This window comes from Macaca fascicularis, chromosome 11, assembly GCF_037993035.2.
Source record: "Macaca fascicularis isolate 582-1 chromosome 11, T2T-MFA8v1.1".
Lineage (NCBI taxonomy): Eukaryota > Metazoa > Chordata > Mammalia > Primates > Cercopithecidae > Macaca > Macaca fascicularis.
In genome coordinates, this window is record NC_088385.1 from 18,652,852 (window position 1) to 18,941,209 (window position 288,358).

The 288,358-nt window shown below is 39.1% G+C and overlaps 2 protein-coding genes and 3 long non-coding RNA genes across 10 annotated transcripts; 3 read left to right on the forward strand and 2 right to left on the reverse strand.

Moving 5' to 3' along the window:
• Positions 1–39,994: 39,994 nt before the first annotated feature.
• LOC135966176 (uncharacterized) lies at positions 39,995–45,323 on the reverse strand. The gene is made up of 2 exons (XR_010579301.1): positions 44,756–45,323; positions 39,995–40,609 (listed from the first exon to the last, which is right to left on the reverse strand). It is a non-coding gene; the product is annotated as an uncharacterized lncRNA (long non-coding RNA).
• A 60-nt stretch (positions 45,324–45,383) lies between these two features.
• Positions 45,384–66,707, forward strand: STRAP (serine/threonine kinase receptor associated protein). Of its 2 annotated transcripts, XM_045366454.3 has the most exons (10): positions 45,384–45,815; positions 46,536–46,671; positions 52,908–52,989; positions 53,569–53,641; positions 56,752–56,848; positions 58,058–58,195; positions 60,858–60,994; positions 63,163–63,312; positions 64,208–64,273; positions 66,136–66,707. In XM_045366454.3, exons 1-10 carry the CDS (start codon positions 45,704–45,706, stop codon positions 66,195–66,197), a joined length of 1,053 nt encoding a protein of 350 aa, XP_045222389.1. In that variant the 5' UTR covers positions 45,384–45,703; the 3' UTR covers positions 66,198–66,707. The 2 variants fall into 2 exon arrangements, with proteins under 2 accessions (XP_045222389.1, XP_073862428.1); XM_074006327.1 differs by lacking the exon at positions 46,536–46,671.
• Positions 66,549–218,004, reverse strand: LOC135966177 (uncharacterized). Its single transcript, XR_010579303.2, has 2 exons — positions 217,963–218,004; positions 66,549–66,694 (listed from the first exon to the last, which is right to left on the reverse strand). It is a non-coding gene; the product is annotated as an uncharacterized lncRNA (long non-coding RNA).
• DERA (deoxyribose-phosphate aldolase) lies at positions 74,492–203,509 on the forward strand. Of its 5 annotated transcripts, none has more exons than XR_010579300.2 (9): positions 74,492–74,594; positions 113,132–113,229; positions 114,389–114,536; positions 116,015–116,110; positions 118,950–119,084; positions 138,569–138,697; positions 198,817–198,929; positions 202,455–202,600; positions 202,908–203,509. XR_010579300.2 is itself a non-coding variant. In XM_074006328.1 (9 exons), exons 3-9 carry the CDS (start codon positions 114,524–114,526, stop codon positions 202,962–202,964), a joined length of 693 nt encoding a protein of 230 aa, XP_073862429.1. In that variant the 5' UTR covers positions 74,492–74,942; positions 113,132–113,229; positions 114,389–114,523; the 3' UTR covers positions 202,965–203,509. The 5 variants fall into 5 exon arrangements, 4 of the variants coding, with proteins under 4 accessions (XP_073862429.1, XP_005570308.1, XP_065379876.1 ...); XM_074006328.1 differs by having other exon boundaries at positions 74,492–74,942; positions 202,451–202,600; XM_005570251.5 differs by having other exon boundaries at positions 202,451–202,600.
• Positions 216,578–224,786, forward strand: LOC135966178 (uncharacterized). Its single transcript, XR_010579304.2, has 2 exons — positions 216,578–217,076; positions 222,694–224,786. It is a non-coding gene; the product is annotated as an uncharacterized lncRNA (long non-coding RNA).
• Positions 224,787–288,358: the final 63,572 nt, after the last annotated feature.

Below are 288,358 nucleotides of genomic sequence, written 5' to 3' on the forward strand. Positions count from 1 at the left end.
GGTTGAACCAGCTTAGAAGCAGAAATCAGAAGCGAGGCCAAGTTTGAAGATACTGACTTGGTGGCTGTGGAAGTCATAAGACTATGCCCAACACATCTGTATCACTGGGAAAGTATGTTAACTGAGGGCCCAGGGACTGAACTTCAAACCCACCTTACCATTTGACCTGAGAATGTGCACCTCACAGGCAGCTTCTTGCTGATGACTAGTTTTTGTGGAAATAGTAAGGCAGATCAGTTCCTAAGAAGACAATGAATTCCTTTGTTAGCCAACGTTAGCTCCAGAACTCAACAATGGCTTTGCTGAACCTCCTGTTGACTGTGCTGCAGTGTAGACAGCTGCCACTCAGTCTTCCTCTATCCAATCTTTTCTTCTCTCCTTCGCCTGGGGTCAGACTTGCATCCTGCTCTAATCTGTCTCCCAGCCTTTTCCAGCTCCCTCCCTGTTTTTATTAACACAGCCATTTCACTTCACACCAGCATTAAAATACTTGACTGCTTAATGCTGTCTTGACATCTGCTTCTGAGAGCACCTGGATTAACATTAGTTATTTGAAGAGAAGTGATCTATATTCCATATGCCATTTTGTGCAATTAGAATTAATGTTCAATGTAAAGTTTAAATCATTAAAGCAATTTTAAATTATTAAATTTAATCATAAAGTATAAAATTATGTTACATAGGTTATACCTTTAAGTGAGGATGTTCTGCACTTATTTTATTTTATTTTATTTTTTGAGATGCAGTCTCGCTCTGTTGCCCAGGCTGGAGTGCAGTGGCACAGTCTCGGCTCATGCAACCTCTGCCTCCCGGATTCAAGTGATTCTCTTGCCTTAGCCTCCGGAGTAGCTGGGACTACAGGCCCACACCACCATGCCTGGCTAATTTTTGTATTTTTAGTACAGATGGGGTTTCACTATGTTGGCCAGGCTGGTCTCAAACTCCTGACCTCGTGATCCGCCCACCTGGGCCTCCCAAAGTGCTGGGATTACAGGCGTGAGCCACCGTGCCTAGCCTGTACTTACATTTTAGAAGATTATTTTAGATGGAAAAGGTAAAGATAACTATAAGAAATTCTAGTGGGTGGTTATATTTAACCTCCAGTAAATATCCCAGTAAATATTATGAAACATAGAGTTGGAGTCACAGATAAGAGTGACCTTTGAGGCAATGGAAAACCCTAGGTAACAAAATATGGCTTTCATTTCCCACCTACTCAGAAAGATGTGGTCCCATTTATGTTGTTCTTCAGCACCCTTCAGCTAGTTCTTAAAACCTTTGTGCCACATAATTGCTTTTAATACCAAAAATATATTCTGATAATATATGTATTTCATAAATAAGATAAATACATAAAACAACCACAAAACCTACAATTCAGCTGACCACCCACTGTAGCACAGTACAGTAAGTTTTGCAAACACTGAAGGGTTTTTGTTGGTAGGCAGCAAATAATCTCAGGTTTCTCTTACAACCTTGTTTCAAAAGAAAATTTATGCTCTCTTAAAAATGTATGACTTCAAATCAATCAAAACAAAATGGCTTAATCAATACAATAATTAGGCTATCATCTGCATCATTCAAGCAATTATGGCTTTCAGGTGTACTGATGTGAGTATTCTAAAAGCCAATGTCAGATGAGAATTGACACTTTGGTTGCTGGAGCTATGATAGGGTACCTCAGATGTTAGAACTTAACTTGAAGGAAAATATTGTATGGATAAACCTTTACTCTAACAACTTTTGTTTCTTCACATTCTTAGGAGTTGTTTATTTTCTCTTTGGCGCCAGGCTTTGGTTTAGAAATCTAGTATGTTGTTAATTCTGCCTCCATTGGATGCCTTTTGACTCAGGAGACTAACAAACTATGTTAGCAGTAACATCTGTTGATCTTTTGAAAGTTAGCCAATGATTTGGAGTTTCTTTGGCCAGAGAAGTCATGGGATCAGAGCCCATTTCTGAGCTAAACTTAAGGACAATAAGATTAGTTCTGACATCTAGAAAAAAGAACTGAACACATGGGAAAATTTAAGACTTAGAAAAATTAATATTCTCTGATTTTTTTCACAGTAAAAGTGAATGGAAAAATAGGAGTAAGGCTAGATAGAAAGGTTGTAAAACTTATATACGCACAATTAAAATAAAGGGTTGAATTATTATGTGGAAAGTTTGGATCATATAAAGCTATGCTATAAAAAAATGAACAACTCTTTGGCCTGGTACTACTCAAACTTGATGGTTCACTAGCTATAGAATTACGAAATTCTAGTAATATCAAATAAACATATTTGATATTGAAATGCTAAAATTAACTATTTCTAGAAAAATGCATTTCTTACTAACTCAGACTACTTTTGGATATCATGGATTATCTCTTTGTAATATTTCAGGTTTCAATTATTTCAAGGTTTTCCTTACTCTTTTAGCTACTCGAACAGAAATCTACCATGTCTTCAAAGATCTTTCATTAGGTAATCTTCCACAGGCTTTTCAATTCCCTGCAAATCTTTATCCTTTGTGCTACTATATTGATCCTTGGTGATAACTATAGCACCTATGGCTTCATTGCTATCTATCTACATGGATTTCTTGCATACATCCATCCTTCTGTTCCTATCCTGTTCTCTGCCATGCTGACTCCTACATCTTGAGCCCCACCTGCAACCGTCTTATTTAGATAGTTCTTAATTGTCTTTGAACTATAATATATTCCTATGTCTACTTATATTCTCTTCCGTATCACTGCTGTGCCATGATGCATAAAATATATTTCTCAACTATATGTGTAGACTTTAAAATGGCAGGTATATATGCTACTTTTTAAAATATCCCTCACATGTAAAATCAATTTGATTTTACCTTCATTCTACTAACATACAGTATTATCTATACAACATCCCAATTTTCAATTATCACTTCTTATAAAAATAAAATATGCTCAGCTCTGACACATGCCTCATCCTTAAAATACTCTCTTCCTCATACCAAGAATCTCCAAGGGGGAAAAAAAAGAAAAAAGAAATACTTTATTCCCTTGGATTCTTAGGTACCACAGACTCTGCTCATTCTGCTTACTTCACAGTTTCTTTTATACCAACTTTGCTGACTTCATCTTCTCTATACAACCCTCGAAAACCAGGGTTCCTGGGGAGCTTTTTCTCCGGGTCTTTTCTCCATATATTTCTTTTACTTTAGGTGATTTCTATTCTCCTGTAGCTGTCAGGAGTGGTTTCAGGTGAAAGTTTTAGAATATAGCTAAAAATTATTTTTAACACTTTAACATTGTCAAAATATTGGGATTGCAATAATATTACCTGCATAGGAAATACTTAATTTCTTGATATTCCCTGGTTGCCGCATTCAGGGATTTAAAGGAAAGTTATTTTCCAAAGTCATGCTCTGATGTAACTATCAGGTCACTGTATTAGGTTATCTATTGCCTTGTAACAAACTATGCCATAACACAGGGACTTGAAACAACAACAGTCATTTACTTTACTCAGAATTCTGCAATCTGGGCTAAGCTGGGTAGCTCATCTTCATGTGGCCTCAACTGGGTTGGCTTGACTGGAAGCTGGAGGGTCCATTTTCAATATGGCTCATTCATGTCCCTGGCAAATTGGTGCTGGCTGTCAGCTGTCAGCTCCACTGTGAGAGTAATGAGGAGACTCAGTTCCTCTTCACATGGGTCTTTCTATGGACTTCTTGGGCTACTTCACATCATAGTCACTATTTCCATAGTGAATGCCCCATGAAAACAAATGGATACACATGCCAGTTTTATGAACTTATCTAAAGCTGTCACAACGGCTTGCCCAGGAAGGGGACATAGACTTCACCTCTTGGGTAGTGGCAAAGTTATAGAGGAACATATAGACAAGAGATACCACTGCAATTGCCTTTTTAAAAAAAAACTCAAAGTCTGCTACAGTGACTAAAGATCAAGTCACTATCTGTAGGTGGATCAGCCACATAATTCAAGTAATCTGTATGTCTCTCCAATTCTTTTTTTTTTCTTTTCTTTTTTTTTTTTTGAGATGGAGTCTCGCTCTGTCGCCTATGCTGGAGTGCAGTGGCGTGATCTCAGCTCACTGCAACCTCCGTCTCCTGGGTTCAAGCGATTCTCCTGACTCAGCCTCCCAAGTAGCTGGGACTACAGGCACGTGCCACCACACCCGGCTAAATTTTTTGTATTTTTTTAGTAGAGACAGCGATTCACTATGTTAGCCAGGGTGGTCTCGATCTCCTGACCTCACAATCCACCCAGTTCGGCCTCCCAAAGTGCTGGGATAACAAGCATGAGCCACCATGCCAGGCCTTGTCTCTGCAATTCTAATCAGTGCAACTTTTTGCCTATATCTGCTCAAATGTTTAAGGATAGTAGGAAATTTCTTTAATTTCCTATACCATAATATCAAATCTAATGTATGTATGTACATATGTGTATATATGTATGGTATATATATGTGTGGGGGAGTGTATATATATATTCCCAAAACAGTATCTAGGTTAACTGCCAAATGAGAGTCAAATCTATACCCCTGTTTGTCAGTCAGCATATCATCTTTCCCCCCCACCCCAGGTTTTGAAGAAGGAAGTAAGTAAAGGAAACAAACAAAAACTTCCTAACATAGCTTCAAAGAATAAATCTTACATAAGTGAGGTAGTCAAATAGATAATCTATTCAGTTTATGTTCTTTCTGCTGAGATGGCCAATTTTTAGAAGTGGTCACCAATTTCCAAGAATGCAAGTTGTGTTCGTCAGTTTATTTCTGTGAAAATGTAAATTTTAAAAGATTCAAAAGAATTACAATCAGCACCTAAGGAAATTTAAACCAATGACCATCAAAATTAACACCTAATGTCTCACTTTTAAGATTTGATATTGTTTTAACTTTAACTCAGCCTCCCTGCCTAAAATAGCAAAATGTAACTTTTAAGATCATCTGTCATCTACCACAGATAGAAAATAACAAATCAACATGTCAACGTTCTTATATTTCCAGGGTCATAAAAGTATTGCTGTTTCATAAAAGACAAAACAAAGCAAAGGGAATGTTATTTATTTCCAAATACAAATTATACAAACTATAATATTGTTTTCCCAAAAAAGCATTTTCCTGAGTCCAAAACTCTCACATTAGCGTTCCAGGAAGAGCCCCAATTCTACCCAGTAGCACCCTGCCCAGGCTATGGATCCTTTGTGGACTCTATGGATATACGGACTTACTGCAACTTACTTAGCCTGATGGTCTACAGAAAGAATTTAAAAAGTGAATCACTTTCCCTTTTTGTCTAAACATATGCATTTATTTTATGATATCAATTTTAGATTAAATAAATAAAATACAATTCTCTTAAACAGTAAACCAAGTAATATACTTCATTCTAAAAACTTGTCGGGCGCAGTGGCTCACACCTATAATCCTAGCACTTTAGGAGGCTGAGGCGGGCAGATCATCTGAGGTCAGAAGTTTGAGACCAGCCTGGCCAAAATGGGGAAAACCTCTCTCTACTAAAATTACAAAAATTAGCCAGGCGTGGTAGTGCATGCCTGTAATCCCAGCTATCGGGGAGGCTGAGGCAGGAGAATCGCTGGAACCCAGGAGGTGGAGGCTGCAGTCAGCCGAGATTGTGCCACTGCACTATAGCCTGGATGACAGATTGAGACTCCATCTCGAAAACAAACAAACAAAAAAACAAAACAAACAAAAAAAACTTACGCATTCTCAAGTTTGGTGCACTATAAGATTTCCCTCATAGTTATAAATGTTTTTGTTATGTGCACATATTTTGGGTATGATGCTATGAATAAGACTAAACAGGCCGGGCACGTGGCTCACACCTGTAATCCTAGCAATTTGTGAGGCCAAGGCAGGGGGATTACTTGAGGTCAGGAGTTTGAGACCAGCCTGGCCAACATGGTGAAACCCCTCTCTACTAAAAATACAAAACTTAGCCAGGCGTGGTGGCCGGTCCCTGTAATCCCAGCTACTCAGGAGCTGAGGCATGAGAATCGCTTGAACTTAGGAGGAGGAGGTTGCAGTGAGCTGAGATCATGCCACTGCACTCCAGCCTGGGAGATAGAGCTAGACTCTGTCTCAAAAAAAAAAAAAAAAAAAAAAAGAGTAAACAGTGATGAGAGCTGTCTAGTTGATATATAACACAGAAAGAATGAGTTGAAAAGAGAAAAACACAGCTAATAAGCAGATTATCTTAAGGTCTGCAGTATCTCTGTAAGAAGGAATTCCATACTTAGATGAACTGGGCTCAAAACCCAGGTCATCTATGTGCCTTTTAGGGTTGGCCAAATTAAGTGAGAGAATTCCTTTAAATCCCATTAGCACAGTAGCTGACGATAGACAGGGCTCAATAGTCATTACTCTTATTGCCAAGCCCATCTCCCAAATCTCTTCACATACTTTAAAGAGAACTATCTTTCTCTTTCCGTCCTACTTCAATACTTTGTTTATACCTCTCCTATAGCACTTCTGTGAATTTTGGTTACTAATACATATGTGTGTCTTCCTCACTGGAGGTTGTTTTCAGAAGGCAAGGACCATATCTTCTTCACCTTGTATTTTTCTCACAGTACTCTCTTCCCAATACTTAACACCAGGTTTACACACACTAGACTTTAAATAAATGCTTATTAAGTTGAAATGACGGATTCCTTCTCATCTTTCAAGGCTCATGTCAAATGTCACCTCTCCGCTAATTCAGTGTAAAGAAGCCTCTCCACTCTACCCTCTCCCCTCCCACAAAAGGAACTCTATCACATCATCTTGTTTTATGTTTTTCCACAGTCCTTATCGCTTTTGGAAACTGTCGAATTAACATATGCACTTGTTTATTGTTTGTTCCTTCTGACAGACTGTGAGTGTCATGTTGGATGAGCCATTGCTCACCATGGAATCTTTAGCCTCGGGATAGTGAGTATCAATTTAAATACCCAGGCAGTATTTCTTAAATGAATCCTATCTCCTAGGACCCAGGTATGACAATGGCAGTAGAAGAGATGTGTTCCAGGACCCTTTGTTTAAAGAACTCATAAAGTTGGTCATGACTTTTGAAGCTTTAGAAGGTGATTGATATTCAGGAACAACTGTGAATGAGGTGTTAGTCCTGCCTCCCTTCCTTTACCTTTGCTGTCCCCAGCTACTCATGCCCACAGAGAACACGGTCTGCCAACTTAAACCCAAATGAATTGAATTTCCAAGCCAATCATGGCATGATTACAAGTGGCTCACGCCTGTAATCCCAGTACTTTGGGAGGCTGAGGAGGGAGGATCGCTTCAGTTCAGGAGTTCAAGACCGACCTGGGCAACATGGTGAAACCCTGTCTCTACAAAAGTACAAAAATTAGCTGGGCCTGGCGGTGCATGCCTTAGGCAGCTGCTGGAGCTGTGACTGAAACCGAGTTAGTAAGGCTTCAGTCATATCTGGATGGTTAGACAAGGTTTGCCTACAAGGAGGGTCTGTCAAATCATATTCCCTATGCAACAGTCCTCTCTTACTCTACATAGTGAAAGACTCTGACTCACTAGAAGACGGCAAGGACATTGCACCATTTGAATGATGCAAACAAACATTTGAATTACATTTATGTAATGTAATATGTGGGGATGGTCTTTTACTTGCCTCATTCTCAAATATGTCTCAGGGTCTGGGGAACAACCTGGTGCCTTGAACAAACCCAAAATATCTGATAGGAATGGGGCGCAGTGGCCCACACCTGTAATCCCAGCACTTTGGGAGGCTGAGGAAGGAGGATCACTTCAGCCCAGGAGTTCAAGACCAGCCTGTGCAACATGGTGAAACCCTGTCTGTACAAAACTACAAAAATTAGCTGGGCCTGGTGGTGCACGCCTAGAATCCCAGCTATTCAGGAGGCTGAGATGGGAGGATCACTTGAGCCCGGGATGGGTAGGCTTCAGGGAACCGAGCTCATGCCACTGCACTCCAGCCTGGGCAACAGAGTCAGATTCTATCTCAAAAAAAGAAAAAATAATAATCTGGTGGAGCCCTTGGTAGAGATAGTATTGAAGTCTGATAACCATTACAGAACAAGGGTTTCTTGTTCTTCATCTGATTGACAATTACGGCAGTCCCAACCAGTGACATGGAGTGTGGCATGTATTAGGCTTTACACAGGAAATAAATCCTTTTTGGCAGAAATCTTTGACTTCAGTGTCAAAGCAATTACATAGGTTATGTCATAGTGTAAAAGTATCAACTCAGTTTTTCATTAAAACTAATGTTCCTTGGACCAAAAATCTCGACTCTCTTTCAGCCGACATCAAACCCATCAGCATCTTTTGTCAGCTTTTCTCTCAAAACATATCTAGAATCTGACCACCTCTCAACACCTCTACTGCTACCATTCTCGTCCGGATTTCCATCCTCTCTCCTCAGGAATATTAATATCCTCCTAATTTGGGTTCCTATGTTAAAGTCAGATCACTTCACTCTTTTGTCCAAAACTCTGTAGTTGGCTTCTCATGTTGTTACTAGAAAGGGGTCCCAATGCAGACCCGCAGAGAGAATTCTTGGATCTCTAGCAAGAAAGAATTCAGGGGAGTCCATAAAGTGAAAGCAAATTTAGTAAGAAAGTAAGAGAATAAAGAATGGCTACTCCATAGGCAGAGCAGCCCCGAGGGCTGCCGGTTGCCCATTTTTATGGTCATTTCTTCATTATATGCTAAACAAGGGTTGGATTATTCATGAATTTTCTGTGAGAGGGGAGGGCAATTCCCAGATCCCAGAACTGAGGGTTCCTCCCCTTTTTAGACCATATAGGGTAACTTCCTGATGTTGCCATGGCATTTGTAAACTGTCATGGTGCTCGTAGGAGTGGCTTTTAGTATGCTAATGTATTATAATTAGTATATAATGAGCAATGATGGGGACCAGAGGTCATTTTGTCGCCATCTTGATTTTGGTGGGTTTTAGCTGGCTTCCTTTATGCAAACTGTTTTTATCAGCAAGGTCCTTATGACCTGTATCTTGTGCTGACCTCTTATTGCATCCTCTCACTAAGAATGCATTAACCTCCTGGGAATGCAGCCCAGTAAGTCTCAGTCCTATTTTACCTAGCCCCTATTCAAGATGGAGTAGCTCTGGTGAGAATGCCTCTGACAATCTCACTTTAAGTAAAAGCCAAAGTCCTTATAACACCCATGAAGACCTATATGATCCAGTCCCTTTTGCCTCTCTCATTTCGTCTCCTACCAGTCTCCCGGTTGATTACGGCACTCAAACCTTGGTGGACTCTTTGCTCTTATCTTCCCCTGAAATGTACTTCATACAAATATCCACATGGCTTCCTCCTTTATTACCTTCAGGACTTTGCTAAAATGTGACATTATCAATGGTACTTCCTATAGCCTGTTATTTTTCTCTGCACCTTTCATCACCATGTGCCACACCATATATATTATTTGATTATTTATTTACTGTCTGTCTGCCTTCTCTAAAATGTAAGCTCCATGGAAGTGGAAATTTTTGTGTATATTTTGTTCACTGCTGTATCTGCAGTCTCTAAAAACATTACCTGAATACAGTAGCACTCAATAAATAATTTTTCAGTACAGTATAATTGCATATTTCTCTGATTCGTTCACTAGACTCCAAGCAAATACTGCATCTTATTCCTCTATGTCAGTACTCCACAAATGTTCTTTTAATGAATTAATATGAAATGTTCTGAAAAGAAATCTGTAGTTTCATTTGTTACTTTGAAATTCATGTTATTCTCACAACAAGTAGCAATTAATGGCAGAGATGGTATTATTCTGAAGTTTGTTAGTTTGCTTAAATAGATGAGGAAAATAATTAAAAAGAAAACCATTTGAATATTGACTTCCAATCTTATTTTCAAATTAAAATTGTGCTCTAAAACCTACAAAAAGACTGAAGCAGACATTGAATTCTCCAGATATTGAACCCATGTTTCTTAGCTTGATGCAAACACTTAGGCTTCTTGTTCTTGTATTTAATTATATTTTTTCCATTTCTATATACAGAGGATAAAAAGAAACATTCATCCTGATAGAATGGCATAGCACACAAAAGTGATGAGGGCTGTGCTCTAAGAGGATTAAGCACACAAAGAAGATAATTAACTTGCTGAGGTCCCACAGAAATGTGTGGAATAGCAAGAATAGCATTCAGAGTTTCTGTTATCTTAAGGAAGATTGATCAGTCAAATAGCTGCATGTTCATGATACAGAGTTTATTTGTAGCCCTAGGTGTTAACATAAGTTAAGAAAAATGTTTATCCCTAAACAAACACACACAAAAAAATGTGAATAAAATTGGTTTGTTTTAAAATACAGGTTGACATCTAGTTTAAAGACCAAACCACAGTGTATTTTCCGTTACTATCTTTAAAATTACTCGCAATTGCAACAGAACTCCAAATCTTAAAGTTTCACTATGGAAAATGATGGGTATGCAGAGGTACTGATGTTTTTAGATACAAATCCTTATAATCGATTTTATAGCCACTTAACAGACACTTTTGCTGGGTTGGGAAATTACGAATGATTTCAACTTTTCTTCCTTGAGCTTTTAGAGTACTGCAAAAAATTTAAAAAGAGTATGTATTTTGTAATCAGAAAAAAATTATGAAAAATTACTACATGCTTATATAATCTTCTCTAATGTGTAGTAATCACCCTTGAATGTAATGTTCAGCCCTGAAATTTAGACATTAGCAATGCATCTCACGTGTTCAAAAGCAAAAGACTTGACTGATCAAGCAGCAAAACAGCTCCGAGTGTGCCAAATGTACCAATTCCCTGAGTACTGTTTATTATAAATTGGAAATGTAATGCCAGGCAGATGTGTCATCATCCAACAAAAGTGAAACTTAAAGAAGAATCATTTTTGACAAGCAATCAGACTTTGGAAAGAAAGGAATCAAGAAAAAGAAAACAACTCTGGAGAGAATTGGAGATTTCTTTGATGCCTCTAATACCCTAAATAAAAACAGTGGTGGAAAATGGCCACTTAAGGAAAATATCGCTGGAGGAGCCATTATCCCCTAAACTCTTAGGAATATTCATTAATATTCCTGAATACATTATTGCAGGCAAGATTTTAGAATCATGTAGAATATGTGCCACCAGGACATTCCCCACAGGAATATACCTCTCTTACCAGGCTCTAAGCTTGGAGCTTGGTTCAGTTTGACTCCCTTCCCCCACTATGAATGCCAATTCTTAGGTCTCTGCCAATGTGGAGTTAGTTGGCATACATGGAAGGAGGATGGCAGTCTGCTTATCCTTCAACAACACCAGTTACACTGAATACTTCCTGTGGGATAGAATTGCTTGAGATGATACCAATAAATAGGAGGTGTTTATAAGAAAATTGATTTAAATTTTAAATAATTAAAACTCATAATTTTCTTAGTGTGTATTAAAATATGCTCTAAATATAAATAATGTATTATAATTTGTTAGTTGAAAATTGAAAATATTTATGTAAATTACGCACAATCCCTGAAAAGGTGCTTCAGCAAATTGTAAATGGAACAACAAGACATGGGAAGAGATTGCCATCTGGTGGCTGAAGGAAAAGTGCATTTTTGTGTAGGACAGGTGTTAAAAACTTGTTTAAGCAAATAAATGTTAGTATTCCCCACTATCCTTTTTTTGTTTGTTTGCTTGCTTGTGTTTTTGGGTTTTTTTTTTTTTTTTTTTTTTTTTTTTTTGTATTTTAGAAGCAGGATCTCGTTCTGTTGCCCATGCTGGAAAGCAGTGGAGTGAGCACATCTCACTGCAGCCTCGACTTTCCGAGCCAAGCTCTTTCTTTCCACCTTAGCCTCCCATCTTAGCCTCCCAAGTAGCTGGGACTACAGGTGAGTGCCACACCCAGCTATTCTTTTTTAAATTTCTATAGAGACTGGATCTCACTGTTGCCTGGGCTGATATCGAACTGGCCTGAGGCCATCCTCCTGCCTAAGTCTACTATCCTATTTTATTAACCAAATACTTCTATCTTAATTCAAGACTCAAATAAGATATAGAAGTATATGCGGTGGTTTTCTAAATATGTAAATAATTTTTCTCAATGTTACATATTCTTTCTGTTTAGAAAGGTAATATATATCATTGTGGAAAATATACATTTTTATATATCATGTATTTCTAAACTACAGAAAAGTATAGAGAAGGAAACAAAATCCATAACTCCACTACCTAGAGACAATCACAGTGAACTTTTTTTTTTTTTTTTTGACACGGAGTCTCGCTCTGTCACCCAAGCTGGAGTGCAGTGGCACGTTCTTGGCTCACTGCAACCTCCACCTCCCGGGTTCAAGCGATTCTCTTGCTTCAGCCTCCCAAGTAGCTTGGACTACAGATGTGTACCACCATGCCCAGTTAATTTTTGTATTTTTAGTAGAGATAGAGTTTCACCATGGTAGCCAATTAGTCAGTCTCTTGACCTTGGCCTCCCAAAGTGCTGGGATTACAGGCATCAGTCACTGCACCGGGCCCCACGACGAACATTTTAATAAATGTCCAGCAACTTTTTTTTCTATGCATTCACATTCTTTTCATATGATTGATCATATGAAAGTATTTAGTTTTGAATAGTGTTTTAAAAACATTCACAGCACGTGTTTTTTTAAAAACTATGTTTCAAGTTTGCTGCCATTTGAGAGAGGTTCTTTTCCTGGGAGAGAATAAAATATGCATATGTATGAATAGGTGACAGTATCCTTTGTTCAGGAAATTGCAAGTAGCTCAATGTGTTGGAAAATGAAGTTAGAAGCTTCCAGTTCAGTGAGAGTGGCTGAGAGGAGAATTAACAGGAGTTGGAGAGGTATGTGGAACGCTGACCAAGAAGAACCATGGACTTATCATTTATCTACATTGTATATTTATATGGATAATTATTGAGGAATTCTGGGTAATGAACCAAGGTTACTGGATTTGCACACCACAAAAAATAATAATAAAATAATTTGACAGTAATGTGGAGGATAGAGTAAAATAATAGCTGTCAAAGCTGGCTGCACTTAAGAACTACCCAGGGAGCTTTAAAAGTGCTAATCCCTAGACCTCAGTCCAAACTAATTAAATCAGCATCCTTGGAAATGAGATAGTTTCAAAAGTTTATCAGATGATACTATTATGCTGCTAGGGTTAAGATTCACTAAAGGGAGATGAAACTAGAGACAAACATCATTTAGAAGGGTGTTGCTTTAGACTACGTGAAAAAAGATGTGTGTTTAAATTGGGTTAGTGTCTGTGAATGTATACAAGTTAAGTGGCAAATCTGACACAAGTTGCTAATTAATTGAACACAAGGTATGAAAAAAATAAAAGATTCAAGGATTATTCTCTAATAGTGCCTTGGTAAACGGTGGCGTTGACAGGAAAGACAGCTGATTAGCTAAGTGTTTGGGAGGCAAGGAATGTGTGTTCATTAAGAAGCTACCATTTTCCTTTAGATGCATCACTGATGGCACAAACACTTTTAGACATATTTCTGTTGTCCTGTTTTAAATCCTTGCGCCAGATATTGTCTCTTAGCTCCACCCTACTCTCTTTATGATGGTGTGGTGAGAACTCTACCAAACTTCATTTTTGCTTCCCCAGGCTGTTCTGTGGTAGGGGTCTTCCAGCAGAGGGCGCGAGAGGAGGACTGCAACGCTGGAGAGGAAGGTACTGCTTTTCCCGTTTGCTGCTTTATGGCTGCCTGTCTGCTTGTGGTTCTATTAAAAACTATTCCTGCTGCACTTTTTTTTTTTCCACCTCTCTAGCATTTTTTTCTATAGCACCAGCAAAATCCAGGTTGCACTTTTTCACCACTTGCAGAACCAGCCTCATGACCACCACCAGACACCTCAACCACCTCCGCTGACACCAGCATCAACTATCTGGTGTCTGCTCCTGGGAGGCTGGGGTTTCAGGACCACAGCGCCCTTTTCTATTTCGAGTTTTTCTTCTTGTTCTCTTTGATCCCTCAGGCATGAGCGTGATACTTGCTTCCTGAAGTTGCTTTTTTCATGATTTGTTAGAGTTCTCTTTTTACCATTTCATAGTTAACACCTTTATAGCTATATAACTATTGTTTATACTAAGCTCTCTCTATTCAAATAATTGGTATATTTTCTGTCCCCTGATTAGACCCTGGAGGGTCACTATGGACAAAACGTGCCCTCTCAGCACTAATTTGGCCTGGCATCCTTTCTAAGGACCACCACTCCATGTTTCCAGACTAAATAAACATTGAACTATAGTGGCAATTTAAGCAGTTGTTTTTATAGAAGAGTTAAATAAGCATTCCCAGTGACTGCAAAATAGAAGAACCTAGGAGTTGTGACGACTTTATCTCATTCTTTCTCTTATACCACACAAAGGAGAGAAGAAGCAGGGAAAGTCCTCGGATTTAGGCCTTCATATGGTTGTCCCTTGTTTCTGAACTCTATCTGTTCAAATCCTGACCTTCCTCCTGCAGACCTGCATGATCCTCCACTACCTAGGGTCCCCACGTATTTTATTCAGGAAACGCATCTTCTTTCCACATGACAGAAGAACTACATCATCATTATGTGTGATCAAACTACACAGGCTTTGTCTAGGTGGTGTTGGGGTTTTCCTTGGTCTGCATATTGCCAGAGAAACACAGGAGTTTGGCAAGGGAATACTGTGGGTTCTGGTGTTGTAAATGGGGTAAAGGTGGTGAGGGCTCTGACTCCAGATTGGTCTCTTCATCAGTGAAGGCTGCTGCCATTTTCTACCTGATTTATCTAAGGAAAAGCGCAACTCATCATCATGAGTCTTAATTTTCTTCCCAGGACAACACAGTCTAGCATCATATGAGGGGGTTATAATTTTCCTATTAATGTGGCTTTGACCCCATTCCTTAGAAAATACTAATGCTGAAATTCCTGAAAAGGAATCTTCTGGCTTTTTCCTGAACATGTCCATATTACTGGAGCCATCAGTTTAGTTTGAAATTACTCTGTGTGAATCATTTGGGAAAATGTTGCCAGCCTCAAATGGATTCATTCTGATAATGTACTATTTCCTCTCAGAAAAGTGTGGGTGATGGTGGTGGAAGGTGTAGTTAGCCTATCAAACTATCTCTATTTCTATCCACAAAACCATGACAACTGACTTTTGTCTAAAACATTCAGGTAGAAGCAATACCTAAAGTATCCATAGTAAGTCTCTGTGTTCTCTTCACTTGGCATGTAACTTGAGATCTCCCACCCCATATGCTGCTGATTTCACACCAAAATAATACTTTGATATTCATTCTTCCAGCAAAAGTTCTAGAGACATAGCCAAAACAAAGGGCAATAGAAGAGGGAGGAAAATAAGAAGAATACACTTACACTGTTCTTGCACAAATAATAGACTAGCTTAATAGAACTGTCACCATTTAAAGGTAAGCAATAGAAACATAAATGTAAGAGACATAAATAACTACTGAAACAAAACAGTGAAAAGTTTATGCAAAAATTTTCCTACACGTAAAAAAAGGAAGGAGAAATTATAAGAGACAAAAAAATTAAATGTTTTTTAAATTAAATTAAAATTGTAAAAGAAATTATGTGAATACACCTGGAGATGCAATGGTAGCTGACAGGGTTAAGTAGAGAAACCAGAGTTTAAAAAAATTATTAATGATATGTGAAAACTACATTTGAAGCACTGAGAAACAATTGACTCAAAATAGAGTCAACAAAATGGAAAAAGCATATGGAGTGCAGTGGAAAAGATATAACTCAAAAAGAGAAAAGCAGGTGAAAATAGGTAACTGTGGTAACTGTGCCTGAGCCTTTCAAACTTATTCTCCTTATCTTCCTGAGCACACAGATGCATAGCTAGACTGTATTTTATAGCCCTTTTTGTTTCTACATGTATGGCCATGTATTTATGTATCTAGAAATTGCTCTGCTGAAATTTTTCTCTTTGTGCATTGTCAACAATGAAAAGTGAGTAGAAGTGAAGTGTGCAAGGTACTTGCCTGGACAAGTCTTGTTCAGATTTGTATTGCAGTCCTGGTCTTTACCCAGTCCTCCATCTTTCCTTCTCTCCTCTCACAAGTGTCAGACCAGTATTATGACTTTAAGTTCTCCTTGCTTAATCCTGCCCACCCTTCCTCCTTATCATTCACAGGTCTTTTGCCCATTGTGTCTTTTTCTTGTGTTTCTAATTCCTTCTTGGTGTTTGTTTCTCAGAGGACTCACAGACACATCCAGTGAGTTTTTAATTCAGCTATTGTATTTTTTCAGTTTTATAATTTCCATTTGGTTCCTTTTAATAATTTCTGTTGCATTGCTTAAGATTTTGTTTTTGTTCATTCATGAGCATATTTTATGTTCATAAGCGGAGTTATAATAGCTATTTTAAGTAGTCTTGTCCGCTAATTCCAGTATCTGGGTTGTCTCTGTATTGATTTTCTCTTCAGGAGTCTTCATATTTTTCAGTTGCTTCGCATGGCTAGTAATTTTGGATTTTATACTGGAACTTGTAAATCATGTAGTTAGAGATTCTGGAGTCTCTAAATTCTTTGAAATTCTTTTATTTATTCATTAATATTTTGTTAAAGCAAGAAACTCTCAACTCTGTCATTTCAACAGTGGGCAGCAGCATAAATCTCATCTAAAATTATTTAACCTTGGCTGCGTTGTGTAGTTTGAACAATGCATTTGTAGGTCAGGAGTCACCCACATGGTGTTTGCAGAGTTTGTACACAGTAGTTAGAGTGTTTTGTCTCTGTGAATCTGTTCCAAGATGTGTCTCCTCCTTTTCTAGTTGCTGTCGTTTTTCTGAATGATGACCTCTGGTTCTTTAAGCCGGTAAAATGTAGAATTTCTATCTGAGTTTTTGCCATGCTACCAGGCAATGAGTGTGGCCTGCCCTTAGGCCAGGAGTTATAAAAGTGAGAAAATCGCCCAATGCCCTTTCATTCTTCCAGTGTATATTCTCCTGTACAGTTGGCCTGGTTTTTGTTGTCAGTGCCTTAAAGTACTGATTTTTAAAATTTTGTCCTGCATGTGTAGTTGTTATATGCAAGAGGTTGCTCTTTTACATAAATACATATACATCAAAGACTTAGATGTTAAAAAAAACCCACAGTTACTTTAAAAAGCATGGATTAATATTTTTATAATGTAAGAGTATAAAACACTTTTCTAAGCATGACATAAAATCTGGAAACCTCAAAGAAAAATATTGACAAATTGTACCACATCATATCAAGTAAAACATCTGTATGATTAGAAACATAATAAAGTAAGTCATGGCCGGACGCAGTGGCTCACACCTGTAATCCCAGCACTATGGAAGGCCGAGGCGGGTGGATCACCTGAGGTCAGGAGTTCGAGATTAGCCTGGCCAACATGATGAGACCTCGTCTCTACTAAAAATACAAAAATACAAAAATTAGCTGGGTGTGGTCGTGTATGCCTGTAATCCCAGCTAATTGGGAGGCTGAGGCAGGAGAATCGCTTGAACCCAGGAAGCGGCGGCTACAATGAGCCCAGATTGTGCCACTGCACTCTAGCCTGGGCATCAGAGCGAGACTGCATTTCAAAATAAAATTTTTTTTTAAAAATGCAAGTCAAAAGAGGAACTGGGACAATACCTGCAGCACACGTGACATTTACCAACAAAAAGACAGTTTCCTGAATGTGCAGACTTCTCTTCCAAGTTTGTACCTGACATCCAATAGCCTATTCATCATCTGTACATGCATTATACACATCATAAACTCAACATGTCCCAAACTGAATGTATAATATTCTTCCCCAAAACTGCTCTTCTTTCAGTGTCCCGTTGTTAAATAGCAACACTATTATCAAGTTGTTTAGATAAGAAATCGAGGTATTGGTTGACAAATTCCTTTCCCTTCCTCTCCTAACCTTCATTAATCATGCTATAAATTCTTCCTACTAACCACATTTAAATAATCCAATGTGACAATCTTCATTGTTGCCTCCATCATCTCTGGCCTCAATTATATAATAAACTTCTAACTATTGTCCTGGTATCTGCTCCCATTCCCATTCTTTATGCAGTAGCCAAAGTTCTGTTTTAACAAAATAAATCTGATTGTGTCATCTGCTGCTTCCAGTTGCACAAAGGGTAAAGTCTAGTATTCTGAACTTGGCCTATGAGGTCCTAGGTAATATTTATCCTTGTCTTCTTTCACTCACTCTTGCTTACCTTTCCCATCTTTCTGTCCCTCAAACTTGTCAGATACCTTCCCAACATATAGAAGTATCTGTCTGGAAAGCTCTTTTTCTTATTCTTCAGCTGGCAGATTATATCTCATCCTTCTTCCTCATTAAATGGCACCCACTACCAGACTAGGTTACATTTTTCTTTAAAAAATGCCTAAAGGCAATATTAAAAGAGTTCAAAAGACTGAATGAGAAGGTGTTTCACAAATTGTGGGAATCCGTCCCGCAGACCCTGACCCAACGACGGATGAGTAACGTACACTGACAACAGATACTATGCTTGTCATTCCGACTGAGCATCCGGGCCACTCACAGACTCCAAGCAGAGTGTTGTAAACAGTAGCAGCCCTGGCCTCGACTCGCTGGCCCTGCCTGCATTTATTCAGCACACATTAAATGACAAAAGTCATGTTAATTACCAGTGCTATAGCTCAAAGAGGATTAGGCTGCCTTCAGCCATAACTCTATCCTGAGGCTTTTGCAAAAACCCTTCTGGCCTTCCAAGAAGTTTGTGTTTATTTTGCAATTTTTCCCACCATCTTGACTGAATCCCTACAACAAATGACAAAATACCAACAGCTATAAACATGAAAATGTTCAACACCATTAATAACTACAAATGCAAATACAAATTGGAATAATGAAATACTTCCCACTGACAGATTGGTAAAGTTTACACACAATATTGGCAAAAGTGTGCATAGACATAAATTAGGATGGCAACTTGACTGTATCTGCTACATTTAAAAAAAACATTAAGTGGTCGTTTGCTCTGAGTCAACAATGATAGAGTTTGCAAAGTACTAGGAGTTTGGTGCAGCTCAAAGGAGGAGAAACTGTTGAAAGTGAAAGCGTTAACTACTTGTACCAAAGATTGAAAAGAGGAAGATGGACCATAAGAGATGGGCAATGTGATTTTAAAACAGTGAGTTATGTGCGGAGGGAAGGATAAAAAGGGAAACCACAGCTACTTGGGAGGCTGAGGCAAGAGGATCACTTGAGTCCAGGAGTTTGGGGCCAACATGGGCAATGCAGCAAGATCCCATCTTTAAAAAGGGAAACCAAAGAGGACAGAGTTCTTGATGCTTACTTAATGGCATCTGAATGAGCTGATAAGCAACAGTATGGAAGAAGTAAAGGACTGTTTTATACAATCCTATAGATTCCACATGTATTAAAAAACTTTTTTTGCTATAATTTGAAATTATAGGAAAGGTGCAAGAGAACAAAGAACATTCATATTCTCACTTTCCAATTTTTAAAATCTTTCACCACATTTGCTTTATTATTTATCACCTATGTTTGTATAGATGTATATATACACATATAAAACACATAATTCATTTGTTCTGAACCATTTTGGATTAGGCTTCATGCATCATGCTTTTTTATCTCCTTATACTCTGTGTTTTTCTTAAGTACAAAAACATTGTCCTCATGACTATAATCTAGTTATCAAATTCAGGAAACATAATACTAATACTTTAATCTATAATCCATATTCCAATTTTGTCAATGTCCCAATAATGTCCTGTATAGCATTTTTCCCTCCAGTACAGGATCTAGTCTAGGATCATATATTTCATTTAATTGTCATGACTTTGTATTCTTCTTTATTCAGAAACAGTTTTCTAGACTTTAAAAAAATATTTCATGATATTGCCATTTTTGAAGAATACTGGTCAGTTTAGAAAATGTTTTTCAGGCCAGATGCAGTGGGAGGCCAAAGTGGACAGATTGCTTGACCCAGGAATTCAAGACCAGCCTGCGCAACATGGTGAAAACCCCCGTCTCTACAAAAAATACAAAAATTAGCCAGGCATGGTGGTGCACATCTGTATTCCCAGCTACTTGGCAGGCTGAGATGGGAGGATCGCTTGAGCCCAGGAGACAGAGGTTGTAGTGAGCTGTGATTGCACCACTGCACTTCAGCCTGGGCAACAAAGCAAGACTTTGTGTCAAAAAAAAAAGAAAGAAAGAAAGAAAGAAAATGTTTTTCAGTTTTGGTTTGCCTGGTGATTCCTAGTAATTCGATTTTAGTTATGCAGCCCTGGTCACACACTCTGTAAGTGATATTGTACCCTTCTCAAAGTATTTGGAGGCATACAAAGTCTATCCCTCATGGGTGATGTCTGTTTTCATCCTGCTGTCAAGCACTGTGAAAGGTCTGAGATTTTACCCTACTTGCAAGCTAACAAACCTAACCTGCCACATTTCACTGATGCTGGTGAAAGATGCTGATCTGACTTCTTGAGTCAGACACAAACGATATTGTTTTTCATGATGCTGCTAGGAGTATGAGAAGCAGCATATTTACATCTATTCTCGATGTCCCCAAGTTCCACAGGGATAATACAAATAGGTTCTGATGAGTATCCACATATGCAGTGGGTTGCACTACGGGAGAAAGACCTTGAGCTTAGGGAACTCAAATGTTTTATAATGAACGATAAACATTATTTTGTTTTCCTATGGAGGGAGAAGCTGTCTATCTTCTAAAGCTGTTTGCAATAAAAACATTCTTAAAAAGAGAATCCAGAACAAAATGCATCATGTTTCTGCTCATGAGATTTGCAGAAACAGTGGGGATCCATGGAAAATTTTCTGCCAACACCAGGTCAAGATGTTGCATGTTTTCTCCACTGTATGGTAATTATTTACTCTTATCATACTTACCATCCCTCTAGATTAGGCATCTATTGATGACCTTCGCCCAAAGACCTTTTTTTTTTTTTTTTTCTTGAGACGGAGTCTTGCTCCGTCGCCCAGGCTGGAGTGCAGTGGCCGGATCTCAGCTCACGGCAAGCTCCGCCTTCCGGGTTTACGCCATTCTCCTGCCTCAGCCTCCGGAGTAGCTGGGACTACAGGCGCCCGCCACCTCGCCCGGCTAGTTTTTTGTAGTTTTTGGTAGAGACGGGGTTTCACCGTGTTAGCCAGGATGGTCTCGATCTCCTGACCTCGTGATCCACCCGTCTCGGCCTCCCAAAGTGCTGGGATTACAGGCTTGAGCCACCGTGCCCGGCCCCAAAGTCCTTTTTACAGTGATAGTTGCTATATTGTTTTAGTCTTACTATTGTACTCCGGATGGATTCTGTACTTTTGTTGTAATCGTTTGGTGGATGTTGTATTCTTTCTTATCTGGGAAGCAGTAACACTGCTTTTGAGGAGAGAAAGTAATATTCCAAAATAAAAAAGTAATGAATTAAGCCATTCCTAAGGGACTGAAAAAATCAAATAATCATGGGGAATAAGTCTTGCATATGTCATTTTTAATTATAAAGGTCTTAAACTCAGAATTTAAAAATTGTTCAATAAAATTTTAATTTTTTAATCTTAAACCTGTATTGGTTTCCAATTGGTTTCATTTCTTTTGAAGATGAATGCCTGTAACTAAAACTACCACCCCATTTAGAAAGCAATTATTATTCTTTGTTTTTCTTTCTCTCTTACTTCTTTCTATGCTGAGCTTTTAATAACGTTTAACTTATATGCATTGCTTAAAGAACTCCAGGAACGGGCCTTGAAAAACTAAAAATGAAATCAAGGTTGTGGAATGTTTCACCCCAGGAAGAACGTATTTCATCTGTGTGTAGTTCATCTATATTCTTGTTGCAATCAAGCAGACACTAGCTAGACCACTTGTTGGCCCACTGCTCAAGACAGTCATCAAGACCAGACATACTACCCCGCACATAGTCAACTCCTGTGCATAGTCCATATCCCTGCTTCCCATAAAAACTCTCCAGCTAGCCTGAGAACTTGAGATGATCTTTGTGACATGAGTCCACCATCTCCTCTGGTTGTCAGCTCCTGAATAAATCTGCTTTTCCTCCCACCAACTCTTATCTCTCCAGTTTGGCTTTTGAGCTGTGAGCGGGTAAACCTGAGTTTTGTTACATGCCTATGTTTAATGTTTTAAGTTATTATCAGCAGAGATTATTAATGCTATTACATAGTTTTGCTTAATATATGGAATCCCACAGAATGCACTTAATATGCCAATGAAAAATAAAATGCCAATGGTGTCTTTGTTATCAGTGAGAAATTAATCAGGAAAAAATTTGAAAAGAGACATAATTGTTATGATCAAGTATTTAAAATGCAACTATATAATATTATTTTGTAGCTTAGATAATGAAAGTGATTTGTCCTTCCTCTACTAATAATTTTCAAAATATTTGTTTTGTTTTTATTGCCATTATTATGGAGTTATTTTGAATATGTGAATAATACCTGTTGAGAATACTGATCTACAAAATGTTACAGAAGAATAAAGGGGAGGAGTACACACTACCCAATATTATGACATACTAGAGAGCTACAATAATCAAATCAGTGTGGTATTGTTGGAGAGATAAACACTTACTTCAATGGAACCAAACAGAGAGCTCAGTAAAAGACCCACACAAATACGCCCAATTGATATTTTTTTTTATTTTATTTTTAGATGGAGTCTTGCTCTGTCTCCCAGGCTGGAGTGCAGTGGCACAATCCTGGCTCACTGCAATTTCTGTCTCCCTGGTTCAAGTGATTCTCCTGCCTCAGCCTCCTGAGTAACTGGGACTACAGGTGAGCACCACCACACCTGGCTAATTTTTTGTATTTTTAGTAGAGATGGGGTTTCACTGTGTTAGCCAGGATGGTCTCGATCTCCTGACCTTGTGATCTGCCTGCCTTGGCCTCCCAAAGTGCTGGGATTACAGGAATGAGCCACCACATCCAGCCCCAACTGATTTTTTTTTTAAAGATACAATAGCAATTTAATGAAAGAAGATTGGTTTTTTCAATAAACGATGCTGCAGCAATTGGACATCCACAGGCAAAAAATGAACATGGAACAAACCTCACACATTATACATATGTTAAGTCAAAATGAATCATGGCCTTAGATGTAAAACAAAAAACCATAACACTGTTAGGGAAAAAAACATATGATACAGGTGAGGTAGAGTTCGTAGACCTGACACCAAAAGCACAATTCATAGCAGGGAAAATGGACAAATGGCATTTCATCAAAAAAATTTTTTTTTCTCTGTGAAAGACTGCTAAGAGGAAGAGAAGACAAGCTACAACCTAGGAGAAAATATTTGCAAATCACATATCTGACAAGGGAATTGTATCTAGAATATATGACAAACTCTCAAAATATAACAGTAGAAAACCAAATAATTAGGAAAACAACAAAAGAATGAACAGATTTCCCTCGAAAGGTTATTCAAATGGCAAATAAGCAAACAAAAATATATTCAATATAAGTAACCATTAGGGAAATTCAATCAAAAACAACAATGAGATATCACTGTATACCAATCAAAATGGCTAAAATAGTGACATCACTAAATGCTGATGAGGATGCAGAGAAAGTAGAGTGGATTGTTTATACATTGCTGGTGGGAATACAAAATGGTGCAACCACTCTGGAAAAAGTTTGGTAGTTTCTTTTTAAAAATAAACATCTGGCTGGGTGTGGTGGCTCAAGCCTGTAATCACAGCACTTTGGGATGGCTTGAGGTCAGGGGTTCAAGACCAGCCTAACCAACATGGTGAAATCCCATCTCTACTAAAAATGCAAAAAATTAGCCAGGCATGGTGGCAGGGGCCTGTAGTGCCAGCTGCTCCAGAGGCTGAGGCACAAGAATCACTGGAACCAAGGAAGTGGAGGTTGCAGTGAGCCGAGATTGGGCCACTGCACTCCAGCCTGGGCAATGGAACAAATAAACAATTTAAAAATTTAAAAAATAAAAAAATCAAAATGAAAAAACATACAAGTAGCACATGGCATGGCCATTGCATTCTTGGCATTATTGGGGAAATGAAAATTTACGTTCACACAGAAACCTGTATTTGAATGTTTATAGCTGTTTCATTCATAACAACAACAACAACAACAAAAACTGGAAACAACCCAGATGTCCTTCAATGTATGAATGATTAAACAAATGAATGGGTGAATGGTTAAACATTTTTTGTTTTTTTTGATAGCAGTCATCAAATGGGTATGAGTGGGTATCTCATTGTAATTTGGACTTGATTTGCATTTCCCAAATGATTAGTAATATTGAGCACCTTTCTTTTTTCTTTTCTTTCTTTTTTTTGAGACCGAGTCTCACTCTGTCACCAGGCTGGAGTGCACTGGGATGATCAAAGCTCACTATGGCCTCAAACTCCTGGGCTTAAAAATCCTCATGCCTCAGCCGCCCAAGTAGCTGGGACTACACAATGCCTGGCTAATATTTTTGTTTTTTGTTTTTGGAGATGAGTTCTCACTATGTTGCCCAGGCTGGTCTTGAATGGTCTCAAATGATCCACCTGCCTTGGCCTCCCAAAGTGCTAGGATTATAGGTGTAAGCCACTGCAATCAGCCCTCATTTTCTTGGTCATTTTTATATCTTCTTGGGAGAAACATCTATTCAATACTTTTGCCCATTTTTTGAATCTGGTTGTTTGGTTTCTTTTGTTGAGTTCTCTATATATTCTTTTAGGAGTTCTCTATATATTCAGGATAGCAATCTTTTATCACGTAAATGATTTGCAAGTATTTTCTCCTATTCTGTGGGTTGCCTTTTTACTCCGTTGATAATGTCTTTTCATGCATACATTTCTACAATTTTCATGAAGCCCAATTTATCTATTTTTTTCTTTTGTTGTCTGTACCTCTGGTGTTAAACCCAGCATGTGGCTATCCAGCTTCCCCAGGTTCATTTGTTGAGGAGCCTGTCCTTTCACCCACTGAATTGTCTTGGCCCCTTTGTCAAAAATCATTGGACTATAGATGTGAGAGTTCGCTTCTGGCTCTGTATTCTATTTTACTGGTCTATATTTTAGTTCAGTATGATGTTTACTGTGGGTTTTTCCATTACGTTTTTATTGCATTGAGATAGTTTCCTTCTATTCTTAGTTTATTGAGTTTTTTTTTCCATCATGAAAGTGTTCTGAGTTTTGTCAAATGCTTTCTGCATCAGTCGAGATAATCATGTGGTAATTTTCCTTTGTTCTGTTGATGTAGTGTATTACATTAATCATGTTGTGTATATTGAACCATCCTTATAAGCTGGGAATACATCCCACTTAAAATGGTGCTTAATTCTTTAATATGCTACTGGATTTGTTTTGCTAGTATTTTGTTGAGATGTTTTTCATCAGTGACCATAAGGAATATTGGTGTATAGTTTTATTTTCTTGTAGTGTCTTTGTCTGACTTTGGTATTAGGATGATTCTGGCCTCATAGAATGAATTAGGAATTCTTTCTTCTCTGCAATTTTTTTGGAAAACTTTGAGAAGGAATTGGTATTAGTGCTTCGTAAAATGTTTGGTCACCAGTGAAGTCACCAAGCCCCGGCTTTGTTGTTGGAAGATTTTTGATTAATGGTTCAACCTCCTTACTAGTTATAGGTCTATTCAGATTTCCTATTTCTTCATGGTTTAATCTAGGAAGGTCTTATCTTATGTTTCTAGGAAAGTGTTCATTTTATGTAGGTTATTCAATTTATTCGTGTGCAATTATTCATAGTATATTCTTATCTTTTTTATTTTTGTAGAATTAGTAGATCTGTCCACAGTTTATCTTTTTTTTTTGAGACGGAGTCTCACTCTGTCACCCAGGCTGGAGTGCAGTGGCACGATCTCGGCTCACTGCAAGCTCCGCCTTCCAGGTTCATGCCATTCTCCTGCCTCAACCTCCTGAGTAGCTTGGGACTACAGGCGCACGTCTGGCTAATTTTTTTGTATTTTTAGTAGAGATGGGATTCCACCATTTTAGCCAGGATGGTCTTGATCTCCTGACCTCGTGATCCGCCTGCCTCGGCCTCCCAAAGTGCTGGGATTACAGGCGTGAGCCACCGCGACTGGCCAGATCTGTCTACACTTTCATTTCTGATGTTAGTAGTTTTAGTCTTCTGTACTTTATTTTAGTCCATCTAGCTGAAGGTTTTTCAGTTTTGTTAATCTTTTCAAAAAACCAACTTTATGTTCATTGTTTTTCTCTATTATTTTTGTATTCTTTATTTCATTTATCTCTAAACTTTATATTATTTCCTCCCTCTGCTAGGTTTAGGTTTGTTCTTTTTTTCTAATTCCTTGAGTTGTAAAAGATAGATTGTTTATTTGAGATCATTTTTCTTTTTAATACAAGAATTTATAGCTATTAATTTTTCCTTTAGCACTGTTTTCACCATGTCCCATAAGTTTTGGTATGTTCTGTTCTTGTTTTCATTTGTCTCTAAGTATTTTCTAATTTCCATTGTTATTTCTTCTTTGATCTATTGGTTATTTAAAAGTGTATTGTAGCCAGGCACAGTGGCTCATGCCTGTAATCCCAGCACTTTGGGAGGGTGAGTTGGGCGGATCATGAGGTCAGGAGTTCAGACCAGCCTGGCCGACATAGTGAAACCCTGTCTTTACTAAAAATACAAAAATTAGCTGGGCGTGGTGGCAGGTGCCTGTAATCCCAGCTACTCGGGAGGCTGAGGCAGGAGAATTGCTTAAACCCAGGAGGCGGAGGTTGCAGTGAGCCGAGATCATGCCACTGCACTCCAGCCTGGGCAACAGAGCAAGACTCCATCTTGAAAAAAAAAAAAGTATGTTGTTTAATTTCCAGAAATTTGTGATTTTTTTGTTGTTGTTGTTGTTTTCCTTCTGCCACTGATTTCTAGCTTCATTCTGTTGGTGTCATTCTGTTGGCAGTTTGCTTCTTCATGGCCAACATAAGAATTTCTCTTTTTGGTCAGCTGAAATGGAGTCTTACATGAGGCTCACAAGACTGACTTTCCCAACATCTTCACTAAATAATGTAACCTAATCAAAGCAGCAACTACTGCCCACATCATACACAACCTCGGCCCATACTCAAAGGGAATAGGTTGTACAGGGCAAGTACACCAGAGGGTTGGAATCTTGAGGGCTTTCTTAGAATTCTGCATACAGCAAACATTAAATAAATACCACAAGATATTTATAAAAATGTACATGTAAGATATAATAAAGACATTGTAACAAACACCTGAGTACCCACTATTCACTTTTAGAAAAAAAGTATTATAAAATTTGAAGTTCCATGTACCTATCCCATTTCCTGTCCATCGATCTTCAGTCCTATTCATTAGTATGTGCTTTTCTACAAAGAAAAGCATATTGCCACATGTTTGTATCCCTCAACAATATATGGTTTGTTTTGCATAGTTTAACCTTATGGAAATGAAATTTTCTGTATGTATTTACAACATATTTCTGAGATTCAACCATGTTGTTCATTTTCACTTCTGTGTAACATTTTGTGGTATGGATATACCATAGTTTATATTCTACTCTATTATGGATGGATATTTCTCTTTTAATTTTTGGCTATTCCAAACAATCCTGGCCATGAACATTCTTTTACATGGATCCGTGTATCATGTGGAAATGTTTCTGTAGGTTATATATGCAGATGTGAAATTGATGTGTTATGGGATATGTACAATTTCAACATCATTAGTATTACCAAATTATTTTCTAAAACAAGCCTGGTAAACATGGCAAAATCTCATCTCTTATAATTTACAGTCTTATCACACCCTTGCTTTACATCCTTGCCAACACCAAGAAATGAATTTCTACCAATGGCCAACATAAAATGGTATTTTATGGGAATTTTAATTTGTATTGTTCTGATTACTGCTGAGTCTGAGCATTTCCCCCTATTTTTCTACTGGGTCGCCTGACTTAATGCTTAGTCGGAGTTCTTTATATACTCTTGTATTAGTGTGTTGTCAACTATATGTGTTGTAAATATTTTTTTCTGCTCTGACATGCTATTTCAACTCTGTGATATTGCAATAGAATTTCTTAACTTTGCTATAGGCATATATCAATTATTTGATGGTTTGCACACTTTGAGCTTTATTATATAAACTGTTTATTTACTTGAAGGTCATAAAGACATTCTCCTTTGTCATCTTCTACGTATTTTATACATTTGATTGTCAAACTATGAAATATTTTATATTTTGTCTAATGTGTATGATTTGAGATAGGCATCAAATTTCATTTTCAAATGAATAATATTTTTTGTCCAAATTTAATGAAGTTATTTTTTTACCCAGTTATCACAGTACTGCTTTACCATTAATTGGATTTTTTTCTTTTTTTTGATGGAGTCTCGCTCTGTTGCCCAAGCTGGAGTGCAGTGGCATGATCTCAGCTCACTGCAACCTCTGCCTCCTGGGTTCAAGTGATTCTCCTGCCTCAGCCTCCTGAGTAGCTAGGATTACAGGCATGAGCCACCACACCCAGCTAATTTTTGTATTTTTAGTAGACACAGGGTTTCACCATGTTGGCCAGGCTGGTCTCAAACTCCTGACCTCAAGTGATCCACCTGCCTTGGCCTCCCAAAGTGCTGGTATTATAAGTGTGAGCAATCACATGTGGCAAGATTTCTATATACATGGACTACTTATTCTCTACCCTTTTTCTATTTGTTTATCCCTATGCCATTGCCAAAATGTCTATTATAACTTGGAATTATGCTTGATATCTAGTTGGAGAAGTTATTTCCCCTTGTTTTTCTTTTTCTGGAGTGTCTTAGCTATTCTTGGCTTTTTTATTTTCTATGTAACTATTAACATCAGCATGAAAAGTTTTATGTAAAAACAATTGGAGGATTAAATCCAAAAAGTCGGGAGCGCTCCTGGGATCATGGCAGACGGGAGGTAGGACTAGATTGCAGCTCCAGATAGAGCAGCATTCGGAGGCTTGCGTTGTTAATTTTAGCTCCAGATCAATTGCAACAACAAACCAGCAATCCCAAGAGGACCCACAGACCCTCTGAAGGAAGCAGAATGCTCCTGCAGGACCTGGGAGACCCTCAAATACTGTGAGCGCCCGAACTGTGAAAGTGGGAAAGGGAGATCCTCCTCTCCCAAACACACACCCCCACTGGAGAAGCTGAAGTCTGTTTGCCAGAGAAGTTTCTGACTTTACCTGGAGCTGAGTCAAGTTAGAGAGCCGAGTGAAATACAGAGGCAGAGGAAGCAGCAGAAAGGCCCTGGGCGCTCACTTGGTCCCCTAGCAGCTCATTCCTGCCTGGCACCACAGGGATCCACTGGAAGAGTGGGCAGAGGAGCAGCGGGTAAAACTCCACAGAGAGAAGGGATTCTCTAGCTGAAACTTTGTAACAATTTGAACAGGGCGAGAAGCCTCCTGGCCAGAACTTGGGGGAGGGTGCGAATCTTGCTTGCAGACTTTGCAGGTCCAGGAAGAACTAAAGCTCTTTTCTTTTGCAGCTGGGAGGCGGATAGCATCAGCCAAGTTTTCAAGCTCCTCTCACCCTCCACCTGGAAACAGACTTGGGGCTGTTGCGGGGACATGGTGGAAGTGAGACTGCTTTTTGCTTTGCATGGGAGCTGGGTGAGGCCTGTCACTGCCAGCTTTCCCCCACTTCCCTGACAACCTACATGACTCGGCAGAGGAAGCCGTAACCCTCCTAGGTACACAACTCCAGTGACCTGGGAATCTCACCCCCATCCCCCACAGCAGACGCAGCAAGGCCTGCCCCCAAGGAGAGTCTGAGCTCAGACACACCTAGCCCTACCCCCACCTGATGGTCCTTCCCTATCCACCCAGGTAGTGGAAGACAAAGGGCATATAACCTTGGGAGTTCTAGGGTCCTGCCCATTGCAGGTCCCTCTCCACACTACTATAGCTGATGCTTTCTGGAAAGCACCACCTCCTGACAGGAGGCCAATCAGCACAAAAATAGAGCATAAAACCACCAAAGCTAAGGACCCTCAGGGAGTCCATTGCACCCTCCGCCACCTCCACCAGAACAGGCACTGGTATCCACGGCTGAGAGACCCATAGATGGTTCACATCACAGGACTCTGTGCAGACAACCCCCAGTACCAGCCCAGAGCTGGATAGACTTGCTGGGTAGCTAGACCCAAAAGAGAGACAATAGTCACTGCAGTTGGGGTCACAGAAGCCACATCCATAGGAAAAGGGGGAGAGTACTAAATCAAGGGAATATCCCATGGGACAACAGAATCTGAACAACAACCTTCAGCCCTAGACCTTCCCTCTGACAGACCCTACCCAAATGAGAAGGAACCAAAAAACCAACCCTGGTAATATGACAAAACAAGGCTCTGCAACACCCCCCAAAAATCACACTAGTTCACTAGCAATAGATCCAAACCAATAAGAAATCCCTGATTTACCTGAAAAAGAATTCACGAGATTAGTTATTAAGCCAATCAGGGAGGGACCACAGAAAGGAGAAGCCCAAGGCAAGGAAATAAAAAAAATAATACAAGAAGTAAAGGGAGAAATATTCAAGGAAACAGCTTAAAGAAAAAAACAAAAAATAATTCAGGAAACTTTGGACACACTTTTAGAAATGCAAAATTCTCTGGAAAGTCTCAGCAATAGAATTGAGTAAGTAGAAAACAGAAATTCAGAGCCTGAAGACAAGGTTTTTGAATTAACCCAATCCAACAAAGACAAAGGAAAAAGAATAAGAAAATATGAACAAAGCCTCCAAGAAGTCTGGGGTTATAGTAAATGAACAAACCTAAGAATAATCGGTGTTCCTAAGGAAGAAGAGACTTCTAAAAGCTTGGAAAACATATGTGGGGGAAGAATCAAGGAAAGCTTCCCCAGCCTTGGTAGAGACCTAGACATTCAAATACAAGAAGCATAAAAAACACCTGGGAAATGCATCGCAAAGTAGATCTTTGCCTAGGCACACTGTCATCAGGCTATGCAAAGTTAAAACAAATGAAAGAATTTTAAGAGCTGTGAGACAGAAGCACCAGGCAACCTATAAAGGAAAACCTTTCATATTAACAGCAGATTTCTCAGCAGAAACCCTGCAAGCTAGAAAGGTGGGGCCCTGTCTTCAGCCTCCTCAAACAAAACAATTATCAGGCAAGAATTTTGTATCCAGCAAAAATAAGCATCATATACGAAGGAAAGATACAGTCGTTTTCAGACAAACAAATATGTGATACACCACATAAACAGAATTAAAAACAAAAACCACATGGTCATCTCAATAGATGCAGAAATAGCATTTGGCAAAATCCAGCATCCCTTTATGATTAAAATTCTCAGCAATATACCTTAATGTCATAAAAGCCATCTATGACAAACCACAGCCAACATAATACTGATTGAGGAAAAGTTGAAAGTATTCCTGTAAGAACTGGAACAAGACAAGGATGCCCACTGTCACCACTCCTCTTCAACATAGTACTGGAAGTCCTAGCCAAAGCAATCAGACAAGAGAAAGAAATAAAGGGCATCCAAATCTGTAAAGAGGAAGTCAAACTATCCCTGTTTGCTAATGATATGATCATTTACCTTGAAAACCCTAAGAACTCCTCCAGAAAGAACCTAGAACTGATCAAAGAATTCAGCAAAGTTTCCAGATACAAGGTTAATGTACACAAATCAGCAGCTCTTCTATACACCAACAGCTACCAAGTGGAGAATCAAAACAAGAACTCAACCCCTTTGACAACAGCTGTAAAAAATAAATAAATAAATAAAATACTTAGGAATATACCTAACAAAGGAGTCAAAAGACCTCTACAAGGAAAACTACCAAACTTTATTTATTGCTGAAATAAATCATAGGTGACACAAACAAATGGAAACACATCCCATGCTCATGGATGGGTAGAAACAATATTGTGAAAATGACCATACTGCCAAACCAATCTATAAATGTAACTCAGTCCCCATCAAAATATCACCATCATTTGTCACAGAATTAGAAACAACTCTAAAATTCATATGGAACCAAAAAAGAGCCTGCATAGCCAAAGCAAGACTAAGTAAAAAGAACAAATCTGGAGGCATCACACTACCTGATTTCAAACTATATTATAAGGTCATAGTCACCAAAACAGCATGGAACTAGTATAAAAATAGGCACATAGACCAATAGAACAGAATAGAGAACCCAGAAATAAACCCAAATACTTAGAGCCAACTGATCTTCGACAAAGCAAACAAAAACATAAAGTGGGGAAAGGACACCCTTTTCAACAAATAGTGGTGGGATAATTGGCAAGCCACATGTAGGAGAATGAAACTGGATCCTCATCTCTCACCTCATATAAAAACTAACACAAGATGGATTCAGTACTTAAATCTAAGACCTGAAACTATAAAATTCTAGAAGATAACATTGGAAAAACCCTTAGAGATGTTGGCTTACGCAAGGATTTCATGACCAAGAACCCAAAAGCAAATGCAATAAAAAGAAAGATAAATAGCTGGGACCTAATTAAACTAAAGAGCTTTTGCATGGCAAAAGGAACAGTCAGCAGAGTAAACAGACAACCCACAGAGTGAGAGAAAATCTTCAAAATCTATACATGTGACAAAGGACTAATATTCAGAGTCTACAACGAACTCAAACAAATCAGTAAGAAAAAAATAATCCCATCAAAAAGCAGACTAATGATATGAATAGACAATTCTCAAAAGAAGATATACAAATGGCCAACAAACATATGAAAAAATGCTCAACACTACTAATGATCAGGGAAATGCAATCAAAACAACAATTCGATACCACCTTACTCCTACAAGAATGGCCATAATCAAAATATCAAAAAACAGTAGACGTTGGCATGGATGCAGTCAACAGGAAGTACTTCTACACTGCTGGTGGGAATGTAAACTAGTACAACCACTATGGAAAACAGTGTGGGAGATTCCTTAAATAACTAAAAGTAGAACCACCATTGGATCCAGGAGTCCCACTACTAGGTATTTACCCAGAGGAAAAGAAGTCATTATTCAAAAAAGATACTTGCACATGCATGTTTATAGCAGCTCAATTGCAAAATAGTGAAACCAACCGAAATGCACATCGATCAACAAGTGGATAAACTGTGAGAGAGATATATATATATATAAAATGATGGAATACTACACAGCCATAAAAAGAAATATATTAACAGCATTTGCAGTGACCTGGATGAGATCAGAGACTATTATTCTAAGTGAAGTAACTCAGGAATGGAAAACTGTTGGGGGCAAGCCCCCCAAAATCCGGCCATAAACTGGCCCCAAAACTGACCATGAACAAAATTTCTGCAGCACTACAACATGTCCATAAAGACCCTAACGCCCAAGCTGGAAGGTTGTGGGTTTATGGGAATGAGGGAAAGGAACACCTGGCCCACCCAGGGCGGAAAACCGCTTAAAGGCATTCTTAAGCCACAAACAATAGCATGAGCGATTTATGCCTTAAGAGCATGTTCCTGCTGCAGTTAACTAGTCCAACCTATTCATTTAATCCCATAAGGGATACTTTTTGTTAATTTAATATCTATAGAAACAATGCTAATGACTGGTTTGCTGTTAATAAATATGCGGGTAAATCTCTGTTCAGGGCTCTCAGCTCTGAAGGCTGTGAGACCCGATTCCCCACTTCACACCTCTATATTTCTGTGTGTGTGTCTTTAATTCCTCTAGCGCCACTGGGTTAGGGTCTCCCTGACCGAGCTGGTCTCGGCAAGTGGCGTCCATTCATGGGGGCTCGAGTCCAGGTTGAAGGGTTGCCGGAGTGACGGTTGGAACCGAAAACTAGCTGGAGGACATGCAAGTACTCTTAAAGCAATCCCCATGGTGAGTAAGAAGGGAAGCTCAGAAGCGTCAGGGTAACAATGGGGCAAGTTTGGGGTCTGGTTCGTTCCACCTTGGAACTTTTTCACACTGATGACAAGGAGGAGTAAGAGTATAGCGAAGTGACAGAAGAGGTTACAGAGCATGTTTATTTGCCAACTAAAGCTAAACTGGCAAAAGAAGGAGAGGTTCATCCCTACCCTTCTGCACCCCCTCCTTATTATTATTATTATTATTATTATTATTTTTTTTTTTTTTTTTGAGACGGAGTCTCGCTCTGTCACCCAGGCTGGAGTGCGGTGGCCGGATCTCAGCTCACTGCAAGCTCCGCCTCCTGGGTTCACGCCATTCTCCTGCCTCAGCCTCCCGAGTAGCTGGGACTATAGGCACCCGCCACCTCGCCCGGCTAGTTTTTTGTATTTTTTAGTAGAGACGGGGTTTCACCGTGTTAGCCAGGATGGTCTCGATCTCCTGACCTTGTGATCTGCCCGTCTTGGCCTCCCAAAGTGCTGGGATTACAGGCGTGAGCCACCGCGCCCGGCCTATTATTTTGAAGAAAATGACCCCCCAGATCTTTCTTCTCCAGAGGACACTGGGCGAAAAGTAGTTGCCCCAGTGACTGTTCCTGCAGTGCCTCGAGCGATGGCTCTTAGTTCTATTTAGGCAGGAATTCAGCAAGCTAGACGAGAGGGTGATCTAGAGACTTGGCAGTCCCCTGTTAGAATACACCCCCCAGATCAACAGGGAAATATTACAGCTACATTTGAGCCTTTTCCTTTTAAATTACTCAAAGAATTAAAATAAGCAATAAATCAGTATGGACCAGGTTCTCCTTTTGTAATGGGACTGTTAAAGAATGTTACTGTTTCCAGTTGGATGATTCCTACTGACTGGGATGCTCTTACTGGAGCTTGTTTAACTCCTGCTCAGTTCTTACAATTTAAAACTTGGTGGGCACATGAAGCTTCCATTCAGGCTGCTCACAATGCCCAGGCCCAACCTCAAATTAATATAACTGCAGACCAACTTTTGGGGGTTGGCGGCTGGGCTGGTTTAGATGCACAACTGGTCATGCAGGATGATGCCATAGAACAGCTTAGAGGAGTGTGCATTAGAGCTTGGGAAAAGAATCACTTCTGGTGGAGAACAATGCCCTTCCTTTAGTGCTATAAAACAGGGACCCAGAGAACCATATGTTGATTTTATAGCTCGGTTACAGGAGTCTCTTAAAAAGATGACTGCATATTTGGCTGCTCAGGATATAGTGTGGCAGTTACTAGCTTTCAACAATGCTAATCCTGATTGCCAGGCTGATCTGCCATCTAACAGAGGGAAAGCACATTTAGTCGATTATATCAAGGCCTGTGATGGTATCGGAGGTAATCTGCATAAAGCTCCCTTGTTGGCACAGGCAATGGCAGGACTGCAAGTGGATAAAGGAAATACTACATTTCTTGGAGCTTGTTTTAACTGTGGGAAGCACGGTCATACTGAAAAAGAATGTAGAAAAAATCAGCGAGTCAGGCTGCCAGATAGGGGAAAAAAGAAAACTGTTGAGCCTGAAATATGTCCAAAATGTAAAAAAGGAAAACAATGGGTTAGTCAGTGTCACTATAAGTTTGATAAAGATGGGAACCCAATTTTGGGAAACGCCATGAAAGGCTCATCCCGGGCCCCGTTTTAAACCAGGGCATTTCCAGCTCAAGCCATTCCCTCACCCCTGTACAATGTCTGTCCCTCACCATAGCCAGGAGTGCCGCAGTAGATTTATGCTGCACAAAAGCTGTGAGACTTCTGCCTGGGGAACCCCCACAAAAGGTCCCAACAGGAGTCTGTGGACCTTTGCCAGCAGGGACAATAGGATTACTTTTAGGAAGGTCTAGTGTAAGTTTAAAAGGTGTACAAATACATATAGGAGTCATTGATTCAGATTATAATGGGGAAATTCACATTGTTATATCTACTTCTGTTCCCTGGAAAGCAGAGCCAGGAGAGTGCATAGCACAGCTCCTGATTGTGCTGTATGTGGGAATGGGAAAAAGTGAAATTAAATGAACAGGAGGATTTGGAAGCACAAATAAACAAGGCAAAGCAGCTTATTGGGTGAATCAAATTTCTGATAAACGTCATACTTGTGAAATAACTATTCAAGGAAAGAAATTTAAAGGTTTGGTAGATACAGGAGCGGACATTTCAATCATTTCTCTACAGCACTGACCATCCACGTGGACAATTCAACCCGCTCAATTTAACATAGCTGGAGTTGGTAAAGCTGCTGAAGTATATCAAGGTTGTTATATTTTGCATGGTGAGGGGCCCGATGGACAACCTGGGACTATTCAACCAATTATAACTTCTGCACCTACAAATTTATGGGGTAGAGATTAATTACAACAATGGGGAACACAAGTTCTAATTCCACAAGTGGAAAAACAAAGCTTCTGCCAAAGATTAGAAAAAATTTTTTGATGGCAGCCATTATTAAGCCTCCAGAACCTATACCTTTAAAATGGTTAACAGATAAGCCAATTTGGATAGAACAATGGCCGTTAAGTAAAGACAAATTGGAGGCTTTAGAGACATTAGTTACTGAACAATTAGAAAACGGGCACGTAGCTCCAACATTTTCTCCTTGGAATTCTCCAGTTTTTGTAATTAAGAAAAAATCAGGTAAATGGAGAATGTCAACTGACTTAAGAGTCATCATTTCAGTTATACAACCTATGGGAGCATTACAGCCAGGATTGCCTTCTCCTGCTATAATTCCAAAAAATTGGCCTTTAATAGTCATAGATGTAAAAGACTGTTTCTTTACTACCCCTTTTGCTGAGCAAGACTGTGAAAGGTTTGCATTTACAATTCCTGCAGTAAACAACCTGCAGCCTGCTAAACGTTATCATTGGAGTGCTGCCATAGGGCATGTTAAACAATCCGACTATTTGCCAGATGCATGTGGAGTAAGCAATTGAACCTACTCATGAAAAATTTTCACAGTTTACATTATTCACTATATGGATGATATACTTTGTGCTGCCCCCACTCGAGAAGTATTACTCCAATGTTATGATCACTTGCAAAATTCAATTTCTCGCGCTGCTTTAATTATAGCTCCTGACAAAATTCAGACTACTACTCCTTACTCCTACTTGGGGACCTTAGTAAATGACACTACCATTGTGCCACAGAAAGTAACCATACATAGGGATAAATTAAAATCATTAAATGATTTTCAAAATTTACTAGGGGATATTAATTGGATACAACCTGCTCTAGGCATTCCTACCTATGCCATGAGTAATCAGTTTTCTATCCTTGGAGGAAATCCTAGTCTGACTAGCCCTCAGCAATTAACAAATGAGGCTGAGGCAGAGTTAAAACTGATTGAAAAGAAGTCCATAAAGCTCTGATAAATAGAATAGATCCAGAGAAGACTCTAGATTTGCTAATTTTTTCAACTCAGCATTCACCTACTGGTGTTATTGTCCAAGAACAGGACTTAGTAGAGCGGCTTTTTCTTCCACATACTAATTCATGGACTCTAACTCCTTATTTAGATCAAATCGCTACTATGATAAGGATTGGGAGAACTCAGATTGTTAAATTACATGGATATGATCCTGGGAAAATTATTGTCCCTCTCATGAAGGCGCAAATACAGCAAGCTTTTATAAATAGTCTTACTTGGCAAACCCATTTAGCTGACTTTGTGGGTATTCTCCATAATAATTTTCCTAAAATGAAGCTGTTTCAGTTTTTGAAATTAACTAATTGGGTTCTCCCTGAAATACCTAAATTTAAAGCAATTGAAGGTGCTGAGAATGTTTTTACAGATGGGTCTAGTAATGGCAAAGCTTCTTATTTTGGCTCAAAAAGTAAAGTTTTCCAGACGTCCTATACTTCAGCTCAAAAGCGGAGCTTGTAGCTGTAATTGAGGTATTGACTGCTTTTGATATGCCTATTAATGTGATTTCTGATTCTTCATACGTGGTTCATTCTACACAGTTACTTGAAAATGCTCAGTTACGATTTCATACAGAAGAACAACTGATGACAAAAACAAAAAAGGAGGAGAAATAGGGATTACAGGACAGCCCATACACAACTGAATCTAGCATCATTTGGTGAAAAGATCCGATAGCAAAAAGTTGGGAAATAGGTAAAGTAATAATTTGGGATAGAGGTTATGCTTGTATTTCTCCAGGCCAAAATCAACAGCCAATTTGGATACCACCAAGACACCCGAAACCTTACCATGAGACAGATGCTGATGAGGAGATTCTGGGAGGATGCTGAGGACCCCGCAGCTGCAGCCATGTCGAGGCTGATGCTGAGGAGGACCCCAACTGTCACGAGCAACACCTGTTGAACACAGCCACTCACCTGGGGACAGATCGAGAAGCTGTCACAGATGGCAGAAGAAAACCTGAGGAAAGCGGGACAACCAGTCACAATGAATAATTTAATGGTAGCTATGATAGCGGTTATCACCACTGCCCTGAGTATTCCTTCGATAAGGGCTTGTAATAATGCCTGGATGCAATCACTCTATGACACAGTTACACATGCTTTCTGATCTCAGTATTTACCATAATAATCTGCTCCTATAATTGAAGCATACCACCCTCGAAAACCTGTTTGTAAACAGGATTGGATCTAGTTAGAAAAAATGAATGTACTTGTTTAGGAAGATTGCACTGCAGAACAGGCAGAGGTGCTGCACAACAATTCCTATGGAATCATTATTGATTAGTCTCCTAAGGGGATGTTTGGCTTGAATTGCACCTCTCAGTCTGCATGCCACGGCTACACTATGTTCAGATAATCTGAACAAAACAGTCAGATGGTAGAAATGATAAGCAGCATGGCAAAAGTTTCTATTATCTGGAACCATGGCAATATATTGGCATATCAACCTCAAATGATACGGCCCGCTCTAGGAGCTAAACATAAGGATTTGTAGAAACTACTACATGCTCTTAAAAAGATCAAAATTTGGGAAATAATAAAAAAAGCATCTGGAAGGACACTCTACAAAGTAGTCTTTGGATATAGCAAAATTAAAAGAACAAATATTTAAGGATCCCAGGCACACCTGACCTTAATGCCAGGAACTGGAGTGCTTAAAGGAGCTGCAGACAAATTAGCAGCTAGTAACCCATTTAAATGGATTAAAACACTTGGAAGCTCTGTGATTGCAATGATGATTGTGCTTTAATCTATGTTGTCTTCGTATAGTCTGCAGATGCAGATCCCGACTCCTGCGAGAAGTAGCTCACCGTGACAAAGCTGCCCTTGCTTTTATCTCTTTGCAAATCAAAGAAGGGAGACATGTTGGGAGCAAGTCCCTCAAAATCCGGTCATGAACTGGCCCCAAAACCGGCCATGAACAAAATCTCTGCAGCACTATGACATGTCCATAATGGCCCTAACGCCCAAGCTGGAAGGTTGTGGGTTTATGGGAATGAGGGCAAGGAACACCTGGCCCACCCAGGGCGGAAAACCGCTTAAAGGCATTCTTAAGCCACAAACAATAGCATGAGCGATTTATGCCTTAAGAGCATGTTCCTGCTGCAGTTAACTACCCTAATCTATTCATTTAATTCTGCTCACCCCTTTGTTTCCTATAAGGGATACTTTTAGTTAATTTAATATCTATAGAAAAAATGCTAATGACTGGTTTGCTGTTAATATGTGGGTAAATCTCTCTTCAGGGCTCTCAACTCTGAAGACTGTGAGACCCAATTCCCCAGTTCACACCTCTACATTTGTGTGTGTCTTTCATTCCTCTAGCACGACTGGGTTAGGGTCTCCCCAACCGAGCTGGTCTCAGCAGAAAACAAAACATCGTATGTTCTCACTAATAAGTGGGAGCTAAACTATGAGGATGCAAAGGCATAAGAATGATACAATGGACTTTGGGGACTTGGAAGGAGAAGTGGGAAGGGGGAGAAGGATTAAAAGACTACAAATACGGTGCAGTGTATACTGCTAGGGTGATATGTGCACCAAAGTCTCACAAATCTCCACTAAACTTACTCATGTAACCAAATACTACCTGTACCCCAATAACTTATGGAAAAATAAAAATAATAATCTTAAAAAGGTCATTGCCCCCCTCCAAAAACAATTGGAACTTCTGTTTGTGATTGTATTGAATCTGTAAATCATTTTGGAGATGTATTTATTTTCTAGGTCGGCCATAACAGATGTTGGTGGCTTAAACAATGGAAATTTATTTTCTCACAGTTCTAGAATCTAGAAGTCCAAAATTAAGGTCTCTAAGTTTCCTTTCTTCTGAGGCCTCTCCCCGTGACTTGCAGATGGCTACGTTCTCACTCTGTCCTCATCCGGTCATTCCTTTGTGTTGTCTGTGTCCTGAACTCCTCTTCTCAAGACAACTGTTGCACTGGATTAGGGTCCACCCATATTGTGTCTGGAATTTGTGGGTTCTTGGTCTCGCTGACTTCAAGAACGAAGCCGCAGACCCTTGCGGTGAGTGTTACAGTTCTTAAAGATGGTGTGTCCAGAGTTTATTCCTTCAGATGTGTCTGCAGTTTCTTCCTTTTGGTGGGTTCGTGGTCTCGCTGACTTCAGGAGTGACGCTGCAGACCTTTGCAGTGAATGTTACAGTTCTTAAATGCGGCGCATCTGGAGTTGTTTCTTCTTCCCGGTGGCTTTGTGGTCTCGCTGGCTACAGGAGTGAAGCTGCAGCCCTTCGTGGTGAGTGTTACAGTTCATAAAGCCAGCGTGGACCCAGAAGAGTGAGGAGCAGCAAGTTACTGTAAACAGCAAAAGCACAAACCATCCACAGTGTGGAAAGGGACACGAGCAGGTTGCCACAGCTGGCTCAGGCAGCCTGCTTTTATTCCCTTATCTGACCCCACCCACATCCTGCTGATTGGTCCATTTTCCAGAGAGTTGATTGGTCTATTTTACAGAGAGCTGATTGGTCCATTTTACAGACAGCTGATTGGTCTGTTTTGACACAGCGCTGATTGGTGTGTTTACAATCCCTGAGCTAGACACACAGTGCTGATTGGTGTGTTTACAATCCTTTAGCTAGACACAAAGTGCTAGACAGAAAAGTTCTCCAAGTCCCCACTAGATTAGCTAGATACAGGAGTACTGATTGGTGTATTTACAAACCTTGAGCTATACACCGGGTGCTGATGCGGGTGTTTACAATCCCTGAGCTAGACATAGAGTGCTGATTGGAGCATTCACAATCCTTTAGCAAGACAGAGAGTGCTAGACAGAAAACTTCTCCAAGCCCTCACTAGATTAGCTAGATACAGATTACCGACTGGTGTATTTACAAACCTTGAGCTATACACAGGTTGCTGATGTTGGTGTTTACAATCCCTGAGCTAGGCATAGAGTGCTGATTGGAGCGTTTACAATCCCTTAGCAAGACACAGTGTTAGAAAAGTTCTCCAAGCCCCCACTAGATTAGCTAGATACAGAGTACTGATTGGTGTATTTATAAACCTTGAGCTAGACACAGGGTGCTGATTGGTGTATTTACAATCCCCTAGTTAGACATAAAAGTTCTCCAAGTCCCCACTAGACTCAGGAGCCCAGCTGGCTTCACCTAGTGGATCCTGTACCAGGGCCACAGGCAGAGTTATCCGCCAGTTCTGTGCCGTGCCCCTACACTCCTCAGCCCTTGGGCAGTCGATGGGACCGGGTGCCATGGAGCAGGGGGTGGCACCTGGTGAGGCTCAGGCTGTGCGGGAGCCCACTGTGGGGTGCTTGGACATGGCAGGCTGCAGGTCCCGAGCCCCACCCTGTGGGGAGGCAGCTGAGCCCCAGTGAGTTTCAGAGCATGATGCAGGCAAGCCGGCAGTGCTGCGGGACCCAGTGCACTCTCCACAGCTACTGGCCCGGGTGCTAAGCCCCTCACTGCCCTGGGCTGGGGGCGCTGGCCGGCTGCTCCGAGTGCAGGCCGGCCAAGACCGCAGCCACTGGAACTTGTGCTGGCCCGTGAGCACAGCGTGCAGCCCCGGTTCCCGCCTGGGCCTCTCCCTCCACACCTTCCCACAAGCAGAGGGAGCCGGTTCCAGCCTGGGCCAGCCTAGAGAGGGACTCCCACAGTGCAGTGGCAGGCTGAACGGCTCCTCAAGTGCTGCCAGAGTGGACACTGAGGCCGAGGAGGCACTGAGAGTGAGGGCTGCTAGCACGTTATCACCTCTTAATATGACCTAATTTTACCTTCCTTATCCAAATACAGTCACATTCTGAGATAGAGAGGATTAGGACTTTAACATAGGAATTTGGAGGAGGGGAACCCAATTCAGCCCATAACAGGGGAGCACTGATATTTTCCCAAAATTGAACCTGCCAACCCACGAACACAATATATCCATTTTCCATTTAATATTATTTAATGCCTTTAATAGAGAGTGATACATTTTGCTGAGAGGCATTAAATAATATTGAACATCATGTTGGGTATCCATTTATTTAATGAGATCCCCTTTTCTCCCTTTTGTACTATGTTTTAAGTCCTAGAAGGTTGACATTTATGGACCCCATTAAAGGGCTCCCTTGTCTTCTGGGCTCTGGCTGGGTTTGACCAATGGAAGCATGGGCAGAAGATCTAAAAGTACATATCTATTTCCCCACTTCTTCCCCATGGCTGGGCTGATGATAATTGGGAGCAGTTGTGTTCCTCTACCGATTATTCCACCTCTCGCCCAGAGCCTTCTGCTGCAGCCGTACCTTTCTCAATGAAATCAGGTTCAGATAACTGCTCCCTTTCAGTTTCTCGCTCAGATCTATGATTAGTGCCCCATTTTCTTCTTGTTGGTTACTTTTGATCCTGGCCACACTTCTGTAACTGATCCCTTCATTACATTGCCCTCAACTTCTACATTTCAGTGTGCCAGTTTTCTTTTGCTGGGGAGTACACTTTGTTTATTCCAATGTAATTTATAACTCTTGATGCCATTTAATATGGTATACTTTAAAATTACATTTTCTGTTGTTGCTAACATATAGAAATGTGATGTCTTCATTACACACACACACACACCAAAAACAACAAAAAAACCCCAAAAAACCCAGTAATGTAGCCATTGCACTCTAGCCTGGGTAGCACAGTGAGACCTTCTCTCTTTAAAAAAAAAAAAAAAAAAAAAACTCCAGTAACCTTTCTAAATTCTCTCATTAATTCCAATAACTTGTATTAGTTTTTTTTTCTTTAGAGACACGGTCTTACCTCATTGTCCAGGCTGAAGTGCAGTAGCAGAAATAGGGTTTATTGCAGCCACAAACTTCTGAGCTCAAGTGATCCTCCTGCCTCAGTGTCCCGTGTAGCTGGGATCACAGGTGTGTACCACCATGCCAGGCTAATTTTTTAATTTTTTTGTAGAGTCTGAGTCTCATTCTCTTGCCCAGGTTGGTCTTGAATTCCTGGACTGGAGTGATCCTCCCATCTCAGCCTCCCAAAGTACTGGGAACTGGAATTACAGGCATGAGCCACCGCACCTTGCCTCTTTTCTTTATATATAACCTCTAAAACAATTTCTAATCACAGATTTACAACTTTCTTTGGAACATTTATGCATTTTTAAGTTTTCTGAACACCCAGTGCAATGCTGTATAGAAGAGGCAGTAGCAATCATCTGTCTTGTACCTAATACAGAATGCTTTCTGTGTTTCACCATTAGGTGTGGGGTTTCAGATAGTCTGTCAGGTTAAAAAATTCCCTTCTATTTTTAGTGTCTAAGAGTTCTTGTAAGTGAAAGGATGCTGAATTCTATCAAAAACTTTTTACACATCTTTTGATACGATTTTCTTCTTTAATCTTTTAATATTGTGAATTATATCAATTACATTAACCTGTCTTCTAATATTAAATTGACCTTGAAGCCTACACAATTGGTTATAATACACAATACTTTCAGAACTCAATCCAAATGAGCAGGAATACATTCTTTAGAGCCAAGTAGGTACCATAACTCACCAGTTATATTTTTATCTACACACAATCAGCAATAAATGAACATGTACCAGTATCTGACCAGTTGTGTCATTTTGACTGGCTCTTTTATTTACCTCCATCAGTAATGCAACAATCTATTTAATCAGTAAACAGTAATGCTGAGCATTCACTAAATGTCATTCACTTTTCTGGCACTAGAGTACAAATGACAAAGCCATAACCATTGCCATTAAGGAGCTCATAAATGTGTGAGTGGTGTGTATGTGTGAGACAAAAGGGAGAGGCTGACACAAAGGAGGAGTCAAACAAAATAAAATGAAAAACGTATATAGTAAGTGCTTTACTGTAAGTGAATGGACGAGAGTACTAAGGAAAAAGAATAGAGACATATTTCAAGTTTTCACGTTGTTTGACGCAAATCTTGTAGACGGTGTTTGCTGCAAAAAGATGAAGAAAACATTCACAGACATTTATGTTGATTACATATTTATTGGTATGTGCCAAGACGTTTTGATCTTGGGGATGAAGTAGTAAACACAAAAATCTCTGTTGTATAGGGCTTACATTCTAGCAATAAAGAACTTGCCCAGAGAAAAGGCCTCTCCTGGTTAGTAAACAGTATGAACAATTAACAGCTCTGGTTGTTTCACAGAGCCACACTGGGCTGCCTGCTGCAGACAATATCACAGTTTATATTTAAATATTCTTTTAATTTGTCCTTGTATGTAATTTGCAAATTATCACTCATATGTATACATATCAAAAGATGTGTAAAAGTTTTTGATAGAATTCAGCATTCATTCGCTTAAAAAATGAGTGCAGGCTCACTTTATTGATGAGAGTATTTAATCAAAAATATTGGGGATCTACAACTCTAGAGTTCTCCAAAGTCCACCAAGGAAAAAGTAATTTGAATTTAATCGCATTTAAAACTATATAGTATCCACGCCTAAAACATTAGCAACATAGGAAAACTCACACAGCAGAAGAGATGGCTGGGGAATTTTTTTTGGTTTTTGTTTTTTTGTTTTAAGACAGGGTCTCGCTCTGTCGTCCAGGCTGGAGTGCAGTGGCGCGACCACCGCTTACTGTGGCTGGCCTCGACTTCTCCGGCTCCAGTATCCTCCCACCTCAGCCTTCCAAATAGGTGGGACCACAGGCACCACCACGCCAAGCCCGTATATGGTTTTTAAGTAAGACAAATTGCAAAAAAACGTTACTAGACAGTGTTCGCAGGTTTGAGCCGTCACTGGGAATGGCTCGTGTCCGTCTAGATATTCAGAGGCCGAGCACAGTCCTCAGTAGGGCTGCTCGGCGGGTACACTGCTGCCGCTGGCCCCTGGGCTTACGGGAGTGGGAAGGGATTTCAACTCGGCCGCGGACCGGGAAGGCGTTCTGACCCGCTAGAGCTCGGGGCGAGGGACCCCATCCCGGTGCCTACAGCGCCTCCTTTAGCCGGCATGGGCCAGCGTTAGTTACCTCAGGGCACTGAACTGGCGCCTGCGTCTTTCTGCACTTCTCGCTCTTTCTTCAAGTCACTTATGCCCAGCGAGCCCGCCCTCCCGCCAGCCAATCGTCATTTCCGGCGGGTGCTCTGCGTCATTTACGTCGTCACTTCCTGCCGATACCGGTGTGGACGGTGTGAATCGTGGCTGGGCCGGTTCTCTGCTTCTCCCCATCCCCTACTTTCCTCCCTCCCTCCCTTTCCCTCCCTCGTCGACTGTTGCTTGCTGGTAGCAGACTCCCTGACCCCTCCCTCACCCCTTCCTAACCTCGGTGCCACCGGATTGCCCTTCTTTTCCTGTTGCCCAGCCCAGCCCTAGTGTCAGGGCGGGGGCCTGGAGGAGCCCGAGGCGCTGCAGCAGAAGAGAGAAAAGACAACGACGACCCTCAGCTCGCCAGTCCGGTCGCTGGGTTCGCCGCCGCCATGGCAATGAGACAGACGCCGCTCACCTGCTCTGGCCACACGCGTCCCGTGGTTGATTTGGCCTTCAGTGGCATCACGCCTTATGGGTATTTCTTAATCAGCGCTTGCAAAGGTGAGCAAGGCCTCAATCCTGGTCCCCGACGGCTGGGACTGGGCCGAAAGGGATTGGGACCCGCACTCTCCAGTGCTGAGCTGTGGTGTGGTGAGCGGGGAGGGGGCGATATTAACATCTGAGATGAGGGCCAACACTGGTCCAGTGGAGAAAGGAGTGTGTTAGGGAATCCGCAGCTGGAGCCGAGAGGCCTCCGGACGCTTATGTAGAAACTATTACCCCCAGCTAAGACCTCTCTCCTTATTTTATTTTTATTGCTATTTTTGAAGGAGCTGGACAGCACTTGCCTAGACTCTCGGGACAACACTGTAAATAGCTGTCAAGGATTTGGGGAAAGGAGAAATTAGGCCAGGCCGTGCGATACCTTACAAAGATGTTCGCTCTTGTCTCACTGGGTATTCCTTTGTGGTATTAGCCTCATTTTTCAAATGGGAAACAGATTTAGGCTACAATGTTTGTCCAAAATAAGACTAAAATCTAAGTTATTTCGACGCAGATCAGTATTCCCAGCAAATTACAGATGCTTTTCAGGGAAAATGATCTGTTCAGCTCTTCAGTTAATTATTACTGGACATTCCGTAGTGACTTCAATCGGTGGTGATAGTTAAATAGCTGAAACAATTTTTCCACTTCGTCATTGAACATCATTGTATATTTACATTTGAATCTTAGACTTTAATCCGAACTTATAAATTACATGTTTTAAAAAATATTTTCTAGATGGTAAACCTATGCTACGCCAGGGAGATACAGGAGACTGGATTGGAACATTTTTGGGTCATAAAGGTGCTGTTTGGGGTGCAACACTGAATAAGGATGCCACCAAAGCAGCTACAGCAGCTGCAGATTTCACAGCGTAAGTGTAGCCAAGATGGCTAACTTTGGTGTTCTCTGTAGATTGTGTCCTGAAATAATCAAAAACTTCAGTCTCAGATATTCATAAAATTCTGACTCGCTGGCTGCCATATAGAACGCATGATGTTTGATCTCACCAAAATTCCATCCTGGTCCATCGTGGTCCTGTGTGCTGCTTTTGTCTTCAGTGGTTCTCAAAATTTTTAGAGGCCTAAATGACTTACTCCTTATATTTTGATTGAGACTCAGGAATCTGCATTAACAAACGCTCCAGATAATGAATGTTGATCTCCTTTACGAATGCTGCTCTGTGTGTACTCCTTAGTGATAACCTACAGTGATGACCCTAGGTTTTTATTTCAATCCCAGTTTTTGTTAACTGGCTGTAGGCATCACTAAAACTCATTGTGTCAAAAACAAACAAAAAGACAAAACAACAACAAAGCAAAACTCAACTGCTCTTCATTTCCTAAGTTTTTAAAGGTTGAAATCTAAAGCATTCTTGATTTTCCCTTACATCGAGATTATCATCATCTGTTTTGATTGTGCCAGCAGGATGTCTCCTGACTACAATGTTCCTCCATGTAGTAACTGCCACTGCCTTAGTTGAGGATCATTTTTAACTTTCAGTAGTTTCTTTTCCTCCTATTCATATTCCATATTGCTGCCAGTTGTCTTCCTAAAAATGTATTTGATCATGTCACTTCTCTACCTAATGATCTTGCTGTCTTCCCTTTGCCATTTTAGTAGTTCATGACCTTTGACATACATTAGAATATCTGGAGAACTTTTCAAATATTCAAATGGTATGTGTCCCAGAAATTTGGATTTTTAAAACTTTTTTTTTTTTACTTTTTTACTCTCTATGCATATATATATTTACACTTTTTACTACATTGAAAAATTTTTAAAATACTTTTTAGTATATAGACAGTATCTAGCTATGTTGCCCAGGCTGTCTTAAACTGTTGGCCTCCATGCGTCAGCCTCTCAAAGAGCTGGGGTTTTGGGGATGAACTATTGTGCCTGGTACAGAAATTCTGGTTTGATTGGTCTTTAGGGATAGAGTACTGATCATACTGATCATTGGCGTTTTTTTTATTTTTCTTCCCTCCTTTTCTTTCCTGATATGCAGTCGTAGAATTGCTGACCTAAAGGACACATTTCAATTGTTGGCCCTTTACAGTTTGCTTCATCCTAGTTCATCAACATCATCCTCTCCCATTGCACACCATAAACCTACAATCTAATTATACTAATCTTATTGTTGTCAGAAATATACTTTACCTGTTCTGACTTTTGGCTGTTAATTATGTTATTAAACTGACCTACAGTGGCCCTCGTTGCCTTTTTGGGAATATATCATGTATTAAAAATCTTGTTTTCTCCAGTTCCTACTTGGTATTTGTAACTTAGGAATTTGACACTTCATTGTTTAAACTGATGAAGGCAATATCAAGAGCTATTGTGCATACACAAATTTATTAGATTTAAGAGGCTAGAGAGTACAAGTGGTGTTGATTTTTTTTTTTTTTTTAAAGACAGAGTCTTGCTCTGTCGCCCAGGCTGGAGTGCAGTGGCACAATTTCGGCTCACTGCAACTTCCACCTCTGAGGTTCAAGTGATTCTCCCACCTCAGCTTCCTGAGAGGCTGGGACTACAGGTGTGCGCCACCATGCCCGGCTAATTTTTGTGTTTTTAGTAGAGATGGGGTTTTGCCATGTTGGCCAGGCTGGTCTCGAACTCCTGACCTCAAGTGATTTTGGCCTCCCAAAGTGCTGGGATTACAGGTGTGAGCCACTGTGGCTGGCCTTTGATTTTTTTTTTTTTTTTAAACAACCTCACACTAAGGAGGAATTGTAAATGTGCTGCCTCCTTCCTTTTAAGTAAATTAAACATACCAATTTTAGAATGAGAAAATGAAGGCTGATTGATTGTGGTGGCGGATACGTGACTGTATGCTCTTGTTTGTTGAAACAGTGTTGTCTTTATGCTTTTTTAACATTTCAAGTCTCAATGTCTTGTGTTTACAACTGGTGTTAAGAGCATGAAGACTGGAGCCAGATGACTTGTATTTGAATTAGTGGCCTCATGCACTTTAACCATTTCTTTTCTGTCGTGGTACCTACCTCATAGGTTGGTTTTGAATATTAAATAAGTTAATATGTTTCAAATACTTAGAATATTGCCTGAAGTCCATTACATCTATGAAAGTGTTACATATGTAAAGTAACAATGATAGCTACCATGTAAACTATTACCACCCGCACTTGATCAAAATCACATATTATTTTGAAACTAATATGGCTAAAGCCTTGAAACCATTTGGCCTCATGTAAGGAAGGTTGAATGGATTTAAATGTCAAGTAGGAAGATTTTTGTGATTTTTTTTCCCCCCTCAGTTAAGGCTTTAGGTGCTGTGTTAGAGTGGAAAATGGTAACAAGCATTGGCACTAGGTGGGCTTGCATTCATGTGCAAACTATGTTGTGTATTTCCAGTTTGATCATCATAGGGTTATTATTATTATTGTTTTTTAATCAGGGTCTTAGGTGCCTAGGCTAGAGTGCAGTGGCGTGATCATAGCTCACTGCAGCCTCTACCTCCCAGTCTCAAGCAGTTCTCCAACCTCAGCTTCCTGAGTAGTGACACAGGCGTGTACTACCGTGCTTGGCTAATCTTTGTGTTTTTTGTAGAGATGGGTTTCTCCATGTTGTCCAGGTTGGTCTTGAACTCTTGGGCTCAAGCGATCTGCCCACCATGGCAGGATGTTTCTTAAACGTCAGTTTTCGTGTCTGTAAAATGGGACTAAGACCCATGAGATTATTGGAGGAACAGAGAGCTCTTTCTCTACCATATATCCCTGAAGTCCAATATGATCTCTGTCACATAGTAGGTGCTCAATAAATGCTACTTGAGATTTATCCCTCATTTCCTCTATGTCTTGTCTATGGGGTGTAGGAGTGTGTTTTCGTGTGGTGTGTGTGTGTGTGTGTGTGTTCTCTCCAAGAAGTTACTCCCCACAGCCTACCTGATTAGTCATAGTTGGTATAAAGCATTTTTAGAAAGATCTTTTTTTTCCCTCCATTCTTATGTTTCTTGGAAAACTCATTTCTGGTGTGGTCATCTAGAAGTGGATTTTGGTCCTGTTTCTAGTGGAGAAATTTGGCAGAATAGGTCTGTGGACTAGTGTAGAATGTTATCTTGGAGTAATTTGGGCAGTTGAGTCCAGTGTTGAGTACAGTGTCCCTACAACACCATCCTCTTTGTATCTGTTTGGGAAGAGTGCCAAACTAAAGATAATTCTGTGCTGTGCTCCCGAGAGTGCTTAAGTAGATCTGGGACTGGGCCCAGGAATTTATAGGTAATGAAAATGTATCACTCTTTCTTTCTTGTAAAGCCAATAGAAATACCTAATTTTAGTTTTAATAAGGTTCTTGATAAATCAAAAATGGTATTATCTCCTAGATGACTTGGTCAACATGTTCAGGTATTTAGGCAGTTTTTAAAAAAATCTTAAACTGGCCTGTTTTGTTGAAGGTTTAAATAAGGAAGTTAAGCAGCTCCTATTACGAGACTTATGGTAAGTTCATTCTGAGGATATGAAAAGTATCAGGCAGCATTATTATTTGCAAGAAAATGGGGTATAAGAGGTATCAGTAGTTGAAGGAGATGACAAGTACTTCGTGGGATGTGAAGAAAATAAATGTTGGAGGGTTAGCTGCTGAAAGGATATGGTTAATAGCGCTTTACTGTCTTGATTTGAGCCCTGTGGCCAACTAATATATGCCAGTTTCTTGCCTGGAGATTGAATAATACCTTAGGAAACATTTAGATTAGATCCATTTTAGGGCTCTTACTGTGAATGTTGGAAATCTGCCAGAGTTAGTACATGCCATGTCAGAAAGTGTCATGCGTCTATTTTAGTACTATTTCTAAATAGGAGGAAAAACCGCAGACACATTACCTCTCTGGTTAATATTCCTGCTTTGGTCACTCCAACTCTTTCCTCACCTTTGAATAGACACAGTCTAAGCAGAATCTTAAGATTTTAGAGCTGGCATGTTGGCATTAGCCTGTAGCTACTTAGGAGGCTGAAGTGGAAAGATCTTGAGGCCAGGAGTTCAAATATAGCTTGGACTATATACCAAGACCCTGTCTCAAAAAGAAAAAAGAGAGGTTTTAAGTTTATGGGAGATTATTTAATATACTGGAAATTAGCATATCAAAGGACATTGCCCAGATTTCTTTTGAGACTTGTGAATAACTAGAATAGTCATTTTAGATACATTTGTTGTTTTCTTCACTTTTGATGCCTTCTGTCATTCTAATACTTGTGAACTCTTATCACAACCATGAAATGCATTTGCCTGTGATTAAGGATATATGTAAACAAAAAGCAAAGCAAATTTAAACACAGTAATAAGTGGAGTTCTGTAGGAGAACAGAAAGGAATGGTTAATTATTAGAGTCGAGGATAAATAGGTTTAAAGAAAAGATAGCATTTGAAATGAGCCCTAAGGGTGAGTTGAACTTTAATAGCTAAGAATGTAAAATACAGACTTAAGAGAATACTATGAACAAGAACATAGGAGCCTGGAAGAAAATACATAAGTTATTTGAGGAATGGTTTATAATCTAATGTGACTAGACTCAGAGAAACAATATAAAATGAGGTTGGGAAAGTAGACTGGGGCTAGAGAGTTACACTGGAATGAGGGAGAGAGGAGTAGGTTTCCTGGGCAAAGAGAAATGAATACTAGGGAGTTTAGTAGCAAGACTACTTATAGTTGACATTATTTCTTTCAGAACATATTTATTCAGCCACTGGTATGACCCACATTATTAAATGTTGCAAGCTGTGGTAGTGTATCATAAGCATTCCTATTAGATGGTCTTTCATATTTATTAACCACATTGCAGATGCTATTAATGTTTATCTAGAATAGCCTTCCCTTGTTTTTCCCCTGATATATTTCTCTTTGCTTCTTCCGATGACTAGCTCTGTTACATAGATTTTCTGGACAATATCTAAGTGCTGTTTTTCTGAGTTTTTATAGCCACATATATGTCTTTTAATTATATTTCTTAAATGTGTAATTTAATGCATGTTTTTCTCCTCAGCTAAAGCTCTACTAGGGCAAGAACCTACTGTGGGGTATTTTTTGTCTCCCATTTGTGCCTTAGCACTAAGTATAGAATGATATATATTTAAAATATTATGTATTTATTGGATAAACAAAAGAAAAGATATATCTCGCTTTTCTCTGATTTTTTTCCCTCTACCATTTCATTGCCCACTGTGTTCCCGAAAATAAGTATCAGTTGCATTAAAATGGAAATCTCTATGGACATAGCTTCTTCACTCTTAGCAATTCTTTTCCCTGTCTGCAAAATTTTCTTGTTTATTTTTCACTGACCTGTTCTGATCTAAAATCAACTTTTTTCCCCCCTTCCTTAAGCTTTTTTATTTCGGGGAACCCTTTTAGAGTAATTTTGTATTGTTCAACTATTACCCGCTTGGAATATACACACATATATATGTATGTATACCTACAACCAACTTGTATTTTGGGGTGGGGTAGTACAGGAAAAACAATGTAAAGATTAAAATTCTCAATGTTAGCATTATATAATCAAAGGCTGATAGTTGGGGGAAGTTAACTGTACTAGAGTTTGAAAATTTAAGTCAGCTTTGAAGAAGAGATGAAGTGGACATTGTCTCTCCACTATCTTAATTTAAAATTTTATTTAACCTGTATTTAAGGCTTTTCATTCCCCTGTAAAATTTTTAAGGATTTCTGTTTTTTTTTTTTTGTTATTGTTGTTGTGCATCTGAGTGGAGAATAGAGAAAAAATTAGCATGGTGAAACTAAAAATTGGTTAAAATGTGTGACTGTCTTGCTAAAGGGATATTATGGCTATCAACTAAAATAAAAGTAAGTAGGATGGGTTGGTTCATGAATCTTTCTTAAATTGTTCATATCTTTTCCACTGTCAAAGAAAATTAGATTGGTTATAAAGTTTTTACAAAGAAATTTCTTTTCCTTTAAGCTTATTTAAATATTTTATCAAATGAAGTCTGTGAGGCATATTAGAGATAAAGGAGATTTATAATACATTTATGTAACATTTCACATATCTAACTTATTTGGTACTCATCAATATTATAATTGTATTTATCCTTTTAATTTATTGGGTAATATTTATCGTACTAATTTTTCCTTTTTTACTTTTAGCAAAGTGTGGGATGCTGTCTCAGGAGATGAATTGATGACCCTGGCTCATAAACACATTGTCAAGACTGTGGATTTCACGCAGGTATCAGAAAATTGAATTTATTTTAGCAAGTTAAGTTGCTATTATATAGTGTGACAATGCTTTTATATTTGATTGGTGTGTATATTTGATATATTTTGTGTGGAATATTTGTTATGTCTTGGTTCATATTTAATTTGATTGTATATTAAGCTCTATGAATTTGTTTCATGGTTAATCCTGTCAAGCTTTTAAGATACCGTGGAACAAGTACCAGTCCTTCAACAAGCAAAAAACATCTGAAAAGCTCAAGTAACCTTTCTCACCTACTAATAGAAGTGAGAAGATAAATTTCAGATAATCAGAAAAGGGCCTCTCACAAGGGAGAGGAGTAGGATCAGGGGAGAATGGGAGAGTTCATGTATATGTAGCGTAATGTAACGCTTTTGCCCACTGGAAAGCTCACAAGGCTTGGTAGTTATGAGAGGGCAGCTGTTCCACAGTATCTTCTCAGAAGTAATTGGTTATGTCTTGCATCTCTTTGTGATGTCTGTGAGCTAGATTTTGATTTTATTTGGTGTTGAAGTTTGAAAGAGAAATAACTATTAAAATGGTTAACCTATTCACATTTTGTGTTTTCAGGATAGTAATTATTTGTTAACCGGGGGACAGGATAAACTGTTACGCATATATGACTTGAACAAACCCGAAGCCGGTAAGCATAATTTAAACATCAGCTTGTAGTTTTACTTTTTTTAAATTTAAATAACTGATTAAAGGATTTCATGCTCAGTACTCAAATTTGGAAAATAAAGATAGTCATGACCGGGCACGGTGGCACACGCCTGTAATCCCAGCACTTTGGGAGGCTGAGGCAGGTGGATCACTTGAGTTCAGGAGTTTGAGACCAGCCTGGCCAATTTGTCAAAACCCCGTCTCTACTAAAAATACAAAAATTAGCCAGGTGTGGTGGTGGGCGCTTGTAATCCCAGCTACTCAGGAGGCTGAGGCAGGAGAATTGCTTGAACCCGGGAGGTAGAGGTTGCAATGAGCCAAGATCACGCCACTGCACTCCAGCCTGGGCAACAAGAGTGAAATGCCGTCTCAAAAAAAAAAAAATTAGTCACAAAGAAGAAAATTAAAACATAATTCACCCGTTTTTGGTTTATAAACTTTCAGTCTTTTTTATCCTGCAGTTTAAAAAAAAAAAAAACAGTTTATCTGCCACGTTGCTATTGTATAACCTCCCAAATTGAAAATTTATTATGGCAAAAAATTTTATCATTATATTAAGTTTTAAAACACTGTAGAACAGTGTTACTATTTTTTGGTAAGAAAGAGTGGTTATTTATAGAAGGTGGTGATGGTGGGAATTCTCAGTTGTGTGCACATATTGCTTACATTTTTGAACCATGTAAATATATTAGCTATTTGAAAGAATTTTTAAAAATCTGCAATTACAGTTTTTTCATGTCACTAAATAGTCTGTGAACTCTTTGTAATGACTTTCTGGTTTTCCATCCTGTGGATATATCATAAGTGAATTAACTAGTTTCCTGTTTTGGCCTGTTTGGGCTATCTACAAATTTTAAATGTTAAAAGCAGTATTATGCTAAACATCCTTGTAGTTGCAGATATTTTCATAATGATTTCCTTAAGATAACTAAGCAAAGTAGAATTGGTGGGACAAAGAGAAGTAGAATTGCTGGAAGGTGGCCGGGTGCAGTGGCTCACACCTGTAATCCCAGCACTTTGGGAGGCCAAGGTGAGCGGATCACCTGAGGTCAGGAGTTTGATACCAGCCTGGCCAACACGGTGAAACCCCATCTCTACTAAAAGTACAAAAAATTAGCTGGGCATGGGCATGGTAGTAGGCGCCTGTAATTCCCAGGTACTCAGGAGGGTGAGGTAGGAGAATCGCTTGAACCTGGGAGGTAGTGGTTGCAGTGAGCCAAGATTGTGCCATTGCATTCCAGCCTGGGGGACAACAGCGAAACTCCTTCTCAAAAAGAAAAAAAAAAATGAATTGTTGGAAGCCACTGATAGATAGTACCAAAATGTCTTCCAACAAAGTATAGGTATATATATGTATCTATACCCAACATGTTCTAGTGAACACTGATAATTAACTTTATCTTTGTCAATTTAAGAAAATAATTCTGTTGTATTAATGCGAAAATTCATGAGATTAAAATGCTGTTGAATACCATTTTAACGTATTTCCTTTTTTATGAAATAATTGCCTGTCTACCCGTGGCCCATTTATCTGTTGTGTTCATGTTTTTCTTACTGGTTTTTAAAGATTCTTTATTGAATTCCAATTTATCATTCGCTTTTAAATTTTGTTAAGGCGGTTTTATGGTGTGTACTTTTTAACATTTTGGTGGTGAAATCCTTTATGCATTCTCTCATTTTACAGAAGTTATAGGTGTCATCCCCACTCTACATACTTTATTTTATAATATTTTAATCATTGCCCTCACCATATATATATACTTAGCTACCAAAACATGACAAACATAATTTTGTTTTATTATATGTTTGGTATCTTTGAAATTTTATTATGTGGGCATTTATGTAGTCATAAATCTATAACATTGAAAAGAGTAATAAGAGTCAGAACCGCATTGGAAATTAAGCAGTTGTTCTCTTGAGATACCTTCCATTTCTGAGAGCTTTTTAAAATATTTTACGTTTTAGTGTTAGGGTAGTTTGTTACGAAAACATTTTTAAGGTGAGGAAACAAAGCCCATTTACAGATTTTTTTATTCTCCGTTGCATGTAGGGTTTTTTTTCTGCTTTCTTTTTTGATAAATTTATGCCAAAGCATAGGAAAGGACTCTGACCTCACTTAATCTGTCAACTCATTCAGCAAAGCAAGGTAGTTCAGGGATTGGGTCAAAGCAAGGTAGTTCAGGGATTGGGTCAAAGCAAGGTAGTTCAGGGATTGGGTGGACATTTTTCATACTCTGCCTTTCCCAAAGCTGTTTTATGAAAGTTGCTCTTTCTCGCTGTGCTGGCAGCAGAAATGATAGCAACTTAGTGAGGTTTTACTGTGTATCAGGTTATCTGTTAAGCACTATCCTCATTTGTAACCATTGTTATCTCATTTTACAGATAAGGAAATAAAGTTAAAAACTTAAGTAACATGCCCAAAGGTGAAAATAGTGTTGAATGGCATTGCCTCCAGTGTCTGCTTTTGCCCCTAGAGAAAGCAGTGAGGGTTTTTTGAAGTCCTTTGAAAGGATAATCTCCTACAGATTTAAGCTCCCTTCCTTTTTTTTTTTTTTTTTAATGTTTTCCTCACAGTGTAGAAACATTCTTGGGAATTGCTGTCCCACTTTCTGTTTCCCTTTTTCCTTCTAACTCTTACTTCCTATTAGTTACTATCAATAGCTGCTTGGATGAAGGTCCCAGAGTTAGCCATAGTACTAGAATCAGTTTCAACTATCTTGTTCCTAGGTCCATGTTCTTATTAAATTATGCCACATTAATTATTATTTTATTTCATGGCGATACAATAATGCTTTTGAATATTATCAGTTGTGCAGAAATTTAGCCTAGAGGGAGTGAGTGGTGCATTCACTCAGCTACATATAGCAAGCATAGTAGTTCCTTGGGTCCCTGTCATGCAGGTAAATTTATGTTCCAGTATGGAAAAACTAACTGTATTCTGTATAAATATCAGGTTTGAATTGGGCTGGGCTTTGAAAAGTTGCAGTCTAATTTAAAATGTGTGTTTTTTAAAATATATAATAGTTTCAATATTGTTCAGTTAAAAAAATCATGTATTAACAAATATACTTTTAATTGTTTTATCTCAAGAACCTAAGGAAATTAGTGGTCACACTTCTGGTATAAAAAAAGCTCTGTGGTGCAGTGAGGATAAACAGATTCTTTCTGCTGATGACAAAACTGTTCGGTAAGTACTTTTTTTTTAATAATTTACAATTTGAGGCTGGGCATGGTGGCTCATGCCTGTAATCCCAGCACTTTGGGAGGTGAGGTGGATGGATCATTTGAGGTCAGGAGTACTAGACCAGCCTGGCCAACATGACAAAACACTGTCTCTATGAAAATTACAAAACTTAACCAGGTGTGCTGGCACACACCTGTAATCCCAGCTACTCGGGAGGCTGAGGCAGGAGAATCACTTGAATCTGGGAGACAGAGGTTGCTGAGAGTTGAAATTGCGCCATTGCACTCTAGCCTGGGTGACAGAGCTAGACTGTCTCAAAAACAAAAAACAAACTTAAAATTTGAAAAATATTTTACCTTAGAGCTTGTATTTTAAATACATTTAATATTATGTGCAAAAAATGTTCTGAACATTAAAATTTAAGTTGCACCCAGGTCACATTTATCTGGAGCTATTTACTATTACAGGTCAAGTATCCCTAACCTGAAAATCTGAAATTTGAAACGCTCTGAAATCTGAGACTTTGAGTGCTGACTTGATGCTTAAAGGAAATGCTCATTAGAGCATTTTGAATTTTCTGTTTTCAGGTTAGGGATTCTCAATCGGTAAGCGTCTGATGCAAATATTCCAAAATCCGAAAAAGTTTGAAATCCAACTTCTTTCTGGTCGCAAGTATTTTCTATAAGGGATGCTCACCTTGTATATACAGACAGCAAAATTCAGAAGAAAATTAAATCCTGATCTCTTATAAGCAGGTGTTCTTAACCTGGGTCTGTGGGCAGGTTAAAGGGAGGGTCCATGAAGCCTCTGAAATTCTATACAAAAATCTTGTTTGCTGACACCTGATGTATATTTCTTTGGAAAGATGTGTAGCTATTGCTAGATTCACAAAAACAGAGTGTAAGAACCACTATTTATAGCAGTGCTGAAATTGACTAGATTCGAACTTGTCTTATGTAGTTTTGCCAAATTGGGAAGTATATGTAGGTATTAAAGTTGATTTTACTTAAAAGCTGTTGTCATGCATAATTTGACATTGTATATAGAAACCCAGAATTTCTTTTTATCATCTGTAATTGTGACTTGGAATGAATGTTGTTTTTCTGTAATTGTGATTGTTCTTTCTTTGGCTAATCTGCAGATGTAATTAGAATTTATAAGCTTTTTTCTGACATGAGTAAACATCATCATATTTTTATCTTTATTTTGCAGACTTTGGGATCATGCTACCATGACAGAAGTAAAATCTCTAAATTTTAATATGTCTGTTAGTAGTATGGAATATATTCCTGAGGGAGAGATTTTGGTTATAACTTATGGACGATCTATTGCTTTTCATAGTGCAGTAAGGTATGTCCAAGAAATACTTTCATTTTCTGTTTTAGGTAACAAAAGACAATTTGGCTACTTAAAAATGGAAAGATATTTACTTTTTTTTTAAAAGTAAAGAGGCCAGGAATGGTGGCTAATGCCTATAAATCGCAGCACTTTAGGAGGCTGAGGTGGGAGGATGGCTTGAGACCAGCCTGGACAACACAGTGAGACCCCCATCTCTACAAAAAATAAAATTAGCTGGTCGTGGTGGCACATGCCTATAGTCCAGCTGCTTGGGAAGCTGAGGTGAGAGAGTTGCTGGAGCCTGGGAGGTTGAGGCTGCATTGTGCTGTGATCCTGACACTGCACTCCAGTCTGGATGACAGAGCAAAACATCCTCTGAAAAAGAAAAAAAAAAAAAAAGAAAAAGCAAAAACTGCTGGATTGGTAATGTAATTTATGTTTTTTTACTAGATAAAACCATTGCGGGCTGGGCGTGGTGGCTCACGTCTGTTATCCCAGCACCTTGGGAGGCTGAGGTGGGCGGATCACTTGAGGTCAGGGGTTCGAGACCAGCCTGGCCAACGTGGTGAAACCCCGTCTCTAAAATAAAAATACAAAAAGAAGAAAAATTAGCTTTTCTGTAGTCCCAGCTATTTGGGAGGCTGAGGCAGGAGAATTGCTTAAGCACAGGAGGTGGAGGTTGTAGTGAGCTGAGGTCGCACCACTGCATTCTAGCCTGGGTAACAGAGCAGAGTCTTTCTCAAACAAAAAAACAGTGTGATCTTGATTCTACTATTTATTTTCACCTTAAAATTTTAGGGAAGGAATAATCTTATTTCTATTCCTAAATGATTTTTTTAAACAGATGTGAATTTTGCGACTGTAAATGTAGTAAATACTCTTGTAGAAAGACTGGAATATATAACATAATTGAAAAAAAAGTACCTATAATATTATAACCATAGGTGCAAGAGTGTTAATGGTAGTTATATTTTTTGCTAGTCCATTTCTCTATGTTATATATGTGGGTGTACAGTATTTGTGTTTTTTTCTTTAATTATTAGGACCATAATGAGTATCATTTTGATTTATTTAAAAATATTAGCCATTTGAAAACGTTTTTACTTGATACACTATATTGCATTATAGGTTGTACTAAATTATGGGTTAGTTTCCCTATTTTAGCATCATGGTGAATGATCTGGTACATCTCTGAGTGTTTCTTTACAGTAGATAGGATCCTGTAAGTAGAATTGTCAGTTCAAAGGGTAGAAATGAGTTTAAAATTCTTAGTTGTACATGACACTTAATTGATTTCCATAAAGATTATACCACATTACACTTTGATTGATATTTGACCAGTGTCTTAACCTTGTGTCTAAAGGGCTACTTGCAGAGTCAAACTTCACTAAACTGGGAGAAAGAAAAGGCAGTAAAATTGGAGGAGAGCAATTAAGACTGTCAAGGAGTTAATACACATACAATAAACTGATAATAGAATACTATTTCCTGGAGCTATCAATTAGTATATTAATGCTCTTCACTCACTCCTGCAGTTAGGCAAATCCCATGTTGGTGGCAGAAATTTTCTGACCCATTGAATGTTCTAGCATTAGAGCTAGCAAGTTGCTATGTAATGATCCTGCATAAGTCATGACTAACTTTAATTATCATGCTTTAAAGTATATGATGATGGGAAGTATTTAGGAGCTGGGATATCATGTTTTGTATTGGAGGCCTTTCATGATTTTTAGGGTTAAACTGAAAAAGCTAATGTCTAAACTGTAATTAATTTTCAGATGAAGCTGTTATTATGCATTGATTTTTATTATATAACTACAGCCCCAAATTTTGTTAGTCTTTTACTGCCTTATAATAATAACTGTTTTTAGCAGTTTATATTTTATGACATTGGAAGTTTATCTTACTGAGGAGCTTAACTCACCAATTAATAATAATATATAAATAATCCTTTATATTAATTACCTACTGTGACAACTTTTTCTATTTACAAAGATAATATGTGCTTGTAGAAAATTGAAACAAGCCGGGCGCGGTGGCTCACGCCTGTAATCCCAGCACTTTGGGAGGCCGAGGCGGGCGGATCACAAGGTCAGGAGATCGAGACCACGGTGAAACCCCGTCTCTACTAAAAATACAAAAAATTAGCCGGGCGTGGTGGCGGGCGCCTGCAGTCCCAGCTACTCAGGAGGCTGAGGAGAATGGCGTAAACCCAGGAGGCGGAGCTTGCAGTGAGCCGAGATCGCGCCACTGCACTCCAGCCTGGGCGACAGAGCGAGACTCCGTCTCAAAAAAAAAAAAAAAAAAAAAGAAAGAAAGAAAATTGAAACAATACAGGTGAAATTTATTTAAGAGCAAAAATCCCAATGTATTATTCATACTGTTTTAATTAGTGAACACACGCATTTCCGGGAAGACATCCACTGCATAAACTGGGTATCCCTCTATCAAAATGTCTTTGTATTGCTGAGATGAACTCCACTTGGGCATAGTACCCGTTTGAATTTTTTTTTTTTTTTTTTTGGCTAACAGAGCTTTTTTACATCAGTGTTTATGTTTGAGTAAATGAGTATTTAATTGTTCCTTGGGTTTCAGAGTTTAAGAACAGTTCAAATGTAACTCGTTATTTATACAATATTCAAGATTTGTAAATACTACTTAAATTTTTTTTCAGTTTGGACCCAATTAAATCCTTTGAAGCTCCTGCAACCATCAATTCTGCATCTCTTCATCCTGAGAAAGAATTTCTTGTTGCAGGTGGTGAAGATTTTAAACTTTATAAGTATGATTATAATAGTGGAGAAGAATTAGGTGAGTTGTCCCCTTACAGTGATGTGGTTACCTTTATCATATGTTAAGTCCCAGTAATTAACACCTCATTTATATAACATGTTGAAAGCAAATTTTTTAGCTAACTTAAGCTTGGTGCTTACAAGTGAAAAAGTAAAGGAGTTTTAATCATTTGGGTTAGATTTTTTTTTAGATCTGTAAACAAAGTATGCAAAAATTTGACCTTTTAACTGAAGTACATCATTATCCTAATGTATTACCGTACAGTGAGTTTTAGGCTTTATTGGCTGGGAGGAAGGGGGGAATCTTATGTCAAAGTCATATGTTAAACAGATGAAAGGAGATCCATTCTTTCTGAAGTATGCTGTGGGTGTGTAACCCCATCTACTTGGCCCATCTTCCTTGTTGCCAACTTAGGAATCCCTGAGACTCCATAAAGAACAGTGTGTGGGGGAAAACCAGTATAGCATATTACAGGGACACCTTTAGGAATCTGAATTGGGGAGTTATTTTTATCGACTTTTTATTTATTCTATTTTGGAGTTTGAGTTTTGTTTTCATTTTCATGATAACAGTCCTTAGTAAGGGGAAGGGGAAGGCATGTGGATTAATTTGAAGTTAATGTATATTTATCTGATGGACCAGGTATTTCACATAGGTACATGTGGTTCTCAGTATCTACTTTTAGCCTTCCCAAATAGTTTTTGCTTTTAGTTCAAAAATATATTTAGTTTTTATAAATACATAGTTTTATCTATAAGCTGTCTCTTCTTGTTCTTGTCTGTTTCTAGCTGTCCTGCTTTACCAATCAAAGAACAAAGCTTGCTAGATTACACCCAAAGAACAAAAGACAATTTTACAGTTTTGTTTCTTGGGGAACATTGATACGTCTGGGTTGCACAAATGGAACCTTGGTGATGGACCATGCAGAATCTATTTTAATTGCTTATGGTTCAACTTTTATTGCTTGAATAGAAGTAACATAAATAAGATACTCTTTTCTGTTACTTTAGTGCCAGTTTTCAAAGTTTTAGAATGTTTTTGGTTTCATATTTTATTCTTTTTCAAGATGAGAGAACTGAATTATTTGCCTAAGATCTGAAGTCACAGTGAATACCAGACCTGCCCAGACTTTCTCTTTCCAAAACCTTGTGTTCTTTGTACTCTTACAGCTTTTCTGTTCTCTGATTGGACACAGATGGGAGACAGAATAGGAACATTGGTCTAGTAAAGGACTTTGAGAACTAGTAAGGTGATGAGGCATTAGAAAGTAGATGAGAAAGGTTCATACATAAAGGCACTACTTGAATATAACAATGTGCCTAATCTGTACATTTTCTTTTTAGGTTCCATAGATTAAAATATTTATGGATCATTGTTGATCCTGTATCTCAGCCTTTCTGTGTGACAGAATAATTAGTGGACTGTAGGAAATTAAGAGGCAAAGTGTGTAAAAGAGCTCCACCTGGTGGCTCTCTGTAGTCATAATAAAAATTGGTTCCCTGAGAAATAGGCAGTGAGGTGTTTTTTTTGTTTTGTTTTGTTTTGTTTTTGAGATGGAGTCTTGCTGTCCCCCAGGCTGGAGTGCAGTGGCGTGATCTCGGCTCACTGGAAGCTCCGCCTCCCAGGTTCACGCCATTCTCCTGCCTCAGCCTCCTGAGTAGCTGGGACTACAGGCGCCCGCCACCATGCCCGGCTAATTTTTTGTATTTTTGGTAGAGATGGGGTTTCACCATGTTAGCCAGGATGGTCTCGATCTCCTTACCTCGTGATCTGCCCGCCTCGGCCTCCCAAAGTGCTGGGATTACAGGTGTGAGCCACCGCGCCCGGCCGCAGTGAGTTTTAAGATGTGGAAATTGGAGGTTGAACTGATAAGACTTTAAATCTACTTTCTATAGAATTAATGGGGTTTTCATTTACCTCTTTTTCTCCATCCTTAATGAAACATGAAGCCTCATTTGCTTTTTTAGCGGGACAATCCAAAACTAGAATGTGTGCTAGATTTGGAAAGGAGTAATCTTACAGAGAAAGGGTCAATGATATACCACTTTTGTGATGAGAAATTAAGTACAGTTTTTAATGTTTGCCTTAAGAATTTTTCATCTCCCCAGTAACACAGTATTTTTTTTTCAGCATATCAATATTTAACCTAATAGTTAAAATTATCTAATAGCCCTCTTCTTTTTCAGAATCCTACAAGGGACACTTCGGTCCTATTCATTGTGTAAGATTTAGTCCTGATGGAGAACTCTATGCCAGTGGTTCAGAAGATGGAACATTGAGACTATGGCAAACTGTGGTAGGAAAGACGTATGGCCTTTGGAAATGTGTGCTTCCTGGTAAGAATTTTTATTCAGAGTAATAACATTTTTAAAATGCATGATTTTGTGTCATTTTTCATCATTAATTTTATTTCAGGGTTTTTGTCTTCTATAAATTTTAAATTATATGTTATGGTTTAAGCAGAGAGAAGCCCAGGATTATGAATTGGCCAGAGAAAGGGTCATGTTCCTTTGTTTGTTTAAATTTTTTTTTTTGTATGGTTGGGTGTGGTGGCTCACGCCTGTAATCCCAGCACTTTTGGAGGCCGAGGCGGGCGGATCACGAGGTCAGGAGTTCAAGACCAGCCTGGCCAACATGGTGAAACCCCATCTCTACTAAAAATACAAAAATTAGCTGGGTGTGGTGGCGTGTGCCTGTAATCCCAGCTACTCAGGAGGCTGAGGCACGAGAATCGCATGAACCCAGGAGGCATGCATTGAGCTGAGATCTCGCCACTGCACTCCAGCCTGGGTGACAGAATGAGACTTGGTCTCAAAAAAAATAAAATAAATTTTGTTGTACAATCTAGTCTGTTCCTAAATTTTTATACTAGCACATTTTGTGGCTGGAATATTTCTAATTCAAAATTTGCTGGAAGGCAATATGAAGACAAGTAAATGTATCTAATCTCTGAATAGTATTACTCACTGATCCATACCAATAAAGGTAGACATGTTCTTAATAAAAAATATCTAGTTACTAATCCCTAAGTAGTTGCAGTGTGAACCTTAAAGTAATTTTGAAGAAAGACGTACTATTTTAGAATCACAATTATTTAAAAATGAGTTGTTTTTATTATATTTTGTAGCGATTTCTTGGAATAGTCTTATCTTGCTCTTCTTGCTTTTTGAACACTAGAAATTACTTGTAATAGTGTAATTCATATAATCATCATTGCTTTTCTTTTTACAGAAGAAGATAGTGGTGAGCTGGCAAAGCCAAAGATTGGTTTTCCAGAGACAACAGAAGAAGAGATAGGTAAATGCTAAGAACTTTTGTAAGAGTCCTAGGGGATTTAAAATTGAACTGTAACAGAAGTTTTACTCATTGGCAGAAGAAATGTATTAAATATGAACATATTTAAATAATGGAAACTTTATTTGTGCATGTATATATACATATTTATAAGCTAAATATTTAAATACCTACTGCATAGTAGTAATATGTGCAGAAATGTAGTATGGACATGACCGATGTGGTTACTCTTTCAGAGCTTGGAGTCTAACTTAGGAGACATGCCAAAACAAACAAATTATTGTAAGGGGGATTTAAAAATGCTTCCTTGAGAAGTGACATTTAAACTGGGAACTAAGGATGAGCAGAAGTGATTTACATGAGGTCATGAGAGGGGCTATTGGTAGGGACAGGATGGAAAAGTTCATAGCAGGAAAACTATGTTAACTAAAAGTTCAGAACCAAAAAGGAGCATAGCATATGAGGAACTAAAAGAACTTCTCCCTGCCTCCAGGTTAAACAGCAAAGGCAGAGTGAAGCTGGAGAAGCTAGATCATTTGAGGGCCTCATTTGCTGTATTAGGACTTGGAGAATTTTATACTAAGAGCAATGAGAAACCTTTGAATTTTAAGAAGAGGAATTTAAAAGATTGCCTTGGGAGGTCGAGACCAGCCTGGCCAACATGGTGAAACCCTGTCTTTCCTAAAAATACAAAAACTAGCCGGTCATGGTGGCGGATACCTATAATTCCAGCTATTTAGGAGGCTGAAACAGGAGAATAGCTTGAACCCAGGAGGTGGAAGTTGCAGCGAGCGGAGATTGTGCCACTGCACTCCAGCCTGGGTAACAGAGAGAGACTGTCTCAAAAAAAAAAAAAAAAAGTTGCCTTGGCTGTGGCACGTACAGAGAATTGGCCTGGGAACAAGAGTGAACATAGACCAGTTAGGGGGCATTGTAGTCTAGATGAGTGATCCTGTAGGTTTTGTTTTGTTTTGAGATGGAGTCTCGCTCTGTCACCCAGGCTGGAGTGCAGTGGCACGATCTCAGCTCACTGCAGCCTCCGCCTCTGGTTTCAAGCGATTCTCCTGCTTAAGCCTCCTGAGTAGTTGGAATTACAGGTGCACTACCACGCCTGGCTAATTTTTGTATTTTTAGTGGAGATGGAGTTTCACCATGTTGGTCTTGAACTCCTGACCTCATGATCTGCCCACCTTGGCCTCCCAAAGTGCTGGGATTACAGGCATGAGCCACTGTGCCCAGCCTATCATGTATTTTTTAATAAGGGTATTGCAATGAGAACAGAAAAAGGTAGATGCAGTTGAGAGTCTTTTAGACTTGTTAGAATTGTGAGATTGATGAGTGGGGGTATCGTAAGGAAGAATTCAGATTGCTGCCATGAGGAACTGGGTGTGATGATTTTGGGGGAGATTGGGAAGGTGTTTACCCAATTAGAGTTTTCCTTAAATTTTTTATTGCTAAGCACCTTCTTGCTGAAACTTAATGTTGATGGTTAATGTTTTGCTTTAAATAGCACTAAATGTTAGGATTTGCATCACTAAAAGGGAGGACCAGGTCCTTCAAAGACATGACTTTAATTCAGGGTTTATTAGATAGTTGGAGTCTGAAAATTTAGGCCAGAAAGGGACCCTTCGAGGTTGAGTTACGGTGTAAGAGAGTCTAGTGGATAAAACACATGAACTCTTTCTTTGCCTTTTCAATGGCATGAGTCTAGTTGTTAGTGGCATGTGCAGTTGTTCTCTTCTTCCCCTTACCAGAGTATGCTTTACACACACTTTTTTATTCCTTCATTACACGGAAATGTAGATTTGCTTCTTTCTTTTATTAAGTTGACTAATGCGACTTTTTTTTTTTTTTTTAACTTATAGAAGAAATTGCTTCAGAGAATTCAGATTGCATCTATCCTTCAGCTCCTGATGTTAAGGCCTGAGCGTCAATCATATGCCACAGTTAGTATACAACTGACTAAAACGAGCAAGCAGAGAAAAGCATCAGCCTTCCAGAGTTACTCTCTGCTTAAGGCAGAAACAGCAGTAAATAATGAGGAAAATGAATTATCTCCAGTGCTGGAACAACTTACTAACTTGGTGTTACCTGTAAGTGAAAACTCAGGAGTGTCAGATAAAGGGAGGTGGAGTTATCCTCTTATAGTACAGTGGCCTGTTATCTTTTTAATGAATATATACAAGCCAACATCCAATTTCTATTATTACAATTAGGGTTCTTGTAGCCGTTTATGTTATTATGGAGAAGAAAAATATATTGGCTTATTTTTCTGATCTTTTTCCTTAAAGCAGAATGCCCTTTTTTTTTTTTGCTTCAGTTGTAAGGAAGAGGGAGTACATGATAAAGTAACTGGTTTGATTTCTCTTTCATTGTACACTGCTTCTGAACATCTAATTGTTTTTAGTTGTCTAAATAAAATGCCTCTAAAACAAAACAATGTTTGTTTTTTTTTGGGGAAAAACTACTAATTTGAGTTTTATAAGTGGAAATAGCCAGAAAGTTTTTCTGTATCATAATCATAGCAAAAGATATGCTGATTAATCTGTAGTAAACATTACTTTATAATATTGAGATTCAGTTACTTGTACTGAATTTTTGAAATTCTTAAATCCTTTACTAGTATTTCATTTACCTCCTCTATTCCCAGATTGGATAGAAGTGCTTGACATGCCTTTTTAAATGATTATTTAAAGAATACATGCTAGTTATAGGAAAAAAACCCTGAAATTTTAGCAGTAAGCTGAAAGATCACTTAAAATCCTACCACTCGTTAAAAAACTATTAAAATCGAATGACCGTTAATACATGTTAGGGCATCTCTGTATGTATATACAGATAGATAGAATGGATTTTATAAAAATGGGATTACTATAGACCTGCAGTGGTTTAAGAAGTATGGAATTTTACCTCATTCTTTAAATTAAATTTGGGTGGCATTCAGAAAGCCCTTTTAAAACCTTCTAATAAATTGGATCAACTGAGTTTAGACTTGTAATTTATTTTTTAAAATACAGAGGGTATATTAAATGAGTAAGTTGGAAATACTTGAGATGAATAAATAACATCTTTGCCAACTTCCTTTTTCTCCTGATCAGTCTTGTGAGTGACCCTTGATAACTTTTCTTAAAAGCAATATGAGTCAACCAAAGAATAAGATTAATTTTTGAGGATTTGTGATAACCAGAAGAAAGCACTGTAGGCTGTGACAGCCTGTGATGGCCAAGAGAAATACAGGGGAGCCAACTGGTGATCCACATAGGCTTTCACAGAGTGGTAGTATTTTTGTGTCAGCTTATTACATGCCTGAACCTCTGGATTGCAGCAGTGTTGTCATTGTACCAGCAGTTGCTCAGACTAATCAGAGTCTGATTTACCCTCAATAAAGTTTTGTGTCATCAGATTGGAATCATGAAGTTGCTTGTTATTTATGAACCAAGAGAATTTCTACTTAGGTTTCATAAAAGTCTAATGACCCTGTACAGGTACAGTCCTTTGTGTATTGGTTTCCTGCTGCTGCTATAACAAGTGACCACAAATATGTACCTTAAGGCAACAAAAATTTATTATCTTACAGTTTGGGAGGTCAGAAGTCCACAGTAGGTCTTGCTGGGCTTAAATTAAGGTGTCAGCAGAGCTGCAAGCCTTCTAGGGGCTCTACAGGACACTCTATTCCCTTGTCTTTTCTAGCTTCTAGAAGTCAGCTGCATTCCCTGGCTCATGGTTCCTTCCTCTTTACGTCCAGCAGTGTCTATTTTTTAATCTCGTACTCTGAATGTGACTCTGCATCTCCTGCTTCCTCTTTTACTTAGAAGGAGGTTTGTAATTATATCAGGCCCGCCTGAATAATTCAGGATAATCTTCCCAGTTCAAGATCTTCAATTTAATTATGTCTGCAAAGTCCCTTTTGCCATATAGAATGACATATTCACAGGTTCTGGGGATTGGGAAGTGAACATCTTTGTGGGGGCCATTAGTCATTAGTCTGCTTACCACACTTTGTAATGGTAGAATCCTACAGTAGAATTTAACAAAACTTAAGTACATGTTTCTAGAGCAGTGGTCACTTTTCTGTTCTCTTTCTAAACCTTCGGAAGCATTCAATAATCATCCACTTGCTTGTTTTTTATTTATTTATTTTTTTTAGTTTCTATGAAACTACTCTCCTGGGTCTTTTTTTTTTTTTTTTGAGATGGAGGCTCGCTCTGTCACCCAGGCTGGAGTGCAATGGTGCAATCTCAGCTTACTGCAACCTCTGGCTCCCAGGTTCAAGCGATTGTCCCACCTCAGCCTCCTGTAGCTGGGACTACAGGCAACGCCACCAAGCCTAGCTAATTTTTGTATTTTTAGTAGAGATGGGTTTCGCCATGTTGGCCAGGATGATCTTGATCTCCTGACCTCGTGATCCACCGGCCTCAGCCTCCCAAAGTGCTGGGATTACAGGTGTGAGCCACCGCGCCTGACCAGGTCTTTTTATACCTTACTGACTCCTGTATTTGCCAGTTCCTCCTTTTTTTTTCTTGACTTCAGATCTGGGCTGTACTTTCTAGCTCTGTTCTCCAAAGAAAAATATCATCCACTGTTAGGACATTCAGGATCTTCTGATACGTTCTAAATTGTGTATCTGGGCTGCCTCTTTGAGCACCAGAGTTTGACAGCATAGTTGAGTGCTCCACCTTTCATGAGACTCTGAGACTTACCTATTGTAAGTCTTGATTTTTTTAATCAAACCTGTTTCTCCCTCAACCTTTCCCCATTCCACTAACTGGTACTAACTTATACTTACTTGTTCAAACTAAAAGATATGGAAATCCTTGACTCTGTTCTCTCTCATCCTCATGTCTATATGCAAGTTCTATGGGCACTTCTGAAGCTGTGCTTTGTCTCCTCTCCATTGTTAACCACCTTAGGCAGGCTACCTTTCTCAGTTCCTTCGTAACTGCTCCCTCTTGCCCCTACTCATTTGTCTGGCTTGTCCCATCCATACTCCACACAGTAGGAGAGGTAATTGCTTTAGGATTTGAAGAGACTAGGTGATTTCCTTGTTAAGATCTGTAATGGCTTCCCATTATATCCAATTCTTATAATGAGTTGGCTCTTGAGACCTTTTGTGACTTTTTCATACTTCCCTTGCTTACCCTGCTCTAGCCACAGTGGCCTCATTTCTGTCTCAAGTGTCTTTCACTTGATATTTCTGCTACTTGGTTCACTCTTACCTAATGTTTGCTTGACTGATCCTTTCTTTGCATTCAGTCCTCAGGCCGGTCTGTATTCCATCTCTTGTCACTTCTTAGTCCTGTTTTATTCATACTTGTCAACACTATTTGAAATTATGTTGCATGTTTTTCTGCTTCATTGATAGTCTCCCTTTCCCTGGAAAGGTGACTGGTATGTTGTGAGTGCTCAATAGTTGTTGAAACAAGTCCCTCACCAAATCTTTTTAATATCTCCCAGTAATCCATGTCAGACCAGGAAGACTGTTTTCCAGTTATCTCATATGCGGCAGGTCATCCTCCACTGAAGAGTGAGACATGGCAGGAACCTATTCAAAGCTCTTGCCTCTCCAGTGAACCCGTGTACAGCTTCAGCCAGTGTGAGGCTCAAGTTACCCAGGAAAAATCCAGCTTTCACTTGTCTTCTCATCCCATTCATCCTCTCGAGTCTCCTCTCTAGGTCCTAATTTCCAGTAGGTCATGCTATTCCAAGTTCCCTCCTAATATTAGTAATTTACCTTTTTATGAATCAATTACTTCTCTATTTTAGTGTCATCCAGAGGTTTCTTCTAGGAAATCAGGATTGAGTGTGGTCATTAAATTCTCCAGAATATTTTTCATGTTAGTAAAGTTCAACACATTCTTTTTAATGTCTACAAAATAGCATAGTAAAGATGCACCATAATTTGTAACAAATTACAGATTACATTTTTTAGTAGTTGCTCAAATTCCATGGAAGTATTTAGCTGGCTTTTCTTTGAGACCAACGTTGGGGAAAAATGGATGCAATTTTTCAGAAGGTAGCAACAACAAAATGAGGCATTGAAAAAGCAGACCAATGGAAAATATTTCTCAACTAGCTACCTTGCTTATGCTTTACACCTAGGGGATTAACAACTTAAAAAGTGGTTCCTATTAGGTTACTATATGTTACTGTGCATGTCTGTCTGTTACACTGGGGGGTTACCCATAAAAACATTGTTAAAGCAAGAACATTCTCAGGTAAGAGGGGGCTTAGCTTTTCTTTGGTTATCTATTTAATAGAGAAATGCTTAATTGCAAGTGTGCCATAGTGTTACTTAGATTGAGGTGACTAGATCAGTAGAGTTCTTGGAGACATCTAACAAATTTACCTTTCGAAAAAAGGTATGTATCTAAATGACAGCTAATGAACAATAATAATACTTTATAGATTGAATCACTTTAATGAGAGAATAGAACATGGTCAAATGGAAGGTAACTGATTTTAGTTTAAGACGAGTATGGAAATGACATAAGTGCCTTATCTTAGGTTTTAATGTTAACGTGTCACTTTCTAATTTCTCCCAGTAATCCAGTGAGATCAGTAATTGTCTCCATTGCATATATGGAAAACCTGAATTTCAGAGAGGTTTAATGGTTTGCCTAAGCAGTTTAGCTTCCAAGAGATAGTAGGGAATAGTAGTGTGTAGTCTAAGGTTATATATTGTTATATGATTATCTGTTGCCAGGTTTTAAGCAATCCTGTAGCACTTACAGGTGAATCTCTCTTAGCCTCAGTTTATCTGTACAGGGAGAATAGTGTTCTCACACACAGATTTTTTTTTCAGGAAAAATCTCATAAATATGAAATACCAAATAAATTTATGGAAAGGGCTTAATTCATATGAAGCACTTAATATTAGTATTATATATTCTATCAGTGATTCCCAAGCTTTAGGATTCTGTGGCCAATAGACTTTAAAACGGGAGAGGAGATGGAACGGTCAGCTTCTAGCCAATTGAGGCTATTATAAAAGAAAAAATCATTATCTATTACCACAATCTTTATAAAACGACATTTTAAAATTCAAATTGGTAGTGAACAACGTAGTCTCAGAATGAAGGAGTGTTCTTTAAATTGAATAAATTTAGCTTCATAAACGACTCAGTGTAATTCTTTTTTTTTCTATTTTACTATTAACTAGGAATTGGATGTTCTATTAGTCTCCCTCCAGTTCTAAAATATTTTGACTCTAATATTCGCACTTTTTCATAGTCCTCCCTGCTCCTACACTTTTCTCCATCTGACCTAGAAATGCTGGCTGACAGTTTGTAGTCTAAGTGGTTATTTACCTAATGAACTTGTGAATAATTGCTCTTAGAAATCGTAGGAGTAGAGACTATATCAAATGGAATTTGACTTGATAAAATAATAGGCAGTATAAGAAAAGTAGCAAAGACAGCAATATACACTCATTCATCTAACAAATACTTATAGTCTAATATTTGCCAACTACTGTACTAGATCCTACATATGATGAACCAGGCACAAATGATCTATGCCCTTTGGAACTTAAAATTTGTTTTACTCCTATCTCCCAGGACTGGTAGGTTTTTAGAAGCTTCAAGATAAATATTACATATTCCTAGAGCTTTAATTTAATTAAAGGAGGAGTGAGGGTAGGAGGATAATTAGGTAATTTACTTGGCAATTTAAAATTTACGTTGAAAAACATCAATGAATAGGAATAGCATGCAAAATTTACATGGCTTAAAAAATACAACATGTAATACTTTAAAAGCAATTTTACTCAGTCAGTTTGGGCTATGGCTCCAGATTGACATGCATAGTTTATTTTCCTCTGCTTCTCGTTTGTGGTTCTTTACATTTAGTTTGCATAAACATCGTTTGAAGAAACATTAAAATTGCAGATTCCTGGGTCCTACAGATTCTGATTGAGTAGGGCTGTGAGGAAGCCCAGAACTGCTTTAGAAAAAGCTCTTGGGTGATTCCCATGTAGTGGTCTATAGCTCTTTCTTTGAGGGGACTTGCCTTAGGGATACTTTAGAAGTTTCATAAGGCAATAAATTTAAAAGGAATCTTCACAAAGTGAAATGTAGAAACATTTCTCCGTGAAAGAAACTCATTTTTTGCATACTATCCCTGCTGTCTCTCCTAATGTTGCCAAATTAACATACTTTTAAACTGCAGAGATTAATTTGAGATTAATACATTCAACAGGTCCATTTTAGAAAAAGTCCTTGAGAAATTCTTGACTGATATATTGCCAAAACGTTTGCTTTAAGAGGCTGCCCTAATTCTGATTTTTCAACTAAGTTAGGATATCACAACTTAAAAACAAACAAACATTTATGTAATGAATGGTATGGAATCTGGTTTGGAGTTGTGTCTACTTCTAAAAGTAGAATTTCATGTATTGCCTTTGTATCTTCTAGAGATGTGAATGATCTCCAGCCAGAGACCACCAGTAACACACCTACAAGTTGACAAAGTTGGGTTTATTGACTTACTGTAACAAGGGAGAATGCTTGCCATGGGGACCTAATGTGAGGTGTCTCAGTAAGAGGATGTTAGAAACGACATAAGATTTGGGCCTGTCATAGGTGATTTGGGGAAAGTTCAAGGAAGGTGGCACATTGACCTGGACTGGATGATGGTAGGAACTAGTGATAATTCTATAATAGGGCATCTTAATTCTTACCTAAAATGTAGGAATGGAGTGAAGCTAGAACTGATTGGTAAAGAAGTCATAATAGCTAGGATAGGGTCTATTTGAACAATATTCGTGGTTTTCTATTATCAGAAATGATTATGATTATGTTTTTGTTGATTCATTATGGTCACAATGGCCTTGGCTGATGCTGTTTTGTGAAATTGTATATGTTTAACCAGGGAAAACCATGTCCAGTTGTGAGTTTCAGGCCAGCTCCAGGGTCTGCTTTTCTCTTTTTCAAGGTTAATATAAAAAAGAAAAGTGCTATAGATGTATGAATAGGATCTATTCATATGTATGAATGAATGTTTCATCCGAAACATTCAACAGTAGCTGTGTGTGGACAAGGCTGAAAGCTCAGTGTAGAGGAGTATACAAATATTACCATTCCTATTTAAAACAACTCAGTAATTACTGTGTGAACTTGACAATAACATTAACAGCTTCCATTTTTTAAGCATCTACTGTATGCCATGTTATGTACTAGGTGCCTTGCATACATTCAACAGCTTTGCAAGGTGAACATATTTTGATCAGGTCTACTTTGCCAGGTAAGTAGATAGACTATTATTTCTAGAACCACTAAGTTACATTTATTAAGTGGAAGAGCTTGTATATTAATGGGTTCAACTCATTTTGAGCCCACTGTTTTTCCACTATACCAGGATGCCTTTCTATTCAGAACTTTGATATCTAAAGGTATAGCAATGGAGATAAAATACATTATTGGCAGGATTGTTCAGAGACTCAGATGCTATCATACATCTATGTATGACGTATGAAAGCACCTAGCACAATAAGTGGCTCATGGTAGACAAGTCATAACTAACTGTACTCTGTTTTCATAGCAGAGGTGCCTCTAAATGTGAGTCCAGGTAAGTTAACTATATTGAGGTTGTGGAGTGTCTCGACGATTTTAACCTCTTGGTCACAGAGAAGTCAGGCTGAAGCATTTTACCTTTATAGAATCATAGAATTTAAAGAACCAAGAAATTGCTAAGGTCTCCTTTTACAGATGAGACAAATGAAGCTCAGAAAAGCAGTTAATTTGCCCAGGGTCACACATTTAATTATTGCCGGAGCTAGGCTAAGAAACCAGGTCTTCTGACTCCTAAGCCCTTGCCTTCTTCAGGTCACATAACTGGTTCTTCTTATGACGTGTAGATTAGAAAAGTCAGTGTGCCCTGGGGCCCTTGCTCCTTGGTTTCCCTAACAGGGTTATGGGATCTCTGCTGACATTTCAGATCTGAAATTGCAGAGCTCTGCACTTGGATCCTCTCCCTTCTTATTACGTAATCTTACAGTTAAAAGTTTCTAGGAATATTTTTATTACGTGCAGTTGGCAACTTCGGTATTTTTAAAAGGGTGTTGGTAGCATTATTTCCGGGAGCTAGCTAGCGCTCCAGTTCCTTACCTCGTGGAGGAGACGGGGGCGGAGAGCAGCGAGATTTCCTCGCGGAGCTGTACGCCTAGGATCCTGACCTCGTGGCCCGGGCCCGCGGCTCCGCCCCGGGAGCGGGCAGGGGCGGGGCGAGCGCTCGAGCGGGCGGGAAGGAGAAAGGGCCTGGCGCCTACCAGCCGGCAGCTCCGGAGCGGCCCGCGCCATGTCCGCGCACAATCGGGGCACCGAACTCGGTAAGGGGCCCGCGGGGCTCCCCATCCCCTCTCCCTGGCGTCCAGCGGCGCCGGGACTAGCGCGGGGCCTGCCGCCGCCCAGTGCCCTGGCCGTGCGTCCCCGAGGGGTTTTCGCCGGGGCCGGAAGCTGTGGCGTCGGGTCCGCACCCACCCCAAGTAAAGGCCCAACCCGGCAGGCGTAACTCTTGGACACGTTCGCGCCGCCGGCCTTTGCACCCAGGCTTTACTCTTGTATGCGGGAGTAGGGGAGGATTAGATTATCATCTTCCTATCATTTCGTTCACTCTAGCTCGCTGGTTGGAAAACCCAACAACCCAAAAAACAAAACCCAAAACAACCCCCAAGCAGGTAAAACCAGATAAAAACCTACCTTCTCCTCCTTTTAATAGAATACCGGTGTAATTTAATGCAGTATTTCCCTAGATTATTTTAACCGTATCCTTGAAGTGGCGGTGCTTGTGGAAAAGTTGTCAGCCTTCTGTGCTCAAAATGTAACACTGCAGATTGCGTGGGATTTTAGAGTTAGAAAGTTTCGTAAAAGTATCTGTATTATTTCCCAATTTTCATCTTTTTTTATATTCAAATATTACTGGCAAGAAAGCTTAGTTCAGATTTCTTAAAATGTGAAAAATGTATAATTCAAACAGCAAAACCATGATCAAGATAAGGTTTAAGCGTCTCAGTTTAAGTATTATAGCTTGGATATCTGTGTATCCAGGATCTTTAACTTCTTACCTGTGTGACTTCCGACAAATTAATCACTTTGCGCGTGTTTCTTCATCTGTAAAATGGTTATTATACCGGTAGTTACCATATAAGGCCGTTAGGAGATTAAGTAGGAGGATACATATTTGGTATATTGTGGGCACCTAGTAAGTCTTCAGTATAGATAGTATTAGTATATGGAGTTATGGTTTTAGGGGCTAATTTTGAGAATATTGGCTATAAATTATATGTAACACATACAGGTAGTTCCTTTCCGCCCTCCTTAAAAGTGACTTGAACTTAAACAGTCTGCACTTCAAGAGGTGTTGTGGAATTTTTGTCGAATGATAAGAGAGTAAATCTGTCATTTTAAAGACAGTTGATTTCCTGACCTAGTTGATTTTGTTTTAGTCAATGTCCTCTAGCTGATTATGTTTTAAACTCTAGTCCCATCTCTGGAACGTGGTCTTTAGTAATAACGGCATATTTCTTAGATTGGAATATCCTTGAAGATGGTGGATATGGGACGGGTTTGGGGTGGTGTCTTACCTTGGTATTCCCAGGAATGTGACTGCGTGATATGCATACATCAAGGATGTGCCCTAAGTTTCCCAAAACGTAGACGTTTTAAATTTTTCAAAAAACATAATTGAATCATTTTTAAATTTATTTATTTGCAGTAATTAGAATCAGTCACTTCCATTCACTTGTTGAAAAGTAAAAGTATAGACATAAATAATTACCAGGTGGAATAATAGTAAATGTGATTTTTATGCAGCTATCGAAATGATCATAGCTTTGTTTTTATTATCTTCTTTGTTAAAATCAGTTTTTTTTTTCCTTCACAGGTATTAATCCTTAATCCAAACAGGTTTAAACTGAAATGCTAAAATAAGTTATCTGAATTATGTACTAGGGAAAAAAATCTTTTAGTAATAATTTATGCAGTATATTAACTGATGATTTTTAAAATAGTTTTCTAATTGAAAGTCTTTTTTTTTTTTTTTTTTTTTTTTTTTGAGACGGAGTCTCGCTCTGTCGCCCAGGCTGGAGTGCAGTGGCGCTATCTCGGCTCACTGCAAGCTCCGCCTCCCGGGTTCACGCCATTCTCCTGCCTCAGCCTCCCGAGTAGCTGGGACTACAGGCGCCCACAACCGCGCCCGGCTAATTTTTTGTATTTTTAGTAGAGACGGGGTTTCACCGTGGTCTCGATCTCCTGACCTTGTGATCCGCCCGCCTCGGCCTCCCAAAGTGCTGGGATTACAGGCGTGAGCCACCGCGCCCGGCGAAAGTCTTTTTAATAAACATTGTAACTAATTTCTAAAATAAATTAACATTTCTGTTCCCTTTTCTTAATACAAAAGGAATTCATGGTTATTGTAAAAATTCTAGAAAATACAGTTAGCACAAAAATATTGTAGAATTATTACTAGTCCAATCACTGTTATTTATGATTTGCTGTATATACTTCTAGTTCATAGACTTAAAAAGTATAGAGTTCCTTTGAGACTAAACCTGACCCTCATGATTAAAAAGTCTTTAAGGAAAACATTGGCATTTGGATGTATGAAAGATGTTTTCCAAATAGGGAATGTACCCTGTAGCTTTAATATTAGAGGACGGGGCCCAACATTCTGAGTTTTAACAAGTCCTGTGGGTAATACTGAAGCATACCCAAGTTTGAGAACCATTGGCTTAATGATCTCCAAGGTACTATCAAGTTTTGTACCTAGACTATTATGCCCTATGTAGTCTATTAAAATGTACAGATATTCTTCTATTTTATTAGATGCCACTTAACTATTGCCTAAAATGTAGGTGTCACATGGGTAGTGATCTTTCTTTTGTTCACTGATGTGTTCCAAGTACCTAGAATAGTGTTTGGTACACAGAAGCCCCTCAAAAATGTCTTGAGGCTGGGCATGGTGGCTCATGCCTATAGTTCTGGCACTTTGGGAGGCCAAGGCAGCCGGATCACTTGAGATCAGATGTTGGAGACCAGCCAGGCCTACATGGCGAAACCCCGTCTCTACTAAAAATACAAAAATTAACTGGGCGTGGTGGCACATGCCTGTAGTCCCAGCTACTTGGGAAGCTGAGGTACGAGAATCGTTTGAACCCAGAGAGTGGAGGTTGCAGTGAGCCGGACTTGTGCCACTGCACTCCATTGGGCAACAGACTGGAGACAGACTGTGTCTCAAAAAAGAAAAAAAAAAAAAAAGTCTGTTGAATGAAGGAATAAATTCAGAGCTGCTTCTTACTTGGGGAAACTGGGGAATCTTCCTGGTCCCCGTACATGGGTCTCTGTACATGGTTGCATGGACAGGTGCTGTGAAGCTGGGCACCTTCTTCCTCTTTGTGAGTATTATTAAGATTCAGTTTTGTTACATCTGTCTTCAAAGATAGCTCAAGAAGCCTATAAAGGATGTAGACTGTAACTTCCTTGCAAATGTTATCTTTGGAGGCGTCTGGAGAATGGGCGTGTTATTAGATGACTTCTAAGGATCTGCCTGCTCTGTCTCTGTGTGTCTGAAAACTCTTCTGTACAAAAAGGAACATTTCAAAGATATCTGAAAAATAACCATGATGAGATTTTCTTTTTTTCTTTTTTTTTTTTTTTTTGAGACGGAGTCTCACTCTGTCGCACAGGCTGGAGTGCAGTGGTGCGATCTCGGCTCACTGCAATGTCTGCCTCCCAGGTTCAAGCGATTCCCCTGCCTCAGCCTCCCAAGTAGCTGAGATTACAGGTGCTAGCCACCACGCCGGGCTAATATTTTTGTATTTTCAGTAGAGACGGGGTTTTGCCATGTTGGCCAGACTGGTGGGATTTTTTATTTTAAGAAGCACATTTATTTAGGTAGTTATTGAGTACCAATCTGTACTGGGTAGTATTACCCCTAGGCTGGCAGTACAAGATAATCAGGGATGGTCACTGCCTTCACAGAGCTATTAATAGGTCTGGTTCAGGAGCTGGACATCAAGCTAGAACTACAATTAAAATAAATGCAAGTGTGATGTGCAATTATTTTTCATTTATTTTTGTCTAAAAATTAGATAGATGTACCTAGATTGTGCTTTAAATGGGTTGTGAAAACAGAATGTCCTGGTCCTTTTGTATTATAATTTTTAATTTCCTTTTAAAAGAACCTACAAATTAGGGATTTAGGGAGCTCATTTTTGGCATTCCTGCTAAGGTATAACTTGGGTACAGAGTGTTTCTGATTTGGGTAATGGTGATTTTCCACTGCAAAGTTAATGTTTAATTTTTGGAATGGTTATTTATTTATTTATTTATTTATTGTTTTACTAGAGACCAGGTGTCACTATGTTGACCAGACTGGTCTCAAACTCCTAGCCTCAAGTGATACTCCAGCCTCTACCTCCCAAAGTGCTAGGATTGTAGGCATGAGCCACCGTGCATGGCCTAGAATGGAATCTTAAACCTCAACAATAGGCAAGGCTATCTGTTTGCACAATAATTCTTCACCTTATTTAACACCTACTGTGTGCAGACACTGTGCTTAGGTGCTGGATATAATGATAGTGTTAACATAGAGCTCTAGCTACTTGTAAGGCACTATGCTGAATGCTTGAAATTCTCATTTAGTCCACAATGGCCCTGTGAGGGAGATAGCATGATCCTCATTTACACATGAGCAAACTGAGGTACAGAGAGTTTTAAGTAACTTGCCAAAAACCAGTTAGGTATAGCTAATGTGGCAGAGCCAGAATTCAGGCCCAGGTGATCTGGTGCTAGTAACGCTACATGCTTAAACCACCACACTGTGTTGATTGGTGCTAACTGGGAGCACTACACCCTCATGTCAGAAAAGTCAAATGATAACTGGTGAATAATGTTAATGTTACTCTTTTAGGTTTAATTTGTCTGTTTAAAACATAAAAGGTTGCTGTTTTATTTCCATAACCCACATCTTAACCATTACAGTTTGTTTCAGAGAAGATGCAGTTTATCCTGAGGGAGAATGGAAAAGTCCAAACTTTGGTAGATGATGAGAGTAGCGTTAGATGTTAGTGAAGTTTTCAGGGATGGCATGTCAAAATCAGACTTCCTCTGGAACTGCTTCATGTGGATATGCTGATGAGCCTCAGAACATCATGTGATGGTGACCAGGAAGTGACCTCAGGGTGAACTGAGTGGGGCTTTTCTTTGTGTGTGTGTTTGTTTTGGTCTCTTGCAGTTTTGTAAAATGTCACCTTTCATACTTCACTCTTTGGGCTGGCCTCAGCTTCCTAGGTTTAAAAAACAATCCTCTTTTCTTTTCTTTTCTTTTCTTTTCTTTTTTTTGAGACAGAGTCTCACTCTGTCACCCAGGTTGGAGTACAGTGGCACAATCTCAGCTCACTACAACCTCTGCCTCCCAGGTTCAAGCGATTCTTCAGTCTCAGCCTCCTGAGTAGCTGGGATTACAGGCACCTGCCACTATGCCCAGTTAGTTTTTGTATTTTTAGTAGAGACGGGGTTTTGCCATGTTGGCCAGGCTGGTCTTGAACTCTTGACCTCAGGTGATCCACCTGCCTCGGCCTCCCAAAGTAGTGGGATTACAGGAGTGAGCCATTGCACCTGGCACAGTGCTGTTTCTTGACGTATTCTTTTTAAACATTTTTAAAATAAAAGATGAGATCTCGCTGTGTTGCCTAGGCTGGTCTTGAACTCCTGGGCTCAAGCAGTTCTCCGCGGCCTCCCAAGTGGCTGGGACTATAGGCTCTAGTCACTGTGCCAGGCTCTTGTTCTTTAGGTTAAAAATAATTAAGTAGAAATAGTGAAGTATTTGATAATTTTATTAATTTGGAGTGACTTTTTTGGTCCTGGATTTCTACATCTGGAGTTTCTCTTAGTAGTTTCCTGAAAAACAGAACTGGAATCTCTGTAGTTGTAAACAAGATAAACAGTTTAAGGAATCTATGGGTCACAAGTGAGAAGTGACCTAATACACCTTACAAAGTCTCCATGGGCTTTAAATTTTGCCTTGTAAGTTATAAAAGTCAATTCCTACTAAAATTAAAAAAAAAACCCAACAACAAAACTAAAACATAAGGCAGTGTATTCTTCACTAGGTGGCATATGAAAATTTGACTCTAGCTCTTAGCTCAGGTGGTAAGAGAATTTAAAAATTTTTAGATTTCTGCAGGGAATTTCCCAACTGAAGTCAACTTGAGGTTTCTTTAAACAATAAAGTTGATTTGCGTAATTTTAAGTTAATGTGGGTTTTATGTCTGAATCTAATTTTTTTCTCTTTAATATTTAATACTTAGCATACATATATTACTTTAGGTTTCACAGAGTACTTTTACTAACATAATCTCTTCTGAATTCTCCCAGGAATCCATTGTGCTAGGCATTATCATTCTCATTTCATGGTGAGAAAACGAAGGCTCAGAAAGCACAAGCAACTTGCTAGTAAGAGTTAGTAAGAATTGAGGTCACGACTCAAATGCAGAACTTCTGATTACAAGTTCTTTACCCTTTGCTTTACACCAGCGGTCCCGAACCTTTTTGGCACCAGGGACTGAACTGGTTTTGTGGAGGACAGTTTTTCCACAGACCGGGGTGGGGGTAAGGGTTTCAACAAGATGTTTCTGGCTTATCTTACAATTTCCCTTTCTCAGCACCAGAGTCAGCCAGCTCTCCAAGGAGCATTTTTTTCAGTGGATAACAATACTGAGAAGCCAAGATCTGAGCCTTAGGTATTCTCATTGTGATGGGTGACTGTTCTCAAGGCCCTCAGCTGGCAGAGCTGAAAAATGTACATACTGTATACACACACACACTTCTAGATTCATCTACCTGTCATTTCTCTGTATCTACATAGTGAAAACCGTGAGTTCACACGAATACCTCCAGTTCTGGTCCAACACCACTGGATTTATTCCAGTTTTCTCCCTTTCCATATTTGAAACACTCCACATGCTTCCCCTGGCCCCAGCAGACGTTCTTCTTACTGTTCTCAAGCTCTGATCCCTGAGCTGGGCCTCCCTCCTGTGAGGCTGCCTTCCTCATCCCACTGGGGCTTCGTCCCCCACAGCAGGCTGCTGCCTACACAAATCTCCCTGTTACCTTAGTGTGGGGCTGTGGAGCTCTGTGCCCAGCCGCCTCTCCAGGTGGATACCCTCCTTACCCTGCTTGCACTTCCACTCCTCATGTCTTGCTCCCCCTTTGTGCAGATCCCCTCTTGTTCTGATTGGGCTCTGGGCTACCCCATGCTGTTTGGCCCACTCTGGGCCATAATGGTGCCCCCATTTCAACCTGGCTGAAATGACTACCTTGTTCACCTCTTCAGTGCCCCACTCCAGCGGTTTAGGACAATTGTTTGGGAAGGGGAAGGGGGCCAGAATAATTTGTTTTTTTATTTTTTTAAATGTAAATATTTAAGAATATTTTAAAAACGTTATGTGGAGTGCCTGCTGTTCCTGGCACTTGCTACTTGCTGCTCATGGTCATGGCGGGGATGCCAAGGTGAGCCTGACCTGGTGTCTGCTTTCCCAGAGCTCATAGTCAACTAAGGGAGATGTTTATGTAAATCACCACACACAGTATGTTAAAACTGACAACAGGAACGTGGTGGGATTGGAAGGATAAAGACGAATTCACAGAGGGTCTGGGGAGGTTTTTTTGGAGAGGATATTTCTGATGGAGTACTTTCTACAAAGGGACTAGCAAAAGCAGCCCTGGCATGTTTCATTAACTATAGGAACTCAGTTTTCAGGTATCTAGTGTAATCTTATTACGCTGTAATGGCTAAGAGTAATGTTTTCATGAAGAAAGAAAAAAAATCCTTCATAGTCTATGTATGAAATATATACACTGAGTCAATAATTATGTACATTTTAGATTTTAAGTGGGGCATCCTTTTGTGAATGCTAACTACTTTGATTTTACCTTAGAAGTCTTTTACTTTTTGCTTGTAAGCATAAATGATGAGGCTGTCTTTTATTATTCTGATACTGTTTGATAAATAGAAAAACTATAAAGTAATAATTTGGGTTTGTTGTATAATTAAATAATTAAAAGTCCTCCGTGGTGCCTGCTAAGTTAAAAAACATTTTTTTTTTTAAACCATCTAAGCCCGGTGGATTTTAATTATTAGGAAGGAAGAAAAACTTCAAGCACTTATTTAAAATGGGATGCCTCAGCCAGGAAAGAAAGACTAGTAAATGAGACAGCAGACAGAGCCCTTGAGGATGCGATTTAAACATGTCACCAGAAATTGTTTAAGTGGAGAGCTCTGGCCCTTTTAAAACACTGTCTGTCACTTGAGGATTGGGTCACCTTGAAATGTGTTCATCTTTTGAGTTAAAGGCATAAAAAGGCACTTTGAAATTTTTCAGTTAACTTTGGTGTGTGTTGTGTGTGTGTGTCTACGAATGTACTTCTCCTCAGCCTGCCTCAGCCGTAACAGTGAGTTCCCTGGAAACCAAAGTGGTTGCACGGGAAGGATAAATGTTTAATCTTGGCTCCAGCAAACTCTACAGATTTTTTAAATGTTGAGACACTCTGGCTGCAACTTCTGGCTCTCTTTGTATAATCAGGCCTTCCTCCCCCAAAGCAAAGTCTAAGATAAGAGTAGCTGCTGGTAGTTATTTCCTAAAACGGTGCCACTTAACTGGTGTCTTTGTTCTTTTGGAAGGTGGTTAATGATGCTAAGGTCTTTAAAGCCTGGAAAAATATCCAAATTAACTTCTCTCATAATCCAGATTCAGATAAAGTTTTCAACTGTCCACCTAATGGACTGCCCCACAGCCTCAGAAAGAAGTGTGTGTGTGTGTGTGTGTGTGTGTGTGTGTGTGTGAGAGAGAGAGAGAGAAAGAAAGAGAGAAAGAGAGAGGGAAGGAGGGAGGGAGAGAGAGAAAAGAGATTTCATTCAAATGTCTAAAATTTGATACTGAACTAGGTATCCAGCCTGCTGAAGGTATAATTAGAGACTCCTTATCTGATGTAGAGATCCTTGAATAAACATTACCTCTTATGAATATTTCAGATACTCTTTTCTAGGAAAATAATAGTGTCCACACTTATAAGGCTACCTCTTTTTGTTGTTGTTTTTCATGTCATGGAATTTCCTAACGGAAAGGCATGTTTGCTGTCAGTCCATCCCCCTTCTGTTGTGGGTAAGAAAACTCAGATCTAGGGAAGTTAAGCCTGTGGTCACATGGCTGGTTAGAGGCAGGACTGGAATGGAAATTCAGGCTCTCTCTATGCTGGTTTAGTCTAGTACGTTGCGTTACCTTCTTTTCCACTAGCTTACCATGAGCTTGGCTGGGCTCTGACCCTGCCTCAGAATCACCTAAGATGCTTCTTAAAAATACAGATTCCTGAGCCCCACAGTAGCTTTAAGTATTTGTATTATGGGGGCTGGGCTTGGCGGATCATGCCTGTAATCCCTGCACTTTGGGAGGCCGAGGCGGGCGGATCACGAGGTCGAGAGATTGAGACTATCCTGGCCAACATGGTGAAACCCCGTCTCTACTAAAAGTACAAAAATTAGCTGGGTGCAGTGGCACGTGCCTGTAGTCCCACCTACTCGCGAGGCTGAGGCAGGAGAATCACTTGAACTCAGGAGGCAAGGTTGTGGTGAGCCAAGTTCGTGCCACTATACTCCAGCCTGGCGACAGAGTGAGACTCCGTCTCAAAAAAAAAAAAACCAAAAAACAAAATAACAAATTATTTGTATTATGGGGAGAAAGCCCAGGAGTCTGCATTTTTACAGGATTCCCAGATAGCTCTTATGAATGAATACTGCAGGGTCAGAACCATGCAGTAAGCCGTGGAGTAGACCCAGGTTCAGATTCAGAGAATCTCTAATTATGATATTTTTTTTTTATAAATCTTCTGTCATTTTTACCTTTATCTTATTATCTTTATATATCATATATTTTACATTGATAAGCAAAGTTTAAGCAAATATGGAGAGAAATTAGCCTTTTTCTTTGATTGAGGTAAGTGAAGACGTGTTAAAGTGAATGTGAAGGCCTATTGGAAACATCGGGGTGACGTAGTGAAGTAAGTGCATATATCTGAAAAGTGCACTGTGTCTGAAAAGGGACATATTTTATTCAAATGATGCCAGTGGCTGGTGGAAGGATATAATCAGTGTTCTTGATGATTTTGGAAATTGACATAAGGGTATCTTCTCTGTGGTCTCAGAGACTTCAGGAGATAGACCCCTAATCCCATTAGCTGAAGATGTGAGATTAACCAGAAAGAGTAATTCAGTTAATTTTCTGGTAGAAAAAAACATATTCATGCTTCCTTGAGATTATGGATTAAGTTTGTATTTTGGACTCAGGGAAGAAAGTAGATTGTAACAATTCCTATTGTATTTGGTGAAGGAGCTCAAGATCTGTATATTGTGGTATTTTGAGGGAGATTATTTTTTCTTCAGTAAATAGCAAGAGACTTAAGTGCTTCTAATAATTTTACAAAGAGGCCGGGCACGGTGGCTCACGCCTGTAATCCCAGCACTTTGGGAGGCTGAGGTGGGCAGATCACCTGAGTTCATGTGTTCGAGACCAGCCTGGTCAACATGGTGAAACTTCGTTTCTACTAAAAATACAGAAAAATTTAGCCAGACTTGGTGGCAAGCCCCTGTAATCCTAGCTACTAGGGAGACTGAGGCAGGAGAGTCGCTTGAACCCGGGAGGCGGAGGTTGCAGTGAGCCGAGATCACGCCATTGCACTCCAGCCTGGGCGACGAGCAAAACTCCATCTCAAAAAAAAAAAAATAATAATAATAATAAATAATTTTCCAAAGAATAAACAAGAAATGTATTTTAGTTTTGTGTCTTTATAAGCAGAGTTTTCCTTTTTTAACTTTTGACTTCTTAGGAGGCAATCATTATTATAATCTCAAAGTCATTCATTCAGCACGTGTATGTTGAGTACTGTGAACTCATCACTGTCTATGTCTTTGTGAAATCCACAAGAGCGATAGAACTTGGGAGCCCTGCCCTTGAGAAGCTTACCTTCATCAAACTTTAAAACATCCCTGGGGAAGTACACGGCCTTATTCTTGTCAAGGAAAGCAAACTGTGGCCATCATCAGGATATGCACTTGCCCTGTTTGAAATGATTAGCTGGTCAACATTGTATTATTAACCTTTAGATAATCATTTAAAAATGCTGTGGGAAATCTGTTGAGCTAGGCAAAGATCTAATATGGAATTTTATTAGTGACAACATTTCCATAGATCTGTCTGCAGCAAGAAAAAAATCATAATTTCAGCCTGCAGATGAATGCTGTATTTGACTGAGTGTTCCATTAAACTACTAATTAATATAGAGAAATTTTGGGACACAGTGATTAGCATGTAGAGTCTAGAAAATAGGCATTGGTGCTGATAATACTGAAGACTGTCTCAAAGAAAAGCATCCTAAAGAAAGTTCAGTTGTTTTGGTGCTTGACAGTAGTTATTTTTACAGGCCAAGTTGAAATTAGGTATCCTGTGGAATGAATGTCAGGGAATGTGTACCTGCTCATTTATGCTTCATTGAATGCATTGTGGTTTATCTGGAAGGACAGAGGATAGTTCTAGATCTGATGGCATCTAGCTGTGGAAGCTTGCGGGGTGGGGAGGGGCTTTAGTACATTGGCTTGTACTTTGCAAGTCTGTCAAACAGACACAGGAGAATGTAGGTTCATCATTTGTAAGGTTTGTACCACTCTGATGGGGGATGTTGATAATGGGGGAGGCTATGCATGTGTAGGGGCAAAGCCTATGTGGGAAATCTCTGTACCTTCTGTTCAGTTTTACTGTGAATCTGAAACTGCTCTAAAAAATAGTATTTTTTTTTTTTTAAACAGACACAGATCTCTGAAAATCCTTCTAGTTCTGAACTTCTTTGAGTCTTCTCATCATTCCTTAAAATGACCATTTGGTGGAATTGTAGGTCTAGAACGTTCCCTGTGCTGGGAGTTCAGACTTTTCCTTCCTTCTCTGGCTGGTATAATCTTCTCTGGCTTTCAAGGCTCTGAATTCCAGTGATCAGTTTACATTTTCTATCCTTTCTCTGATGATTAGACACATTATATTTTCTTTTTCTCTAGATGTCTCATGAATTTATACCTTGACTTAAAAATCTTTATGTGAACAGAGCCTTTTATTTTTGTATTCAGTCCTCTGCATGGCAGAATATTGGTTATAGTCTTACTGTTTTTTTTCCCCCATAAAAATATCTTGTGAATTCATCTCTTCTTCTCTTCTGTTCCCTAGGCATGGCTCATTCTGTCACACATCTGAATCACAATGGTGGCTTTATAGCTGGTTTCGTTACCTCTGGGCTTTCTCATCTGCCCCTGGAAAATCCATGTTTGGTTAAACTTTTTCTTGTTGTTTTTTCAAATAGAACACATTATATTCATCTCCAATTTGCTCTTCTGATTATTTGGTTCCTTCAGAATGTTCTTTCATTTCATGAAAAGTATGTCATCTTACTGAAACAAATTACTGTATTCTCTGTCTTTAGTTGAAGAAAATAATTGAGTTAGTGAGTAACAGCCGAATAATTCTATCCAGAAATATGTGAATGATGTTAGCCAGGTAAGAATTCTAAAGACTGAAAATAGAGATGTCTATAAAATTCTATTAAAATTATATGTGTGGTTGGGTGAGGTGGCTTATGCCTGTCATCCTGACTCTTTGGGATGCTGCAGTGGGAAGAGCGCTTGAGCCCAGGAGTTTGAGATTAGCCTGGGCAATATAGCAGACTCCAACAAAAAGTTTTAAAATTAGCTGGGTGTGGTGTTACGCCGCTATGGTCCCAGCTACCTGGGACACTGAGGCGGGACAAGGTTACAGTGAGTTATGATCATACTGCTATACTCTAGCCTGGGTGACAGAGCAATACCCTGTTTCTAAAATTAAAATGTATATATATAAAAGTTAAATAATCGAACTCAGTAAATATATTTTTCACTGTAGAGATTACAAATACAATATTCTAGAAATAACTTGGGTTTTTGAATTATAGAGATCTGGGTTTCTATCTTAGCCCTGACAAGTGTGGTGTGACCTTGAACAAATAATTTAATATCTGAGCTTCAACTGTTTCCTTATCTATAAAATGGACCTAATGGCTCCCTGGTAGAGTTAGTGAGACTGTTAAATGAGATATAGAATTAAATCACCTTTAACTTGATGAGTGATCAATAAATGGTAGCCACTATTGTAGTTATTCCAATTGATCCTGTATTATCGCCCTAAAATACTTGGCTTTCACCACTTCACCTCCTCCGTGAAGGCTTACTTGGTCTCCTCTGCTAGACTTTCAACACTGATCTCCTAACATACTTTGCCTTCTTTTATGGTACCTACCAATTTCAGTCTTGTGTTTTTATGTTCGAATGCTGCCTTAATAGACTGCTTGATGGTAGGATCTGTGCTTATCAGGCCTCTGTATCCCTCATGTCACCTTGAACAGTACTTTTCATAATGTGAAGACTTGTTTTCATCAGTGTTTGTTGAATGAATAAGGAAGCATTGCTCCCCTTTTCTGGGAAGTTACAATGGCCTTTTACTGCCTGGTGTACCAAGCCCAGACACTTCATTCTCTCTCTCTTTGAAGATCCTGGGTCATTTGGCCCCATTCCTGTTACCCTCCCACCCCCCGAGCCCTAACCCCTTTGCTCTTGTCAGGCTGACTTGGTCTTTGTTCTTTGGGAATGTTGGTCCTGTTTCGAATGGCTCTTCATGTTACCCGCTCTGCTACTGGAAATTATCCCTACTCTTGAAGGTGAAGCTTAAATTTCTTCACTTTCATGAACCCTTCTCTTATTCCTCTTGAGTTTTAACGCTCAATTATTTTGATTTTTTTCTTTGTAAATTTTCTTCTATTTTGAACACGTGCCCCTTAACACCAAAGACAGTAACTAGAACATAAAAAAGGCCTACCTATCTGTAAACTTTGGAGAACGAATCAATGTGGAGGCTTCACTCTTTTAAATGTGGAGGCTTTATTCTTTTAAGTGTGAAAAAAAAAGATGTTTAAAACTTGAACCATCTGGAGTGAAACTGTTCTAAAATTAAGTGTCTTTAAAAAATGTTTTTGCGTAATTGTAAAGGTATATACATAGATTACCTTAATAATTTATCTGTACATTATCAAGGAAATTAAAATTCACAAATTTTCAAGGAAATCAGAATTGCCTAGTATCATCTCCTGAAGAAGTAGAACTTTGAAGGCTTAGTCCCTGTGGGAGGTGGAGTGCACTGGGGAGAATTTAATCATTTTTGCTGACTTAGAGGACCTTACAATCATCAAAGCCGCTGTGTTTTCATGCAGTGAGGCCCTCATCGACTCCTGAGACTTTTTCTTTTTTTTTTTTTGAGACGGAGTCTCACTCTGTCACCCAGCCTGGAGTACAATGGCACAATCTTGGCTCACTGCAACCTCTGCCTCCCAGGTTCAAGCGATTCTCCTGCCTCAGCCTCCCAAGTAGCTGGGGTTACAGGCGCCCGCCATCACAGGCCCGGCTAATTTTTGTACTTTACTTAGTAGAGTCGGGGTTTCACTGTGTTGGCCGGGCTGGTCTCGAACTCCTGACCTCAGGTGATCTGCCCTCCTCGGCCTCCTAAAGTGCTGGGATTACAGGCGTGAGCCACTGTTCCTGGCCAACTCCTGAGGCTTTTAGAGCCACTTTCCGCTAATCAAGTGGCCAGTGCTGCTCTTCTTTTTTGATGCACTGTTTTTTTTTTTTCTTTTCAAGATGAAGTCTTGCTATGTTGCCAAGGCTGGTGTCAAACTCCTGGCTTCAAGGAATCCTTCAGGTTCAGCCTCCTCAGTAGCTGGGACAACAGTTGTGTGCCACTGCTCTTGGCTCACTGACTGTATTTTGAAATACATTTTTTGATTCCTCCCCTGTGATCAGACTCTCATTCCTCTATCATAGCAATTCCCACTTCAGATAATGCTATTTCGAATGTGCAGCAGGCAAGAAACAAGAGAATCTAGGTTACCAGAATTGTGGGTAAACTAACAGCAAGATGGTTCTGAATGGAGGTTCTAGCAGCTTTCAACAACTGGAATTCTGTAAAAGAATTCAGCCCTCATGCCTTGGGGCACCCATTATATGTAATGAATTAACTCTCCAGTGCATCTGGAAGGATACCAGTTCTTCATTGGGAAAACTGAGAAAATAGTTGTTCCCGAGTTTTTTTGTTTTGTGGTTCAAATGAGAAACCTTGGTTGGAAAAGTCTGCTGGGGTCCTTCTGATTAGTCAAGTACATAAACTATCTGCTATCTATCATGCTAACACATGATAATGATCAAGTAGTTACATAATAATATAATTGATTTTGTTAAAGTTGGTTTACTTAAAATATTTTGAAAGGGAGATGCTCTTCATGAAGATGGTAATACATATAATAAAGATTAATATTTACTGATTACTTAGAACATACTAGGCATTTCTAGGTACATGCATTATCTTCTACTCCTCCCAACAATTTTATTCTGATTTTTATCCTGATTTTACAAATGTGGGAGCTGATATTTTGAGAGGTGAGGCAACTTGCTCATTGTCATACAGCTAGTAAGAGAATGGTGAGCCAGGAATTAGCTGTGGTCTGTGTGATTCCAGAGATTGCACTCTCAATCTGAAAACTACTTTATATACTTGTATATGTTTAATTATTCACATAACCTTCACATTCCTTATACAACTAGCTGCTGATTATCTATTTTAAAAGGCTTTTTTTAAAAGTTAGGAATTCAAGGTATAATGAGATTACACGGATGAGATGTAGATTGATGTGGCATAGAATAGTGGCTAAAAACCATATAATGGAAGAAAAAGCAGACAAATGAATTAGAAGTTAATTTATATTTCTCTTGCTAACTTTTAATTTTAATGAACCTGTTCTTGGCTCAAAAATAGTAAAACTTTTTTAATTGAAAAATAATAATTGTGTATATTTATGGGATACAATGTAATATGTTGATACATGTTTATACAATGTGAAATGATTAAATCAAGCTAATTAACATAATCACCTCACATACTTAGTTTTTGTGTTGAGAATGTCTGAAATTTACTCTCTTAGCAGTTTTGAAATATACATTATTATTAACTGTAGCCACCATGCTGTGCAGTAGATCTCAAAGACTTACTCTTCTTGTGTGACTGAAACTTTGTACCCTTTGACCATCATCTGTAATTACCTGCCTTTATTGGAAGACCAAAATGAAGGTAGATATGAAGTCTACAGGTAATCACTAAGTGTTTAATTAACAAATTTTAAATTTCTTTTTTTTGTTTTTTTTGAGATGGAGTCTGGCTCAGTGGCCCAGGCTGGAGTGCAGTGGGGCAATCTCGGCTCACTGCAAGCTCCGCCTCCCGGGTTCACCCCATTCTCCTGCCTCAGCCTCCCGAGTAGCTGGGACTACAGGCGCCCGCCACCACGTCCGGCTAATTTTTTGTATTTTTAGTAGAGACGGGGTTTCACCGTGTTAACCAGGATGGTCTTGATATCCGGACCTCATGATCCGCCCGCCTCGGCCTCCCAAAGTGGTGGGATTACAGGCGTGAGCCAGTGCGCCCGGCCACAAATTTTAAATTTCTTCCCCTTTATTCCACTTATAGAGATTTTTGAACAAGAAACAAAAAGGATTAAATTTCAACTCTTTCTGTGTTTGCATTTTGGACTATATGGTGGACATGACATGAGCAAACTGTGAGCACAGGAAAAGGCCGAGGGCCGAGATCACCCTGTTGGGACTATTTACTCTTGAGTCATTGAGCCAGCTGATGGCAAGGACAACCCTTATGAATTAGGGGAGATTTTGCCTGTGGGTGTGTTAGACTCTTGCTGCTTGCTTTTCCCACCCCAGGATGTCTACTTGGAGAGTGGTTTCTCCTATTAAATTAAAAACTGTCTGGGAGAAGAATAGAAAATTTGGCTCTCACTAAAGTGTGAAAGACTGTTGGTGTTAATAGCTTTTTCCTGGGAAAGGTAAGTTTGTTTGGCACCAGGGAATGACCCTTTATATGTGCAGTTTAAATTGTTTAACTAAAGGGAATATTTGGTTATGGGGAGCCTTTCTGGTGTCCCCGAAATCTTGCCATTTCGACCTCTGTCCATCATGGTTTTTGTACACTTCACCTTACTTTTCTCAGCCTTCTAGATCTGTAGCTGTGAAATCCTGCCCTGCAGACAGGAGCAGGGTTCTCTGTGAAAACTGGACAGGAGGCAGCTCCTTTAGAGCACTGGCTCAGCCGGTGACTTCCACCAGGGCTTCGGGTTCAGCCGAGCAAGGGAGCAGAGGCGGGAAGCGGGTGTTCCTGTGGAGCCCCACCAGGAAGAACGTCTCCCGGCGACCAGCATCCAGGCCACAGTGATCGCAGAGCTAACCCACACTAACTTCTGAGTGGCCACATCTAAGGACTTCCCTTTTAAAAGTGGAATGGGGTGCTTTAAAGTTTTTGATGACTTGTCACAGAGCATTTGAAAGCACTGGGAAAACCAGCCACCTTGTCAGAACCTGTGCCACAAAAGAACCTCTTCCAGACGAGAAATTGCAGAAAGAGAGCAGGTGCCGTGGGAAGCAATGTTTTGAATCAGCACCCAGCAGGTGGTGATTTCCCCTCTAATTCGGTTTTGAACAGATATTCCCAGACAGTGTTGGCAATCACTGTGCTCCATAATGTAGCGGAGGCTTGTTTGTTTGTTTTGGGAGACAATATCAACTCAAGCCCTGTCTGCTTATAGTCACAGTATTTTAGCACATGTTAGATGCCTGCTGTTTAAGGGATACACCTACATTCCAAGCTCCTTCTGTGTGTGTGTCTGTATGTGCATGTTTAAATATATATTTAAGCACAGACAAAGGCATTACCGGAGAGCATGAGACTGTTAAGTAGGGATCTGGAGAGTATTTGATTTTTATCTGCAAGTCAAAGGGTAGTGCAAAGATAATATATATACAGTAGCTGCACAACAAAGCTTTCTTTTTTAAATTTTTCTTTGAAAGCTTAGCTCACTTCGGTTTTGAAGAATGACCCTGTACCCCGGTTACAGAATTTGGTTATAGAGTTTGAGTCCATCCTGATTAAAATTTTCACAAATAAATAGATATGTTGGGAAGTTACTATCTAATTACCTGTAGCTTTTTTGAAAAGAAATTGGATTTTCGGGTGAGATTGACATTCAAATCCTGGTTCTTCTACCTATAATTTTTGAGTTTTATAAGTAAAAAATATTGTGAGTAAAAGCTAGTTCAGAGTAACTGTGAAGATTAAATGAGGTATTATATGTACAGCAGTTGGCATGGTGCCTAGAATATAGTGAGCCACAATAAGAATTACAGATCCTTCCCTTTACACAAAATATATTAGGAATGTTGGAAAATTCTGACCTTAAAGCTAAAGAATAACTGATTGTGAACAAGGGTATTTGGTGACTGGAATATAACATAAAGTTGTGAGGGAAAAAAGTTCCAAGAGTGTAGGCAGTTGGAACCTCAATATATGCTAGGATATAATGGAAGTTGAAACTAGACATGTGTTCAATACCTTTATACTGATTTTCTTTCATATGGAAATGTGATTAAAGGTAGTTATCAATTGTTTTTTTTTTTTGCTTCCAGAGGGAATTTATCCATCTGAAGTTCTTTTATTTTTCAGATTCTTTTTTGATCAGCATCTTTAAAAATTAATCAATAGCCAAACAACACAGTAGTGTTTATTTGATAAGTCTCATTGGTACCATCCTATGACTATTTTAGATAAATAATCAGACACAAGTGTTCATACACTATTACTTAAGAACAGTAACACTTTTTTGTCGTTGCAAAATAGACACTGGTTTCAGAATTTAAATATATAAGTTTTAATAGCAAAATTACTGTTATAATTCTCAGTAGGTCATTAAAAAATTTGCTTAAAAAGTTAGGCATCAGGAATAATATGAACTCACAAACTTCAGGAAATGAAGTTGTTAACACCCCTCATAAGATATGCTTTTCATAGTTTGTATATTATCCTAGAGGTGAAACTTAAAAGTAAATGTTTCTGGGGGAGGTCATGTATTACCTTAAATTCATGGTAAAGTATAAATGACCAATAATAGATTTTTCCTGAAATAAGACTTAAGTGGGATAGTTTGTAGTAAGAATAGGACATTGAGTACTGAACTATGTTAATACGGGAATAAGTTTCAGGAAAAATAGGTACAGATATTGTATAATCTTAAAGTTCCATTAATTGTTTCTCTTTGAGAGCTTAATATACTTACATTTAAATGAAATGGTTTTCAAATTATTTTAAGTGTTTTCTGTTTTGGAGATGTAAATAATATTTATGATATTTTCACAGGATTTATTATTTGCGGATCTGTTTTAGCATGCAAGAATTCTTGCAGTCACTCCAACTTGCATGACTAGCACAACATCCGGCATAAGTAGCAGCTTTAGGAATAGTCTTTTCAGTTGACTGATAGTATAAATTCAATAAGTAACGGGGCATTATTGGACATTCCAAAATTTTAATTTTGGAAAGTTCTTCATCTAGTTTCTCATTGGGAGGAAAGAGTTAAGTGGATTTTTCTCGGAAGCTCTTGGTTCCTAGAATAATTGATTAAATCTTTTCAGAGGACTGAGAGTTGACTCTTTACCCAACAGGGGACCAAAGTTATCCAGCTTCTTGATGAATTTCTCTAAGGTCTAATGATTCTCTCTGTACATCAGGCACACTTAGGTGCTTGACGAAACTCTCACCAGGAGTTTTCCCAGAGTACATTAAGTTGAAAAACTACATATTTGGAAATCTAAATGTGGTTTATTAAGCCTCTTACGGAGTTACCTTCATGAGAGCGTGCTGTGGTTTGGATGTGGTTTGTCTACACTAAAGCTGATGTTCACATTTGATCCTCAGTGTGGCACTGTTGGGAGATGGGGCCTAGTGAGAGGTCTTTGAGTCATGGAGGTGGATCCCTCATTAATAGATTAATGCTCTCTCTGGGGATGGAGTGGGTGAGTGAGTTCTTGCTCTCTCGGGCATAGATTAATTCTCATGAGAGTGGGTTGTTAAAAATAATCTGACTTCCTCGCTTTTTATCCTCTTGCTTCTTCTCTTGAGGAAGATCTTGTGAGTTTTTTTGCACACACCTGCTACCTTTCATGTGTCCACTTTCCCTTTGAACTTTAGCCATGTTATGACTCAGCAGAAAAGCCCTTACCAGAAGCCAGCACCACAGTCTTGAACTTTGCAGCCTACAGAACTATGAGCCAAATAAACTCCTTTTCTTTGTAAGTTACCCAGTCTGTTACTCTTTTATTGCAACACAAAATGGACTAAGAGCATATAATTGTATAACCGGTATACTGACAATAAACTGTCTTGTGATATGGAAACTTTTGTCTGTTACCTAATTTATCCAAGATGTTAATTTGACTGAAAAGCATGAAAGAGAACTGATTTTTAGATGACAACTTTCCAAAGCATTGTTAGTTCAAGGATTAACTCACAACTTTAGGTATGTAAATATGTGTGTGTGTTTTCCAAATTTGACAAGAATGTATGAACCCATATGATACTTTACCTTAAAGTTTCACTATAAATTGTTGGCCAGACACAGTGGCTCACTCCTGTTTCCCAGCGCTTTGGGAGGTTGAGGAGGGAAGCTCACTTGAGTCCAGGAGTTCGAGACTAGTCTGAGCAACATGACAAAATCCCATCTCTATAAAAAATACAAAAATTAGCTGGGTATGGTGGTGCACGCCTGTAGTCTCAGCTACTTGAGGTGGGAGGATTGCTTGAGTCCGAGAGGGGTGGAAGTTGCAGTGAGCAGTGATTGTGCCATTACACTTCAGCCTGACTGTGAGAACCTGTCTCAAAAAAAAAAAAAAAAAAGGTTTGACTATAATTTTAAAAAGAAATTTCACTGAGGTATAATATGTGGTGAGAACATTTAAAGTCTACTGTTAGCAATTTTCAGGAATATAATACATTGTTATTAACTGTAGTTACCATATTCTACAACAGATCTCTTGAACTGAATAGATCTTCTAACTCAAATTTTTGTATCCTTTGACCAACATCTCCCCAATCCTCTCTCCCCAGCTTCTGGTAACTACCATTCTACTGTTTCTATGAATTCAGCTTTTTTAGAGTCTACATGTTAAGTGAAATATGTGGTATTTCACTTAATGTAATACCTTCCAGTGTATCCGGAATTTATTCCTTCTGGTGGGTTCTTGGTCTCGCTGACTTCAGGAATGAAACCGCAGACCCTTGTGGTGAGTGTTACAGCTCATAAAGGTAGTGCAGACCCATAGAGTGAGCAGCAGCAAGATTTATTGTGAAGAGCGAAGGAACAGAGCTTCCACAGTGTGCAAGGGTACCTGAGCGGGTTGCTGCTGCTGGCTGGGGTGGCCAGTTTTTAATTCCCTTATTTGGCCCTGCCCACATTCTGCTGATTGGTCCATTTAACAGAGTGCTGATTGGTCCATTTTACAGAGTGCTGATTGGTGCATTTTTACAGAGTGCTGATTGGTGTGTTTACAGTCATTTAACTAGACACAGAGTGCTGATTGGTGTGTTTTTACAGAGTGCTGATTGGTGCATTTACAATCCTTTATCTAGATGCAGAGCGCTAATTGGTGCGTTTTTACAGAGTGCCGATTGGTGCATTTACAATCCTTTAGCTAGACAGAAAAGTTTTCCAAGTCCCCACTCGACCCAGGAAGTCCAGCTGTCTTGGCCTCTCACCAGGATTATCTGTATTGTTGTAAGTGGCAGGATTTCCTTCTTTTTAAAGGCTGAGTAGTATTCTATTATTTAGGTATACTACGTTTTCTTTGTCCATTCTTTGTTGACGGACACTTAGGTTGATTCCTTATCTTGGCTATGGTGAATAGTGCTGCAGTGAACGTGGTAGGGCAGATGTCTCTTCAACATACTGACTTCACTTCCTTTGGGTATATACCCAGTAGTGGGATTGCTGGATCATATGGTAGTTCTATTTTTAATTTTTTGAGGCACCTCTATACCATTCTTCATAATGGCTGTACTAACTTACATTTCCACCAACAGTGAACATGGGTTCCCTTTTCTCCACATCCTATCACTTTTAAAAATTATCTGTTTCTGGAATTCCTACTCCTTAGATATTGGACTTTCCACAGTGATCCTCTAATTTTATTTTCCCGATTTCCTATTGTATTAAATTAATTTTTTCCTCCTAGATTTTAAAATAAGTAAATGTTCATTGTACAAAATTGGCAGAAACTTGGCTATAGTTTCTCCCTAACCAGTCTATCTTATCCACCAATCTAATCAAATCAGTGAATGTGGTCCACTGGTATTTCAAGTCTAGAGTCTGAATTTCAGGATTCTCTGTGACCTCGTATCATAGGAATAAAACATGCTCGGTACGTTTGAATGAATGTTCACTATACCCGTGCAACTGTATTTTTACTCCCACATGTAACTTTTACCATTGTTACTCTGGAAACAGGCTGTCACCATTCCCAAACTGGTCTTCATATTATACTCAGTGTTTGAAATGTCTGTCTTCTCCTTGATTCCAGTTAATTTCTACTAGTCTATCAGGGCAGGTCTGTCGGCTTGTTGAAATCTTCTCTGGCCAGCCTCATCTTTTCACAGTGACAGAATTGGAGCTAGAACCCAGTTTCCTGCTTTATTCTATACTGTTATGCCCTATATTTAGCACTGCTACTCAGATCAATTAAATGATGACTGTCAGGCCACATAAGCCGGTTCTTTCCTTTTTGTCAGTGATTGCCTTCTAATACTGTGGTTAAGTTACTCAGAGAAGGCCTCTAGCATCAAGTTGGTTGTACTAGGATAAAAGCACTGTAAAACAGCTAACAAAGGGCCTGGTGGAGTTAGTGCTTCATAAACGGTTATTCATGGTTTTCAACTGCAAATCCAGTAATGATGCGTATCACAGAACCAGAGAACCTAGAGTTCCCTTTTTCCAGGTGAAATCTGTGTTCCCAGTGCTGATGCCTTGCATGTTCCTGTGAATCTCCATCTGTGGCTGCCCAGTACTTGGCCTCAGTAGACAGCCTGTGGGTTTGGATGTATTAGGACTATGCTGTTAAAAGTTTTACAATAGGCCAGGCGCGGTGGCACAAGCCTGTAATCCCAGCACTTTGGGAGGCCGAGGCAGGTGAATCACGAGGTCAGGAGATTGAGACCATCCTAATTAACATGATGAAACCCCATCTCTAGTAAAAATACAAAAAATTAGCTGTGTGTGGTGGCAAACGCCTGTAGTCCCAGCTACTCAGGAGGCTGAGGCAGGAGAAGTGCTTGAACCTGGGAGGTGGCGGAGGTTGCAGTGAGCTGAGATCGGGCCACTGCACTCCAGCCTGGGCGACAGAGCGAGACTCCATCTTAAAAAAAAAAAAAAAAAGTTTTACAATAAACTCACTTGAAACTATAGTAAATTCAAAACAAAATGGGTGGGAAACTTAATGGATATTTTAACTGCCTCTTTCTTCGACTTCTTGATTCAAGACCAGAAGTACATTTCTCAAACAACTTTTGATATGTGAATTGCTGAGGAAAGCGATATAGTCCCAACCTGGCAGGTTAAGAGTTTGTTGAAATTGTTAGTGAAATGCTTCATACTGGGAACTTGGTAGAAGTACTTAGTTTCTGAAAAATCTTTTGATAATGCTTCCCCTAAGAGTTTAAGGAAAATGCCAGCAGAGTAAAAAGTACTACTTTTTTTCATAGGTTTAAGCATATTAAAACAATAGCAAAAAAGATTATGATAAAACTGCTGTTCCTCCCAGAGAGGTCAGTCATTGGTTGACACCACTTTTTTTTATAGCAGGTATTTCCAAAGCTAGCAAAACTCTTTGGAAGAGAGTTTGGAAAAACAATTGATGGACATCAAATTAAGGTTTTTGAAAAACTGAAAATATACTAGTTTTCCAAATAAATTGAGCTGAATTTAAAGACATGGACATCCGTTGCTATGATATTTTTAAGTTTCACTATAATTTTTTGGCTGAGTATGGTGACTCATGCCTGTAATCTCAGCGCTTTGGGAGGCTGAGGTGGGTGGATCACTTGAGCCCAGGAGTTCAAGACCACCCTGGGCAACATGGCAAAACCCTGTCTCTACAAAAAATATAAAAATCAGCCAGGCGTGGTAGCATGAACCTGTAGTCCCACCTACTTGGAAGGCTGAGCTGGGAGGATCGCTGGAACTCGGGAGGCAGAAGTTGCAGTGAGCAATGATTGTGCCACTGTACTCCAGCCTGGGCAACAGAGTGAGACCCTGTCTCAAAAAAAAAATTTCACTATAATTTTTAAGAAGAAATTTCACTGAGGTATGTATATAGTACTATGTACTAATTTTAAATGTATAGATTAGTTTTCACATATCTGTACAAGAGTTTCAGTGTAATTTGGTTCATATGTTTTTATTAGCAGGATTTTAAATATTTACACTTTAAAGTTGGGGAAGATAAAAATAAAATACTTCCTAGTCTGCCATTTTATTTTTATGAAGAAGGTTGCTACTAGAATCTTTTCATATTGGTTTCTATATGTTGTTTGTTGTTGTGTAATATATTACTCCAAAATTTAGGGGCCTGAAACAGTTAAGTATTATCTTACAACATTTCTGTGGGTCAAAAATTTGAGAATGGCTTAGCTGGGTGGTTCTGGCTTGGGGGTCTCTCATGAGTTTGCAATGAAGTTATTGGCCCAGACAGCCATCACCTGAAGGTTTGGCTGGAGCCGGAGGGTCTGATTCCAGAGTGGCTCACCCATATGGTTGGCAGCTTAGTGCTGGCATCTGGTGAGAGGCCTTAGCCCCTTTACCATGTGAACACCCTCCTAGGGTTGCTTGAGTGTCCTTATGATATGGCAAGTGGCTTCTCCCAAGGTGAGTGATCCAAGTAGGAAGGCAAAAGCTACCATGTGTTTTCTTACCAAGTGTTGAAGTCACACGCGGATGTTTCCACGATCTCCTCTTGGTTACATAGGTCAGCTGTATTAATTATGGAAGGGGCATGAATACTAGGAGGAGAGAATCCTCATGGATCATTTTTGAGGCTAGCTACCAGTTTCCCTTACGTGCTGTGTTAATTATTTTAACTTGCTTTTGTATAAGTTTCTTCCTATGGCTAAAGATTTCAAACACTCAGAAAAGTAGGACTAGTATAAAGAACACTCATATATCTGTCATGACCTAACACAATAATTTACTCTTTGTGTTGGCAGTTTTTTCTGCAATATCTTACATTAAAATTACAGACATTTTGGAAAACATTTTACTATATGATCTGGCCCTTGCCGCCCTCTCTTTCTTTCACTCATAAACATAAAAAAGTTTGCACTTTAAAGAAATTAATGTATTTTCTTAAACACCATAACATCATTGTCACAGTAGCCAAATTTGAAATAATTCCTGGGTAACATCTACTACTGAGACCATATTTAAATTTCTCCAGTTGTCCCCAAAATGTAATGTATTTTATAGCTGGTTAACCCAAGCCATAATACAAATGAAGACTATGTATTTTATTCAGTTGTGTTTGTCTTCCTTTACAGCAGAACTCCCTTTTTTACTATCATGATACTGGGTTATGTTTTCTGTAGATTGTCTCACCACCTGGATTTGTCTAATTATTTTCTCATAATGTCATTTAACTTATTTCTCCATCTGCTGTCTTGTCTTATCTTGTCCTATCCTGTCCTGTCCTGTCCTGGCTTTCTTTTTTTTGAGATGGTATCTTGTTCTGTTGCCCAGGCTGGAGTACGGTAGCATGAACATGACTCACTGAAGCCTCAAGCTCCTGGGCTCAAACAATCCTCCCACTCAGCCTCCTGTATAGCTGGGACCACTGGCATGCACCAGCACGACCTGGCTAATTTTAAAATTTTTTGTAGAGACAGGGTCTCACCATATTGCCCAGGCTGATCTCCAACTCCTGGACTCTAGCGATCTTCCCACCTTGGCTTTCCAAAGTGATTATGGACGTGAGCCACTGTGCCCACCCTGTGTTTTCTTTAAGTTGGAAGTTATATCTAAGACTTGATTCAATTCAGATTAAACAGTTCTGGTAAAAGTACTTCAGAAGCAATGCTGTGTATTTTAAATATCACATCATGAGGCACAGAAATGAGTGCCTGGCGATCCCATTATAAGTGAAGTTAAGTTTGATCATTTGCTTAAGGAGATTATAGCCACATCCGCCAGTAATATAGTTCCAGTTTCCCCTCCTTGACCTGCGTGTCGTGTATGAGTTGATAGTCCAATACCATGTGAATGTCTTGTTTTTCATTAACTTTTCACCCAGTGTCTTTAGCATCCATTGATAATGCTAAATGTATTATTTCATTAAGTGTTACAACATAATGTAGTTTGCTTTAATTTGATTCTTATGTTGTTAAATTACATGTTTTTCTCCTCCGTTCTCCTTTGATGGTTAACACTAAGCTGCACAATCTTTGTGGTTTTGGATCCTTTTTCCTTGCCCCAGATGTCCCTTTCTTTTTATGTTTGTTTATCCAGTAGTAGTTGCTTAATGAATCTTGGGTAAGTGAATGGCTATACTTCCTTTATTCTGGTGTATCAGGGCTTCCCCAAACTACCAGCTCCCTTTTTCATTACGTTATGTGTTGTCGTCCTCAATTCATCAAATATTTGTAGATCATTTGCTATGCGTCAGTTAAGTACAGTGATGAGGAGCTGGGTTGTTGTTAATGTAGTAGTCTGAATACCTTTGTTTTGAGGAAGCTCTAGTATCTTGTTGGCAACATCCAAGTAGATAATTCAACTATCACAACATAACCACTGGATTATGTACCAGGGCCTGATAGACAATAAAACACCTAAATATTTATTGACTGACTTGGGTAAGAGTTGTAATATCAATCTGTTAAGGTTCAGTGGAGCCCAGAGGAAGACTTTGTGGTTGAAGAGCCGGGGAAAGTTGCTCAGAAATGACATTGACTTGGATATTTGGTAGGGTGACTTAGCATGCAAACTAGACACTTTTGGCAGTAAAAAGGGAGCACTAAAAATACTTAAAATTATATAATTAAAAACACTGAATGATACATTGCCTTTATTTTATTGGTAGATCTTCTGTTCAAGAGAAAATAGTTCCGTTCAAACACTAAAAAATTCATTCTAACACTAAAATATACTCATGTACATCAAAGCCAAAAAATGTATTCATATTATCTCAGCATTATAAAACAACATAAGTTGAATTATTACTCTGCTTTAATTAGCTTCTTAGCTGTATCCATCTGTGTGTCAAAGTTCCATTTTGTGTTTATTAAGTTTAAAATTCTTAATAGTTTTCAATTGATTCTTATCCATGAAACATGTTTTTAAAATTGAGAAAATATTTTCTCTACAAGTGTTGAGGTACTTGGTAAGTTTAGCACATTCTATAAATGGAGGATATTTTCAATTCACATTTTTTTAATTGAAATGTGTAAATATTTTACCAGAAATGTTTTCACAGCTAATATATTTATGCCTCCATTCTGAGACAAAATAGTAAATATTTTTATAAGACAAAACTTGTCAAATAAGATGTCTCTGTTTATGATTCTTTTGGATATTTTGCTAATTCAAATACTGTAAAATTATAAGTCTTCTCAATTTCATTTCTTTCCAGTACAGAATATAAGTTTACGTAATTTAAAATAGGAGCTTGGGGTAGCTAGTCTCCAGAGATGGACCACGTCTCTGGTACTGATGCCTTTTTGTAGTCCTGTGTTGCATTAATTCTGGGCTGGCCCTGTAACTCACTTTAACCAATGGAATATGGCAGAAGTGATGCTCTACAGCTGCTTTAACAATTTTGGGTGCTCTGAGCTGCCTATTAAGAAATTCAGCTACCTTGTTGGAAAAGGCACTTGGAAGGGGAGAGGTCTGAGGACTACATGGAGAGAAAGAAAGAGACTTAATGTCCCAGCAGAGCCCAGTCTTCCAGCTGCACCCTCCAAGATAACAGAAATGTGAGTGACATCTTGTATGTCCTAATCCTAGCCACCACTTGACTTTAGCCACACAAGAGATCTCAAGTGAAAGCAGCAGCACAACCACTCAGCTGAGCCCCAGTCAACCTATCAGGAGAAATAAAATGATTGCTGTTTTTAGCCACAATGTTTTGTGGTGGTTGTTATGTAACAAAAGATAGTCAAAACAGGCAAGTTGAAGTATTCCAAAGTACGACTTTAGAATTTTAAAATTAACATGTATACTAGTTGAAATCTCATTATTTTATTTGTTCAAATCCATTCTTTTGTAGGAGTAAATTTTATGTCTCCCTCTTTGCAAAATGTCATTAATAATTGTAGTTCACTAACAGTTTCAAAAACAAGAGGCTTTGGTGTTTTATTTACTTAACTTTTTTTTAATAAAAGATTTTCAACTGATTTTGGAAAAAAAAAAAAAAGCCAACATTTAAAGGTCTTATTTAGAAGATAGTTCAAGACCGGTGTACATCACCTTAGATTGATTGACAGAATGGCTCTTAACTCTTCGAAGAGTCAGATGTTTCTAGTATTCAACTGATGAGAATCAGCAAAGAGAGAGTGCATATTGCCGTGAAGAAAGATTTATGTTTAATTTAATGTCACCTTTTTCACAAAGATCAGATCGTTCCTTTATTCTGTGTATAAATAAAATGTTTAAAATTTGACAATGACAGTTTTTATTTTAGTTGTTAGACTATGGAAGCATATTTGGATGAAATTATGAATTATATGTCTGTCACAAAGAGATCCAGGTATATTTCTGTTTCATAGGTTTCCTAATTTAATAAGAACATGTTTTTATCATGCTACTACAACAAAATTTGCATCCATGTTATCACTGCAAAATCAGATAATTATGTGTTTTATTCTAACCTCTTTAACTGAATTTATAGTGGTAGTCACAGCAATGTCAGTTATTTTACCTTCAGCAAAATAGACTTCCGGTTTTTTTATTTGATAAATTAGATTTTTAAAATGAGTCAATATTCAAATTAATTTAACTGATTTTCTGTTTGAAGCACCTATGACTCTGCTATGAAACTGATACTTTCTAGTATTTTGTGAATCTTCTGCTAATGGAGCCAACAACTTAATAACTACTGCTTTCCTTTTTTTATTTTATTTTTTTAATTTGAGATGGAGTTTTACTCTGTCACCCAGGCTGGAGTACAGTGGCATGATGTTGGCTCACTGCAACCTCCACCTCCCGGGTTCAAACGATTCTCCTGCCTCAGCCTCCTGAGTAGTTGGTAGTACAGGCGCCCGCCACCACACCCAGCTAATTTTTTGTATTTTTAGTAGAGACGGGGTTTCATCGTGTTAGTCAGGATGGTCTCGATCTCCTGACTTCGTGATCTGCCTGCCTCGGCCTCCCAAAGTGCTGGGATTACAGGTGTGAGCCACTGCATACGGCCTGCTTTAGTTCTTACACATTTCACTAGAAAATTTAGATCTAAAAGTGAGCAATATTTAGAATAGTCATTTATCTCAATGAAAGTCATGCTCAGAGTTTTCTGTAACTGTGTCTTCTGAAGATGGGTTAAATTGCTATCTTTGGACACAGGCATCTTAACTACTAATTTTTTGGGGTAGATAGTGATGCTTTTTAGCAGATTTAGGTCATCCTGGAGTCTGATATATATGGATAGATAGATAGATGGATAGATGGATAGATAGATGGATAGATAGATAGATGGATAGATAGATGGATAGATAGATGGATAGATGGATAGATGGATAGATAGATGGATAGATAGATGGATAGATGGATAGATAGATGGATAGATAGATGGATAGATAGATACCTTTGGTTTTTATGGCTCGTGGCAAATGTTGAAAAACATTTTATGCAAATTACAAATAATCAACTTTCCTGAGAAATGGGAATTCGGAGTAAAATTTTTTATTAAACATACTTTTTTTGAGGTCATTGTTACTGATAGCTTTTGTTGTTGTTGCAGAATTAAAAAGCCTGACCCAAAGTAAATAGTTTTAGGTTTACAGAATTTGATAAATCATATCGTTTTCTGTAGTGGTTGTACTAATTTACATTCCTATTACCAGTGTAAAAGTGTTCCCTTTTCACCACATTCATGTCAACATCTATTATTTTTTGACTTTTTAATTATGGTCATTCTTGCAGGAGTAAGGTGGTGTCTTATTGTGGTTTTAGTTTGCATTTCCTTGATAATTAGTGATTGAGCTTTTTTTTATATGTTGGTCATTTGTATATCTTTTTTTGAGAAATATCTATTCATGTCCTTTGTCCACTTTTAATGGGATTATTTGTTTTTTTTTCTTGCTGATTTGTTTGAGTTCCTTGTAGATTCTGGATGCTATTCTTTTGTCGGATGCATAGTTTGCGAATATTTACTCCCACTTTGTGGGTTGTCTATTAACTTTGCTGATTTTTTTTTGCTGTGCAGAAGCTTGTTAGTTTAATTATGTCCCATTTATTTATTTATTTTTGTTGCATTTGCTTTTGGGATCTTAGTCATGAATTGTTTACCTAAGCTAATGTCTAGAAGAGTTTTTCTCATGTTATCTTCTAGCTCTTCTAGCATTTTTATGGTTTCAGGTCTTAGATTTAAGTCTTTCATCCGTCTTGAGTTGATTTTTGTATAAGGTGAGAGATGGGGATCCAGTTTCATTCTTATACATGTCGCTTGCCAGTTTTCCTAGCACCATTTATTGAATAGAGTAGCCACGAATATTCTGAGTACCCTCAGTAATCAGTGAATGCCTAGCATGCTGGGAGTGTTTGGTTATGTCCAGGAGAGTGAGGAAGAGAGTCAAGCTTTGGTTTCGTTTTAGAGTGAACCACTTGGTAAAGTAACACTGTTCACTGCACCGGGCTCTCACATGCTGTGTGACATTGCTGGAGACTGAGAGAGAAGAGAAGCTGGAGTCTCCCAAATATATCTTGGTGTATTTTCAACTTTGTTAAGAAATGAAATGTAGAAGATGAATGCTAACACAGAGGGGACAGGAGGCCTAAACCGGGCTTGTCTTGGGCAACCCAGGATGAGGTGGTCACCCTAGTGAGGACCAAAAGCTCAGCAGTAGTTGGACCATATTGAGAAGAGCTATCAAATTTGGCTTCAGTAGTTACTTGGAGCATAGAGTGGTGGGGGAGAGGGACAGCGAGGTCAGCCCTGACAGTGTGTTCTAATCTGTAAACTCTTCCACAGAGAGACTTACCTGAGGCTGTTTATGGGTAGTGAGCAGAGGAAGCTCTTCTTTGAATTTTGTGCTTTGTGAATCTGACAGATGCTTCTGGATCTTTGACTTTTCACTCTCCAGGTGGGAATAATAGCACCAGAGATTGAGTAGCTCTTATTTGTTTGAAGACAAATTTTAAATGCAGAATAGAAAAGCTATAGTCAGTTGATTGATGAGATTTTGACCCCTCTCCACTGTGCTTCTTCTAGTGATTTGCTACAGGCCACCACCTGCTCTTGCTTGAGCTTCCGACTTGGCTTTCCCACCACAGCCAGAGGGATTATTTTAGAATGTAAATCAGATCATTTCAGCCCTTGCTGAAAATTCTCTGAAAGACTTACCGTCTTACACGGGAAAACCTGCTGAAAAAGTCTCCTTAAGGACCTTTTGAACCCTGTTGGCCGTGGCTCACCATATGCAGTATATTTTATATTGCCACACGGTACACACCACACGGTACACACGGGATTGAAACAGAACTTCCACGAATGATCCTACCTGTATAACATGCGTTGTATCTTGACATTTTCTATTTTTCTGTTTCTTTCTTTTTTAAAAATGCTCATTGCCGCTGACAAAATTGATTTCATGACATATCTGTGGGTTATTACCCTCCTTTTGGAAAACGTTTTACTACGTGATGTGGCCGTTGCCGCCCTCTCTTCCATTTCCCGTACCTGGCCTTGCCTACTTTCCTCTGATTACACTGTGTCCCTGCTTTGCCTTAGATACGGCTGTTCCCTCTTGCCTTCTCCTCTTTCTGTTACCGGAAAGAGGTCCTGATGCAGACCCCAGGAGCGCGTTCTTGGATCTTGTGCAAGAAAGAATTTAGGGCGAGTTCAGAGTAAAGTTAAAGCAAGTTTATTAAGAAAGTAAGAAAGTAAAATGGAGTAGCCATTCTTTTATTTAACCCCTGAGGGCTGCTGGTTGCCTATTTTTAATAGTTATTTCCTGATGATATGCTAAACAAGGGGTGGATTATTCATGCCTCCCCTTTTTAGACCATATAGGTCTAAAAATATTCCTGATGTTGCCATGGAATTTGTAAACTGTCATGGCACTGGCGGGAGTGTAGCAGTGAGGAGGACCAGAGGTCAGTCTTGTAGCCATTTTGGTTTTGGTGGGTTTTACCTGGCTTCTTTACTGCAACCTGTTTTATCAGCAAGGTCTTTAGGACCTGTATCTTGTGCTGACCTCCGGTCTCATCCTGTGACTTAGAATGCCTTAACCATCTGGGAATGCAGCCCAGTAAACTTCAGCCTCATTTTACCCAGCCCCTATTCCAGATGGAGTTGCCCTGGTTCAAATGCCTCTGACATTTCTGCCTAGAACACTGTTTTCCTAGATGATGGCCTCATTGCTTATTTCACCTGGTGCCCTGTTCAAATGTTTTATTATCAGATTTTCCTGGCCCATGCCCATCCTACATTCTCCATTTTCTTATCCTATATAACGTTTCATTGTAGCTCAGATGTATAATATAGTTAATAGATATTTATGTGTTTATCTCTTATTAGGAAAGGCCTGTGAGAGTAAGAATTTTGTTCTTTTCAGCACTGCTCAATCTGCAGAGCCTCCAGTGGTGTCTGGCACCATTGTGGATAGCCCTTTGATATTACTTGAATGAATGAATGGTATTCATAGGCATACTTGCATTTATCAAACTCTCCAGGAGGTTTTCTGTCCCTTGTCTGTCTTATATCTTGTTTAAGTCTTGACTTTGGGTAGAGATCCCTGCAGACTCTCTAAAGAAGGCTGGAGCCATTTGATCTAGAAAGTTTGGGTCCTGTGCACCATGAGCATGGACTAGAGGGGAATGTTGGCCCAGGGACAGTCTCTGTCCTTGGCCCCACAGACCCCTGCCCATGGAGAGGAGCACAGCTACGGGTGGGCTAGAGTAGGCTCTTAAATAGAGCATGGGCCCATCTCATCCCCTTGTAATGTTAGTATCATGTAGGAGCAATATAATGATCAGTTTCTACCTGGGGGCCTGTGGTGAACATTTTGGTGATCTTTTCTGTGGGAACAGAAACGGCATTCTGACATCATCATTTCTGCCTGACGTTGTGTAGCTGTGTCAGGCTGGCTTTCTGGAACAGCTCAGTGGCCGAAGATTGATCACGAAGGGTTTAGAGCTGTGAAAATGCCCCAGGTAGGTGTTGTATGATGCTGGTGCCCGGATCACAGACAGCTGCCTTACTGGTTTACCTCCTGTAGTCTGCCTTTCATTCTACCTGTCCTTCACACTGCTGCCTGGCAGTTCCTCTTAATTCAACAGTTAAGTATTATGTGTTATATTTTCTGCTCAATAAGATAATGCATGCTCTTTGTAAGAATGTTTAAGTATTAGGGGAATATATAACATGAGAAAGTAGGAATATAATCTAATCTCTGAAGAGAAACACTTCTATGAATTTGGCATATAGTATTTTTTCTTTTTTTTTTTTTGCAAATACACCAACAGATACATGTTTTGTATTTTTTGTTTTTATGAACAGTTTTATTTTAAAAAGCACACTGCTGTGCATATTTCTTATTTTTACTGAGTAATGGTATCATAATCAGTTTCTACAACAGTACTTACTGATGTACCTCGTTCTTTTTTTTTTTTTTTTTGAGGCGGAGTCTTGCTCTGTCACCCAGGCGGGAGTGCAGTGGCACAATCTCGGCTCACTGCAAGCTCTGTCTCCTGGGTTCAAGCGATTCTTCTGCCTCAGTCCCCAACTAGCTGAGACTACAGGCTTGCGCCACCATGCCCAGCTAATTTTTGTATTTTTAGTGGAGACGGGGCTTCACCATATTGGCCAGACTGGTCTTGAACTCCTGACCTTGTGATCTGCCTGCCTCGGCCTCCCAAAGTGCTGGCATTACAGGCGTGAGCCACTGCACGCAGCCTGTACTTCATTCTTTTTAATGGCTGAAGTGTATTCCGTATTACGGATTTGCTATATATTATTGAACTGGATATGGATCTTGGTGTCATTTGCAACAGTGCTACCATAAATGCCTTTTCATATTTGCATTTGCAAACTTACAAAAGTATTTCCATGGGACATATTCTGTGTGCCGATTGCTTTTTAAAAATACTCCTTTAATTCTGTTGCAGCCCTGTTTGGAAATCTTCTGTGACTTTTGGTCACCTGTATCATAAAGCCTAGACTAGAGCCTAGAGCCAATAGAAACATAACGTGAGACATGGAGTCGGTTTAAATTTTCAAGTGTGCACATTATAAAAAAATAAAAAGGAACAGGTGAAATATTTTAATAGCATTTTACTTAGCCAAATGCACCCCAAATATTATAATTTCACTGTGCAATCAGTGTTAAAACGTAAGTAGATATTTCACATCCTTCTTTTTGTACTGAATGTTTGATATCTGTGTATTTTACACTTAAAGCACATCTCAATTTGGACTATCCACATTTCAAGGGCTCAGGTAGGCACACGTGTGTGGTTACTGATTGGACAGCCCGTGCCTGCACTCAGCCTGGTGCTTACGGCACTTTACAAATAAGCCACAGTCGGTCACGCAAGCCACATTCAGTCACATTTAGCCAACCTGCTTTTGCTTGTGACAGCCCCACAAACTTGCAGTGCTTCCTGTTTATTTTTCCTGCATCCTGCACAGTTTTTTGGGCAGGGTTTCTCAGCTTTGGCACTGTTGACGTTTGGGACCACATAATTCAAGTTGTGGGTGCCTTGTAGGATATTGAACAGTATCCTTGGCCTCTACCCACTAGATACAAGTGGCACCTTCTCTGGAACCTCACTACCCCATCTGTGGCAACCAGAAATGTCTCTAGACTGAGAAACAATGCTTTAGGGGGAATCAGAAACCTCTACTTATCCATTAGGGTTGTTTTAGACAACTGGATAAGCCTACTGTGACCTACCCTTCCTCTGAACTGGACTTCTTATCCAGCCAGTGTGGTAAATTTTTATTTTTGTGTATTAGGAACAAAGTTAAAATCAAAACAGAAAATGCACCTCCTTTCGTAGGGTTATCATTTGGTGTTACATGTTTTAGGAGTACTGTGAAAAATACAAGAACTTCTGTAGAAACACAGATGAAAATGATGGAAAGGCTAGAAAGTAAAGTTGCAGGGAAAATGACCTCCGTCTCCACTAAGACTTGAACTGGAAAATAATAATAGTAAATTGTGAGAAGAGTATTTGAGGACAAATTTATAACCAACACAAGGGCCTAAAAACCACCAAAATGACATACTAAGATAAATAGTGGGAGTTTCTTCATTGGAGAATTTTAAGAGAAGAGTGTCATTGCCTTCCAATTATGGTTTCATGTCTTTTCTCCCCAAAGGCATGTGTACTTAAAACCCCTTTTGGCCCCATAAGAAGATTCTTTGGTCCTGATGAGATTATGTGCATTAGAATCACTTCTCCTGGAAAGGAGACGCTAAAGGGTACTTGAATAAAATATTAAAAATTATGAAGGACATAACAAAGGCCAATCAGTCCTTTCTTTTCCCCAGACCCCATAATATGAGAACATGGGTTATTTGATGAAATTAAAGAGTAGCAAATTAAGTGCTAATAAAACGAGATAGTCACTTACATAATTCATTGCCATGGGAGGTCACAGAGGCAAATTTTGTGGCTATATTAAATATGGGGCTGGATAATTTTATGACCGCTAATGATATTTTCAGCAGTCAAGGCTGATACTGTGAGAGAAGAAATCCTATTACATTGTCCAGTAGATGGTTTGCAGGGACCTCTGGCAAGAGGTTTCTGAGAAGTGTAAGAGCAGACCTTGTGAGTTCTAACCTTTGGTGTACTCAAAATTGGTTTTTAAGGTGAAAGTTCCCAGGCATCCCATTCATACTTCAGTGGCACCTTTTCTTGTAGAGATCCAAAAGCCCTTTGTAGTCAGAAGCAGTGGAGAAAGACATTGCCCAGAATTAAATCCTTTCTGGTCTTTGGGAACCCTCGACTTATTTATCATATGCCACCCGTGTGTCAAGTCCTTCGCTTGGAGTTTTAACAAATCTTTTGGGGACATAAACATTGGGACACATCAATGGCATTCTGAGTGAAGGGGGTGTACTAAAGGTAGAATGCAGAGTTGCATGGGAGCACAAAGAAGCAAAGGGATGTCTCAACCTGTGAGGTTCAGGGAAGGCTCCCAGAGAAGGTGACATTTGAACCGAGTCCTAAAGGATGAGCAGCAGTTCACTGTTCAGCAAGGCAGGGAAGGGTAATTCTTGGTAGAAGGAGCATTCCGCATGCACAGATCCAGAGACAGCCTGGCATAATGTGTCAGGGAACTGCCAGTAAATTAGGAAGGTTGCACCACAGAGGCAGAGGACGGGTGAGGAAGGAGCTGGGGCTTGAGAAGGAGGAAGGAGCCGGATGGTGAAGGAAGAGGCTTGTGTTTGCCTGAGATCCCTCTCCAACAGTGGTGCCACTGTTTCCAGTGGCGACAGTAGTGGTGAGTTGGGAGTAGAGAAGGGGAAGGACTTCAGGGATGTCCTGTGATCGCTAAAGGACAGCCTCTCAAAGCCTTGCCCCACTGAGTAAGGCCTACCTCTTTTTGATCATGGTCAAGAATTAGTTGGCAGTGAGCCTTGGAATTAACATACTCTTTGCTTCACTCATTTTCCTATATCTGCCTGAAACAGTCTTTACCATGAACCCAATCACCATTATCAATCATCTGAGAAAAAAGAAAAAAAGAGCCTCCTAGGGCTGGGCGCGGTGACTCATGCATAATCCTAGCATTTTGGGAGGGCGAGGCAGGTAGATCACTTGAGGTCAGGAGTTTGAGACCAGCCTGGCCAACAGGGTGAAACCCCGTCTCTACTAAAAATACAAAAATTAGCCTGGCATGGTGGCGCACGCCTGTAGCCCTGGCTTCTTGGGAGGCTGAGGCATGAGATCATTTGAACCCAGGAGGTGGAGGTTGCAGTGAGTCAAGATCGCGCCACTGCACTCCAGCCTGGGCGACAGAGAGAAACTGTGTCTCCCCGCAAAAAAAAAAAAAACCTCTCCTGTGTTTGAGTAGGGGGTGTTTCTTACAGGTCTTAGATAAATTGGGACGAAGTCTAGTGTGTCTGGTCTGATTTTCTTGGGCGCTGCTAGAACAAAAACAGCCCTTGTGTGGGAAAGCAGAGGCAGATTTCATCGGCCTGACCCCAGACTCCCATTTTCTCTGTGAAGTTGGCTCAGCAAACAAGCAAAAAAAACCATACAATATCTTTGAGGAGCAGGAGCAGATGGATTGAAATGTTAAAAATCTGGTTTGTTAAATGATTTCAGCTAACAAAATAATTAGAGAGAAAAAGAAGCACCCAAACTCTTTTCCTTCTTCAGTGAAATTTAAATGAGAATATCATTATTAATCACTTAGAGTCCAACTTGCAATTTCTGTACCTTTAATACTGACACTTTTAAGAAGAATGAAATGAAAATGAGAGAAAGAACGTCATCTGTAAACATGAGTTTAGATGCAAATACTTAAATTTGTATTGTTACATGATACAGTATGTGATCAGCAGTTTTCTTCATTGCATTATAAAGAGTTCTGTAATTAGGGCATTTTTTCTAATGGATAACTTTTCCTGCAGTGCTCTTTTAAGGCTCTTTTAAAAACATGGAATTGCTGGAGAGATACAGAAGTGAGGTTAGTTATAGAAGGTAAATAATGTTCATGTCCAATTTATTGTGAGGCCACCTATGTTATAGGATATTGGTGGATGACGTTGAAATACATACACTCTTTGATGTTAGACACCCAAAGATGGGTAAGATCATGGCTGGCAATGTACTAACTACAACAAATGGTTTCACCAGGAATCCTTGATGAACTGATTACAAGTTCTGTAGTAGAGATCTGTCTAATGTTAGCTCTGTCTGGGGAGCTGACCGTGTTTTCACAACAGCTAATATTTAGACTAGGTCTGAAAGTAGAAATTACAGTTAACTGGAAGAGAAGAGAGAGTAGATCAAGGTAGCAGAGAGCATTTCAGAACAAAAGCAACAGAGATCTCTCCTAAAACTTTAAATAATTTGTTTTTTCTTTTTTTCTAATTTCTGTTATATCAGTCAGTGTTGTTATTTCTAATATATTTTGAAAATTTTTTCTTTGAAGAAAGAATGGGCTGTATCCTGTCAGCATGCAGTAGGTATTAATCTTGCCAGTAGTGAGCACAGTTTCTGTAATTCCCACCATTAGTTCACTTAAGTATTTATTAATCATTTGCTCTCCTGGACTGGACACTCACAAATACGTCTTTGCTGTCAGAGGTGAGGTGCGTGGCATGGGTAGCACACATTTCCCCAGTTGTTAGGCATGTCTGTGTCATGAATCAATACAGGTTCTTCCAGTTCCAAATGTATGGGCTGGTACAGAAGCAATTGTGGTTTTTGCCTTTGAAAGTAATGGCAGTGATTTTGCATGAAGTATGCCTTTTGTTGACTGGGCTTCCATCAACAAGGCTGTTTATTTATAGTTGTACAAAAAAGAAACATAAGCTTTAAAAAAAGGTTGATGTCAAGTGATAAATGTATCCTTTCAAGGACCGTGTAAAAATAGGTGACTATATTTAATGAAACTTTAGGCTTCAAAAAGTGTTTTTTCTGTCTGTTTTAGACCTTAGCTGGATCTCCAAAATACAAGTGAATCACCCGGCAGTTCTGAGGCGTGCGGAACAAATCCAGGCTCGCAGAACGGTGAAAAAGGAGTGGCAGGTAAGGGTTCTTGAGCATTCTTTGCCTGTATTTTACAATGCGTGGTCTCTTCCCTCAAGGCCACAATATTGAATTTCGCTCAAGATGCATCTAAACTTAAAAGATTGCAGCTGTCCATGACTTATTTTAATAATTCATATATGATGGTGATGGGTTGGAGAAAGATAACACATTTATCCAAACAAGTTAAAAATCTTATCACTCTTGAGTGGCAAAACCGCAAATGAATTTGAGGCATCTTTATTCATGAGTGAATTAAATGGCATATTTTCTCAACACATTTATTCAGTTTTTTAGACATGCCTTCTTCTATTTTAATTTTAAAGCCCTAACATCTAAACTTGATGTGCCCACTCTTGAGGCCTTTAGGTTTAAGAGTTGACCTTTCTTGACCATCGTGTTTACCTTACTATTACTTTCCATAAATCATTTTTCAAAATCCAAAAATGATGTTTCGTAGAGTACTTGTGGTCAGCATTTTCTTCAGTGTATCCCAACCAAAGACGTGCTGTGTAAGATTAAAAGGAATTCAGAGTTCATTTCACACGTGAGGCAGAATACTGTGATTGAATCCTTGAGAGTGATAGTTCACATTTTGCTCATCCTTAGAAATATTCTGATTGAAAAGATAAAAGAAAATTCATCAGACTGAGTTGTGAAATATGAATATTGTTTTAAAAATGGAATTGGATTAAATTGAAAAAAAAAAAACACCAAAAAACTTGGAAACTTTTAAAAATAATAATCTCATCCCAGATCCCAGAGCGGGAGGTAAAATGTAAGATAGAAACCTTCTTTCGGAGTTCTTCTATGTCAGGGTGGCTCTGATGGGCTCTCCCTTTGGCTGAGATGGAGTAGTCAGAAGTGGGGAGACATGGGCTAATAGGGGTTTCAATGTGGGATATCTGTGGGAGAAAAAAAATGTTTAAGGCCACTCTTCCTCCCTTTTATTTTGGGCAGTGTTCATCTTGTTAGTGGTTCTTGAGCTGTATTTATATCATATATCAGAATATTCCATAGAACAGTGTGGGCATAAGATATTAACACCCATACTTGTCTAATGCTTCTCTACTAACCAGCTGGGTTGGAGGTTTGTTTGTTTGTTTGTTTGTTTATTTATTTATTAAATTTACGTTGTTTTCACTTTTCTTTAAACCAGGCTGCTTGGCTGCTGAAAGCTGTTACCTTTATAGATCTTACTACACTTTCAGGCGATGATACATCTTCTAACATTCAAAGGCTCTGTTATAAAGCCAAATACCCAATCCGGGAAGATCTCTTAAAAGCTTTAAATATGTATGATAAAGGTAATGTTGTTGCTGTGATCTGTGTGGTGTTTACTGCTTACAATACTGATTACTAGATCTAAGAGGGCTTAAGATACAACTGCTAATGATAGCGGTGATAGAATCCATGATAGAAACTCTTGCTGTGTATACATGGACAGATTCTTCTCTGAAAAACAGCAGGAAGAGAATCTGAGTCTTTTTTTTTTTTCCAGGTCAGTTCTTGGATTAAAGTGCTTGGCAGAGAGTGACTTTATTTCTTTTCAGTTCTTCAGTTTTGGAAAATTTCTGTTTAGTGACACTAAAATACTAATTCTGATTCCCTAGCCACACGTGAAAAAGCCGGTCTCATTACTTAATAATCACATCTCATACATAAAGTATTTTCTGTGAGTATATGAAATACTTTTGAAAATAAAGTGCAAATGAGAAATACAGCCTGCTTGTATATTAGGTTAGATATTTCAAAAAAAGTCATGTTCACTGCCTTAGTATACATGAAAAGAAGGACTTTTCTAAAGTTGCCGTAAGTTTAGGACCTCAGCATTTTGGAGATGTTGGACACCTGTAAGAATTGATTTCCTTGTTTTCTAAATAAGGAACCCTACACCTGGAAGGCTAAGCAGCATTCCCAGGACTACATGTCTTGTTACTTGCTGGGCTGGTTTTGGGAGGCAGGTCTCCTTCCCATGGAGTATGCTTCACGGCCCCCGAGTGCCTATCTGCTGTGAGTGCAACTAGAGATGCTGAATTGGCCCAATGCAGGTCTTTTATCCCAAACAAACATGTTTAGGTTTGTAGGTAACATACAAACCTGAACAACTCTATGGCTTTTGAAAAGTATTTATTATGTTTATTTCGAGTTGGCCATAAAAATGCCACCTTATTTATTGCACTCAAAGGTAACAACTTGGTTTAAGGTCTTATGATATTTCTTTGTTTTATAGTGACTATTCGATTTCTAAGTTTTTTAAAATTTATGAACTTATTTCTTAAAATTGGGGCTTCCGTTTCAGATTTTATTATTTCTTTCAAAATTGGGAATAGGATTAGTTAAATGTCATTTTTGTGGTACCTCCCTCTAAATTTTACTTAATATTTTTCTTCATCTGTCCTTCTTCAAACTGTCCTTTCTTCAGGTTGTCCTGTGAGAATGCTCTGTAAATACGGATTTTGTTATCTATCTGAAGTATTTTCATTTAGTAATGATCACCAAGTTTACTATTTAGACATTTCTAAAAAACAGCACTATGTTAATCTCAAGGAAGAGTATATCAAACTTGTTTTTATGACTTTAACGATAAGAAAATAATCCATGTTATCAAGAACTAGAAGGGAATGTGGAAAATAAAAGTCTTTTAATTTATTGCAGCATTGCGGGGGAATTATTTTTTCTCTCGTTTGATTTTTGCCAGTGTTGCGATATAAATGATAATTAAAAGCATGTTGTGTGAATTGAACTTCATTTAAAGTTGGCTATTCCTATTTTTTCTTGATAGGCATTACCACAGCTGCCGTCTGTGTTTATCCCGCCCGGGTGTGTGATGCTGTAAAAGCACTCAAGGCTGCAGGCTGTAATATCCCTGTGGCATCAGGTAAAATGTGTTGTGGCTTTTGTTGTTATTTTTTAAACATGTTTCCAGTTCTTCATACAGTGGGGTATTATATATAGTTTTGTACTATGATTTAAATTAGTTTATGTATTTAATTAGTTGTATTTATTCATGATTTTAGTATGTATTAATTGCTTAGTAAGTGGAAGACATATTTATTCCCAACAATATAGAACTGTATTCCTATCCTTAAGGAAACTGAGTTGGTTTAGGAGGAATAGTCAGGTGAAGAAAAAAATCATAAGGCACGATATATAGTATTTTTATATCTATATATATACACACACACATACACATACTAACACACACATGTATGTGTGTTCTGTTTTTTTTTTATATATATATGTATGTAAAATATAATAAGGATATGCGGACTGGGGACGGTGGCTCACAACTATAATCCCAGCACTTTGGGAGGCCGAAGCAGGTGGATCACTTGAGGTCAAGAGTCCAAGACCAGCCTGGCTAACATAGCAAAACCCCATCTCTACTAAAAATACAAAAATTAGCCAGGCTTGGTGGCAGTGCCTGTAATCCCAGCTCCTGGGAGGCTGAGGCTGGAGAAAGAATCGCTTGAACCTGGGAGGCAGAGGTTGCAGTGAGCCGAGATCATGCCGCTGCACTCCAGCTTGGGTGATAGACCAAGACTCCATCTCAGGAAAAAAAAACAAAAAAAACAAAAAAAAACAAGGATATGCGCAAAATGCAGTTGCAATTCTGAGCAGGGAATGATTATTCTGCAGAGGTTGGTGACACCAAAGTAAGAGAAAGCATCGTCCTGGAGATAATTGCATTGGGTTTTAAGGATGAGGAGGAGTTCACAGTGTTAATAAGGTAGGGAACCGCATGTTAGACAGAGGCACTAGCACGTGTGAAGGCACAAAGCATGTTCAGGGGACTGGAGAAGGTTTGCAATTATTGGCTTCAAAGGCAGGGTTCCGAAGACAGGGCAAAGGGGGAGATACTGGAGTTGAAGCTGGAGAGGGAGATCAGGACAGAATTTCAGAGGGGATCCATGCCATGTGGTGGCATTTGGCCTGAATTCTGATGATAGGGAAGACATTGAAAGGTTAGAGGAGTGACATGATCAGCTTCATGACATAGTAAGTTACCTGATCGTACTGGATAAATTAGAAAAGAGTGAAATGGAGTTAGGGGAGACTTGTCACAGTCCACGTGGGAGCTGATAAGAGCCACACAAAACCTAGAAGATAAAGGAGAGAGTGCATTCAGGAGTCACTGACTTCAGATAGACACAGTAGGACTTCATATGACAGAAAAGTCTTTAAAGCATTAGTTTGGTAAATATATATCTGTGTGTATATGGATGGATGAATAGACAGATATAAAATTAGATTCTAGTTTTAAGAGATGTTTGAGGAATATCCTGATGCTTTAAAAAGGGAGTCTAGGCCAGGCGTGGTGGCTCACATCTGTAATCCCAGCACTTTGGAAGGCCCAGGCAAGAGGATTGATTAAAGCCGGAAGTTTGAGACCAGCGTGGGCAACAAAGGTATCTAGAAAAAAATAAAATAAGTAAACATTTAAAAGGAGTTTATAGCTTATTAGGAATATATTAAAACAAACATGGTGCACAGTATTTATATAGAATTGGTTTATGAGGATTCCCAAAGTATTTGGCAGCTACACCTGTGTAGACCTTAATTTTTCATCAGCCTCAGTCAGTACAGTTTTTGCTTTAAACAACAGAGAAACATGCTTTCCTCTAAGGTAGCAGACCTAAGGAATTGTTTTTAATTTTTATTTTTTGAGACAGAGGCTTGCTGTGTCACCCAGGCTGGAGTGCAGTGGCACGATCTCGGCTCACTGCAACCTCTGCCTCCTGAGTTCAAGCAGTTCACCTGCCTCAGCCTCCCGAGTAGCTGGGGCTACGGGCATGCACCACCACACCAGGCTAATTTTTATACTTTTAGTAGAGATGGGGTTTCACCATGTTGGCCAGGCTAGTCTCAACCTCCTCACCTCGGGTGATCCGCTTGCCTTAACATCCCAAAATGTTGGGATTACAGGCAAGAGCCACCATGCCCAGCCCCAAGGAATTTAATGTCAAGGAAACATGACAGGTTGTATTTAGAAACAGGGATGGAGAGTTAATGATGTGCGTGTAAAAGATGTTACTATTTTTCAAGAGTGTAGTTGTCTTTTGTGTTTTCATTTTCCTCTTATTTACACTTGGCTCTACCCTGCCCCTCCCCCAATTTTGTGGACTAATTAGGTACGTTTTCCTCCTGCATTCTCTTTTCTTTATGCTCATCTGCCAGGCTGGTTGTTTTTAACATAGGCAATGGGAGGAACACATATGACAGTTTGTTTACCACAGCTAAAGAGGTTCATGAGAAAGTTAATCAAGATAAATCAAGGGTAAAAGAGTAAAAATCAAAATAGCTAACTTGATCAAGATTTGGATCCAAAACTAGTGTGCTAGGTAACTAGTGTTCATTAAGACAGGGCTACAACTACTATTTTATGGCTATCACTGTGAAGATAACATTTTTGCTGGTTACTTAATCCACCTTCATGAGCATCTCTGCAGCATCTTAATTTCAGGTCTTCCAGAAGATGATAACATTTGTCCTAACACTAATATGAGAGAACATTCTATTTCTTCACACTTATGCATAATATAAGTGATGTTCTTAAGTGTCATTAATGCATTGGTCTTTAAATGCTGATGTTTTGGGGTTTGGAATTCTTTGATGAATTACTGACCAATTGAAATTTGGTTTTCCCCTCCCCCACTTCCTTACTTTCCTTCTTCCCTCCTTCCCTCTTTCTTCCTTTCCTTTCTTATCTCTATTAGTGGCCACTGGATTTCCAGCTGGACAGACTCATTTGAAGACACGATTAGAAGAGATCAGATTGGCTGTGGAAGATGGAGCTACAGAAATCGACGTGGTAATTAACAGAAGCCTGGTGCTGACAGGCCAGTGGGAAGGTAGGTGCATGCTCTTACCTAAGAGAGTGTCACCATTCTTCCCTGGTGAATCAGATGATGAGATACGATGTAGTATGTTTTAGAGGTCACTGTTCTAGATGACAAGTTAGTAGATCAAAGGGTGAATTTAGGAGAAAGCATGACTAAGATTACTCATCCTTGTGCCCCTCATAAATCTAGGCAGTTGCCTACCTGCATGAACTTCTCAGATCCTTTTGAGTGCTTAGGTGAATAGTTGCTTCCATGCAATAGATTCATAACTTTTAAAACAATTTTACCAACATGCTTTTTCTTTAGAAGGGAAAAGTTACTACTATTCTGTACTGTTTTGTTACTCAATATGTACTTCACTCTAGGCAAGTCTTTTATGCAAAGTTTATTGGAATGTATTGGAGGAAACTTCCCTTTTTTATGTTAATTTTTGCAGTCTTTGAAGATATGGGATTATTTAGTTGACTAAGTTTATTTTTACTTCTTGCTTTCTTATACATAGCTCTGATGACTATCATGAGATTAATGATTCACCGTCACATCAGAATACAATAAGACATTGCCCTTTCCAGCAACAAGCTTTTGTTTTTTTTAAGTAGATATTAAAGATTTTACCTCTGTCTTAAATACATTTTGTATACTAAAGATGAGGTCATTGGTAGCTAGAAAAGTAAAATTCTCTCTTTCAAAAAAGTCATTATAATAAATAGTTTAACCAAATTTTTATTTTTCTTTTTTGAGACGGAGTCTTCCTCTGTTGCCCAGGCTGGAGTGCAGTGGCACAATCTCGGCTCACTGCAAGCTCTGACTCCCTGGTTAACGCCATTCTCCTGCCTCAGTCTCCTGAGTAGCTGGGACTACAGGCGCCCGCCACCACGCCTGGCTCATTTATTGTATTTTTAATAGAGACGGGGTTTCACCGTGTTAGTCAGGATAGTCTCGATCTCCTGACCTCGTGATCCGCCCTCCTCGGCCTCCCAAAGTGCTGGGATTACAGGCGTGAGCCACCGCGCCCAGCCTAACCAGAAATTTTTAATGATATCACAAGTGAAAGCTAGGATAATATATTGTCTCTTTATATGTGTGTATATCAAAAGGCATATTTTATACTAATTATGGAGACTATACCTACTCACTGTTTAAAAACAAAAATCCCCACTAGTCATAAAGGAAGTGGATATTCCTTGTAATCTCACTCCCTTGAAATAACCCTTGGTAACACTGCAGGGTGTAACTTTCCACACTTCTCTACATCGCATGCTGTCCCCACACTCTTTTAAAGTTTAAATAAGAGAGAGGATCTTATCTCTTATTTAACCTGCTTATTGGACTTGCCTATATCTCATGGGTATTTTCCTGTGACTCTTTCTATTCATTTATCTCTGTAAAGCCTTTGTTTGTCTATTTGTGAAGCCTAATTCCATTGATTGTCAATTATGAATTGCTTTTGGTTATGAAGTAGCAAACGTTCAGTCAGTGGTTTAAACCCTCAGTATTTACTTTCTTATATAAAGTCCAGGGGTAGGTATTTCAGGGGTGTGTGGCAGCTCCACAGAGTTCTTGGAGACCCGGTCTACGTTTATATTCCAGTTCCAAAGCACGTGGCTTCTGCTCTTAATATCAAGAGCACTTCATTGTCTGAGATGGCTTCTGAAGCTCCAGCCCCTTACACTCATTTTTTAGATCACAGGAGAGAAAGGCTTTTCACATCAAGTCTCACACAACACCTTTGCTTATTACACCTTTGCCCGTTGGCCTGAGCTGAGTGACGTGGCCATTTTTGGCTTCAAGTAAGCTGGAAAATAGAGTTTTTAGCTTGGAATATTAGCTACTTTCCTGTACATTCCCATTTCCATTACCTTCACCCCTCCGCTCCCCAAGTTCCCCATTAATACTCATCAACATTTATAATTCTTGCCAGGTTTAAATTCTTGACAGTTCACAAATATCTTTTTGTATTTTGTGTTCCTTTTTTATGATTGTTCATGTGTGTGTTTTAGCCAATTACAGTCATTCTTATAAGGCATATTTTAAATAGATGTCTCTGTTCCTATATATTAATTTTGCTTATCTGCTTTTAGTTCACTAAGATTTAAGGCTAGAGTAAAATGAAAAAGTGAGTAAGCACAGTATTTAAAACAAATCTGGCAATAAAGTTTATGTGATTTAGTTGTATATAAACCTATGTGTCCTTTATATCTTAAGCAATTGTAGGTATAGAAATAGAGTTTATAACTTACACCTTTTATTAAGCAGTTGTGGACATAGAAATATGGTTTATATTATGCTACTAATTGGAAAATAAAATACAATAGGAGATGGGTTTTGATGCAATTGACCGCCTCTTAATGAACTAGGAATGGTTGTTTTTAAGAACTGATAATTTCCCAATAACAGGCATTTATGCAAAATATAATGACACATCTTTGTCCTGGACCATACTTTTATATTAACTCTTTTTCTGGTGTTAATAACCTCTTGACCCAAACAAATTGAAAAGGAACATTAATACTAGAAATTTAATTCTAAATAGAAACCTGAAATGACTTAGGACTTTTCACTGCAATATTTTGTCTTAATTTTGATTCTCAATTTAATTGCATATTGTATTTTTCTGTGTCATGTTTTAATATTAGCTGTTTATTAAAATATGAACGTAAACGAATGTCTTGGAATTTGTGGATGGAAATGTCTATCAAGCAATTGCATTTTTAAATCTAGGGCCCTCTCCCTTGTGCAGTGAGGTTTGTGGGATACTTGGTATAGCACAATAGAAAGAACCTCATTTAATTTCATTTTTTAAGTTCTGGGGGACATGTGCCGAATGTGCAGATTTGTCGCATAGGTAAACGTGTGCCATGGTGGTTTGCTCCACCTGTCAACCCATCACCTAGGTAGGTATTAAGTGCCGCATGCATTAGCTATTTTCCCTAATGCACTACCTGCCTCCACCCTCCCCCGACAGGCCCCACTGTGTGTTGTTCCCCTCCCTGGGTCCATGCGTTCTCATTAAGAACCTCATTTTTTAAACCTGGCCCTTTAGAGTGGTCTTAACCATTTCTCATGGACATGAGAGTCCACAGTTTAGGGTATGAACTAGTGGAGACTGGAGTTTGGGGGTGAGGGAGGTCTCATATTCCTCTCTGGGTTCTCCTTAGTGACCATTTAAAATGTCCACTTTCCTGAAATTTCTTACTTTTCTACCCTCTTTGAAGTTCCTTCACTGTTAGCATGTGAACTACCTGCTACTTCTCAGAGAAAATAAAACCATCAGACAGGAGCTCCCTCCAGGTCCTTGTATCAGGGCTGCTTTTCTTTGCTTCTTCCTTTGCTCCTTCCTCATAAATTCAGTCCCTCCACTGTGCTGTGGCTCTCATCTCCCCCTGCATTTTCAGAAGCCCTGCTCTATCCGTTGGGCATTCTTTCTCTTGTGTCATCAGCCTCTCTCTGCCAGTTCATTGCCATTAAGCATTTAGACATACTCAAGCTTTTCTTAGCCATTTACGAAAGAACCGACATGCCGGCTTTCCCTTACCTTCATCCCCAGCAACGTCCTCCTTTCTTCTCTTCCCTTCATGACTAAAATTCTGAAAAGAAGACCCGGTGCGGTGGCTCACACCTGCAATCCCAGCACTTTGGGAGGCTGAAACGGGCACTTTGGGAGGCCTCATCCCCTTTTGCTCTGCGCCGCCCTAAGTTCTGTTTCCGCAGCGACACTCGGGGGCAGGGCGGCTTCCTCACTTGAGGTCGGGAGTTCGAAACCAGCCTGGCCAACATGGCAAAACCCTGTCTCTACTAAAAATACAAAAATTCGTTGGGTATGGTGGCAATACCTGTAATCCCAGCTACTCTGGAGGTTGAGGTGAGCGAATTGCTTGAACCTGGGAGGCAGAAGTTGCAGTGAGCCGAGATTGTGCCAATGCACTGCAGCCTGAGGGACAGAGTGAGATTCCGTCTAAAAAAAAATTTGTTTTGAAAAGAGTTTATTTGTTTGTCTTGAGAAGTTCAAACTAATATACTAATGACCTCTCATCTCATTTTGTCCAGGTCATACTCCCTAGTTGTTTATTTAGCATTACCATGCAACATATGACACAGCAGACTGTTCCTTCCTTCTGGTAACACTTTCTCGTCGTGGCTTTGGTGACTACATTCCTGAGGTCTTCTTTTCTGTTTCTGATTACCCCTGCGTCTCATCTGCAAGCTCCTCCACCTCCTCTGTAATCTCAGATTCTGAGAACCATGGACACTGAACTGTGGTTCTCAGAGTCTGTCCCAGTGCGACTTTTCTGCAACCTTGGTGTACTTTCCTTTGGAAACGTCATGTCCTTGCTGATTTAAGTTACATTCCTTACGGCAAAGACAACCAAACCTCCTGAGCACCAGGACCACCTGGACCCAGGGCCACCTACTCCAGAACCCGTATTCCGTTGTATCACTATACCATGTTGCATTTCACCCATCATTTACATATAAGTAGACATTCAAAATCACTGAACCTTGATGAAATCAGAGAAATCTAGCTATTTTAGAAATAAATCTATTAGGCCAGGCACAGTGGCTTATGCCTGTAATCCTAGCACTCTGGGAGGCTGAGGCAGGCAGATCACTTGAGCCCAGGAGTTCAAGACCAGTCTGGACAAATGGCAAAACCCCATCTCTGAAAAAAAAAAAAAATTGCAAAAATTAGCCTGGCGTGGTGGTATGTGCCTGTAGTCCCAGCTACTCAGGGTTGGGGCTGAGGTGGGAGGATTCCTTGAGCCTGGGAGGCAGAGGTTTCAGTGAGCCATGATTATGCCACTGCACTCATAAACCACTGTGTGTGGCCTAATAGATTTATTTCTAAAATAGATTGAGCAAGAGAGTGAGACCCTGTCTCAAAAAAAAAAAAAAAAAAGAAAACTATTAAAAAATATTTTCATTTCCCTGACTTTCTTAACAATTTTTATTAAATACAATTCAATTTTTTATTGATTGTTCCAAACTGTTTTGTTACTGATTATATTATCCCAGAATACAGTGATGCTTTCAGGGGCCAGTGAAATCTCTGAGATGATTGGCCTCATAGCTCACAGTCCAGACTCTTTTTTGATTTATGTATCTTCTTATTTGTTACTGTTTTTTTGCCTGCTCCTTAGTAGTTAAGCTTTTTACTGTTAGGTCATGTTGAGCTCGTGATGGCACACTGTCCTTCCCTGACAGTCCTTCTGTCACTCCTGTCCAGCTGGACATGGAAATGTGGACAGCTGCATTTCTCACTTATCACCATAGTTTTAAACAAATAGGGTGTGGCATGTATTGTTGATTCTCAAAATTATAATACCTCACAAACATTTTCAAATGATTTGCCCCAGCTGCTTTCCTGACAGGATCTAGCATATCCGCCTGGGCATTTGTGATGAAAGAATTGAGGTGTGTATGTGAGGGAGGAATAGGCTCCTAAATGGGGAAAATCTCTCCAGGTGATTTTGTTCCCCTTCCCCACCAGTCCCAGGTCCTTATTAAGAAGTATTAACTCAGGACTCTTTCTTCTTCTTCTTCTTTTTTTTTTTTTTTTTGACATAATTCCAGTTCTTAGTTGCATATACTTTAGGTGCCAGATAATGGAAGCATTGTTGAATTTACATACAGCAATGTATGTAAATTCATACATTGAATACATTCATATATTGTATGTTTTATTTTATTACTAGTACTAATTTAATTTTTATACGATTATTTGTATTTATATTTATATACAATTAATAAATTATCAATAAATATTTAACAATAAATTATTAAATAATCAATAAATATATTTATATATAAATATATAATATATATTAAAATATATAAAAATATATAAATATATTTATATACAATTAATTGTATTTCCTATATGTTTCTATGCCTTTAGCCTGGATCTGTAGTTAGCTGTAAACAGGAGAGTTTGATGAATAAAGTGTTATCCCAGTGAATTTAGCTAAGAAATGCATCTGCTTTCTGTGCTCTTGAGAAAAGAAGGCTTTCCTCTCCCTGGGATGGCTGTGCTCTCTGAAAAAGATAGCATCCAAATGGGGGCATCACCCAGCCAGCCAGCCAGGCCATCCAGTCATTGCTGATGTCACAGTCAGACCCAGAACAAATGCACTGTGGGAGGACAGTACTGGGAAAGCAGGAATAGTTGAAAGTTGCATCTTTGCATTTAGACAGATCTTGGTTGGAATCTTGGCTCTATTGTTTACTCTTGGACAGGTTCTTCTCTGTGTTTTCTGTTCCTTCTATGTAAAATGGAGATAATGACATCTACTTCACAGGGTTACAATAGGGAAGAAATTAGATAATGTATGTAAAATGATCATCCTGTTGCTTGACCTAGATGAAGCCCTCCTTGCTAGCTGCAATGTTGCCTTCTCCTTCTCCTTCCTCCTGCCCCTGTTGATGGTCTGTTATCAAGGGAAGTGACACATAGCACATGTGTTAAGTGAATAAAGTGGAACTCTAAAGACTTGGGTTTTAGTCTTTATGATTTTGATAATTTATACCTAGACCTTGGGTAAACACTTCACTTCTCTCTGCTTCCATGTAAATGTTACAAATGAGGGGATAGGACATAATGATTTCTACAACCCTTTAGAACTATAATGATCTTTGATTTTATATTTAGTGTTTTCATTTTCAGTGAATATTATTCCCACGATTTGTACATGTAATACAATATTTCTTAATGGTGGTGGTGAAGTTGACATATAAACAGTTCTTTGAAGAAAGCATTCACCAGAAGTGGTTCATCATCTCATAAATCTTATTGAGCAGGTTTTAAAAATTGATTAATTTCCGTGCTCTGTAAATATACAGAGGTGTTCATTTTACTTTTTAAATGACTTTTTCTGTTGCATCTGTTTACCTAACATATTTACCAGTGACAGGGAAATGCTGTCAGATTGCACCTTGTTCAGGAATCTAGCTCCATGAGCTGAGGACCTGGAGCTGGCTTTACTAGCTTTGGGAGACTGATTCCATACTGGAGCACCAGCAGATGTCATTCCAAAGGTGGCTAGGATTGTCTGATATTCTGCAGCATCTCATGTTCAGTGAGCAATTGGAAGTACCTTTTGTCTCCTGTATCCAGAGCCTCATGTACTTTTCATCTCCTTCAATTGTTTACCCCTGAATTACTATCTTAAATCTGGCCTGTGAAGTACATACCTCATGGCTATCAAACATTTTAGGATAAGAAAATGAAATATCGGCACCAAAGTCACATTATTTTTCATTTTCTTATATGAAGAGAATCCTAAAGACCTTGAATCTGTGCAGTAATCTATTTTTCTTATTTGCTGATTTTTACACAAGAAGGATGGTAGAAAGAACATCTCATATAAATTGGTATATTTCTTTTATAGAGTGTTAATCATATTTTATTAGAAAAGTAGTTTCTAAATCTATAGACACTTTTTGGGGAGGAATTACATAATCTATAATTTGTGGTTTCTCTGTTTTAGGAGTTGTATATAACAGAAATTCTGGAAATACTTATGACAACTGTATACTTTTATGGGTTTTATTTTTATGCTACAATTCTTCAAAACTTTAGATACTATTGATAAAAATGTGCATCTTATCTCTTGTAGGTTATTATTATATCTGGTGTGTTAGCTTTTCTCTGCCTTAGTCTCACAAGATTAATTAGTTGCCTTGGTGAATGAAACTGTTCTTGAACATTTTGTGACTTCTTTAGTTTAAAAGGTGGCTGTACAATTTTATATTAAGTGTTTTACTGTACATATAATTATCTTAAGAGTTATTTTCAGGCCATTCTTGTGCAGTGTTGAACATCTTTCTGATACTCAAAAAATAATTGCTTAGGTATGTTCGTTAACAATTATTTTTTAAGTGCCTTTGAATAGCAGGAAATATAAAAGGAAATATACTTTTTGACTTTTAGATAGGAAACAGTCTTTAAACACTTGGATTCTTACTTAAATCATAATTTTAAACATACAAGTTTTAGTAACAGAGTTTTTGTTGTCTGGAGCAGTGCTTTTCCAGAATACTTAGCAGATTGCCAGCTGCTTCAAAATTGAGAAGATACTTTCCTTTCAGGTGGACCCTAGAGAGAAGAAAGTTAATTTTATTTATTTATTTATAAGTGTTTTTAGCTTTTTGAGAGTTTTAAAATTTTCATGTCCTTTTTAAAAATATACCATTCTATTTTTTAAAATAGTGTTAAGAATGATCTCATTAAAAAAACTGAAAAAAAAAAACAAACAAACAGGTGCACCCACATTTCCAACTCCATCTCCCCTTTCAGATTGTTCAAGATGTATACATGTTGATTGTTTATCTGTAGACCTAGTTCTTTCCATGTTGTTATCAGAGGTTGACACCAAATTACCAAGTAGATATTTTTCCTTTGATTTAAATTTAGATTCCATTCCAGCAAAGCAACACGAAAAAACCTAATGTCTAGTTTTAGCTTCTGGTGATTAGGTTCTCCAGGTAAGAAGTGAAAATGGAGACTAAATGGTGTTACCATCTTTATTCAGAAAGTCATTATTTTCAGCAAAATGGGACCAAGGCAAAAAAATCCAGGTTGCAAGACTTGGAAAAACGAGTGTCCACCCCATGGGACATTTACAGATTGATCACTATGACAGCAGCTCTTTCTAGAGGTAATACTGTTGTCATTAGGTTGTGATAATTCTCCAGAGACCCCAAGAGTCCCATATTGAGAACATCTGGAAATTGTTCAGATGACACAAATTTTTGTTTTCTGTTGTTAAGGCTTCCATGGTGCCTTTCTGTGGCATCTGCCATTGGTTTTCTTTTTTTTTTTTTTTTCAAAGCTCCTTTCAAATCAGGAAATTAAAATACAAGATTATTTTCCTCACCTATGCTCCTAGGCTCTTGTCTTGATACCCAGTGTTATGAAATCTATCAGGTAAACTGCTGGCCAACTGGGATGTCTGCTGAAATTTCTGGAGGTGGAATAGCAAACGAGTTCATCCAGCAAAGAGAGCATCTGAAGGTCCATGAGTCTTGTCAAGAAAACACAAAGTCCCACACATAAGACAGGGATGGGGAGTTTTTCGTCACTGAAGAGGCCATCTTTAGATGTCAACTCTTTTTTTTTTCTTGAGATGGAGTTTTGTTCTTGTTGCCCAGGCAGGAGTGCAATGGCATGATCTCGGCTCACTGCAGTCTCCGCCTCCCAGGTTCTAGAGATTCTCCTTCCTCAGCCTCCAGGGTAGCTGGAATTACAAGTGTCCACCACCATGCCCGGCTAATTTTTTGTTTTTTTTTAATAGAGATGGCGTTTCTCCATGTTGGCCAGGCTGGTCTCGAACTCCTGACCTCAGGTGGTCTACCCGCCTCGGCCTCCCAGAGTGCTGGGATTATAGGCGTGAGCCACTGTACCGGGCCAGATCTCAACTCTTAAAGAAAATTCAGGAACCACTGCTAAAATGAACAAGGCCAGCAGATTTCGGAGTATAGTCAGCCTTCAGTGAGGGCAGATGTTTCCTAATTAAATTCCTGAATTTCTTTTTGGCTTCTGTCCTTTCTTCATTATCAAAGTACCAAACAGTATAGCACATCTGGTCTCATAGGAAGACAGCACCTCGTGTGGGTTCCTGCAGTCTAACCAGAACAGGAGTTTTTCACAAATGGCCTCCACATCTGCCATGAGCGATTTCTCCTCTGGAAATAGCCATAGGATCCTACCGTGTAGCCTGATATCCCAATTCTTGTTCAGACAGTGGATGTAGGCGATGCAGCAGCCATTGTTGTTGGGGTTGTCCGCATGATGAATGTAACCTATTCCATTTTTAAGATAGCAAGCCACCATTGCCTTGGACCTCTCCTTCACATAGTATTTTCCCAGTGGCTCCTGCACTAGAGGACCAGCCTGTCAATGAGGGACAGGAGGAAGCTAATGGCCTTGCAGCCCTTCTTGTTGCTCCCAGTCTACATGAACTGGTCACCCACAGTTCACCTTTTGGAGACGCTGCACACAGCCCAGCCAGCTGGCTGTCCCGCAGGGCCCCCTTGCAATGCAGCTGCTTAATGTGCTCCTGGATGCAGTTGCCCACCACCTCCTTGCCCAGGAAGATTTGCAGGTTGCAGGAACTGACCTCCTGCAGACAGGGCATGATGTGTACTCTAGGGAAAATTTATCCAATTCCTGCCTCGTGATGTGTCCCGGGGCATTTCACGCACAGGGCAGAAGTCTGGGACCCCTAGCGTGCACCCAGAGAGGGAACGATGTATGCAATGTGAAGCCAAGGCGTGGGGAGCGGGGCCATGGTCCCGAGCCACTGCAGTCAGTACCAGGGACAGGGGAAAGTTGCTCACAACTCTCAGGAGAAGGGATCTGTGTTCAGGGACCAGTGGGAGAGTGGTGCAGGACTCCACGATCTAGTGCTGGACTTGCAAGTTCATCTTAAATAGAGAAAAGTAAAATGCTATAGATGCAAGTTCTGCTGGTGTGCGGGGACAGCATTGCAGAAGGTAGGGCAGGTTGTCAATCTGATTGGATGCTGTTTCAAACATGCAGTCTGACCCCTTTGCCTCCTCTCCAGCCCTTGGATCCACACTGATGCACACAGGCCTTTCTGAGTGTGGCCGAGTGCTCTGAGTTCTGTCAGTGAGTACTCCACTGACACAGCCTCACTTGTTTTTCAGCTGGGAACGACAGGCAGAGGTCAGGTTATGACTTCTACTTCTCAGTGTGGCAGTAGTAGGAGGGATGTGGGGAGACAAACAGGAGACAACTCTTCTGCTAGTTGTGCCACTATATTGATTAAGCATCTGCAGTGTAATATATCCTGGGTTTCTAGCATGCCCACTTTCACTACCCCTGAAAACCTCATTATAAGTGAAAACATTTATTAATAGGTTTTTAATGGGACATCACTATGCCAGCCACTTCTCTGGTGTATGTGTTTTGTTAAATTTTGCATTATTCTGACCACTTTGCAGTTGTGGTATTGGAATTCCATTTTCATTTGTCAGGCACCTTTGATAATAGCCTACCAAATTATTATTTTTCTAGTACATGGCAAGAATTGCTTTTTTTTTAAATAGAGAATTTCCAGTTTTCATAAGGTTTGAAGTTTTAACAACAGACATATATTACATGTGGATATGTAAGCAGAAAAAATAGTAAAGGCTCTGGAGAATAAGGTTGTGATGGTTGCAGATATTTAACTGTGAGGACATTTACTGAAGTCTTACTTGTAATAGCAAAAAATCTGGAACCTTAAGTATCCAATAGGAAAATGATTGAATAAATTTTTTATGTCCATGTGATGGAATATTGTGCAGCCATTAATAATAGCTCCATAGACCTGTATTTATTAACATAGAAATATGTCAGGGATATATTGAAGGAAAAAAGCATGTTACAGAATAATATGTACCATATATAATCACTTCTTTTTAAAGTCATAGAAGTCATAGAGTGATTGATAGTCTAAAAAGCCCTCCTGTAAGAAAAATATCTGGATGCTAAATTACAACAAACATATCAAATTATTTTTTAACTTTTATTTTTGAATGATTTTAAACTTACAAAAAAGTTGTAAAATTGGTACACAAGACTACAGTTTTATCACTGAGATTCCCCAGTTATAAAGTGCTACCCCATTTACTTTTTTTGACTTATTTCCTCCGTGATGTGTGTACATACATATATAAATGACGTATTACATACATATTTTTCTGAACCATTAGGGAATAAGTTGCAGACCTGTTCACCTGTTACCCTTAAATACTTCAGTGTGTGTTTCCTGAAAACAAGGACAAGGACACTCTTGTACCAAGCCACAGTAGTGCATCAAAAATCAGGAAATTAACATTGATAACCATATGGCCATTAAATCTACAGAGTATTCAGATTTTGCAGATTGTCCCAATAGTGTTGTTTATTAGGTCTAGGATCAGTTGTTTCATATTTCTTTAATATTCTTTAACCTAAGAATACTAAGAACAGTCCTCAGTCTTTCCTTGTCTTCGACAATTACGGGCCTGTTATTTTTGTAAAATATACCTCAGTTTGGGTTTGTTTGGTATTTTCTCACAATTAGATTCAGGTTATACATTTTTGGCAGGCGTACCATGGAACTTTTGCTCTGTTCTTCTCAGTGCATTATTTCAGGAGTCACAGGATGTTAATTTGTACTATTATTGATGATGTTCCTTTTTTTACTTGGCAAAGATGGTTTCTGCCAAGTTTCTCCATTGTAAAATTAATAAGTATTTTGCATTTTAATAAGTAATTAATACAGATTATGAATGGAGATATTTTGAGACTATGTTAATATCCTTTTCCTCATCTAACTTTTATTCACTCTTTTAGCATCCATTGATGATTTTTCAGCTATTACTTTGATTTTCTAATTCTGTCATTTCTTCTATACTTATGAGTTGGCATTACCAAATCGGGGCATGATGTGGAACCCTAGAAAGCCAGATGTGGTATTGACATCCCTCCCTCCCTTCTTCCCTCTGTCCTTACTGGTCTCTCTTCTTCCCTCCCTTCCTTCCTGTCTCTCCTCACTGGTCTCTCTCCTTCCCTCCCTTCCTTCCTGTTTGTAAGAACTCATTGATTCTTATTTTACTCAATTGGTTATAATCCTTTACCATCATTATTTATTTTGATACTCAGATAGTCCCAGATTTGGCCAGTGGGAGTATAACTGCTCACTGGGTTCACCTTGCCTGCTGCCTACAGAGAGCCAGTTTCTCAAGACAGGGAATTACAGTAGAGAAAGAGTAATTCATGCTGAGCCAGCTGTATGGCAGACCAGAATTTTATTCTTACTCAAGTCAGTCTCCCCGAGCATTTGGGGATCAGTTTTTAAGGACAACTTGGTGGGTTGTCAGTGATCTAGGAATGCTAATTGGTTGGGTAGGAGATGGAATCCTAGGGAATTGAACCTGTCCTCTTGTGCTCAGTTAGTTTCTGGGTAGGGGCCACAAGGTCGAATGAGCCAGTTTATCAATTTGGATGGTGCCAGCTGATCCATCAAGTGCAGGGCCTGCAAAATATCTCCAGCACTGATCTTAGGAGCAGTTTAGGGAGGGTTGGAATCTTGCAGCCCCCAGCTGCACGACTCTTAAGCCATAATTTCTAATCTTGTTAGTTCTACAAAGGCAGTCTAGTCCCCAGGCAGGAAGGAGGTTTGTTTTGGGAAAGCGCTGTTATTATCTTGTTTTAAACCATGAACTATCAACTAAGTTCCTCCCAAAGTTAGTTCAGCCTGTGCCCAGGAAGGACCAAGGACAGCTTAAAGGTGAGAAACAAGATGGAGTCAGTCAGGTTAGATCTCTTTTACTGTCTCAGTCATAATTTTGCAAAGACGGTTTCAGGAGCTGCTTCAAACTGGCTCCTCTATCCTTTTTATGTTCCCATCATTCTTTAGAAACTTCCTTGCTTTCTTGTAATAGATGTTTCAGGTGTATCTTTGACTTTGTCTGCTCCAGCTTTGGAATCAGTCATTTCTCCAAGGAGCTCTTCCTCCTTTTATTGATTAGTTGTATTTAGAAACCAAGATCTGGCTGCTAGGTATAACTCATTGTTATTCGGATGTTATTTTTCTAGGCCCTCTTATCAGACAGATCTAGTAAATACATGAACGTACACATATACACAGCACACACATAGAAACACACATTCATTTATATTTGTTTATCTGTATGTCAGTCTATAAATCTGTCTTAGAACTTACCACTTCACACTGATAACCTCTATTACACTCCAGCATTGCATGGTTTATTCTTACTTTCCCCTTCCATATTTATACCCCTTCTCTTGTCAGTGAGAAATCTTGCTCCCATTATCCATTATCTTCAGTATATTCATCTTTTTGATCAATATTTACCTAGTTGATCAATTGCTTTGTATTTGACAATCTCTAGAGCCTACGGGTTATCTTCCTGGCTCTACTTACCACGTCCTCCCCAACCCCTAGAATTTTCAGTCCTCGCTGGTAAGGACTTTCACTTTCCCCAGAGCTGACTGCACGTCCTCCTCACCTTGCCTCCACCCTGATGTGGCAACATGCAGGCTAAGAATTTCTCTAGGCCCCAGTGACATGGGGGCTAGGTTTCTCTTCACCTGCTTGGCAGTATGTGACTTGAGAAAATCCCTGCTCCCTCTTGTCTGTGGTTGAGAGCTCCCAAAGACAGAGTTCAGAATTATCTTTCTAAATCAACAAGAGGCTCTTTCATTTTAGTTATAACAGCTTAAACTTTTAGAGTAAGTCAACGTTTACCATCATTTTACATGTGCTTATTATTAAAGGTGGATCTGAAGGAAAAATGATTATCTTCCTAACCATTTTAATACTTTTATATTTATTGGCAGAATTTGAGAAGGGTTTGAGCTGTAAAAGTAAAGCTCTCCTATCTAATCTTGAGGAGAAAAATGAATCCCAAGTAACACAACTAATCAGCGGCCAAGCAAGGGCTGAAAAGTCCTGATTCAAAAATGCGAACTCTACTGTAGCACCATACTCTTGTTTTCTTCCCATCCAGGGGAGCTAAAAGAGCAATTTATAGATCATTTTTAGTGTATTATACAAAATTAAGTATCTTAGGTTTCTGAATTACCTTGGAACGTTTCATTTTATGCAGCTTTTTTACCCTAGAAGCATGAAAACCAGGTCTTAGGATTATAATGCCCATCTGTCAAGTGAGTAGTTTGAACTGGAAGGGAATTGACATCCCTTTAGGTTCTGAGTTTTGACGACTCTGTGGCTCGAAGCACTGCAGTGTATTTCCCTGAGAATATGTTGTAACTACAGTGAGTGTGCCTGTGCATGCATGTGTGTTATATGTGCTGGAATAGAGGCAGAAAATTTTGAGGAAATACAGTTTTATTCCACGTATGAAGGCATGACGAGTCCTTTCTGTAAGATTTGGGGCAGGTCATTCATCTCTCCATGTCTCACTTTTCCTTTTGAGATGGAGTTTCGCTCTTGTTGCCCAGGCTGAAGTGCAATTGCGCAATCTTGGCTCACTGCAACCTCTGTCTCCTGGGTTCAGGCGATCCTCCTGCTTCAGCCTCTCTAGTAACTGGGATTATAGGGGTCCACCACCACACCCTGCTAATTTTTTGTACTTTTTTAGTAGAGAAGGGGTTTCACCAGGTTGACCAGGCTGGTCTCGAACTCCTGACCTCAGGTGATCCACCTGCCTCAGTCTCCCAAAGTGCTGGGATTACAGGCGTGAGCCACTGTGCCTGGCCCACATCTTACTTTTCACATTGGAAACATGAAGGTAACTGAACTATCTCACAAGGGAATGGTTAAATGGTGTGTGGAGAACACTGAGCATTTTTGAGGGAATAAGCTTTGAAAACGTAGGGGATTTCTTATCCTTTAGAGTAATTATTCCTCATGCAAAATTTTTTGGAAAGGGCATCTGTTGAACTTAGTACTTCACTTGTAATTTCCTCTGCGTGTGTGGTCTAGCAGCAATTATAATAACCCCACACCCCACCATTGTCCTTTCCTATGAACATAGGGGAAAACCTGCTCATTCATTTTTCCATTGTTTGGCTTATTTATATTGAAAGGAAAGTGCCAGCTGAGTTTGTTAAAGGATATAATTTGAGATTGACTGGGTTACATTTCAGCCATCAAGCCACTTTGATTAGCATATGTCATTCATCTAGTTTCCAAGGTGTCTATCATGGTACTGTCAAAGTACTCAAAATGACCTAAACACTAATAATGCTTCTTTGTGGTTTCTATGGCTTGTGTTGGAGTGAAGTGGTCTATTTTTTCTTATATGTAAGATCGGCAAATTCTAGTTGTGCTTTCATAAGTATTAGGACAGTGCTTGCTTTTTTTTGTTGTTGTTGTTCATTATAGTTATTTTTGGGTTTTTGGAAGTGTATGAGAAAGAATGTGGGAAGCTGGTATTGAATGATTAAATGCCTACTAAATGCCTCGTTCTGTTCTAGCCACATGTATTATTTAATCGTCACAAAAATATGTGAGCAAACCGAGCCTCCCTAAGTAATTAGGCTTAGAGAAATTGAATAATTCCTAAATGTTTACACAAGTAGCAAGTAGCAAAAACTGTCTTATGTCAAGAGTCTGCTATTCAATGTAGCATGGGTTCTTAGCTTAAAAACAAACTTGTTTGTGATATATAGTAAACTTTTTTCCCCAGACTGTTTTTTAGGGGCCCAAAGAGATTTTATGTTCTTTAAGGAACATAGATCATGGTGTCCTCAGCTTTTGTAAGTCCCTCTGTAATCTGAGCCTGATAAGCACCGAGTAATAACAGTAACACCATCACTGCTGCCACCAGCAACTTTGAAAACAGGAACTGACATTCCTTGAGCATGAACAATGTGCGGGATATTGTCCTTATCTATTCATGTATGTTAACCTGTTTGATGCTCAAAATAACTCCGTGAGGTGTGCATACTTCTATCATTCCCATTTTGTAAATGAACGTGGGACAGGTTTAGAGTTAAGTAACTTACCCAAATCAAACAATAAACTAGTAGTAGAGTTGGGGTGTGAATCCATATACTCAGGAGAACCCACATTATTGTCTACAATACCATACGTCTTCAGTAAATATTCATGAGTTGAAGATGAACAAAACCAATTCTGATTAAGTGAAGCTGAAAGGGGATTTATTATATTAGAAAGACATAAAGCAGCTCACTGAATAAGGAGGAAGCCTTGCTTGGAAAAAAAGCAGGACCATGAGAGAATAAGGAGCAGAGGACACAGTCAGATTGTGCCACAGGAAGAGCGTGGTCCCAGGGCCACTGCTGGTGCTGCTCCTGCTGGCCAGCACAGGTACCACACTGTTGGCTGGTCGCTGGCCTCTGGGACACTGGACTTTTGGATCTCCTGCTATTGCTGATACCGCACTAATAAGGAAAATATCTAACTATTCTTTCATCTTTGCCTCACTGTGTAAGATTCAAAGGCCTGGGTAGAAGCAATCACTTGATAGAGCCCAGGTCACATTTTAAAAAGACCAGATTTGGTATAACTTTTGATGTAATTGTTCTAGTATATTTTGGGCAGAATGGTAACAAAGAAATGACAACTTTCCACCTGTTAAACCTTAAAGATTAAGATACTTTCTCAGAAAAACTTGACCCTATTATGTGGTAAAATAGGCCAGTAAAATGATTTTAGAAATTGGCAGTTAACGAATGAGAAGGCATTGGCTGCATATTTGTAAATCCAGTTATGTTGTAAGTGAGCACTTTTGGTTCATTCTGTTTGGATCATGGATTAAAGAGCATAACTTCCAAATGACTGAATCATAAAATACCTCTGGTTTTCCTGGTTAATTTTAACTATACTTCAAGAAATTCACTTGGCATCAGAAGGTAGTACTCTAGAAAAAGGATGATTTTTTTGGTTCACAAATATGGCTGTGATCAGTGTTTTAAGAATTTGTTTTACAGGCCAAAGTTCACTTTAACAACTGCTATAATAAAATACTTTCAAGCCTTGTCTGATGGCTCACTGATTGTAAGCAGTAATCCATACAACAGAACTTTGGTTACTGGAACTGGGTCAGGCCATGAAATAAGATTTGACTTTTATAACACAACACTTAGTGGAAATTCATTTTACTAGAATTCTGAACTTAATAATTAAACTTTTTGAGTGCTTATAACATGTCAGGCAGTATGCAAAGTACTTTGTATCTCTCTCTCTTATTCCTAGTAACCCTGTAAAGTAAATATTATTGACACCTTAAGAATGGAGCTGATGCTGAGAGAAATAACTTGCCAAAGGTCCCACAGGAAATGATGGAGTTGGGTTTTAAATCTGCATTTGTCTCACTCTAAAGCCAGCTTTTAATGACAACACTGTTTTGTGGAAGAAAATCATTAATTAAATCACAAGTTAACTTGGATTAGTGTTCTTGGATTTTTAGATCAGAAGATTTTCCTTGTCACTTGTTCTCAGAGAACAAGTTTCTTTTTTTAGATTCAATAACTCAAGAAATGTCATTCCATCCAATTCATTCTCTGAATTATAAGAATATATATATATTTTTGCTACATAGTCTATTACTATTTTTAACATTCTTATACAGGTTGTCACATTGAAGGCATAAGTAGGATGATTTTCTCCCAGGTTAGGTAGATGGGCAGGGTAAGGTAGGTGGTGTGGCATCTCAGATCAATCATCCCTAGTACTCAGAACTGCGCGTTACTAAGGATCTGTGAAAATAGTCTGTTCTTTATTGAAGAACCTTCTGTGGGTACCATCTCTCAGTGATAACAAACTTTCTAAACTGAGCATCTTGGAATAGAATATTTGCTTTCATTTCTCTTCATTTTTCACTTTTGAGCTTCAAGTTCATGTTTTCTAGGACTGAGAAGGCAAGGTTTATTTGGCCGTTACAACTCTTGTGGTTTGAACTGAGTTTGCTAACTTGAGACTAATTTTTCATTTTTTTATGTACTTTAGTAAGCCTGTGAATTACAGAACTCTCATTTTAGCTTTAAGAAATGCTTACCCCAACGCTTATTATGAATGTTTCCCTCCTGCTTGGTTTAGTCCATGTGCTTATAAAACTACTTCCTATGAAAGATTCTCAAATACAAAGGAAAGAAAAAGCCTTGATCCTGATACCATGGCAGTAGCCTGAGTTCAAGAAATGAAAGTGGCCAGCCTGATACAGGGTAAAAGCCAAAATCCACTGGTGTCATTGAAAAAAGACTTAAATAAGTTTTTAAAGATTTAATACCCATGATTTTGGTCTAATTTGCTTACTAAAATCCTGTTACCTTTCATATGAAATGTTACCTTGAATATGAAATATGAAATAAATCTGGGCACAATGTGGAACCCTCCAAAGCCAGATGTGGTCCTGGGGTCATGGGCTCAGGGGTTAATAGATTCAAGGCAGCATCTCTGAGCCTCCCTACAGATGGCTTTGTGCACATGCATCCAACACTACCTGGCCAGGCTCAACACTTTTTAGTCAGATATATAAACATACTCTGGCAGGCAGTGGGGCAAGCTGCTGTGTCTTTATTGTCATGAACATAACTCTCGAGAAAGGTGTGTTTTGTATTTCAACCAAAGAACCTATTACTTGTGAATGGAAGAATTAATGAGAACCTAAGATTTATTTTATTACTTTTCAAAGGGGTACACCACTGTATGTATAGTAGCTACATTTGTTTTTTGTTGGAAGCAACCATCATATGGACAAGACAGAAATTATTTATAATTTGCATGTCATTATGATATTTAAAAAGCTCTATGTCTCTGGACCTCAGGCCAGGGCTTAGAAACGGTTTCATGGTAGCAAACCAAGCATTCCTTGTAACAGGATGTGAACTGCAACAGAATGCTCCAGGCAATGTTAAATTGGGGTGATTTTTAGAAAGTGACAAATGTTTTATGTTTCCTAAATGTGAAATGGGTTCTACCAGCTCTAAACGGCTGCCAAGTTATGTTATCACTTGCCTGCTTTGTAACTGCCTCAATTATTTTCTTTCCCAGCCCTGTATGATGAGATTCGTCAGTTTCGCAAGGCCTGTGGGGAGGCTCATCTGAAAACTATATTAGCAACAGGAGAGCTTGGATCTCTTACTAATGTCTATAAAGCCAGTATGATAGCAATGATGGCAGGTAAGTGTTTTGTATTCAAATGATGTTTTCTATTGAATTGATGTTTTTAGGAGAAATTTAAGTAAGTGAAAGCATTTAGCTGTTATTAAACATGCTAACCACTTGGAATTTTTTTTGTAGGAGGAATCCGATATTTTGTAAAAACATGTCCAGTGTGAAGTGGTCAAAAACTCCTGGCTGTCTTCCACATTTTTTTTTTTTTTTGTGGCATTTCATTGCTGCACTATGCTTATAAGGCAGTAGATGGCTCTCTTGTTAGTGAATTGCCTTCTGTTTTATTCTTTGATTATTCACTCATCAACATATGTTAGACAGGAATTTCTTTAACTCTGACTTACTCCTCTCTGAATGTAAGCTTTTCATTTATCTCAGAGATATGTATCCATACTATCTGAGACAACCTCTGCCTTTGTTTGCGTTAATGTTTTAAAATTTAGTGCAGTATCATTGATTTTTATACTTTCAAATATGAGTTGACTTATTCTTTATCTCTGAACAGCAGGTCGATCCATTTAGACATCCACGCTTGCAGCCTAGGAGTCATGCTTGGTGCTTTCTTTTTCTCACCTCACATAAATCAGTGAATAAGCCTTGAGAGTTCTCTCTAGACCTCTTTGCTGTGTTTGACACGTCTTCCCTCCGTTCTAAGTGATGCTGTCTTAGGCCACCATCCTCCTCCACAGGGATTACTTCAGCTGTTCCCCGTCTTCTTGACTTTTTGTTCCCCTCCAATCTGTTCTCCACACTGTCGCCACAATTTTTTTTAATGCTAATTTTATTATGGTACTGCTTGCTTAAAATTCCTTCAGTTGTTTCCCTTCCTCTTCATGGTAAAATGTACATTCGTAGATTCTTATTTTAAAAAGGTCTTTCCTAAGACCCTGGCTGTGCCTCTGCCATCTCATTTTCCCATCACACCATGTTCTCCGGCCATGTAGAATTACTTGCAGTTCTCTGCAGATGGTGCCATCCAACCTTTTGAGTCTTTGTACGTTCTGTGTCTGCCTCCTGCCTGGAATGCCTTTTGCCCAAATAACTCAACATCTTTGGGTTCTGCACAGGTACCACCTTTTTCAGGAATTATTTCCCCTGATACTGCTTCTCCCCCTACTGTTTGGCTCATTATCTCCTCTGTGTGTCCCCACAGCATTCAGTTAAAAGCCCTGTCATATAACTTATCACATGACATTGTGATTGAGTGTTGAATTTCTAGGTGTCCTTCTAGGAGCCCTATATTTGGAGGAAGATACCTGGTTTCTCTGGTCTTGAATCTGGGCCAGCCATACTCTTAGGTACTTCTCGAGTGCTCTGTCAGGCCTAGCAGATCATTCCTTGGAACTCTACTGAAAATCAGCCTACTAGTCATCAGTGGTGTGGTTGGTCTGGTCACAGCTGCTGTATCTAGAAAATATCTGCACTTGTCATCTGAGAGCAAAATCTTGGAAAAACCTAAGGATGAGAAGGGATGGAACACTTTGAACAGCTGTTCGTCAGTGATGCTGGCATTTCAAAGCTTCATAGTAGAAGACTCACTGTGCCTCTTACGAACGTGGGAAAAGCCCCTTGGAGGCTACGTGGTGTGCAGGTAACCCCCCTTTTATGCTCCTTGCTAGCACAAGTGATTGTTAGCCCGGGTAACAAAGTAAAAGTTTGGAGACGAATAACAGCAGCCGCTTACAGTACATGCTTTGTGGTAGCCACACTGTTGGTTGTACTCATGAAGCTGAGGTACTCCTCAGGGTCACATCGGAGCCAATCTTGTGATATCTGTTACCCCAGCTGTTATCCTGGTCACAATGAAAGTGTATTCATTCTGGAGGTCAGCCAACCCTGTCCTAACCACAGCACCTACTACTCATGTGTCTGAAATTTATTCCCTCCAGTGGGTTCTTGGTCTCGCTGACTTCAAGAATAAAGTCGTGGACCCTCGCGGTGAGCGTTACAGCTCTTAAAGACGGTGTGTCCAGAGTTTGTTCCTTCAGATGTTCAGGTGTATCTGGAGTTTCTTCCTTTGGTGGGTTTGTGGTCTCGCTGACTTCAGGAGTGAAGCTGCAGACCTTTGCAGTGAATGTTACAGCTCTTAAAGTTGGTGCATCTGGAGTTGTTTGTTCCTCCCAGTGGGTTCGTGGTCTCGCTGACTTCAGGAGTGAAGCCACAGACCTTCGCAGTGAGTGTTATAACTTGTAAAGGTGGCACGTCCAGAGTTGTTTTCTCCTCCTGGTGGGTTCGTGGTCTTGCTGACTTCAGGAAGGAAGCCGCAGACCCTCACGGTGAGTGTTACAGCTCATAAAGCTAGTGCAGATGCAAAGAGTGAGCAGCAGCAAGATTTATTGTGAAGAGCAAAAGAACAAAGCTTCCACAGTGTGTAAGGGGACCCGAGCAGGTTGCCGCTGCTGGCTGGGGTGCCCAGCTTTTGTTCCCTTATTTGTCCCCGCCCATGTCCTGCTGATTGGTGTGCTTTTACAGAGTGCTGATTGGTGCATTTACAATCTTTTAGCTAGACACAGAGCACTGATTTGTGCATTTACAATCCTTTAGCTAGACGGAAATGTTCTCCAAGTCCCCACTCGACCCAGGAAGTCCAGCTGGCTTCACCTCTCCCACTCTAAATAGGATACCCCAACTGCTGTTGGGAATTGGGCGATGCCCGCTCTAACTACTTCCTGCTGGATGGGGGTGAAGAAGGGGCCCTGAAATTGTAGTGTCCTCCAGAGGAGAACTCTTTAGGCCAGTGAAAGGGCCAGCGGGTCAGTCCAGGGGTCCTTGGTAGAAGTTGTTAGTTGAGCTCATTTGGGGTTCCATTTGTAAGACTGTAGTTTGATGGCCTTGATTCTAGAGGAAACAAATTTGACAAGGAGGTTAAAAATAAAGGGCCCAAAGGTGAGTAATAGCAAGATGGCTGTCACAGGACCTAGAAAGGGGAGAAGCCATGTCGCCCAACTCCAGAGGTTGGTATAAGAGTTTGAAAGGCGATGTCTGATTTCAGAAACCTTTTCCTATAAATGTCGGGTGGTATCTCGTACTATCCCTGACTGGTTAGTGTAAAAACAACACTCTTCCCCTAAGAAGGTGCAGAATCCTCCTTTCTCAGCAGTGAAGAGGTCTAGGCCTTGGTGATTTTGGAGAGTCACTGCTGCCAAAGAGTCTATTTGGGATTGTAGAGTAAGAATAGATTTTGTTATTTCTTGCAAACTGTCTGGGGAATCCTTTGAGAGTGTGTGGTAGTAGGATAATACATGTTGCACTGTTAACTTTTAGCAAACTTTACTTTAGTTGAAAACTTTGTAAGTTTGGGATTTTAATTTTTCTTTGCTATTAATGAAACCTCGTTCAGTTCATATTAACTTAGAATTGGTATAGATGACTCCTTCCTGATTCTGTAAGTATTTTAAGATTTGGCTGAGTGCAAACAACTCGCAGGTTTGAGCAGATCAGTTATTAGGCAATTTTTCTAACTCTGCTTCTACAAGAGTTTCCTTATCAATTACTGAATACCCACTGTGTCTTTTTCCCTTAATTGCCTAGGAAGAACCATCTATTGTCCTGTCCTGAAGGGAATTCCTCCTAGATCTGGTCGGACCTTTGTATGGTAATGAATTCTGATTTAGATCCCGTGGTAGGAAACCTGCTGGGTTAAGGATTTTTGATAGGAAGGCTATGGGTTGTCAGTGGCCTCAGTGCTTTTGGGCTACACTCTTGTTTACACTGACAACAAGGTGGTGTTGGAGTGTTATAGGGTTACAGAGAAGACCTTCAATTATCAATTATAGGTTTTAAATTTACCCTGGTTTTTAAAGGAATAGGGTACACTGTTTTTTCTTTACCACTTCTATCTCTCTCTTTCTCTGTCTCTGATTTCTTCTTTGTCTGTCTCTCTCTTTCTCTCTGACTCCCTCTTTGTCTCTTCCTGTCTTTCCTTCTTTGACTTTCTGTCTCTCTGTCTCTTCCTCTCTCTGTCTCTCTTTGACTCTTTCTTTGTCTCTGTCTCTTCCTCTGTCTTCTTCTCTTTGTCTCTCTGTTTCTTCCTCTCTCTCTTTCCTTCTGTCTTTGACTTTGTCTCTCTTTCTCTGTCTATCTCTCTGTCTTTCCTCTCTGTTGGTTTTGGCAGTGTAAGACTGCCACCTCCTTGGGTTTTTGCACTGTGTGCAATAACTCCATGGTTTCCTTGTGATATTTAATGGGGGTTCCCCCCAGAGGGTAGGAACTCCCTTTCTTTCCATATTGCAGCATGGGCATGCAGGATTAGATAAACATACTTGCTATCTGTATATACATTTATTCTTCTTCCCTTTCCCAGTTCTAATGCTCGGGCAAGTGCCACTAGTTCTGCCAACTGGGCGCTGGTCCCTGGGGGAAGAGGCTTACTTTCAAGTACTGTTACTATGGCATAACCTGCCCTTCGTATCCCATTCTCCACAAATGAACTTCCATCGGTATATAGGTTAAGGTCAGGATTAACTAAGGGGACTTCTAAGAGATCCTCTCGGGTGGCATAAGTCTGGACTATAATTTGTTGGCAGTCATGCTCTGTTGGTTCCCCATCCTCTGGGAGAAAAGTGACAGGGTTGAGGGCCACACAAGTACATATTTGAAGCACTGCTCCCTCAAGGAGTAGTACCTGGTGTCTGAGCAGGTGGTAGTCTGAGAGCCATAAACTTCCTTTGGCACCTAGTATGCCATTTACATCATGAGTAGTCCAGACAGTGAGGTCCTTTCCTTGTATTATTTTGATAGCCTCTGACACTAAAGACAGCCACCCCCACAACTACCCATAAACAGTGAGGCCAGCCTTTTCTACTATATCAGTTTCCTTACTTAGGTATGCCACTGGTTATGGGGTTGTCCCACGAGTCTGAGTAAGGACACCAAGAGCTATTGCTGCTCTCTCTGTGACGTATAAAGAGAAGTTTTGTCCCATGGGAAGACTTAAGGCTGGAGCTTGAATTTGTTCCTTCCAGTGCCTAGACTTCAAGGTTGATTCCCTTCTCAAGCAGGGGACAACAAATGGGTAACTTGTTCCCCATATTCATGTAGATAATAGCTCCAGCCTTGGCTAATATATCCCTCCCTAAGACATAACAAGAAAGGCATGTGAAAAGAGAAAAGTCTCCCAATTACACCTGAGGAGGTGGGAGAAATACCTGGTTACAGGCTGTCCTAGGATTCCTTGGTTGGTAACGGACCTTGAGGACAGTTGTCTGGGATAGGAGATTAACACTGAGAAGGCCAGGAGGAAGTCAATTTCCTGGCCCTCAATGGTTAAACGTACCCAGGGCTCAGTGAGGGTGATGACATGAGCTGGCGCTTGCCCTGGGCACCCTCAGTCCTGTTGTTGGATCATCTGGTTGTGGGCTTCTGGCCCAGAGAACCTTTGTCCTCTGAGGCAGTGCACCTTCCAGTGATTGCCTCGGCATAGTGGACATGGGCGAGGGGGCAACTTCTCATTGGACAATCTTTTTTAAAGTGTCCTTGCAAACCACACTGATAACAAGCCCCACCAGGTGATTGGCCTGCTCCATTTTCTGTCTTCTTTGAACCACCAAGGTTTGTATGTCTGAGGGCCATGACTAAGGCTGTGGTCTTTCTCTGATCTTACTTTTCCTTTTCCACCTGTTCCTCTTGGTCCCTATTATAGAACACTGAGGTTGCCAGGTTTAACAATGCCTCCACACAAGTATACATATGTAACAAACCTGCACGTTATGCACATGTACCCTAGAACTTAAAGTATAATAATAATAAAAAATAATAATAATAATGCCTCCAGATTTTGTTCAGGGCCCAGGGCTCGCTTTTGGAACTTTCTTCTGATATCTGCAGCTGATTGGGTAATAAACTTATCTTTTAGAATCAATTGACCATTGAATGAGTCGGGTGACAGGTGAGTATATTTTCTTAAGGCCTTCCATAGCTGCTCGAGGAAGGCAGAAGGATTTTCTTCCTTTCTCTGAGTTATGGTGGACATCACTGAATAATTCATGGACTTTTTCCTAATTCTTCTTAGTCCTTGTAGAACACAGGTCAGCAGATATTTACGACTCCAGTCCCCGTGATCTGAGTCTAGATCCCAGTGGGGATCCATACTGGGGACGGCTTGCTGAACAGAAGGGAATTTGTCCCTTTCTTCGGCCGTCATTCTATCATTTACTTGATTAAGATACCAGGTATCTCCAAACTCTCGGGCTGCAGCTAAAGCCGCATTCTTTTCATTAAAGGCCAGGGTTTGATCTAACAATAGCAGGACATATCTCCATATGAGATTGAATGTTTGCCCTAGACCCTGTAGACATCTATGTACCTATCAGGATCATCTGAAAACTTCCCCAGGTCTGCTTTGATCTGCTTTAAATCAGAGAGGGAAAAGGGGACATGGACCTGCTTTGGGTCAAATTCCCCTCACCCTACAGCTTGAAGGGGACATGACCAATAGCCTGGGGGTTCTTCTGGTCCCTTGAAGATTTCTTTGCTTGTTTCCTTCTGGGCAGGGGATATTAGAGGAGTCTTATCATTAATAGGAAGGGGAGCTATAGGGAGGCTAGGATATGGGGGTAAGTTGCGAGGTCCTCCTGTGGGATGTAAATTGCAAGCTTTGCATAGTTGTGTATTCTCCTTCAATGAAAAGAAAGCTTGGACATAAGGTATTTCACTCCATTTGTCTTCCCTCTTACAGAAAAGATCAATCTGCAGGATAGTATTGTAGTTTATACTTCCCTCAGGTGGCCGTTTTTCCCCATCAGAGAGAGAATATTGGGGCCAGGCCGTAGTGCAGAAAAAATGAGTCACCTCTTTTTCAGGGTGTGCGGATCAAATTGGTCCCAGTGACTTAGCATGTATTTCAAGGGTGAGCCTGTTGATGCCTGAGTGTTTCCCATCTGAAAGACAGAACTGCCCGTGGTTTTGGATTGTTTGGCTCCCCCCCACCCAAGAACCTGCAACGGTCCCTGGACCCTGCTGATTGGAATAGTTGCGCTCACCGATGCAGCAGCAGAAACACTAGTTCTCCTCCTAGACCACAAGGAGGACTGAGAGAGGTCGGATTTAGTGGCCCTTATCGATGCATTCTTGAAAACCTGCACCTTTGCTTGTCCTCCTAGACCAAGAAGAGGAATGAAGAAACTCGATTTAGTGTCCCTTACCGATGCATTCTCGAAAAACTGTTAAGAGTCCTAAGTGTTCTCCTGTTAGTATTGGGACTTTACTCCTGTCCTATAAAGATGTTATGCCCCAAAAATGAAGTGGAGGTCCATACTCTGATGGAGGGAGGGGATCTCCAGGGTTGGAAGAGTGATGCCTTTTGTCCTTACTTATATGATAGGAAAGATACCATTTCTGAAGCTCCCCATATCCTAGCTTCAGGAATAGCTTTTGTTAGGCCTGCTAGTCTGAGGAGGGATCCTAAAATTCTTGCTAAGATAGTCCCCCCAACCCCAACAGGGCTTTGGGCAAAAATTATGTCTTTCTGATTGGTGAGCCTGGGTGCCTAAAGAAGGGAACAGAGTCCTGAAGTTTATACTAGAAATCATTCTTACAGGAGAAACTAGAAAAGCACCAGAAACAGGGAGTGGTTTTTAGAAGCGGGACTAGCCCAGGAGAAGAGAGGCGAGAGGAAGTTTCTTTGGCAGGCATGAGGACCCAGGAGGCAAGGGTCAGGATAGATAGGATAGATGGGCGAGTCTCGCTTGGGTGACATGACTTTGAGAGTTCCACTCATGGCTGCAAGGTCAGACAACTTGTTGTGAGGACCCCGGGGCTGAATGACTTTCCTCTCTGTCAACCCTCAGCTTAGTCCAGAAGTACAGGAAAAGCGGAAGCTGGTTCCAGGCGAACCAACGCTCCCAACTCCGAAGAGTCGGGGGTTGTTAGAGAGCCCTTTTCCAGAAAGCCTGCCACCCGTGTCTTTAGTCCGGCGGCTGTGCTAGTCACTTTTAACTGGCCGACACATGCCCAATATTTAGCCCCCAAATTCTAAGGAAAAATAGGACAGAATAGCAAGTAAAAGGGGTCCGACGGTACTCACCACTTGGTGATTGTCACTTCATGGTCGCCAGAATGTGTCCGGAATTTATTCCCTCCGGTGGGTTCTTGGTCTCTCTGACTTCAAGAATGAAGCTGCAGACCTTCGCGGTGAGGGTTACAGTTCTGAAAGATGGTGAGTTGGAGTTTGTTCCTTCAGATGTTCAGATGTGTCCGGAGTTTCTTCCTTCCAGTGGGTTCGTGGTCTCGCTCACTTCAGGAATGAATCCGCAGACCCTCGTAGTGAGTGTTACAGCTCTTAAAGTTGGCGCGTCCGGAGTTGTTTGTTCCTCCCGATGGGCTCGTGGTCTCATGACTTCAGGAATGAAGCCATAGACCCTCGCGGTGAGTGTTACAGCTCATAAAGGTATTGTGGACCCAAAGTATGAGCAGCAGCAAGATTTATTATGAAGAGCAAAAGAACGAAGCTTCCACAGCATGGAAGGGGACCTGAGCAGGTTGCTGCTGCTGGCTGGAGTGGCCAGCTTTTATTCCCTTATTTGTCCCCGCCCACGTCCTGCTAATTGGTCCATTTTACAGAGCGCTGATTGGTCCATTTTACAGAGTGATGATTGATGCATTTTTACAGAGTGCTGATTGATGTGTTTACAAACCTTTAGCTAGACACAAAGCGCTGATTGGTGCGTTTTTACAGAGTGCTGATTGGTGCGTTTACAGTACTTTAGCAAGACACAGAGCACTGATTGGTGCATTTACAATCCTTTAACTAGACAGAAACGTTTTCCCAAGTCTCCACTCGACCCAGGAAGTCCAGGTGGCTTCACCTCTCATGATATGAATATGGTATTAGGTCATCATGCTTTGGAAGCTCTGTCCCACCCTCCACCCATCCTCTCCACAGAACACAATGTGATTATAAACATGTCCCTTTATTTCTTCCTTCTGCTTGTTTCTCTGTTCATGTTGTTTATCCACTTCATTTCTTCATTTAAGCAGTGTTTATTGAGCACTTACTGTGAGTAATAAAACTGTATTCATGGTGTGCTTTACCAGGTACATTGAAATAATATTCCTTAGTCCTCACATCAGTCCTAGAGTGGAAGAAATCTAAGATTGTGTGACTTGCTTAAGGTCACAAAACTAATAAACAAACTGTATCACTATTTCAGCACCTGAGTCTTCTGCCTCCAGGTTTATTGCTGTTTCATTTGTAACACAGCTGTTTCCCAAGGCACATGCTAGATTTTATCATGAATGAAAGACACAATCTTTGTGAGGCATAATATATGAAAGCATGTAGCATACTTCCTGGCCTGTTTCCCAAGGCACATGCTAGATTTTATCATGAATGAAAGACACAATCTTTGTGAGGCATAATATATGAAAGCATGTAGCATACTTCCTGGCCTGTAGTTTATACTTCCTACTCTGTTAAGAAGATACATAATAGAATTGAAGTATTAATTTTCAAGTATTTTTTATATTCTTGTCCCAAATTTTATATGTAACCTGCACAAAATAATCCCCCAAAAAGTAATTAAAAAATTTCTGACTAAATTCAGTATTCTACTTCTGTGGTGTTGTAAAATAAGTTTTTTTTTTTTAAAATCAATTTCATTGAGGCACATTTGCATTAAGTAAAATTCAGGTGTTATGTAGACAGTGTTATGAGTTTGGCAGTTTGCAAACACCTGTAACCACTACTCCCTTCAAGACAAAGAACATTTCCATCCTCCTAGAAATATCCTTTGTGTCCCTTTATAGTCATCTCCACTCAGTTCACCTGCCGTCCCTGCTGCAACCACGTTTCTACTATTATCACCATGCTTAGCTTTGCCAGTATTAGAACATTATCTAATCACATAGTGTGAACTCTTGTGCGCTTCATTTTTGGTTGTTTTTGCCCTCACTAAAAATAATAGATGGGAGATCTTAAGGAGTTTGCCTAGAAGTATTTCATTGTGTTAGTATACTGAGTTGCTAAAATTATTGACAAAATATTGTTTGTAATATGTTTTTCTATTCTCATATCTGTGGGATCTGTAGTTATATCTCTTTCTTTATTCCCGATGTTGGTCATTTTTGTTTCCTTTCCTGTTGTTATTTTTGTTTTCTTTCTTTCCCCTCTGCTTGTTCATGCTAGGGCTTTGCCAATTAATCTTTTTGAAGGGCCAATTTTTTATTTTGTTGTTTTTTTTTTCATTACTTTTTGGTTAAAGGTATTTTCTAATTTCCCTTGTGATATCTTTTGTTATTTAGAGTGTTATTTACAATGAGATATTTACTTTCCAAATATTTTGTGCTTTTATGGATATCCTATTGTTGCTTTATAATTTAAGATTCTGTTATCCTCAGAGAGTATCCATTGTAAGAATCTTTTGTCATTTGGAATTAACAGTTAATTTGTAGCTCATTTTATGGTTATATTTAGTTATATGCTTTAAGTGCACTTAAAAGAATGTGTATTTCAGATATTAGAGCAAATGTCAGATCAAATTGGTTGATAATGTTTTTCAGATCTAGTTTTGTTTTCTTTTTGGTCTACTGGTTCTATTTATTGCTGAGAGAGTGTTAAAATCTCCAGACATTATCGTGGATTTGTCTGGTTATCCCTTTCGCCTGTCAGTTTTTTCATCGTGTATTTTGGAGCTCCCGTTATGTACATACACCTTTAGGATTATTATGTTTACCTGCTGAAGTAGCACATTTGTCATTATGAAACGTCCCTTTTTATCTCTGATACTAGTCCTTGTCTGAAGGTCTACTAATGATATTCATCTGGCCACACCAGCTTTCTTGTGTTTAATACTTGCATGGTATATATTTTTTCCATCTTTTTATTTTCAACTCATCTGTGGCTATATATTTAAAATGTATCTCTTGTAGGCATTTCTTTTCTAATCTAGTGTGACAGTTTCTACTTTTTCGAGTGTTTTATTCATTGACATTTCATATAATTATTGATATGGTAGGAGTTAAGTCTGTCACCTTGCAAACTTTCTCCTATTTGTTTGAATCTATTTTTGTTTCCTCTTTTCTTGCAACCTTTTGGGTTCATTAGCTCTTTTGTAACATTTTGTATCTTCTGTTGACTTTTTATCTAGAAACTCTTTGTACAAAATTTTTAAGTGGTTGCTGTAACAATGTGCATCCTTAATTTATCACAGTCTAATTAGAATTAATGTTGTTTCACTCTACATGTCACAAATGGAAGAACCTTACAACAGTTTAATTTACATCCTCATTGGTTCTTTGAGTTATTTTAGTATTCTTCTTTTCTATATATCTTACAAACCTCTTATTACAGTGATACGACTTTTTTAACAGTCACTTGTCTGTTGAGGACATTAAGAAAGAAAAAACTAAGATAAGCTAGTATTTTATGTTTTCCCTAAATGTATCCCTTCAGTCTTTATTTCTTCCTACAAATATGAGTTTCCATCTTGTATAATTCAGTCTGGGAAGCTTCCACGGGTATTTTTTGCAGTACAGGTCTGCTGGTGATGAGTTCTTTCTGGTTTTTTTTTCATCTGAAAGTATCTTTATTTCACCCCCATGTTTTAAGGATAGTTTGCTGAATATAGAGTTCTGGGTTGAGCATTTTCTTATTTCGGCCTTTAAATAAATCATTCAATATCTTGGCATCCCATTTCTTCTGTTTCTTTGTATGTAACATCTTATCTTACTGTGGCTATGGTCAATCAATATTTTCCTTTTGTCTTTTTTTTTTTTCCCCCAGTAATTTGACCACGATCGACCTAAGCATGGTTTTCTTTTTATTTATCCTAAACTTTTCTGAGCTGCTTGGATTTGGAGTTTGATGTTTTCTATCAGTTTAGGACATTTTCAAAACCACATGTATATTTTTGTTTTGTTTTGTTTTGTTTTGAGACAGTCTGGCTCTGTCACCCAGACTGGAGTGTAATGGGGTGATCTCAGCTCACTGCAATCTCAACCTCCTGAGTTTAAGTGACTCTACTGCCTCAGCCTCCCAAGTAGCTGGGATTACAGGCATGCACTGCCACACCTAGCTAATTTTTGTATTTTTAGTAGAGATAGGGTTTCACCATATTGGCCAGGTTGGCCTCAAACTCCTGAACTCAGGTGATTTGATTTGCCCACCTTGGCCTCCTAAAGTGCTGGGATTACAGGTGTAACCCACTGTGCCCAGCCCAAAACCATATTTTTAAATGCATCTTCTACCCCATTCTATTGGTCTTTCCTTCACAGACCCCAAGTACATGAGTGTTAGACTACTTGATATCCTATAGGTTACTGAGGTCCTGTTTGTTTTATTTTTAATCTTTTTTTCTCCTCTGTTCTCTTGATTGGTTACATGGATCTTTATTCAAGTTCTTTTGTCACAGGATCTTTAGGGTGTTGCTTTGCTAGTCAGAAACCTCCGTGTGCTTCTGCTTGAGTTTTGCTCCTGGCTGCTGGGCTTGTTCTGCCCACTCGGCCTGGCAGGCTGCACTTGGCTCGCACTACTGGCCTGGATCCCACAGCTGCCAAGGGCAAGCCAGGCATGGAGTGGCAAGGGATGTGCAAGTGAGTGCACGCAAGGTCCGGCCACTACGCACAGCCAGGTGCATCAGCTGCAGCAGGGCAAGCAGCTCCAGATGCAGGCTCCCTGTGAGGCTGTGGCTGGACCGGATGTACCACAAGCAGCTTCCACTGCAGGCACCAGCATCTGGACAAGGGGAACATAATGATGCCCAAAAACTTGGAGACACCAGGAACCACAGAGCCCCAAAGAGGGTGTTACAGCATGTCACAGGCCTAGCTGGGGGAGCCCTGAAGTCTGGGCTCCCAGAAGGGCTGCCGCTCCTTCTTCCTTCTCATTACCTGCAATGTGGTGAGTTGGGGACGTGTTTCAGGCCTGTTGGTGTTACAGTTCTTTCAGTCCTGCCATTTGGTGGGTCCTGAGTTCTTGTCCTGTGTCCAGGAAGAATAAAGTACGTGGACAACTGGAGGGTGAGCAAGGCACAGAGGAGCTTCATTAAGCAACAGAACAGCTCTCAGGAGACCCAAAGCGAGTAGCTCCTTTCTGCAGGCAGGTCGTCCCAGTAAGTGTCCAGCTCTCAGGGGAGAGGAAACCTGTAGTGGGTAGATGCTTTTTGCAGGCAGATCATCCCTGTGAGTGTCTGTGAATCTGACTGAGTCTGAGGTTTTTATGTGCTCAGAATGAAGGAAGTGCATGCTGATTGGTCCATGGGCAGCCATGGATGGGCCTGGAAAAAGCACTATCCGATTGCCTGAATGGTCATCAATGAAGTTCTCACTCCAGGCTGCCGCCTTCACCCAGACCTGGCAGCCTGGCTCCCAGGCTTCAGGCCATCCCTGGCTTGAAGGTGGGGCTTCACCAGGGACCCATCCCTTCCTGCCTAGGAACCTGTCTGCCTCCTGCCACCATCATCATGTCGTCCATGGCACCCAGGCTGTTCACACTGAGGGGCGCCTGCAGGCCCGCACCAAGCTTCCGTCAGCCCCTCGGCCTTTCTCCTATGCTTGTTGTCACCCAAAGTCCAAAGGGGGACCAAGGTGGGACGCTGGCGTGTCAGTGCTGCCCTGAACGCGTGCACACTCAGCCAGGTTGTGGCAGCACCCAGGCTCAGCCACAACTTTGCTCCACACTGGAGCAGGCGCCAGGAGCAGGGAGAGGCCAAGGAGTGGGACCAGGTACTTCTGAGCCTGCAGGGGTAAAAGGCTTTCCAGGCTCCTAAGAGCACAGGGATGCCTGGGTCTGGAGATGTGGCTGGGTGACTGCAGCTGCCCCTGGGAGCATGGGACTCCTGCCCTACCAACATGGTAGAGGGTGGGGCTCCAACCTGTTCCCAGCCCTCACTAGCTCCACGGAGTGCGCAGCCCCAGCCATGCCGCCCCCGCTGCAGCTGGCGTCCCCACCGCGACTGCTTCAGACAGGCCACTGCTGCCATCACTTTGATCCTTGTTTTCTATTTCAGATCAGCTTTTAAGCCCATCCAGCGGAATGTATCCTGCTGTACATTTTTAGTTTAGTATTTCCATTTGATTCTTTTTTATGATTTTTATTTCTCTACTGACATGTCCCCACTTTTTCACTGGTTGAGATCATATTTTTCATTAAGTACTTAAGTATATTTGTAATAGCTGATTTAAAGCCTTATGTGCTAATTTGTACAGCTGGGTTATTTCAAGGGTCTGTATTTTGAGCTTTTAATTTTTTAGTGCCTGAGTTTTATTGTTATTTATAGCAGGAGGGCAAGTCTGGTGACATTTTGTTATGTCTGTTATTCTTCTCTGTTTTTGTTTTCCCATTAATTTAGAATCAGAATCTCAAAGGGAAACGTTTGTCATTACATTCGTAATTTGTTTTATATTTTTTGTAGCCATTTAGATTATGGCCAAAAAGAAATTCTTTGAAGAGAGACCAGGTAGCGATTACCTAACTATGTTATGTATTATACACCATTGTCAGTAAAATTCTGTTAACCAGCTTTGGTCAACTAAATGTTAGTAGTCTAAACTGTAAGGATTATTGGTTTAATCTTGTTTAGAAATCTTTCAACATGTTTTAGAGGAAGGAACACAGTCAGTAAGAAAATCAGAACTCTTGTTCTATCTTGCATATTTTGTGACCTTGAACAAATAAATTAATCTGGTTATCAATTCAAATGCAGCAAGGTATGTGAATGCTTCATAAACTGTAAATGAAGTACTTTGCAAGTTATTGAAAAACAATAGTATACCTTCCTTCTCCATCTTGTGTCAATAAGAAAGGAAACATAATGAAATCTTTTTTTTCCTATATTCTTACAAGGCATTATTTAGAGCATAACCTTTCAAAACCATTTGGTGTAGCTGTAGGGGAGACAAATGACATTGAGCTGGATTTCTTTCTGTCCGGATCCCAAAGCTTACTATATTAGCAGAATTGTTCAATGAATCTTATATTTGAACTTACTTTGCTAACACTTGCCTCTGTATTCAAAAAGAAAGGTATAAAAAGAATGATTAATTGAGAATCATAATTAGATGTGGTCCAGTTAATTATATGTTTATGGTACACTACTTTCCATGATTATTTTTTTATTTTATTTTTAACTTTTAAGTTCAGGGGTACAAGTACAGGTTTGTTACATAGGTAAACCTGTGTCATGGGGGTTTGTTGTACAGATTATTTCATTACCCAGATGTTAATCCTAGTATCCATTCGTTGTTTTTTTCTGATCCTCTTCCTCCTTCCACCCTCCACACTCCGAAAGGCCCCAGTGTCTGTTATTCTCCTTGATGTGTCCATGTGTTCTCATCATTTAGCTCCCACTTGTAAGTGAGAGCATTTGGTATTTGGTTTTCTGTTTCTGTGTCAGTTTGCTAAGGATAATGGCCTCCAGCTCCATCCATGTCCCTGCAAAGGATATGATCTCATTCTTTTTTTATGGCTGCATAGTGGTCCATGGTACATACATGCACCACATTTTCTTTATCGAATCTGTCATTGATAGGCATTTAGATGGATTCTATGTCTTTGTTATTGTGAATAGTGCTGCAGTGAACATATGCATACGTGTGTCTTTACGATAGAATGATTTATATCCTTTTGGGTATATTCACAGTAATGGAATTCCTGGGTTGAATGGTCTTTAGGTCTTTGAGGAATCGCCATATTGTTTTCCACAATGGCTGAACTAATTTACACTCCCACCAACAGTGTAAAATAGGTCCTTTTTCTCCACAACCTTGCCGGCATTTGTTATTTTTTGACTTCTTGATTGTAACCATTCTGACTGGTGTGAGATGGTATCTCATTGTGGTTTTGATTTGCATTTCTCTAATAATCAGTGATATTGAACTTTTTTTCATAATTGTTGGCCACATGTATGTCTTCTTTTGAAAAGTGCCCATTCATATCCTTTGCCCACTTTTTAATGGGGTTGTTTGCTTTTTCTTGTAAATTTGTTTAAGTTCCTTAGAGATGCTGGAAGTTAGACCTTTGTTGGATGCATAGTTTGCAAAAATGTTCTCCCATTCTGTAGGTTGTCTGTTTACTCTGTTGATAGTTTCTTTTTCAGTCATGTCTATGTAACAGTTCTTTTAAGTTTTTTATTTTGGACGCCATAGCAGCAACATTAGCTCTTCAGACATGTACCTAAATAAAAATCTTTTAACTGGCAGTCACTTAATCAGCAGCTATAATTATCCAGAACCAAGGCAGGAACCAGAAACAAATAAAAGCATTTTAAATAGATGAAAAATATATAATCTAATCTATAATACAACAACGTCATCATAGCTAAAGTTTTTTGAGCATTTACTGTGAGTTGGACAGTGTTTCGAGGATCTATGCACATTTACATTTAATCTTCACAGCAACCCTATGAAGTAGGAACTCTTATATGATACTATTAGAATATTAGTCAGAAAGATCTTTTTGCTGTTGTTCTATATGGTCATTGTTGGTGTTTGGAAACATTCCAGGTACTTCTGTCTTTGTTTTACCAGTTCCTCTCTCTGTTACAGCTTTGTCCCCACTCCTTGGCCATTTTAAAAGATTTAAATAAAATTTCTGTACTCTGTCAAACCTCCTATTGATCATGCAAAGGCAGAATTAATTGATCATGCTGTTATACTCTTAGGACAATTGTAAATACCAGTAGCATTTGTAACATAGTATCAGCATCAATTGTTTTACCTTTTAGATTTTTTTTCCCCCCAAAACTGTGATCTTCCCTGAGGCTAAGGACCGCACCTTCCTTAACTGTATTCCTCTGCAATTAACTATCAAGCCTGGCATATAGTAGAGCCTAATAATATATTTCCATATACACCAATGAATGAGTGAAAGAGAGAAAAAAGAAATAAGGAAAAGTGAAAAGAGGCAAAGAGAAATTTGAAAATTTAGATGCCTCTTTCCAGATGTGCCAAAATCTTGTAGAGTTTGAACATGTTATTTTAGAGAGAAACTTTTATTTTAGTTGAACAAAAAGAGAGATAGTTTATATTTTAACAAGGATATTGTATTTCTAAAGCAGTGTAAGACATTACAAGGATACTAATGATCTGTAAGAATGTGGAGATGGATCTGGAGGCAAGGAAGAACCAGGGAGAACTTTTTGCTTTGGTTTTGGGGTTGAAGAAAAATTGATCTTCCATGTACATTAGTGGAAATGTGATGAGGGAAGTACAAAGACAGGAGGAACTAAAGTAGGAGCAAACAATTTGAAGGGAGTATAATCAGAGAAGAAAAAATAGAGCTATACTTTTTTTCATTGAACAATCCAAGAACAAGATGATAGGAAATAAGATAGGGAAACATGCTTACAGAAAAAATAAGTCTAAAGCAGGTCAATCTACTGCTAAGGGATTTCAGCCCAGCAAATGCACACATTAAGAATAATGCCAGAATGTAGAAAAGTGGCTTTATCTTTCAGTAGCGGTGGACTGTTCGCATACACGCAACAGCTAACAAGCTCCGCTCTGAAGTTATTCTAGACCTTATCTTTGGAAATAATGCAGGCATGATAAATAAGGTTGGAGTAGAAAAGCACTAAAGATGCAATCATAATGTCATCAGGTTTGAATTGCTGATGAAGATCTGTGGGAAGAGTACTAACACAAAAATATGGGGCTTGAGAAAAGCAGACCTTGAAGGAATACAAAATGAGTTTTGAACTTGGCTGGAATTTTGCAACGTGTAGAAAATGAAACATGAAAAAGGTAGAATCCAGGGGAGGGAACATTCAAAATTCAATCCAATAAGATCAAAGTAATACAGAAACAATGAGAGGAAGCAGAGAAATAAGAGAATATAGGGGAAGCCGTTAAAAAATAAAATAAAGGGGAAAAGTAGTGGAAAACTTGCTATGACTGAATGAAACCAAAACACTAAAAAAATGCAGTTATTAACAGCAAATTAATATCTAAGATTTTAAAAAATATATTTTTGAAAATTTATATATGCATCGAAGAGTAAATGGCAATGTCAATTTATTTTTCTAAAGATTGTCACAAGTCACATGGAGTCCCTCATCTTAGGCTGCAAGTCTTTGTATACTCAAGGAGTATTGATCCGGATGGCACATCTAGACTCCTGTGGTGTTGTGGCCTTTTTTTTTTTTTTTTTTTTTTGTTAAGTAAGGTCTTGTCTTTCATAGGAAAAAGCATTTAATTTATGAAAAAGTAGGCTACAACTGAAAGTCATCACTGGGGAAAGCATTAAGACCATAGTTTGTATTGGGTTAAGAGATAAAAGATTTAAAGTGTAAATTTATTTACAGTTCCTTAAACTAGCCCTGGAAATTAGACTACTTATAGGGTGAAAACTAATTAACTTGCTATCTCATCCATGGAATAGATTTAAATTCAGGTCCCCAAGCAAAAATTTTATAGTTTACCCCCACCTGGCCCCTCGCTGTCCGTTGTTGAGTGGAAAACACAGAGCTCTGCAGAGGAAAGAAGTTATCATGTTTTCTGGCTTCCCAGCAATGCAGGAACTACTGATGGTGTATTTTGGTACATGCATATCCTTCTAAACAAAAGGTACATGCATATGCTTCTAAAGAAAAGGTTGTATCATTTTGGTACATGCATATCCTTCTAAACAAAAGGTTGAGTATGTGACATACATTTAAACATAAAAAATTTTCTTTGTTTCTTCATGGTTGGCCTTCTGTGAAGAAAGAAAAGGAGAAAGAGAAAAGAAAAAGTTTGTAAGCTTAGTTTTTTTATGTGGCATTTATACTGGTCTGTGTAAAATTTTACTGTATGAAATTGTGAAAAATGTAGCCCAACATATTCCAAAATCACAGAACTGCTTCCTGCAGACCTAGTTTGCCTAGAAAAATTCACAGGTGCAAAGGCTGGTACATAGTAAGTGCCTGGGACGTGCTTACTGATAGATTCAGATATCACGCATATATATATACAGGGACATCAATAGATATATTTGTAATCAACTTATATAAAAACCAATTTTTAAATAAAGCTGTATTTTCCCATTAAACATTAAGGGATTTTATTTTCTAAGTGAAATTGTGGCACATGACATAGAGGCTAGACCTGTGTTCACATGTCTGAGATTCTGTTATTCCTTTATCTGTAATTCCTAACATTTTAACTCTTGGTTATTTATTCCTTAATGTCTGTGCCACATAGTTACTGATCGGTTAGAAAATTCTTAAAATGGTGGGAATTGGAATCCTTGAATGGATCCCTCAGTATATTGTACCAGGTAGATGCTTGATTATGCATATTTATTGACTGAATAAATGAAAAAAGAGTAATGAATCATGTGAAGTTGGTAGTTTATAAATTCTTTCTGCAGTAATCCCAAGAGGGAGGGAGGGAGGAGAGGTATCTTATTATCATCTTTTAGTAGATGAAAACCCGAAGCTCAGATATTAAGTGACTAGACCAAGGCTACACACTGAGTAAGTGGCAGAATTTTCTGAAGAACTTTTGACTCTAAACGCCATGCTTTTATTAATGTGCAATCCTGCTCTCTATCCTGCAATTGGTCTTTATAACAGATAATATTTACAAGCTGTGCTTAACTTTTGGAGGCACAGATGTATTTCTAGAGGCCCTGAATGAGATTGTATGTTGCACTTTACTTTTCTATCGAGGGCAAGAGAAGGAAGACATAATGGTAAGGTGTTTCTATAGAGAGGCAAGGTGTTTGCAGAAATTTATAGGGGTTGGTGAACATGAAATCAATATTAAAAAAAAATGACAGCACGCCCAGGGCCACCTGCCTATGATTGGCCCACAGTAACTCCTTGTTGAAAAGAAAAGGTAGGGTGCCCAGAGCTAAAATATCTCTTCTCAGGCAGCTTCCACTGTTTTTTGTGTTTACCTGCTCTGTTGATGTCCATGTAGTGATGCACTTAGAAAATTAACCAGGGTTGTGATACTACTGCCACTTGAGTTCTGTCCTTTTTTTTTTTTCCCCAGATTCTCTTACCTAGGGTGCCAAGAGAACAACTAGGGAGTGACAAGAAAATCAGATCTTTCTCTTTTCAACCTGATGGAGGAGTAGGAGAGATGTCAAAGCTGAAGACAGTCTGAAAATGGAGGAACAGAGTAGGGAGGATGGAAGGGGTATAGGAGAATGGAAGTGGTATCAGAATATTGAGAGGGAAGTCACAGCACAGGATGAGATACATTGAACCCTTCTCATGAAGAGTGGTTGGAAAGAAAGTGGACATCTAATTAGTAAGAGGAAAATCTTTGGGGTTGTAATACTATGTTCAAATACTTGCAAGATTTTCCTGATAAAGGAAGATTTTTCTCTGTTAACTCAAAGTAGTAGGACTAGGACCAAATTTTAGACATTGTGGGAAGATGGCTTTTGAGCTAGTTATTATAGGAAGAATTTCGTCAGTGTCTGAATCACCTGGAAATTGGATGCGCCACATCAGGAGGTAGATGTTCGAGACATAGGCTGAATGAGCCTGATGGAGCTACACTAAAACAGACTCAGCAAACATTAGAGATGCCTTGTCTTTCAGAGTTTATGTGATTCTGTGCAGAAGAGAAAATTATTTTATACGCGCACACACACACACACACAGAGCGTGTATGTGTGTGTGTAATTTAAGAGTAGATTACAATCCAGTATATGCAGGGCCCCAAAATATAGAATACATGGGAAAAGAGGAGTGTATTAGTTTCCTAGGCTTGCTGTAACAGAGTACCACAAACTAGATGGCCTTAAGCAACAGAAATGTATTCTTATGGTTCTGGAGACCAGAAGCCCGCAGTCAGGGTGTCAGCAGACTTATGCTCCCTCTGAAACCTGTAGGCAAGCCATTCTTGCTTATTGTGGCTTCTGGTGTTTGCCAGCAATGCTTGACGTACCTTGGCTTTAGATGGATCACTCCAGTCTCTGCCTCTGTCACTAGATGGCTGTATTCCCTTGGTGTGTCTCTGTCTGTGTCTCTTCTCCTCTTCTCATAAGGAAACCAGTCATGTAATGGCCCACCTTACTCAATAAGACCTTATCTTAACTAATAACATCATCAGTGAACCTCTTGCCAAATAAGGTCTCTTCCTGAGGTATTGGGGGGTGAGATTTTGACGTTTCTCTTTGGGGGATATAATTCAAAGCAAGGAGAAATAGGATTCTTGCTCTATGGTCTTCTTATTTTCTGTTAAGAAGACCTGAAGAAGTTAGAGAAAAATATTTTGACTCAAACCCAGCAAACTTGAATTCAGGTACAAAAGATTGATTTTTCCCTCTCAGCAAGGTTGGATGGTTTTGTGGATAGGGGAAATCTAGTAGATATTAAATATTTTTATCTGCAGAAAGCATTTGGTAAGGTTCTCAATGGGAGATTAATGGCTAAAATAAAGAATGAGGCATTAGGAGATAAATTTGCTTATGAGCAAGAGACAGATAGTAACAGTAGAAGGAAATACTTTTTAGATTGGAAAGGAGTGACATATAGCACAAGCCAGGAATCAGTTTTGGGACCTATGGGTTTTTCACTTTATTTTTATTGGACTTTGTAATAAAAATACAGATCTTCAAACAGTCCAAGACAGAGTGAGTAATACTACAAGCATCAGTAATCAAAAGTTATTCTCTATCATAAACTAAATGACTGATAATAAATACTGACACAAGACTACACAATGTACCATTATATTTTAAAATGGAGCAGGCAATTCTCTTGTGTTCTCTTTTCCTCTGCATGGGTGAATATTTCTTTATTTGCTTTTTAGAAAAAATATTTGCAGGCTTCTAACATTACTTTATAAGCCAAATGAATGAAAAAAATGATTTTTCTTTAAATTTGGAAAGATATGTTAACAGGAAAAAATTGGTTGAAGCAAGACAAAGGTTATATTGCCATCACTAGAATAAAGAAATGAGGGACCCTGTGTGTTAAATTGCTCAGCAAGCTGTTCGGTAAAAATACTTGAGTTAGGGGGCATTCTTGAAATCATCAGCTTATTCTGCAGTCATGACTTTAATGGAAGCCTATGCAAAAAAGTCATTGTTAGAATGAGGAAACTACGTATCTAAAGACAGGGAAATATAGCATGGAACTTTTTTCTCTTCTTTTTTTAAATTTTAACGTGGCTCTTAAAAAAAGCCATAAAATCCATTGATTGTATATGTAATGTTTAGTCTGCCCAGCAGCTAGTAAATTATGTGGAGAACATACTTTTCAAATTGAACTTTTGCCTGTCACCCCTTTTGTCAGAAATCACTAAAAGGTGTTTACAAATTCATTGCCTTTTCCCCATTATTTGTACATTGTCAGATATAAGCCAAGAGAAAGAGAGCAAATAAACATTTGAAAGTTAACTCAGAGAAATTGTAAATGCTTAGAAAACTATAAAAATTATAAAGTACAAAGAAGCTTCATTAACCTCAAACCCTCTCATTTTGCAGGTGAGTAAACTGAGATCCAGAAAGGTCAAATTCATAAGAAATTTGCCTGAGGACAAATAACTAAAGTCAAAACACAGAGTCTAGAACAAGGTTCTCAACCTGGGCTGCACATTAGAGTTTCCTGACAAGCTTCTTTAATGAACTGTTGCAATGATCTTCCTACCAGAGATTCTGATTTCAGTGGTCATGAACGGAACCAAGGAAATTCATACTTTGAAAAACATGCATTTTAAAACTTCTCCAGGTGCTTCTGCTGTGTGGGCAGGAATGAGAACCTCTGATCTAGGATCTAGCTTTCCCGATGTTAACACAGGAATTTTATGTATGTATGTATTTATTTATTTATTTATTTATTTAGAGATAGAGTCTAGCTCTGTCACCCAGGCTGGAGTGAATGACCTGATCTCGGCTCACAGCAACCTCCGCCTTCCGGGTTCAAGTGATTCTCCTGCCTCAGCCTCCCGAGTAGCTGGGATTACAGGCATGCGCCACCTCACCCGGCTAATTTTCTGTTTTTAGTAGAGATGGGGTTTCTTCATGTTGGCCAGGCCGGTCTCGAACTTCTGATCTTAGGTGATCCGCCCGCCTCAGCTTCCCAAAGTACTGGGATTACAGGTGTGAGCCACCACACCCGGCCTAACATAGGAAGTCTTTCAACTCACATTTGTAGTTCAGAGATTACTTTAAAGAACTTCAAATTCTGAGGTAGGAAGCACCTTTAGCATAGGCAGTCCACAGTTAACAAACCAATTGTTCTAGTAGTTATTTTCATTGCAGTGTGCTTATTTGGACCGCTGAACTTAAATCCGCAAAGAAACAAGATTGTATCTTGTTGTTTGGTCTCTAGGCCAGCCCCGAGATTAGCGTACAGAATAACTGAAATGTAGCCCTGTGTCAGTTGCACTATAGGTCCTAACCAGTGCATGTACAGTGTTTTTCTAAGAGCAAGAATTTATATTTTTAATTTAGGTCTCTCAGGACATTTTAAATTCTTGTACCGTTTTGATAGTGCTATCAAGATTTCTCCTCCTTTCATCTTCAACATATTAGATTTAGGATTTGAATAGGGAGTTCCCCAATTCCAAACTGGGTTGGGGAATGGGAGGAAATGAGGAATGGAGGGATGGTGAGGGCTGGAGGGAAGACTGAGGCACTATGGGAGAGAGGAGGAGGCCAGTCAAGAACAGAAGGGCCAGGGTTCTTTGCCGTCAGTACCTGGGGATATTTCTTTCCCTCGAATGGGTTCATCCAAGTATTTGATGAAGGCATAATGTTTATCAGACACTATTCTAGGCTTTGGAGGAGGATTAGAAGAGAGAATGGAAAGAGTAAAGTACGCATAAATTCCTGGCCTTAAAAAAGTGACATTATCTCTTAGTGTGGTGAAGAAGTGAAAAATAGGGTTTCTGATTTGTCATTTTGGGAAAGCAGGCGATGTGGGGACACGTTTTCCAAGCACTGCAGGAACACAACTTACCTTCTCTGGAGGAGTCATAGAAGAATTCACAAAGCAAGTGGCATTTGTATAGGAGTCGTTAGGTGCAGATACAGAGGAAGGCATTTCGGGCTAAGAGTCACTGGCTCTTTTATACAGAGATGTGAAAAAACATGTCATGGTGAGAAAGCTGGTCTGGTTGGGCTGGAGAGTAAATGGAAAGTGGCAGGAGAGGCGGGGATAAAGCTAGTAAATAGCTTGGAGTTTAAGGCCATGCTAAAGAACTGAAGTTTCCTGTTTGGGGGTATAGAAAGTTTTTAGCCTGAGAAATGAATACTTGAGTAGCTCATTCATCCATTTATTCATTCAGTTGTTAGAATTTATTGGAAGTTTGCTGTATGTCAGACACTGGATGACAAAGATTATTATGACACCCTCAATCCAGACGCTTTGTAGAAGCGGAGCAGTGATCGGATTTTCATTTTAGGGACATAACCTTTGGGCAATGTGTTTAGGTTGGAGACAGGAAGGCCATTAGGAAGCTGCAGTAACACTTCAGCTGACCATTACGAACTGCTGAACTGAGATGCAACGCAGTGGGTATGGAGCAGGGTAGATGCCTGTGGGATATATCGGGGGGGCAAAATTGATAGTGCTTGGTGAGTGATTGCATGCTGAGCAGGAAGGGGAGGGTAGACCCAACTCCTAATGGTGCCCTTTGTCAGGATAGGGAATTTAGGAGGACAAAGTCTTTTTCCCAGCCCAGGAACCAGCATCTCTGTTTCCATTTATAAGACTTGCACCCATTTATTCTATTATTGGTTTATTGCAGAACATAGCATAGTCTAACTGCTTTTCCACTACTTTTCTGTTCTTGCAACAAGGAAAAAAATACTAATATTTTTAAGGAAATCTGATGAAGGCTATGAAGGTGGAAAGAAAGGCTATTTTTTGGTTTAGAAAACATTAGCAAGATAAAACATGTAAATCAAAATGGAGAACTAATACATTTGTTTTAGTGATTCAGGAGGAAAAGGAAATTCATGCTTTCACTTGAATTATCAGGATGATGCTTTGCTTTACGAGTGACCTAAGAATGAGTGTTATAGTATGCTTTTTGTAAAAAATTTATCACCAACTGGGGCATTGAAAGTAAGTTTCCTATGTTACACAGCTGCTAAATTGGGCAGGGACAACAGAGGAGGCACTGAATAGTCAATGAAATTGGAAAGAATTTAGATCATCCATGTCACACAAAGCCAGCGAAGGCTGTTTGTTGAATGTTATGGCTTGATAACATTGGCTTGATATTAACATTCTAGTGAATAATTAAAATATTCCTGTTTATTTTTTAATAAAAAGAAAAAGCATGTATGTTACCTCAGAGTCTGTAATGATACCTGTAGTCGCATCCATCAGATGTTGAATTTTTTTTTTACTAGGATTGTAGAGTAGATAACTTAGATCATTAAAAAGCAGATTTTTTTCTGCCTTTTTCTGCATTCTTATTTTACAGTATTCAATATGCCATTCAAAACTATAAAATAAAAATTCTTAAAACTGCTCTGAGACATTTTCATTATAGTCAGTATTTTCTAAATTGAATGGTTATTAAATACATTTTTCTGCCAAAATTATTTTTGAAGTACATGTATCATTTTCATTTTCTGTCCATAAATGCATACCCAGGCAGAACTAATACTCTATTTCTTCCTGCTGAGATTCAGGCTCCCCTTAGAGGATGGGTTAGTAGGTGCAGCAAACCACCATGGCACACGTATACCTATGTAACAAACCTGCACATTCTGCACATTTATCCCATTTTTTTTTTAGAAGAAATAAAAAAAACAATTCAGGCTCCCATGAGGTGATCAGGTACTTCTTTATAATTGAATATACTTTTCAGCTAAACCCACCCCTTTCCACTGACTGTTGTTTTCTTTGGTTGTTCCTTCAGGCCTAGAGTGGAAAAGTTTGGTGTTTTATTCAAGACAATTGACTCAGAGAAAAGAACAACTCACACAGAGACCAGCAAGAGATTCGTGCTCAGTAACAAAGAGAGAGTCATACAGACTTTTGTGGAGCCATGGTCTTAGGTCTGTGTGATGTGTTTGATGCTCTGCAAGGTGGTCAGTTTACAGGGTGACCAGACACCACCAATTTCCGGAGGATCTGCCTGAATTTATATCCACTAGATATTAGTAACAGGCTTAGTAGAAGAGTTGGAATAAAATTGCAACTGAGGAAGGACAAGAATAAATGGTATCAGAGGAGAAATTTTCCCAGGAAGGCGAGGTCATGAGTTAGGAGAATACTAAGACCGAATGCTCTGTCTCCTGCTTCCCTGAGTCAGAAGCGGCGGGCACGCTAGAGGAAGCAGCATTTTGCTGGAGACTTTGTTGAGAAGTCAGATGCTTTGGGAGCTTAGAAAGGAAACAAACCCCAATGTGGACTTTTCAGACAAAATATTACTTTCTTTGCCTAATCAAGTAAAGTTAGGATAATGATTACCAGGCACTTTGTAACAGCAAGGTTGTTCTTAACTCTAAAGTCAAGGTTATTCTAAACTCTAAATTGTTTGCTAGAGAAATTACAAATGTAGAAAGAAATACCACATAGGACCCAATGTATATAACCGTTAGTTAAATGTGGCTCTCATCTGTTACCAGGAACTAGCAAGAACTGTGGCAGAGAAATTAAGAATGCCCTCGCTCCTCACTGCCGCACTGCAGGGTTTTTCCTTTTTCTCTCCTTTTTTTAAAAATTTTTATTTTTATTTATTAAAATTGTATATATTTACAACATACAATGTGATATTTTGATAGACATTGTGAAATAATTACTATAGTCACGTACCCATCTCCTCACGTTACCATTTTTTTGTGTATGTGTGGTAAGAACCACACAAATCCTCTCAGCAAATTCTGAGTGCATAATGCAGCATTACTAATTAGAGTCCCATGCTGTACATCCTCTTCTCTTATTTCCTTAGCTAGTTGCTACCTAGGACTCTTTATCTCTCTGGAACCTCCACTTTGTCTTAGACAGGGCAGTAGTGCTGTTCTCTTCTCTTCCCCTACACATGTTGTTCTCCTAGACCCAGTGCCAGTTTCTTGGCTATGTCCTCCTTCCTCGTGTCATTCTCTTTTTAAAAATCTCCTCCCCTGCCTCAGCTCTGTGCTGAAATACCCTGGAGAATTGATTTTGGATTCATTCTGAAATATAAATGACCTAACTGTAGTCTTTGGTATATTTAAGACCCACTCCTTATGCTCCTACCCCTTATCACCACAAACTGGGTGCCTTAAACCACAGAAATGTATCTGAGTTCTGGAGGTTAGAGGTCTGAGATAAGGTGTGGGCAGGGTTAGTTCCTTCTGAGGGCTATGAGGAAGAATCTGTTCTGTGGCTCTCCCCTTACCTCCGGGGGATTGTTGACTATCTTTGGTGTTTCTTGGCTTGTAGACGCCTCTCCCCAATCTCTGACTTTGTGATCATGTGGTGTTCTTCATGTCGTGTCTGTCTCTTCACCTGGTGTTCTTTTTATGAGGACACTAATCATATTGCAGTAGGAGCCCACCCTACTCCATTACGACCTCATATTGACTATGCAAGCACCCAGGTTCCAAATAAGGTCACTTTCTTACATGCTAGGGCTTAGGACTTTAACATATGAATTTTGGGGGCTCCAGTTCAGTCCACCACAAATGAGTTCAAAATGAGGAAAGCAAAGCTGGAGTTCAGGGAGAATCTTTTTGGCTCATTTTGCTTGTGTGCCTAAGGGCTGAGTGCTTGTTTTAGGTAAGAGAGAAGCTGTGAGGGTTAGAGTTAGGGTTAGGGATAGGGTTAGAGAAGGCTACTACTGTAGGCTAGATGCCAGCTAAAAACAACTGCTGGGGGCAGTGGACAGGGAAGTAGACTGCAGGGTTGATGTAAGAAAAACAGGTGAGTCTGCACTTGTCGGCAGAGTGCTAGGAAGTGAGAGTGTCAATTTCTGGCTCATGAGTGAGAAGTATTCCTAGTTAGTTGTGCCTGAGAAGCCCCCAGCTTCCATAACTCCTCATTGCCCCTTCCCCCCAGAAACCCTCTTTGCATCACCATCTTGAGATTCCTTATCCAAATTTAAACTCCATTAGTAATTTAAAGCTCTGAGGAAGTCCATCCCCAACCTGGAAGATGAGAGAAGTGTTCTGGGTTGTAGAGCTAGCCAGTCAGGTGCATCCGGGCCTTCCTGTTCCTAAAACATCATTGTGCAGAATGCTTAGAAGGAGTTGGTAGGGCTATTCATTAGGTGCAGTAAGAGTAAAACATGCTTTTCTGGGCTGGCTGGGACTTACTACCGTATGAAATATGGAAAAGTACATTCTGATTTCCAGCCAGCTGTGAATTTACAAACTTTTGGAATCTGTCTGTTTCTAGATTGGAGAATGGCATTACTAAACTGCTCAATTTAATAATTAGAGGTAGAAAATATAATTGGTTTATCTTTGTAGTCAAATAGCAGTTTCATATATGTAGATAAGTTGAATCTGAATGTGCAGCCAAATATTCAAAATATAAGTAGATGCAGAGAAAAAATTAAAAGCACATATAATTCCCCCAGAGACCCTACATAAAGCAAAAGGAACAACTGCAGAAAAGAAAAGAAAAACCCACCTCCTCCCTAACAGTCTTGTTCTCCCACCAGTCTTTGATTTATAAATCTAGAAGCCTCATGCTTTCTGGAATCCTTAATAAAAAATGACTTTTAAATGCCACGATTCTTAATTTTTCTTAGTGCATCGATAAAAATTAAAGCTAATAAGGAAAAGAGACTTCCCAGTATTTTCTGACAGAAGAAGAAAGAAAAGGACTAACTACCTTTCTAAATGTTTAATAGTAATCACATTAGCTTATTCAATTGTATGCTCTCTTAAGAAACAAGAGGATGTTTGCACATGTATCCTTTGTGCAAATGACAACAAATGACTTAATGGGGCTTTGGTTCTTTGTTACATTCTTTTTTCAAAACCAGAGGTGGATTATGTTCATTAAATTTTTTAAAGAATTTAAGAAAATCCTACTATAAACTAGGAGATATCTTGGGAGTTTCCAAAATCAAGATTAGGAACCATTGATTTATAAAGATCATCTGCATATATGTGTTTCTTAGTGCAAGGAGTTAGAAAACTTTCGATAATTTAACGGGATTTGTGAACCTATTTTAAGAGTTAGAGTCTGTGAATAACTAGATAAAGAAGAAACAGAGCAACTGAGGATTTGGTTTTATGCCCTGTAGAGTTCAAATTAAATTTTACTAAAAGGCAGTTGAAAAGTTTAAAAGATTAACTTCTCTTTCATTTCATGCACTCTACTTCAGAACTAGTCATCATAATGAACTCAGCAGACGTGCCCTGGAATACTAGAAAAGTTACTGTCAGACTTGAAAAGGGGCCAAGCACAGTGGCTCATGCCTGTAATCCCAGTGCTTTGGGGAGGCTGAAGTGGGAGGATCGCTTGAGGCCAGGAGTTTGAGACCAGCCTGGGCAATGCAGGAAGACTCTGTCTCTACAAAAAAAAAATTTTAAAATTAACAGGGCACGATGAGGCGCACCTACAGTCCTAGCTACTTAGGAGACTGAGATGGGAGGATTACCGGAGTCCAGAAAAGGAGTTCGAGGCTGCACTGAGCTGTGATTGCACCACTAGTCTCTAGCATGGGTGACAGAGGAAAAAAAATAAAAATAAAAAGCTTATTCTGAAGACCAGCTCGCTTCAACCGAGTAAATGAAGAAAGCTTTTATGTTTGGAACTATTTTCTGCTAAAACTGATTTCTGAGTTGTGTTCTATTAAACAATATCTCAATCAAAACTTCTTTGACAAAAACATCTCATGGTCATACAAGTTTGGGGAATACTGCATGAATATACCCCTGCAAGCCATTCACAGTACACGAGCATTGAGAAGAGACCCTGCAAGTTTACAAAAAGAAAAACTTGTATATTTTTGGATAAGTTCATCATACCAAACTCATTTTTAGTATGGCAGAGTTTTTCTTGTGTATCATTATTAATATTGAACCAAAGAATAGAGCAAGTGAATAGTTATTAGGTTCTGTTAAGTCCTGTAGACATAGAAGATTATGCTCTGTGGGAATATAAATTTTTAAGCAGACAAGATTACTATGAACACATAACTGTAAGAGCATAAGCATGCAGGTATAAGTGGTCCAATTTTAGAAAACCTTCCTTGCAATCTCCTTAAACACCACCCCCTCCCCATTCCTGAGGCCATTGTCTGAAATTCCGGTCCTCACACGTTCATTTAAGCCTATTAAAACTTAAGTCTATTTAAAGGATGTAACACGTTCAGCAAATGTGTGGCCTTACTTGTGGAAAACCAGCTAATAGATGATGAGAACTAGATGTGGACTTTGTGAAAATATTCAATAAAAACAAAATCCAATGAGCTGAGACCGTCGGTGACAATCCCTTCGTCACCCTCTCCCCTCTTTCACCCAACGGAAAGAAGTCAGGACATTTGTTCATCCCAAATCCAGAAACCAAGAAAAGAGGAAGTTTCTCTTTAGGCTGAAAATTGGGTTGCCAGTTGAGACTTTTTTGTATTAATGCTCTTGACTAAATAAAGAGCTGGAAAAAGAAAAAAGCAGAAAAATATAATACAAACTTATGCAGTTAAATGACTGTCTGGGACTAAAGTCAAGAAAACAAAGCCCAAACGTTACCAATTAGTTAGTGAGAGGCCCTCATTTAGAGTGTGCTGAAACGAAACGACCCTCTCTCCACATGTGGCCCCTCCAGCCCTGCCATCTGGAGACAGAAACCTCATTCATTTCCACACGTCGTACCCGACATGAATTCCTAACCTGTCACCGCATCCTGATCCTACCTCCTAGCTATCCCCCTCCTCTCCAGCATTTTGGACATGTCTGTCAGCATGTGTGTCTGCCTGTGTCTCACAGAGGAGTAGTGTCCAGTCAGAGACAGAGACTTATTTATCAATGCTGAGCACACAGCCTAGAACATGGTAGTTATTCACAGATATTTCTGATGGGACGGAATAGTTAAGGAAAGTTCCTAAGAGTTAGGAAATGTAAGCCTGTATTACCATCAAGAAATTCTGGAAATTTCTTCTTGATTGCTTTAGCCTTGAAAATATGTCTTCTCCGTGTGTACTTCCACAGCTTTCTCATGTAACTGCTTTATTTTTAAAATACTTGTCAGGTTATGTATGGAGCTCTTAGAACAGTATCTGGCCCATGGTAAGTGCTGGATAAGTGTATTAGAGAAAATCTTTAAATAAAAACCCGTTTGTTTATACACGTAGGCAATTGCAGCCATAGAGTCATTGTAAAATTTAGTTATGTTTATTATAGACATTTTTTATTCTGTTTTTTTTGTTGTTGTTGTTGCTGCTGTTTTTTTTTTTTTGAGACAAGGTCTCACTCTGTTGCCCAGGCTGGAGTGCAGTGGCGCGATCTCGGCTCACTGCAACCTCCGCCTCCGGGGTTCAAGTGATTCTTGTGCCTCAGCCTCCTGAGTAGCTGGGATTACAGGCATGCACTACTGTGCCAGGCTAGCTTTTGTATTTTTAGTTGGCCGGGCTGATCTCGAACTCCTGGCTTCAAGGAGTCCACCTGCCTCAGCCTCCCCTAGTGTTGGGATTGCAAGCGTGAGCCACTGCGCCCTGCCGATAGACATTATTCTTTATTAAAGCTGGTCTAATACAGAATTCATGTAGATTTTGTAAGTATTTATTAAGTTTCTACTATCCACAGGGCACTGTGCTAGCTGTATGGTCAATATAATGATGGTTAGTGAGGCAGGCATGGCTGCCTGCCATGTAGGTTATTAGAACTACACGCTCTTTGAACTAATGTAGTTCATTAGGGTGGGGAGTGAAGGGCAGGCACAGAGAAAAATTTCTCAGTTCATTCAGGCCCAGTGTCTTCTTCAGTTAGCTTTTTAAGACTTGTACCTTAGTTTCTTCCTTCATTTTCTACTATTGCTGAAGCTCCTTATATTTTCTGTATATTGATAATGCAGTTTTTTGTTTGTTTTGTTTTGTTTTGTTTTGTTGTTTTGTGACAGAGTCTCATTCTGTCACCCAGGCTGGAGTGCAGTGTGGCACAATCTTGGCTCGCTGCAACCTCAGCCTCCTGTGTTCAAGCAATCCTCATGCCTCAGCCTCCCCAGTAGCTGAGATTACAGGTGTGTGCCACTATGTGCCCGGCTAATTTTTGTATTTTTAGTAGAGACAGAGTTTCACCATGTTGGCCAGGCTGGTCTTGAACTCGTGGCCTCAGGTTTTCTGCCCGCCTTGGCCTCCCAAAGTGCTGGGATTACAGGAGTGAGCCACTGCAACAGGCCAGAAAACACGGTTTCTTTTTCTCGGTTTCTTCAGCAACATGCAGACACACTGGTGTACAGATGCTTCATTCACTAGTGTCTCAGATGGTTATTTCTCCAACCGGAATCCTACTACTCTGTGACCTTTAGCTTTTCCTAATATTTCCTAATAGCTTTCTCAAATCTCTCCTCCCTTGGTCCTTTCCTTCCACATTTTATTCAGTTGGACTCTGACTCCTGAATGATTTGCCAGTGTGGATGAGGTGGGGAATTACCTGCATAGGCATAGCTGGTGGTGTCTTAGGGGTCTCAGCTGCACAGAGCAGAGTGTGTGAGGGAAGGATTACTTGTGTCCCTCGTTGCAGAGTTTGAGTGATCCCCCTGGTAAACTAATGTAGGATATCTTTGGATGTCCAGGTCAGCAGAGTGAAAATAAACAGTCCAGGGTCTGTGCTAGGATTGAATGTGGGCACAGATAGCATGGAACATGATAACGGTGGCTTAAATTGTTTTTTCTTGTGTAAGAAGGAACTCTGAGGTGTAGCCAGTCACTGCTGTTGGCTCATCATGAGTGTCAGGATTGGGGCCTCTCTTGTGTTTCTCTCGTGGTTATAAGATGGCTGCCACAGCTCCAGTCATCATGTTTATATTCAGAATGGGAAGAAAGCAATGACAGTGCCATGTAATATTGAAGGAAACAATTTAACAGGGCTAGGTAGGATTCTGACTGGCAAAGAAAGGACGTGGAGTACTACAAACTTGATAAGGTAGAAACTGCAAAACAATAGCTGCTCTGATGTAGGGGCAGAAGTGCGTAGCAGTTAAAATCTTGGACTTTGAGTTAGAAAAACATGGATTCATGACACAATGTGTTCCTCAGTCTCTATGAAGCCTTTTTTTTCTTATTGGTAAGAGGAGTATTATGAAGATCAAATGAGGGAAGTTTTAAGGTGAAGCCAAGTACTTAGCAATTTTCAGAAGGGAAACCTATTCTGTTCCTCCTCCTCCTCTTACTGTGGTATATGGTTGTCAATCAGAATGAACTAGAATCTAAGATGCTTTCGGGTGACTAGCAGAAGAGAACAATGGAATATTGGATTAAATTCAGACCCTGGAGAGTGGAAATCCTAGGGTTTTATTCTTTTAGCAGGTTTTGTGATGAAAATGTCATGATCAAACCAGTCTCACTGTTCATCCTATATTACAACACTTTTTAGATCTTTATACTTTAAATTTTTCATCATCTTCAGTTTCCATGGATTAAATATAAAAAATTGGGCCAAGTCAACCCAGACAACCTCTTCTCGAGTAAATTTATGATATTTGTGACAAATAACCAAATAAATAGATCTCCAGCATAAGTCGACACTGTTAACTGTCTCTAACCCAGTTTCCCAAATGCCTTTTTACTTTGTAGGTTATCATTATGAATCTCATTTTCCATTTTGGTAATAAATTTAAGAGCTGAATTTTTCTCTCAATAAGGTTTTATATTTTTAAGTTATCCATGCATTCATTTTGGATTTTGACATTTAATAACTTTCCTGAAATACACGGGAGAAATTATATCTATGACGTAGAAGACTCTAACATGTGCTTTAAGGGGAGGAAATAAACGTCACACTCAAAGCAATTATACAGGAAGTATTAAAAACATTAAATATGTATCGAAAATTTAAAATGCACGTTTAAAAGGCAAGTAGGTAAAAACCCTAACTTTGGCAGTATACATGTTAAGAAATTATTTATATTCTCTTTTCTGCTGAGCAGAAATCTAAAAACAAGTGACTTTTAAATCAGACCTATTAGTTTTGTAATAGGAAGTTCTGTGAGAGACAGACGAAAGCTCTGTATTAAGTGTGCAGTATAACCTCTTTGTCTGAAATATACACGATTACCTTATGGTTGTGTATTTCTATTTAAGAGTTTTAGTAAAGGGAGCCAAGCCCTTGTGCTGTGAGGGAAATACAGCACGTGAACATATATATTCATGGGCAAGGCATTGCCTTGAAAACCAGTGTGTGGCATCCAGGGAGAGCCTAGATGAGTTCTAGTTGATATGCAGAGTGGATCCAGGTTGCGCGCATGTTCAGTATTAATGCATGACTTCTTCAGAGTCTAGGTCAGGACCATTCTTCCTGCCCCCTTCACAGCTTTTTCCTTGCTTTCTCCTCGCCTCATGTGTCTTCAGGAATTTGTGAATGATTCTGATATCCCGGTGATACAAAGCATGATCTGGCAAAATTTGACGGTGACCTTTTCTGCTTGTACCCTTACCGATAGATGAGATTTTCGGGGTTCTGTTGCTTTCTCCTTTGCCAGCATATACTGCTTTTGTTGAGGAATCAGGGTCTCTGGTGGTCACCAAGTGAAGAGGAATAAAGATAAAAATGAAGGCATAACTAGTTGAAAAATAGAGACAGAATTTTAACGTGAAAATTGTTTATGAACAGAAGGAGAGAGGCTGCATTGTCTTTATAAGTGGTTAGTAAGTGGAGACTGCAGTCACCTAGATGGCCAACCCCAGGGCTCCATATAGCAAATGCTTTCCATTCAGGGCTGTTTCAAAGTTCACCCGTCTATGGATCTGCTAATGGGAAGCACATAAGTCTCCAGGTACAGTGAAATAATCACCTGGAGATAAAACTCCCCACAGAAAAATTAACACAACTTCTTTTATGAAAGACAGGTCACTGTAAAAAGAAACTCTACCCACTTATCATCAATTGTTGAAAAAAAAGATTTACGATGACATTGAGGTATGATAATCTCAAATACGTTCTGCATTGTTTTTAAAAGCTTTGTGTTTAAAATTCATAGCACTTTCTAATCCTGATAAAGTAGCCTAATTTTCTAGCTTGCTTTGTTCAGTAAAATGTATTTCTAAATCCATTTTAAGCAGCTATTTCTTCAATTTGAGTAATTTTCTCTCAAGTTAATAGATTCCACACAAGCATACCTGACTTTTAATGTTAATATATACTATATATTCCAAACTTGCTAGTGACAATAGAAAGCACAATCAAAATGAAATTCAGTTGTTTAACGCATATCTAGCTTGTTATTTTGTTAAAATGTTTCTCCATTTTACTCATCTTTGCCAAAGCATAGTGATACCAAATCATATTTTACAGGTTGAATATCCCTTATCTGAAATGCTTGGAACCAGAAGTGTTTTGGACTTTGGATTTTTTCAGATTCTGGAATATTTGCATATGTTTGCCCTAACCCGGTTGAGCATCCCAAATCCAAAAATCTGAAATGTGAAATGCTCCAGTGAGCATTTCTCTTGAGTATTGTGTCAACGGAGTTTTGATTTTGGAGCATTTCAGACTTTCAGATTTGGGATGCTCAACTTGTACTTTGCTTGTATTGAGGTTCTATTTCCCCCTTCCCTCTCAGCAAAAGTAAAAGAAAAAAGAATGTGTTAGATATGGTGTTGTCATTTTAACATGAGATGACTTTAAAACTACCATATCAATGAAAGGCATTTGCCTAACATAGTAAGTCCCTTCATCAATAAGGTCAGCTATAGGAGCTGGCCAAGAAGGAAAAACATTTTGATTTTGAGGCATTTGGCACTGGTAATTTTATTTACGGATAGGTGTTTTCATTTTATATTGAGTCTAAAATACCTTAATATTTTGTTCAAACTATTATACCTATATTATAATGCCTGTGGATATTTCTGGCATTTTCTTCTGTTTACAGGGTACTGGCCTAATTGCCATGAATCTCATTTTTTTCTTCTCAGCAATGCCACTGCCTCTCTAAAAAACAGGATACTGTGATGGAGACAGATAAAGAATTTTTCTAAATTAGGTGGTCAAACCAAGAAAAAAACATATAAAACATGCCTAACTAAGTCAGTTTTTCCTCAAAGGGGTCAGAGTTTGGTAAAGAAAAGCCTTGTCTTGTACACTGCTGTGTATGCAGTTTATTGAAAAGTACTAGTATAGGGTGGGTGCTTAGTAAGTATTAGTTAAATGGATGTTGAAGGGTTGGGAAAGAGAGGAGTGGGGTTGAGCACAGAGATGTGATACAAGTCTACACAGTCAAGAGTTTATAAGTGTAGTTTTAGAGTTACTCCTGTGTGTTTGAAAACTGAAAGCAAAGCCAGTTCCACAACAGGATTTAGGGGCCAGCCAGCTGGGCAGTTTCCCAGTGCGCTAATCTCTAAGAGGCATTGAAACCACTGAAAATATTCACGACAGAGGAAACTGTATTTCCTAAAATTTCTCTACTGTCTGTTATTGGGATTAGACATAAGGCATTCCAGGGCTTTGCTCCCCTGTCCTTTAAGGAGATATTCTCTTTTTTCTAAGGAGGGCAGGTTGAGTTACTTACAGATCTTTTGTTTTGCTGGGTGAAGTATTCAAATTTAGGAGCAGAGCTGAGTTCTTTAGAAAAGAGGTAACAGTCAAGTGCTGTCGTGAGGGATCTTCTTATTCTATTCTACATCTAGGCAGAATTAAGCCTTTTTTCTCAATAAATTTTAGGCCAACATTTAAAAGATATTGGTGTAAAATGGTGTCAAATCGTTAACCTACAGAGTGATTACATGTATTGGTGTCTCATTGAAGCCCTGGAACAATTCTGTTGAACAGAGATATTTAATTTAAAATTTTTTAATAGCCACATTAATTAAGTGAAGAGAAACAGGTGAAACAGTAATTATAATATATTTTATTTAATCTAATAAGTCTGCAGTGTATCATTTTAATGTGTAGTCAATATAAAAGTTATTGAGATTTATTACATTGTATTTTTTTGTGTCAGGTCCTCAAATCCCCATATGTGTTTTATACTCATAGCACACTTCAGTTTAAACTAGCCACATTTCAGGTGCTCAGCAGATACATATGGTGTGTAACTATCATATTGGACCATGAAGTGCAGCCCTAAACAAATCAGTAGAGTCAGTGACTCCCAGTTGGCATCATTGAGCTGGTCCTAAAAGGTCCTTTAACCAGAATTCTCTCTGTGGCCAGTGTGAAATTCCCAATGTTGATACCAATCTTTAAAAATCATTTTAAAGCACCACAATTACGAATGTGTTGAAGTATTTTTCTTCGGTAGTAATGCTTAGTTTAATGTGTGATTGCAAATGCTGTTCATTTGTGATATGGTTAGGCTTTGTGTCCCTGCCCAAATGTCATCTTGAATTGTAATCCCCATAATCCCCACATGTCAAAGGTGAGACCAGGTGGAGGTAATTGAATCATGAGGGCAGTTTCCCCCATGTTGTTCTCACAGTAATGAGTAAGTTCTCATGAGATCTGATGGTTTTATAAGGGGCTCTCCCTCCCTTCGCTCGGTACTTCTTCCTGCCGCCTTGTGAAGAAGGTGCCTCGCTTCCCCTTCACCTTCTGCCATGATTGTAAGTTTCCTGAGGCCTCCCCAGCCATGCTGAACTGTGAGTCAGTTAAACTTCTTTCCTTCTTTCCTAGGCTAAATGACCTAGTCTCAGGCAGTTCTTTATAGCATTATGAACGTGAACTAATACAGTAAATTGGTACCAAGGTAGCGGGACACTGCTATAAGGATACCTGAAAATGTGGAAGCAACTTTGGAACTGGGTAACATGAAGAGGTTGGAACAGTTTGGAGGGCTCAGAAGAAGACAGGAAGATGTGGGAAAGTTTGGAACTTCCTAGAGACTTGTTGAATGGTTTTGACCAGAATGCTGATAGTGATATGGACAAAGAAGTCCAGGCTGAAGTGGTCTCAGGTGGAGGTGAGGAACTTGTAGGGAACTGGAGCAAAGGTCACTCTTGGTGTGCTTTGGCAAAGAGACTGGTGGCATTTTGCCCCTGCCCTAGAGATCTGTGGAACTTTGAACTTGAGAGAGGTGATTTAGGGTATTTGGCAGGATAAATTTCTAAGTAGAAAAGTGTTCAAGAGGTGACTTGGGTGCTCTTAAAAGCATTCAGATGTATGCCTTCACAAGGAGATGATTTGGAATTGGAACTTACGTTTAAAAGGGAAGCAGAACATAAAAGTTTGGAAAATTTGCAGCCTGTCAATGTGATAGAAAAAACTCGCTTTCTGAGGAGAAATTCAAGCCAGATGCAGAAATTTGCATAAGTAACAAGGAGCCAAATGTTAATCACCAAGGCAGTGGGGAAAATGTCTCCAGGGCATGTCAGAGATCTTCATGGCAGTCCCTCCCATCACAGGCCAAAGGTCTAGAAGGAAAAAATGGTTTTGTGGGCCAGGCCTAGGGCCTTGCTGCTTTGTATAGTCTCAGGACTTGGTGCCCTGCATCCCAGCCATGGCTAAAAGAGGCCAATGTACAGCTCAGGCCATTGCTTCAGAGAGTGCAAGCTCGAAGCCTTGGTGGCTTCCACATGGTGTTGGTCCTGCAGGTGTACAGAAGTCAAGAATTGAGGTTTGGAAACCACCGCCTCGGTTTCAGAGGATGTATGGAATCGCCTGGATGTCCTGACAGAAGTTTACTGCAGAGGGTAGTCCTCATTGAGAACCTCTGCTAGGGCAATGTGGAAGGGAAATGTGGGGTTGGAGTCCCCATACAGAGTCCCCACTAGGGCACTGCCTAGTGGAGCTGTGAGAAGTGGGAGACCGTCCTCCAGACCCAAGAATGATATATCCACCAACAGCTTTCAGCATGGGCTTGGAAAAGCCATAGACACTCAATGCCAGCCCTTGAAAGCAGCCAGGAGGGGTACTGTACCCTGCAAAGCCACAGGGGCAGAACTGCCAAATACCATAGGAACCCACCTCTGCATCAGCGTGACCTTGATATGAGAGATGGAGTCAAAGGAGATCATTTTGTAGCTTTAAGATTTGACTGCCCTGCTGGATTTCAGACTTGCATGGGGCCTGTAGCCACTTCATTTTGGCCCATTTCTCCCATTTAGAACAATTGTATTTACAATGCTTGTATCTCAGTTGTTTCTAGGAAGTAACTAACTTGCTTTTGGTTTTACCAGCTTATAGGTGGGTGAGACTTGCCTTGTCTCAGATGAGACTTTGAACTTAGGCTTTTGGGTTAAAGCTGGAATGAATTAAGAATTTGGGGGACTGTTGAGAAGGCATGATTGGTTTTAAAATGTGAGAGGGACATGAGACTTGGGAAGGGCCAGGGGCAGAATGATATGGTTAGGCTTTGTATCCCCACCCAAATCTCATCTTGAATTGTAATCCCCATAATTCCCACATGTCAAGGAAGAGACCAGCTGGAGGTAATTGCATAATGGGTGTGGTTTTCCCTATGCTGTTCTTGTGACAGGAAGTTCTCATGAGATCTGATAGTTTTATAAGTTGCTCGTTACCCCTTCTCTTGGCACTTCTCCTTGTGCCTTTGTGAAGAAGGTGCCTAGCTTCCCTTTCATTCTCTGTCATGATTGTAAGTTTCCAGAGGCCTCCCCAGCCATGCTGAACTGTGAGTCAATTAAAACTCTTTCCTTTATAAATTACCCAGTCTTGGGCAGTTTGTGAAAACGGACTAATACAATTTGGTCAGCCTTATCTATGGAGGGAAGTATCATCAATAGATAACTGTATCTATTTAACCAATGACGGGGTACATCTTGTTGATTACGGAGGAGGCCTGTATTATGGATGTCATATTTGGCAGCTAATGGGAAACCATGTCCAGAGAAGACTGGGAGCAGCTTTAAAATATAAGTTCAGGGAAAAGAGTAAAGGTACAAATTGATACATGTTTTGTCATTTGTCAGCTAATGATACTTTTCCTTGTAGTTACTTTTACTAGGCAGTTTTTCTTTTTTCCTCATTTCTCCCTCATGAACTCACTTGCTTTGTTCCTTTTGTTAAATTGAGATATAGTTTATGTACAATAAAGTTTACCCTTTAAAGTGGTTATGGTGAACCCCCTTCAAGCGTTTTTAGCATTCTCACAAAGTTATGCAGCCATCTCTTTGCCCCTTTTCTCACATGGGTAACCAATTATCCTTGGATCATGTAAGCATGTCTTTGTGGAATCATAGTCTCCAGATTTAGTATTAGTATCACATTGGTATCTCCAAAGCAGCTTTGTGCATCCATATTTACTCTGGCGAGTGCTTCAACCATAACACTGGATCTTTATTATATTGCCCCAAACCAGAGCCCTTTGTTTTAATTATAAATCTTCTAGGGCTCCCTTAACATAACTCTCCTTCCTTGACAGCCATACTCAGAAAATGGGAGGGGAAGGGGAGAAGGGCAGCAATATTTTGGAGAACCCATATTTGAATTGTTCTCTATGTAGATATTTAAAAACATCCTCAGGAGAACTAATACAATATGAAAAGTTAGAGAAGTGGTCTTGTTTAATCTTTCAAACAACTGTAAGGTTTGGGGTTTTAACACATTTGAAAAAAATAAAGGGATTATTTAATTCAAGTGTTTACAAGTTGGGTGTAGTGGCTCATGTCTGTAATTCTAGCATTTTGAGACGCCGAGGTGGGCAGATTGCTTGAGCTCAGGAGTTGGAAACCAGACTGGACAACATGGTGAAACCCCATCTCTACAAAAAATACAAAAAAAATTAGCTGGCCTGGTGATGTACACCTGTAGTCCCGGCTACTTGGAGGGCTGAGGCAAGAGGACCTCTTGAACCCAGGAGGTCAAGGCTGCAGTGAACCATGATTGTACCACTGCACTCCAGCCTGAGTGACAGAGTGAGACCCTGTCTCAAAAAAAAAAAAAAAAAAAAAAGATTAATCAGCTGAAACCCACTCTAAAATAGAAATTATGTACTTTGATTAGTAACTCATTTCCAGCATTACTACAGTTCTGAGGTTCATTTTGAACACCCTAAGTTTTAAAAGTGAAAGGTAACATCTGACTTATTGGCCATAACTCAAGGACTCTTGTTTGGATCAGGTGAGTCTACCACATATTTTGAAGGGTTTGCATAATTATGCAGAATCTTCTCATCAGTCACCAAGGATTATACAATCAGAGTCCCCACTTTGCATTCCACTTAAATCATACTGTTTTCCATTATTTTAAAAGTTGCAACTTTATTTTTATTGAGGGGAAGGCAACCGGAAGAAATGTGGTTATCATAAGATAGTCTTTCCCTTGGGGCATTGGAGATATTTTCCAACCCTAAAATTGTGATTTCTTTCTGACCGCCATTATGCTTGAACAAGTGTCATTGCTTAATTATCGTGTTCTATTGCATTGCTAACGTGATGGACTGGATGGACAGAGAATGACTCTATAGCTCACTATTCAGATTGGAAGAAAGCACTGGAAAGAGCAGGTGTTTGAATTTTTCAGTTTTCTTCTTATGCTTTTCTTTCTCTCTTTCTCTTTGCCCCCTTTCTCACATGGGTAGCTAATTATCCTTGGATCATGTAAGCATGTCTTTGTGGAATCATAGTCTCCAGATTTAGTATTAGCATCACATTGGTACCTCCAGAGGGGCTTTCTGCTTCCATATTTATTCTGGCCAGTGCTTCAGCCATAACATTGCATCTTTATTATATTGCCTCAAATTATTTCCAAACCTATGTTGAACAAAAGAATACAACATTGAAGACTCTTTTAATTTGAGGGCTCATATCTTGGTATACCCTGTTTATTTTTTTTTAAAGTGTCCCATCGCAGATTGCAAGTAAAAATTGTGTCAGAATTACCATTCGAAACTCTCTAACTTTAATCGGTAATTTCTTAGAGAGCGATAGAAAACATGGTGCTAATGAATAATGTACCCAGAAGCTCTTATTATAGGGTTGGCATGAATTCCACTTAATGACAAGCTTTCTCAAGCAGCAGTTGATTTAAAATCCTATTTTTCATTAGTAAAGTATAAAATGTTAATAATACCTTCCACTGTGCTGTTCTTTTGTAGCATAGTAGCATATATCTTCCCTGTTCACCATGGACTCTTTTAAAGATCTTACTAGTAACTTCCTATATCATAAATAAGATTTGTTCAAGAAATAAAAATGTGTGTTTTCCCATTGTTAGCTATATGTTTTTCTAATAATCACATCTGAAGCTTATTATACGGTAATAGCCTTAAGATATTATTTTTTTAAATGTACTACTTTGGTCTTAATACTAGTTTTTAATCTCTTCTTGTTTCTATGAAGTCTGAATGAGATTTTCAAAATTGAATAATAATTTGATCCGTTAATCTTTTGAAGCTAGTAATTTTATTTTCCTCTCTTTACAGTCTCTGAGGTTCGCAAATGAATAGAGCTTCATTACCGCAGTCTGCATTTAATAACCATTATCCATTATCTTGTAATTAAGACTCCCTGTAACGAATCATGAGGACAATGCAAAAATACATAGTACATTTCTTTAATGAACTGGAAAATGTTCATCTTGTTCTATTTAGTAATGAGTTGCTGAATAGTCATTAAATCCACTGGAGAATAGAGCTAGATGGATTTTGAAGACTGTCTTGAGTTTGTGGTTAATCTATTAGAATTAAAATTTCATCTTCTATTTTTATCAACAGCTGATTAGAAGTCATTCTGTTTGACCAAATTGATTAGAAGACCATATACAAGGGCAGCTGTTGTTTAATGAAAGTTTTTAATGAAACTGTACCATGGAGACTTGTAATTACAGGCCTTAGAAAAGCTTTGAGTTGCCTTAGACCACAAAAATAGTATTGTGCTAAAGATTTCAAATTAGGAAAATAAAAAAATATGATTTAATATGATAGTATAAATTTATTATTAATTTTAATTTCAACTAATCACAGTTGAATATTAGTCTACTTAATGTGTTTCTTTTGACTTTTTCAGTCCTTTCATCTCTTAGTTTAGTCATTTAGATGAAATTATGGGCACTGATGAAAGAACATTTATAGGGATAGCTATTGTAATTTGAGATATTTTCTCATAAGGTTTTTTTCCCCAAGCTGAGCAGAGGTAAGCTTGGCTAATGTTAGATTTACGTGAGCTCTGAAGAGAGTCTGTAGTGCTGTGTGGTGTTGGTAATTCAAAATGTAGCATTTATTTCTCTAAAGTAATTTTGTTTTAGCAGAAGGGCAAAGGAAGCAATATTAAAATGAGAAGTAAAACAAAAGTGTGTCCTACTTAGTCCCATTGGAAAATCCATTTTTCTTTTGACAGTAGTAAAGTACTAATGTACTTTCTAAAATATTTTGTGTAATTAAAGCTAGATCTTATTCCTCTCTTAAAAAATAGCCAGTGTCTGCATGCCTGAACTATTTTTAGTGTCTTGTGGTCTCTGGCTCTCAATTGTCCTTTCTCAACACATCCAATACAGACACTAAATTTAGCATCTTAAAACTAGTGTCAGACCTCACGTTACCTAAAGGACAGAGCCCAATGTCTGTAGGTTCAAAGCTGTCTATAATATTTTCCTAAGGGATATTTACAGTCACATCTTCTAAAATGTACATTCATATGTCTATGTATATGCCCATCCTCCCACCTCACCTCCAACACAGACTTCTTAGATGTATTCATTCATTATTGTTCGGTATGCCTTAAACTTTCTTTGCTTTTGGTGTTTCTTCTTATGGTGGTGGTCTTCCACATGTGCCCTCTCATCTTTAAATTTTCTCTCCTTCAAGCCCTGTACCACATTCCTTCTGTTCCATGAAGCCTTCCCGTATTATTCTAGCTAAAGTTATTTCTCTGATCCTTTGTAATTCTTATTGATCATAATACTTACTGGGCATATGATATAGTTTGGATTTTTGTCCCGTCCAACTCACATGTTGAAATGTGATTCCCAATGTTAGAGGTGGGGCCTCGTGGGAGGGGATTGGATCATGGGGGTGGATCCTTCATGAATGGCTTTAGCACCATCCATTTTGGTGATGAGTGAGTTCTTGCTCTGAGTTCACATGAGATCTGTTTTTTTAAAAGAGTGTGACACCTCCCTCCATCTCACTCCCACTCTCACCATCTGACATGCCTGCTCTCTTTGCTTTCTGCTGCGATTGTAAGCTTCCTAGGACCCTCACTAGGAGCAGATCCCAGCACCACACTTCCTGTACAGTCTGTAGAATTGTGAGCCAATTAAACCTCTTTTCTTTATAAATTACCCAGTGTATTAGTCCACAGGCTGTAGAGGAAGCATGGCTGGGGAGGCCTCAGGAAACTTTTAGTCATGGTGGAAGGGGAAGCAGGCATGTCTTAAATGACTGGAGCAGGAAGAAGAGAGAGTGGGGGAGGTGCTATACACTTTTAAACAACCAGATCTCACAGTAACTCACTATCACGAGAATAGCACCAAAGGGGAAATCTAGCCCCATGATCCAATCTCTTCCTACCAGAGACACCTGAACATTGGGGGGTTACAATTTGACATCAGATTTGGGCAGGGACACAGACTTAAACCATATCACTCAGCCTCAGATATTCCTTTGTAGCAATGCAAGAATGGACTAACACAGAAAACGGGTACCAGGAGTGGTGTGTTGCTATAAAGATAGCTGAAAATGTGGAAGCAGCTTTGGGACTGGGTAATGGAGAGGTTGGAAGAGTTTGGAGGGCTCAGAAAAAGACAGGAAGATAAGTTTGAAACTTATCAGAGACTGGTTAAATGGTGTGACAGAATGCTGGCAGAAATATGGACAGTGAAGTCAAGGCTGAGGAGGTCTCAGATGGAAATGAAGAAGTTATTGGGAACTGGAATGAAGGTCACCCCTGTTATGTCCTAGTGAAGAACTTGGCTGCATTATGTTCATGCCCTAGGGATCTGTGGAAATTTGACTTTAAGGGTGATGAACTAGGGTATCTGGAGGAAGAAATTTCTAAGCAGCAAGGCATTCATGATGTGGCCTGGATACTTCTAACAGCCTACAGTCACATGCAGGAGCAAAGGAATGACTTACTGTGAAACCTTATATTTAAAAGGGAAGCAGAGTATAAAAGTTGGGAAAATTTGCAGCCTTTCCCTGTGGTAGAGAAGGAATTCAAGCTATGGAGCAACCACTTGCTAGAGAGATTAGCTTGACTAAAAGGGAGCCAAGTGCTCATATATAAGACAGTGGGGAAAAGCCTTGAAGGCATTTCAGAGGTCTTCAAAGCAGCCCCTGCCATCACAGGCCCAGAGGCCTAGGAGGAAAGAATGGTTTTAGGGGACAGGCCCAGAGCTCCACTGCCTTGCACAGCCTCAGGATGCTGCCACCAGAATCCTGGAAGCTCTAGCTCCAGCCTCAACTGAAAGGACAACTGATACAGCTCAGGCTGCTGCTGTGGAGGGTACAAGCTGTAAGCCTTGCTGGCTTCCATGTGATGTTAAGCCGGGAGGTGCATGGAGTGCAAGAGTGAAGGGGGTCTGGCAGCTTCCATGCAGATTTCAGAGGATGTGTCAGAAAGACTGGGTACCCAGGCAGGAATTCTCTACTAAGGCAGTGCTGAAGGGAAATGTAGGGTGGGAGCCCACACACAGAGTCTCCACTGCAGCACTGTCTTAGTGGAATTGTGGGAAGGGGGCTGCCACTCTCCAAACCCAGAATGGTAGAGCCACCAGCAGCTTGCAACTACCACATGGAAAAGCCACAGAGCAGAGCTTTCTAAGGCCTTAGGAGCCCACCCCTTTCACCAGTGTGCCCTGGATGCAGGACATGGAGTCAAAGGAGATTATTTTGGAGCTTTAAGATTTAATGACTGCCCTGCTGGGTTGGGGCTTGCATGGGGCCTGTAGCCCCTCCCTCTCTTTTTTGGCTGATTTCTCCCTTTGGGAATAGTAATGTTTACCCAGCGCCTGTGCCACTGTTGTATCTTAGAAGTAAATAACTTGGTTTTGATCTCACAGGCTCATAGGTGGAAGGAACTCATCTCCAGATAAGACTTTGGGCTTTAGACTTTGGCATTTTTGAGCTAAGACTGGAACAAGTTAAGACTTTGCAGAACTATTGACAGGGTATTATTGTGTTTTGCAATGTGGGAAGGACATGAGACTTGAGAGGCCAGATGCAGAATGATACAGTTTGGATGTTTGTCCCTTCCCAATCTCTTGTTAAAATGTAATCCCCAATATTGGAGGCAGGGCCTGACGGAAGGTGTTTGGATCATGGTAGTAGATCCCTCATGAATGTCTTAGCACCATCCCCTTGGTGATGAATGACTTCTCACAAGATCTAGTTGTTTAAAAAGAACGATCTCTCTCTCTTGCTTCTGCTCTTGCCATGTGACATGTGTGCTCCCTCTTTGTCTTCTGCCATGATCGTAGGCTTCCCAAGGGCCCTTACCAGGAGCCAGTCCTGATACCACACTTCTTGTACAGCCTGAAGAACTGTGAGCCAATTAAAGTTCTTTTCTTTATAAATTACCCAGCCTCTCAGGTATTCCTTTATAGCAATGCAAGAATGGACTAACACAGCATATGTTCAGAACAGCTTAAGGACCAGATATATTCTTATTTCCACCCACACCTAATCTCTAGACAATAAAGGCTTGGCTTGATACTTAAGGACTTCCAGTTTCAGCTTTAACATATAAAGAGCTTGGAAGTTGTCACTCCTGTCCTTAGAGCAAGAAAAAGCAGAATTAACTGAAAATTAGTGACTTTTCTCAGACCCATCAAAGACCTGAGGTCACAAGGTAGGATATTTTATAATGATGAGGGGGTCATTTCTCCAAGAAGACGTAACAATCCTAAATATGCATCTAACAATAGAGCATCCAAATATGGGGCAAAAATTTGATAGAACTGCAAAAAAGAAATAAACAAATCTACTATTGTAGCTGGAAACTTCAAAACTCCTCTTTTAGTCACTGATAGCCAAAGCAGGCAGAATAACAGCAAAGATATAGTTGACCTGAACAGCACTGTCACTCAATATGATCAAATTAACATTTATAGAAAACTTCATCCAACAACAGCAGAATACATATTCAAGTTCACATGGAACATTAACCAAGATAGACCACATTCTGGTCCATAAAACACACCTTAACAGATTTAAAAGTCTGAAAACCACACAAAGTATGTTATCAGACCACAATGGAACTAAACTAGAAATCAATAGCAGAGAGTTAGCTGAAAGATCCCCAAATGTTTGGAAATTAAACAACACACTCCTAAATAACATATGGGTCAAATAAGTCTCAAGAGAAATTTTAAAATACTTTGACCCAAATGAAAATAAAAATACACCACCAAAATTTGTAGGATGTTCCAAAAGCACTGCTTAGAAAGAAATGTATGGCATTAGATGCATATATTAGAAAAGAATAATCTAAAGTCAGTATGCAAGCTTTCATCTTAGGAGGGTAGAAAAAGAAGAGCAATTTAAGCCTAAAGCAAACAGGAGAAATAGAAAGGAGAACAGAAATGATGAAATTGAAAACAAAAACAACAGAGAAATTTTTTTTTTTTTTAATATCCTAAAAGCTACTTTTTTTTTTTTGGTTTGTTTTTTGTTTTTTGCCATAAGATTGGTAAACAGCTAGCTAGGCTAATCAAGATTAAAAGAGAAAAGACATAAATTACCCATATCGGAAATGAAAGAAGGGTCATCTCCTCTTCCCATGAATATTAAAAGGATAATAAAGGAGTGTATGAACAGCTTCATTTTCACAAATTTGATAACTTAGGTGAAATGGATCAATCCTCAAAAGGCGTAAACAACCAAAACTTACAAGGAAAAATAGATAGTCTGAATAGGTCTTTATCTATTAAAGAAATTATTTAAATTAAATTTAATTTCTTTTATAAAGTAATGAATGTGACTTTTACATAAATTATACATATATTTACACATTTATGTAAATATATAAAATATTTTAATTATATGATAAAAATTATTTAAAAATTTAACAGATTACTAAAAACTATTTATAACCTTCCAAAAGAAAGCACCAGCTCTAGATGGCTTCATTGGTGAATTCTGCCAAACATTTAAAGAAGATATAATACCAGTCTTCCACAATCTCTTCCAGAAAATAGAAGAGAAATAGAAAGGAGAAATAGAAATAGAAAGAATGAGTGAGACCATTACTCATTCTGTGAGACCATTACTCCAAAACCAGATAAAGATATTGCCAGAAAGAAAACCTATAGATGAACATCTTTAATGAACATAGATACAAAAATCCTTAACAAAATATTAGCAAAATGAGTCCAACAATGTATAAAAATAATTATATGCCACAACCAAGTGGGATTTATTCCAAGTATGCAAGTCTGGTTCTCAACATAATATAATCCATATCAGTAAGCCAAAGAAGAAAACTCATATGATCATATCAATTGATACTGAAAAGGCATCTGACAAATTCCAACACCCATTTATAAGAAAGACTCAGCAAACTAGAAATAGAGGGAAATATCTTCAACTTAATAAAGAACATCTGCAAACAAACCTCAGCCAACATACTTGATATTAAGAAACTTCATGCTTTCCTGCTAAGATCCTTCTAAGGACAAGGCACGGATATTCTCTCTTACCACTGCTGTTCAACATTGTACTGGAAGTCCTAGCTAGACAAGAAAAGGAAATAAGATGTGTACAGATCAGGAAGTTTGGTAGGCTAATCATGAGTCCTGAAGATAGGTTGACATCCTAATCACTGAAACCTGTGAATGTTACCTTCTTTGGAAAAAAGAGCTATTGCAGGTGTGATTGATTTAAAGGTCTTGTGGTGAAATGATCATTCTGGATTATCCATATGGTCCCTAGATGGCATCATGACAAGTGTAAAAAGAAAGACACAGAGGGAGGTTAGACTTATAAACAAAAGGCTATATGAAGACAAAAGCAGAAATTGGAGTGATGCAGCTGAGAAATGGTGAAAGCCATTAGAAGAGGCGGGGACAGATTCTCCCTAGAGTCTCCACAGAGAGTATGGCTCTGCTGGCACTTTTATTTTGGACTTCAGGCCTCCAGAATGGTGAGAGAATGCATTTCTCTTGTTTTGAGCCACCAAGTTTGTGATCACTTCTTACAACAACCATAAGAAACGGGTATGAGAAGAAAGATATAAAACTGTCTTTGTTTACAAACAATATGATTGTAGAAAATCCCCCCAAATCAACAAACTCCTGAAATTGCTGAATGAGTTTTCCAAGGTTACACAATACAAGGTTAATATGCAAAATTCCATTGCCTTCCTGTCTACCAGCAATATACAGTTGGAATTTGAAATTTAGAAAACTATTTGCAAAAGCACCCGGTATCCATGGATTCCACATATTTACAGATATGTGTATATAAATGGGTTAATATGCACATATATTTCCCTGTGCAGTCAACTGAGAGAGCTAAAAGCAAGAACACTAGAGCAGCAATGAGCACAACTAGCACCCATATAGTAGTTTCCAATACTATTCTGCAGTAAAAGGAGCCAGGGCTCATTGGAGAAATGACTTATACCAGGACTGGTGCAGAAACCACACAAGATAAGCCCTGAGCATCTTGTAGTCTCAGAAAGTAAGTGCTTAAAAGACAGAAAAATCCACATGATGCAAAGGGATACAGGAAGCAACTGAAAGAGCTCCCCAGTGGCCAAAGCTGGAACTGTGTGTACAGTAAAGTAAATAAAGTAGTGTGGGATTATAACCCAAGTGTACAATAAATATCTTCAAGTCTATACTGATATTAAGTAAATTATTGTAAATTTTAAAGTGGAGAAGACACAAATCTTCCCATATAAAAAATTCCAGGCTGCAGGTTCCAAGATGGCTGAATAGGAACAGCTCCAGTCTACAGCTCCCAGTGTGAGCGACGCAGAAGATGGGTGATTTCTGCGTTTCCAAGTGAGGTACTGGGTTCATCTCACTGGGACTTGTCAGACAGTGGGTGCAGCCCATGGAGTGTGAGCTGAAGCGGGAAGGGGCATCACCTCACCCGGGAAGCGCAAAGGGTCAGAGAATTCCCTTTCCTAGCCAAGGGAAGCCATGACAGATGGTACCTGGAAAATCAGGACACTCCCACCATAATACTATGCTTTTCTAACAGTCTTAGCAAACGGCACACCAGGACGTTATATCCCATGCCTGGCTCGGAGAGTCCCACGCCTATGGAGCCTTGCTCACTGCTAGCACAGCAGTCCAAGATCGAACTGCAAGGCAGCAGCAAGGCTGGGGTGGGGGGCATCCACCATTGCTGAGGCTTGAGTAGGTAAACAAAGCGGCCAGGAAGCTCAAACTGGGTGGAGCCCACTGCAGCTCAGGGAGGCCTGCCTGCCTCTGTAGACTCTACCTCTGGGGGCAAGGCATAGCTGAACAAAAGGCAGCAGAAACTTCTGCAGACTTAAACATCCCTGTCTGACAGCTTTGAAGAGAATAGTGGTTCTCCCAGCATGGAGTTTGAAATCTGAGAACGGACAGACTGCCTTCTCAAGTGGGTCCCTGATCCTCGAGTAGCCTAACTGGGAGACACCTCCCATAGGGGCCGACTGACACCTCATACAGCCGGGTGCACTTCTGAGACGAAGCTTCCAGAAGAAGGATCAGGCAGCAACATTTGCTGTTTTGCAATATTTGCTGTTCTGCAGCCTCTGCTGGTGACACCCAGGCATACAGGGTCTGGAGTGGACCTCCAGCAAACTCCAACAGACCTGCAGCTGAGGGTCCTGACTGTTAGAAGGGAAATCTAACAAACATAAAGGACATCCACACCAAAACCCTATCTCTAGGTCACCATCATCAAAGACCAAAGGTAGATAAAAACCACAAAGATGGGGAGAAAACACAGCAGAAAAAGCTGAAAATTCCAAAAATCAGAGTGCCTCTTCTCCTCCAAAGCAATGCAGCTCCTCGCCAGCAACAGAACAGCTGGATGGAGAATGACTTTGACGAGTTGACAGAAGTAGGCCTCAGAAGATCAGTAATGGCAAACTTCTTCGACCTAAAGGAGGATGTTTGAACCCAGAGCGAAGAAACTAAAAACCTTGAAAAAAGATCAGATGAATGGCTAACTAGAATAAACACCATAGAGAAGAACTTAAATGACCTGATGGAGCTGAAAGCCATGGCACGAGAACTGTGTGACACATGCACAAGCTTCAGTAGCCGATTCAATCAAGTGGAAGAAAGTGTATCAGTGATTGAAAATCAAAGGAATGAAATGAAGTGAGAAGAGAAGTTTAGAGAAGGAAGAGTAAAAAGAAACGAACAAAATCTTCAAGAAATATAGGACTACGTGAAAAGACCAAATCTACGTCTGATTGGTGTACCTGAAAGTGATGGGAAGAATGGAACCAAGTTGGAAAACACACTTCAGGATATTATCCAGAACTTCCCCAACCTAGTAAGGCAGGCCAACATTCAAATTCAGGAAATACAGAGAACGCCACAAAGTTGCTCAAGAAGAGCAACTCCAAGACACATAATTGTCAGATTCACCAAAGTTGAAATGAAGGAAAAATGTTAAGGGCAGCCAGAGAGAAAGGTCGGGTTACCCACAAAGGGAAGCCCATCAGACTAACAGCAGATGTCTCAGTAGAAATTCTACAAGCCAGAAGAGAGTGGGGGCCAATAGTCAACATTCTTAAAGTAAAGAATTTTCAACCCAGAATTTCATATCCAGCCAAACTAAGGTTCATAAGTGAAGGAGAAATAAAATCGTTTACAGACAAGCAAATGCTGAGAGATTTTGTCACCACCAGACCTGCCTTACAAGAGTTTCTGAAGGAAGCACTAAACATGGAAAGGAACAACTGGTACGAGCCACTGCAAAAACATGCCAAATAGTAAATACCATCAATGCTAGGAAGAAACTGTACCAACTAATGAGGAAAATAACCAGCTGACATCATAATGACAGTATCAAATTCACACATAACAATATTAACCTTAAATGTAAATGGGCTAAATACTCCAATTAAGAGACACAGACTGGCAAATTGGATAAAGAATCAAGACCCATCAGTGTGCTGTATTCAGGAGACCCATCTCATGTGCAGAGACAAACATAGGCTTAAAATAAAGGGATGGAGGAAGATCTACCAGGCAAATGGGGGAAAAAAAAATAAGCAGGGCTTGCAATCCTAGTCTCTGATAAAACAGACTTTAAACAAACAAAGAACAAAAGAGACAAGGCCATTACATAATAATAAAGGGATCAATTCAACAAGAAGAGCTAACTATCCTAAATATATATGCACCCAATACAGGAGCACCCAGATTCATAAAGCAAGTCCTTAGAGACCTACAAAGAGACTTAGACTCCCATGCAATAACAATGGGAGTCTTTAACACCCCAGTGTCAACATTAGACAGATCAATGAGACAGAAGGTTAACAAGGATATCCAGGAATTGAACTCAGCTCTGCACCAAGCAGACCTAATAGACATCTACAGAACTCTCCACCCCAAATCAACAGAATATACATTTTTCTCAGCACCACATCGCACTTATTCCAAAATTGACCACATAGTTGGAAGTAAAGCACTCCTCAGCAAATGTAAAAGAGCAGAAACTATAACAAACTCTCTGCCAGACCACAGTGCAATCAAATTAGAACTCAGCATTAAGAAACTCACTCATAAGCGCACAACTACATGGAAACTGAACAACTTGCTCCTGAATGACTACTGGATACATAATGAAATGAAGGCAGAAATAAACATGTTCTTTGAAACCAATGAGAACAAAGACACAACGTACCAGAATCTCTGGGACACATTTAAAGCAATGTGTAGAAGGAAATTTATAGCACTAAATGCCCACAAGAGAAAGCAGGAAAGAACTAAAATCGACATTAAAATTAAAAGTTCTTTTAATTTAACAGAAATTAAAAGAACCAGAGAAGCAAGAGCACACATATTGAAAAGCTAGCAAAAGGCAAGAAATAACTAAGATCAGAGCAGAGCTGAAGAAGATAGAGACACATAAAAACCCTTCAAAAAATCTGTGAATCCAGGAGCTGGTGTTTTGAAAAGATCAACAAAATTGATAGACCGCTAGCAAGACTAATAAAGAAGAAAAGAGAGAAGACTCAAATAGACACAATAAAAAACGATAAAGGGGATATCACCACCGATCCCACAGAAATACAAACTACCATCAGAGAATTTTGTAAACACCTCTATGCAAATAAAGTAGAAAATCTAGAAGAAATGGGTAAATTCCTGGACACATACACCTTCCAAGACTAAGCCCAGAGAACGTTGAATCCCTGAATAGACCAATAACAGCCTGTGAAATTGAGGCAATAATTAATAGCCTACCAACCAAAAAATGTCCAGGACTAGACGGATTCACAGCCGAATTCTACCAGAGGTATGAGGAGGAGTTGGTACCATTCCTTCTAAAACTATTCCAATCAATAGAAAAAGAGCGAATCCTCCCTAACTCATTTTATGAGGCCAACATCATCCTGATACCAAAGCCTGGCAGAGACACAACAACAACAAAAAAGATAATTTTAGACCAATATCCCTGACGAACATTAATGCAAAAATCCTCAGTAAAATACTGGCAAACTGAATCCGGCAGCACTTCAAAAAGCTTATCCACCATGATCAAGTGGGCTTCATCCCTGGGATGCAACGCTGGTTCAACATACACAAATCAATAAACATAATCCAGCATATAAACAGAACCCAAGACAAAAACCACATGATTACCTCAATAGATGCAGAAAAGGCCTTTGACAAAATTCAACAGCCCTTCGTGCTAAAAATTCTCAATAAATTAGGTATTGATGGGACATATCTTGAAGCAATAAGAGCTATTTATGACAAACCAACACCAATATCATACTGAATGGGCAAAAACTGGAAGCATTCCCTTTGAAAACTGGCACAAGACAGGGATGCCCTCTCTCACCACTCCTATTCAACATAGTGTTGGACACTCTGGCCAGGGCGTCAGGCAGGAGAAAGAAATAACTGGTATTCAATTAGGAAAAGAGGAAGTCAAATTGTCCCTGTTTGCAGTTGACATGATTGTATATTTAGAAAACCCCATCGTCTCAGCCCCAAATATCCTTAAGCTGATAAGCAACTTCAGCAAAGTCTCAGGATACAAAATCAATGTGCAAAAATCACAAGCATTGTTATACACCAATAACAGACAAACAGAGATCCAAATCATGAGTTAACTCCCATTCACAGTTGTTTCAGAGAATAAAATACCTAAGAATCCAACTTACAAGGGATATATAGGACCCAAAAAAAGAGGACACAAACAAATGGAAGAACATTCCATGCTTATGGATGGGAAGAATCAATATTGTGGAAATGGCCATACTGCCCAAGGTAATTTATAGATCCAATGCCATCCCCATGAAGCTACCAATGACTTTCTTCACAGAGTTGGAAAAAACTACTTTAAAGTTCACATGGAACCAAAAAAGAGCCTGCATTGCCAAGGCAATCCTAAGCCAAAGAACAAAGCTGGAGGCATCATGCTACCTGACTTCAAACTATACTACAAGGCTACAGTAACCAAAACAGCATGGTACTGGTACCAAAACAGAGATATAGACCAATGGAACTGAACAGAGCCCTCAGAAATAATACCACACATCTACAACGATCTGATCTTCAACAAACCTGACAAAAACAAGCAATGGAGAAAGGATTCCCGGTTTATTAAATGTTGATGGGAAAACTGGCTAGCCATATGTAGAAAGCTGAAACTGGATCCCTTCCTTACACTTTATACAAAAATTAATTCAAGATGGATTAAAAACTTAAATGTTAGACCTAAAACCATAAAAACCCTGAAGAAAACCTAGGCAATTCCATTCAGGACATAGGCATGGGCAAGGACTTTATGACTAAAGCACCAAAAGCAATGGCAACAAAAGCCAAAATTGACAAATGGGATCTAATTAAACTAAAGAGCTTCTGCACAGCAAAAGAAACTACCATCAGAGTGAACAGGCAACCTACAGAATGGGAGAAAATTTTTGCAATTTACTCATCTGACAAAGGGCTGCAAAGAACTTAAACAAATTTACAAGAAAAAATTAACCCCATCAAAAAGTGGGCAGACACTTCTCAGAAGAAGACATTTATGCAGCCAACAGACATATGAAAAAATGCTCATCATTACTGGTCATCAGAGAAATGCAAACCGAAACCACAAGGAGATACCATCACATACCAGTTAGAATGGTGATCATTAAAAAGTCAGGAAACAACAGGTGCTGGAGAGGATGTGGAGAAATAGGAACAGTTTTACACTGTTGGTGGGACTATAAACCAGTTCAACCATTGTGGAGGACAGTGTGGCGATTCCTCAAGGATTTAGAACTAGAAATACCATTTGACCCAGGCATCCCACTACTGGGTATATACCCAGAGGATTATAAGTCATGCTGCTATGGAGACACATGCACACGTATGTTTATTGTGGCACTATTCGCAATAGCAAAGAGGACAGACTGAATTAAGAAAATGTGGCACATGTACACCATGGAATACTATGCAGCCATAAAAAAGGATGAGTTCATGTCCTTTGTAGGGATGTGGATGAAGCTGGAAACCATTATTCTGAGCAAACTATCAGAAGGACAGAAAGCCAAACACCACATATTCTCACTCATTGGTGGGAATTGAACAATAAGAACACTTGGACACAGGGTGGGGAACATCACACACCAGGACCTGTCGTAGGGTGGGGGGTGGGGGGAGGGGGGAGGGATAACATTAGGAGAAATACCTAATGTAAATGACGAGTTTATGGGTGTAGCACACCCACATGGCACATGTATACATATGTAACAAATCTGCACACTGTGTACATGTACCCTAGAACTTAAAGTATCAAAAAAAACTTGCCCTGGAATCTCATACCTCAGCATAAAGCATAAAATTTCTATCCATCTTTATGTCAGAACAAAAGTTTGCATCAGCTGTTAATAACACCAGTGAAAAAATATGATTAATAATAATTGATTAAATTGTATCTCTGAAGGGTAAATGCACCTGATAGCAATAACTTAAGCATACCCTTAGAATGACCCTGTATGGCAGACACATCTGAATGTGTGTCCCAAGCTAGGGAGTTTGGGAGTGGCCAACCCAGAAATTATTCCTTGTTTATGAAGAACATCTGAGCCCCTGGCCTGAACCATGGAAGTGAAACACAGGCTGTACATGGGATTGAGGCCCTAAGTTTTGGGTTAAATGGTGAAGGTTGCCAGGTGGAGGTCATTAGGGGAAGGTCTTCAGTGAAAATGCTATATAAACTGCATGCTGTTTGCAAGTGGTTGGAGTGTTCCTGCGCTGCCCAGTGCCACTGGGCCATATGATTATGTTGTCCAGCTCACCAACACTGGACTTTCTCTTCTGTGTGTAAGCCCTTAATAGAACCCCATATCTCCTTTGCTGAAAAAAAAAATTCCAAGTAATTTATGTAGCCAAGCCCCCTCAAGGAGGTGGATTATGACTTCTCACTCCTTAAGTGTGGGATACCCATAATGACTTCTTTTCAAAGAGTACAGTATGAAAATGGGAAAAAAAGATAAGCTTTACAGTGGAGAAACCGAGCCAACACTACCTCAGCCAAATGCTCATGGTCAGCACCAACAGTGGTAAATCATGGTGCTAGTATGTGCCCTTGACATCATGTGATGAACATAGCAGTTTCCCTCTGTGGTCTTCCCAAACCCATAACCTCAGTCCAGTGATGAGAAAAACATTTAACAAATCCCAATTGAGGGACATTCTGCAAAACACTTTGCGGAATGTAAAATGCTGACCAGTACTTTCAGAACTGTCAAGATCATCAAAATAAAATAAGAAGAAGCTAAGAAACTATCACAGCCAAGAGGAATCTATGGAGACATGACAAATGTAGTATGCTAGATGGGATTGGTTATTGAGTCATGCTAAAGAAATCTAAATGAAGTGTGGACTTTGGTTAATAATATATCAGCATTGATTCCTTAATTGTTACAAAATGTACCGTAATTATGTAAGATAGCAATAATAGGGAAAACTGGGTGTTGGGTATTTGGAAACTGTATTATTGCTGTAATTTTTCTGTATATTGAAATTTGTTCTAAAACTAAAAGATTATTTAAAAATAAACTATTTTGTTCTGAGCCAACAGTCCAGTTTTGTTACTGGGACTGAAATGAAACACAAAATTATTTTCCCTTCTTCGTTAGTCAGTTAAAGGTGGAAAATACTGTAGTTTTCTTTTTCTTGGTAGCTGTCTCCATCCATCTAGAAATTATTTATTGAGCTTCTCCTGTGTGTCATGTTCTGAGGATACAGAATAATATAAGAAAGATGCAGCACCTGCCCCTAAACGTCCAGAAAAGGGCATCGACATGCAAATAATGTGTGGGCCACTGTAGCTACTGCTGGGTTACTGTTGCTGCCATAGTAGATCTTCTGCTTTGCTCTCCTTAATATATTAGACAGAGAGTCTCTACTCCGCCCTTCTGAAGGAGTTTGGCTCTTTTGATTAACTTCAGGTGGTGTGGTTTTTAAGAGATCATGCCTTGTTTTTAGATCTCCAAAGGCAGCCTTGGTTTTTTTTTTTTTTTTAATTATTATTTTTTTAGACGGAGTCTCACTCTGTTGCCCAGGCTGGAGTGCAGTAGTGCAATCTCGGCTCACTGCAACCTCTGCCTCCTGGGTTCAAGCAATTCTCCTGCCTCAGCCTCCCAAGCAGCTGGGACTACAGGCACCCGCCACCATGCCCAGCTAATTTTTTGTGTGTTTTTAGTAGAGACGAGGTTTCACTGTGTTGGCCAGGCTGGTCTTGAACTTCTGACCTTGTGATCCGTCAGCCTCGGCCCCGCAAAGTGCTGGGATTACAGTTGTGAGCCACCACGACCAGCCAGTAGCCTTGGTCTTCTGTCTTAATCTTCTCTTCCAATATGCTTAACATAATTTAGGTGATATCCATTATTATACCCAAAAGCCTTCTAGTGAATCAAAAGATGCCACATATTAGAAAAACACATCTTAATATCATTATGGATTCTTTGGGGATGTTTCCCTCACCTTCTTACATCTGTGTGTTGGCTTTAATCTCTTCTTTCTGATTGTCTTATTTCTGATGTTGGAGGCATCAGGCATCAGTTCTATAGTCTGTTCATCATGCATTTATTCATGAACTTAGTGTATGCCTGGCTCAAGGCCTTTACACTTTGTTTTCCTGCTTGTAATGCTGCATCCCCACATTTCCTTCATTCAGTCTGTATTTGGATTTCATTAGTTAGGGATGCTCTTATGATAACTCTTTAAATATAGCTGCCCGTCACCAACTCCACCACTCCCTGTCTCATTACATTGTATTACATTTCTCCATAGAACTTATCTCCACTTGACATTTGTTTCTTTCTTGTCTTTCTCTTCTAGAACACCTGCTCACAAAGGCAGGAACTTTTTGTTCATTGGTTGGTCTATTCCCAGCATCTTTAGCGCAGAGTATGGCACGTGGTAGTACTCAGTAAATATTTTTTGAGCAAATGCATGCATGGTAGTCATGTCTCCAATTTCTCCCAGGCAGCCTGCAGACCCAAAGAAATAAAGGCGTCCAGTGACCTGCTCTGATGCATTGGTGTCCATGGAATTTGTATAGATTGCAGTCCTACCTAAGTCCTTGCTTCATTTCTATTTGTGTAATAATTGACAGTTTTCAGAGTGCTTTCGCATAGATTGTCCCTTTTGATGCTTTGTGTGATCCTATGAAGCAAGTAGGAATTTCTTAGACGTATCGTACAAATGAGGAATTTGTAAGGGGATGGAATTTCAAAGGTAACTATGAGAGCCAGAGCTAGAAACCAGATCTAGTGACTTCTAGCTCATCTGGTGATTACACGGGGTTCACGTTTCATCTCCACCCGTGTCTACATTGGTTTTGAGGGCAAGGTCTTGAATTTTCTGTTTTTCTATTTTTCCATATGCCTTATATACAGTGTGCTGAATAAAGGTGTGTTTCTTTGGGCTTTTTGGCCACTTCAACTTTTATCTTTGATTTCGTTAATGGACTTTGGGAGGATCTTAGAGACTTGTTTTAGGTATGGTGCCACGGATTCCATAGGTTAGGGCCATGAATTTGCACACAAATCACCTAGGAATGTTGGTTATTAGATTCTGATTTAGTTGACCTGGTGTAGTGCCTGAGAGTATGCATATTTAACAGCCTCTGGTAATGCCCATGCTGCTGATACATCTTCCACACTGACTATTTCAGGGCCTTGTAACACGTGAAAGATGTATTCTTTGTTTGACTATCTGACTGTGTGAACCTAGGTAAGTTTATTGGAGACACTGTGATGGATTGTTTAGGCTAGATTACTTTGGTTAAAATCCTGCCTTTCCATTTACTGTGTGATCTCAGGTAAGTTAAGTAACTTTTCTGAGACTCAATTTCCTCATTAAAAGTAGAGATCGTATTACTATGATCTCTATTTTTAGCTCATACAGGTATTGACTGATTGACTGAATTAATATTTGTAAAGCACCTAGATTCATAATGCATGGCACTCAATGAATCTTAACTACTGTGATCATTTCTTTGTCTCCTTGTATTATTCTGTTAAACTACATTAATAGGTTTAAGATACATTCGAAGGAAGGGAAGTTGTTTAAGATATTTGCAAGGTATGAAATAGCATGGTGTCTTTTGTGGAAATGCTAATCTCGGAAGACAGTTCTTTCATTAATGAACAATGCAATAGAAATCAGCTAATGGTGATTTTTCTTGAGCTGTCACAACTGTATACTGTGTACTTTTCATTAAGCAGGAGCAAATTAGGAGAAAATGAGTAGGCACTCCAGTTTTGTAGTAAAATATTATGATGTATAATATTAAGCATAGGGCATAAAATTGTTTTTATTCATCTCAGTTATGTATTAAATGAACCAACTTGATTTTAATTGGCATTGTGGAAATACGGAGGCAAGAGTATCAGAGGTCACTGAGAATATATTTGGTGCCTAATATAGTGATGGTAAGGGGGAAAAAGTATGAACATAATTATTTTAAAGGGAGATTTTGGTTCTAGTTTTTCCAATAATTAATGAAAAAAAACCATTGGATTTCTTCGGGAAAAAATTTACACAACTCATTTCTCCCACTGACTCAAAAGTGTAAAAAAAAAAAATCTTTAATTAACATGAGTTTTTCTTATTTTTGTTTTAGGATCAGATTTTATTAAGACCTCTACTGGAAAAGAAACAGTAAATGCCACCTTCCCAGTAGCTATAGTAATGCTACGGGCCATTAGAGATTTCTTCTGGAAAACTGGAAACAAGGTATATTATTGCCAGCAAATCTTTCTTCAGAGTAAAGATAATGTTATTTATAATACTAGTTACAGCCACAATAACTGTCTTTATATGGAGAAGCTGTGAATGAATTACCTTTGTTAAGATAAATGTTTAATTTACCTTTCATTATAAAAGAACACATTGATGGAGCAAAATTGTGATTAACAGAAAGTGAGTTGTGAGTGTGGGAGTGAGTACGTGTGATCAAGATGTAAACTCACTTTATGTCCTTTTGTTAACCGAAGACAATTTTGTCACTGACAAGAGATTCCTAAATGGGTTCTTTAACGAACTAATTCTGCTGCAACACAGAGGCTTTCTCACAAGGCGTTGGCCAGTGAAAACAGGTTAATGCAGAAATTAAACTTCCTTGAGGAATGGAAAGAATTGCAGAGTAACATTTATTGAATGATAAGCTGTGGTGGCGATATGAAAAGTATGCAATATAATGGGAAATAATCTTTTCCTGTCATTATTGAAGGACACACATAAATTGGTTTTTCTGTTGGGAAACCCCCGGTCCAGAAAAACTTATTACTTTTAATAATATGAGGTGAAGAGAAAATTCTCGAGGAGATGAACTTATTAAACAAAATAATGAAATGCTGTGAAACAGCAGGGAAAAGGTAGCTAGACGTTATATAGCTCTTGAATTAAATATCAATTTTTGCGTTTTATGGCAGTTGGATGTGCTCTTTGGAAGACTGTTAAGCTGAGGAGGGTGTATACTAGCTTTTGTCAGCTTTTCGAAAAATAATACATATTTTTTGAAACATATGAAGTTAACAGGAAAAATGCGTATGAGGTGCTTTTTTAAGAATGAGTTTGGATTTTCCTTTTCATCTCAAGTTACTTGTTTAGCTGCAAATTATCTCAAAGGATTTTTTTTTACATGATTGGAGAGAAAGGTTGTGTGTGTGTGTGTGTGTGTGTGTTTAATGACACTTTCCCTTCCTGAGAGGCATCTTTTAAATCTAATCTCTTGATTTCTGCCGAATAGAAACCCCAAAAAGACCTTTAATCCTTTGTCCATTGGATGTGATGACTTTATATGTAAGTGTAGCTTCAGTTTATTTTGGAATAGGTGATTTTTTTTTTAACACACTAGTTTATGAGAGGAAATAAACTCCTTCCAGAATTTTCACACTTAGAATAACTTCACATCTTAATTATGAATAGGATAAATATCATTGTGATCTACATGAGAAAGCTGACCCAACTCGAATAACCTCTACCTGGTAGACTTTCTGCAATTATCCAAATAAGTTAAAAGACTTTTTGTTTAAATAAGCTGTAAAAATTATAAATCTATCTTTGGTCCTCAGTTGAAACTACCACCACTCATGTGATTGTGATTCTCATTCTTAGCCAAAGAACATCAAACCACATGTGAAACTTTTCATACTTATAGATGCCTAGGCCCCCATCCCTGATGGTTTTGGGTCTGGCGTAGTCCTCAGGCATCTGTTTGCATTAAGTTCCATTGCCAGGGTTCAAACTTGCCACTGGGGACCCAATCCAGTTTTGTTCTCAAGAAACATTTATTGGGTAGTTAACCATTTGCGATGTTAACCTGTGTTAAATGCTGGAATGGAAAAATGAGTACGTCCCTTCTCAGGAGAGCTCTTAGACAACAAGCAAAGAATGTCAATGAAATTTTTAAGTGCTCGGTGTTCCAGGCCAGAGTACAGAGGGAGGGACACTTTGCTGTCTTTCAGTCCTTTCTTTTTAATTGTATTGATTCTTTCCCTCGGTAATAAATAAGTCCATCCTAGTTTTATTAAGACAAAGACAGGCACAGGCCAAATTGTATTCATTTAATCATATTTGATTTCAAACAAAGAGGCTCTGTGTATGTGTTTGCAAATCAGGTGCAGCCTTTCGGGTTGTTGACAAGTTGCTCGCGCGGCCCTTAGACTCTAAAGTTTCTACGTCGTTGATTTAAGGGTGTTTTCAAATGAGATAGGCCACCTTCCAGACCATGATTAGTATCACTTCTGAGAAGCAGAGGTTTAATATTTCATAACTGATTTCATTGCAGATTTATGTTTTCCATATTCTTTCTCTTAAAAAAAAAAAAAGGATAAACTTATGTTAGAACCTCTCTGGAAACAGACAGGCTGACACAAACTGAACTGTATAGAAAATCTATAAGAAGCACTGCCTAATTGACAAAAATGCTCCTATGATTAACATGTATGCTAATATCAACTAATTGATTTTTTTGGCTTCTTCTCAACAAATAACCTCATCCTACTTAACCCGCCTACTACCTTACAGAGTCATAGCTTGGGCTCCAGAGTAACAGCAGATACCTTTGGAATCCCTGCACTGCTACTGCTTAGTTGTGTGATGTTGTGTAATTGAGGCAGGGAAACCAGTTAAAAGACTTTAACTGATACTTCCTGTGAGAACTGATAAGTGAGAGTATAGCAGAAAGTGTGCATATGGGGGGTAAGGAAAGTAAGGAGGTAGAATTGGCAGGACTTAAATATTGGGTGTGGTGTGGCCAGGGAATGGTGGAGTTTGGGTTAAACTAGAAGGTTTCCTGCTTGGGTAGATAATAGACTATATTCATTTAATGTCTCCCTTCTCTAGCATTCTGTTAGCAGTCATCTGCTGGGGCAACCAGTCATAGCCCTGAGTGGTAAAATGGGAGAGATTTAGTATTCAGGCTCTGAGGTGTTGTTCTGACCACTAATATCTGTAGATTCCCGACTGTACTGCATAGCCAGGTTCCCGAAACATGTAAGTTTTATTATATATCAGAGTTTTATTATATATGGAACATATCTTTCATTTCCTAATGGATACAGGGACATCATTTACGAATATCAGATATTGACTGAATTGGGCTGTGTTATGGTCCACCCTTAAAGACTACTGGAGTATGAGGAGCCCCCCATGGTGTTTTCCTACTGCTCTTATGTAACTGGTCTGCCAGCTTTTTAGAGCTGTGTGTGCCTGCAACTTAGAAAAAAAAATCCCTGCAGTTAAATTGATTAAAACAACTGTCAACTTTCCTTGCTGTATTGCTGCCAGTTTGGTTAGGGTAACCTTGCAGCCTTGCTGATTCTGTCCTTTGACTTTAAATGCGTGTGTCTTTTGAACCTCAAGATGAAGGCTGAGAAGTGACTCTACAGGCTTACTTGTAGAAATGTAGAATGAATGGGCTTTTGTAATCTGTTTTCCTATGTATTGACACCTTCCTTGTTTATTCCAGGTTCACAGCTATAGTCTAGATGGTTGAGGTTTATGACTTTCCAATAAGTGAAATGTTAATGAGGGTTACTAACCCTCAGTAGTATCTCTTCAGAAGCAGTGACATTCTTCCAAAAATCTTGGGAAAGTTTTTCTGTAGTGTGAATGGGCATGAGTCACTGATCTAAGCCCTTTCACTGGATGAAGTGAAAAGATTTTTTTTTTCAACAAAATAAACATATTATTATTTTTAAAAGAAATCTAGTAACAATAAAGGTTGTTCTATTCTCTGCCTTCCCATTTAGATAGGCTTTAAACCAGCAGGAGGCATCCGCAGTGCAAAGGATTCCCTTGCTTGGCTCTCTCTTGTAAAGGAGGAGCTTGGAGATGAGTGGCTGAAGCCAGAACTCTTTCGTATAGGTGCCAGTACTCTGCTCTCGGACATCGAGAGGCAGGTGAGTAATAATCTCTGTCTTTGGAATAAATTGACACGTGTTTTTGAGAAAGGAATTGAAAAGTCCAATTGAGAACTGGAGATAAAAACTCATCTGATGGACCTCATCCTACCCAATCCTCTACCTTTTCTTCCAAGCAAACCTCCATCACAAGTGAGTAGGGTGGAGATTCTGCTGAAGCGCATACTAGTGAGGCTTTAAAATGAAATGTTCGTTAAAACTATTCATTATTATTTGATAGTATAACTATTAAGTGATGTGTATAATTATAGAATGATTGTTAATTAAACTCTGCTTTTCCTCACAGATTTACCATCATGTGACTGGAAGATACGCAGCTTATCATGATCTTCCAATGTCTTAAATTAGTCACCACTTCCAGAAAAGTTCTTTAGGACAACGCTTAAAAATTATTTTTCTACACAATTGCTAAAATTATTTAATTAAAACATTGGGTAATAGGTAACTGGCATTCCTCTCCTTAAAATTTCTACCGAGCTTAAAGAATGGAATGGAAAAACCAAACTCATCCACATGTGGTACTCGTTTCAGGCACATCTGAAATGATCTTAATTACTAGAAGATCTGCACTATTAACTTTGTGAAGGGTTTCTCCTAAAAACCCTTAAGTAAAATGTTAATGGTAGCTTTGACAACATCAAATTCTAAGGTGGAAAAAAACAGTATTAAACTGCCCAAGCAGTGTGCCCTAGCAAAGGAAAATGCAACATTCCGCAAGTGCTGCTGTAACGACTTCAGGAGTCACTGATTCAGCACTAATTTCCTGCCGTGAAAACTCATCTTTCATTTTCGCAATGGGTATGTGCTTTTATTAATTGTCGTGCTGATGAACTTTCTGGCATTGTTATATACAACTATGAATATCATTAAAGTTTTTTAAATAATAAAGTTCCTATAGTTTATTTTTTTAAAAAAAACTTAAAAGTATTACAATACATAATGAAAAAGTAATACGTGAAACATAAAAAGAGATTTGATCAGTGAGTCTCTGAATCTCTCTAGTTGATTCCTTGGGTATGTATCTGTAAAACACCCTAGTACATTATTAATGAATGCAACTTATGTATGTGTTCTGAAACTCTTCAAATTTTCTGGTATAGTGAATGGAGGAAAACAGTAGATATTAACAGTACTTGCTATGTAATAAGCTTTACATGTATCAATTTATTTAACTCTGATTTAATCCTCATAATAGTAAGGCAAATACAGTAAGGGATTTGATCCTTATAGCAGTAAGTACTGATGTAATCATCCTTTTATACAGACAGGGGACTGAGGAACAAAGAATTTAAGCAACATGCCAAAGGTTGCTCAAAATTAGCAGAGTTAAAAATCAAGCCCAAGCAGACAGGCGGGCTCCCAAGTGCGTGCAGTCACCTCCAGGTCTCCCTTTCCCTCGATACACATAGTCAGGTGTACATAAACAGAGCTCCCATCAGATGAGGGGACGGTAATCTGCCTCGTGCTGGCTGGTTTTTCTGCTGTCTGTCTGTCCCAGCCTCGCTCTTCTGGAGATTCTGCTTGCTAGCACCTCTACCTCGTTACAGAATGTGTTTCTTTAAATGGTGATTTTCATCAGGAGAGTCTTTTTCTTCCCTGAATGGCTCTCCAGTTGCTCATAAGCAAAAACCTGGACTGGAAGTCAGTTTTGGTTTCATCTTCTCACCTGCTGAATTCTAGCCTGAACTCTCCCTCTTTGACTCCTTGGTCCAGTCAGTTCACATCTCTTGACCTCAGTTTCTTCATCTGTAAAGAAGGAAGGGGAACATCACACACCGGGGCCTATATTGGGGAGGGGGGAGGGGGGAGGGATTGCATTGGGAGTTATACCTGATGTAATTGACGAGTTGATGGGTGCAGCACACCAACAAGGCACAAGTATACATATGTAACAAACCTGCACGTTATGCACATGTACCCTACAACTTAAAGTATAATAATAAATAAATTTAAAAAAAAAAAAAAAAAAGAAAATGGGTTGGGGCAGATGATGTCAAAGTTCTTTCAGACCTAAAATTATATTACCCTAAGGATAATTAGAACAAATTCAAGACAATGTTTTATGGCTAAAAAGAGAAAACACTTTTGTACCAATCTAAATTAGAATTTGCCTCTCGGGAGACAATTTAGCAAGTCCCTCAGAGCACCTCTCTTAACTGTAAATGAAATGACTAAAATAAGAATAGAAAAGAAATTCTGTTTTTCCCCATTGCCTTAGCAGGATGCCAACTTTTGACTTGTGCCTTTGGATATGGTCAGTGGCTCCGAACGCGTATTCAGCCTCATAATATGCTAGCCCAGGTGCCCACCAGTGCAATGGCCGGTCACCTTTGGAGAAGAAACATTACAGAAAAATAATTACAGTCTATCATCTTTGAAGCTATTCCAGTTTCACAGAGGGTTCTGTTTTCTTCCCATTAAACCCAGCTGGTCATTTTAGTTGATCAAGTGAACAGGCATCATTATCTTCAATTTTAATTTATATGAGGCATCCACTGAAATTGACCTCTGTGGACAATTACAGATTCACATAGGAAATTAAGATTAGTGAGTCCCTCAGACCTATTAGAGGCTGATGAGCATGGCCTGATCTAAAGGTAAGTAATGTTATATTTGGGGGGAAATTTTATTCCAAGGACTGTGGGACTGTTCATCTGGGAATGTCTGCCCATCCTTACCTGGCTCTTGAAATCAAATGTAACACAGATGACTTTAATAGGAACACCCTCATTAATGTTGATTGCTTTGAAAACGTAAGAGGAAGAGGTCATTTCTGAGGTGACTATGATTTACTACAAGCTGATGTGTGTACTTCAGAACATTGGGATCAGATGCTTTATACAATCAGAAAATGACCTTCTGTGTTCTGTGTTTAAAGCTTCTAAGTTAATAAAAGCACCCTGCCCTGTTGCAATTGTTCAGTAAGAATATTAGGCTTTAAAGTTATTTTTGAAACAATCAGTCATAACGTGGGAGCATAAACAGACTTTAGAGAACATGTAGTTCAACACTTTTTTTTTTTTTACATTGAGAAACGAAACAGATTGGAGAAGTCACTTGTGTAAGACCACATAGAATGTCAGAGCTGATGCCAGAACGTACATCCCCACCACATGACGAATTATTTTACAACACATACCCTAGTCTTTGGAACTGAACATTTCTCGCTTGTTTACGCACCCTGCTCTATCTAATCATGTTTGTCACCATGTAAACTTAAGACTTACAAGAGATTCACCTTTGCCTCTTGGAGTCTTCGAAATGGTGTTTTAGAGACCAACCTTCTCAATCTATACCAAGTGATAGTGTGATAGCATGGTTGATTTCATCTGTTAGAATCTCAGAATTTTGGATGACCTCTAAAATTGGTGACCAAAAAAATTTGGATGATTTTTTTTAAGGGTTGAATGTTACTTTATTTTAAGGAAGAAAAAAACGTGTTATGGGGGCTTGTTTGGATTCTAATTTGTATACACATGGAGAGGAAATGACATGTTGTCACAAAACAGTTTTATAATTAAAGTATTCTTGCCCCATTCTGGATTATTTCAACACTGATGAGAAATTCAGACAAATTGGTTCACATGAAAAATAGTTTGTAGAGACCTGTGGTAGCAGTGGGAACTGTTACAGATATCTGGAAGTGCATCCTCCCAACAACATAACACAGTCTCCATCCTGATTGAGCAGAACAGTTTGCTATGTCATACATACATGTCTTACAGAAACCAAATCTGTTTCTTTGGAAAAATTAACTTACACTTCTAGTACAGAGAGAAACCAATATTAATTTTTCTTCCATCTACCTGATACTGTACACATCATAAATAGGGCCACAGTGCAGAGGTATAAAGAAGCAGAAAGAATTTGAATAGATCTTACCTTCCAAGACAGTGAAATGTTATGCCCATTTTGGCGCTAGGAAAAAGGTATGAGGTGAAATCAATTTCTACCTTTATTTTTCTGATCACACTCAGGGGCTTTGCCTCCCAAAGAAAATATGTATTTTACAACCAGCACCAAATGATCCTTTTTAGAAATGACCACAGGTAACATCTGGCTGATACATCAAATATGTAGTAAAAATAATCATTTTTAATTAACTAAAACCTGCTCAGGAGAGAGTCAGAGGAATATCCATCTGGTCAATTCACAATAGGACAGATGAGGATCAGGATGTTTAATGCAATATACGTGAAATACTTAGTGACCTTACAATGAACTAAAACTTTTTATTGGGAAAAAGAACACAGATGAGGAGGAAGAACTGGAATATCTAGAAAGGACAGACCTGAAATTTGATACTTTTAGAAGTACATCTTGTAAAACAGGTAGAATATAAGAAACCTAGGTCGCATGGCATTAGTTTCTATTGTCCAATGACAGGGAATATTTTCAATTCATTTGAACAATAAAATAAGTTTATTCTTTATTCTGGAGATTGGTAAAGAGTTTTAAAAAGCGATAAGTACCTTATAAGAAGTGATTATAAGTAAAGCTTAAAGGAACTGGGATTATTTAGCCTGAAGAGAAGATCAAAGGGTTCTTAATGTCTGACAATCCCAGGAAAAGTTACTTCTATATTAGACTTTAGGAACACGTCCTATATCTCCTCTGTAGAAGAAGAAATGAAATTTATGCTACACGTGAAGTTAAGTTCTAGGTAAGGACTCCCTGAATGGACTAGAATGTGTTATTAAGAAGGTACATCTTACTATTCTCAGTAGTAGACTTGTCTTTGTGTTTGATGGTTTAGTTGTGCTGCCAAAAAAAGTGTTTCTCAAATGGAATCACTGGAAGAATTATATGAAACAAGTCTCATCTCTACCCCCAGAATTTCCAATTCAATAAGTTAGCTGTAGAGCCTGAGAATTTGTATTTCCAACAAGTGCCCAGGTGATGCTGATGTTGTGCTCTGGGAACCACACTTTGGGAACCACTACATTAGAAATCTTTGCACTCAATACCTGGATTCCAAATTAAATGTGTCTATTAAGCAGTAAAATTCACCAGCTGCAGCACTTCTTTATCATGAAGCTCTAGGATGAATGTGTATATTTTGCTGCTTTTCATAGCCAAGAACAGGAGAGGGGACAATGGAAATGACATTATCCCTTAATCCTTTCACACTAGGCAATGAACTTGATTTCACTTTGGGCTTAAAAGCAAGCTTTGGAGCCTAGAATAAATTAGATGAATTTAGAATCATTGTCCATAAAATCTCCAAAGGATTTTAGCAAGCCAAGATTGTAAGATTCAGCTGTATTTGATTCTACCAGTCTGGAATGCTATAATTTTTGGTGATTTATATATAATGTACTTTAAAACCAAGACATATTTTAACAGAGCCCATTCTTTAACTTACATTTAGAATAGATAAGATGTTCTAGGGAATGGTATGTTTCACAGATACTTGGCTTATTTTGAAGGTACTGTGTATATGGTCTCTAGAGCAAATGAAAATGTTAGTTCCTTGGTCTTTTCCACATAAAAGGATGTTTTAAATTTGTTTTTTGCTTTGTTAAGTGTTTGCTTTGCCAGTACTATAATGCACTTAGGCACAGTTCTTAATCGTAAGCAACATAACTCTACCTAGTTTAAGCAAAAAAAGATACTTATTCTTAAAGCATGCTGTCTTACAGAATATCCAGGATGGCCAGATAGTGGAGAGTTTTATTAGGCCATTCTTGTATCGCTATAAAGAAATCCCTGGGACTGGGTAATTTATAAAGAAAAGAGGTTTAATTGGCTCATGGTTCTGCAGGCTTTATAGGAAGCATAGTGCTGGCATCTGCTCAGCTTCAGGGAGGCCTCAGGAAACTTACAATCATGTCAGAAGGTGAAGAGAAAGCAGGCACATCACATGGTGAAAATAGGAGCAAGAGGTGGAATGGGGAGGTGCCACACACTTTTAAATGACCAGCTCTTGAGAGAATTCACTATGGCAAAGACAGCACCAAGCCATGAGGGATCTGTCCTGATGGCCCAACCACTTTCCGCTAGGTCCTGCATTCAGCATTGGGGATTACAGTTCAACATGAGATTTGGGCAGGGACAAATATCCAAACTACATCAGAAATAGAGGCAGCTAGGTAAGAATAATGCTCAAACCACTCTTTAGAACTGCTCTTAATCACTTCTTGGCCTTTTGGCTAAGATCAAGTGTAGACCTGATGGTACTGCCTCATTGGTACTGTCTCAGGGCACTTGATACCAGAACCCCCGCCTTTGCCTTCCTTGAAAGTTGGGTTTATCACAGTGGCCAGAGATGAATTCTTCATGTTGATCTCTTGAGTATCAAGTTCCCGTCTGGTTATGTCTGATTGTTACAGTGCTGGCCACATCCCTGTACCTTAGCTGCACAAAAAGCTGAGAAAGCAAGTTTTGGCTGCCTTCTTAGGGAACAGGGCATATCGTGTTCAAAAGGTAGTGGGCGGTCAAGTGTCACAGTTGTCAACTACAATATAACAAGGTGGCACTGGAGAGACAGTTAATGCTTTGTGTTAAGAAAGAACATGTTGCCCCTCTACTGTATTTCCATTTTCAGTTAGTCTCTAAAGCTGAACACTGCAAAGTTGCCCCTTGTTTCTTGGTCCCATGTAATAGGTCCAGAGAAGTCCTATGGAGTCCTTTTGTTTAAAGAAAATTGCACTCTCACCAGCAATATATGACAATGCCCTTTCCTCCAAATACGTATGCTTCTGTTTATTTAGACAGCTATTGACTTCCTACTGAGAGCATGATGAAATTATTTCTTTCTACTTTCTTTCCCTTATCTTCCTTCCAAACTCATCTGATTTTTGATGTCAGATAGCTTTTATAACATATTCTTGAGGCTTGGAAATATACTTATAGCTCTATTACATGATTTATCAGCTTTAATAATAATATTCTGTTCTCTACAGATGAGAAAATCAGCATACCTACCCACCACCTTGTCCTCTTCTTCAAACTTTTGCTATATACTACATCATTAGAGTTTATAACATCTAAATTCTGTTCTGTGACCATAATCTCCACAATTGTTTTTGTCTTAGTTGCAAAGTTAAATGCAGTCAACACTCATATTCTTTTCAAAGTTTGGCCTCTAGTAGTTTCCTGAAGAAGGGCTTTGGGACTACATTCCCTGAGTTTTTGCAAGTTCAAAAATTTTATTTTCTTTACACTTTAGTGATTATTTGGCCATGTACAGTTCTTGGATCACACACTTTATTTCATTGAGGACCTTGTATTATTGCCCCAGTGTCTGCTAGCATTGAACACTGCTGTACATAGTAACAGCCTGACTTAAACTTTTGCCTCAGTCCAACAACAGATTTTTCTTTCAATGCCAGTAACCTTAATAAAACAAGATTCAAGGCTGAATGTTTTGTATCAGTTTTTCCTGGGGTTCAGTGTACCCTCTTAGTCTACAGATCCAAAACATATTTCTAGAAAGTTACTTTGAAGTATATCTTTAACAGTTTTCCTTTTTATTACTATTTTTTAACTTTTCTTCAAGATGCCAGTTATTGCACATGTGTCCTGTCTAGCTATTGCTTTCTCTAGTTCTGGGGGTTTTTTTTCCTACTTCATTTCATACTATTTTCTATTCCTGTCATCCTTTTATCTTGCAGTGTTTTCAGCACAGTCTGGTTGCTTTCAGTGAAATGTTTGTTTTCTGAGCTCTACCAAATTATATTTCATTTTCTATTGTCTGGAATTATCGTCCCTGAGCTCTTGTATATTTGATATGAACTCTTGTTTTATAGATACAGTAGCTTTGTTTCAGTTGTTTGTTTGTTTTTAAGACTTTGGCAATATGTTTGCCCCACATTTTCATCTACTTTATGGAAACATTTTTCTTGGTGAATATTCTTTGTCTTCTATTTCCCCCGCTATTTGTTTTCTCTTATTTTCTTGGATTAGTTTTGCATAGATGCTCATTTTTTAATGAGATAAGTTTTTTCTGGACCAGGTACTGGCAAGAGGTTTGTGTGGAATAAATGCTACATCTGTCCATGTTCTAGGCTGGCAGGAATTCTTATTGTTCACAGACACATACATTCTTTATGACACAGGATTATGTATTTGAGTGAATTATTTTGGCCTTAACTGTCCCTCACCACCAGAGATTAGCAGCTTTAGGGCTACTCACAATGCATTTCTTTTCTCTGATTCTGCCTCAATAACAGGCTGCTTCCTACAGATATGGAGTTGTCATATGCTTTCTCTGTTAGCTCCACCTCTCTCATTTCTCTTCAATGCCAGATTGGGTGCAGGGAAACCTGCTGTCAGCCCATGCACCTATCCCCATTGATTTATAGAAGTTCTAGGCTTGTCTTCCTGGAGGATGCCACCTGTTTTGATACGCTGCTTTTGCCTGAAGCCAAGGAGTTGGAATTTGTATACATGTTACATTTGAATAGGAAGATTTATGTTTGGAATGCATACAAATTCTGATTCACATTGAAACAGTAGTAGACGCAACAGCAACTTTAAAACTAAAGTGCTAAGAAATGGGGATGTTAAGTGGCAGTTCCTGAGACATCTGTTATTATTCTGTATTTCTCCCTCAGATAAAACTTGTACCCATTGAAATGTGGAGGCGAATAATTAATAAAATTGGATCCGGAAAGTGCCTGACGTGTAGAAACTGAAAAGTTCTAGTTAGTCTTTCTATCACCATGATGAGATACTACAGAAAAATTGTTAACACAAATGTAATTTTTTAATGAGTATAAGCATGCTTTTTCTGCTTTAGTTTTACCTCCTGGGCATCTTTTAAGCTCATCACTGAGCAACATCAGAAAAGAAGATTTAAACCCAGAAGCCATCTCTCACTTTTCTGACTTAACTTTAACAACTGGTATAGAAACCAGTTGTAGAACATTCTTTGTATCGTTCTTATAAAATGATTGCCTTGTGTCTTTTTCTGATTCCCCTTCTATGGCAGGAAGGTTGCAAGGCCAGGGGGAAGTGGAGAGTGAGAGGGGTCTATGTTAAGTAGTTCTTATAAAGCAGAACTGGCAAAGGGGCTCTAACCTGGAGCTTTGCAAGTCTGGAACTCAAGAGTGAAGAGAAATCTGAATCAATAAGGGGCTCTAAATGTGTCAAAAAAGGCACAAGCTTGGGGTGAGTATAGGGAGCCAGGATTTAGGAGATTGCAGAAGAAGGAATTAGGGGCCAGTGGCAAACAAGTCAGGCAGTGGTGGCCAAGAACAGAAGTCTGGTTGGCCTGTGTATCCTTCCTTCATCATGATGGCACACTAGGCCCAGAACTTGTAAATGGACAGGGACAGAGCAGATAGTCTTGTGCTAAGTTTATTTCTCTACATTGCTTTTCTGCCCACCTTGAGTGGGAGCTCTTTGAGGGGTAAGCCTGTTGTAACCAGCTTTAAACTCCTTAAAGCATCCAGCCAAATATCTTAGAGAGTAAGTGCTCCAAATGTATTTGTCAAGCAGATTTAAAAGGCAATTATCATTTGGGATTAATACAGGGAAGATGTATAAAGTGAGACCCAGTCCACAAGATAAGCATAAATATTAGTGTCACTGAGGTAGACAAAAGTGCAGCTTTGCTAGTGAATTAAGTTTCAAAGTAAATGTGTGAAACATATTTTTCGAGGAGTTTTCATAAAATAACCACACCTGAAGTTTGATATATATGAATATAGGAGGGGGCTACAATTTACCAATAGCTTTTCTATGTTCAGACTGCTAAAACCTGCTGGATACATTGCAAATGTATGAAAAATGGTTTAGTTTGGGGAAACAATTTTTATTCATTAAGCTATTTTGATAGATTAAAAAGCACATATCTTTTTAAAACCAATGTTTATTTCATGTTTTGAGTGGGAGCAAAAATAATTGCAAGTTTGAAATCTTTGAAATATGTTTTAATGCTTTTAAAATGACTAAAATGTGCCAAATTTACCCACTGCTTAAGTCATTCCAATGTTGAAAGTTTGTTTCGGTTTCCAAGCTTCATGGAACTAGGTAATATGTTACTGGATTATGTCTTTTAAACTGCTGTCAGTGTCTGTATCCTGGTGGACTGATTAGAACTTTTGACACACCTAGAGTAAGATTTTGCAAAGAGGAGATATTACAGTTGTGTGAATGCTTGTTTTGAACTTTTAAAAAAAATGGATGTGAATTTTTTGAATATAATAGAATTATGCCAACATGATCTCATAATGGCATTTCAGTTGGTAGATTTAGTATGCATATACCTGGTATTTATGCTAAGAATTAGTTTTCAAAAAATCCTGACTGCCTTTCTAATTTAAAAGATATTCTTGTTTTGATGAGACCAGGTATTTAAAAGGTTTGAATGAGGCCTATAAAATTCAGACCTAAGAACAGGTTCCAGTGTTTTGTGAGTGCCTACTGACATATATTGTAAGTTACTGGGAGTTCATGGAATTGTAGAATTCCTTGGACACATATTTGCTAACTAGTAGTTCATAATTTATTGCACACTTCGTAAGTGGTGGGCACTATGATTTAAATATATCAGCTATTTGTTCCTCACAACAGGCCTATGAAGTAGGTATGAGTATGATCATCATTTTATAGATGAGTTGATGAAGCTAGAAAAATTAAAATGCTTTGTCTTAAGACCGTGTATATAGTCAAGATTTGAGGCCAGTTATTCTGGCTCCTGTGTCTGTGTTTTTATCTGCGATGAGCTAGGCATTGTTTTGAGATGATGCTTTTGCACCACACTTCTAAGAAAAAGAAACTCACCAGAATTACAGAATTTCAGGGGGTAAAAAGAGACCCCTAAAGGTCATTTAATCTAAACATCTAGCCAATGAGCATGTTCTTAAGCAGTCTGTAGGCTGCTTTGTAGATGGGGAGAAATAGCAATGAAGTGGAATCTCTATAATGAGCTGTTAAGGGACAGAAACAATGCCCTCCTTCCAGGTTAAACATGTTATATCAGGCTTTTATTATATTTACTGCTGGGTCTTAGGGTCTGGGATTCGGCCCATGTTATTTCCAAAGCCTTATAAAATGAGCTGTGATACTGCAGGTTTCTACCATTATAGCTGTAAATACAAAACACACAAACACTCAAAGGCACCCACCCAAGTATAAAATTACTAGGGAAATAGCAAGGATGAAAAAACGAATTGTTGGGCTTGGGAGATAATTACTGGTGACCTTGGTCTGGCTAGATCTTGATAGGAAATGAGAGTAAATTTCAGGGTCAGGGTGAAAGTTGAGTAGAGATTTGTGAAGGTCAAATGGTGTAGAAAGATTTCAGATGGTGCAATGACTTGCGTAAATTATTATTTGGTGGAATGAGGGTGTCTGTGTATTTGATGCTTCTAAATTTGTTGAAAGAATAAATGTAGGGAATAAAAATCTGACAACTATATCAGAGATGCCATCATAGATATCTTTTCCCAAACTTTTTCAAAGTAGAAATAGTATCTTATTTGTATTTGTATCTTCGGTGCTGTGTATGTAAGTCTTAATATGACTTGAATTTATTTGTATGTAAAAAGTGCTCTATGGGTGGAGGGGAAGTCATCAGGAGGTTAAAGCTTCATACAAGAGGTCATGCTTAAGTATGACTAGGGATTTTGTAGGTAGAGAATATTGGTTGTACTGTGTGTATGTGTGGGGAGGGGCTGAGAGAGGGGCGGCAGTGGGGGATGTGATTCATCCCCATTCCTGTTTCCTTTTATGTGAAAGAAAACAATTAGGATACCACTCCTGGTTTCTCTTTCAGTCACGCTTCCTGTAAACCAAAAATAAAATCCTAAGCTTCCCAACCGACTGAATGGCCCGCATCTGGGCCGGGGTGATCTCAGAGATACCTGAAAAACTGAATTCCTACCCACAAAAGGAAGGGAGGTTGGACACATCTCATTAAACCCCCTCCCTTTTAAGGTTTAGGCATAACTAGGCAGCATTAACATTAGAGATCATAAGCCTGACAAAACAGACTCTTTGTGGCAGTAAGATACCAAATTCCAACCTGATTCTGATATAACATCATATAACAAATAGCAGACCCTGAAGGAAATAAAAATGCTTTAGCCCAAAATGTATTTCTTTGGCATATTTTGAAATGGCCTTGCAAAGCTGTCTTTTGTGGGAGAAATTTGCATCTATAGAGAATCTCTGTTAATATGGCAGGCCTCTCGGGGATCTAGGAGAGATTAAGCATTTGACACTTTTTAAGGTACAAAAGGAGATATTCACCATACATTCTCTCTGAAGGCTGTCATCTGGAGGCTTCATCTACATGACAACCTTGGTCTCACAACCCCCCCATCTTAACACAAATATTCTATTCTATTGACATCCTCTTTAGATGAAGCTTAACCAATTGCCAAACAGAAAATCTTTAAATCCATCTGTGATCCATAAGCCCCATGATATGGTTTGGATCTGTGTCCCCACCCAACTCTCATGTCAAATTGTAATCCCCAGTGTTGGAGGTGGGGCCTAGTGGGAAGTGATTGGATCATGGGGGTGGAGTTCTTATGAATGTTTTAGCACCATCCCCGCTTGGTACTGTATAGTGAGTGAGTTCTCAGGAGCCATGGTTGTTTAAAAGTTTGTGGACCTCCCTACTTCTCTCTTCCTCCTGCTCCAGCCATGTGAAGTGCTATTTACCCTTTTGCCTTTCGCCATGATTGTATGTTTCCTGAGGCTCTCCAGAAGGTGAGCAGATGCCAGCATCATGCTTCCTGTATAGCCTGCAGAACTGTGAGCCGATTAAACCTCTTTTCTTTATAAATTATCCAGTCTCAGTTATTTCTTTATAGCAGTGCAAGAATGGACTAATACACGCCTCAACTTCAAGATACTATACCTCTGATATAGGAGGTAGAAAGAAATTATTTCGGCAGATAGTGAGGGCAACAGAGTCCTTGGAAGAGCTTCCCTTCTAACAATAAGCAGCCCCCAAGTCATTTCTTTTGTAATGAAGGGCAGCCTGCAAAATTGAGCTACAAACATAGATAAGCAAGCTGGAAGCTTGCACGGGGGGATACTGGCAGCTGTGTCAATAGAAAAGGGCTACCTGAGGGCCAGGCATGCCCAACATGGAAGCTCCATCTTCCTTTTTTGTTACTACATGTACAGTAATAGAGAAATGGGCAACATGGTGCAGCTCAGGCAGAGAACCTGCCTGTATAATAAAAGATTCAGGTGGGGGCAGCCAGAAATTCACACCCTATGCAAGTGGATACTTACTCCTAACCAGTTTTTCGCACCCTATGCAAATGGCACGCCTGGTTCAACCAGTCTTTCATGCTCTATGTAAATCAGACACTGCCTCCTCACCAGCTCATCTATAAACCCCCCTGAATTTCACCATGGATCCAGCAACCCATTTCTCTGGGACCCCTTTCTGCAGCAGTGAGCTTTTTTTTGCCTATTAAATTTACACTCTTAACCTCACTCTTTGTGTGTCTGCGTCCTTGTTCTCCTTGGCTATGGGACAGCAAACCTTGGGTGTTACTCCACACGGCAAGGCTGCTTCACCTCTTTAGGCTGAAACAATGTACACCTTTCATGTACAGATTTAAGATTTTACCTACAGTTCCTGTTTCTCTAAAATGTATAAAACCAACATGGAACCTGACCACCTCAGACACACTTTTGCAGGACCTCTTGAGACTGCTTCCTGGGCCATGGTCACACATATTGGCTCAGAATAAGCCTATTTAAATATCTTAGAATTTGTTGTTGTTGTTGTTGTTGTTGTTGTTGTTTTTGGTTAACATTTCCCAGTGAAGATGGAGTGATTTATCTTGTTGACTACAGGATAAGGAACTGGGTGTTTGTATGTTGCTCAAGTCTTTCCTCCACCCTTTTCTTTGTAATGAGCCTTTCCTTCATTATCAAAATTTAATAATGGGGACCAGGCACAGTGGGTCACACCTGTAATCCCAGCACTTTGGGAGGCTGAGACAGGTGGATCACCTGAGGTCAGGAGTTTGAGACCAGCCTGGCCAATATGGTGAAACCCCATCTCTACTAAAACTACAAAAACTTAGCTGGACCTGGTGGCAGGCACCTGTCATGCCAGCTACTTGGGAGGCTGAGGCAGGAGAATCACTTGAACCCAGGAGGTGATCTTGCAGTGAGCTGTGATGGTGCCATTGCACTCCAGCCTGGGCAACAAGAGTGAAACTCCATCTCAAATAATAATAATTATAATGGGGCAGGGAAATGTACTTGGGGGAAGCTTGCAGTTGTCTAGTGCTTTCTGCACCTGGGTCGATGGGTCTGTAAAGTTTTGGGTATGGAGTATCAGGAAACCCATTGCTACCGTATATTAGCCCACAATCTTCAAAATCAACTTTATTGGTAATAAAGGCATTACTTGATTCTATCTGCTTGCTTTTTTGTTTTGTCTCAGTTTATTCTGAATTTGGAGAAGGTATTGAGCTGCTTCAAACACCAGCATAGCAGCCAGAGACAGGCATTCTTGGAAGAGAAAATGGTAAGTGCAAAAATATGTAGAACTGAGAATTCATAATGTTTTTGAGAAGTCAGAATTCTGCATGACTTTAAGAAGGACCATACTAGAGAGGATAATTGAGGAAGGTTTAGTATTAAATCAAGAAAGGAATAGTATGACATTTTAAATAGTTAGACTTTATTTCTTTGGACTTTGTGGTTATCAACATATATTTTGGACAGCCCTAGAAGACCCTAAGAACTTCCTAGGGGATTCATGAAGCCAAAATTGCATTCAGATAATACTAAAACATGATTTACCTTTTGTACACTTGTTCTCTCATGACTGTGCCAGGGAGTGTCCTGGAGACTACATGATTGCAACAGATCAAATGCAGAAGCAGATATGAGATTTCCACTTCTACTATAATAGAATAAGCCAGTCACTAAAGAGATTTGTGAAAATGTAAAACAATGTCATGTCTCACTAGTAGGGTTTTTTTTTTTTTTTCCATTTGAAATAAATATAAACCACATAAACCAAGATCTTTGGTGCCCTCAATAATTACTAAGACTATAAAGAGGTCCTGATACCAAAAAGTTTCAGAATGACTACTATAGACAATGGAGAGCCCTTGGAGGTTTTATATCAGGGAGTCAACACAATTTATACTAGATACCTAATTCTTTAAAAGTTACAAAGAATGGCATACCTAGTGTTGGCAGAAATGTAGGAAATTGGTATACCTATGTTCCAGTGGTAGGAAAATGAATTGATACAGCCTTTAAGAGGGTCTTTTGGCAATAAAAGTGCACAACCTGGCGAAGCATGGTGGCTCACACCTGTAATCCCAGCACTTTGGGAGGCCGAAGTGGGAGGATCTCTTGAGACCAAGAGTTTAAGATTAGCCTGAGAAACAAGACCCTGCCTCTAAAAAAAAAAAAAAAAAAAAAAGTAAAAATTACCTGGGTATGGTGGTGCATGCCTGTGGTCCTAGCTACTAGGGAGGCTGAGGCAGGAGGTTCACTTGAGTCTAGGAATTACTGAAACTATTTCAAATAATTAAGGAGGAAGGATTCCTTCCTAATTTAGGCTTTTTAAACAATTTTATTATTATTATTATTTTATTTTATTTTATTTTTGCAATGGACTCTCGCTCTGTGGCTCAGGCTGGTATGCAGTGGTGCGATCTCAGCTCACTGTAATGTCTGCCTCCCGGGTTCAAGCAATTCTTATGCCTCAGCTTTCTGAGTAGCTGGGACAACAGTTGTGTGCCACCACACCCAACTAATTTTTGTTTTTTGTAGAGATGGGGTTTTGCTATATTGGCCAGGCTGGCCTTGAACTCCTGACCGCAGGTGGTCCACCTGCCTCCCCCTCCCAAAGTGCTGGGATTACACACATGAGCCCATGTGCCCAATGTCTTCTTAACTTATTCTATGAGGACATTGTCATTCTGATACCAAAACCTGGCAGAGATAAAAACGACGAGAACAAAAAGACAACTTCAGGCCAATATCCTTGATAAACATTGATGCAAAAATTCTCAAAAAAATACTGGGAAACTGAATTCAGCAGCCACTCCAAAAGTGTATCCACTATGATCATGTAGGCGTTATCCCTGGGATGCAAGGTTGGTTCAACATACACAAATCAATAAATGTGATTCATCACATAGAACTAAAAACAAACAAACAAAAACATGATAAGCTCAATAGATGCAGAAAAGTCGTCAATATCCATTCACATAAAAAACTCAATAAACTAGGTATTGAAGGAACATACCTCACAAGAGTAAGAACCGTATGTGACAAACCCACAGCCAACATCACACTGAATAGACAAAAGCTGGAAGCATTACCCTTGAAAACCAGCACAAGGTTGCCCTCTCTCACCCCTTCTATTCACCATAGTATTGGAAGTTCTGGTCAGGGCAATCAGGAAAGAGAAAAAAATAAAGGGCATCCAAATAGGAAGAGAGGAAGTCAAACTATCCCTGTTTGAAGATGGCATGATCCTATATCTAGAAAACCCCATTATCTCAGTTCAAAAGCTTCTTAAGCTGATAAACAACTTCGGCAAAGTCTCAGGATACACAATCAATGTGGAAAAATCACTAGAATTTTTATATGCCAACAACAGTCAAGTTGAGAGCCAAATCATGAACAAACCCCCATCCACAACTGCCACAAAAAGAGTAAAATACTGAGGAATACAGCTAACTAGGGAGGTGAAAGATCTGTACAAGAAGAACTACAAACCACTGCTCAAAGAAATGAGAGAGGACCCAAACAAATGGAAAAACATTCCACGCTCATGGATAGGAACAATTGGTATTGTTAAAATGGCCATACTGCCCAAAGCAACTTATAGATTCAATGCTATTCCTATCAAACTACCAATGGCATTCTTCCTGGAACTAGAGAAAACTATTTTAAAATCTATATGGAATTGAAAATGAACCTGAATAGCCAATGCGATCCTAAGCAAAATGAACAAAGATGGGGGCATCATGCTACCCAATTTCAATTTCAAACTATGGTACAGGGCTACAGTAACCAAAACAGCATGGTACTGGTATGAAAACAGACACATAGGCCAATGCAATAGAACAGAGAACACAGAAATAAGACCACACACCTACAACTATTTGATCTTCAACAAATCTGACAAAAACAAGCAATGAGGAAAGGATTCCCTATTCAACAAATAGAACTGGAATAACTGGCTAGCCATATGCAGAAGATTAAAATGGGACCCCTTCCTTACATCATATGTGAAAATGTAACTCAAGATGGATTAAAGACTTAAATGTGAAACCCAAAACTATAAAAACACTGGAAGACAAGCTAGGTGATACCATTCAGGACATAGGCAAAAGCAAAGATTTCATGATGGAGACGCCAAAAGCAATTGCAACAAAAAAGCTAATTAAAGAGTTTCTGCACAGCAAAAGAAACTATCAACAGAGTAAACAGACAACCTAAAGAATCGGAGAAAATCTTCGCAAACTATGCATCTGACAAAGGTCTAATATCCATCAGCTATAAGGAACTTAAATTTACAAGAAAAAAAAAACCATTAAAAAGTGGGCAAAGGATACGAACAGAGAGTTTTCAAAAGAAGACATACATGTGGCCAACAAACATACAAAAGAAAGCTCAACATCTCTGATCATTAGAGAAATGCAAATCAAAACCACAATAAGATACCGCCTAACACCAGTCAGAATGACTATTATTTTTTATTTTATTTTTTTAAAAAGCAGATGCTGTCAAGATTGTGGAGAAAAAGGAATAGTTATACACCATTGGTGGGAGTGTAAATTAGTTCAGCCTTTGTGGAAAACGGTGTGGCAATTCCTCAGCGCCTTAAAAGCAGAAATATTTTTCAACCCAGCAATCCCACGACTAGGTATACATCCCAAAGAATATAAATCATTTTATCACATGCATGTGAATGTTCATTGCAGCACTGTTCAATAGCAAAGACATGGAGTCAACCTAAACACCCATCAGTGATAGACTGGATAAGGAAATTTGGTACATAAACACCATGGAATACTATGCAGCCATAAAAAAGAATTAGATTATGTCCTTTTCAGAGACGTGGATGGAGCTGGAAGCCATTATCCTTAGCAAACTAACAGGAACAGAAAACCAAATACCACGTGTCCTCAGTTATAAGTGGGAGCTAAAGGATGAGAACACATGGACACATAGAGGGGGACAACACACACAGGGACCTGTCAGATGGTGGAGGTGGAGGGTGGGAGGAGGGAGAGCATCAGGAAAAGTAACTAATGGGTACTAAGCTTAATAGCTAGGTGATGAAATAATCTGTACAACAAACCCCTAGGACAAAAATTTACCCATGTAACAAACTGGCACATGTAGGTTTATTGCACAAACCTGAACTAAACAGTTAAAAATATTAGGCACTTGTGGTAGCACGTGCTTGTGGTCTCAGCTACTCAGGAGGCTAAGCGAGGAGGATTGTTTGAGCCCAGGAGGTTGAGGATGCAGTCAGCTGTGATCACATCACTGCATTCCAGCCTGGGCAACAAAATGAGATCCTGTCTCAAAAAATTAAAACCAAAAAAAAAAAAAAAAGAATGGGCAGATGCTCTGAATAGACATTTCTCAAAAGAAATGGCCGTGCAAATGGCCAACAATTATATGAAAAAATGCTCAACACCAATAATGATCAGGGAAAATGCAAATCAAAACCACAATGAGATATTATCTCACCCCAGTTAGAATGGCTATTATGAAAAAGACCAAAAGTAACAAATGCTAATAAGGACAGGAGACAAGGGAACTCTTATACTCTTATACACTATTGGTGTTTAAATTAGTAAATACAGCCATTATGGCAAATATTATGGAGCCTTCTCAAAAAATTACAAATAGAACCCCGTCTCTACTAAAGATACAAAAATTAGCCGGGCATGGTAGGACATGCCTGTAATCCCAGCTACTCGGGAGGCTGAGGCAGGAGAATCGCTTGAACCCAGGAGGTGGAGGTGGAGGTGAGCCGAGATCGCGCACCATTTCACTCCAGCCTGGGCAACAAGAGTGAAACTCCATCTCAAGAAAAAAAGGAAATACATACAATCCAGCAAACTCACTACTAAGTATTTATCCAATGAAAAGGAAATAAGCATATCAGGGAGATGCCTGTACTCCCATGATGATTGCAGCACTATTCACAAGCGCAAAGATACAGGGTCAACCTAAATGTCCATCAATGGATGAATTAAGAACATGTGGTAAATGTACACAATGGAATACTATTCAGACATAAAAAAGAATGCAGTTCTGTCATGTTTAGCAACATGGATGGAACTGGGGACATTATATTAAGTTAAATAAGACAGACACAGAAAGACAAACGTCACATGTTCTGACTTATATGGTTGCTAAAAACCAAACATTTATCTCAGTAAGGCAGAATAGAATGATGGTTAGCAAAGGTTGGGAAAGGTTGGGGGTGGGGCAGGGGGAAATGAAGTAAGGTTGGTTAATAGGTACAAACACACAATTAGAAGGAATAAGTTTTAGTGTGTGATATACAGTAGAGTGACTATAGTTAACAATAATTGATTATATATCTCAAAATAGGTAGAAGAGTTTAAATGTCCCCAACACAAAGAAATTATACATGTTTGAAGTGATGAATATCTTAAGTACCCTAATTTGATCATTGCACATTGTAGGCATATATTGAAATATCACATGTAACCCATAAATATGCACAATTATTATATATGAACAAAATAAATTTTTAAAAAGAGAGAAAAGTGCATACCCTTTGGCCCAGAAATTCCACTTGTAGAATAAATACTATGACTACTTATTGTGGTATTATTTATAATGATTAAGAAATAGAAAACAACTTAAATACCCATGTTTTAGGTTTTGCCCATTTTGGGAATCACTTCACTGCCTGGGCCAGACTGAGCCTTAATACATTTCATTATAATGAGATGGAGAGTTCTACATTTCAAGAGAAAGAGGCTGATCAAAGGATCTATATGCCTTTTATTCTCTATCAAATTCAGCACCCAAATAATATTTCAAACTCACCTGCACTGACTTCAGGCATCCTCCTGAAGGTAAAAGTCTTTAAAATCCAAAACTGGTGTTGTTCCCCAAAGGGCCCAGGAGACAGCAGTGGTGGAGCAGTTTTTCATGGCCACACAGCTCGAAGTCTGCAGATTTGGGTACCCCACCTGGGAAAATTGTAAGTCTACAATAAAATTATTTTACATCTTTCTGTTGCCATATTTGGGATAGAAAAATAGGAATTTTCCCAAAACCTATTATGAAGACATGTTTCTTTTAAAAAATTCAATATGGTTTAGAAACTATATAAACCCCAATAAAAGATTCACAGAAGTGGCTCATTTTTCAACAGGGCAATTGTAGATTTCTCAGTGTAAGAACACAATGACCTTTGACAATATTAGATTTGTTCCCAAAAGAAGAAAAAGAATTGCATGGTCAGCACTGCAATTTTCAAGCTCATGTGAGATTTCCCTAAGAATCCCCAGCAATAGTCAATAATAAGGAATTAGGAATTGGTAAAAATTATGGTATGTAAATACAATAGGCTCCTAGTAACCTCCAGAATGAGGATGTAGATATGATTTTATAGACATGGTAAGAGGTTTACAATATGATGTTAAATGTAGAAAAATTGCTTATAATAAAGATTATGCATATATGATTACATAATTGTTATATTTATATATTGCATTGGACTCCTCTGGTTATAGAGAACAGAAACTCAGCTTATGTCAAGTATTGAGGGGCTTTATTATTATTTCAATACATGGAGACAAGAGGGGGAATCGCAGCCATGCAATCAGGCTTCACAGGCAGAAAAGGAACGAAGTACTTACTTGGCTTCATGGAGCCTGAAACAGGCCCTACAGAAGTAGTGTTGCTGCTTTTTCTCATGCTCTTAGTGTAATCCAGCTCCATTTTCTGCATTCTAGTGGTTACATTACCCTCCATGGGTAACTGTTTCTCGGAGTCATGTCTTTGATTTCTATTTCTACCTCTTCATGGCATATGTATCGTGCCTAAGGTATATGTCTACCAGTACTTACCTTTTTCCCAACTCCATTACTCTCTTCTCATATTTATAATTCAAATTCTTGAGAGAAAATCTGGTCAAGCGAGTTAATATCTGTTTTCTCTGTTTGAATCACACCACTCAAAAGCCACTGTACAGCCTGTGGATGGGTTGTGTGAAATAAGGTTATATAGCATAGAAAACAGCTACCTACATTTAAGAAGTCACTTAGAGCCAGTTTCCTCAGCAAGAGAATGAGGATAGAGTACCTTGGAAGAAGGGTGTGGGCATGGTATGGCATTTTGAGCCTTGGACTGTTCATTAAAAATACATTTACATATGCATTTACGTGTAGAAAAAACTCTGAAAGATGATTTTTCCAGTACATCAGCAGCAGTTATCTTTAGGTTGAATAATTACAGATACATGTTAAAATTTTCTTTTTGCCTACTTTTCGTTTCTGATTTTTCTATAATAAATGTATAATAAGGAAATGAAGACTACAAGTAAAAACCAACAAAAATTAACAATAAAAGTGACTGAGATTGATGATGGATGGGGAAGGTCAGGGGAAAGGAACAGACAGTCTTGTTTTTGAAAACGGACAGTCAGATGCTGTGCCAAGAGCCTCTCATAGGGTAGGTTCCTTTCAGGAAACAGAAGACACTTAAAAGGAGAGGAGAGTTTAGTCAGAGGTGCTATGCCATTCAGTCCTTACATATATATCAGGAAACTGAGGTGATGGAAAATAATTGCCAAGACTCAAACCCAGGCCCTATGACTCCAAATTTGTATTTCTCCACTCCATCATACTACAAGCAGAGAGAATCAAGCAAGGCCACCAGGTAGGGTGTAGTAAAAAATGAAGTATGGGTTGAGCCTCCCTAATCAAAAGATCTGAAATGCTCCAAAATCTGAAATTTTTTGAGCACTGATAGGATGCCACAAGAGGAAAATTCCACACCTAACCTCATGTGATGGGTCGCAGTCAAAACTTTGTTTCATGTACAGAATTATTTAAAATATTGTATAAAATTACCATCAGGGTATAGGTATAAAGCATACATAAAACATGAATTTTGTGTTTATACTTGGGTCCCATCCTCAAAATATCTCATTATGTATATGCAAATATCCCTAAATCAAAAAAAAAAAAAAAAAAAAAACAAATTCCAAACACTTCTGATCCCAAATATTTTGGTTAACGGATACTCAACCTGTATTTAGAATTATTTTAGGAAACCTGACTGAACTGGCTTCAGCCAGAATGGTAATAGTCATTGGCCTGCAGAGCTACGGCAATACAGAGAAGGCTTTATCCAGGGTCCAGTGAAGTGATCCAGGCCCAGTTTCGCTTTCCCCTTTTCCAGCTCTTCTTTCTCGGGCAGGCTTTCCTCTTTAAAATAACTTATCCCTTGCCTACAGCTCTCTGGGTGGCATGCTTCCTAGGCTGGATCTAGTAGGGGAGAACAGAGTGCCCATGTCTCACCATTTCCAGAGACAAGTTCACTCTGACTGGACCAGCTTAGGTCAGGGTCTGAGCCTGAACCAATCACAGAATGCAGGAATGTGATAGGCTTATTCGTTTAAGCCAGTTAACACCTCCCCGAGAGTGAAGGTGGGGCAGCTACCCCAAAGAAAACGGGGTTTCAGGCCCGGCGCGGTGGCTCACACCTGTAATCCCAGCACATTGGGAGACCGAGGTGGGTGGATCACGAGGCCAGGAGATTGAGACCATCCTGACTAACACGGTGAAAGCCCGTCTCTACTAAAAATACAACAAACTAGCCGGGCGAGTTGGCGGGCGCCTGTAGTCCCAGCTACTCGGGAGGCTGAGGCAGGAGAATGGTGTGAACCCGGGAGGCGGAGCTTGTAGTGAGCTGAGATCCGGCCACTGCACTCCAGCCTGGGCGACAGAGCGAGACTCGGTCTCAAAGAAAAAAAAATAAAATAAAAAGAAAACAGGGTTTCATACCATGAAGGAGAGGAAATATTGACTGGGTAGCAAACAGCAAGCATCTGTTACAAGAGGAAACTAAAATAACTCAAGGAAGAAAGAGCAAGGGCCTGTGAACTGAAGCAGCATGGTAGTCAAGAGGGAAAGACAATGTGGGAGAAGGAAAAGGACTTCACGCGTTAGTTATGTTAAGAGGATTAAAGGAACAAGGAGGAGCTCGGTAACATTTTGAGAGTTTTAGCCTGGATGACTGTGTAGATGGTGATGAATTTGGCTGAGATGAGAAAATCAGAAGGGAGGCAGATTTAAAAAAGTGATGAGTTTCCTTTTAGACACATAAATTCAGGTTAGGGGCATGAAGACAACTTCAGACAATTTTTGTAGAGATCCCCATGTCTTATTTTTTATTCCACTTTCTGTATTTCGCAGACAACACATTCTTTCCTTTACACAGTCATATTATGATTCTTTTTATCTTTAAAATTCTTACAGTGATAACATAAATTGTGATTGCCGTATCTTTGAATAAAAAATCGGTATTTAAAAAACCAGTACAAACTGCATTCAAAGTTGTATCACCAGTTTCTTAATCTGGATCTAGCCAGAGGCCTTTAGCACAAATGGGGATTTTTTTCCCCCCTCCTTTTCGTTACCCATCCATACAAACCCTCCACTCTCCTTGTCCCTTCCCTGATAGTATCCTGGATCCTCTCACATATTCCTTCCATTAAACTTCCACAAAATGAGGATTCAATCAGTGATAGAGAGGTTATCTGCTTACTGGGAGCTATCTGAATCTTATATATACACACATAGACAAAAGGTCCCAATCTAAATTAAAAATACTCTACTGGAAGCTGCTTTATGCATGAGGGACCACTGGTTATGCATTTCGCAGGAACCAATTCAGAGAGAGGATTGAGGGAGAATTCTTAATCAAGATACTACTATTTTTTTTTTTTAAATTATTATTATTATACTTTAAGTTGTAGGGTACATGTGCATAGCGGCACTATTCACAATAGCAAAGACTTGGAATCAACCCAAATGTCCATCAGTGACAGATTGGATTAAGAAAATGTGGCACATATACACCATGGAATACTATGCAGCCATCAAAAAGGATGAGTTTGTGTCCTTTGTAGGGACATGGATGCAGCTGGAAACCATCATTCTTAGCAAACTATCACAAGAACAGAAAACCAAACACCGCATGTTCTCATTCATAGGTGGGAACTGAACAATGAGATCACTCGGACTCAGGAAGGGGAACATCACACACCGGGGCCTATCATGGGGAGGGGGGAGGGGGGAGGGATTGCATTGGGAGTTATACCTGATGTAAATGACGAGTTGATGGGTGCAGCACACCAACAAGGCACAAGTATACATATGTAAGATACTACTATTTTTTCACTGAGGAGTTTTAGGCCCATAGAATTCCCTTCTAGCTATATAGCAATGCTATGTCAAACAAAGGAAGTTCTTCCGAAGTACCTTGCGTTTGTTTGACATGGCATTGTTTTAAGTTCTGGGCCTGGGACAACCTTCCAGTTTGGGATTCAAAGCTGTTCGCTCAGTGGTCCCTGTCAGGGTTCAGACATCGTTGCTCGGGGTCTAAGTCCGTCTCTAGCAGTCAGAAGGCTCCTCAGTGGAGCCATGTCTTTTTCTTCTTCCTACCCAAGCATCTTGAACAAAGCATGGAAAATAATAGAAACTGGTAAAAAGGGACCAGGGTCTATGAAAATAGTGCCCTGGGACTATTCGCTATTCCACTATATCTTGGAGAGCTAAATTAAGAATAAAAAAAGGGTGTAGTGTTTAAAAGAAAAACAAATATGCTCTTTCAAATCAGCAAGTAAGTCAGCATAGCCCAATGGTATAAAAGTATGAATTCTGCAGTTGAACTAACTGAATTTAAATCCCAACTTTATCACTTACCAGTTTCGTGACCTTGTCAAGTTGCTTAAAACTTCTCTGTGCCTCAGCTTCCTCATCTGTAAAGTGTGGATACTAGACGGGCCTACCTCATGGGGTTATGAGGTTAAATGAGCATGTTTTAATTGTGCTTAAAACAGTGACTGGTACATAGTAAACTCTACTTAAGTGTTAATAGTAAGAAAGGATTATTACATGTCTAACTATTTGAGAAAAACTAACACTCTGGCCATACAGCTTTATCAAAACAAATTTAAGAAGTTATATGCACAAATACAATTATAACAAATATAAGACAAAGTACAGGTAAGTTATGTATGTAATTTTGGAAACTGTATAGTCTAAATAATACAAGCTAGAAAATCATAAGGGGTTTTATAAAAATAAGAAGAAATATATAAAATCTATGTTAAAATCTCCATTAATAGATTTAAAAGTAAACACTAAAATACAAATAAGGTCTGCAGTCTATTTACCAGTCTTGTACCAAAGTCAGTTTCTTGGTTTTGGTGATGGACCACAGTTACGTAACAAATTATCAATGCAGGAAGCTGGATAAAAGGGATGGTAGAGCTCTGACTGTATTTGGCAACTTTTTGTGGGTCTATAACTGTTTCAAAATAAAGTTTTTTTAAAAAGTGAATGAAACTCGAAAAAAAAACATATGCAACATAAGGAGGGAAAAATTTCATAGCCTTGCTATAAAAAAGCTTACCCATCAATAAGAAGGGCATCCCAGTAATAAAATGGGCAAAAGATGTAAGTAGATATTTTGCAAAACATGGTAGCTAAATTTGTGAAAAATTATTCATACTCATTTACAGTTTAGAAACAGCAAATAGAGGGCATACCACTTTCTATTTATCAGACTGGTAATGATGAACAGTGGACATAATAATAACAAATGTTGTCAACTGTGTGCATAATTGGCTACTCCATCTACTGCTGCTACCAGGGTGAATTGGCGCAATTTTGTAGGAAACCAATCTGATAACACACAGATTGTCACAGAAAGGTATGATTTCATATACAGGAATTTATTTTAGGAAATAAGGATGTATGCAGATGTATCTATGAGAATATTCATCAAGCATTATTTTAATAAGAAGTCATAGGAACAATAATAGAAAAATGATTAAATAAATACAAGAGAATACTATCCTTATAAAAGAATATTAAATGGCATGGGAAAATAATCTGTCAAGTATCAAAAAATCAAGTTAAAAAATGTGAAAAGATATGTATAGTATGATGCCAGCTATATTTCCAAAGGTTGTACTACATAGAAAAGTACTGAAATAACAAAATAGCAATAATTGCATATACTTGCCTAAGAAGAACATATGTGATTTATTTTCTTCTTTGTGATTGCCTAAGGTTTTCATTTTTAAATGTTGCTCATGTATTACTTTTGTAAAGAAAACATTAAAATATATTTTATAAAAATAAGTCAACCAAATTTATTAAAATCCCATGATTCTGGCTGATACAGATATACATAGTTTTTTATATTTTTAAAGCATGTAATCTAACAGATCAGCAAATATAAGATGTAAGGAACACCTAAACATTTATATAATCAAATAAAGCTAATATCAGGGCAAGAGAAAGTCTGTGTAAACACAGGAATGTAAACTTGGCAGTCAGTCAAATCTGACCTGGCCCTAAGTCCTGACCTTATTTTAAAAAAAGAAGGAAAAACAGTTCAGAGTGGGAGGCGAGGGTGGCATAGTGGTGCTTGCCTGTAATCCCAAGGAGGCTGAGGAGGCTGAGGTGAAATTACTTGAGCCCAGAAGTTCAACACCAGCCTGGATAATATAGTGAGACTGTCTCTAAAAAATTTTTTTCGAGTTTTTTTAAAATTTAATAATGGGAATAATACTACCTACATCATTTGAGCTATAATTAGAATTAAATGAAGTAAGGTACATAAATGCGTAGCATACAGAATATGTTCAATAAGTGTTAGTTGTGGTAATGAAGGTAGTATATCTTGGAAAGTTTGAAGAGAGAAAAGCAAAAACAATGAAAAGGTAAGAAGTCATAGCTTATAACAAACTGGAGTCAGGTGGTGGTGGGGTAGTTGTTGAGGGAGCGGAAGAAGGGTACTAACAAAGACATTGAAATGGAAGAGATGCTTTGTAAGGAGAGCTGCTCTAATTAGGAAGAAAGGTTGTACATTATAGTGTAAAAGGAAATAGGAAACTTGCTAAAATATGTGTATTTATTACTATCCCACTGGATCTAAACTGTTTGAGGGCAGGCACTGTCTGTCTTAATCATGGTTGCATTCCAGATCCTAAAACAGTGCACACATAGGGTAGATATATATTCATTGAATATTTATGGAATGAACAAATGTTACATGTAATATTTACTCATTTGAAATGTTTAGTAATACAGCCCCCAAAGAGCATACTAAATTGAAGCCTCCTTTTATTGTCCTAGACAGAAGGAATTAATTGTTTTATTTAGCCACTTATTCATGTGTTCATTCATGGATTGGTATACATTTATTAAATGCCTATATGTGCCCTAAAGTAGGGCTTAGTGATAAATAACAAGGTGACCCATGTCCTCAAGCAGTGGTATACTGGAGCCATCTTGCACTAGATTTTGTGAGTCAGTTGTTAAATTTTCAGGAATTTTGAAAGCCAGTTGTTAAACAGAGCCATTGGTAAAAAATTAAATTATATGAACTTACAATTAAAGAAATTGTATTACAAATAAAGCGATTACAAATGAAGGCTTTTGCCATGGAAATTGAAATTGGTAAATGCAATAAATCAGATCTTTTTTCCCAGGAGAACCTTTTTTTTTTTTTTTTTTTTTTTTTTGAGATGGAGCTCTGTCGCCCACGCTGGAGTGCAGTGGCATGATCTTGGCTCACTGCAACCTCCGCCTCCTGGGTTCAAGCGATTCTCCTGCTTCAGCCTCCTGAGTAACTGGGACTACAGGTGCGTGCCACCAAGCCCAGCTAACTTTTTGTATTTTTAGTAGAGACAGGGTTTAACCATGTTGGTCAGGCTGGTCTTGAACTCCTGACATTGTAATCCGCCTGCCTCGGCCTCCCAAAGTCCTGAGATTACAGGTGTGAGCCACCGCACCCGACAGAGAACCCATTTTTAAACATTTACAAGACCACCACCACCCAAAAGAGAGTAGCTTTGGCTTGCATAGAAACTCATGGGAGGGAATCTTGTTTGGGGTATTTATGGCCAGGTAGGCAGAGAGCATGACTAACTAGGCTGTGTCTCCATTGCAGGGCCCTAGCCATTTATGAGCCTCATAAGCAAGGCTTTAGTCCCTAACAAAAGAGGACCAGGAAGAGCAGAACAGGGCAGAAAGAACCACGATGGCAACTCATTCCTAACACCTGATACATGGGGGCAAGGAGAGTTTCAGCCAAGGTAGTAAAAGAAATGACAATAGTTATTTCTGGGTTGCCAGATCTCCAGTCTTAGGATCAGCAGAGAGGGATGTGGGAAATCCCATTGGTTAGCACTGGAGTACATGGGAGAATGATGGATATTAAACCCCCCAAATGTGTATGTATATACGTATGTATATCTGTATGTGTGTTATGGGAGGAATGGAGTTGAGGCTTTTTACCTATTTCTTATAGTTTGCCTTAATTCCCAGGGGAACTGAAGTTTGAGTCCTTTTTATGTATGTGGGAACAAAGATTATTTGAGTTAGCTGTGTAGAGTACAAATGCAGATGAGTTGACATAGCTGTGAGTTTTTTGGGAAAGAAGAAAGTAGGAAACTAAAGTAGATGGATAAAACCTAGAAGTGGGCAGCCCAGGGACTGACTCCAGTAGAGCTGTAGTACAAAAGAAAATGGAAAACTTATGTCATCAATATTGATATCTTTTCTTGCAAGCAACCTGTGTTGTTTCCAGATTGGACAAAGCTTTTTATTCCTTCTTGACTACAGGTCCTGATAAACACAGACATTTATCAGGACCTAATCCATAGTCCGAATTTTATTTCTGCTTTAGCAAAAAGTGATATAAACCATTATAGGTTTATAAGAGCTGATAGATTAGGTTCCATATTCTTGTAAAAACAAAAGCAAGCACTAAAGAGTGAGTCAGCTGAGGACACTTTTTTTTCCCACAGGCTTTGGACTCAAATGGATGTGAATTTGAGTAACCAACTCTGTTCACTTTTTTCTCACAGTTTTAAATTTAATTTTTTTAAATTGACAAATAATTGTACATAATCATGCAGTACATAGTGATATTTTGATACATATAATGTATGGTGATCAGATTAAGGTAATTAGCATATCCATAATCTCAAACATTGATTATTTACTTATCCAAATCTATTCATTTTTAACTGTGTGACTGCAGTTGTCTTCTCTGAGCCTCAGTTTTCTGGTCTATAAAATGGGGATAATAATAGTACTTTCCCCATTAAATGATACGATTCATATAAAACACCTATGATAATGCCTGACATGTAGAAAGCACTCAACAATTTTAAATTATTTTTGTAGATTTATTCTTAATGTAATGTATTTACATTCCAACATATCACAAGTTGTGTGTATGTGAGTGTGTATGTGTGTGTGTGTATATGTGTGTGAATAGATATGTTATATGGCTAGAAACTGGAAACCATTTTTGTGGACATAATAGCAGAGGGTTTTTGCCAAGCGGATACACTCTGTTGTCTGGTTTCTTTCACTCAAGATAATGTCTGTGAGGTGTGGCCATGTTGTTACTGAATCAGGAATCTGTCCCTTTTATTGCTGAGTGCATTTTGTTGTATGGATGTCACAATTTATTAATTCATTCACTTGTTGATGGACAATACGCTGTGAACATTCTTGTACAGGCCTTTTGTGGATATTTGTTTTCATTTTTATTGGGTAGACATGGAATTTGCAGGGTCATTGTGTAGGTTATGTTTAGCCTCATAAGAAACACTATACTGATTTCCAAAGTAGTTGTTCTACTTCACCCTCTCACCAGCAACTTATTTGTGTTCTGGTTGTTTCACATCTTCACCAACCTTTGGTAATGTCAATCTTTTTTATTTTATCCATTCAACTGAGTGTGTTGTTTCCTCATTGTGGTTTAATTTGTGTTTCTCTGCTAATGACATTGAACATTTTTGCTATCAATTTTTTGTCCTCTGCACTAAACTCTGTGCTCACAATCATAAGGGAATGCTGTAATTAAAAATCAAGCACATTGACACTGTAAAATACCTGCTACAAATAGTTTACATGTTGATTAACCTTTAATCCCACCTGGTCGAAGTGTTATTTTAGATACACCTTTAGGACATTGTGTTAGTTTCTGTCTCTTCAGTGCATTTTCCCTCCATTATTTAGCTGGATTTAGCATAAAGTAACTACTCTCTTGGTAAAATCCTCCTGATAATTTATATGATAATCATGAAGTAGAGCCTTTAGATTTCTTAATGCCTTGTATTTGGAGCATGTCTTTCTTCTGGAATGCTCAAAGCCCTTTGATGTTAATATTCACAACATCTTTGTGAAGTGGGTAGGAAGCACTGGGGGAAGTTGAAATTCCAGAAGGAAAGCAACTTAGCCCAAATCTTAAAGTCAACCATTGAAATTCAGACTGTCACTTGAATCACAGTCATCAGATGTGTCACCAGACCTACTTTAACCTAGCAAACCAAGTTACCTCTCCTAATGGGGCCAGACTGATGAAAGTTTCAAATAAAGTCGAGTGGCTTCATCTGCTGATATAAAGTTAATATAGTTCTCTCCGCCCCAAATCTTTCAGAACTAGAAAGTTATCATGAGCTGTGCCATGTAGAGTCCCCATGGATTTGTGAACTGATGGTTATAAAGAAAAACAGAGTCATTCTGCCCCACAGAAAAAGATGTGTGAGAATGCAGTAATGTAAAAAACAAGTTTCAAAGAACAGTGCACAAAATCTCCTATCCTCTCATACACACATAAATATTTTCAAATAAGAAGACTGCGTTTTGATTAAAAAATAACAAAGAAGCGTATGGGACTCCAGCAACAAGAAATAAAACACTTTGGTGTTTCAGGTTTGCTTTTCCTGTATCTGAACATATTGCATATTTAAAGAGTCACTCTAAAGTAATATGTCTGATGTTTAACAAATATGTCAAAATCCACACACCCAAATAGGTGCTGTTTTCCTCAAAGGAGGCATCTTGGGATGTTATACACTTACTTCAATGTCACTTTGTCACTGATAGAAACACTTTTGGAATTGCTATTTCGGAATTGCCTTTAGAGTTTAGGAACAGTTTTTGAATATTTTCAGGATTCTGTGGCTCTATAAAAAAGGATGCTTCACATATTCTCTCACCATTTTAGTGCCTTAATTCTTAGGCTTCTTATTCTGAGTCTCCTTACTCCAAACCTCTACCCAATTCTGATCTCCAGAGTTTTCATCCATTCTTCAATCTCCGATTCACAGCTTATTTTATAGTTCTGACATGACCACTAGCTCCACAATTTTAGCTGTAATCTTCACTTCTCTTCCTGACCACATTTCTGATTTTTCTTCTGCCTAACAGCTTCAGGCAGCTCTAAGTAAAAACCCTTTGGTGTAGCCTGACACCTGGAACAATTATCCTAGCTCATCCCCTAAATATAAGACTGCCCACCCACTGCACACTTCACCCCCATGAGCAGTGGCTGAAGACTCAGTGGTGTTTCATCAGCATCCCTTAAGAACAAAATTTATTTGTTACAACAGCCCAAAGTCATTTGGTACCAAATCTGATGAATGACATCTTGAACCCACGCTGTATATGAAAGACAAAGAACGACGAAGTGGCTATAAAGTAGTGAGATGGGATTTATCCTGTGGCTCTGAATGCTGCATTGAATCATTTGCCATAGAGTAGGGAATCCCACTTTCACATGCGGTGAAGGTTCAGCTCTCACTGCCGCTACCGGCAGGTCATTTGTACCTCTGCACCATGTCATCTTCGCTGTGGGACTTCTGCGGATGGGACTCATCTCCTGATAGAGGAAAATTAGATGTGGTGAAACACACACTCACAAATGTTTAGGGGCACTGATGGCAGACTGGGACTAAGTATACAGCTTGCCATAGATGCTTGAAGGGAAAACTAAATTTATTTTAAAAAGTAGTTTTTAAAAAAATTAATTGTTTTAAAAATCTTTAGTAGGGTGAGAGCACATTCTTTTTTTTTTTTTTTTGAGACGGAGTCTCGCTCTGTCGCCCAGGCTGGAGTGCAGAGGCCGGATCTCAGCTCACTACAAGCTCCGCCTCCCGGGTTTACGCTATTCTCCTGCCTCAGCCTCTCCAGTAGCTGGGACTACAGGCGCCCGTCACCTCGCCCAGCTAGTTTTTTTGTATTTTTTAGTAGAGACGGGGTTTCACCGTGTTAGCCAGGATGGTCTCGATCTCCTGACCTCGTGATCCGCCCGTCTCAGCCTCCCAAAGTGCTGGGATTACAGGCTTGAGCCACTGCGCCCGGCCGAGCACATTCTTATATATCTCCAACAACTTTAAAATATTTACACTGTACAAAGAAAAGTAAAGAATGAGTAAATAAAAACTGCAATAATTAAAATACATTAGTCTTTTCTTTTGGATAGTGCACTTTTATAGTAGCATTTATCAATTTATTTTCCTAGCTGCCTTTGCCTTAATTAATATAATATGAATTTATATTTCCCCAGTGTGGGAAAGCAGATTATCCCAAACACAGAGATGGGAAGCTGTGTCTGTGGTTATGGCTCATGCTCAAAGATGACCTGGATACTGTTCATATGTTAGGCTATGTCAAAAATCCAGTGCATCATTTGCAGTATTTCCCATGCCAGATTCACCTGAAGAACTGACTTAAAAACAACAAGAAAAATTATCTTTTTAATGAAAATGCTGAGGATGAGTGCCAGGATTTAGATTAATGTGTAAAAGAATCTGGTAGTTCTCCAAGTGCATGGGGAAGGAAGTAATCATCAGAATTGATAGGGAGGGCAGGTCAGCCCAGGCAGGAGAGAGCTGGGGAGGCCCGGGCAGCAGAGCCCCTTTCTCCTTGGGCAAGGCTGGAACATAATCACGTGGAGGGAAGAGAAGAATAGTTAAGGCAGAAAGTTGTATTGCATTTTGTCTTCCCTTCACGCACTTAGCTTGGGGTTTCCAACATGCAGGGGAGAGGATGGAAAGGGCACTCTGTCTAAGCTCCATCACAGCAGTCCTACAAAGGAAACAGCTTTTAAAAGTTGCAAGAAGGATTTATGACTTCAGGGACCTTTATGAGTCCTTTTATTAGCCTAGTACATCACTTCTCTCCCATCTTTATGCTGACAACACTTCTCAGCCCTTTCCTGGATTTCTTGTCAAACTGGGCAACTATATAAAATGAACAGACAGGAGCTGCAGGAAAGGGCTGATTGATTCCTGTGTATGCCCACACATTCGGAATACGTTTATTCTGCTAAGCGGTTCTCTTATGCAGGCTTCCAGTGAGGGAATCTTTCATTGTTTCTGACAACTATGTGTTTCCAAAAAGCTTTATTTTTTTTCTTACAGTGTTCTTACTAAGAACATAAATCAACATTTAAGGAGAATAGCACGCCAGCTTAAATAGTTTTACAAAAGTTATTTGAAGTTTGTAGGTAGCTCTGATTAGTGTGGGTTGGCCATCAAAGTCAGTAAATGGTGCACGTTCTTTTAAGCCATTTATGTGGCTGACTTTTTATTTCCACTACCTTTACTTATTAATATGAAGTTTTTAAGGGACAACTCAAATTTTACCTCCTCTGTAAAGCCTTCCTTGATTTCTCCAAGCTATAATTAATTTGTTTTTTTTCTATATTCAGCAAAATTAATAGTTGCAAAAATTTAATGAACAGTTACATATCCTATAGGCATTAGTCTGGGCATATTGATTCACTGATTCTCTACAACAATCCTATGATATCTGTACTGTGATATTCTGAGGCCCAGAATGGTTCAGTGACTTGGCCAAGATCATACAGCTGGAACAAGGAAGAACATAGATTTTAACCTAGACATAGGCATTCTTACTCCAGAGCATGCAATCTTAACTTCTGCCCTCTGCTGCAACTCCGTAATACTTTTAATGACATACACCTTCAGGAACAATCATCTGTAGTAGCTAACCTCCACTGGGTGCTGCACAAAACTAACTTCAGTGTTTTTATTGCACTTCTTGAGATGTGCACATTCTTCCAACACTCTCTACCTTTGGTTTACCCATGAGGAAGGAAGTACTGAAAAGAAGACCCCTCATGAATGGATTAATGACCTTATGAAAGAGGTGGGAGAGCTGTTTGACCCTTTTTGTCCTTCTGCCTTCCACCAAATGAGGACGCAGCAACAAGGCGCCATCTTGGAAGCAGAGGCAGCCAGCCCTCATTCGACACCTAACCTACTGACTGCTCCTTGATCTTGGACTTCCCAGTCTCTAGAACTGTGAGAAATAAATGTCTATTATCTATAAGTCACCTAGTCTCAGGTATTTTGTTATAGCAGCACAAATGAACTAAGACCAGTCACCTCTTGTGCCAAAACTGAAATAAATATAGCAGCACTTGTGGACAACTGATAAGGGATGGAAGAAAATTGGATTATAAAGCGAATGAGATTTTCAGATTTCCTATACATAACAGGGAACATAATTTAGTGGAAAGTGCTTGTGTATTGAATCAGAGAGACTGGATTTTAAGCATTGGTTGTACCACTTATTAACTGAGTAAACTTGGCAACTTTCACTTCTAAAATTTTTTTTTTTTTTTTTGAGATGGAGTCTCACTCTGTTGCTCAGGCTGGAGTGCGGTGGCGCGATCTCGGCTCACTGCAAGCTTCGCCTCTGAGGCAGGAGAATGGGTTCATGCCATTCTCCTGCCTCAGCCTCCCGAGTGGCTGGGACTACAGGCGCACGCCAACACGCCCGGCTAATTTTTTGTATTTTTAGTAGAGACGGGTTTTCACCATGTTAGCCAGGATGGTCTTGATCTCCAGACCTCATGATCCGCCTGCCTCAGCCTCCCAAAATGCTGGGATTACAGGCGTGAGTCACCGCGCCCGGCCGACTTCTAAGCTTCAAAGTCTCCCTATGCTAAGAAGGGTATCTGTACTTACCTTGAAAGATTTGTATAAAATGAGAGAAAAACCTGGGGCTCAGTAAATAATGTTAGTTTCTCTGTCCCTACAGGTCATGATTTACTGGTTATACAGGTAGTGCAGAACCCAGTCCAGTACTGGGGAGGCCATACTGGCGAAAGTGAATTCAGAGTAAAGGAAAAACCCAGAGTCTTATCATGTTCCATTCTTTGTTTTCATGAAATCTTTGCTCCTGCTTCTATCACATCATCCACATTTAGTTATGAAGAAGAGACATTATCAGGTCCTATGATTAACACACGAAAGATGTGCTTGAGAATTCCAAGCTTTATTCAGTGCCGATTCAGAGATTTCATTGTGACGTCATTTTAATGTCTGAACTAATGGGTAGTTTGGCCACACTGACTAGATTTGAAATGATTATTAATTTCTTTAGTACTATAATAACATTAATTTAGGTGAAGTATTTAGCAGTAATTAATATCCTTTAATTTGAAAGAATTGCCAAGTAGTTTTCTCTCTTGGCTTGGGTGTAGGTAGCTAAGTGCAGCTGAATAAAAATTAATCAAAAAGGAAACAGCTTGTGTTTTATGTTAAATTTGCCTTTAATGGATTAAAAAATATTCTTTGGTAGAATATCTTATCATAAAGAGGTATATTTGAATCACCAATGTTATAGAATGTGAACAGTCCAAATGCCATAAACCTTATGGATAGAACCATTCACCTCCAGATGCACATGTAGGGTATAAAGTGAGTATAGAAACTTGATATGTGTGTCCATATGCTCATGGAGTTGTGAAGATCTTAATACTGGCTCTGCTATTATTATTCCTCTAGAATCACAATATGAAGTTTCATATTTTTATGTGCATTTATAGTAAATGTTACTCCTTGCTAACCAGAGAGGCATTTAGGCAATCTCTGGGTATGAAAACTGCTGACATTTTCTGAATTTCAAATGACAAATGAGATGCTCCTGTCAGTTTACTGTGTAACTCCATAGCATATGGTGCTTCTGCTGGTGGGTGTTATTTCAAAGTTTGCAAATCACACCACGAGAAAGTCCCTCTGGTGGGCTCCTGGAATACTTAGCAACTGTGAATCTGAAGTGACAGTACAGAGAGAAAGAACTAAAAAAATAGCTTTTTTTTTTTGACAAGGAGAAGGCAGTACAAAGTGAATGATAAGTTAATACAAGGAGGTGGAGGAGTAGAGACACCAATCTAGCAAAAAAAAAAAAAAAAGAAAAAGAAGCAGTTTTCTGTTTTATAGGAAAAACTAGGAAATTATCTGAATTCTGAAAACAGAGTGTATAATGTCAGGTTTCAGAGAAAAAAAATAAGGATTAAGAGACTGGCTAGAATGGGAATAACTGTCAACTATGCTAGCAGAAGTTTAGAAATAGAAGAGATAATTGTTTCATGAGATAGAGGATGGTGACAAAATGATATTTTATTCTAGATATTTTAACCCCAAATGATGAAGGTTTGAAAATAAAGCCAAAATGGGGCAGTTTATTTAAAACCAGTTCCCAGCAGGGCCTTATTTCTTTCATTGCGATCTATTTTAGTGGGCACATTGTCTTGCTTTGTTCAATAATGCCCACATTCCAGAGTGTTCCTACAGTGGTCAACAGACCAGACAATTAAATGGAAAAGCCAGTGAAAGTGGTTGCTAGAACTAATTGACTGACCAGTTTCATAACAATAGTTCAACCAACTTAAGGACCACTGCCCAAAGCTCATTTCTCCACATTCCTCTTTGGAATCCAAAAACTTTCCATTGTTCTCCAACCACAGAATTTTTTATTTATTCCTAAAGAGTGCAGAGAAAGTGTGAGCAACCTAAAATGATTTTTTTTTAAGTTGAACCTTCTATTCCTCTCATTCTGGAATCTTTAAGTAATTTTACCCCCAAATCCATGGAATCCTAGATATGTTTTCATGTATGAAATGAGAAATAGCCAGTAAAATAAGAAAGTGGGGTGAATGGTGTTGAATCTCTTCAGATATTTTCGGTTCTTGAACTTATATGTGTTAGGAGTTGATCTCAGATAATAACAAGAAATAAGAACAATAATAATAGGAAAAATGTATTGTATTCTAAGCATGTCATGTGAATTCAAATTTATAATCCTCACAAAAGCAAAAAATAAATAAATAAAACCACCTTACTATCCCCATTTCACAGATGAGGAAATTAAGGCACAGAGTGGTCAAGCACCTTACTTAAGGTCCCCGGGGAAGGAGTATAGCAGCTACCTCCTAGTTTTGATGTAGAGTAGAAACAGGTTAATTTGTCTACAAAACCTTTCGGACCCCTGTCCCTGCCCCCAAACCCTCACCAGCCCTAAGGTGAGCCATTACAGTCCACCTTTGTAGTTTCTGACTATGACCCTTCTTCTCAGACCACAGGAAATTGGATCTAAGGGTGGATCATATTATACAAAGTCTAGATTGTGCCAAACATTTCTTTTCCTGTGGGACTTATCTCAGGCTTGGGGTGACCCAGAGGCACCTGAGCAAGCAGAAGAGGCCATTGGCTGACCCAGGGAAGGACTACCATAGAGGGCAGTGGGAGTGAGGGGCCAGAGAAGGAAAGAGCAAACGCAGTTGTCAACATTTTACTCCTCAGCTCTTGTCTGCAGGAGGCCTGATGTACTACTTGTGATGGAGTTTCATGGGAAACCCCTATGGCCTGCTACTAAAACCTTTTAAAATTTATTCTTAACCATGTTTGAGCAAGTTTCTGTTAAATACAACCAAATTATGCTTAAGAATTATGATTCTTCTTTGAGGGGCTCCTGTTCTGTGTCAAACCAAACCACTCTGAATAGTTACATCAAAACACGTGTTCATTCACAGCCTCCCAAAACCTCTATCCTCCTTTACCCCCAGTATTGATACTGTTAGCAGAAGGCAAGATTGACAAAGGGTAAAAAAAGAGGCCAAGTACTGCTCACTACCGACAAGATCGGGAATGGCATTTAACAAGAGAGTATATGTTAACTGACCTACTACAAGCATCTTTAAAAAATGTTTGTTTTCCTTCATTTCTGTTTATTCAGTAAAATTATAGCAGCTCTGGGTTCTGTGTTTTATAGGTTAAAACAAATAGAAATTTTAACTCTTGCAGAATTATGTTAACATGTTAAAATGTGTCTCTATTTTCAGTTGGGGAAATGTGCAGAGAGGCAGTGTGGTTAAAAATGGAGTCAGGCCAGCTGACAAGAGTACCCACCTCATAGGCTTAGAACAGTGGCTGGCTCACTGAAAGAGTTCAGGGAATGTTTGCATTAATTATCATTTTTATTATCATCATTATGCCTCTGACCTCTTACCTTTCTCAACAGCATAATTCCTACATTCTTTGGATTGGTACCAACCAACAGTATTCTTTAAGTTCTGTGGAAAGACATCATTAGTACATTTGACTTACAATAGCTGTCTGTTTTTCCTCTCTCAAAAGTAATGATTATTAGGCCCTTTACCTCTTATTTGCTTGCAAATCTTATTTTTTCAGCATTTCTCCAAGAAATACAGCAATGCACTCAAAGGTTTTTCATAGACTTTTGTGTGACACTTTTCTAGAATATAGGAATTGTTGAGGAAAGACATTTTAATAGTACTAGATTTAAATTTACTTTCCAACTGTTTACTTTTTCCTCGATTTTTCAGTAAATGAGTATGTCCCTCTCAAGGCTTGTTTATACTGATGCGCAACAAAATCCAGGTCGTCATAGGGTGCAGCTCTTCCAATTTTCTGCTTTCATTTAATATCTAAATATTAGAGAAAAGAGGAGATATAATTTTTAAAAGTGAAGTGTATGGAATCTAATAGAGGACTATTATACTCTAATCGGAAATATTAGGTTTTACATATATAATAAGTATATATGTAAGTATATCATATCTTCTTTCTTTGTAACTTCACCCCACTCAATAAATGTTGACCGAATTAACTGACCTTAGTTCTATCCTTAATTCATTGGAAATCGAACGTTTCCCTTCTACATATAGTTAGCATATTTCTTCAGAGCAGCAGGATAAACAGACTGCTAGGTGTTTTTTAGTAATGCTATCATTTAATTTCATAGAAAGATATTACAAATAGGAGGAGATGACAAGCCAGGCGTTTCATGCTGTGTAACTCTATGCAAGTTTCTATTATGATTATATCCCTTTTAGTGGAGATTCTATTGTGATTTGATGTCATAAAATATCACCTCTCTCTGACAGATATTGTAAGCCAAACTGCTTGTAACAGCCAGTCAGTCTCAAAATGACAGAAGTCCTGTATCCTCATCAGATCCAGCACTGGGAAGGGTTTTGTGTTTTATCTGTCACACTTACTTGACATACATAACATCAGTTGCAAGGACCACATTTGAGAACAAGTTGTCCGGGTGTTCCGTTGACATCAATGCTCAGAAAATACAGGCTGCTGTGTTATCAGAAAGGGAACCACCAGCCTAGGAAATCAGTTGCCATGTAGGTGAACTCAGTCAGAAGTGAGACATGGAGTAGTACCAAGTGGCTACTGAGTTCAGGTTGGAAGCATGGTCAATAGAAATAGCTAGGAGATTATGTTAACACAAATTGTCTTTTTGAGAGCCATCATCCAAATAAAACAGTTTGCTAAGAGCGAACTTGACTAAGAACAACCCTGGAGCAACTGGTAGCCCAAACCATGTTTTCATGACTCTAAAAAAAAAACCCACCAGGTCCATAGAGTACCTTTGGGAAAGTCTGGAAAGGACATTCCTTCTGGATGGACATACTAGGAAAAGGCTGATTTCTAGTGGTATGTGCCAGTTATCAATCCACTCAGCCGCTAATCCTTTCTTCATCGTCCTGCTAATGATACTGGAGAATTTTTCACTTGCCAACTGACACTAAGTTAAACTGTCAATAGAGGGCACTGGAGGAACGCTGGAGGAAGAAGGAGCTTCTCTTCCTCATTCGAGTGTGTGCTCTTTTGGCATCTATGGCACCCCTGCATTGGCATCTTCCCCCAGCTTTCCAAAAGAGGGCTTCCCAGCAAGTTCGGCTCTTGCCACACTTCAGCAAACTTGTCTACATTCAGTGGACCCTACCATCCTCTCTATAATAAAGCCTGTATCTCAGCCCTGGTAGGCAGGGGTCTTTTGTCTAATTTATTCCTTATTTGGGTGCTTTGCCTGTGTCCTAGAGATAGTGTCTGCTCCCTAAATCTGTTATCCTTGTATTGTTTAGAGTTCCTTTGATGCTTAGTAGCTAACCCTCTGTTCCTTCAATCTACTGGTGTAGTTAATTATTCTACTTATTTATGGTTTCTGTCTCCTGAATGAACCTTGACTGACACAGTGAATGAATTAGAATAGTGGCCATTGACAAGATTTACTGAGTAAAGGTGCTTTTGTGCAAAAGAATAAATGCCTCCCTCTGCCAGTGACGGCAGCCCTCACCAAGACCTTCAACTTGTTGGGCAAATGAGAGTTGGACTTCAGCCTCCATTTACTTGTGTACATTGGACAGGCACCTTTGAGGAGGTGCACAGCTTGTACAACTGTTGCCCTTTCTGGGGCCACTGAAGCTCTATAAATTGAAAGATGGATTGCCATGTCTCTGCTCTCAAGATGATCTCAGGCTAGTGGAAGAGACAGAGAAGTAAATAGACAAAGGGAAATAGGTTTTGATGGAGGGAAATGCAGGATACTGTGGAAAAATGTAGGACAGACCCTGTATCTATTGCTGCATAAGAAATCACTCCAAAACATGGAGGCTTAAAACAGCAATCAGTATTTATTTGCTATGGTTTGGATGTTTGTCGTCTCCACACTTCATGTTGAAATTTGGTCCCCAATGTTTGGTCCCCAGTAATGGGAGATGTTTGGGTCTTTGGCCTGGATCCTGCATGAATGGCTTGGTGCCATTCTCATTGTAGTAAGTTCTTGGCTCTGTTAGTTTCTGTGAGAGCCGATTGTTAAAAAGAGTCTACCACTCCACTTCTCTTCCCCTCTCTCTGACTCTTTCCCTTTTGCCATATGATCTCCACACACACCAGCCCTTCTTCACTTTCTACCATGAGTGGAAGCAGCATGAGGTCCTCACCAGATGAAAATGCCCAATCTTGAACATTCTAGCCATCAGAATAATGAGCCAAATAAACCTTTTTTTCTTTATACATTACCCTGTCTCAGGTAATCTAGTATAGTGTCACTAAACAGACTTAAGACATTTCCTTACACAGTTTCTGTGAGTCAGGAATTCGGGAGCAGCTTAGCTGAATGATTCTGGCATGAGATCTCTTATGAGGTTGTAGTCAAGATGTCAGCCAGGGCTGCAGTCAACTGAGGGCTTGCCTGGGGCTGGAGAATTTGCTTCTAAGATGGCTCAATCACATGGCTGGCAAGTTGATGCTGGTTGTTGGCACAAGGCCTTACTACACTGACTTCTCCATAGGGATGACTGAATAATCTCAAGATATGACAGCTGGCTTTCCCCAGAGCAAGCGATTGAAGAGAGAGCAAGGTAGGACTTACTACTTTTATTATGACTTAGATTCAAAAGTCAGACATTTGACAATTTTGCTAGATTACATAGGTCAGGTCAGCTTTATTCAGTGGGGGAGGAGGCCATCTGGAGACCTTACCATCAGAAAGTAAAAATCACTGGCGGCCATTGCGAAGGCTGATCCCCAGATCTTCTAGAACAAACTGGAGAGAGTCAAGCTTTCTGCAGCAGAGAGCACTGGAGGTGAGTCTGGCAGACTGAGTTTATAAAGCAAAGTAGGGCAGAAGAATGTTGCAAACAAAGGCATCATCACATGCAAAGCCATGGGAAAGTGAAAGAGCAATGAGAAGTAGTGGGGTATCACTCTGTTGTAGGATTTGGAGTTTAGAGATAGGAAGTTGCTGCTGGATGAATTCAGTGAGAAATAATGTTGTAAGGCTGGATAAATCACCAAAGGTAAAGTCATAAAGAACCTTGCTTGGCATTTTTCTTTTTATAGGATAAGGGCAATCATAGACAGACTGTAATTATTCTTAGTACCTGCATCTCAAAAGGAAGGCATCCAAATCCAGTGCACTTTTTGCAGTGTTAATTTCCAATTCTTCTTTGTGGAGTCAATCACTTTCTGTATGCATTTCCTGGCTTCTTCTCTTCTCTTTCTTCAGTTCCTTTCTCCTTAAACACATTTGAAGCATAAGGGCATGGCCAGTGTGAACTGAGAGGCTAATGTTCCACGTTTCCCCAGTCATGATGGCAAATGCCCTGTGTGGACCTGCTGGCTTGCTGTGGGTGTTGTAGGAACTCTGGCCAGAGACACACGGAATGATATCAGCTTCAGTCAGTGACAGCACTTGAGTCAAGGGACATCATTTTGAAAGGACATTTTATTCATGTGTCAGCATGGCAGATCATCTGGGGATGCTGTCTTTTCAGCTGTCCTCATAAACAAGGAAAATAATGCTGTCAATATTAGCATTTTCAAAGGTAATGGACAGCAGTGTATCTGTCTACATATCTCAAGATATATATACACACACACACACATATATATGTACACACACACACACATATATCAATCAGTTAGGCCTGGGACACTGGATTAGGAAACATTATCTGTCTCTTTCAGGAATGAAAGCAATCCATTAAAGTCAATTTCCAATTTTCTATAGAAGGAGTAGGAATAAGACAGAAAATAAAAATCCTTATATAATCATCCAACCTTATTTTTATTACTATTGTCATATTCTTTTCTGGAAACACCTTAGAGGTGTTAGTAAGTCTGCTTGCAAGTAACAAATTGCCTAATTTTAGTCCCACTAACTCATTCAATTGCCTTGTCAATTTACTTTCTCTCTCTTTTTTTTTTTTTTGAGACGGAGTTTTGCCCTTGTCTTCCAGGCTGGAGTGCAGTGGTGTGATCTCAGCTCACTGCAACCTCCGCCTCCCGGGTTCAAGCAATTCTCCTGCCTCAGCCTCCCGAGTACCTGGGATTACAGGTGCACACCACCATGCCTGGCTAAATTTGGTATTTTTAGTAGAGACGGGCTTTCACCATGTTGGCCAGGCTGGTCTCGAACTCCTGACCTCAGGTGATCTGCCTGCCTCGGCCTCCCAAAGTGCTGGAATTACAGGCATGAGCCACTGTGCCTGGCCAACTTTCTCTTCTTAAGACAGTTGACTAACCCACAAAGTTAAGAAATAGCCATAGCTAGCCTCTAAGTCTCTTTCAGACTGAAAAGATCCCATGTTATGAATTGCACTTTTTGAAGCCACACACTTATTGGAGATATTAAAAGATATGGGAAGTGTGAGATATGAAGGGAGATATAGTAATTCATAAGCCATACAAGCAATCTCTGAATAATTAAAAATTTTTTATACCACTAGACTTGCTTGTGTTTTACTTGCTGTTGACATGACTCAGATAACAAAGGAAAGTAATCAAAAAACTCTTAATGAAGAAGTCCATTTTGCTGATTCCTAGTCTTAAGTCTTTCTGAAAGTATCCTAACTGGATTAGTACAGTTCCTGTGGAAAAGACTGTATACTCTTAAAAATTCACTGTCCATGTTTAAAAATATAAAACACACACACACGCACACGCACACACATACATGTATGTTTTAATACGACCCTGCTCCTCCTTGTTCAGTCCACTGTTCCAAAGACACTTCTTGGTTTCTTCTAAGTTTTCCTAGTGCTTTGCCGCTGACTTGCACTACTCATGACTGCAGAGGCCCAGGACTGAGAAACCATTCCAGCAGTACAGAAAGATGCAGAAAGCCTGACAGAGAGGAGCAAAATTCCATAAAGGAAAAACAGTGCAGTTCACAAGGCAGCAGCATGGTGGAGGACAAAACCTTGGGGAGAATGCTGATCACCACAAAGTTCTCTTTCTTAATTACAGATATTTGAGTTGACCATGGACAAAATCTTGACTGATCACGTAGTTCATTAGCAAGTGTAGGAGTTTATTACGTGTTAGCTTGACTGAGCCATGGGGTGACCAGTATTTGGTGAAACCTTTTTCTGAGTATTTCTGTGGGAGTGTTTTTGGATGAAAGTGTAATTAAATCTGTAGATTTAGTGAAGCAGATTGCTCTTCCTAATGTGAGTGGGCCTCGTTCAATCAGCTGAAGGCCTAAACAGAAGAAAAAGGCTGCCTTTCCCCCAAGTAAGAGAAAACTCCTGGTTACTGACTGCCTTGGAACTGGGACATTGGATTTTTCCTGCCTTCTGACTTCAACTGAAACATTGGCTCTTCCAGGGTCTCCCCAGCTTGCCGACTCAATCTGCAGATCTTGGAACTTAACCCCCACGTTTCTATGAGCCAATTCCTTGTAATAAATCTACCTATATATTCTTCCCTTCTTTCCTTGCTGTGTTTGTCAGGCTTCTCCAGAGAAACAGAACATCTATCTATATATCCATATCTGTATCTCTTTACATAGTATACATGTATAAACTGTATACAACCTATTGATTCTGTTTCTCTGGAGAAGCCTGACAAAGACAGCAGGGGAAGAAGACATCCATAGTAGAGATTAGACAAATGAGTTAAGTAAGGATGATGATAATCTTATAGTAGTGAGAAAATTGGAAAATAGCAAAGATATGCAGCAAAACACAAAAGTCCAAGTGGCAAAATAAGTCAATATGTATTGATGAAAAAAGTATATGTGTTGTGTCTGTGTCACCACAATGGTATCAATAAGGGGTTGTAGGCAAGAGTGGGTCAGGTCAGATTCAGATGGCAATTAAACTAAACAAATAAACTTGTTGCATAGTATGTAAGAGGAAAGAGGACTCAACCTGGGACCAGTTAGTGTATGTTTGTTATTTATTGCTGTGTGACGAGCTGTACCAAAACTCAGTGGCTTAACATAATAACCATTTCATGTGTTCATAATAACCATTTCATGTGTTCATTGTTTTGCAAGCTGGGCTAGGTTTAGCTGGATGGTTTTCTGCCAGTCTTGCCAGTGGTGATTTGTGTGGCCGTCACAAATGAGGGCCGAATGTCTGCAAGCTGGGCCCAGCTAGGGCAGCTGGACTTTTATCTGTCTTCATCCAGTCTCAGGGCAAGAGTGAAAGCTGCCAGCCTTTCTTAAGGTTTAGGCTGAGAACTGACATAGAGTCACTTCTGCTACATCTTCTTGCCTGTGAGTCACAGCACCAGCGAAGATTCCAGGAAAGCAGACTATACAAGGATTACATGTAACAAGGTGTGGTTCACTGGGGGTTGCCAATGGGACAGATTGTGACAGCATACAAAACAAGTAATGTGAGCACTGGAAATGCAGGACTGTGAGGAGGGAACTTGAAGAATGTGTAAACAAGATTAAAGTCATAGACAGAGGGGCAATTCCTAATGTCTAAGGATTTCCAAAACAGGAGGAAATGTGACAAAGAAATCTCATTAGGGAAATTAAAATTTTGTCCAGCGTGTGAGCTGGGTATGAGAGAACAGGCAAGAGATGGAGCTGACAGTGAGTAGAATGGGAACATAGCTTGAGATTCAGCATCGACAGGCAAGTCCACCAAACAGAGCAGTTAGTAATGATTACTGGACCTTTAAAATAAATAACAGCAGAAGATATTATCTTAACTGAAAGCCTATGGTATAGTTTGGATATTTGTCCCTCCAGACCTCATGTTGAAATTTGATCTCTAATGTTGGGGATGGGAGCTAGTGGGAAGTCTTTGGGTCATGGGGGCAGATCTCTGATGAATGGTTTGATGCCATTCTCGTGGTAGGAAGTTACTGCTCCTGAGAGAGTAGTAATTAAAACGAACCTGGCACCTCCCACCCCTTGTGCTTTCTTTCTTGCCATGTGATCTCTGCACATGCCAGCTCCCCTTCACCTTTGGCCATAAGCGGAAGCAGCCTGAGGCCCTCACCAAGAAGCAGATGCTGGCACCATGCTTCTTGCGCAGCCTACAGAACTCCAAGCCAAATGAACCTCTTTTCTTTATAAATTACCCAGTCTCAGGTATTCCCTTATAGCACCACAAAACTAACTAACACAGCCTCAAGAGTGAATATCGTTGCCAGAAAATAAAAGTGTTGACTTAATCTGGTGGGCAATAGATAAAAGCCAAGCTATGAAGGTTCACATACATTATCATTAAAGCCACATCACTTGAAACTGGCTAATTCTTTATAATAAATATACGATACAACCCTAATTCATAAGTTTATTAGTTGTTCTATAGGTGTGTTTTAGGAAATGTTAGATTTTAAGCCAAGGACAGAACTGGCTGCCTAGGTGGGGTGTAAGTAATTTGGAGGAGTGGGGTTGGATGCAGGGAAAACTTTTGCTATACCCACAAAAACTTCTTTATCTACTGAAAGTTGCCCAAAATTCCCCTTCATTCTTTTTTTTCTTTTCATTTCTTTTCTTTTTCTTTCTTTTTTTATTTTTTGTTAAATCTGCAAAACTTCCAAGAGTATAACACTTTTAAACATTTGTAGCATTTTGGGATCAGTTAGGGTCAGACAAGAAATCAGAAACTACATCAGACATTTCAATAAAGGGCATTTTTTTTAAAAAAAGGAGCTGGTTAAACAGATGTTGGAAGACTGGAAAAGCAAAAAGTGAACATTTAAGTAACACGGAGAGAGTAATTATACCCAGGCCCTGGAGAACAGAGGGAAGAGGCTGGGGCTAGCTGAACCTAGACGCTTAGGGAAGGGGCCCTGCAGAGTTGGAGTTCAGACTTCCTGGTAGGGGGAGCTGTTCCGCTGCTTCTGGTATCTCAGAAAGTCACAAGAGAGTGAGTGGCCTCATGGAATTAGGACTCAGAACTCTGAGGAGGGACACCTCCCATCTGATGCTTCTAAGGAGTAATGAACAAAGCTGGAGACTGGGACCACTACTGCCACTAGGCTATTGTTGGCAATACATTAACAACATGCGTATAAAAAGCAAGTCCCCAGTTACCTCTCTCTCTCCATACTGCCCTCTGTTGGTCGTGCCTAACAGACAAAGGAGAAATACTTTTGGTGAAGTCCTAGCAATAGCATCTAAGTATAGAGGAATGGATTTTCACCTGAAAAGGCAGCTTAGTAACCAGCACACGTATTATAATAAATGGAATAATTTGAAAACTAGTTTTGATAGAGAAGGAAACCTAGGGAGGTAGATTCTAATGGAATTGGAGAGGGACATGAATGAAATTACAAGGTGGACAGCAGAATGGGAAGGTATACTTGTCATCATTTTGCATAGTGTAAGCTTTGACTAAGATATTTCATCCCTCTAGATAATGTTAACAAAGAAAAGCTAAAGCTGGTTGCAAATATTAACTATGTAAATAGCAAAATAATAATAATAATAGACATTCATGTTTAAAATCTGTACTGCCTATTCAATGATACAAAGTATGGTACAGAAATACCTTATACCCATACTTGTATTTTATAATCTTCAATGGCTTTGATTGAAATGATTGAACTTATTATAGATACAAGAAATAATTATAGTAATACAATTGAAACATTAAAATGTAATCACTTTGGAAAATTATACAATATTCCAAATATTTAAAGAGTTAACACTGGATAATTACTATGTGTCTAGCATTGCTGTATATGCTTTACATATATTAAATCATGTAGTTCTCACTGTAATCCTATTTCTCTATTTTCTTCATTTTATAGATAAAAGGACTATGGCAGAGGGAGGCTAAGTAACTTGCAAATAATCACACAGCTCTAAGTAACAGAGCTAGGATTTTAATCAAGGTGTTCTGGCCCTTAAACTCCATTCTACATTGTTAGTAAAAACATTTTGCATTAAAAAATCCCCCAAAATCCCTTCAAGTCACAAGTTAGTTTCCTTATCTATAAATAGGGGTAATAATTTTTTGCATGATGGGATTGTTATTTATTGTAGTTATTAAATTGTAATGTTGTACATTGTAGCTAGCACACTATTTGTTAAAAGTTCTAATTCAGTGTTTGTCATGTATTAAGGCCTTAATAAATGGTAGTTATTTGTACGTCTGAGTACCTTCACTGAGGTAGTGAAATGTGAGTCATCTGAGTATGCACAAGGTATTTCAAAAGTAAACAAGAAAATCTCCCATAACCAAGATAAATGGGTGGAGGGACAAACCATACTGGCCACTAAAACAGCCTGATAAACAATAAGATGTCCTATGAAGTATAGCATTAATTTTCTTATGTGCTTTCTAAACTGCTAGTTATATCAATGGATCATTATCTGAATAATTATCCTAATGTTTAAAACCTCAATTTACTATATAGATAGGGAAGCAACAAAACAAAACAATTACTAGCAGAGCCCTGTTATGGAGGTCTACCTTTTGGTCTGCCCAGCTGGCCTCACTCAATCTGCACTCAAAAGGGAAAATACCATTTCGAGACTGGTATAGAGATGGACCATAAAGTGATTTATTTTTCCATTTGCTTTTAAGAAAAAGGAGATGAGAGTATAATGTAGAGTAATGGCTGTATATTACGGTTGTGGATAGAGAAAATATAATAATATGCTACTTTAGCACAAAAAAAATCCTCTGATTTCTTATTCTGAAATCCATGAACATGTGTATACAAATGTTTTAATTAAATGAAAGCCCTATTTTGTGGGGCTATTTATTGAAGAGACCTTGTAAAACTATTTGTATAAGACCAGGTCTCCATGTTGGTTAAAATTAACTTGGTTGGGCCACAAAGAAGAAAATAAATGTGACACGTTGCTCTTGATGTTTCAGGAAATTTAGAAACATGGCTGTAACTGTAATACCAAAAGCATTTCAGGTTTGTAACCAAGGCAACTCTTCTTTCTCTGCTTTCAAGCTTTCCTGTTGATTATCTATTGTAATGCCAATAATTGCAGCTGAGAGGAGTCTCTGTTTGTTGTGAGAGACAATTAGCACTTGAAATAAAATAACAGATTTAAATAAATTGGGGGACTCAACAGTGTGACCTGATCTCTTAGGAGCAAGCAACAGCTTTGGAATATAACTGATTCCTATGTTTGCAGCAGCCTCCAGAGTGAGCGAGTTACAATCCAACATTACTTGAGGTCTTATTGGTGATTACTCTAGTTGTTATGGTTGAAAACCATTTGCTTCTTCTTAGATTTATATTGGAAAATAGCTTAATAAATCCAAACCTGCAAGAAGGTGATACTGAATTTTCAATTGATAGGCTTATTCAAACAACTTGTCTCTACATGTAATGCTTCATTAAAAAATATTTCCTTCAATTATTGCCATAATTACTCTTCGCTGTTATATAAACTGTATTTTAGATTGCTATTTATTTTAATTCAGATGTGAATGCAAAGCGAGCAACTCCTAATCTACATATCTTTACCTCGCCTGCAATTTTTGCTTTCAAAATGAAAGTCATCCTTCGGGTTGTGACCATTGCTGAAATCATTGCATAGGACAGACTCTCACAATCGCTGTTAATTAAACTGTGGACCCACGACTCTTAAGAAAACTTTTTCCTAAGTCTCAATAAATCTTTAGTGTTCCAAGGACATATAAGTTTTTCCTGACTCAACTATATTTTTTTCAGTTTCATTTATGATTAGTATAATCACTCTGGCCTCGTGTTTTCCTGTGACCGGATTTCTACTAGATTAATACTTGTAGCCTCAGCCGGGTGTGGTGGCTTACGCCTGTAATCCCAGCACTTTGGGAAGCCGAGGTGGGTGGATCACAAAGTCCAGGAGATCGAGACCATCCTGGCTAACACGGTGAAACCCCGTCTCTACTAAAAATACAAAAAATTAGCGGGGCGAGGTGGCGGGCGCCTGTGGTCCCAGCTACTCAGGAGGCTGAGGCAGGAGAATGGCGTGAACCCGGGAGGAGGAGCTTGCAGTGAGCCGAGACCGCGCCGCTGCACTCCAGCCTGGGCGACAGAGCCAGACTCTGTATTTAAAAAGAGAAGAAACCAAACATACTGGACCAGGTTCCCTCTAAACCTCTTTTTCAGGGTGAATATGTCCACAGGATTCATGCCCTCTTGTCAGCCCTCTGACACAAGTAAGGGTTCTGTTTCTAGAGAGAATGCCCTGCAGCTGTCAGACTACACTGGAGAATAAGGAAACATGTCTCTAAAATTCCGTGATAAAGGCAGATTTAAAGTCACATTCTCTGATCAGCTTTAACAGTTATAAAGCTGTTGGTTTGATCTCCATCTGTCTATCTTTTCTATCTCTAATTTAGTTCAGAATTCAACTGGGAAAAAGGAATGTTATTTATTGGCCATTCCCAAACACCTAACATATGTTTTCCATATCAAATGTAGTTGATGGACATTAACTAATGACAAAGTAATAGGTGAATTCCATGAGGACAGACTCCTGGCTTATCTTGTTCACTGCCATTTCTCTAGAACATAAAAGTTGCTTAAAAATTGTGTTGAATGGCTGAAGTTACAGCTTCTCTAGTTCATATCACAAATATTCTCACTCATTTCAGAATAAAGCATTTGGAGTATTTCAAATTTTTGCAACACCCCAAAAAAAAAAATACACCCAAGAGAGTATTTTTTGAAAGATAATCTCACTGTGAATGAAAGGATAGGAACCACTGCAGATTCACTGAATTATTCACATCAGAGATTTACAGGGTGATGTGCCACAGACTGGAATTTAGGCTTTTCTGAGGCTTATTCTCTGGTCCAGGACCACAGTACTGGGGAATCTCAAAGGATGGAAAAGGAACAAAGAATATCGACATAGTCCAGTGGTAACATCCGAAGGAACACAGGGAAAGGATTTGAGGCTGTGAAAGGTGGATTACAAAGTAGATATTGAGCTGTCACAATATCGGATAGGAAATAAGCAGTGACGTCTCTGAACCACTGCTTCCAACAGCATGTGCAGACTGACAGAGAGTCTCATGGCAGGGGACACTGGGAAATACTGTGTTCAAAACAGGAATCTGTTTTGGTGGTCAATTAGTGTGGACTTTAAAATCTATACTTTGATCCTGTCAAAGAGGCAAAGAGACTGTAATTGGCAAAGAGAGCTCTAGCAGGACAGACTGCTCTGAGCCAAGAAACAAATGAGGAAGACAAGCACCTTGAACTCTACACATTGGAGGGGAGGAAAGTCATAAGGAAACTTACAAAAGGGGCACCTAAAGTCAACTATGGGCATTTGTAAATGAAAAGACCAATACTTTATCCCAGAGACCTGAAAAACAAACAAAAAAGACCATCCTAGAGCTCAAGAGTGTAGAATAACTGGGATAACAGACAGACAAGTATCGAGACCAGGACAAAACAGAGATAAGCTGTTCTTTTCCTCATACAGGCTCAAGGTTCCAAAAAGGAATTGGTTAAAAAAAAATAGTAATTGGGCATGGTGGCACATGCCTGCAGGCCCAAATACTCAGGAGGCCATGGCAGGAGGATTGCTTGAGCCCAGGAGTTCGAGGTTGCAGTGAACTGTAATTGCGCCACTGCACTGCAGCCCGGGTGACAGAGCGAGGCCTTGTCGCACAAAAGCAAACAAAGAGGAATTGGTATGTGATCACCACTGTATAGTGTTTATAAGTTGTTGTCTGCCATTAGGTCTAAGAACAGCGTAATGTATGTAGCTCTTGTTACTTTGTATGGTTTCAGGCATTCCCCAGAAATCTCTGAATGAAGTCCTGAAGCTACATCATTCCTTTGGGTACTGTTATATGTAGGACTTGACTATTAGAGTTAACATTATTATGGTGCCTAGCATGGGTCAGAGAAGCCAAACAGAATTGCATAATTTTGTCTTAATAAGGCAGAATATTTGTGTAGCAGAGTTCCTGAGGTGCTGGAGTAGTGCCTAAATGCAGGCCTAGAGTTAGAATGCCTGGGTTTGAACTCTGCACTGCCACTTAGGTAGCTAGTGTAAAAGCTGGACTCAGTTACTTATCATTTTCAGCCTAAGTTTCTTCATTTGTATAAATGTGCAAATGGGGATTATAATAGTACGACGTAGAGCTGTAGTAAAATTTCAGTAAGATGAGTCACATACAGGAAATATTTATATCAAATGAATTGATTATTCACCTATGTAAATTTTGAGTTTTTCATAATAGGTAGTATCCATAAAGCCCTTTGCACAGTGACTGACATGTTCAAATTCATACAGATTGTAAGATATTAATAGATCCTTTTTGACAGTCAAAAATGTGCTGAATATTGGCTGGGGGCAGTGGCTCATGCCTGGTAATCCCAGCACTTTGGGAGGCGGGAGGTGGGAGGATCACTTGAGGTCAAGAGTTTAAGACAAACCTGGCCAGCATGGTGAAACCCCATCTCTACTAAAAATACAAAATTAGCTGGGTGTGGTGGCACATGCTTATAATCCCAGCTACTCAGGAGCCTGAGGCCCAAGAATCACTTGAACCCAGGAGGTGGTGGTTGCCGTGAGCTGAGATCGTGCCACTGCACTCCAGCCTGGGCAACAGAGCAAGACTCTGTCTCCAAAAAAAAAAAAAGAAAAAGAAAAAGAAAGTGCTGAATAATCTAACAAGAGCTATCTAACCACATTTTATATTTCATGTTTATCTCACCTTCTAAAAGTTGATAATTTTCTTTCTCTCTGCAATATTACTATTTTTTTCTTCCAAAAAACATCGACATTGTATGATTGGGCTACTTCTCCTATCATCCTCCCCTTCCCTGCAGGAATTTTAGTGATAAGTGAGTTGATGGGGTAATCAGGAAGCCCTTGATGCCTGCTATTTCTGTCCTGGTGTTGTTTAAGGGCCCTCATTCCCATTGCTCAGTTCATCCCCTTTTCCTTCCCTTCTTTCCTTCTTCACAAATTTCTAAGCCCCTATTATATAAACTGCAAAGAGCTAGAAGCTGTGGAAATGCCAGAAACACACATGTGTTTGTGCACATGCGTGCGCACACACACACACACACACACACACACACACACACACACACTCCATGTTGTCCCAGTTGTCAGTATTTAAAATCATTTGAGGAGACAAGGCATAAAAACTTAAGTGTAATATTTTAATGCAATACAAGACCCTATTGTAAGATTTAATGCAATACAAGACCTATTGTACAATAGGTACCCTATTGTACCAAGGCTACTTAAGATATGCGATCAATGATTGTCCTTACCAACTTAGCCTATCACATTGTCAATCTCTTGTGAATAATTTAGGGGTTTTGCTTTTGTCTTACACATAGAGATAGCTTTATGGGATAGCTTTACTCTCTGGATTGTGTAGATGTAGAAATCATCTAATTCCAAAATTGCTAGATGAACTTAATACCTTAACAAGGATAAGTTAGTGATACAAATGCCTACGTAAGATAAATTCAGTATCAGTAACATATTTGGAATTTGACTCAATTATGTATTAGAGGGACTCTCAAAAATTATCACCAAATTTCTATTAGATGTGTATGAGCGTAAAATATGAAATGAAAATTTGCTGACTAAAGATATGCAGAAGATTATTCTGAATAGTGATGTTTTGATAATAAGAACTGAATCTATTTGGGAACATATAATGAAACACTGATACACATATAGAAGGGGAAACATGGAAAGCAGTAATGCTAAATGTACTCACGTGATAACCAGCAACAAATTCAGATGAGCATGTAATGTAAGGGGTACAGAAAAAAAAGGCAGAATGACTTTAGATAGAAGACTAAGCAAAGAAATCACATGACAGGCCAAGAAGAACACAGGCCAGTCTGTTTATGTCTCCTGATGAAAACACCTGATCTCAGGATTTCAGTGCAATGAAGACATTGAAAAACAAAGGAGATTCAAGCATGAAAGCACAAGTTAACATAAAGACCTGCCAGATTGATTTATGAGGCATGAATGGCAAAACCACCACCTAAATATATGCATATATGTGAGTATCTCTTGCAGAAACCCAGTGATTATTAAGATAACTAGTTTTCTTTGTACTTGTATTGGGAGGGACAAGCATTTATTCGCTTAAGTAAGATCTTATGCCTTGAAGAGAAGATTATTTTGTCATCAGGTAGGTTCTATAAATAAAACAAAAATACACGTAGTTCTCATGCAATTGTCAAATTCAAGCTCATTTGTAATAAACTGAGGAGACTGTAGTTCTAAAAACAAATGGTTATAGTAGCAATATGGTGATAATAGAAATAAAATATAACTTTAGCTGATAAATAACTATAGTTTTTGCTGGACTTATTCTTGGCCAATAGCCCGAGTTCAGGGCTTGAAATTTTTAATAAATGTACTAATATCTTAAATGGAGAGTTGACTAATAACCTTAGGAGAAGAAAGGTAATAGAATAGAAAAGAGAAATTAAAAAAAAAAATAGCTAAAGGGTGAGATGTGCCTGTCCAGTGCCATTGTTTCTTAGAAAAGGTGAGATCTTGAACTAATTTATCATTGGGAATGTGCTTAAAATTACCTTTTTTACTTCAAAAAATATAACTGCTTATTATAAGCCATAAGTTACTGAAATTGTTCTATGAATATATAAAGGAAATATGAGCATTTTAAATATAGGATAAAAATAGTCCTTGCTAGAGATACTATTGACTCAAAAGGCTGACTATGCCTATATAAATGTTACGTAAGAAATAGCTTTAAACTCCTTAATGTCATCAACTGACATCTTGGCCCTTTTTTTTTTTTTTTTTTTTTTTTTTTTTGGTAGAGACAGTTTCATTCAGTTGGCCAGGCTGGTCTTGAACTCCTGGTCTCAAGTGATCTGCACACCTCAGTGCTGGGATTACAGGCATGAGCCACTATGCCCAGCTGGCATTTTCTAGTGAACCTCAAAAAAGTCAACAGCAAATGTGAAGAATTTTGGAATATATATGTCTCAAAAATGATTGCCTTTTATTTATAAATGTGCTTTAGAATACACTCAACATGAATTATTTTCTACTTGAAAATAATTGCCTACAAATGGTATAAAGAAAAGTGATAGGCAAACACACAACTTATAAAACTATTTTAATGATTGTGGTTCCACATATATTTATGCTTGAGTTTATGGGAAGTGTTTTGAAATTCATGCAGAACACTGAAAAAAGGTTATAGGACACGTGATTCAAATTGAGGTCATCCAAGTTATAAATCAAAACATAAACTTCACAGTACATTTAGTTCCAACATAGTTCATAAAATAACCTGTTTACTTGTTGAAGCAAGGCATATAAATTTTTAAAATTTATTTTAATCAGAATTAAAATTTTTTGAAAAAGCCAAAATTAGCTCTGGTATATCACTCTTCTGTGCAAAAACCTTCGATTGCTCAGCATTGTTTACTGAATCAAATTCATAATTTTCAGCTTATAGGCAACTCAATTATCCTCTTCACAGTATAGGTGATTCAATCTGCTTTTCCTATTTCAGCAATTCATGGCTTATAACTTAATAGTTGGTCACTTATTTTTGAAGTGAACTGGATAATTTCAAGTACCTTTCTAATCATATTGAAATTATTTCAAGTTCTCTTACCTTCTCTTAGACTACATCTCATGTGTTTCTTTTGAATTAGTTGTTGTAAACTCAAATGCCTACAGAGACCACGTAGGTAATGCAAATGGGTGCAGTGGGTCTGGAGGAGACATAGGCCCGTAGCAAAGTCCTAAGGAATACAGGGACATGGGAGGAGAGGTCACGCCCTATGTTAGAGGTCAGCCTCTACACAGTCCCAATCATTCACATGCGGTAATAATGCCCCTGGTAGCTAGATCATCTGACTTTTTAAGGCGAGTCCTAAATCTAACTCTTATGTAAAATCTTCCAACTTTTTAATGTTGGAAACACATTTAAATAAAATAAAAACAAAAAAACCCCAAAAAAACAAACAACAAAAATCCCAAAAAACAAAAATGCTGGGTAGATCAAAAAAGAAAACAAGAAGTTACCAGGCTGAATATGGTACATGGACTCCTAATCTTAACCTCTGTGGCAAACTATACACCAACTAACCCCTCCCACTGCCCAATGACCTAATCACCTCCCACAAGGTCCCTCCCGCAACATGTGAGGATTACAATTTGGATTACAATTCAACATGAGATTTGGGTGAGAACACAGAGCCAGACCATATCATTCTGCCCTTGGCTCCTCCAAAATCTCATCTTTCTTACATTTCAGAACACAATTATGCCTTCCCAACTGTTCCCCTAAAGTCATAACTCATTTCAGCATTAACCCAAAAGTCCAAGTCCAAAGTCTCATCTGAGACAAGGTAAGTCCCTTCTGCCTATGAACCTGTAAAATCAAGAGAAAGTTAGACTAGATACAGTGAGGGGACAAGCATTGGGTGAATATACCCATTCCAAATGGGAGAACTTAGCCAAATCAAAGGGGCTACAGACCCCATGTAAATCTGAAATCCAACAGGGCATTAACTTAAAGTTCCAAAATGATCTCCCTTGACTTCATGTCTCACATCCACGTTGCACTGATGCAAGACGTTGGCTCACATGGCCTTGGGCAGCTCTGCCCCTGTGGCTTTGCAGGGTACAGCCCCACTCCTGTCTGCTTTCATGGGCTGGCATTGAGTGTCTTCGGCTTTTCTGGTGCTTAGTGCAAGCAGTCAGTGGATCTACCATTCTGGGTCTGGAGGACAGTGGCCCTCTTCTCATGGCTCCACTTAGTAGTGCTCCAGTGGGAACTCTTTGTGACGGGCTCCAACTCCACATTTCCCTTTCACACTGCCCCAGCAGAGGTTCTCCATGAGGGCTCTGCCCCTGCAGCAAACTTCTGCCTGGCATTTCCATACATCCTCTGAAAACTAGGTGGAGGTTCTCAAACCTCAGTTCTTGACTTCTGTTCACCCACAGGCTCAACACAATGTAGAAGCTGCCAAGGCTTAGGTCTTGCACCCTCTGAAGCAATGGCCTGAGCTGTACCTTGGCCCCTTTTAGCCGTGGCTGGAGCTGAATCTACTGGGACACAGGACACCATGTCGTGGAGTTGCACAGAGCAGTGGGGACCTGGGCACAGCCCAGAAAACCAGTTTTTCTTTCTAGGCCTCCAGGCCTGTGATGGGAGCGGCTGCTGTGAAGGTGCCCTGGAGGCATTTTCCCCATTGTCTTGTTGATTAACATTTGGCTCCTTGTTACTTATGTCAGTTTCTGCAGTAGGCTTGAATTTCCCCCGAGAAAATGGGTTTTCTTTTGTATGGCATTGTCAGGCTGCAAATTTTCCAAACTATGCTCTGCTTCCTCTTGAACACTTTGCCACTTAGAAATTTCTTCTGCCAGATACGTTAAATCATCCCTCTCAAGTTCTAAGTTCCGCAGATCTGTAGGGCAGGGGCAAAATGCTGCCAGTCTCTTTGCTAAAGCGTAGCAAGAGTGCCCTTTACTCCAGTTTCCAACAAGTTCCTCATCTCCTTCTGAGACCACCTCAGCCTGGACTTCATTGTCCATATCACTATCAGCATATTGGTCAAAGCCATTCAACAAATCTCTAGGAAGTTCCAAGCTTTCCCATATCTTCCTGTCTTCTGAGCCCTCCAAGTCTCTAGGAAGTTCCAAGCTTTCCCACATTTTCCTGTCTTCCCCTGAGCCCTCCAAACTGTTCCAACCTCAGTCTGTTACCCAGTTCCAAAGTCACTTCCACATTTTCAGGTATCTTGACAGCAGCACCCCACTATCTCAGTATGAATTTACATATTTGTCCATTCTCACACTACTATAAAGAACTGCCCAACGTGTGTATTCCTATGTAACAAACCTGCATGTTCTGCACAGGTATCCCAGAATTTAAAGTATATATGTATATTCATATATATACGTTCACATATATATGAACTGCCTGAGACTGGCTAATTTATAAAGGAAAGAGGTTTAATTGACTCACAGTTCTGCATGACTGGTGAGGCCTCAGGAAAGTTACAATTATGGTGGAAGGGGAAGCAAATATATCCTTTTTCACATGGTGGCAGGAGAAAGAAGTTCAGAGCAAAGTGGGGAGAAGCCCCTTATAAAACCATCAGCTCTCATGAAAACTCACTCACTATCACGAGAAGTGCATGGGGGAACTGCCCACGAGGTTCCTCTTCGAACATGTGAGGATTACAATTTGGATTACAATTCAAGATGAGATTTGGGTGGGGACACAGAGCCAGACCATATCAGTGATAGTATTAGGAGGTGGAGCCTTTGGAGGAGATTAGAGTTTGAGAGTGGAGCCTTCATGAGTAGGATTAGGGTCCCTACAAAAGAGACCCCAGAGAGCCTCCTCACATCTTTCATCCATGAGGTTATGTGAAAAGATGGCTGTCTATGAGGAACAGGTCTTTATCAGACACTGCATCTCCTGGTGTCTTGATTTTGGACTTTCCAGCCTTTAGAACGGGAATAAATAAATTTCCATTGTTTGTAAGGCACCCAGTCTATAGTATTTTTGTAGCAGTCTGAACAGACTAAGACATATTGCTCTATGAAATCTCCCTTGTCTTTCTCCAGGTCTCTTCTTTTTTTGAATTCAGATAATACTAAATCCTTTCCAAACTAAATTCTTCCTTGTATCGTAGTCATTTTTATAGTTGTTTTATTCTTATTGCTAAAGTTGTGAACTCCCTGAAAGCAGAGTTTATTTTACTATTCCTGACACCTAGGCACTCAGTAAATGCCTAGGTGTCAGGCATAGAATTTAATTGAGTTAGATATATAGGGTATCACTTACAGATGCCTCATCAGCAGTATTTTTCACTAAGACTTTCATTTGAGCTGGACAACATAGAGTTAATATTTGCAAGGCTAAAGTCTAATGAAAAAATCAGTTAAATTATGTTTTCTTAACAGATGGTGCATCTGTGTTTCCTAATGCAATGTCCTGACTGTGTAGAGTTGTCATAATTAAGTATTAGTTGCATGCAAAATCTTCCATAACTGAAGAATCTTACTTATATGTAGACTCTAAGTTTGTTCCAAGCTTGATCCATACTGCTCCTGAATTTGATTCAGCACAGACTCTTTCTGGATGGCATTCCTCCCTTGACCCCAGTAATTGCTGAAGTCTTTCTTGGCTTCAGTTTGAGAAAACAGATATTTAGAGTGTACTAGGCCTCTATGATTACTCCAGAAATAACCCTGGGACCCAGCACACAGAATTTTCTGGCTTTCTGGTTACTCACAGCTTGGTCTAATGCTTGATTTAGTATCATGGGAGACTCAATGGGGCTAGATGAGTGTTGATATATTGCACTCTGCTGACCAATAACTATATCTATAGAAATTGTTATCACTTACATTTCTTTCTGTTTGATCTGTATAATGTGCATGGTTTACTAGACGACTGGGTATGCGGTGGAAAGAGCATTGAAACTGAAATCAAGATATCAGTTGTTTGATGTAGCAGAGGAGTTACCTGAGAAACTCAAGTATGACTTTCTCATGTGTAAGATAAGAAAATGATAATTACTATCTCTTAAGGTAATCTTCATTTCAGGATTAAATGAAATAGTATTTGTGAAAACCTTTGTGAGACTGCTTTCTTTTTTTTTTGAGATGGAGTTTCATTCTTGTTGCCCAGGCTGGAGTGCAATGGCATGATCTCGGCTCACCACAACCTCCACCTCCCAGGTTCAAGCAATTCTCCTGCCTCAGCCTCCTGAGTAGCTGGGATTACAGGCATGCGCCACCACGCCCAGCTAATTTTGTATTTTTAGTAGAGACAGGGTTTCTCCATGTTGGTCAGGCTGGTCTTGAACTCGCGACCTCAGGTGATCCACCCTCCTCAGCCTCCCAAAGTGCTGGGATTACAGGCGTGAGCCACCACACCCGGCCTGTGAGCCTGCTTTCTAGGTGTTCACTATTGTTTATTTAAGTAACTTACGTACTTGTTTCTTTGGTGGTAGGTGGCTAATCTCTTGGGAAGCCTTTGGGGTCAGCAAACTATGGTTGGACCAAATCCAGCCTGATTCACTGATTTACATATTGTCTATGGCTGGTTGACTCAAAGATGGCAGAACTGAATATTTTGACAGAGACCCTAGGTCTTGCAAAGTCAAAAATATTTAATACCTAGCTTTTTACAGAAAAAGCTTGCTGACTCTTGCATAGTTTTTCACTTGCAGGAGATATTCAAAGATTTGGCTTTAAGCCTGAACCTGGAGAGCACTCCAACAAGACCTTCTCAGATTTACTATTTATTTTTCCTGTGGTCACAGGGCAGGAATGAAAACACCTGTGGGATTTGGGACCAGAACAATAATTACTTCTCAGTGTTATCTCCAGCAGCCAGAAGAAAACATCTGCTTTTTTAATTCTGCAGAAAAGGGCAGAATTAAAACTGTCTAGGGACTTCTACTGTATCTCTGGCACAGAGAAGGAAGGGAGGAAGGCAGGCAATAACATTTCCGGTTTAACTGAATGAAAAGTTAACGCAAATCAAATTAGTGAGGGTGAAGCCTTGGCTTTAAAGTTTAAACCTAAATAGGTCTCATTGCTGTTCTTGAACCAATGGATAGATGTTGGCAAAAGTCCCACTAATTCTTTGATTTGTTTAATAAAAGTCATTTTAGAAAATCAAATGGATCACCGGGCAGGAATTTGACCAGAAACACCTTCCAAGTGATAATTAGGTTGCCAATTTTTCTCCGAGTTTTATGTTAGCATAAATATTCATGACACATTCCCCATCAAATTGTAAGTTCTTCAGGAAACAGTTATCAGTTTAAGAAGAACATGAATCAGACTGATAAAGCTAATTGGTTAGGGTTCTTTTTTCTCCTTCATTTTAAATAAAGCTGTCGAAGGTTCCCAGGGTAATGAAGAGCTTTGTTGTTATGACAACTGCTTATTCCTTTCCCTTTGAAGAAGCTTGTGATGTGATAGGCAACACATCAGGAATAATGAAAACAAATGATAAGCGAGACACATCCGCTTAGAAGAATAAACCAGCACAAACCTAAACCATTTTACTGGTTTTCAGTTACTGTTTTCATGGCAGGAATTTGATATAGTCTGAGCTGGTCATTTGTGCCAATTTTCACTCTTTCTTTATCCAAGTATTGTGTTACTTGGGAGAATTTAGACATGTACTGAGTTGTTTTTTTTTTTTTTTTTTTTTGCCTAGTGCTTCTCCCTGTCCAACCTCCTCTTCTCACAGACTGCCTGAAATACAAGAAGTGATGGTTTGTCAAGGTGATGGTACACACTTGAAAATGATTGAGAAAGCTCACTTAGTTTACTTACTCTGATTTCTTCAAGAAAAAGGGAAATTGCACTATGGCTTTAGAGCTTACCCCCTGGAACCATAAAACAGTATTGGCTTGTTTTGTGCTAGGCACTTTCACATTCCTTTCCTCCTTTAACCTGTGCAACACCTCTGTGAACTTGACATTATCTCTTTCGAAGAGGAAGAATACATTTCCACATTTCCAGAAAAGTCCAAAGAACACGCCCAAGGTCTTCCAACTAAAAGCAGATAAGTAGGAATTCAAACTCAGTCTTTTGATTCCAATTGGTCTTTGCATGATGCTATAGCTGAGAAAAAAGTGGATTTGAATAATTAAGATATAACAGCTAACTCTCAACTGAGGTAAGCTATTACTCTAACTCCTCCTCATTTTTTTGCTGAACACTTAGCCTAGCTAATCTAATGCATTTTTCCCTCTAGCTCCAACTCATGAACCTTTGGGAGTTATGAACACTTTATGGATAAAGAGATTTTTTTTTTTAATGACATAGGCTAAGATATGTTTCTTCACATGTAGTAAGGATAAGTTTTTTGAAATGTTTATTTCAGTTTATATATACTCATGTATAATTGGTTGTAAGTCATGGCCTAAAAAGTTTGAGAACCACATCTCTAATACTATCATTGTCTCCCTGTCGATTCTCTAATTTCATTTTACTTCTATTTTCCTGCCTTTTTTGATGTTGATAGACATGAAATGTGCTAGGGAGAGATATTTGTCTTTAATAAATGGTCACTGCAAAAACAGGCTTGGCTACTCCCTGTAAAAGAACTTTTTGAAAAGTATGTTGTCCTTCTTTCATGGAATTAAAGATTCTGTTCTGCCATTGTCTTAGTTCATTGGGGCTGCCATAGTCATACTTTAAACTGGGTGGCTTATAAACAACAGAAATTTATTTCTCACAGTTCTGGAGGCTGAGACGTCTAAGATCAAGGCACTGGCAGTCTACTGAGTCTGCTGAGGGACCACTTTCTCATAGATAGCCATTTTCTCACTGTAACCTCACATAGGGAAGGAATGAGGGGTCTCAGGTTTCTTTTATAAGGGTGCTAATTCTGTTCACGAGGATGGAGCCCTCATCACTTAATCTCCTCCCAAAGGGCCTACTAACCAATACTATCACCTGAGGTGGCGGGCGCCTGTAGCCCCAGCTACTCGGGAGGCTAAGGCAGGAGAATGGCGTGAACCCGGGAGGCGGAGCTTGCAGTGAGCTGAGATCCGGCCACTGCACTCCAGCCTGGGCGACAGAGCGAGACTCCGTCTCAAAAAAAAAAAAAAAAAAAAAAGAGATTCAACCTATGAATTTAAGGGGCACACATTCAGATTATGGCAGCCAATCATGAGGATCAGGGAACTAAGTCCTCAATGAAAATGATGCTACGGCCAACTGAGTCAAACTGCCGTGTGCTTATGGACAAGCATCTCTCCTCCATATTTTCTGTTAATGTCTTCAGTTTTATTGAAGGGTTCCTGGGGCTTAACTGCTGCTATTCTTGGAAATGGCCACAGAGAATTAGGAAGGAAGTTACATGAGAAGAATGGATATCAAAGTGTATTGAATAGATGTACAGATAGAATGTCCTTCTATGAAGTATACTTTTCAAAAATATTTAACCTAAATATCTCAATCTTCCAGCTCAAACCTACAATGTAGGGGAAACATAGACGGTGGAGACACAAGCTAAACAACACCATAAAGAAGTAGACAGATCCAGAGTGTGACATACCCTAAAAAGACAAATTGGTCAGGATTTTCCGAAAAGGAAACGTTATGGATAAAAAAGAAGTAGGGGTTAGATCCTAAATTAAAAGAGGCTAAAGAGACAGTTAACAACCAAATGTAATGAATGAGACCTGTTGGGAAAAAAGTTTATAAAATTTATTTTTGGTATCATTGAAGAAAATTAAATATGGACTTGATATTAGGTATTATGGAGTTATCAATTTTTTAGGTGTGGTAATATGGTTATATAACAGTATAACTTTATTTTGGGGATATGGATAAAGTATTTAAAATAGGGTATCATATCCATAATCTGAAACTTACTCTCTAGTGATTCAGGTATCTATCTGTCTGTCTGTCTGTCTGTCTGTCTGTCTATCTATCTATCTATCTATCTATCTATCTATCTATGTATCTATCATCTATTATCTATCATCTATCAAGAGAGACAGAGATAGGTTAAGCAAGTATAGGCAAATGTAAACTAGAAAACATAAGTTAGTAATATCTGGGGTTTGTGTGGTACTATTCTTGTAACTTTTTTGTAGGTTTAAAAGTTTTTCAAATAGAAAGTTGGGAGAACAAAGAATATGTATTATAAAAATTCATTTATATAGTGTTCAAAAATAGTCAAAAATAATCTGTGGTATTAGAAGTTACCTTTGAGGAGGACAGAAGGGATTGCGATTGGCAGGGAACACAAATGAGGTCTGGGATTGTTCTGATTCTTAACTTGGGAAGTGATTACATGGGTGTGTTTCATTGAGACAGATCACTGAGTCTCATTATTTGTGCATATTTTATACATATTTTGTACTTAAAAAGACAGATTAGAAAATTAACATTTTAGAATAGCTTATTTCTATTGGGATGAAACTTGGAAAGGGTAGGTAAAATACTGGACTAATATAAAGCTGTGTCTGTGCTTGGGCAAAGCCTTCAGAAATCTCTTGAGTTTTGGGAAATAAGGGCTACAGTTAAACTGTATAGCTTCTGCATATGTTAATTAAAATATTTTGCCCTTAAAGTTGCTTAGATGTAAAAGAATTACAATAATTAAAAAATGATTACTGCTTCAAATGTTGAACTTGAAAGCCCTGCTAGCCTATGTATACTTATCATAGCACTTTAAGTTCACTATTATACTGTAGTGTTACAGCTATTTCTGTAAGATTTTTACAATAAGATCCAAAACACTATGTTTTTTTTATGATTAGAGAATGTGGGCTATATCTGCCAAAGGTGATGGTAGTGGAATAGAATCTAGTTAATGGGCAAAAATGGATTTCTTTTAAATGGCCTTTCATTTTGGGTTAGGAAGAGAATGAATAATTCTTCCACTTTCTACCACTTTCCTGCCACCATGGATGATTGCAGGTCTACTCAGTGATGGTTTGAAACCCATTCATTTACAGGGGAATTTTCTGCTCAAAGGCAGTTAAGTCCTATGAAGGATATAGGTTAAGTTAGCCTTAACTGATATAGCAATTTTATATGCATCATGACAATTTTTGGGGAATAAAATTCCTCACTGTTACCTGGTATTGTCTCCTTTCCTCCTGATACGTTCATCCTTTTATTCATTCATTTATTTAATGGAGTCTTCCTTTTAAATGTAAGTTTCATGAGGGTAGGGACCTCGTCTATTTTATTCACTGCTGAATCCATAGTACCCAGTACCTGGCACGTAAGAGTTGCTCAGAAACTATTTGTTAAAAATAATGAATGGATAAATGTGCTTTGAGCATCTACTATGTGTCCCAAGGTATTCAGAACTCATAACAGAGAGGAGAACTAGAGATTGCGACTTGATATGAGTGGAACGACAAACTCCTGTGTCTCTCTGGATTTTAAGGAATTTTAGCTAAAAGTCTTACCTTCTCAACTCATGTATTAGTTACGTTAATGCTAGCTGCCATAGCAGGAAATCCCTAAACCTTAAGGGCTTATCATGTCAGACACTTATTTTCACTAAAATAATATTCAATGCTTTTGACTGGTACTAGCTTAAGTGGAGGAGGGGAGGACAGGCTCTGTGGGTTGCAGTTATTCTGAGACTCAACTATGGAGGCTCTGACATGCTCACTACAAGGCATCTGAGATCACTTCGTTCAAGGATATCCAACTGCCAGAGATGGAGGATAGAGAAGACACACTTGCTTCTTAAACATCTTGGCTTTAAGTGATATGTATCACTTCTGCTCACATTCCAATGTCGAGAACTAATCACATCCTTTCCTTACCTCCTACCCCATATGCAACAGGGGCTGAGCAGGTATGGCTTTATGGTAATGTGACCTGTGCAGCACAGGGCCCCGCACTTATAAGGGTTCTATGTTTGGTTTAATGCTCTGCTATTACCATCTTGAAATTCTTAATATATATATTTTTAAAGGGGGTCTGCATTTTTATCATTTTTATTTTGCAGTAGTCTACACAAATCATATAGCACAACCTGAGGCTTTAACAGGGCAGCCCCTTCTCAATATCATCTCTACCTTATGGAAGATGATCATGAATATTTGGTAGACAGCCAGCAATCTCTGCCACCCAAGTTTAAAGTTTCCATGTTTGAAACAAATAAGAGTCAATATAATATCTTACAATTTCATTATTTAATAATCCCCAGTAATCAAGTGAGAAGAGTCAAAATTAAGTGCTGGTAAACTTAATGCTTTTCTAAATCACAGAATGCTACCAGCTCAGCTAGTAAAAATTTATAACAGGGACATATCTTAATAGATGGGCATCTTCTGCACATGGCCCTTTGAAAAGGCAACATGGCACAGATATATGTGACAACTGTAACCACATGCCTGTTTTTCTAGCACTTTGGCTTAAAGAAATATTGAATGAGTATACATTATATTTCTATGCTTGGGATACCACAGTTAAGATAGACCAAAAAAACAAACAAACCCTGATTCATAGCACTTATATTTTATGCAATTCTTTTATATTTTAAAAACAGTTTTATATAAATATAGTTGACATACATAAACTGCATAGATTCAAAGTATATTATTTAACTTTCATTTAAATATAATTTGGCACATGTATAATCTGGTGACATCCTCTGCCTACCTTACTTAATCCCCAGACAACCATTGATCCACTTTTCATCAATATAGATTACATTGTATTTTCTGGAATTTAATATATGTGTACTGTATTTGGGTGGCTTCTTTTTCTCAACATAATAGTAAGAGTAATTTTTACATTTTAGATTCAGAGGATACATGTGCAGGTTTGTTTCATGGATATATTGTGTAATGATGAACTTTGGGCTTCTAGTTAACCCATCACCCAAGCAGTGAACGTTGTACTCAACAGGTAATTTTTCAACTCCCACTCCCCTCCCAACATCCCCACTTTTGGAGTTCCCAGTGTCTGTTATCTCCATCGACATGTCCATGTGTACCCACTGTTTTAGTTCCTACTTATAAGTGAGACCATGCAGTATTTGGTTTTCTGTATCTCTGTTATTTCACTTAGGATGATGGCCTCCAGCTCCATCCATCATGCTGCGAAATATATAATTTCATTCTTTTTATGGCTGTGTAGTATTCCATGGTGTACATATACCACATTTTCTTTATCCAATCAACCATTGAAGGAAATTTAGTTGATTCTATAACTTTGCTACTGTGAATAGCACTGTGATAAACAGGAAGCCAGGTGTCTTTTTGATATACCAATTTATTTTCTTTTGGGTAGATACTTGGTAGTGGGATTGCTGGATCAAATGGTGGTTCTACTTTTAGTTCTTTGAGGAATCTCCATACCGTTGTCCATAATTGTTGTACTAATTTACATTCCCACCAACAGTGTAAATGTGTTGGTGGTCTGCATTCTTGTCAACATCTGTTATTTTTTGACTTTTTAATAATTGCCATTCTGACTGGTATAAGATGGTATCTCATTTTGATTTTAATTTGCATTTCTCTGATGGTTAGTGATGTTGAACATTTTTTCATATGTTTGTTGGCCACATGTATGTCTTCTTTTGAGAAATGTCTGTTAATTTACTTTGCCTACCTTTTAATGGGGTTATTTGCTTTTTTTCTTGTTGATTTGTTTGGGTTCCTTACAGATTCTGAGTATTAGGCTTTTGTCAGATGCATAGTTTGTTAGATGCATATGTCATATGCATATTTTCTCCCATTCTGTAGATTGTCTGTTTACTCTGCTGATGGTTTCTTTTGCTGTGCCCTTCAGTTAAATTCTCATTTGTCTATTTTTGTTTTTGTTGCAATTACTTTCGAGGTCTTACTCATAAGTTATTTGCCTAAGCCGATGTCTACAAAAGTTTTTCCTAGGTTTTTTTTCCTAGAATTTTCAGTTTCAGGTCTTACGTTTAAGTCTTTCATCTATCTTGAGTTAATTTTTGTATATGGATTTTGTGTAGGGTTAATTTTTATATATGATAAGAGAGTTAATTTTTGTATATGGTAATCCTTTTGCTTAAGGCTAGTCAGTTTTCCTAGCATATTTATTGCATGGAGTGTCCTTTCCCCATTGTTTATTTTTGTTGACTCTGTCGAAGATCAGTTGGTTGTACGTATGTGGCTTTATTTCTGGGTTTTCTGTTCTGTTTTGTTGATCTATGTGTCTATTTTTGTACCAGGACTATGCTGTTTTGATTACTAAAGCCTTGTAGTGTATTTTGAAGTCAGGTAATGTGATGCCTCTGGTTTTTTCTTTTACTTAGAATTGCTTTGGCTATTTCAGCTCTTTTTTGGTTTCATATGAATTTTAAAATTGTTTTTCTAATTCTGTGAAAATGACTTTGGTAATTTGATTAGAATTGTATTGAATCTCTAGATTGCTTTGGGTAGTATGATGATTTTTAACAATATTGATTCTTCTAATCCATGAGCATGGGATATTTTTCCATTTGTTTGTATCATCTACAATTTCTTTCATCTGTGTTTTGTAGTTCTTCTTATAGAGCTCTTTTACCTCCTTGGTTAAATGTATTCCTAGGTTAAATGTATTACTAGGTATTTTATTATTTTTGCAGCTATTGTAAATGGATTTGAGTTCTTGATTTGGTTCTCAGCTTGAGTGTTGTTGTATAGAAATGCAACTGATTTGTGTATGTTAATTTTATATCCCAATAATTTACTAAGGTGATTTATCAGGTCTAAAAGTCTTTTGGAGGATTCTTTAATTTTTCCTAGTTATAAGATCTTGTTATTAGTGAACACAGATAATTTGACCTCTTCTTTTCCATTTTGAATGCCTTTTATTTATTTATCTTGCCTGATTGCTCTGGCTAGGACTTCCATTATTATGAACATAATTATCTTGATATTCATTCATGTTGGTACATATATCAGTAGTTCATTTTTTTGTATTATTGAATAAAACTCCTTTGTATGAATACTTCACATTGTTTGCCCATTCATTTATTTGCTGATGGACATTTAGATTGTTTCCAGTTATTGACTATTATAAATAAAGCTGTGAACATTTGTGAAGAGTTATTGTGTGGACATAGGCTTTCATTTCTGTTATATAAACACCTAAGAGGAGAATGGCTATATAAACACCTAAGAGGAGAAGTTAAAGGTGTATCTTTAACTTTTTAAGAAATTGTTAAACTTTTTCAAAGTGGTTGTAACATTTTACATTTTTCTGGCAGTGTCCAAGAGTTCCGGTTGCTCAACATCATCAGTATTTTTAATTTTGGACATTTTAATAGGTATTTACTAGTATTTAATTGTGGTTTTAATTTGCATTTCCTTAACTACTAATGATGTTTAAGATCTAATATATTTTTATTGTTTTTGCTTTAAATGATTTTTTTGGGGGGATATTTTAATAATAATAAAAAGATATTATATTTATTTACATAGTTTCTAATGCATTATTTCAGCTTTGTGCACCTAAATGAGTCTTTATTTTTCCTTTATTTTTGAAAGATATTTTTGCTGGGTATAAAATTCTAGATTGACAATTTTATTCTTCTTATTAAAAGATACTGGGTTGAGTGCGGTGGCTTACACTCAGCACCTTGGGAAGCCTAGGCAGGCAGATCACCAGAGGTCAGGAGTTCGAGACCAACCTGGCCAAAATGGCAAAACCCTGTCTCTACTAAAAATACAAAAATTAGCCGGGCATGGTGGCACACACCTGCAGTCCCAGCTACTTGGGAGGCTGAGGTAGGAGAATCACTTGAACCTGGGAGCCCAAGGTTGTAGTGAGCTGAGATTGCACCACTGCACTCCAGCCTAGGCGACAGAATGTGACTCTGTCTTAAAAAAAAAAAAAAAAGATACCGTTCCACTGTCTTCCTGCTTGTCTTGTTTTTAATAAAAGGTCTGCTGTCGTGTTTATCTTTGTTCTTCTCTATATAATATGCTTTCCCCACTTCTGGCTACTTTACAACTTTTTACTGTTTTTTTTTTTTTTTTTTTTTTTTTTTTTTTTTTTTTTTTTTTTTTTTTTTGTGAGACAGGATCTGGCTCTGTTGCTCAGGCTGGAGTGCAATGGTGCCATCATAGCTCATGCAGCCTCAAACTCGTGGGCCCAAGTGATTCTCCCACCTCAACCTCCCAAGTAGCTGGGACTACAGGCACATACCATGATGCCTGGCTGATTAAAAAAAAATTTGTAGAGATAGGTTCATGCCATGTTGCCCAGGCTGGCCTTGAACTCCTGCCCTCAAGACAGCCTCCTGCTGTGGTCTCCTAAATCACTGGGATTACAGGTGTGAGCTACTGTGCCTGGCCAATTTTAAAATTTTATGCCTGGTTTTGACTAAATTAATTATGATGTTCCTTGATGTATTTTTTTTAATATTTTTATTGTGCTTGGGATTCATTGAGATTCTAGGATTTGTGGGTTTATAGTTTTTATCAAATTTGGAAAAAAATTGATCATGATACCTTTAAATGTTTTATCTGTCCCTTCCCTTTTGCAGACACCAATTACATGTATATTAAGCCACTTGAAGTTGTACCACAACTCACAGAAGCACTGTTCATTTTTTTAGCCTGTTTTTGGGTGTGTGTTTCTTTTTTGATAATTTCTAATTGTATTAGTCCATTTTCACACTGCTGATAAAGACATACCTGAGACTGGGCAATTTACAAAAGAAAGAGGTTTAATTGGACTTACTGTTCCACATGGCTGGGGAGGCCTCACAATCATGGCGGAAGGCAAGGAGGAGCAAGTCACATCTTACGTGGATGGCGGCAGGCAAAGAGAGAGCTTGTGCAGGGAAACTCTTGTTTATAAAACCATCAGATCTTATGAGACCCATTCACTATCATGAGAACAGCATGGGAAAGACCCACTCCATGATTCAGTCATCTCCCACCAGGTCCCTTCCACAACACGTGAGAATTATGGGAGCTACAATATGAGATTTGGGTGGAAACACAGAGCCAAACCATATCACTAATTCTGTATCTGAAAATTCACTAATATTTTCATGTCCCTCATCTAATATGTTATTATTGCCATGTGTTGTATTTTTCATCTCAGTCATTGTAGTTTTTGTATCTAGAAATTTGATTTACATCTTTTATATATTTGCATATCTTTGCTCAAGCTTTCCTCTAACTTAGTGAACACATGGACTACTACAGTTAAAATAACTGTTCCAATGTCCTTGTCTAGTAATTCTATTACCTGTGCTATTTCTGGGCAGTGCTCTATAATGGGGTATAATTCTTTTATACTCCAGGGAGACCCCCTGAAGACTTTCAGACCTCTCTTTGTCTGAAGCTCTCTCTTCTCTGGTACTCTGCACTATGAATTCTGGTTGCCTTGGCCTACTGAGACTTTTAGCTGTGTTTCCTCAATTCAGGAACCCCTCCGGGCTTTTCCTGGGTTTTTCTTTCTTGTCCTACAGCCTAGAACTCTCCAGTAAGTAGGCTGGTGCATTCATAAGGCTCATATCATTTCTTTCACGTCTCTCAGTGATCGTTGCCCTTGATTTTCTGGTGTTCAATGTCTTGAAAACAACCTTCTCATGTATTTTGTGTATTTTTTTCAGCCAAGGGTTAAGTCTGGTCCCTGGTATTCATCTTAGCTGGAAGTAGATGTCTCTATGTCATTCTTTTTTATTTTCTTTATTGAAATAGGGTCTCCATCTGTCACCTAGGCTGGAGTGCATTGGTGCAATCTTGGCTCACTTCAACCTCTGCCCCCTGGGTTCAAGCAATTCTCCTGTCTCAGCCTTCTGAGTAGCTGGCATTGCAGGCATGTGCCACCACAACTGGCTAATTTTTGTTTTTTTAGTAGACATGGGTTTCACCATGTTGGCCAGGCTGGTCTTGAACTCCTGACCTCAAGTGATCTGCCCACCTCAACCTCCCAAAGTGCTGGGATTATAGGTGTAAGCCGCCACCCAGCCTCTATGTCATTCTTGACTAGAATCTCACCACTGCCACCATAAAAAGAAAGAAAGAAAAAAAGGCCTGGCAGAGAATTCTAGGAAGTCAAGGGGGGAATAATGAGGAATACAAATTCCTTGCACATAGTTGATAATAAATGTTACACAGATTAATAAATAAAGTACTGTGTTTGGAGGAGTTACTTCTGAGAAGAAATACAAATAAGGATGACAAGCAGGATTGCATATTTGCCTTCTTCATGTACGTATTGTTGGTGGGGATAACAGAAACAGAATCTTCAGTGAGGTCATTTGCTAAATACTACTGCTTTTGAAAGCAACAGTGGCAAGTGCAGATTCCAGTGAAATGAAGGATTACTATTTGGCAAGATGGGAACACTTCAATTTTTCATTCTAATGCCTTCACAGGAATAAAAGAAAATACATTTCAGCAGATACTAAAAAAAGTGAAGTGAAATTTATAGTGTCTACTATATAAAATATCTTTGGATTGAGATATACAGTTTGTGAAATAATGCCATAGCACTTCAAGCACCAGTTTCTTGTCCTGATCCTACCCTGAAATTTCCTCTTTTCACCTATGAAACAACATTGAATGTAGTGATGTTTGGGGAGAGCCCAGTGTATCAATGCAAAACATTATATTAGCTGTGTGTAATGAGGAGTCTTGTGGCCTGAAAAAATAGGAGACTGCTGTGCCTATCAGCATTACTGTGAGCACATTATTCTCCACATAAAGCTGGGGGCTACTGTGAGTTTGAAAAGAAAAAACATGGGCTAAGCCGACTGAGTATTATATTATTCTTGAAACACGAACTGTCCTGTACTTTTCTTTAAATCCACTTAAATACCTGCAAAGCTTTGAAGAGGGATTTTAATGACTTAGTGCAAGAACTGTGTGTAGAATTAGCATGTTTGAAGATTTTTTTTCCCTCCTACTTTAAACTATTGAATGAAGGACACAATAGTTTCTAGATTGAGATATTGAGATATGTGGCTTATTGACATAGCAAAACTATGTACTGCGAGGACTGTTTTAGATCATGGGACTGTAGCTTGGTTTTTATCCCTTACAGGGGCTTCCTCTCCACTGACTTCTACAACATAGCCCATGTCACTGAGCTGGCAACCAAGAGGGTGAGCTAAGACCATGGTTTCTACATGGTGAATGAGAGACACTGGAATCTACCCTCATATATCTTTTCAAATTAAAATAATTTTAATTACTACTATATCATATGAGAATTCTGTCTCTGCTACACACAGACAACATGAGATGGCTGCAAACATCCTCTGGGACATCCCAATTTGTCCTCCCCTTGCCATTCATCTGCTTTTGTTAAATTTTGCTATCCCATTGTCTTCTCAACATGCAAATATTCCAGAGAGAGTTATCATGCATCTCACGAGGACAGTTTTTATCAAGTCATTTTTTTCTATTTCACAAGAGAGATTGGTCAACATGAGTGCCTTGGGAGAGGCAGAAATAATAGCAGGGATGAGGAAAAGGAAGGCAAGCACCAAAGATACATCTCCTACTTAAGAATTTTGCCAAGGAGCAAAATACCATCATTCATCCAATTCAACAAACATTTATTTAATGTAAACAAGTAAGTTATTAATTTATATCTCTCCTTGTAACAAAAATAAGTATTGTCCTGTCTACTGGGGACACAGACCTAGTTCTCGGTGTGGACATGATGTACAGAGCAAAGAATAATAGGTTACAGAAAAATATGGAAGGCTGATCATTGTTCAAAGTATAATGTGCTATGTAATGGATGTGTCACAGTCCATTCACATTTAGAGGAAAGGAGAACGCTAGGAGAACAGGAGTAGAACTTGATAAATAACCAGAAGTGGAGATGGCTGTAAGATTTCTAGTGTAGAAAACTAGGTACTATCATAGAGCCATCATAACTGAAATATAAAGTGCAGGCAAAGGAAAAATTTGGGTGGAAAATAACGAGTTCAACTTTAGAAATATTGAGTTTGAAGACAATGTCCAGTGGGTAGTCGGATATACTGTTTTAGAGCTAAGGAGACAAATTTCTAGACTGAAAGTGGAGATTTTGGAATTATCTGTTTCTAGGTGGTAGTTTAATATTTGGTTGATGGGATTGCCCAGGAAGATCAAATACACTGTTAAGAAGGTCAAGGACAGTGTAACAACTTTAATGGGCAGCACAATGAATATGGAAAAGCCTGACTGGGGAGGTCAGGGCACAGAAAGGCAAGAAAGAAAACAAAGGACAGTGATGTGACAGAAAACAAGAGGGGAGAAAATTTCATGGAGGTGGGAAGGGATTGTCAGTGGTGCCAAATGCTTTTTGCTTAGTGAGTTCCAAATGCTTTAGAGGTTAGTGAGTCCAATCTAAAAATTGGACACTTGGAGGGCAATTCAAAGAGATTTAGTGATGTCACGTGTTGTGGAAGGTACCCAGGGGGAGGAAATTCTTTCCCCAGTCTTTTCCATGCTATTCTCATAATAGTGAATAAGTCTCATGAGATCTAATGAGTTTATCTGGGGCTTCCACTTTGCTTCTTCCTCATTTTTCTCTGGCCACTGCCATGTCACCTCAGTGGGCTGAAGAGAGAATATCGGGAGAAGAAGGATAGATATTAAGTGAACTCTTTCAAGGCAGGTTAGCTGTGCATACATTAAACTCCAATATGTGGTCTCTGGCCAAGAAATTGCATTTTGTTACTAAGTAAATTATCATAGATATGTAAAAAGAAGTACATCTCCAGATACTCATCATAGAATTTTTTATAAGAAAAAAATTGGAAACAACTTTAATGTGCAACTATAAGGCATTGATTAAGCAATTTAGGATTCAGTCATGAAAAAACATAAAACCCTTAAAATTATGTTGAAGAAAATATACAGACATAAAAAATGTTTGTGAAATATGTTTTCTAAGACTTCTGCATTGAGACTGTAGTCATTTTGTAATTCAGAGAAAGTCATTAAAAATGTGCTTACACCCAAACTAAGGTTGGCTATGAATAGAGAGAAGAGATAAGGTAGTCGGGGGGAATCAAAGAATGGTTTTTCTCTTCATCTTCCTTCCCCTCCTCAATTGTCTTTCTTACTTTTTAATTAATTGGAGACACTTGAACATGCTTATTTGCTCCAAGGAAGTAGCCATCAGAAAAGGCTTAAAAAATATGGCCAGGCGCGGTGGCGCAAGCCTGTAATCCCAGCACTTTGGGAGGCCGAGACGGGCGAATTACGAGGTCAGGAGATCGAGACCATCCTGGCTAACATGGTGAAACCCCGTCTCTACTAAAATATACAAAAAACTAGCCGGGCGTGGTGGCGGGCGCCTGTAGTCCCAGCTACTCGAGAGGCTGAGGCAGGAGAATGGCGTGAACCCGGGAGGCGGAGCTTGCAGTGAGCTGAGATCCGGCCACTGCACTCCAGCCTGGGCGGCAGAGCGAGACTCCGTCTCAAAAAAAAAAAAATAAAAAAAAATAATAAAAAAAAAAGAAAAGGCTTAAAAAATATATTGGGCTTGCAATAGGGAAGAATAAGTGAAGAACTCTTGAGAGTTGAAGTGCATAATGCTGAGCAAGAATGAAGACAGGATGGGGAAGAAGCAATGTAGGTGGAGATATAAATGGGTATGTAGGTGAGGGACAGGAGACACAAAGTCTGAAGAATGTTCATTCAGCACATTTTACTTTTTATGTGAAAGAAAAAGCTAGGTCTCCCATCCACAGACTATAAGTGGGGAAGGAGTGAGAATGAAGACTTGAGAAGTGTTGAAGTTTAGGAATATAATTATTTGTAGGGAATGGACAAGGACACCGTAGTCTTATGGATATTAACTTAGAATGCTTGCCTTGTTTTCTTTGACATTGATACCATGGTAAGTCACAAAATGGGGAGCAAAGTGTTAGCATGTTAATGACAGGAATTCGTCTGCATAACTGTGTGAATGAATAAGGTCCTGCCTCTTCATTTTATCACAATCACTAACATGTATTTATGAAATTCTCATGATCAGGGCACCAAGGAAATACAATGACGAGCTATAATGCCCTTCCATACAGAACTTACATCTGGTTGGGGAAAAGAGTCACAGTCACTTGAAAAGTTAACTACATTTCAAGGTAATTTTGCCATAAGTGATGAAAGTGGCATAAAAAATCAGAGAGATGATTGATCACTTACAACTGGAGTGGTGAAGGGAGATTTCATATAATTTTTACATTGCCTTTGTGTAGTTATTTATTTCCCTTTTCCAATAGAGTAGGCACTGCCATATTCATCTTCAGCCCCTATCGCATTTCCTGGTACATGACAAGCACTTTATAACCATCACTGAATGAATGAACTAATGAATCAGCGAATAAACAAATCAAGTCAGACTTGAACAGGTGAAAGGGATAGAAATTCATTCCAGTAGGGTTATGATCACATAAAAATATACAGTAAAGGAGAAGATAAAATAAAATTGCATTCACTGAGTATTTACATGCCAGATATTTTATATATATAATATATATTATATATAAAATATATATAATATATGTATTTTTTTTGAGATGAAGTCTCGCTCTGTCGCCCAGGCTGGATGAAGTCTCGCTCTGTCGCCCAGGCTGGCATGATCTTGGCTCACTGCAAGCTCCGCCTCCTGGGTTCACACCATTCTCCTGACTCAGCCTCCCGAGTAGCTGGGACTACAGGCGCCCACCTCCACGCCCGGCTAATTTTTTTGTATTTTTAGTAGAGACAGGGTTTCACCATGTTCAGGATGGTCTCGATCTCCTGACCTCATGATCTGTCCGCCTCGGCCTCCCAAAGGGCTGGGATTACAGGCGTGAGCCACCGTGCCCAGCCCCAGATATTATATTATATATGATATTACCTATATTATTAACTCACTTAATTGTTACAACAACCCTGCAAAATAGGTATAAATATCCACCACCGTAAAGGAAATAAAAGAGGAATTCCAGGGAGATCAGCTAACTTTCTCACACAGTGAATAAATGTCATGGGAGTGGAGCCTCTGGGTACAAGGCTTGCCCTAGGGCAGGGAAGAGGTGCGTTTCCACATCCTCCCTTGCAAGGATATGGCTGTCTTTTGCTTGACTGCAGTACATTATGTTTCTCTACCTTTAATATCCTGTAACTACTAGTTACATCTCAGGACACAGTTGTGTTGATGGCCTGAGTCCCCACTGCCCAAGACATCAAGCTGAGACTTTGGTATGGCCCCTGCTTGTCTCTCCAGATGTATTCTCAGCTATCTTCATTAATCAATATCCTTGCTACAGCTTTCCTGAACTCTGCTGGCTCACGTACCCTGCTCCTCTTTCTCGCATGCAATTCTCTGTTCCCAAATGTTCTTCCTCATCTTGGCATTTATTCAGCTTTCAAAATATCACTCCATGGCCACTTCCTCTTTTCCTAACTTGTAAATGATATTAGTTGCATAAATTGATGTTTTGTCTTCCTAAGCCGCCATCATATTCTCCTTTTTCCCAAATAGTGATGCTGATGGATTCGTCTTTCTCCTCCCCTAAAAATATTTATTTTTTATTTAAAAAAATTATTTGTTGATTGATATGATTTGGCTGTGTCGCCATCCAAATCTCAACTTGAATTGTATCTCCCAGAATTTCCACGTGTTGTAGGAGGGACCCAAGGGGAGGCAATTCTTTCCGCTGTCTTTCTCATGCTATTCTCGTGATAGTGAATAAGTCTCACGAGATGTGACGAGTTTATCGGGGGTTTCCGCTTTTGCTGCTTCCTCATTTTTCCTTGACACTGCCACGTAGGAAGTCGCTTTTGCCTCCCGCCATGATTCTGAGACCTCCCAGCCATGTGGAACTGTGAGTCCAATTAAACTTCTTTTTCTTCCCAGTCTTGGATATGTCTTTATCAGCAGTGTGAAAACGGACTAATACATTGATTAATTAAAAAAATATATATATATAAAGACGAGGTCTCACTGTGTTGCGCAGGTCTCAAATTCCTCGTCAAATCACAGCCAGTGCTGGGATTACAGGCGTGAGCTACTGTGGCTGGCCCAGTTTAATACCTCTACAGCTACAAGTGGCCTCTCTACTTTAATATTGTGAAACACCAGGGAAATTTGGACCCTTATCCCCAAGGCTATGATTCTGAAATTTTGTTCCTTTGGTAACTATGGAACGTCCTCCCCTCATCCCGTGAAATAAAGAGAAAGGAGAATTGAAATTATACATGTGTATATACACTATACTTCATTCACAGCCCATAAAATTTTTCAGTTTTATTAAGTTCTGGAATTCCTGAACTCTTCTCCCTACATCCTATCCTGTGTCTGCTTGTATTTTTATCCATTTTTGGAAGTGTCTGCTAAGCTACTTGAGAGGAACAGAAAGGAAGCTTCTGTAGGTTCTGCCCAGGGGTGGTGGCCGGAGTGCAGCTGTGCCGGCCCCCTGGAGCCTCAGAGGCTGGGAGGGAAATGCTGGTGACCTGAGAGAGGCTTTTTCTCAGGAACAGCATGAAAGGACACCGTTGTCTAGCTCCAGGGATTAATTAGCACTGCTTTGAAATAAATCCTTTACAAGAATTTTACTTCTCTGCAACAGAAAGCTATTTTTGAATTCGGATCAATTTACTATTGTTAAATGAGACTACGGATGGTCTCCTTCCATAGTCCTCTTATTCTGAATGTAGCTAGTGACTTCGAAGCCATGTATTGATACCATCCTTACTTTCATAGTGGTCAGGCCTTGCCTCTAGGTCCTGGGTGAAGAGGGGAGTGCTGTGGTTTGAATATTTGTCTCCTCTAAATCTCATGTTGAAATTTGATCTCCAGTGTTGGAGATGGGGTCTAGTGGGAAGTGTTTGGCTCAGGGGGTGGATCCCTCATGAACGGCTTGCTGCCATTCACGTGTTAGTAAGTGAGCTCTTGCTGTTTGTTCCCGGAAGAGCCGGTTGTTAAAAAGCACCTGGCGCCTCCCCTACCCTTGCTTCCCTCTCTTGTCATGAGATCTCTCACACACTGGCTCCGCTTTACCTTCTGCTGTGAGTGGAAACAGCCTGAAGCCCTTATTAGAAGCAGATGCTGGTGCCGTGGTTTAGCTTGCAGAATTGTAAGCCAAGTAAACCTCTTTTCTTTATAAATTACCCAGCCTTGGGTATTCCTTTATAGCAATACAGACTAAGACAGGGGGCAGCTATGGTCTTTGCTACAGACTGAGCCTGGAATTAAGTATTTGTGGTGCTGATGGGGGAAATTGAAGCTGTTACACAGTTTAACCTGCCTCAAGTTCAAGGATATTTGGGGGCAGCCCTGTTTGCTCTCACCTAGATAGAAGGCCAGGAGGGGAAGGAGAATTGTTTCAAGAGCTCATAGGAGACTCTTTGCAGATCTCCTACTCTATAGTTAGATGGCAGCTGGAAGAAAGAAGAAATTACCTATGGACTATGGGTACACCCACAGTCCACCAAGAAGGGATTCCCAGCTCATGCACTCCATCTCCAGATCTTCCAGCGCTCCCTCATGAGTGCTCAGAGACCACCTAGGAAGCCCCTAACCTGCCACTTTCCTGTCATCTTGCCCTAGCAAAGTGGTATCACAGAACATTTGTCTCTGACTTTTTGTACTTCATTAATTGTTACAAAATCTGATAAAATTTCTACTGCTTATCAAAGAGAACAAATGTTATCTTCCAACAGGCACAAAGGCCAAATCAGGGTGTGAAATTAAAACACATGTCAAAATGACAACTTTACATCTTCATGTATACAGTTGTCAAGAATCTACAGCTATTCCTAAAATCTCTGTGTACTGATAACAATTAGTAGCCATAAACAACCTAAATAAATAGCCAACCTTTTTGCTAAAGGTTCAAATTTTGTTTTGTTTTGTTTCTTTTTTGTGTTTGGAAAATGAAAATTGAGGGACACAGGAAGCCCCTTTTCTATATAGAATATATTCCCTAAATTACAGAAGTGCAGTGACTAAAGATAACAAAGACCATCCAATTAATATATAAAATAATAAATAATATTTATTGTGAACAAATAATATGAATAACATTTAATCTAATATTATTAAATATTTGATATTTAATAATCCTAAATATAAACAAATATGTAGCCAAAATGATGTTGAGTATGAAACCCGATTGTTATAAAGACGTCAGGAAGTCTATCTTGAATTGCTATCTAAAGCCCCTGCCTCATTCTTCTGGCTGCAATCTCAAGTAGATATCAAGTTAAAGAAACCATTTAGCACAGAGAAGAAATGTCACAGAAAAATCTTGAAATGTTACTGATTTTTTAAGAATGGCATAAATAAGGCCGGGCGCGGTGGCTCAACCCTGTAATCCCAGCACTTTGGGAGGCCGAGGCGGGTGGATCACGAGGTCAGGAGATCGAGACCATCCTGGCTAACATGGTGAAACCCCGTCTCTACTAAAAATACAAAAAAAAAAAACTAGCCGGGCGTGGTGGCGGGCGCCTGTAGTCCCAGCTACTCGGAGGCTGAGGCAGGAGAATGGCGTAAACCCGGGAGGCGGAGCTTGCAGTGAGCCGAGATCGCGCCACTGCACTCCAGCCTGGGCGACAGAGCAAGACTCCGTCTCAAAAAAAAAAAAAAAAAAAAAAAAAAAGAATGGCATAAATATCATCTGTAACATTTATCCCCAGAATGGAAGTGAATGAAGGATTACTCAGAACATATGAGAATGTCATCATTATGCAGCACTAAACAACATTGCGTGAATAAGCAGGAGACGGTAAACTTTAGTCAAAAGGGGACTCTGTTCACCGCTGGGTTTCTACAGCTTTGCATACAATAAGTGTTGATTGAATGAGTAACAATGTTGTGAAGAAATGTGTTGCAACTCTTCACTTAAATTGAATTTTGATATGCATAGAAAATCTTTTAAAGGCCAAACTTCTAGACTTCTTTGAAAGTTTGAAGCAAAACTCTTCAGAACATAGGCTCAAAAGGTACTGAAGGAGCAAAGTGAAATGCAAGCTTCTAGAGACAAAGTATGCTTGACACATAGATTGACTGAAGAAAAGCATGGACCTGAATGACTATCTGGGAATTACCCTCAAAGGAAGAGAGCTACTTGGCCCAAAGTAGCTCATGCTCCTTTCCCTAGAGCAGCCCTTATCTATGACTGGCTGTTGGGGCCGGAACAAGGTGTGTGTAATAAAGTCCCATGCTCCTTGCCTCAAGGTGGGACAACTCTGAATTCTTATTCCAGCTCTGGCACTTCCATGGGACTGTCTGAGGTCTGCCTGCATCGCAATTGCATTCTTTCACCAAATCCGTCTTCCTTCACTTCCTCACAGATGTTGGTCCCATGAGCACTCCCCAGTAAACTTCATGCATGCAGTTCTGCGTCCCAGAGTTAGTGTGCTGGGGAGTCTGACCAGCGATGTTCTATGTCACTTATTTTTTCTAAATAAAGAAGAGGGAGCTCTTCTAAAAGCTAAAACATCCCTGGGAGACCTGGGTTTGGGCCTTGGTTCAAGCTCAGTGCTAGGCACCCATGTGTTCCAAAAAATGTAAAGTGGTAACCAGAGAATCAGAGAGACTTTCTTAGAATGTCTTAATTTTGAAGCTCTGTTTTCTACCATTTAGCTACTTATTATTACGTTAGAATATTACAAAATATTTTCAGTTTAATTTTAAGTGTAGCTAATATTTATTTAGTACTTATTTGTTTACTATTTCTGTTGTAAAATGAAACACAGTTACAGAAAAATCACCCAGAACTGTGTAGATTAATGAGCGATGCACTTGTTGAAATAATTACCCATGTTTAGAAATAGAACTTTTCTGGCTACCCAAGAAGCCCGTTCCAGTTTCAACACTTCTCTTTCCCTTCAAAGTAACCACTATTCCAATTCTATAATAAGCATTTTTTGGCAGTTCTTTATAGTTTCATCAAAATTGTGTATCCCTAACCACTATAATTTTGTCTTGCCTATTTTTCAAATTTTAAGTCTTCTAAATATTTTTAAATCTGCAGGTCCTCCCTCTATCCCTTTCTTTTCCTCACAAATTATTTATTGAAGAACCTGAGGGATATTCACTGAAGAACCTGAGGGATTTGATCTGCAGAATTTCTTATAGCCTGTATTTTTCCTTTTAACACTTCTGTCCTCTGTATTTCTACAAATTGGCAGCTGGATCCAGAGTCGTGTTGATGCCTTCTGAAAGATGAAATTTTAATCCCCATTCAATCCATTCAGATATCTTCACTGAAGCTTAAATTGTCCTACATTTGGCTAGTGGGGGCTTCTTCAGGTTAGCTTTCAAGTTTTTTTATTTATTTGTTTGTTTGTTTGTTTGTTTATCTTTGAGATGGAGTCTTGCTCTGTTGCCCAGGCTGGAGTGCAGTGGTGCAATCTCAGTTCACTACAACCTCCACCTCCCGGGTTCAAATGATTCTCCTGCCTCAGTCTCCCGAGAAGCTGGGATTACAAGCGCCCGCCACCATGGCCTGCTAATTTTTGTATATTTAGCAGAGACGGTGTTTCGCCATGTTGGCCAGGCTGGTCTTGAACTCCTGACCTCAACTGATCCACCCCCTTTGGCTTCCCAAAGTGCTGAGATTACACGCGTTGGCCACTGCGCCATCAAGTTCTTTTAACATGACTCTGACTTGTTTTGCGATTTGGCATGATGAGGTTTTCCAGGTGCATCTCGTACATTTCTTACCATAGACATGGAAATAGCCACTTCTTCAAGAACACTTGGGTGTTGTTTTAGGGGGAAATGTTACTTTAAAGCCACTACTTGTTTGCTAGAGATGGTTGTTGTTTCTAAGCATCTTCAGTGGACAAAGTTATTTCATGAGTTCACACTGATAGTTTTAATTTAAATTCCAGAACACAGTTTTGTTTTTTTTTTAACTTCCGCATTGCATCTGTATTTCCTTTCTTGCATACCAGAATCTTAGTTCCCAAGGACACAGGGGATCATAGAATCAGAACATTGCGTGATTAATCATTTACTCAATTCTAATATTATATACCCAAACAATACTAACAGATCACTGGCAATATAATTACTGAAAATAACTAAATTGTTTTTGCATATACTTTCCTCATTCTCCCCATTAAGTGTTATAGCTCTGCTATATCTATGTTATCTAAACATGTAGCCTTTAATACTGTACTTTCCCCTTTTATTAAAGCTCATTTGATCTTAGTTCTATAGTAACTGTATGTTTTACATACTGTGTTTAGTCCTACTCATCAGTCCTTATGTCTGTGTCTCTCTAGTGATTTGGATTATCTGAAGCTCATTACTAGTATGTTCCTCAGTAAGGGCTCATGGGAGTAATATTCCTTGAGTTCCTGCATATTGATGACAGTTTGTTTATGTTCTTTCTATCTGAAAGTCACTTTTACTGGGAAAAAGTCCTTTAAAAATATTTCCTATAGACATTTCTTTCCTTGAGTATATTAATTAGGCTACTCTGTTTTCTTCTGTCATAACGTATTGCTGTTGTAACGTCTGATGGTAACCTAATTTTTTCTTTATAAATCACTTGCCTTTTTTTCTGGGATGCTCAATAAACTTTTTTTGCTTTAAAATCCAATGATTTTTATTAGAATACACCTTGTTGTTGGTCATTCTGAGATGATATTCTTAGATTTGTGGTGTGCTCTTTCAAGATACAGTTTTAATTTTCTTTTTAATTTCAGGAAAGTATTTTTAATTCATTGTTTTTACTACTTTTTCTCTTCCTTAGTTCAATTTTCTTTCTCAGGAATTCCTGTATTATATAATCTGAACCTCCTTTTCCTGTCTTCTCTTTTTCGATTTCTGTTTAATCCTTTTTATCTCTTTATTTCTTTATTATTTTTATTTTTTTTCCTTTTCACCAAATATTCTCTTCAGGCATATTTAGTTCTTATTTGCTTTTGTGTTCCTTCTAGTTTAGTCTTCACTTCTGAAATGACTTTTTCATTTATTTATAATTCTTTCCTATGTTCTGTCACCTGATTTCTGAGTTTTTCTAATTCTGATTTATGCTGTTCTTTTACATCTTGTATCACGTTCTTAATGTCTTTTAGCTCATTTTGAAATAGGTTACAGTTTTGATCTGTCCCTGTCTTTCTGATATGCTTTTATTATCTATAGTGATGTTATTCTGCTCCTTATTCTCTTTTATCTTATAATAACTTTGCATGGGACTTGACTTCAACACTTTTCTGCTGCTCATTTTTATGTGAGATCAGTTTTCTGAAATTTTAGAGGCCTGGCTCTTCTAACTGGCTTTTCTAACTTTGGAGAGTTCCCTCTTCTGTTGTGTTCTAAGACTTCCGGGTTCTGTTTTCCTCCCCTACTTTTATCTGGATCATTTCTTTCCTTTGTCTCTATTGAGCCTAATTTGCTCAGTTTTGATTCCATTCCAGCAGTTTCACCTCAGTGCAAGGCGCTTTCCTGGAAGGGAGCTCCATCCTGGAGGAAGGCTCATAAGCGTGAGATTCCTAAGGTTCCCCCAGTTCCCACGATGAGCTCCCTTGTACTGCCCATTGTTGGGTTGGGTAAACCTCCCAGTTTCAGTAGCTGTTTCCAAATGGGCACATAGTACTTTGTCTTTGATTCTCTCTGCTTTCTTCTGCACAGACACTGATACCACTCTGGTCTTGCAGCTGTCAGTGGTTTGTCCTTGCTGGCTGATACTTGAGGTTTGTAAAGAAATGTAGTCCTCTAATTTCATTGGAAATGTTAGCCATGGAGTTTTGGTTTGCTATATGATTACTTTGTCTGTTTTAATGCAGGGATTCAGAGAGATAAAATGGGTATGTATATCATGTCCACTGCCACCATCTCCTTTTGAACACTAAGTATTTGCCAAGATTCTCTTACATATTGTCTCATTCAATTTTTACAACATCCAGGTGGGGTAGGAATAATTATCATTTTTATTTCACATAGGAGGAAACCCTGGCTCAGGAAGTCAAATAGCGTTTGAAGTGGTAGAGCTGGGATTCGAACCAATGTTTGTGTGACTACTAAGTCTGCTAATCTTTATGTCAAAAATATTTTTAAATCAGTTCTTTAAAATTTTAAAAATATATTCCCATAGAATGATTTCTAACCAAAATATTATAATTCATGGTTTAGAAAACATTAGTTTTTGAGCATGAGAATTTGGATGATTTTTTTCTTTTGTTCACATCCTCACATTTCTCTAATGAGTCTATATTAACTTAAAATGAAACATCCAATACACCTTATTTTAAAAATTAAAACAAGCAGGTTTGCAAAATTCCTTGGCGAGTCTTCAAAAGTTTATTTAATTAATGATGTACCTGGAATACAGTATGTATACATGCATGTGGATACTTATACATACACAGACATTTGATTAAAGCAGCAAATCATACATCTGTAAAAGTAATAGTAATAGCATAATTGTTAAGGTGCTTAATGGTTAAAGATGTCAGTTCTGTGTTTAGACAGACTTGAGTTTGAACACTGGGTCTTTGTCTTATTTGGTTACCTTGGATGAGTTATTCAGCTCATTCAAGCTTCAGTTTCCTCATCTGTACAGTGGAATGACTTCATAGGATTGTCCTGGTCATAAAATGACATAATGCATGTGAAGCAAAGCACTTAAGGCAGTACTCAGCAATAATAAGCACTCAGCAAATATGAATGGTTGTGAAATTAAAACAAAAAAACCAAAAAAAATTAGGTGTATTGGAAGTAAAAGGAGGATTGTAGCCATTCTGAGAAAAATTCTGCGTAATGTCAAGCCTGCAGAAATAGATGGCTTTTTTGTTTGTTTGCTTTGTGGAGGGGTGCGGGGATTTTTTTAACCAATTTATCAGAGATCGATGAGTGCCTTTAAAAAAAATGTCACAACTGGGGGAAATGAGAGTTAAAGTAAGTAGCCTTAGAGTAGGTGGAGTGGGTGGTCCAGTGTGGAAATGACAGCTCACACATCACATAAGCATGTATAGGTCAGATACTTGTTGCAACTAGGAAATTGACTTCCTGTAGTGTTCTGGGGACAGATTGAAAATTGCCCTGCTGAGCCAGTATATATTTGACAGAAAACTTTGTCAGGTCTCCCCAGGAACTGATTTGGAAGGCCATTTGTAACCCTGATAATTGTAAACAAATTGTACTGAAGTGGTAACTTGAAATATGTGTTGGTGCGAATTGTTAGACTATTCAACTGCAATGAGTTTAATTGGTTATAAGAATGTGGTTCTTCCTGGAAAGTGTAATACACACCTCTCCTCCCCCGTGGAATTTGCTATTTTGTGATGGTTGCTGTTGGGCTAATAGAAGCATTTCATTTTATTGCGTGCAAATACGTGATTTGAAATGGATAAACAGGATTTCTCCCTTTCTAGTTTTGGGCTATAGCATCATTTGTTCAGTGATAAGATGCCTGTTAGCATCTGGAAGTGATATAGAGGCCATTTTCCATGCGCACAATGTGGCGAAGATAGAGAGGGTTAGGTATGGTGCAAGAGGAATTCCCCGGTGCTGTAGG

Excerpts from the sequence above, each read along its gene's own strand:
- STRAP (XM_045366454.3), top strand. The coding sequence starts at position 45,704 with ATGGCAATGAGACAGACGCCGCTCACCTGCTCTGGCCACACGCGTCCC. Across the intron at positions 53,642-56,751 it reads CTTGAACAAACCCGAAGCCG|AACCTAAGGAAATTAGTGGT; the intron begins GTAAGCATAATT and ends TTTTATCTCAAG. Across the intron at positions 58,196-60,857 it reads GCTTTTCATAGTGCAGTAAG|TTTGGACCCAATTAAATCCT; the intron begins GTATGTCCAAGA and ends ATTTTTTTTCAG.
- DERA (XM_005570251.5), top strand. The coding sequence starts at position 74,564 with ATGTCCGCGCACAATCGGGGCACCGAACTCG. Across the intron at positions 74,595-113,131 it reads CAATCGGGGCACCGAACTCG|ACCTTAGCTGGATCTCCAAA; the intron begins GTAAGGGGCCCG and ends TGTCTGTTTTAG. Across the intron at positions 116,111-118,949 it reads TAATATCCCTGTGGCATCAG|TGGCCACTGGATTTCCAGCT; the intron begins GTAAAATGTGTT and ends TATCTCTATTAG.